Raw genomic sequence first — 288,358 nt, 5'->3', positions numbered from 1 at the left:
TCCACCCACTGCATGTTCAGCTCAATGACTTCCAGCGCCTCCTGGACACAGCGAAGTCGAAAGGTGGCCTCGGACTGATTTTCAAAGAATGCCTGGACCTGTAAGTTGCACACAGAAGTATTTCAAAAGAAGAAAAGAATGGTATACCGCAGCTTTGAATATCCTTTTCAAATAAGCTTTAACTCAGCGATGATCATGCTGATGTGAAGCTGTTTTAAAAAGGAATTCCCCTTACTCCCACAAGGATGAATTTTTCAAATTTCAGTTGGGGGGTGGGGAGGGTGGAAAGGCCAAGTGACAGTAAATAAGGTAGAGTCTAAAGTTAGGCCTGGGGTCTAATTTTACCCTCTGAATGGAACTCTTCAAAAACAGTCTAATCGCCAATTAAAAATAAACTTGGCATATGTTGATCTTAATTCAAAAAATCATCTGTATCAGATGGGAGACAATGGAATACTGTGGAGGACAGAAGCAGAACTTTTCCTCCTTGCTGTATATCCACCCTTTAGAAATAATCCCAGCGCAGGATCATTAGCGCTGATGCAGGCAGGCAGACAGAAGGGACGGGGCTTGGCAGGGGAAACCACCATCTGACTTATACTGAGCACCCTGAGGGCGAAGGGATGGCCTGGTCTCCCCAACAGCATTTGATGCAACCAACCTCAGATAAATGTGCCTTTGTTGAAAACTGGTGAGTGGATCCAGCAACGATACTTTGTATGGTATAGGACCCCAGATGGAACCTGAAGAAACACAAACGTAAGGGCAAAAGGCAAAAAGGAATGAGTCAGCTGCTGGTAAGCCAAGTTCCTGAGTGCAAAGGACATGCTTATTGTAAACTCCACATGCCCGAGGCAGAGTGGAGTCCTGCTCCTGGGAACTGGGGGGCTTGGTGCATCGGGAGTCACCACACACACCTCTCCCAGTAGGTAGGAGAGCCAAAGAAATTAACAGTCCATGTTTGCCTCAAAAACAGCATCATACACCCAGAAGGTGTCATTACTGATTTAAAAGAGAAAAATGAGCGACTTGTGCTGTTGAGCTGGGTCTGAGTTTGTAAACGATCCCTTGGTAATGAAGAGGTGTTTGCAACACATGAAACTAAACAGCCATTCTGAAATAGTCCGTGGCCAAGCCAAGTGAGCCGGCTTCCCCGGTGGCTCAGACGGCAAAGCATCTGCCTGCAATGCAGGAGACCCAGGTTCGATCCCTGGGTTGGGAAGATTCCCCTGGAGAAGGCAATGGCAACCCACTCCAGTACTCTTGCCTGGAAAATCCCATGGACTGAGGAGCCTGGTAGGCTACAGTCCATGGGGTTGCAAAGAGTCGGACACGACTGAGCGACTTCACTCACTTAAGCTAAGTGAGCTCTTGCGGAGCAAGGTTGGGCTTGATTAGTTTGATTACTTAAACAAAACACCATTGTTAAATTGACTCGCATTACGGAATGTTGTTTACAAATGTGACTATTTCCGTGTTCGTTAAACTCTCACTGAAGCATTTTCCTTTCGCAGCAAAGCGTGACTCTTCTGAACTAATACAACCCTGGGGACTGCTTTCAGATGCAAGGCTTGCGAGTACTGAAAATTAGTAATTCTCTGAGCAACTCACTTCTGCACAAGCTTACTCCAGTGCTCTTTGACAAAATCCCAGGCCAGCAAGTGTCCAGGAAAACGCCGGGCCACCGTCCTAATGATGAACGACAGCTTCTGTGTTCGGATGAGATCTCCATCGAGGCTCTTTTTCATCAACCTGGAGAGCAGAGCAGATTGAGCTTCCAAAATAATTATTCATGATGAAGTGATGACTGAATTTAAAATAATACCGGTCTCCTAATTAAAGCTCTGTGGCAATTCAAGAGATATAAGTTTTGGTTCCGTCTAAGCTTCATTAACAGTGAAAACTTGTCATGTTTCTACGTGAAGGAAAAACCAGTGAGATAAACACATTAATATACTGTTACATAGTAATAAATTGTTCTTGATGTAATAAGGACATTTAGGGGGAAAAAAAGGACATTTAGGATATAATCTCCAGTAGAATTTATTATAATTCTGAAAGCTGGTTGTGTTTTTTCTGTTAAAAACTTTGAGTAGGGAGGTATCTTATTACTTTTAAACTGGGCTGTCATATAAAAATGAGGATACTTTTCAGAATGCACTCAATAAATTGATACTGATATCTGTACTAGATAATGTTCTAAATTACTGAATAACAATGTTTGAAATAGGGTCATTACTATCTATCCACATTTTATAGTTTAAGAAGCTGAGGTTATATAATTACCCCAGGGACACAGCTATTGCTGATAAATATAAAAGTTAGGCATTTGAACATAAGCACTTGCTATGTGATAATATCTGCTTATATGAGAACACACATACCCCTAAAAGAATGCAGCAATATTTTTAACAGGAAAAAAACCCCAACTGCTCATCAAGACATGATGGGTTGAATAAACTATGATAGAGCCATATTATGGAATAATACACAGCTATTAAAAAAAATGGAGTAGGCTTTGCAGCAAATCTCAAAGACTGATCATTCACTAAACGAATGTCACAAAACACTGGGCACAGAATAAAGCAGTAAGTCCAAGTCCAGGACTGCCGTGTTAACAGAGGAGAGGATGAGAACGGAAGTGAAGGCTCAAACGAGATCATTTGCTGTGTTACTCCATCTCTTAGTGAGTGAGTGAAGTCGCTCAGTCGTATCCGACTCTTTGCGACCCCGTGGACTGTAGCCCACCAGGCTCCTCGGTCCATGGGATTCTCCAGGCAAGAATACTGGAGTGGGTTGCCATTTCCTTCTCCAGGGGATCTTCCCCACCTAGGGATCAAACCCAGGTCTCCCGCATTGCAGGCAGACACTTTAACCTCTGAGCCACCAGGGAAGCCCCACTCCACTTCTTAGGTACTGTGTAAAGCTTTTAGAGTGGAAATTTATCAGCATATTCCTGGTCTAAAACAAAATTATTACTGGTTTAAAAACAGTAAATCTTTTCTCTGTTTGCTTGGGTCAGAGCCTGGCTACTACTTTCAAGAAAATGACCATTTACAGTGCATCCTTTGGAAACTGGGTCTGGGCAGCTGCTGAAGACATCTCGGGGACACTATCATGATTTATCTGAGCAAAACTGTACAAGAGAAGCAACAAGACCCCAGCGCCTCCCTCCACCCCTTTCCGGGCACTGACTTTCAAGACTCTTCCAGTGCGACTCAGAGCGCCTTTCCCCTGTTCTTCCTGTCGGGACACCTTCTCACTGCCCTTCTTTCCTCACATGAGCCTTCCATTCCCAGGTCTTCCTCAGCCGAGTAATTAAAAAGTCGGGCAGATTCACCTGATGGTGTAACCTGTAAGCTTTTGCATAGTACCTTTTCCTGAAGTGTCTGCATTTTCAAAGAGATGGCTGGGACAGAACTGTGCCTTTGCCCAGAAAGAATGAAGCGCCAAGTGTGGAATTAAAGACAACGTGCCAAGGGGAGGAAGACATATTTAAGAAGAAAGCAGGGCTGTGACTCTTGGCATCTCCAGTTCCTTCTGGGCATAGCACTGTCGCCTGTGGGGACAGGTCTGGTCCCTGAGATGAACCCCTCGTGGGGTCTCCTCACCCCACTGCCCAGGTCAGGCCTGGCCTGGGAGCAAAAGGAGGAGAAGGGATTCCCTGCCTCGAGGGTCTCTGTGCTCTGACGCGTTTGGTTCCCATAGATCATAGTCCTTTGGTGGCTTCATACCAGTAAAGCTTCCGTACATTCTCTGAGCTGGCAAGAGCTTCGAGTATTTTATTCTTCTCTGCTTCAGAGCCTAGAGAGACGTATTTGCTTAAGAGGAATGACCAGCCGCTCTCAGTTTTTGCTCCAACCTTGAACACGGTCGTCATGACATCCGTAGGCAGGCTGTAAGAGAGGTGGTCCGATATGAGAACAACCAGAAAAAAACACTGAATACAAAGGCAAGGAACTGATCAGGGGCAGTGCTTTGGGGACTGAACAGGTAATAAGAAAGAGTCTTCACTGTATAATTAATTGTCAGGAAAATGATTAATCCAGTGGCTACTCCTTTCCTAGTGATGCAACTAAAAAGCATATTAATTCAATACAGTAATCATTCACTGTCACCCACAAAGAACCAGGCAGGCAACTGGCTGGATGCTGTGAGCAGGGAAAAAGAATAAGACAGTCAGGAGCTGGGAGGCTCATGAGCTATCATCAAGTACAGAACGATAAATACAGATATCGTAACAGCGTGATATGTCCCACGGTAGAAATCTATCAGCAAACGTAGCAGAAGGGGCGAGAACAGGGGTAGGAGCACAGTTTTCTGTCTTAATTAAGATCTCAGAGCTGGAGAGGGCTTCAACAGGTTACCCCAATATCCTACACCCCAAGTCTCCACCTGGTGTTTGAATCTTTTCCCATATACCCAGTAAGAAACCTGGCGAAAACCAATCAGCATAAAAACATTTCTACTAACTGCTAATGCCACCTGCTATGTGTTATTCCTAAATTAAGAGAGACCTGTTTGATGCCTCAAGCTATTAGGAGGGTGGCTATCAAAAGCTCAGAGAATAAGTGTTGTCAAGGAGGTGGAGAAACTGGAACTCTTGTACGCTGCTGGTAGGAATGGAAAACAGTGAAGCCCCTCTGGAAAACATTATGGGTATTCTTATAAAATTAGATATAGAACTAGCACATGACCCAGCAATACCACTCCTGGGTATATATATGAAAGAAATGAAGCAGGTCTCAAAGAGGTATCTGTACACCTATGTTCATAGCAGCATTATCCACAGGAGCCAGAAGGCGGAAGCAACCTAAATGTCTATCAGTGGGTGAAGAGATAAAACAAAATGTGGTATATACATCCAGTGGGTTACTCAGCCTTAAAAAGAAAGGATATTCTGACATATGCTACAACATGGATGAATCTTGAGGACATTATTAGGTTGTCTATGACCAACCTAGATAACATATTAAAAAGCAGAGACATCACTTTGCCAACAAAGGTCCATCTATGCAAAGCTATGGTTTTTCCAGTGGTCATGTATGGATGTGAGAGTTGGACTATAAAGAAAGCTGAATGCCGAAGAATTGGTGCTTTTGAACTGTGGTGTTGGAGAAGACTCTTGAGAGTCCCTTGGACTGCAAGGAGATCCAACCAGTCCATCCTAAAGGAGATCAGTCCTGGGTGTTCATTGGAAGGACTGATGTTGAAGCTGAAACTCCAATAGTTTGGCCACCTGATGTGAAGAGCTGACTCCCTGGAAAAGGCCCTGATGCAAGGAGACTGAAGGCAGGAGGAGAGGGAGATGATAGAGGATGAGATAGTTGGATGGCATCACTGACTTGATGGACATGAGTTTGAGCAACTTCCAGGAGTTGGTGATGGGACAGGGAAGCCTGGCGTGCTGCAGTCCATGGGATTGCAAAGAGTCGGACACGACTGAGTGACTGAACTGAAAGCCAGGCACAAAAAGACACTTTGTGTATGATTTCACTTATGTGAGGTGCTTAGAGCAGTAAAACTCCTACAACAGAAGCTAGAATGGTGGCTGCCAAGGGCTTGGGCGAGGAGAAAATGGGGAGCAGTTGTCTTGTTCAGTTTTGCAAGGTGGAAAAGTTCTGGAGATTCGTTGTACAACCATGTGAATATACTTACGCTACTGAACTGCACACTTAAAAATTGTTACAATACTAAAGTCTATATGGATTTGATCACAATTAAAACAATAGTCTGGTTTGAGAATCAGGTACCTAGAGTTCACCTACATTAATGCTCAGCTTTATAACCTTTATGATTCAGGACATAAAGATCCTGGTTTCACTACATGCTGTGGGGCCCACAAGAGCAAGAGCATACATCACCTCTGAGTGCCATTGGACGCCACCCAGTCATTGAAGAGCTTCAAGGCAGCAGCGCTGCAGTTCTCCAGGCTGTGGGTGCAAGCGAAGTCCAGCAAGACCGACCGCAGCTCTCGAGTAGACGGGGTGCCCTCGTCAGTCCAAGTCTGCTGTTGGATCTGGCTTTGAAGCAATTTAAATACCTTGTTCTAGAGAGACAGAATGGATCATAACAGAGTCATAACAATGAGGGCAACCAGGAAAATCAGGACAAGATCTCTTTTTTTCCCTACATTTACTCAAAAAGAAAAAAAAGCGGGGGACATAGATATTACTCACTTAAATAACAACTGACATATGAAGCTCACAAGTGGTTGGGATGAAACCATTCAATATCACTAAGGCTATAGATAAGGTTGCTCCAGCCAAGGTGGACTTAATGACATAGGACAGAAAGAATTAATGACTTTGTGCAGTAGGGAACATTTCTTCTGTGTATACTCAGCTAGAAGCTGCTTTCCTGCCAAGAAGTATCATCTATAACCACTGCTGGAAGAAAGCTGAAACTTCCTGACCTGGTGACTTTAGCATCCATAAATCCATTAAGCAATGAGAGAAAAATACACTTCTTTCTGAATGCGTAGGTGGTTAAATGTTTCTGAATCCATTATTAAAGGAATATTTAAAGTATCATCTAGCTTGATGCTATAACATTAATCTAATCAAATTAAGAAAATTAGGCCTGCAGGGAAGAACAGTTGTTTGTAAGTTATTTTTCCTCCTTCCCCAACTTTTTATTTAAAAATTTTCAAGTCTACAGAAAAGCCACAAGAATAGTAAAATGAATAGCCGTATGTCAGACTCACTGTTTTGATAACACTCTTACATTTGTGTATAACACAAATATACACACACTTGGTTTTTCTGGGTTTAGTTCAACCATATGAAAGCAAGTTACAGATATCATGAGATTCCATTTATAAATAATTTAACATGCAATTCTCAGAAATAAGGACATTCTCTTATGTAACCATAATACCTTATCACACTTAAGAAAATTACCGGTTATTCAGTAAAATCATCTATAATTAAAGTCCATTGTTATAATTACTTTTGAGTGAGATCTCATTCTTAAGTATGTATTTATGGTATTAAGGCTTCCCTGGTGGCTCAGCGGTAAAGAAACCACCTGCCAATGCAGACATGGATTCTACCCCTGGGTCGGGAAGATCCCCTGGAGAAGGAAATGGCAACCCTCTCCAGGATTCTTGCCTGGAAAATCCCATGGACGGAGGAGCCTGGTGGGCTACCGTCCATGGGGTCGAAAAAAAGTTAGACATGACTGCTACTAAAACAACAACAACAACAATGGTTTTAAGAAACCAACAGATCTCTTATTTCTTTTTCATCTCTTCCCACAACAAAGGCATGAAAGCTGTTCATAATATATGGAACTATTTCCATACTCCAAGCTGTGGTGGAGGGGAGGAAAAGAGGACACAGGGAACTTTAAAAATCATCATGTAAAATATGCATTTGTGAATTCACTGAAAGGAACCAAAATTCTAACATAAAAATGGTTATAGGGATTTTTTATATACCTTTCATGGCAACAAATGAGGAGGATCAAAATGAAACCAGTTTACAGACATCCCCTCCTGCAGTGTTCTCGGCACAAGAGGGTTTTCTGTCACTGGTCCTGGAAGTCTACCACGACCAGTCTTATTTCAAGCACCACAGATGTACAAAGCCTCTTAAACGCCCTCCAAATTAGTTCAAATTCTTTACAGAGCATAATATTCTTCTAGAGAGCCTCTGTCGATACTTAAAATGAAGCCTAGTCGGAGAGTTTTAAACTGCTGAGGCCGCTTTCTCAGCAGACCTTTCTCTGAGGTCTGCATAAGTCTTTTGTGGAGCTGACTATAAGAATGGGGGAGAAAGCATCTGTATAAGAAGGATGCGAGGTTTGTGATAACGGGGCAATTCCCTTCTGTCTGCCTGCCTCAAAGGCAATGAAACAGAACAGACGCCTTGTGGGATGTGTGCAGGCTTGCAGTCCCCAGGAGGGTGTGAAGTGGTGGGAAAAACCACTTGCCACGCTGACTGACGGTGCAGCGAAGCTCATTTGTGCGGGCGCCCCTGCGGGGTACCCGTGCCTGCACCGGCACACGCTGTCTTCCACTGGCCTGACCTTCTCAGTGGCATCATGATGGCACTATGACAAATGAAAGAGTGACAAGCTACTCCTAACTGTCACACAGAAACAAAGGAAGAATGAGAGACGAAAAAGAAACCTCCCATACTCGCAAAACCATTAACAGCAGCAACAAATAAACAGTGGAGAAAAATGGCAACCACGCTTGAGAGTTTATACTAAAACGAAGAAAGCAGTGGGGAAAAAGGCACTTCAAAACACTGGAAGCGGGGGAGACCTCAAGCGAGGCTGTAGCCAATCCCTGGGCGTTTACTCCTTTGCAGTCATGGGGTGTAACTTTCTTACTTACGGCCCATACCCAAGAGTCAAGGGGAAGTCCCCAAATTGCTGATTTCTAAATATATTTCAGGGCAATTCACTGGTGGTCCAACAGCTTGGACTCAACACTTTCACTGCCAAACCCCAGATCTGAGCCCCGATTGGGGAAGTAAGGTCTGACAAGCTATGCAGTGCAGCCAAAAAAAAAAAAATCAAATGATAACATAAAAGACTTTATTTAAAAAAATAATAGTTCTGTTTTCAGGAAATTTCAATTATAAAATATTTTTGTAAGTAATCAAGGTTATATTTTTAATGTTAATAGACCACAGCAAGTGCTGCAAATTATCTTTCCCTTTTATAAGTAAAATTCAACCTGTTTTTCTATTGTTCTACATTAATTTTTTGAAATCAAACTCATTAAGCATCAGAATTCAATCCTCTGATTTCATAAAGTGAAGATGGTAGGGAGAGGGAATAAATTGATGAGTCATACAATGTACATACATGCAGTAAAATGCAGCAACAATGACACAAAATGACTTTAAAAATAAAACAGGGCAAGATGCTGGCACTTATGTTATTTATTACATTTTGATTTACTGCTTTAATTTTACACTGATGTTCCCAGGGAGTTCTTTCTTGGGTTAGCTGAGCTTCTTAAAAGTGAACTGTCAACTTTTATTACAAAAGGTTTCTCCCACCAATTCCTCATATGTAAAAGGATGACAGAGTTATAAGTGATGAAACAGGAATATGGCTGAGATCAGATTTTAGCATCAGATGTGAACAATTTGACACAATTCAAATATGCCTCCAGACTCTACCCATCACATATCAGAGCAGACATCACAAAATGTGATATACAGGTAATATGTGTTAATACGGCTCTGTGTAGCCTACATAACAAAATGATCAATAAATGCACATAATGCTCTCATGACACTAACTTAAAAAATTAATTAGACATCAGTCTTAATCACAAACACCACTTGATGATTGGATCCGAGGTCTCAGAAGGTTCTGCCATCCCAATCTCATCTACAGTGGGTCACATTTCATATTTTGAGAATTTTGATCCTACTCGAATGCCCTAAGATCAGAACAAGAATTTTAAAGAGAGAGTTTCTCTTCCTGAATTAAAGCCATCATGACTTTTAACCTTTAACTGTCATAACTTTAAACTCATCACAACTTTTAACTGTCATGCCAGTCAAGTGCATGAAGATGTACAATGGTAAAGGTCTCATAAACACACACGAAGCCTCCTGTTTGGCTTCTCTAACCACCAGTCCCATGGACTGGTATGTTCTGCCATGTCCTGAATAAACACATACCTCTCCGGCAAACTGGAAATCATCATCTGAGATGAAGATGCAGAGTTAGCTGAGTGTCACAGCAGGAAGCTATTCAAAAGATCTAACTGCTGGAACTGAGTTCTGCATCTGTGCTTTCAGCACAGGAACAGCCTGAATTAAGTACCAAATGCCCCCTGACACCAGGCCCCCCAACACATTGATGGAGAGAGGTAGGCAGAAGAGTGACCTTTGCCATCATGACGTTTACCAAGCCTTCAAACTGTTTTAATTTAAAATATCACTGTAAAAGAGGGGAAAATATAGCAAGAAACAGCGTTGATTCTTCCAATAAAAGGGTATCCTCTGGTAGATGACAAGCTAGAACACATTAAAATACGGCCTTATAACACAAACAGGAGGGTCTGGCGTGAAAGCAATCTGGGTCTGAGTCTTCAGCTTCATCTTTCACGAGGTAAGTGACTTTGGAGAAATTATTCAGTCTCCCCATCTGTGTTAATGAGGGCAGAAATATCTATCTGCTGCTGCGTGAGGGTTAAACGAGGTTATCTGCATTAAGCAGTGAGCAGGGTGTGCAGGGTACAGTGAGCACTGAAATGTGCTTGTTCCACTCACTCATTCATCCCCCATTTACTGAGGGTCACTGTGGCCCAGGTCACACTCCAGGGGCTGGTTTCTATTAAGGTTGGTAGTTGAAAGCCTTATGAAACAGAAGAATGATAAAAATCTTGGTAATCAGAAGATACCTCAGAAATCATCTAACTGAAGCGTCTCACTTATGGGTAGGGAGCGGGGGTGGCTGCTTGCAGGCCAGATCAGAAACTTGTAAGGAAGGGGCTTTTCAAGCTCTGTATGGCCCCGAGCCCTGTATTCCCTCCCTGTCACTGAGGATCACAAGGGATGCACAATAGGACAGCAGAAAAGAGGATTATTATTTTTTTTTTTTTAAGGTGCAATCCAGCCCCTTCCTTTTCCCATTGAGGATGCCAAAATTCTCAAAGACTTATTCTAATTCCTGGCCCATCACCTTCTTTTTCCTGAAAGCTGCCTTTTGCCTGGTCTTTGGAAAACCTGACTAGTTGGTAAAGCCAACCTTGTTGTCTGAATGTGATTCAGAGAATTAGATAAGACAAAGAATTTGTCACTCCTTCTCAAGCTTCTAAATACACGGTCAAAATCTAATACCAAAAGTGTCTAAAATAACAACTGTTAAGACCAGGCAATTGGTTTTAAAAAAGGTAAAACAGTCTCCAAAACCGGTAGTGCTTTGCAAAGAAACTTATATTAACTAACCAGCATCACCATCCTTAATAAGATAGTTATCAGTGAGGACCCCCAAAACCGAATAGTCCCAGTACAAACATAGTTGTCATTTTATAATGACCACCAGGAAATTAATGGGGAGCCCTACTTTGCAAGAGGACCTATTCCAAGCATTTATTATAGGAAAATAAACCAAGAGTTGAATAGAGAAATTTTTCATGTGACCTCATTTTGACAGCAGTGTCAGAAGTCTATATACTTGGATATTCAGACATGAATACATCATGCTAACCCTTTATCAATTCCTCATGGTAAGAAATGACATGTTGATTCAAAGTTAAGATTTCAGCACCAGGAAAGTGATGAAAATGGAATATAACTGCTTTTTTAGTCTATGACTGCTGAACGGAACATGAATAACAACAGTAAAGGCACGCAACACAGAGAACTTGGCAAAAAGGCAGACTTACCACCAATCTTGAGGCCAGATCCATGTGCCCGAGTTTGTCAAGGAGGTTATAGATGAGTTCTGTCTGGAACAGGGCTTCAGAGATAGGTGCAGTGTAGGTCTCATTTCTAAGATAATCAATCAGATCGAAAGCTCTCTGAAGAGACACCTTGCCTAGGCTAATGGGTAAAAGAACAAAAAAGTAAATATGCCAGAAAAGTAAATATGCCAAAAAAGTATGCACGCTGAGAGAGAAACTATGGCTAGATGGGGGAGTGGGGATCCTGAAGACCTAAAATTTAAGCTTTGAGTGGTAGGTATTCTATGGCTCCATAGTCTTTAGTGAAGTGAAGTCAAAGTTGCTAGTCATGTCTGATTCTTTGCAACCCCATGGACTGTAGTCTGCCAGGCTCCTCTGTCCATGGAATTATCCAGGCAAGAATATTGGAGTGGGTAGCTGTTCCCTTCTCCAGGGGATCTTTCCAGCCCAGGGATCAAACCCAGGTCTCCCACATTGCAGGCAGATTCTTTAACCATCTGAGCCACCAGGAAAGCCCAATATTATGTGAAGTTAGACTAAATACCTTTGATTAAGTTTGCGTGTGTGACCCAAGGTTAAAGACACCTTTCAGGAGAAAGATGAACAACAGCTCAGTTCTTTGTTCTATAAGCCACCTGTAAATTGCTACTGATTCAGGAAAAGTATCATAACATTTTAGATGAGAAATGACGAAGCGTGCCAATTTTACTTATCATTAGTTACTTATATTGATCAGGTGGCAGAAAGAGGATCTGAATCAGAAAGTAATTTGTTATTTGTATGGGAATTTTGTCAAACTTGTTAGGGTGAGGGACACTGTGAATTTATGGTGAACACCTTAAAATTACCCACTTGACAGAAATCACAAGATTGATGGCTGAGATGGTGTGAGGTCACCACGTGACAGGAAGGTCAAGAGCAGTCAGAAGGGACACATTTGGGTGTTCCTTGGGCTTCCCTGTGGCTCAGAGGGTAAAGCGTCTGCCCGCAATGCGGGAGACCCAGATTCGATACTTGGGTCGGGAAGATCCCCTGGAGAAGGAAATGGCAACCCACTCCAGTATTCTTGCCTGGAGAATCCATTGGACAGAGGAGCCTGGTGGGCTACAGTCCACGGGGTCGCAAAGAGTCGGACACAACCAACCGAGTGACTTCCCTTTCTTTCTTTCTTTTCTTTGCGTGTCTAGACCCACGGACGACCTAAGTCGGCGATCTTCCTCTGCAGGGGACATCGGCACATGAGCTCACTGCCATTCTGGGCTTTGGGTTTGTGTAGCTTGGGGGGGCAGCTGGGGAGGTGGGTGGTACACCAGTTCTGAAGACGTGCCTCATACGAGCCTTATATGAGCACTAAGATTTACACTGAAAGCACAGGCTTCTTGAAAAGAATTCTCTCGTGAAGTAAAGCAAACCCTGAACTTCTGTATCCATTTATTCAGCAAATTTATGCGTTGTGCTTGTCAGTATCTACAGTCTTGAAACATGATTTAAATCTTATAACTGTTCAATATGCTTGTGCTGAAGCTTCTAGATAGACAACGGATGTGTGCTCGGTCTTCTCAGTTCTCCAAAGTGAATTATACCTATCAGGCAACACATGCTGCCTCTTTTCAATTGCTTTTCTTAAATGTCCTTTTCCTCGAGAACACTTATTTAAAAAAAAAAAAGAAACAAAATTAGACCCAAGCCAAGCATACTCTACCCTGCAAGTTCAAAGATGTTGTTGATGAGGCTGGCTCGATCTTTGTCGCTTAGCACATAAGGATTTATTTTTAGCTGTTTGATCAGTGCTTCCCAGTTGTCATCTGCATAATGGACAATGTAATAGCCAGTCATGTTTGTATTGACCTTGATCCACTGCACTTCTTCTGTGAGATTGATGACACCTAATACAGACCAAAAAATGAGAGAGAGAGGATAGGGAAAGAAAAGTATTAAGTGATTACTCTGTTTCAAAGTGAGTATGGTGTTATTTTTATATTTTAAAATATTATATTATTATTTTATATATTATTAATATTATAGTAATATAATAAATAATATTTAATGCAATATTAAATATTATAATAAATATATAAATAACATTATATATTATTATTTTATATTTAAAAATATATTATTTCTACTGAGAAACTAAATGTCCACCCCCCAGGGCAGTCATGTTCATGTTAACAAAAATCACCACCCATTCACTTAACAAGTCTTTACTTAATGGTAAACAAGGCAACATGTGCCTGCCCTCCTGGATCTTACAATCCAACGTAACCAGGTGAGCAGGGTGTCAGACTAACGTTGTCGATGGAAACAGAAAACATAGCATTCTGTAGAAGAACAGGGTAGAATGCTTCACCCCCGAGAGAAGGTCAGGAAGAGATTTCTTGGAAGAATGACATGGCCGTTGAGACTTCAGGATATATAGGTATTGCGAGCCAGGTAAAGAGGGACTGCTACGTGTTCAAGGCCCAGAGAGGAGTGCGTGGTACCCATGCACTGAACTGGCCCCCAAGCTCACGCTGGGAGTGTGTGCAGGCTGCGGCACAGGGGGAGATAGTAAGGAAACTGATTAGTATATAAAATGTGTTCCCTCTCGGCCTTCTGTCTTTGCTTGTGCTAACAAAGGAAGGACACGAGAAGCCATTTAAAAAAGTCACATAATTCAAAGATAGCAAAATAAACATTAGGGAAGGGCAGATGTCTCATGAGGCACAAATAAGAACTAATTGAGTTAAAATAATAGAAAGCTGATAATGTACTTTCTGGACCCCTACCGTTACATTTTAATGCCGACAGAATTGTTAGAAATTTATATGGAATGATTTCAATTAATACACAATTAATAAGAAGCTAAAAAAATGCAACCTTAAAAATATTACTACAAAAGTTGACTGCAACCTTTAAAATTACTAACCAGGAAACGTCCTTTAAAGTTGGCAATGAGGATGTGAATTTAAACCAATAGTTAGGGGTATGCTTCTAAGCATCTTAGGGTTTAATATTTATTAGACTATAAACCCCATGGACATTACTTTGTTCACTCCTAATCTCTCAGTACCGAGAACAATGCTCCTAGCAGGTACTCAGGAGATACCTTGGTGCATTAATGAATGAATGAGCAAAACGATTATGTCACGGTATGTGGTTTCAAACAAATCTAAATAAGGTTTGCAGCTGTTATGATGTAAGTTTTCTTCCCCACTTTAAAGTGGGGAATACAGTTTTTTAAATTAAAAGAGAAAAGGGGAGTAGAGATAAGAAAAATCATCTAAACTCAAACAATAAAAGCATCATGGGTATATTTCCTACCAAGATTTTTCCTATACACATTTTAACTGGATTAGTATTTAATATACTGATCTATGTACATTATTTTATACATTATATTATGCTGCTTTTTCACATATCCAATTCCATTTCCTGCCATTTTCCCACTGCCTTCATATGCAGGATTCAAAATCTTAAGGATATTTTATTTTGGGACATACCACAGTTTAACCCATCTTCTATTTGGAAATATTCAGGCGGTTTTAAAATTTTTACTATCATAATAATTATATATGAGGGTTTTTACACATAAAATGCTTTGGAAACACCTTTAAACCTTTTAGTACTTGAAATCTAGGATGGATCAACTTCAAAAACATGAATTATTTCAATTTATCAGATTTTCTTAACACCTTAGTTACTCTAATTCTGAGACTGTCAAAGATTTTTAAGATGTAAAGACTTATGTTCTGATCATGTCTTAACATGACATATCAGATAATCAGTCTTTTTCATTAAAAAATTCATACTAATTTGTTTTATTGTTGATATAGCAACAGATGGAATAGATTAATCACATTAATCGGATTTATTCCTTTTCTAAAGCAGAATACAGTTCTAAGGAATATTCACGTTGGTAACAGTAGCTGCTCCAAGTGGATATATTTTTAACAAACCTATGACTAATGAAATTAACTTTAACAGTAGCTAATGCAAAAATATCAACACTCTCTAGGTCACCAAACAATTTCCTACAGGGCTTTTATCAAGAAAGGACCTTGGGAAAAAGAACCAAAGAGCTTCAAATCTCCCTTTCCCAAAACAGGAGGCGAGGAATGATAAGCATGGCAATTTTCCCATTGGAAGGAAATAGGAAAATATTGAAATACAGAGTCTCTTGGATGATAAGCAACTTGCTATCTTGTAAACTTAGCCAGGTCCAGATGGCAGAGAGGAGGAACACAGCTGGGAGTGTACTTGAAATTATTACTGTCATTTTGATGACAGAATATGAGGCAGTGCAGCCAACAGCATAGAGAGGAGAGTTATCATTTAAAGAATCAATGTATTAGTCTCTTTCAGGTCTTCGGAATGATTCACAATAGAGGACCTTAAAACCACAGGTATCAAAAAAAAAAAAAAAAAACAGAAGAGCTTTGTACACTAGGGAGGTAACTATATCGTGCAGTGGATGAAGCTACTCTCGTATGTTTTTAATTTATCATAATCATTAACAGATTAACAGTTCAATTTTCACAGTCCATTGAGTAGTAAAAAAAGAGTAACTGATGTTAAATGGCAGAAGCCCAGATTAAGTTATCTAATAGTGATTTAAAAAGAAAAAACACTTGTCAATGAATTACGAAAATCAACTACTGTTTTATAAAGAAACATTAAAGCACAGAAACAAAAAAAAATATGTTTTTACTACAAAGCTGCAAAATTTCCTGTATGGCTTGCTCCAGAGGGGTAGCATGATACACACAGTTGAACTACATCTCCTCCTGTTCAAAAGCATTCCTTTTTCTCCAATACTCCTTTCTTCCCCTTTATTTTATTAGGGGAAAAAGGCAAGAGCAGAGAATCACACATGATAAATATCCTGTCCTAACTATACACCCTTCCTCCTTTTTTCCAATTGCCTTTCATTTCAGTGCCATGTCCTTTAGTTTCAGAAAAATGTTTATGGCACAGTGATATTCTTTTGGAAACATGAATGCTCCAAGTTAGATTTAATATAAAAATTTCCTCTAGTCAAAGAGATTAGGTTCAGAAATAAAATGGAAGAAAGGGAGAGGTAAGGGTGGGGGAGAGGAAGGAAGAGAAGGAACAAGGAGACACTTTGGTGTAATTTCCTCAAAAGGTGGTTTAGAAAAAGTCCTGTTTAGGCCCTTCTTATGCACAAAAACTATTAACCATTCAAAATCCATGCACATGGGAGAAAAGTGACCAAAATATTGACCACATATAACGTCTATATTTTACTGAACTAAGGGACTAACCCCAAAACCTTGGCATTAGAACTCACGAAAATAGACTACGGATTTAACAAACCACCAAGTTAACACATTGTACTAATGTCACAACAGCATAAAATAAGCTTCTGATGTCATCATCTGTGCTACATTTCTTTGGAGAAAAGAGAAGACTAAAATTCAGTGAAACCAAAATTGGTTCTTCACAGGACCGTCAGGAACCAAGAAGACTCAACTGTTGTCAGGGTCAAACACCATTTGTGAGGACAGACATTTGCAGTGTGGACTTTTCAAAACCTGAACTGCGAGGAATTAAAACTGCACAGCAGTGAGGTAAATAACATGGCTGAGAAGAGGAAGTAGCAGACGCTGCTTTCGTCATATATTGCCTCAGTTCCACCTCTAGATTAAACCAGTCACGTTATAGTGCATGTCATAAATTCCCCTTTACTAAGAATATGAATTCCCCCTTACTAAGAAAATGAAGAGAAACAGAAGTTGCCATTTCACCAAGCTTTGAATGCTGTGTTCCTAGAGCTTTTTACAGTGACATTTGAAATTGAGTCACTCCATTATAAACTACAATGTATTTATTCAGTAAGTTTTTATGTGCCTACAGGGTGCAGGGCTGCAAAAGTGACTTGTGGAGCTAAGATCTCCACATTCAGTGCGGGGATACATCTGCTGTGGGGACAGATACAGGTAAGTGGTTCAGTTGTAAAGAATCCGCCTGCCAATGCAGGAGACTAGTTCCATCCCTGAGTCAGGAAGATCCCCTGAAGAAGGAAATGGCAACCCATTCTAGTATTCTTGCCTCGGAAATCCCATGGACAGAAGAGCCTGGCGGGCTATAGTCCCCGGGGTCGAGAAAGAGTCAGACATGACTTAGGGACTAAACAGCCACAGTATATTAAAAGTAGAAAATATCATTAAAACATATAAGGGAGGCATCCAACCTGTCTTGGGATGAGGGAAGCTCCTTAGAACAAGCAGTAGATGAGCTGAGATTGGAAGAGTGAATAGGAATAAAACCAGGGAGTCAAGAGACAAGAGTGTTCTTCCAGGACAGAAAACAGCATGTGCAAAGGCCCAGAGACAAGAGGCGGCACGCATTCTTGAGCTGCTGAAACAGTTTTTGTGCAGTGCAAGAAGAGAGTGCTTAGAAAGAAAAGGTTACAGCAGGAAAATATGGGCATGACTTTGGGGTGTGAGTCTCAGAAAGAGTTTAAAAAGTTGACATATGAACTGAGCCAAAAAAGTAAAAGGCTAATAAAAGCAGATTTCTTGTTGTCCAGTCATTTCTGACACCACCAAAAACATATATACTATTGAGAGGCTTGCGAAATTTCTGTATTGGTCCCTTTCAAAAATACAAGATGGGATAATTTGTTCTCTCTTAGGTCAGAGACCCCTTGCAAGGCCCACTGAAAGTATGAGGTTTTGTTTATAATCAAAGAAGGCAGGAATTTCTTGCACCTCCAGCTATGCTGTGTTAATCGAAGATATGATGACATAATCAATTGTACTTAATGTTTTAAGTAATTACTGTAACATTCCAGTTAGACCGAAATGCAACTGGTATGCTCATATAGTTCAATTGGCCTTATAAGTTATTACCACACAAAAGAAGGGCAACTTGGAAATATGAATTAAACCACAAAATGTAACACAGTCATCATTTTTGAGAAGCATTCTTATGAAAAAGTTCATATAATGGGAAAGCACTTAAAAACTCAGATTTCATTGAGGCATTTTTTAAATAGATACAAATGGTAAATCAAGTGTCCAACAGTAATTAAAGATTAAGTCAATCAGTGAAAATTAAGATATTAATACAAAAATCACATGTACACAGCATCAACCTAAGTAAAAAACCATTTTTAAAAAATTACTAGAAAGAAATAATCATCAGAGTAGTTACAAGAGAGTCATAAAATTTGTTTTCCACCTTCTGGATTTTACGTAATGTGGATATGTTATGCTTTAGAATTATTTTTTTCATTAGTAACATTAATAATGATAACTAACACTTCTATAGTACATAACATGTGCCAGGCATTATTCTAGGTGCTTCATATTAATGAACTAAATCCTAACATGAACTAAATCATAACACTATAACTTTAGTACAGTTAATCTCTCCATTCTATAGCTTAGGGAAAGAGACTCAGAGAGGTCATATAACTCACCTAAAATCGTATGATTGAACCAAGCAATCTGGCTCCAAAGTCATATCATCACTAAGCTATACTTCCCTTTCAACGATAGAGGGCTGAACACCAGATCCAAATTCAAACAAGAAATTTTCCCTTTCCATGAATCTCAAGTATTACTAATGAGTCCTGCAGAACCCAAGAGCCTCATGTTTTCAGGATGTAAATTAAGACGCTACATGGGGTGGCACTTGGTGGTATTTAACAGATGGTGGTAAGAAACTACATTTCAATTTCTTTTTATAGACCCCTTGTGAGTCTGCATATACAATCTGTACATTTTATTATCACCCTCCACAGTCTTACTTTCTAGTCCTATTTTCTCATTATAAAAAAATGTATACTATGTCTACAGGACATCTTGTAGTAACTATTTACTACAACTCTGCATCATGAACCAACCTTTGTCATACTTAAGAATCATCTAGGGTGCTTATAAAAAAGTAGTGGGCCCAGCCCAACCCAGAGAGAATGGACAGCAGAGTATCCTTTGGAAATTCATCTTCTACTTGTTACTTTGTAACATAAAACGTTTATCTCGGATACAAAAACACAGCACTTGCTATTTTCTACCCCAACTGCTAGCATATTCAGTGGTTTTTCATACCTTATTTTGCATGATTAAGAAAGACCAGTTTTATGTACGATATTGCATACAGAATCAATCTCACTTTAGTCATACTTTCTGTAGGTGTCTTATAGGACCAGCTCACAAAGCTGTGCACGTTGGGAAAGTGTCATCTCCTTTCTGCTGCCTGGTTAGCTTTTTAGAAAATATGCTGTTTCTAATTTTTTATCAGGAAAGTGTTAGAAGAGTCAAACCTGATTTCTTGTCCAGTAATGATACTGATCGATGCTTGGAGTAATTTCTTCCATCAGTGATGTAGGATAGTGGAATATGCCACAGAGAACTGTAATAAAAAGAAAACACTGGAAGATTATTAACTCTTTCCAATAGTTCAGTCAGTTACACATACTTTGTTGAGTGGTTTCTTTTTTGGCAGGAAGGTGACATATTTCAAGTTATTCCCAGAAAGGTATAATCTTGTTAGGCTTTCTAAGAACTTATGATTACGAAACATTTGAAAACACTGTGACCTGAGGGTGCAAAAGAGATCTGTTGTTGTTGTTTAATCACTAGGTTGTGTCTGACTGTGACCCGACGGACGGCAGCACACCAGGCCTCCCTGTCCTTCACTGTCTCCTGGAGTTTGCTCTTGTCCATTGAGTTAGTGATGGTATCTAACCATCTCATCCTCTGTCGTCCTCTTCTCCTTTTGCTTTCAATCTTTCCCAGCATCAGGGTCTTTTCCAATGAGTTGGCCCTGCATTAGATGGCCAAAGTATTGGAGCTTCAGTTTCAGTATTAGTCCTTCCAATGAATATTCAGGACTGATTTCCCTGAGGATGGACTGGTTTGATCTCCTTGCTGTCCACATGACTCTCAAGAGTCTTTTCCAACATTACAGTTCAAAAGCATCAATTTTTTGGTACTCAGGCTTCTTTATAGTCCAACTCTCACATCTGTACATGACTACTGGAAAAACCAAAGCTTTGAGTATATAGATCTTGGTCAATAAAGTAAATGTCTTTGCTTTTTAATATGCTATCTAGCATTGTCATAGCTTTACCTCCAAGGAGTGTTTTGGTTTTTTTTTTAATTTCATGGCTGCAGTCACCATCCACAGTGATTTTGGAGCCCAAGAAAATAAAATCTGTGACTGTTTCCATGTTTTCCCCATCTATTTGCCATGAAGTGATGGGAGCAGATGCCATGATCTTAATTTTTTGAATGTTGAGTTTTAAGCCAACTTTTTCACTCTCCTCTTAAACCTCCATCAATAGGCTCTTTAGTTCTTCTCCACTATCTGCCATTAGAATGGTGTCATCTGCATATATAAAGTTGTTGATATTTCCCCCACTAATCTTGATTCCAGCTTGGGATTCATTTAGCCTGGCATTTCAGGCAACGTATTCTTCATATAAGTTAAATAAACAAGGTGACAATATACAGCCTTGTTGTACTCCTTTCCCAATTTTGAACCAGTCAGTTTTTCCATGTGAGGTTCTAACTGTTGCTTCTTGACCTGTACACAGGTTTCTCAGGAGACAGGAAAGGTGGTCTGGTATTCCCATCTCTTAAGAATTTTCAGTTTGTTGTGATCCACACAGTCAAAGGCTTTCAGGTAGACAGTGAGGCAGAAGTAGATGTTTTTCTGGAATTCCCTTTTCTTCTCTATGATCCAACGAACATTGGCAATTTGATCCCTGGTTCTTCTGCGTTTTCTAAATGCAGCTTGAACATCTGGAAGTTCTCGGTTCGTGTACTGCTGAAGCCTGGCTTGAGGGATTTTGAGCATCACCTTACTAGCATGTGAAATGAATGCAGCTGCACAGTAGTTTACACATTCTTTGGCACTGCCCTTTTTGGGATTAAAGAGAGAGCAGGAGAGACAGTGGGTTCTCACCTTGCATCTGAAGGCTGAATTTCAGGCTTAACATTTAAAGAGAATCTTTCCTGTTGTACAAGAATTTGCTTTCCTTTTCTCTGAACAGTCACTAAAGGAAATCCTTTCTGCAGGGTCCAGGTTTTCATCATTTTCTTTACATCTAGTGTTTTGTTTGTGACCTACAGAAAGAAGAATAGATTATTTTTCTCAGAGATAAAGAGTCTAATTATAGTATCTTTCCCTCTTTCTCTATCACGATGCACCAATGCTGAGTTGAGTTTACATTTCTACTCTAGATAAATGAGCAATTGCTAAAAAGAAAGTAACCTGGACTAGAAATGAGAGAAAACTAAAGAGAGTGAGAGGCAGCACATGTTGAAAAAGGCAGCACAGATGCTGTAAACTGACTACGGGTACATTAAAATCCCTCAGAAGGTACAAGCCCTCCTTTAGGTCACAAAGCTACTGTTGAGAAGGTTTGACTAAGGACACACAGGCGAGAAATCAGAAACACTGCTACTCATTGCTGTTAGCCAGCTAGGTCCAGAGTTCTCTTTACTCCCCAGACCCTCTGCTTTTACAAAATGGTGTGAAGGTGAAAGTCGCTTAGTCCTGTCCGACTCTTTGCAACCCCATGGACTTCTCCAGGAGGTCAGTCCATGGAATTCTCCAGGCTCGAATCCTGGAGTGGGTAGCCTTTCCCTTCTCCAGGAGAATCTTCCCAACCCAGGGATTGAACCCAGGTATCCAGCATTGCAGGTGGATTCTTTACCAGCTGAGCCACAAGGGAAGCCCTTTACAAATGGTAAAGCTCATCTTTTTAAGAGCTCATCCTGTGGGGGGGCCTAGGAATGGGAACAGCAGCCGCTACAGAGGAGTGAAACATAAACAGGTTGGCTGCCTGGACCTTAGGTCTCTCCAGAAAACAGTAGTGAATGCTTTTCCTAGACACATAGCCCTTTACCCTCACAATACATGGATTGATCTATAAAATCTAGAATCAGTGTCAAAGGTTCACAGGCCCTCTAAAGCTTACTGTCCCTAAGACATCTGGTATCAATGATTAAGAAGCAATTTTTGAAGCAGGTGAGTTAAATTTATGATTCAGATTATCTTTCTAGATTACATATGGATCTGAATTGCAAGCAAACTCAAATCATCAAGTACTTAAATGGTATGATCATTTGGTAATATCACGCCACTATGACTGGCCTTACCTCAGTCGATGTACACCTACTTATTTAAAGCCAAAAAGGATGGAGCAAATCTTCTTAAATGCACTGTGATACTAATCCTACATGTTCAATGGCTCTGATCTATTTCTTTCAGGACAAGGGGTTGGGAAGAAAACAAAACTGCCCCAAAGCAAGGCACTTCTGGGTCTTTGAAACAGAATTGAAATGAAGAGGCCAGTGCATAATTTGATGTTGGTGCTGAAATATGTAAGGATAATATTAGGGGCTAGGTCAGGATAGGAAAGCACCATGATGCAAAAGCTGAAGTTAGTGAGGAAGGCAGAAACACATTCTAACTGGCAGGAGATAATACATTGAGTACAGAGTAAATAATGTGGCTTTCAGTTGAAATGCTACTACATGATAAGAAGAAAAACAATGATTTAGAAGCAGCTCTTAGGTGATAAGGACTGATCCTTCTTCTCAAAGAGAACTGACAGAGTAGGGAAGATACATCTTCTGGGAAAAGGGTTAACAACTAGAAGGTATCAAGTTTCAGATAAGGCAAGGAAGCAGACAGAGCACAAAAGCTTCAGAGCAGGGGTTCTTCACCCAGAAACCATGAAACTTTGAAACTGTGTGTGACACTTTGCCTCTCTGTGGATTTTGGGGGGAATATGTCCATAACTTTCATCAAATGTTCAGATATGTTTGTGATCCTCCAAAGCATGAAAAACCATTGATCTAGATGAGGGGAACAAATTCAAAGGCTTATAAAGGCTACGCATCAGCATGTGTGCGTGTGATGCAAGCTGGCTTCAGGCGCTGTTACGAAGCATAACCTGTAACTAATGACACTGCTTGTTAGAATCTGGAGGCACAAGCAAATCCAAGCAGCAAAAGGATCCGAGGGCACAACTCAGCCATGGTCGCCAGACTGACATGTCATCTAGAGCACTTTAGTGGCGTACGGCCAGCAAAGACAGGAGGAGTCACAGGGCAAAGTGTAGAGCAAACAGTCATGAATGGAAGGTAGAAAAACGTCAGAGAGGAGAGCTTTCCTACAAGGTAGGAAGAGAGATTAAGATCCAGACTAAAGGTGCTTACACAAGGCCTCACGCAATTTTTGGGGGGGCAATTAAGCCCAGTACTTCCATTTCATGACTTTTAATTCTGTGCTCTTATTCATAAACATTTATATACTAAGTTCCATTCCTTTTTCTCTTAAAAACTGTCCTTGGTACCATGGCTTATTTACATACCTGACAAAAATATTAAATACAAGAACCCCTCTCTTCTTACTTCAAGAGCTAAATAAAATATCCAGGTCACTTACCTCGTTAAAACTATCCCACAGGTCATCACTGTGAATGGATGTATAGCTATGATTATGCAGATAAAGAATAATGGCATGTTGAAATATATCTTCACTAAGGTAAGTTTTCAGCATCAACAACAGGGAAGCTCCCTATTCCAAAAAAAAAAAAAAAAAAGGGAAGAAAATAATAGAATACAATAGGTTTACAGAAATAAGAACCTAAAATTCAAAATACAATCATTCTAAGCAAATACTTTAATAACCCAGTTATAATTCGCTGTTATCTTGTTTCAAGTAACCAGTTGTGGACTATGGTCAAATTGTCTTAAAAATTATTTTAAAGAATTTTAGAAAGAATTAATTCTTTAAAAATTATTTTAAAGAAGTTGAAAAATAAAAATGCCTATGTGCACTAATTCTTCTGTGGGCCACTCTGTGTAGTCTATCAATTACTCAATGTTTCAGTGTTAATGTTAAAAAGTTAAGGGCTTACACATATATTTTTAACTTTAAAAACTGCTGAATTTTCTGTGGCATCCCCACCCCTACCCCCTGGGCTTGAAGTCCCAGCTGACGTCATGGGCACATTGCTGGAGACAATAAAGGAGCCGAACTCTCAAATGTCTCTTTGCTAGAGAGTACATTAATTTCCAGTTTCAAGGTGTCATGTTTTTGAAGTAACCAAGATCTCTCTTCTTCTTGCAGAGTCACTTCAAATATGTTCAGAACATATGAATGTGTATATACGTAGTACGCACACACTAATAATTTATAATCAGACGTGGAACTATTAAGGCCACGCTATATTATGATGCATGTCACCATCCCCAATTTTAAAACAGCAACCGCCTCCTCCACATTCAAAAGCAATTTATATCACACTTCCTGCACCTGCTATAGAGATGTATTTATTTCCTCTTCTAGACTGTAAGCTAATTTAGGGGAAAACAAGCTAGGAGCTCAACTCCTATGACTAAAATCATGCCTACTACATAGAAGGCACTCAAATGCAAAAAAATTCTGAATGAATGAATTTCTGATAAAAAAATGCAGCAATGTTAAGTCATCAAGGTTACAAGATACATATAACTGAACTTATTACCTCTTACTTTCTTATTTCTGTATCACACTTCAGTGGTATTTGTTCCATAAATAGTCATTCTTGTTCCCAATAGTCCCCCTCTCTAGTGTAACACTGCAACACTCCATTAGGAAAAACAAAAAAACACCCAGCAGTTCTCATTTCAAACAAAAGATGTGCTTCCTTTCCTTAACCTCACGCCTCCTCCAGTTATCACCGTATTTCTTGTTCCTCCTTTGGGAAGTCAGTTCTTCAAAAGAGCTGTCTGCATTTGCCATGTTCATTTGCTCTGTTTCCATTTTCTCTTGAGCCATCTTCCAACCATCATCATTCCACTGGAAGTGGTTTTATGAAGGCCACTGGTGAACCTTACAGTGTCAAACCAATGTCACTTCTCGGGCTCACCCAACGAGCAGCATTTGATATGACTGATCACGCACTCCTCCGTGAAAGTCATCCTGCTCTTGGCTTTGACATGTCACTCCCGATTCCTCCCCTGTGCGCTGGGCATCCCTCTCTGTCTCTTCTTCTGCACCCTCCTTCTCAGGACTAACTTTTCGTGTCCCTGGCATTTAATCTTCAGACTTCTTTTCTTCTCTAAAGTCACTTCCTTGTTGATCTTCTCAACCACAGGCGTTTTACATGACCCCCAAATTATATATCTAACCAGACTTGGCTTCAATTCCAGACTCATATCCAATTACACGCCTATTATCTCCACTTATGCACCTTTTACTCAAAATTTGATCTTTTTTTCCCCTTTCTTGTCCTAAATATACTCTTCCAATAATCTTCTCATTTCAACAAATAAAAACTCCATTTTTCGAGCTGTCCAGGCCAAAATCTTGAAGTCATCCTCGACTCCTCTCTTAACTTGACATCTAATCCATTAGCAAATTCTACTGGACTAAACTTCACAATATATTTCAAAACCAAACATGGCTTATCACGTTCACTACTATCACCTTTGTCCATGCCACCATTTCCTTGCTACTGGTCTATTACAACAACCTCCTAACAAGTCACCTTGATTCCACGTGATGTTGAAGGCTGACTTATTCCAAAAATAAATAAATAAATCATACTAGTACTCCTCTCTTCTGATGGCTTTCATTCCACTGTGCATAAAATCAAGGTCCTTACCAAATCTAATAAGATGATCTACAATGATCTGGCCCCTTATAATCCTTCTCACTTCATCTACTACTTTCCTTTGCATTTATTCCTCTGCCGACACCTTGGCTCCTTGCTGGTGCTTAAACATACCAACCAATCTTCATCTCAAGTCGTGTGGGTCCCCAAAACAAGTCCCAGATATGGTGACACGGTAGAAGGACTCACAGAACCAGGACTGAGTATGCAGTCATATTCACCACCATGATTTATTACTATGAGAGAACATGAAGCTAAATCAGCTAAGGGAAAAGTCTCATGGGGTGAACAAGTACAAGCTTCCAAAAGTCCTCTGAAGGATGCACTTAATTGTCCAAGTGACAACTTGTGACAACACATATGAAATATTGGCTATCAGGGTAGTTCCTCGGAGACTTGGTACCCATGATTTTTACTGGGGGCTAGTCATGCAAGTATCTTCTGCCTAGCAAGGACCAAAACTCCAGACTCCCAGAAGGAAACCATAAACTGTGGGCACAGTGAGTCATTCTTATCAGGGAATGGTGAGAACTCTTCCCAAATCCAATTTGCCAGCAATTAGCCAAGGTCGAGCCTCACAATAATGCCTTTCTAAGGATAGCAGTCTCAGGCCTACTACGCTAACTGATGTCTGCACACAAGCCCTGTGCGCTGGTTACACCCTCTGCCTGGAACACTGAATATGGTATTCAAATATCACCTTATCAGTGGTCTTCCCCAGCCATTTATACAAAGCAGCCTTTCCCTGTCATTCTCATTTTCCTTACTGTGCTTCATTTTCATATTCACACTAACCACCAGTCTCTTTCAGTCATTTGTGTTACATATGTCCCTATCGCTGACCCCTGAAATGGAAGCTCCATTACATAGTCCACCTTCTTTCCTGATCTATTCCCAGTACCTAGGAGACCAGGTATGTGGTTGGTACTTGTATAATTTGATAAATGACTGAATTATCACAAGGCAACATGCATCAGTATTATGTTAAAGATTATGAAGATAAACAGAATATGTCTGCAAACACATGACTTACTCTCAAACACTGGCACTTCTCACACATAATAATGGTAAATTATCCAGTGAACTATTTTTCTCAATTCTGTGGATGGGACATTTGCCAGATTCCCAATTCTGAAATAAGTACCTACCATACTGACAGGCATAAAGTATGTTATGGAAGCAACAAGCTCAGAAGACAGTGAATTCTAGGTTTGGAGGGTGGGGGTCAGAAAAAGAAAGAGCTCTATAACAAGAGATCCTGAAATAACTGTTCTGTGTAAGAAAAGCACTGCAAGTTGTAACATTTTCTTTATTGGTAGGTCCAGTATGGGCTTTAAAAATACAACACATGGCAGTAGCTCTAATTGGAATGTATTTCATACAGCTAACTGAACTCCTGATGTCCTCATTTGATAACAGTAGTACCATTCTCCCTGCCAGTCAGGCTTGAACCTAGAAAACACTTCTGCCTCCTCCTTCACCTGCTTTAACCTATCACTAAGTCCTTTAAGCCTTTCCCTCCGCCTGGGGTTTTCTTCCACACCCATCAGTTTCCTCCCACTCTCACTACCACTCCTAATTTTAAACTTTTACCACTTCATGCTTCGACTTCAGCAGCAATTTCCTGATTTTTGGTCTCTCTCCATTTAAACTCTATTTTGTAAACTGAAGCAAGTTAATTTTCCTAGTCACTTGAATCTCAAAGCCATTCCTCTATTTAAAAATCTCTTAAAGTTTCCCACTGATTATAGAAAAAGTCCAGATTCCTGATGGCATTCAGGACCTTCTACAACTGAGCCCCAACCTACCATTCTCATCTCTCCCTACCCCACATGTGGCTTTCGCTGCAAACATTTACTCCCTAAACAAAAATTCCCTGCCCATTAGTATTACTGATTCTTTCTCCGCAAACCTCATTGTGCTGTTCTTGCCCTATTCTATTGTTCCCATTGCTCTTTAGCTATATATTATTTCTATTATTTAGCTTCCATGTTCTTCCAAGAAATTTCTCTCCATGATCCCAGGCAAAAATACTCTGTACCATTCCCTTAGCACATATTCTTTCTTACTGCTTCACAAGTACTCCTGACCTAAACTCTGAGTTTCTTGATGACGTGAACTGTAACGCATATGCTTTGTATATCTTCTTCTCTGTTCAGGATGGGAATTCAATTTATTGATCTTGATCTGGTAGCCAGACTAAGGAGGCAAGCAGGCTATAAAATTCATCCCTCCTTCCCTACACAAATGTGATACCCCCTCTCCTGTTCTCTGACTACGATGATCCTAATCAGGTGTTCAAATTTTTGTTTTTGCTTTACCTCCATACCTGGAGTCTATGTTTCTAATTCTACAACAGAATCTTCAATTCCTAAAAATCTCCTTTTGCTTGCCTGTTTTGGCAATTCTGACTTTGGAACACACTTCAGTCCTGAATAACATAGCCAAAGGTTTAGAGCCTCCCGTGGACATATTCTACCTATAGATCTGGATAGTGATCCAACTTTAAAAGATGTATTACTATAAAGTCTGGTTAACTGGCCAGAATACTAGTTAGAGAACTTAAGAGACAGAGAAAGAAAGAAAAACCTACATCAAGTTAAGACCAAGATTTAAATAGAAGCAAACACCTTAAAGTTTAACAGGAAATTGAAAATAATACTTGTTTAATCTCTAAAATAATCTAAATCAGTCAGCTTGCTTACATATGAAATTAATTTGTAACCTATTCCAGGTACTTTTTGTGCATGGCAATACCTTAAAATAGGAAAGAAAATCAAACATTTCTTCAATCTGTTCTGAAGACTGAACAGACGATGATGATATTGGATGGGATGAATTCAAGGAATCTCTTTTCATGGTTTTAAATCGAGCATCTAAGAAATCTTCATACTACAAAAAATGAAACAGAATAAAAAAACTATGAACAGTATTAAAGACAGGCAAGTTTAGTAATTATTGATAGGAATTAGACTAATTACTGTTTAAGGTCTTTATAAAAAAAATCAACTAGTTTCAGTAAACTTTAGAAATAACCTGTTGAAGATGTAGGAACAATGTGACATTTATGCATATTCCTTAAATTAAAAAAAAAAAATTACAGTCTCCACAAAAGACAGTGTTTCCTAAACAACAGCACAAGGATAAATTAAGAGTTTATTATTAAAGCAACCAAATGCTAAATCCAGATGTTCAAATGATTATTTAAAAATGGCTAGTGGATATTTATAAAATAAAATATGAAAAAAAAAAGGGAACTGCTCCTTAAGTTGCTTTCTCATACATAATCAAGCTTTTCAATTGAGATAATATACATTTCCCTTAACTGAGGTTATTCTTAAGTAAAATATAAGTCTTAAACAGAAAGAAGTCTGAGAGTTCAACAGATGAATTCCTCTAGAATATATGCTAAAAGCTTTTAAACATTCTGGGCACCACCAAGTGGTGAAACTGTGTATCTCTTTGTTTAATTAAGAACCATACCCAGATTTACATTATTTTGCTTATTAATATCCTAGCTTAAACCGAGTTCATTTTACCATTTGAAATCACTGAACAGGCCCTACACAAAAATTTCAAACTGAAAGCTCTGAGAGTACTGGTCTTTTGAAGCAATTTTGTATCATACAATCAAGAAGCTTAATAGAAAGTCACAGAATTCTACAGTAGAAAGGGATCCTTATACTTTTCCATTTACTGCTTGAATTATTCGGCAATACCTGTCATATACGACCTGTGCTGTGTGCTGAGTCACTCAGTCGTGTCCGACTCATTGTAACCCCGGGGACTGTAGCCCGCCAGGCTCCTGTGTCCATGGGGCTTCTCCAGGCAAGAACTCTGGAGTGGGTTGACATGCCCTCCTCCCATAAATGACCTAGTATGTCCAAATCTCTCTAAGGAGAAGAAACATCTCCGGAGAGTCTAAGAACACAGTAACAACATTATCATGCGCTCTGCAACAGAATGGGGTTCCACGTCTTTGAAAGGGGCACAAAATGTGGTTTGGACCTAAAAAGAACAAATCATTTGTCTGTATCAACTTGTGTATCACTGTTGTAAGAATGATCACAGTGATAATAGACAGCATTGCCACAAAATGTCTTAATTTCTTCTCTATAAGTAGGATAAAAAGTTTTGTTTTGCAAAAACAAAAAAGCTTTTCAACTCTATTTAAATTCTTTAAAGCATAAGGGCCACATCTATTAAACATACAATTTAGCAAAGTAATTTAAAATGTTCATCTTAATGACAAAGTATAAAGTAGTTTCACATAATTTTTGCTTTCTGAAATACATCAGTAACTAAAAGCACAATTTTCACTGTCAAATCTCAAGAGGTATAGAGATCAGTAATATGGGTCAGTTTTATTGTATTTTTCTAGAAATATTTTCATTGCTCCAAATGCATGGAAAATACACATTCAGTATAATTGGTTCTTCCTGGCATTCACAGTAGGCCTAACAAACAGTGTACTTACACTGGAGAGCTCTCCAAATATTTTTTCCAAAGAGAAATACTCCATGAATGTAGCAAAACCTTCATTTAGCCATACATCATTCCACCACTGCATTGTTACCAGATTTCCAAACCACTGCGGGGAAAGAACAAACAACTAACCAACTTCACATTCTCAAGAATTTTCTAATAATTGAATTGTCAGATTAATCACCTATAACCAGATTACAATTACTTAAAAGTATATTTATGGTAGTTAAAACAACTATATTCAACTTTAAGTCTTACAAATAAATTGTATTTGTAATATAAATTTACTTTAAAAGTAAAACTGTATACATTGAATAAATTCACTTTTAAAGTAAAATTATAAATTTAACATTCTACCTTAAATAAAACAAACAAAGACAACTGGCTTATTTATCAGTTTAACATACATGCTGCATACTAGGAAGACAAAAACTGTCTTTAGTCACCTCATTAAAACATTTCCTAGATAAATTCCTCTACTTTCTAATATCAAGTTAGTAATATTATTTTCCATCATGTCTACAATCATCATGACAAACAAAAAATGAACATCTATATGAGGGATGTTCCTATAGTCAGAGTCTGGACTGCGTGTTTCTCCTCAGTCACCCATATTGAGTATCTACATGATTCAGAACAGAATTTAAATAATATTCCCTAAGAAATTTAGCATGCATACAAATAAATAAAATCAGAAAGACTTCTAAATGGCTTTTTTCCACAAAGTAGTAAGAAAAAGGAAAAAGAAGATGAGCCACCCCTAAAAAAATGCATCTGAAAAATCCCTGAAATAAAGCATGGTCAATAAAGTGTGCAGTTCAGTCACTGTGTCCAAGGGCTCAGCTCAAACCATCAGCAAAATGATAAGGTTATTAGGTACTGAAACAAAGCACTATGGAGAATCATAAAAGCATATTCTCAAAGACTAATATCCTAAAACCTCTTTCAGAAGATGACTTCTAAGTCGTAAAGGAGTACAAGGGAAACACTCCTGTCGTGGTGATGGCCAGCCCCAGGAATAACAGACCTAGAGCAGATCCCCTAAAAAACAGATTGTCTCCATGCCTAACTGTAAGAGAAAATAAGCACGCGCTTCATATGCCAGCCTGTCACAAAGTCCTCACGAGGGCCAGCGTGCTGCAGGCTGTGATTGAAGCAGACAGTCAACTGGCCAGAGCACGTCCCACTCTTGCCTACTTCCTCCCACCGTCGTGACACCCCAGACTGGACCCCACCCTGATGAACACCACATCGAGGGCACGAGAGGGACCAGGTACTGGGGAAGAAAGATCAAGGGTCATGTACCCATAAAATTTTTCTTCCTTTTCTCTACATCATACAGAGTACCTTCCCGCTCCCAAATTAAGCACCCAGTTTTTAGCAGGAGACAAAATGATAAACCTAGTCCTGACCACTATATTCCATGGAGAAAAGGCGTGCAACTCAGGGAAAGCTTTCTTCCCTATCAAGTTATGAAACATGAGAGAGATAAAGAAGTCAAAATGCTTTATAATCTGTAAAGTCCTATAACGACTGCTAGATGACATTTTTATCCAAAAATTTGTGTTAAAAAAAAGCACCATTGTATTATGAAAGAAGGCAATACTCTATAAAGCTGAATTATTATTAGCATCTAAATGTATTCTAAAACTCCAGGACATGAAACAGACCACAGGTGTGAGACATAACAGTCTTGGTTGCCGATACCTGATGGGCCAGCTCGTGAGCGATGATTTTAGTAACCAGCTTTCTGTCTGCCACTGAAGAAGTATTATCATCATACAGAAGTGTCTCTTCTCGGAAGGTGAGCAAACCCCAGTTTTCCATTGCTCCTGCCTCAAAGTCAGGGATAGCCACCAAGTCTGGATATAACAGGAAAGAAGTGGTTAACTTTCCCCCATCTAAGGCACTCCCTAGTTAAATCCAAGTATTTTACCCACTGGTCTCTCAGTAGGTTCACTGTATCAGTAAGTTCATTTTACAGACTCCTAGGGAACGGAAACTTTCTAGCCCATATGCTCCTTACCAGCTGTCAGCTGAGAAGCCCCGATCAACCCCCCATGGAGTCCCTTAGCAAGAGAAGGCAGATCTAATTCCTTCACAATGAAGAACTTCCCAGAACAAGGAGGACAGAAGGCAGGGCCAACGCTCTTCCATCTAAAATCAGCACCCTGTTGAATGACACTGAAATACTCTTGCTTTCCTGAGCTCTCATTACTCCTATTATTATTTGAATTAGGAATTTCTTAGGAAATTGGAATTAGTCCAACTCCAGGTTAAGCCCTAAGCAAATCCCCACTTACCCAGCACCTTTGAAATAGTCCCATAAACTTCTAAACGCTTTAAGCTACACATTCAGAGACATCCACAGAATCTAAATAATCTTAACAAATACAAACAATTCTTAAAGCAAACATAACAGAGTTTCTTGGTTTTCCTTTGAAATAACTTTGGCAAAAGTTCTTTCTAAAGAAGTTTGCAACCTAAATCTAGGTTATATTGGTAATGAAATCGGAGGCACTGTTTGATTCTTACCCAATTTCTTTAGAGGGTATTGAATTTCAAAGTAGTTTTGATAAAAGTCAAGAAGCTTCACAGTCGTTTCCAAGGCATGGTGAACTTGACCAATCTTTTCTGGGACAGCATATATAGAAACCTGAAAGGGAACAGGTAGGATGTAAGGACGGGTACAATTAAAATGGCATGGTATCAAGTGAACGCTGTCAAGATTAGCAAACGTGAGAACCACAGAGAGGTATGAGAGATATTTCAGCCCAGAAATTCTTACATATAGTTCTTTTAACCCCTATAGGATTTAGGAAGTCATTTCCATACATACAACAATGTTAAAAAAAAAAAAGTTTACTGATTCCCTTTTTTTTTTAAGTAACGTCATATCCAAACTATTTTGTCTCGTATAGCAATTATAAACATCTGCCTGTTTAATTCCGTGATACTCTTCTCCTTATTACCTACAGTTGCCCTTCCTTGTCTGTGAATTATCTGAAGGGCAAAACTAAATTTTCATCTTTTGAGTACCTAACGAAGTGCCTGGCATCTCTCAGGCATTCAATACGGAGAAGTCACAGCTTACAAACGGCACGTTTGTTGAAGCTGCCCTGAGCCCGCCTCTGAGCGAGCAACACATCCTCCTTCAGGAAGCACGGTCCAGCCAGGTCTTCTTTCAGCCTTGGAACTGCTTGCTTTTTTCCCCACGTTGTTGGCTTGTGCCCAGCAGAGTGAAAAGCACTCGGTGAGCGGCTCACAGGAACTAACACTGCTGTATTTAAAACGGATGGCCAGCAAGGCTCTACTGCGGAGCCCAGGGAACTCTGCTCAACGAGATGCGGCAGCCTGGACGGGCGGGGAGTTTGGGGGAGCGGGGACACGTGTATACACGTGTGGCTGAGCCCCTTAGCTGTCCACCTGGGGCTACCACAGCACTGTTAATGAGCTACACGCCGGTACAAGAAAAAAACTTTAATTAAAAACATAAAGGTACACACTTTAAAAAAAAAAAAAACAACCAAGTAAAAGGATAATAGGATTCATGCTCATGAATACAGGGCACATGCTCCAGGGAAGATGCAACTGCCCACGTTACTTAAATTGTTATTCTTTCTTTTCTGATTAAATGTGTAAGTTACATATGTGTAAGTTACCCATTTGGTGTAACTGACTGTACCGGTCTTATCAGTGAGCATCAAAAGGCAAATTTTAAGCAATTACATGAAAAGTAATAGGTTTTAAAAAGCAATATTTACTGTTTTCAATTTATTGAAAGAAAGAAGTCCTCTGTACTCAAGTTGGTAAAGCAGAATATAGACAAGACATAGCAGAAGATAAAAACTTCAAAAATAAAGATCTTGGCAGGTGGGAAAAGGAGACTTACTGAATAACTAAGCATTTGGAAAAAATACATTGGTGAACTCTAACCACAAATTAAAATAAAGAGTAGACATAGTCTTTCATTAAACCACTGAAAAACAGTCACAATTTCTAAGAGGTCATAATTTCAGCCACAGTTGTCTTTATGTGGGGCCTTAGTCTATAGAACATAAGCATTAATTATAGAAACATGGAGGTAACATGGCATAAAAATTAAAGAAAAAATTTTAAGTAAGCAAACAACAAAACTAAATGTACAGGCTCTGTAGTTAGACTGCCAGGTTCCAATCTCTGCTAGTTGTGTGAACTTGAGGAGGTTCGTTAACCTCAATCTCCTTATCTATAAAAGGGTGATAAAAGTAGCTCCCACTCCCCACATTAAATGAACTAATACATATAGAACTTAGGATAGCGGCTGACAGAAAACAAGTGTTCAATAAACAGTAGTTATTACCATTATTTAAAAGAGTCCCATCAGAAGTGGCATAAAATATGTGTGAGCAGAGCGTTTGTGGCAAAAGTTACAGGAAGAATGAAGTGTTAGGACTGAAGTGAGCTCATTTAAAATATGTTTCTTTCTTAAGACAATTAAGAAGAAATTTAATCTCACACTATGTGGCCAAGTTTGTACTTCACCAGCCTAGCACTCAAACATCTGCATCCTTGGTACAGGGCTGTGACCACAGTTGATTGAATTCAGTCACCACCTGCCAAAGGAACACACACACTCCCTGCATCATTCCCCCTCTAAAGTCTTAGTGCTCGCGTGCACACACACACACGTCTGAAATAGTCTTTTTAAATCTAACTACCATGATAAATGACTGTACCACGACCACTTGGAATCTGAGACTAGTCTTTACTACTTCTGCCTGTTCTTTCAGGCATACATATTTTACAGAGTCAATGCAGTCATGTAGAAGATGCTGTTCTAATAGAAACACCAGCCACATACTCCAGATTCCTCCTCAAACATCCTTCTGCCACACACACCACTTGGCACTCCCATCTATAAGTGGGAAAGCACCTTTCATCAGAGGAAAAGTAAAGGCAGAAAAAAGCAAGTTCACATGAAGCTGAAACCTGACCGAAGGGTCCACTAAGTCCTATTTCTGGAATACAATGACTAGGGATAAAAGGTAGTTTGGTATTTTCTCCTTCCTTCTGTTTCTCTTCCTTTAAAAAAAAAAAAAATGTGCTATGAATCCCCACTAGAGATAAATCATCAGGTCATTATAATTATCATGCTTGTTCTAAGAGCAATAGAAGTAGTAGAAATAAACCAAGAGAACAATCTAGTTCAACAAAGAAGTTTTGGTAGAATGCTTGCTAGAATGCACATGTGCTAAGTCATGTCTGACTCTGTGTGACCCCATGGACTGTAGCCCACCAGGCTCCTCTGTCCACAGGACTTCCCAGGCAAGAATATTGGAGAAGATTGCCATGGCCTATTCCAGAGGATCTTCCTGACCCAAGGATCGAACCCACATCTGCATTGGTAGGCAGATTCTTTACCATGGCGCCATCTAGGAGTCCTCCACCCTTGGGAAGACTACTCTAAATACTGATAAAGGCAAGTCAACCAGTGCTCAGGCTTTAAGACTTACATCTGCAAACTTTCTCTGCAAGATCTCTTGCTAAGAACTAGGAGATTTATAAAAGACACAAAAGATGTCCATAAAGTCTCATTAGCTCTTGGAGAAAAGGGTTAAGACTGAGGAATAACAGATTGTTAGGTTTCACTTACTCTGCTCCTTAATAAGAAGCAAAAACCAAATAAAAGTAAAACCAGAACCAAATGCCATCCTCCCAAAAGAACAATAACACGGCCTGTAAGATTCACAAAGAAAGAAAATATATGAATTTTCCAATACTAAGTTTCCTGAAAAATACCAGCTTTCCTAAACTGACAGCTGAATACACACACAAAAAGCATAAATGTCTTAAAAAGTAAAAACAATAACCAAAAAACCCACAAGAATGAAGTCTACCCAGAAAAACTGGTTAGATGGGACTTGGGACTTTGGGAGAATGATATAAATTATGTATAATGTCCTTAGTTGCTGGGAGGCTACTTGAGAAAATGTTGTTAGTGGAGATTTGGAATGAAGTCATGTTTCTGACTGAATAAGATAACTTCACAAGGATAATACTGCTGGAGGTTCTGTTTGAATGTTAGAGAGACATAGTGTCTACATCTGACTAACCACCAATGGATTCTGATTCTACAAATGAGACTGGTCTGCGGTAAAAACAAAATCAGGCAATGGCAAAAACAAAACAAAAACCTCAAGACAAACTGATACACTCAAGGCAGTGTATTTCAAAACAGGGATAGAATTTTCTAGGTAATCCTGGCATTCCTGAAGGCAGACAGAGGGTTAAGGAACACTGAAGAATGGAAAGAACTGATGAAACAAGTGTTCCTCTTTCTATAGGTCTTTAACAACATCATAGTCGTTATCACTGAACAGGACACAATTTCGCAATTCCAGCTATTTGGTGAGACTGATGTTCGTCAATAAAGCTCTACTGCTCCTTCCAGAATCCTGTGAAATAGGCCTAATGTCAAATATTCCAAAATAGAACACAGCCTAGAGATTGCAGCATTTTACTGGGACAAAAATCCTTTATTAGACTCTAAGTCTGAATTTCTAATCACCACACCTACAGAAATTATTGATGTCATTTGGTATAAGAAGAAGCACATTGTGGTAGACAGTAAATTCTACCATTTATTTAAGGAGCTTCCCCTTTGGCTCAGTGATAAAGAATCTGTCTGCAAATGCAGGACCTGCAGGAGATGTGGGTTTGATCCCTGGGTCTGAAAGATCCCCCTGAGGAGGAAATGACTATGCACTCCAGTATTCTTGCCTGGAAAATCCCATAGACAGAGGAGCCTAGCAGGCCACAGTCCATGGGGTCGCAAAGAGTTGGACATGACTAAAATGACTTGGCATGCACATACACATTCGCTATGTAATCTTAGGTCCATTACTTAACCTCTCTGGGACACTGTTTCCTCATCAGCAATATGAGGTTAATGCCTTCCCCTCATTTGGTTTATAAAATAAAAAGGTGTTTATAAATAAAAGCTCAAGACAACTTCCAGTACACAGTATAACTCTGCACATGCTAGATTCATCCCCGTTTCCTAATAAAAACAGAAAGTTAAGAAGACTGTTGATTATTTGTATAACAATTTCTTCAAAGCACATTTACTTCTGGGTGGCATTAAAAATTATAAAGATTATTTGTATTTACAGACATACAGAAGAGTTTACAATATATTTGCATATAGAAAAAAGAGTCGAGTACTTCCTCTGTGTATTACTACCTGCCAGGTACTGAAGATTTTATAGGAACTTAAAATTTTTCGTCCTTGCGAGGGCAGGCTAATATAGACAGTAAGGTATTAGAGTTGTGGAAGGTGAGGTTTAGAGAACTGCAGAGCAGTCTGCCCAAGGGCGTACAGCTAGAAAGCTGTGGAGAGATCTGAGCTCAGGCAGACACCAGGGTCCATGTTTAACCAAGTTGCTTTCAAATGTATGTAAATAAAAAGCAAAAAAAGTCACCTCAACTACTCTCTCTCTCTTTCCAGTTGACCCTTGAACAATAATGGGGTGAAGGGTAACAACCCTCCAGGTAGTTGAAAATCTGAGTATAACTCACAGTCTTCTGCAGCTAAGGTTCAAACAACTGTGGGTTGTGTAGTACTGTAGTATTTACTATTAAAAAAACCCACAATAAGTGGACTTGTGCAGTTCAGACCCATGTTGTTCAAGATTCAACTGCTGCAGACAATATATACATACACACATACATATATATGTGTATATATAGGGATATGGGGCTTCCCAGGTGGTGCTACTGGTAAAAAACCCACCTGCCAATTCAGGAGACATAAGAGATGTGGGTTTGATCCCTGGGTTGGGAAGACCCCCGGGAGGAGGGCATGGCAACTCCAGTATTCTTGCCTGGAGAATCACATGGACAGAGGAGCCTGGTGAGCTACAGTCTAAAGTGTTGCAAAGAGTTGGACATGACTGAAGCAACTTAAGCACACATGGACATATAGGTGTGTGTATGTGTGTGTGTATATATATATATATATATATATGGTATCTATCTGAACAATGAATAATTCAGCCTGGCTAGATGAAAGAATTCAACTGGAGCAGCTGGAAATATAACTGAATTTATAAGAGGGCCTTGAATATCACAAAATGATGAGTTTGAATGTAATTCTACAGGCAGTAACATAACTGCCATTTATTTTTTGTGATGAGAAGACTTAAGATCAACTCTTTTAGCAACTTTCAAATATGTAATATGGGCATGGTTAATGATAGTCATCAAACTGTACCTTAGATCCCCAGCACTTATTCATCTTATAGCTGGAAGTTTGAGCCTTTTGACCAACATTTCCCCATCTCCCCCAGCCCTCAGGCCTTGGCAGCCAGCAGTCTACTGTTTCCATGAGTTCAGTTTTAGATTCCACACAGAAATGAGGTCATACAGTCTTTATCTCTGTCTGACTTATCTCACTTTGCATAATGCCCTCAAGGTCCATCCATGTTGTCCCAAAGGGCAAAACTTCCTTCTTTCTCATGGCTGAACAACATTCCATCATATATATTATAGATACATGCTCATCTTTATCCATCCATGCAGACACTTAGATTGTTATTACTGTGAATAACAGTGTTATTGTTAGTAATGCAACAAACAAGGCAGTGCAGACATCTCTTTAAGATCCTGTTTAGATATATATCCTGTGGATTGCTGTATCATATGCTGGTACTATTTTTTAATTTTTTGGAGGAACCCTCACATATTGTTTTCCTTAGTGGCCGCACCAATTTACATTCCCATCAACACTGCACACGGATTCCACTTCCTCTACATCCTTATCAACACTTGTTACTTGTCATCTGGTTTTTTTAATTATTATTTTTTATTTTAAATGGAGGCTAATTACTTTACAATATTGTGGTGGCTTTTGCCATACATTGACCTGAATCAGCCATGGGTACATGTGTTCCCCATCCTGAACCCCCCTCCCACCTCCCTCCCCATCCCATCCCTCTGGGTCATCCCAGTGCACCAGCCCTGAGCACCCTGTCTCATGCATCCAACCTGGACTGGAGATCTGTTTCACATATGGTAATATACATGTTTCAATGCTATTCTCTCAAACCATCCCACCCTCGCCTTGTCCCACAGAGTCCAAAAGACTGTTCTATACGTCAGTGTCTCTTTTGCTGTCTCGCATATAGGGTTATCGTTACCATCTTTCTAAATTCCATATATATGTATTAATATACTGTATTCGTGTTTTTCTTTCTGACTTACTTCACTCTGTATAATAGGCTCCAGTTTCATCCACCTCATTAGAACTGACTCAAAAGCGTTCTTTTTAATAGCTGAGTAATATTCCATTGTGTATATGTACCACATCTTTCTTACACATTCATCAGACAGTGGACATCTAAGGTGCTTCCATGTCCTACCTATTATAAACAGTACTGCAATGAACACTGGGTTCTCTTTCAATTCTGGTTTCCTTGGTGTGTATGCCCAGCAGTGGGACAACTGGGTCATAAGGCAGTTCTGTTTCCAGTTTTTTAAGGAATCTCCACACTGTTCTCCATAGTGGCTGCACTAGTTTGCATCCCCACCAACAGTGTAAGAGGGTTCCCTTTTCTCCACACCCTCTCCAGCATTTATTGCTTGTAGACTTTTTGATAGCAGCCATTCTAATTAGCGTGACATGGTAGCTCACTGTGGTGTTGATTTGCATTTCTCTGATAATGAGCGATGTTGAACATCTTCTCATGTTTGTTAGCTATCTGTATGTCTTCTTTGGAGAAATGTCTGTCATTTGTTTTTGATGTCAGTCTTTCTAGCAGGTGTGAGGTGGTATCTCACTGGGGTTTTGATTTGCATTTTCCTTCCTACTAGTGATGCTGAGCACCTTTTCATACATCTGTTGGTCATCTGTACGTCTTCTTTGGAAAACTCTGCTCATTTTTTAACCAGATCATTTGTATTTTTTCCACTGAGTTCTATGAGTTCCTTATATATTTTGAATATTACTCCCTTACCTGATATATTGAAAGTGAAAGTCGCTCGGTCGTGTCTGACTTTTGTGACCCTACAGACTATACAGTCCATGGAATTCTCCAGGCCAGAATACTGGAGTGGGTAGCCTGTCCCTTCTCCAGGGGATCTTCCCCACCCAGGAATAGAACTGGGGTCTCCTGTATTGCACGGATTCTTTACCAGCTGAGCAGATACATGCTATCTGATGTTTTCCTCCAATTCACAGGTTGCCTTTTTATTTTGCTGGCTGTTTCTTTTGCAGTGAAGAAGATTTTCAGTTTAAGATATTCCCACTTGTTGACTTTTTGGCTTTTGTTGAATGTGCTTTGGTGTCATATACAAAAAAATTATTGCCAAGACCCATGTCATGGAGCATTTTCTCTATGTTTTCTTCTAGGAGTTTTACACTTTCAGATCTACAGTTAAGTCTTTAATTCATTTCCAGTTAGTTTTTGTGAGTGGTGAGAGATAAAGATTCACTTTCATTCTTCTGGATGTGATGATCCAGTTTTCCCAGCACTATTTATTGAGGGGACTCCCATCTCCCCAGCAAGTATTTTTGACTCTCTTGTTTGATATTAGTTGACCATATTTGCAGGAGTTTACTTTTGGCTTCTTGTTTCTGTCACATTGGTCTGTGTGTCTCACTTTATGCCAGTATCATACTCTTTTGAATACCATGCATAAGATTTTGGTTACTTTATTTTTGTAGTATATAGCTTGAAATCAGAAAATGTGATACTTTCAAACTTTGTTCTTTTTTCTCAAAATTTCTCTAGCTATTTGAGGTCTCTGTGGTTCCATAAAATTTTAGGATTTCTTCCTATTTCTGTGAAAAATTACATTGGAATTCTATTGCATTGAATCTATAGATTTTTTAAAAAATCATTTAGTAGAATTCACCAGAGAAACTGATTTGATCCTGGGCTTTTCTTTGTTGGGATGTTTTTGATTATTAATTCAATCTCTCTTTACTAATCTGTTGATTTTTTTTTAATGTCTTTATGACTTAGTAGACTATATATTCCTAGGAATGTGTCCATTTTTCCTAGATTATCCAATTTCTTGGCCTATAATTTTTCACAGTAGGTTCTTATGATCCATTGTATTTCTCTATCAAGTGTAATGTCTCCTTTTCATTTCTGATTTTGAAGCTTGTTTTTATTAGTTAGTCAAGCTAAAAGTTTGTCAATTTCATTTATTTTTCTAAAATCCAACCCTCAGTTTTACCTTTTCTCCTCTTTTTCTGGTATCTATTTCATTTATCTGCTCTGATCTTTATTTCCTTCCTTCTGCTAACTTTGGGCTTAGATTGTTATTCTTTTTTCTAGTTTCTTAAGGTGCAAAGTTAGGTTGTTTGAGATTTTTCTTTTTACTTGGTGAAGGCATTTATCAATCTAAGTTTCTCTATTAGAATTGCTTTAAACATACCATATAATACATTGGTTTCCCTGGTGGCTCAGACGGTAAGGCATCTGCCTACAAGGCGGGAGACCCAGGTTCGATCCCTGGGTCGGGAAGATCCTCTGGAGAAAGGAAACGGCAGCCCACTCCAGTACTCTTGCCTGGAGAATCCCATGGACAGAGGAGCCTGGTAGGCCACAGTCCATGGGGTCAACAAAGAGCCGGACATGACCGAGTGACTTCATTTTTTTTTTATATGATACATATACCACTACGTTACACTATTAGAGCATTCTGAATTTTACTATATAATTGCCTTTTCCAGTGTGTTCTACATTTTCATGTTTTCATGTTACTAAGTAGTGTCCATTCAATTCAGCTGGAAGCACTCCTTTCAGCAGTTCTTGTAAGGCAGGTCTAGTGGTAAGGGGCTCTCTGCCTTTTATCCATATGGAAAAGTCTTTCTCACTCCATCATTTCTGAAGGATAACTTTGCTGGGCAGAGTATTTTTGGTTGGCAGGTTTTTTTCCTTCCCTTTCCTTTTTCAGAGGTTTTTGGTATGCTACAAGCATCACAGACTTGGATATCCAAATTTCTCCCCAGATTTGGTAAATTTTCAGCTATTATTTTTTAATGTAACTTTCTGCCCACTGCTTGTTATGTCTCCTTCTGAAACTCCAATAATTCACAAATTGTTTCTTCTGATGGTATCCCACAAATCATGCAGGCTTTCTTCACTCTTTTTCCTTTGTTCTGACCAGGTAATATAAAACTCCCTGTCTCCTAACTCACAAATTCTTTTTCTTGCTTGATTCATTCTGCTGTTGATGCTCTGTATTGCAAGTTTGATTTCATTCATTGTGTTTTTCAGACCGAGAATTTTTTTTTTTTTTTAATGATTTCAATGTCTTTCTTAAACTTCTCATTTTGTCCATGTATTGTTTCTTGATTTAATCAAATTGCCTTTTCCTATCTTCCTGTGGTTCATAGTTTCCTTGGAATAGCTATTCTGAAGTCTTTATTGAGTAAATGGCAGATTTCCACATCTTTGGTATTGGTTACTGGAAGATTACTGTGATCCTTTGGTGGTACTGTGTTTCCTTAAATTGTCCCATTACTGTCTTCACATCTGAAATAGCAGTAACCTTCTCCGGTCTTTACTAACTTTTCTCTCCAATGCATCTAAACTCATATGCTTTGCTCCAAAAGTATACTAGAACTTTTCTGCTAGAAATCTGGACTTCCACAAAGTCTCTATTATCCAAGCATGATTGTCTAAGACAGTGTTTTACCGAGCTCCCAGACCATAGCCAAAGGGACTACAGTAATAATGTGGGCCACAATGGGGTCCACAGCCAGGACTGAGGTCTGTATGCTGAGACCTAATGCATGAGAGGGCAAGCCTCCTCTCAGGTTTTTAGGAAGATAGTGCTGGACCCCACGTCTTCCACAAGGGCATTTTTGTCCATAGATAGATGCCCAATTGTTGTTCCTGGGGCAGGGGTGGAGGGGAGCAGATAGGGATGAATGAGGGACATCTTACCAAGCCAATATGTGTGTGTCTGTCACTTTGTCGTGTCCGATTCTTTGCGATCCCATAGACTGTAACAGGCCAGGCTCTTCTGTCCATGGACTCTTCCAGGCAAGAATACTGGAGAAGGTAGCCATTCCCTTCTCCAGGAGAACCTCCCGACCCAGGGATCAAACCCAGGTCTTCCACACTGTAGGCAATTCTTTATCATCTGAGCCACCAGGAAAGTCCCTATCCAGCCACAATGCTGTCACTTATTTTAAATCTAAATAGTCACATAAAACTAGTGACCACCATACTGGACAGCACAGTTCTAGAGGCTTTATTGCCTTTATATATTGCCTTACTGAAATTCTCTTAACAAAGTAAAATTCAAAGGAACTTAAAAATCATTGATTTTTTAGGTATTCAAACAGTAAATAACAACTCAGTAAAAGTAACAGTCCTGGTATAAAATGTCAGAGTGGTGAATCAAAAGCTTTTTTTCCTTCATAAAGCAGTTGCCAGATATCATGAAAGGACTCCTCTCAACCTCTTATAAACAGGTTTTTAAGACAACTTCCATGACGACATACATACCAGGGTTCCATTTACGTCCTGACTCAGGTTCTTCATCTCCCCCACAATGAAGGCAACCAGATAAGTGCTCATCTTCACACTCTCAAAAAACTCATCCTGAACAAGTCCATCTTCCATCACGATTGATGACTTCTACAAGCAAAGGGGAAAATGCCAGTTCTGTAACTATGGGAATATGTGACAGCAACATACAAACTGGGCAACTGAAAATTCAGATAGGAAGTAAGTAGTGAAGATGCTGGCCTATTTTAATTTCTCAGCACAAGTTCCTAAACAGCACAGATCTCAGCCTCAGTCTCCTCTGCCATCCTTCATCTCGAGGACAGACTGAGTACAGTAAAACCCTTAAGAAGCTCTCAGTTTCAAACAAGGGCTTTAAATAAGTGTAAGTTAGAGACAGTAACAGTGGCTCTGTCTCCCCTTTAAAACACCACCAAAGACAAAAATCCTTCCTTATGATCTGAGAATACTCCATTCTACTGCTACAAAAATAATACATTCACACAAGAAGGAGCTACAGCTGGTTAATCCCTCCAAATGACCTGAAATGGCTTCATAAAGGACTGTGCTGATGACCACAAGAAGGCTACGGGATCAAAGGTGAGGCGTCACTATAGAGAAGCCTGCAGTAGACATGAGATGAGGGAATGTGTGCAGCCTTGCAGGATTTTCTAGCCATGAATTTAAAATGCTTTAGGTTCCTAGACAAGTAAGCACTCAATCTCTCTTAAAGAAAGATTAAAGTGAAGAGTTAAGGTAAGGAGCAGAGCTGCTGAAGTGACGTCCTTGTTGAAGGACAGACCACGTCCTTGGCCTTTTCTGGACTCGAGGGCTGACTCTACAATCAGTTAGATGTTGCTGCCCCCAGCCACAGGGGTTCTGAGACACTCCAATGCGGCTGCATACAGCTCTCGGGTATACCAAGCGTCAGTTGCTCAGTCAAGTCCGATTCTTTGCGACCCCATGGACTGTAGCCCACCAGGCTTCTCTGTCCATGGGATTTCCCAGGCAAGAATACTGAAGGGGGTCGCCATTCCCTTCTCCAGGGGATCCTCCTGCCCCAGGGCTTGAACCCGGGTCTCCTGCATTGCAGTCAGATTCTTGCCACCTGAGCCTCCAGGTCACAAAAGGACCTTCTGAGTTCTGTTCAGTGTAAAAACAATTCTGCCTGGTTTCACTCCCACTACCTCCCATGCGGAGCTCACAGACAAGAAAGATATCCATGCTCTTGTTGTTAAACCTCCACGTCACAGTATCAACTTTTTCAATAACCAGTAAAACATCAAGGTCAACCGTGATTCAACACTTATCAAATATCACAGTTTAGAATAGCAAATTCACCTCTCCAAAATATCATTGTTTCTTTAGTAGTAGTTCATAATACTAATATTTACAGAACTTTAGTATATAGCACACACTTCACATTTCCCGCCCATGCATCCCAGTCTTTCTCCTCCCTCAAGTGCTTCTCAGGCTGACTTCACAACTGATTCCAATACATATTTTAGTTTTATTAAAGCATTTTAAGAAAGAGTAAGAAGGAATATGATTTTAATCATTCTCAGTGGGATGGCAAAGAAGCATCCAAGTATTCATAATAAAGAAAGAGATCCACTCAAAAAATTTTACATTCAAGGAACAGAACAGTACCTTAGGCATATTTGATAAAGCAGTGTATTGCTCATCTCTTTTGATCCTGATGACAAATGTGGCTTTAAATGCTGGTTCATCAAAACAAGGAAAAGCAGATCTTGCTGCCAAGGGTTCAAACTGAGTTGCCGCAAAGTACCTAAAACGAATGCAAATCCATCCAACAGTTATTGAGCACCTACTATTCAAGGCACCTTGCCAAGTACTAGGGATACTAAGATAAATATCATACAAGTCCAGGCATTAAAGGATTTGCAATCAACTGGGAGAGGCAGAGGTTATAAAATAGACCGAAAGTTCTCAGGCTGTAAATCATGTCCTAATGGTGAGAACAAAGTAGTGGAAACAAAGGGTAGGAATTCTGCCTAGTGGTAGAGACACTGTAGGAAAACTGTTGAAGAAATATGAAGAGGGCCTTTAAAAGTGAGGAATGTTTGCAAAGGGAGAGAGGGAAGAGGGTATAGTCCAGAAAGAGCAGAAAGCACCGTGCATGTTGGGGACTGGGGGTGGATGTCGATGTGGCTGGAGATGAAGCCACAGTGGAAGGTGACAGCTGGCCACTGAGGTCTTAAAAAGGTTTCTGAGCAAAGAACAGTATGAAAGATGTTCATCCTTATTCATCTGTACACACTGTGACTACGTAACATGAAACCTCAAACTCACAATCTGCACTAGGACAAAGACTGAAAAAAACTAGGCATCTGACAGTATGCTGGTGTTTTTTACTGTCTTCAGAAGTGAATCAACATTTTTCCTCCCCCTCCTACAACACAGCTACAACACTTGAGAATTTAACTGTAAGTCCTCCACTAAAGGTTGGTGGAAAAGCATAAATAGATGAGAAATGGAGATTTTTAATTCAGCAGAAGAATAAAGTAGATCTGCTTTTGGGAAATCATCCAAACATGGCCCTAGAGCAATCAGCACAAAAGTGGTGCTGGTGTGCACAGATCAATATAATCAATATAGTCAATATGGTACTCAGACAACCACCACTTTGGAGATGATGGCCTTGCTTCCTTAGGGCTTAGTTTCTACTCATACTTTTAAAAGGCGAGAGGAAAAGAGTGTAAGATTTAAAGGCAGAAAACCCAAACTCTGCAACTTACCAGCCATATGACTTAAGCAAATCAGTGACTTACATCCCATATGCTTATTTGTTAAACCAGGATTGAGGTAGAATCCCTCATCAAACATTTAGGGGTGTTGATTCTATTTTAAAATTCTATTTTGATACATAATAACAACCACATTTATGCCATAAAGTCCTACACAGATGTCTGTTATAAATACTAGACAGTCATAACTCTTCCTTCATGCCCAAATAACTATTTCTTCTTCGAGCAAACTGCAAGAGTGATGGCAATCAACGTACATGAAACAATTGAAACATGTTTCTAATATTCTCTTTCTCCACTCAACTCCCAAATTCGTACCCAGTTAACAGAAGATTTTGGAAGAGGGCCACAAGAGACCAGGGGATAAAGTTTGATGACATTTGTACTATCCATATGAGAGTCTACTTGAACCATCATTTTGGATAAAAACTGGATTATAATGTTCTGAGACCAAAAAGAGCTTAAAAGAGATGTTAAAAGAGATGCAATAATAACTCTCTTACATAGAAGTCCCTTTGAGAAGGCTGCTGGTTGATGATATTTACAATCTAAGCTGAATACCGCAAAGCTTGTTCTCTCATCAGTGACTGCATCTGCTGTCAGAAATACTAGCTGCAGTTTGAGCACCACCTCCAGCAGCACTGAAGACAGTTATGAATTAGCTGAGGGTCAGGTAAAAGAATTCTAAGCACTGGTGATAACAATGGGTAAAGAGGTGTGAATGGGTGAAGAAAGAGGCAGTGTGCCACAGTGGTTAAGAATGTGTGGTCTTTGATGACTGGATTCGAATTCCCCTCTGCTACTTGCTAGTCAAAAGATGCTGAATGAGTTCTTTCATGTGCCTCTGCTTCCTCCTCTTAAAAGTGAATAAAATACAATTTTTACCCCTGCATGGGTTTGACAGGATAAAAAACTAAACACAGAGCATGCTTGCACCAGTTTCTAGCACTTCAGTTCTCAAGTAAATATGGGCTGCCACTATCAGTGGAATTCAGGAAAGTGCACATGAAGTTCGTGAAGGCAGGTGAAGGCTGTGAGATAAAGCAAAAAATACCAACACTCCCAGATCTAGAATGAAACCGAACTAAGTCATCCTGAAAATGAGGAACTGCTAAAGGATCATAAACCAAAGACCAACATGGTCAGGTCTGCGCTTCTAGAACGAGTCTGGCAGCCCATGTGGAAGACGAGGGAAAGAGAAGAGGAGGCTGTGGCTGGACTTGAGGTCAGAGGTCTAGTTAAGAAGATGGTTCAAGAGTTCAAGAAAGTGACACTGGGAGACGGAAGGACAAAGAAATGAAGCACATCCCCAGCCTAAGTTTCTTTACTAGTTTGTCTAGTAGCAGTTTGTTCTCTAGAACCTTACGTCTATCGTCAACAGCTTGTAGATTTAACTGCAAGGTCACTGACCATCTCCACCTCATAGATGCCACAGGTCAAGTTCCTCTACGACAAGCAGTGTCAGTACATTCGACATCTACACACACTTTGATTTTCCAATCGATAAGGAATATATTCCTTAGTTACTTTGTTTTGAATTATAGTTTTCGGATCCCTTGAAAGGTATACATAACCTTCTAAACTTTTAACTTGCATCAATATACACAATTAGGTGGGGCATTCATTTTATTGAACCAGGTAAGTAAATAAATGTACATGTGTTTTCTGTAAGAGTGGAGTTTGAGAAAATACTCTGTTTCTTAATTGTAAGAATCTGTCTTCCATTTCTCTAGCATTTTTCACCACTCAATCGAGCCAATAGCAAGAGTTAACAGGGGGCAATATCCAAAACCACCACTCTTCCAGTTACACGTGGGCAGGCCCAGGAGCGCCCAGTGGCAATAGTCTGAATGGAAGAGGTGACTAGGGGACTTATTCAAAGATCAGTCACATGCTGAGAACACTGTTTCTATACATCCTGTAATGCTAGAGGGTGCTGGAGATTATAAAAGGAGAAGTAAAGCCAAGAAGCCCCCACGCTGCCACTGCAGTTTAAATTTGCTTTTCGTGGCAGAGCTCACGGTGAGAGCCAGTAGGCCATTTATTTTTAAATTATTAAGGGGAAAGAGAAAAATTACCTATCTGAATAGGAGTACAGATTTTGCTTATCTCTTTCTCTATTTAAGAAGGATCAAAACACTTTAGGTTTAAAATATTCATCTATTCTTCTCAACATATCAACATACATTAGCCAAATGGCCAGCATCAGTAATTCACTGGTTTTGCAAAGGAATAGGAGAGAATGCGCCAAAGCATTAGGCAGATCTGACAAGGAATTTGGACATGTAAGAGAACTGACATCATTGCTACTGAAGAATAACCTGTATGCACCTGTGCACTGCATCCTTCCAGAAACTCAAGCTATATCTATGAATACTAAGGTTAAACAACAGAATGCTGTGGTTGTTCAGTCTCCCAGTCGTGTCTGACTCTTTGTGACGCCATGGACTGCAGCATGCCAAAGAACAAAATATGTGGTCTAAATGGGGAGTCTAGGAATTTTATGTTTTAAGTCCCTTTTTTAAGACTAAAATCTCTCTAAAATTTCTTTTTTAAAATTTTCATCAGAAATCCAAAAGAGCAGCACTAAAAAAAAAATTAATAAACCAGCAAAAATTAAAGATGCTAAAAATTATATATATATATATATGTAAGTTTACAGCCCTTCTTCATGCTTCCTTGCTCTATCTCAGTAAGCACCTCCTACAAGTTCCACATAATAGCAAAATAAGTCTTAAGGGATAATCCATATTCTTCACTCTGCTTCACATAGAGACCTTATAAGGGGACAGAAACTAGGTTCATGAGAAATGAAAAGCTCAAGATAATGTAAGTTCTTGTAATTGAGAATGTAACTGATATAATCTTTAGCCATTTCCTTCCATCAGCTGGCCCCTACCTCCACCGTGACATATGACATACATGTCATGACATATGCTCAGGGCTTTTACTGAGAGAAAGAGGAGGAGGGGCAGTGATAGTTGCTCAGTCGTGTCTGACTCTCTGTGACCCCATGGACTGTAGCCCACCAGGCTCCTCTGTCCATGGGATTCTCCAGGCAAGAAGACTGGAGTGGGTTGCCATTCCCTTCTCCAGATGACCTTCCTGACCCAGGGATCAAACCTGGGTTTCCTGCATTGCAGGCAGATTCTTTACCATCTGAGCTATAGTACACTCTTTCAAATCACCATTCTATTATCTTGCACCTAATCTCTTAAAAATAATAATAATAATTGCAGTCGATGTTGCTGATGTGGGCAGAGGCCCATGCTGCAGAAGTCATCAGACAGCAAAGGAGCAGGATCGCCGAGGAGGGCTACGCACTTTTTCTCAGCGCTGTCATCAGTGTAGGAGATGCCATAGAACCCATAGTAAGAAGCGGATATGTTCGCCGAGTACTCAAGCTTCACGGTATAATTGTGCCCTTCAAGCAGGGCCTCGGGGGCAACAATGGCAACCTGCTCATGCAGTGGGTACTCCAGGATGTCAACTTCTTTTTCCTGGCTTGAAACTGCAGTCATAAAGGTCACTCTGGAAATGTTGTGGCCTGTGCTGTGAAGAATGATGCTCCACGTGGCCTGAAGGGCCTGGAGCGAGATCGTCACGGAACCCCTGAACGTCATGGAGGTTAGGTTTGGGTGGAGGTTCAGTTCGTAGCGCACTGGCATGATGGCAGTGGGCAGCCTGATCTGGGCCCACGGAAACAACTTTCCATTCGTTGCGATTGGCTGAATCAGTTCCATGGATCGGTTTTGTTTATGGCAGCCTTCTTTGGTAAAGGTACACCTGGGCAGGAGGTAAATCACCATGATTACAGAAACAGCAACTAGGATGATGAAAGCACAGACCGCCATGGTCCTGGCAGAGGGCATGGAGCAGGGCCCATCCGAGTTCTGCCGGTAGCCGGCCGCGCTGTTTCGCAGCCCCGAGCTCCTGTTCATGAAGGACATGCCCAGCAGCTTTGCAGACGATTCGTAGTCCTCTTCGTCCTCGTCCAGCTCATGCTCGCCAAGGCCCCGAACCAGCAGTCGCGAACCCCGGGGCTCGTATTCTGCCTCATCGGGCTCCAGAGGATGTAAACAGGGCTCTTTGGCTAAGTCCACCACATCTGGTTCTTCCTCAAACATGCTGTTTTCAATCATATTCCTGGGGAGCTGAAGCCGATCTGGGGGAAAAAAAAAACACATAAGGACCAGGTACAGAGTTAGGGGAGATAGGGCATAATAAAATGTCTACTAGCAAGACCACATTTAATCTAAGGATTTTTTTTTTTTAAATCACTGAGACTTATTTCTATTTCAGAGCTACTGATTAGATGACGCTTATAATATTCTGGTCTCATCCATTAAAAACTCAATTATAGGTAACAGCATATCACAGTAATGAAATAAGAAAGCTAAATACACAGGCTAGTATCAAAAAAAAAAAAAAAAAAGGCAGCTGAGATTAAATACTGATTTCCTTAATACACTCCTGCCCAACAACCTGGGCCCCTGTCCTGAGGGAACAGGGAAGCCTGGTGTGCTGCAGTCCACGGGGTCGCAAAGAGTCAGATGCGACTTAGCGACTGAACGACAACAGTAAGTTGACAACAGTAAGTTGCTCAACAATAAGTTGAGCAGCTCTGGTCCGAGCCTTCTTCATGGTCATCCCGGCATGTGCTCCGGCCATCCCAGACTGCTCACTAATCTGAGACAAGCCAGGCGGCTCTTCTATTTCATCCTCCAGGTCTGTTTTCCTCTCTGGACCCTTTGCCGGCAATGTCATCATTTCCCCCACCCCACTCCACCTAGTGAACACCTGTTATTCCACAACTCATCTTAACTTGCTACAGTGTAAATCAAGAAAAAGTTATTTTCTTGTTTTTCCCTTTCTCTTTATTACCTTTCAAAAATACATTTTCTTTTCATCTTGCTCCTTTCACTTTTGTGGGGGCACATAAAGACCCCCGTGAGGTCGCCTTTTCCTATCTCCTCTCCATTCCAGAATTTATAAAAGCTATTCTACTTTTAGTCAACGCTACGGTTTTTTTCAGTAGTCATGTATGGATGTGAGAGTTGGACTATAAAGAAAGCTGAGCACTGAAGAATCGATGCTTTTGAACTGTGGTGCTGGAGAAGACTCTTGAGAGTCCCTTGGACTGCAAGGAGATCCAACCAGACCATCCTAAAGGAAATCAGTCCTGGGTGTTCACTGGAAGGACTGACATTGAAGCTGAAAGAAACTCCAAAACAGTGAACTGCCCACTGTTCACTTTATGAAGAGCTGACTCACTGGAAAAAGACCCTATGCTAGGAAAGGTTGACGGCCAGAGAAAAAGGGGATGACAGAGGATGAGATGGTTGGATGGCACCACCGACTCAATGGACATGAGTTTGAGTAAACTCCAGGAGCTGGTGATGGACAGGGAGGCCTCGTGTACTGCAGTCCATGGGGTCACAAATAGTCGGACAGGACTGAGCGACTGAACTGACTGATTGATGCTACTTTTATAGTTTTCTTTGAATAAAACTTTTAATCACTTTCTAGGTATATGGGTTCAGCAATCTGCCATCCACCCATCTCATATGAATGATCTAGAAATGGAAAAATGGTGACAGTTATAACATTCTGCTTTGGGAATTTAATCTCCTAAATATCCTTCAGTGTTCCAACTTCTTGTTGACATAATTATGTTTTGTTTTGATAGCTGATTGTGTTTGAGACTCACAGACTTCATTAACAGAGCAAATATAGATATAATGGAACTCAAAAACTTTTTTGTAAAACTTTTAATAAAATCTCAGTGGTTAGAAACTTTCTGTGGTAGTTTTTTTTTAAAATTTAATTAATTATTTCAATTGGAGGATAGTTACTTACAATATTGTGGTGGCTTTTGTCATACATTGACATGAATTAGCCAGGGGTGAACATGTGTCCTCCTATCCTGAACCCCCCTCCCACCTCCTGTGGTCATTTTAAGTACCTGGTACAGTGGTGCAGATCAGTTGCTTCATTTGCTTTTTCATTAGAAGGCCATTCTGACTTTTTTACCTCCTCTGGGCCGATTATGTTCTCTTAGGCATTTGCCCATGTGTTCTCTCAGAACTGACGCAGACAACCATGGGGTTCGAGCAGTACAGTTTAATTTAATAAATGTCTAAACTAACTGCAGGTATAATCTCAGCCTAATAATTTAGAGCATTCCCATACCAGAATCCACCCCCTGAGAACTCTGTCTTTGTGTCTTTGATTCCTCAGCCACGCCCTGTTTAAAGCCAAGGGGTATCCTGCAGACTGACCGTTTTAGCATCTGTCTGCGCTTCATTAACTTCCAATTTTTTGACTGGGGCTTAGTCAGATCCCTGCCAACATCCAGATAACTTACTTTAATTATTTATCATCCAATCAGATTAATACGTATGTGGAATTTTAAACTTTCAGAAATAGAACACATCAACTGTTCTGCTATAATTTTACTGCATACTAGAAGCAAACTTTTGTATGCATGTACAATCATATCAAGTTAAATATATCAAACCAAGGAAAAATACTTTTATTACAGGTAGTCCATGAAGACTGTACTTCCAAATCTATTTAAGAAATCTTGCTTTGGGTTCTTAAATGAGTACACTTTGATCTCAGCATTAAAATTTGAGTGTAACACATGATTACCCCTTGCTCTAAAGGGATTTTTTTTTTTGTATTTAAAGAAGGGATCCTAAAGAAACTGGAAATTTTCTAAAACTTCTTAAATCCACATTTAAAAGCTATCTATAAGCCCAAAGCAAAGAAGGTTCTAGTTGAACTATTTCGGTTTTAAACAACATAGGCCCACGTGGTTATGATCTAAGAAAACGGAAGACATTTCTTTTCATCAGATACTATGAACTGGTGCTCCTTGATGTTGTCTGTGGACCAGCACCAATTTGCAAACTGTTATCCATCTGTGATAGGCTACATGAAGAATATTGATATTTAAAAACTTTTTTAGCAGATTGATAGTAATGTTATATTTAACAAATTCAGTAATTTAAAAATGGAGCTTATATTTTCAATTTTCCAATGATTCATCTTTTATATGATACAAAACTTCCACAACAGATTAAAAATTAAAAACCACAAAAAACAAGGAACCTTGATTCTCCAGCTCAGGTAACATGAGAAGCAATGGGCTGGATTATCAGCATTACAGGCAACTCAGGTGGATACGAAGTTAACAACTAGGACAGAAGCAGTGGAAGTGAAAAAGAGGGAAAGATGGATGACAAGTCATGTTAAAGAGTAAGAATACACAGGAACTGATGCTTTGTTGGGCTGGATGATGGAAACAGAAGGATGATGGAGCTAGGCCTGTAGGATGGAGACAGAATGAAGTTTATGTCAACTGCCTGTGCACATTCTGGCTTGGATAATGAAGAGGGAATGCCAGGCACTGAGATGAGAATACAGGCTTCATAGTCCCCCTGTTGGTTTTGTGAGGGCCGGGGGGCAGGGAGGGAGCAGCGAAAATGGAATTATGAGATGGCATCTGGTATGGGACACGACATACTTATCTGACAGAGAGCTAGGTGCAGCTGTCTGAGTAATAGCGTATTATAGCAGCCCACGGGCTTCTCAGGTGGCTCAGTGGGAAAGCACCCACCTGCCAACGCAGGAGGCGCAGGGGGTTCGATCCCTGGTCAGGGAAGATCCCCTGGAGAAGGAAATGGCAACTCACTCCAGTATTCTTGCCTGGAGAATCCCATGGACAGAGGAGCCTGGCAGCCTGCAGTCCAGAGAGTCGCAGAGTCAGACACAACTGAGCACATATGCATGCGAAGCATTGAAAGCCTCACTTTGAGACAGAGCTTCAAATCCTGGCTCTTCCACTGACTGCTTGATCTCAAAACAGGTTACCAAACATCCCTGAGTTTCAATTTCCTCACCTGTAAATATGGAGAAGGAAATGGCAACCCACTCCAGTATTCCTGCCTAGAGAATCCTGTGGATGGAGGAGCCTGGTGGGCTGCTGTCCATGGGGTCGCACAGAGTCGGACACGACTGAAGCGACTTCGCATAGCAAATATGGAAAACGGTAACTACTTTGTAAGTCTGTTACAAGGATTATGTTATGTGGGCCTGGACTCAAAAGAAGGATCTGGGTGGAAGACTCAGGTTTCAGAATTAGCTGTGTTTAAGTGAGGATTAAAAGCATGCAGATAGATGAGACTACGGGAGGGGAGTAAGCGTCAGGGAGCGTCACCATTTAAGAGGGGCCGCAAAGGACAAGACTGTACCAGGGGCAGGAAAATCAGGGCAGCAGAAAGCAAAGGAAGAGTTTCATGAAGGAAGTGGCTGATGTTAAGTGCCGTAGGAAGGTCACGTACAATGACGCCAGAGAGAGGCCACTAGATCAGGCAACCCACGAACCAGTGACTTTTTACGAGGTGCCTTCAGAGGAGCTGGGCAAGCGGAAGCCTGACTTCAGTGGCCCAAGGAAAGAAGGAAAAGCTAACAAAGCCAGGCAGAAGGCCTGCAGGGAGTTCTTTTGAGGCACACAGCTGTGCACCAAGAAAAAAACACAGGGTCAAGCTAAAAGAAAATGTGGCATACAGAAGGTTCAATCCATTTGCTTTTGTTTGTTGGCCTGTGTCTCAGGTGGAAATAACCTAGGTGTGTATTTGCACGTTATGTGCATTTTACCATAATTAAAACTAAAAAGCAAATGAAAACTTTTTTAAAAAAAAGAAAGGGAGAGCAGATGGTTAATCCAGGGTTAAACAGGTAGGGAGGATGTGGTGAGAGACAAAGGGGAAAATACACAGAGTAAGTGATTAACTGAGGTGTTCAATTTAGAAAACAGGACAGAAAGCAAAGCTACGGCAAACGACATGGTCAATATTCAAATAAATCCCTTTATATTGCTATCACATTTTCTGAGAAAATAAAGTTTAAAAGGACGTATTTTCAAATCTACAAGCCAAAACAACTTTAAAAGAATAAACCTAATCTAAATTAAGACTTCTTGGGCAGATACAAGAATTGGTGTATTCAATTAGGTACTATAGCAACTTGCGATATTCAAACTAGGCCCTAACAATAAAGGATTATTCTTCTTCTGAGGCCCTTATGACATATTTAAATAGAGGGGAAAGCTCCATGTGTGAGACAGCATTTATATCTACTAGATCATTTCTAAATGGAAACCATTCAATTTCTGAAAAGATGGCTAATTATCAACTAAAGTGACTATTTCTCTAATGAGCGGCCCTTTTCTATCAAAAAGAGGTTTTATTTTAAAGAAGTTTAAGGTGAAAAAGAAAATAGAAAGATTAGAATTTATAACCAAAAAAGTGATTCTTCTATACAAGTCTAAACTGGCAAAACATTACCCAACCCCCTGACCACCCTCAAAGAAAACCTCTTCCTATTAACCACAAGGCCCACTTTAAGTCACGAGTTGAGATATATCATTATCTCACCATTGAAGGGCAGTCAACAGCACTGTACGTAAGTCTGGAAGAAGTTTTAAGCAGTCCCCTTTTCTGGTAACATCCTGTTTGCTCATACCGCAAGGTATAAGCAGTGTCATAAAACACACGCAGAGTCCGACATGCATCCCTACTTTTGCCACTAATAACAGCGCATTTTCACAAACTGCACTTAATTTTTCAGTTGACAGGCCCAAGGTCACAGCCCAGGATGCAGGGTCCAAGTCAGGTCATTCTCTCTTCCGTTCCCCTCCCTCTCCTTGTCTCCCGTAAGAAGACAGAAGACAAGTGAATGGATAATTAGGGGCGGGAGGTGGGAAGATCAGAGAGAAATGGTTCAGTTCATGAGCCCCGTAAGCTCATTTTACCTATTTTGGTTCCAAGAGTGACTAAGATTTATTTTGCTCTTTCATGCTACCCTAAAGTTCACTTCAATGCATGTAAAAAGGCCGTGGGAGACTTCCACTTCCAGTATGACAGAGTAATTGGTCCCAGACCCTTCCTCCTCTCATAAACAACTGGACGAAATGATGCAACTACTTTCAGGTACCAGCTAAGAGAGGGAGCAGGAATGTGACCTCCGAGAGAAGGCCACATCTGCTGGTTCTCTGCCTCGGGGCGTTTTCCTGACTGCAGCACAGTCAGCCGCAGTCCAAACAGAGCAGGGCTGGGAGGCAGAGATAGGGTCCTGGGGAGAGGGACTGTGCAGAGGGGGCCACAGAAGTTTGTGCAAGGCTTTCCTGAGAGTCTTTAACCAATGCCGGACATGTAACTACACAGGGCTTACAAAAGAGTGGCTGTATTAAGGTTAGCAGAAATACAAGAGGTCAAGCAACTTCAGGGAAAGAGTGGCAGCCTAACCCAGTCCAAACAAAGAGAACTCATTAACACTCTGGGCATGAAACACTAGGAAGGCTTCGCTTTAGGAGTATAAACATACCCCAGGATGAGGCCTACTCTAGACACATGCGAATAAAGCCTAAAACTAAGCCCTAACGGAATCCACAGCAGAAACAGAATTTGGAGGATGAGTCTTGCTAAGGTAAACGGGCCTGAGGAAAAACCTTGAGACTTCCACAGATCAGCCATGGCAAAATATAAAGCTAAGCCTATACAAGAAGATCAGTCAGCAACTAAACTGCCTACTAAAACAAAAATCAACACCCTACAAAGCCATTTTTTAAAAATACAGTATCTAAAGTGGGTAAAAAATTTAGATCAGCTATTATAAATATGTCTCAAAAAGTCAAGGACATTGTGTTTAAAAACAACAACAGAAAAGAATATATGAACAGATGGGAATCTCAGAAAAATAAAAACTAGAAAAAAGAACCAAATGGGAGGGGAAAAATGGAAATTCTAGGACTGAAAGGTTCAATAACTAAAATGAAAAAGTCATTGAATAGACATTTTTTTCAACTTTTTATTTTGTATCAGTATATCCAATTAACAATGCTGTGATAGTTTAACAGTGAGCAGCGAAGCAACTTGGCCATATGTATACATGTATCCAGTCTCCCCCAAACTCCCCTCCCATCCAGGCTGCCATATAACATTGAGTGGAATTGCATGTGCTAGTCGGTTGTCCATTTCAAATATAGGTCACTGAATAGACTTAATAGTGGATTTGAGATAGCAGAAGAGAGAATCTATGAACTTGACAGATCACTGCCAATTACAAATTTGAGGAATAAAGAAAAAAAAAAAAAGAGTTGCAGAAAAATGAACCCAGCATCAGACATTTGTAGGGCAGTATCAGTCTAACACATATGTACTGGGAGCCACAAAAGAAGACCATGAGAATAAAAGCAGAAAAGATATCTGAAGAAATAATTGTTAAAATTGTATAGTTTGTTGAAAACACTATTTTATCATATCCAAAGAGCTCATCAAACTCCCAAGACAATAAATACAAAGAAAATCATATCTAGTTTAATCATGGTTGAACTGCTGAAAATCAAAGATAAAGAGAAAATCATTAAAGGGACCCCAAAACAATATGTTATATACAGGAGAAAAATAATGCCAAGATCACTAACTTCTCATCACAACAATGGGGACTAGGAGATGACAGAACAACATTTTTAAAGGGCCAGAAGAAAAAAAAAAAAATTCCATTCAGAATTCTCTATCCAGTGAAAAATCCTTCAAAAACAAGATAAACATATTTTCAAATAAAATGAAAGCTGACAAAATTCTTCTCAGGCAGATGTGTACTACAAGAAATTACAAAAAATGGTTCTTCAGGATGGAGGGAAACAATACGATATGGAAATTCAGGTCTTCAGGAAGGAAAGGAGGATACCAAAAATGATGAATAAGTTACCAAAAAGTAAGTTTATATTTTTTATTTTTCTTAAGGTTTCCTTAAAAGACTCTTTTAAACAAGAATAACATGCAAGTAGTTTTGAACAGAAATAAAAGATATGACAACAAGAGCATGAAAAATGGAGAGGGTGAATAAGGAGAGTTATATTAAATTATATTTGTGAATTGAGAAGATGAAATGGATGTGTCAAGTGAGAGGTTGGAGGTGTGAAGTAGAAAGTGAGAAAAGTCAGGGGTAAAATGTGAAGTGATACAAATTCTGACTATAAACAGACTTTAAAAAGTTAAGGTTGCATATTATTAGCTCTAGAATAATCAATGAAAAAATAACTTAAAACATGCAAAGAAACCAATAGAGTAAATAAAATGAAGCATTAAAAAATAGTCAATTAACCCAAAAGAAGGCATTAGAAGAGAAAAACAAAAACAAAAGGGACAAATGAAAACAATGGAAAAATGGTAGACTTAAACCCACTTACATAAATAATTACGTGAACTATTAATGGATTAAACATCCAACAAAAGGGTGGAGACTGTCATATTTAAAAAAGCAAGATTCAACTATACACTGTCTATAAGAGATGAATTAGAAATTTAAAGACAGGTTAACAAAATAGAATGAAATTTATAATGATAAAAGGAGAAATTTATCAGAATAAGACACCATTTTTAAATATGTATGTACATAATAATAAAGCTTCAAAACTCATAAACAGAAACTGGCAAAACTCAAGAGAAAAACAAAAACATTCACAACTCTAACTGGAGATTTTATCATTTCTCTTCATAATTGATAGAACAAGTAGACAACGAATAAGAAAAGCAACAGGATATGTGAAAGATGCTATCAACCAATTTGGCCTAGGTGACATTTATAGAACACTATACCAGATAACTACAGAATACATGAGCCATTTACCAAGATGGATCACATGCTGGGCTATAAATCTCAATAAACTTCAAAAGACTGAAATAGTCTTTTTTTAAAGACTCTGTTCTCTGACCAAAAACCAGTAATAGTAAAGCCAGACAATCTCCAGATAGATATCTAGAAAATAGAAAATATACTTCTAAATAATCCATGAGTCCAAGATAAGCCACAAGGAATTTAGAAAATATTTAAAGTAAAAACACAATATATCAAAAATTGAGAGAAATTTACTGCTATATTAGAAAAAGGTTTTAAATCAATGATCTAAGTTTCTACCCTTAAGAAGTTGGGGGAAAAGAAGCAAATTTAACCTAAGGAGAAACCTAAGGAGAAATAATAAAGAGCAGAACTCAATGAAATATAAAACAGAGTAACAACAGAAAATCAAACAAAACATGCTAGTGGAGGGTAAGAAAGCAGTGTTATTGGCTGTAATTCATGTTCTCCCAGAAACTGGCCTAAAAAGGCGTATACATCAAGTCCTGCTGGATCTCCAAGAGCAGTTTCTGCTACTCAAAAGTCTATTTAGGCTCATTACAGAGACAGATCAGACCTGGGTCCTCAGCTAGAGACAGAGGTGGTCTTTAACAAGCCCACAAGTCTTATGCGTGTCCCTCTTTCAAGAAGACCTGGAAAACACAGAAATATGTAGCTAGTGATAATGCTGCTGCTGCTAAGAAACTTCAGTCGTGTCCGACTCTGTGTGACACCACAGACGGCAGCCCACCAGGCTCCCCCATCCCTGGGACTCTCCAGGCAAGAACACTGGAGTGGGTTGCCATTTCCTTGTCCAATGCAGAAAAGTGAAAGTGAAGCGCTCAGTCGTGTCCGACTCTGAGCGACCCCATGGACTGCAGCCCACGAGGCTCCTCTGCCCATGGGATTTTCCAGGCAAGAGCACTGGAGTGGGGTGCCATTGCCTTCTCCGAGTGATAATGCTAGTTAAACCCAAATTCAGAAAATACTTATGTTCTACTCCTCCTCTTAAATATAAACCTAGAGAATGTTTTGTGTGTGTGTGTGTATGTGGGGGTAGGGTGGTAAAACTAAGTATTTAAAATGGATAAGAGAGCTACTATTTAAAGAAAGGGACTTCCCAGGTGGTAGAGTGATAAAGAGATGTGGGTTTGATCCTTGGGTCAGGAAGATCCCCTGGAGTAGGAAATGGCAACCCACTCCAATGTTCTTGCCTGCAGAATTCTATGGACAGAGGAGCCTGACAGGCTACAGTTCACGGTTCGCAAAGAGTTGGACATGACTAAACACTGAGTGCGCTCACACACATTTAAAGGAAAACTCATGATTGCTTCAAAAGCAAAACAATAATAATAATTCTTAAGCAAAAAACTATAATTGAGTCATCTGTTTCTGTATTTAGGTTTTTGCATATTTTTTTCTTAAGAAGTGAACCCCCTTTTAAAGTTTCCATTTAAAATTTTAGCTGCGTACTTTCTCAATAGGAAAAATGCCACATCGGGGTGGGGTGGGGAAAAGAGGCCTCATTTTTCAGCATTGGATTTAAAGTGCTGACTTCATTTAGGGTAATCACAACCTTGACTCTCACTATGCAGAAACGCACCGGTCTAGCAGTAGTTCAGGTTACAGCTGGGTGAAAGGACTCTCCATAGCTAGCAGCTTTATTCTAAGTCTCAGTGACCCAATGGCCACAGCTATATATAAACTCAGTCGGTCCCTGGCGCTAAGCCACGCTTCCACAAATCCTGGAAGCACACACAGCCCCGTGCACCGTGCCTGCTCCACCTCTGACCCACAGTGAGACCATCGCATGCTGCAAACATCTCACCAGGCACGCACGGCTGGTGTGGCCGCTTCATCTTGGTACCTGTAGCCCACCCTCCTCACTCTCCTCGCCCACAAGCCTCTCCTCCCCCCCACCTTTAATACGCTAGTCCAGTGTAATCTTTTCAAATCCCTAGGTTTTCAGCTTTATAAAATCAATTCAACTATTGCTGGAACAAATGTCCTACTCTGACCAGTTCCACTACCCTCCCTAAAGTAGTTTCGTTCTGTTCCATTCAGTCACTCAGTCATGTCCAACTCTGTGACCCCATGGACTGCAGCACACCAGGCCTCCCTGTCCATCACCAACTCCCGGAGTTTACCCAAACTCATCTCCATTGAGTCAGTGATGCTATCCAACCATCTCATCCTCTGTTGTCCCCTTCTCCTCCTGCCCCCAATCCCTCCCAGCATCAGGGTCTTTTCCAATAAGTCAGCTCTTCGCATCAGGTGGCCAAAGTATTGTACACCATAAAAATTAAGATGCCTAACTCTTCTCTTAGGATGAAAAGGTTAGAAGGACTGCAATAATAACATGCTTAAATGAGCCCTGAAAAAGTGAAGCCAGTGAGTCTTCCACCGATATTACTTTCCCCCAGTACGGTAACTCCATGGACAATCTAGGAAAAGCAACTTGACATTATCCAGTCATCATTCTCAACCAATCCTGCCAACCTGGAGGATGACCCAGGACAGGCTTGCTTGGGGCACTGTCCATGGCGCTTTCTTTATAATTAGACTGTGAAGTGTTAATTATGCTAGCTGCCCTGCCAATGTTCTACAGAGACTACAGGGAGAGATCAAAGCAATCATTCCTGAATTAGGAGTCACTGTACTGTCTCCAGCTACATGCTGCTGCTGCTGCTAAGTCGCTTCAGTCGTGTCCGACTCTGTGCAACCCCATAGACGGCAGCCCACCAGGCTCCGCCGTCCCTGGGATTCTCCAGGCAAGAACACTGGAGTGGGTTGCCATTTCCTTCTCCAATGCATGAAAGTGAAAAGTGAAAGTGAAGTCAGTCAATCGTGTCTGACTCTTCGCAACCCCAGGGACTGCAGCCTACCAGGCTCCTCCGTCCACGGGATTTTCCAGGCAAGAGCACTGGAGTGGGGTGCCACTGCCTTCTCCGCTACACACTGCTGGAAGCCCTCAGACCTGGAAGATGGGAGCGTGCACCCTACTTGTGCACACGACATGTGCACACATGCTTATCTAGCTCTCACATTTAGGATGAGTTCCAACACCTGTTACATATACTTTCTAAAATACATTTTAATCCTGGCAACTTTTCGCCTATCAAAGGATTAGAGGTTGAGAAAGAGACGGTTTAGAAAATTTTCAAGGCCTGGTTTATCCCCTAGAGAAGAGAAATTCTGCATCAGTAAACTATAATTTAAAATTTTGCTTCACACTTAGATAATCACTCCAGGGAGGGGCTCTTTTCTCATTCACCTCGGTGTGCCCGCTGCCGACCAGGGCAGAAGCCTGCAATAAACTTGAAATTAAAGTAGCAATACCCAACACGTTAAAATGAAGTATTAATTAAAGAAAATTACATCCATTTTCACTCATAAAATCTCTGGGAGCTGAACCCAGGTTTGCTGAAGCTTGGAATAAAACAAGGTTATATGCTAGCTATGAGGTTAAGAAAGTCCTTCTAACACCTGCTCTGAGGCTGGGTTTAGTACTATTTCAGTGATTATTAGCGCTGAGTCATTGCAATTCATTTTTACTGGACACTGATTCTTCAGACTACATTTCCTCAAAGCCACCATATAATTTAAATCAATTGTGGTTTAGGAGGCATAAAGTACAGTGAAGAGAAATTGGACGTTCTAATTCTGGCTCCATCACTTGATGTGTTTTGGAAACTCAGTTTCCTCGCTGTTAAAATGGGAATAATAACTGCTCTGTCTGCTTTATCATAGGGGTCAAATAAGGTAAGTGGGTCAACAACACTTTGCAAATCATTTAATGCTACATTAATAGTCTATTGTTAAGATACTACCTTGGAGAAGGAAATGGCAACCCAGTATTTTTGCCTGGGAAATCCCATGGACAGCAGAGCCTGACAGGCTACAGTCCAAGGGGTCGCAAAGAGTCAGACACAACTTAGCGACTGAACAACGACAACATATTACCTAACTAGCATAGGAATTTCAAAGTCATAAGCAAATAAATGTATCTTCCACCTTTCAGTCAAGCACACGAGTATTTCTAAGATCCACCAATATAATTTCCTCTCTCACATCTTTTATCATAAAATATGATGCTTAAATGTCATTACAGTATGTATCAGTAAATAAATTCATAAAATAAGAAGAGTCCTAGAAACCTCATGCTGACCTCTTGATGTCATTTAGGCTCAGCAACAGCACTGTCCCTGGCAGACTTCAGCCAGGGTGGAACAGGATAACTTTAGATGATTATATCTGACTCTCAGAGATTTTAATACATAGGCTTTACATTCTAAGTCATCTAGCTCCTAAAACATTTGTCAAATAGCTGCCTTGATTGTAAAGACACTACCACTCTTCCCAAAATATCCGTAGGGATTAAGTGAAGCTAAAGGCCACACTCATTTGCTATAATTGCACTTACATAATAAAACTCAAGATATACAATGACTGTTAAAATTTGTAAGAAGGCCATTTAAACTTATATACTGCTCAACATTTTCTGGCTGAAATAACCTAAAAGGCAGCATATAACGCAGACAATGATTTTACTTTATAAACTAAAACATTCAGTTGATAAATTTTCTACCATTTTCACATTCTACACTGCATTATATCTACTGAGTCTAATCACAGCTGCTATTTTCTGCGCAGTTGAGTGGTCCAATGAGCAAAAATCAACATTTCAGTGCTAGAGGGAAGGGAGCAAAGAAGAGGAACTACTTGCTAGTTTCTCTGCGGCTATGAAGCACATTATTTTAAATATCTATCAAGGAGAACATTTAAGAGGAAAAGGAGACATTCTGCCAGAGAATGCCAATGATGAAGGACAGTACAGAACAGAGACACAGTACATAAAGAATCCCACCATGAAATGCTTCAGACAGAGAATTTAATGCAAAGGATCAACAAGAGGGACAAATAAACACCTGTAGCTAAACAGAGGAATTGTAAAACAAGAACTAGGACTTCCCTGGTGGTCCAGTGGTTAAGACTTTGCCTTTTGATGTAAGGGACGCAGGTTCGATCCCTGGCTGGGCAAGATCCCGCATGCCACAGAGCAACTAAGCCCGCACCCTACATCGGAAGATGTGTGTCACAATTAAGACGCGACACAGCCAAATAAAAAAATATTTTTTAAAAAAAGAAGAAGAATTAAAAAATCAGGGAGAAGTCATTTCCTTCAGGAAAGAAAGGGCATTTTCTACCTCAACAAACAAGGTGGATATTCTTTTAACCTATGCCCACTTAATAAAACTCCAAATTAAGCAACATTCTCCGTTCTCTCTGCAACATTTTCTAACGCCATTGCTCACTGTCTCCATCAAAAGGCTACTCTCTACAAGGTTCAAGCACGTATGCCCCAACCAAAGCAGCTGCATTCTTACCAAGAATTAGTGTCTGTTCACAAATCAGTTTATGCTAGTTAACATTATAATTATGGTTATGGAATAATTAAGTATTAAATGAAAAAATTTTAAAAATTATTTCTATGAAAATTGTGTTATGCATCAGGAAGACCCTACAAAGGTGACTCCCAAATAACACTGCTACCAAAGTAAGTATTAGCAGGAAAAACAAAAAAGACTGGGGGAGTGGGGTGTCCTAGAAAAATGTTTATACTCAGGCTGCAAAGTGTTAACGTTCTCAAACCATTTGGAAAAACAAAAAAGAACCTGGAAATGTCAGATGCACCATAGGTAACACAGAGCTATGGAAGAAGACAGAAGTAGAACTTTAATCAGTGGTCCCAGAGGCAAAATAAAATCTTTAGCCAGTAAGACATTATTAGCAACTAAGTTTACACACTTTGAGGTGAAATGCTAAAGGAATGAAAAGTTTTCTTTATAGTTTCCATTTTTAACAAGGTTTTAAAGAGTATGCATTATGTTTGAGGCAATTGGCATAAGTCTAAGGCTCACACCTAAGAATTCATCTTGGCAGTCAAGAGCACAAACATTTCCCCAAACATAAACCATAATGTATGCTTTACTTGTGAATGTCTAAAGAACAATTTTACTGTAACGCTTAAGAACCTAGCTCTGCAAAGCTACTACTTACTAATGAACCAGGTAATTTTAAAAATCATGTCTCATTCATACATGTCAAAAGCCTAAAATACATTCTTTGAACAAATAACTCCACAAGAGGAATTTCTCCTAAGAGTAACTGCACAGACACACATGTATAGTGTTTATAGCAGTCTTGTTCACGTAGCAAGAAAAAGAAAACAACTAAAAAAAAAAAGAAAGCAACTTACATACGTAACATCAAGGGATAGGTATATTCACATCCAATAAAATATCATGCATACATAAAAGTTATTTAAATCTAGTTTATACACGAAAAGCTGTTCAAAATACAGTATTAAGAGGCAGGTTATAGAACTTGAACAAATAGTCATCTTGCTGGGTACATTGTAAATAAAATATTAGTGGTTATTTCTGGAAGGTGGAATTAAAGGTATGTTGGATGTTTTTATATTTATATTGTCTATGTTTTATATGTTTAAAAAAAAACAACAGGAAAAGCCTCCCAACATGTACAGATCATGTTTTAACCTGTCAAGATTTAACAGTGATAAATTAATGAAAGTTATCAACGGTGTCTTAGAAATGGCCCTAGACAGTGAAATCAAGAAACCCGGATAGCAGGATAAAATTTGCTATTAATCTCTCCTGCTGCTGCTGCTAAGTCGCTTCAGTCGTGTCTGACTCCGTGCGACCCCATAGATGGCAGCCCACCAGGCTCCCCTGTCTCTGGGATTCTCCAGGCAAGAATACTGTAGTGGATTGTCATTTCCTTCTCCAATGCGTGAAAGTGAAAAGTGAAAGTGAAGTCGCTCAGTCATTTCTGACTCTTAGTGACCCCATGGTCTGCAGCCTACCAGGCTCCTCCGTCCACGGGATTTTCCAGGCAAGAGTACTGGAGTGGGGTGCCATTGCCTTCTCCAAATCTCTCATGGGACCTCCTATTATGAATGGAGACTTTATCTCCAATCCACAATGGCCTTGTAACTTGTTTTAAGCAATGGAATGCAGCAGAGGCAACACTATAAAATTTCCAATCCTAGGTTTTAAGAGGTATTACAGCATTCACCATTTCTCTTCTGTTGACCTGGAGAGCCCCGTGAGAAGAAATCTGAGCTAGCCTACTTGTGGACAAGGAACCAAATGGAAAAAAAAGAAAAAAAGCCCAGCAAACAGACAGCACACACTGCCAGATATGGGAGCGAAGCCATCCTAAATCTTCCAGCTCCCTCCCAATCAAGCTACCAGATGACAGCTGCTACAAGTGACCTCGGGCAAGCACGGTGGAAGAAACACCCAGCTGAGCCCAGAACAAACTGCTGACCTACAAAACCATAAGCCAATATACATACGGTTGCCGTTTTAAGCCATTAAGTTCTATGATTTATTATGCAGCAATAGATGACTAACTTACCCATCAACCACACAGCATACCATTAATGTTTGGAATGTACTCTTCTTACAGATTAATTTATCCTCCTAAAACAAAAGATTATACTGTACATACTAGTTCTGTGATTCTCTGACACCTTTGAAATGGGAACACATGCAGGGTCTCTTGGTCATTTTCGATTTCAACTCAGACACACAGGGAGAGAATGGAACATTTACATTCTTTATACAAAAATTCTGTGTGCAGCTGTGGGCTTTTCCTCCAAAGACCAAGAACCTGGATGCAGTTGACTTGAGGGAGGTTCTTGCTCCTTCATCAGTGGATGTGAGGATGCTCAGCCTCACAGGTGTCCCAGAGCAAGCCCAGGAGAGATAATGAAAAAAGTAAAACCAAGTTCATGACCACCACCCACCATTTTAACACCTCCACCAGTAATGGTCGTGATAAAAGTCAACATTTACTGCGGGGTTGAGCACATGCTAAAAACGGACTGGAAACAGCTGAGAAGTTAAGAATGTGTTGGAACCAGACGCCTTGTCACTTCCTGTGTCACCCTGAGCTGGCTACTTTGTCTTTCCAAGCTCAGTTTTCTCAACTGTGAAATGGAGGTAATAACAGTGATCTATCTCCTCGTGAGAAGTAAATGAGATACGTGTAAATATTTAGAACAGAGCCTCGCACACAGCAAGGGCTCAATAATTAGTAGTTTTCTGTACTAAGTAACCAACATTTTACAGGTGCCATCTCATTTAATTTAATCCCCACAACATTCTATGGATGAAGAAGTAAGAGGCCGGGAGGCGAAAGAAGGTGCTAGGAAGCGGCACAACCGAGTTTCAAACTCACATGTTTCTCCACTGCAGTAGCTAAACCCTTGAGCACCATGAGGCATCACTTAAACCAGCCCCCTGTGCAGGAACAGGCCCCGTCTCTTCACAGCCTCTGATCACAGAGTCACCTCTAGATCAGAGCTGAAGACCTGAGGTTCAGGATGGCCTCAGAGATGAATGCAATGACCACAATGTGTCAGACACCCGTGCTGCGGTTCCCACAATTCTCTGAGCCATTACTTACCAGATATTCTAACACTGCTTGATCTTGTCCAACTACATTCACTGTGTTACTATTCCATCACAGGCAGTAAGGTGGACTCCCTCCTTCCCCTGATCATTCTGGTTATGAAGTTATCCAAGTACAATACACTGTACAATCATTTTACTATAACTTTATTGATTGTGATTTTAGAAAAGTAGAAGCTTTTATGTTGTTCAGTCGCTAAGTCGTGTCTGACTGTTTGCGACCCCCGGCCTGCATCACGCCAGGCTTCCCTGTCCTTCACCATCTCCCTGAGTTTGCGCAAATTCATGTCCAGTGAGTCAGTGATGCTCCCCAACCATCTCATCCTCTGCCGTCCTCTGCTCCTTTTGCCGTCAACCTTTCCCAGCATCAGGGTGTTTTCCGATGAGTTGGCTCTTTGCACAAGGTGGCCAAAGTATTGGAGCTTCAGCCTCAGCATCAGTCCTTCCAGTGAATATTCAGGGTTGATTTCCTCTAGGATGGACTGGTTTGATCTTCTTGCTGTCCAAGGGAATCTCAAGAGTCTTCTCCAACACCACATTTCAAAAGCATCAACTCTTTGGCTCTCAGACTTCTTTATGGTCCAACTCTCACATCTGGACTTGACTACTGGAAAAACCATAGTTTGATTATACAGACTTTGGTCAGCAAAGTGATGTCTCTGTGTTTTAATATGCTGTCTAGGTTTGTCATAGCTTTTCTTCCAAGGAGCAAGCGTCTTTTAATTTCATGGTCGCAGTCACTGTCAGCAGTGCTTTTGGAGGCCAAGAAAATAGTCTGACACTGTTTTTACTTTGCCCTCTTCTATTTACCATGAAGTGATGCTTTTTTAGAGACCCTTTAAACCTATTACGTTTTACAGAGAAAATAATGAACTTTTGTCCAGTCAGCTGGCTAGTAAAAATGACTGGAACCAAAAAGATTTTTTTTTTTTTAAATTTTTAAACTTTAACTTCTCTACAGGAAGATGGAAGTGAAACAACAAGTGAGTTTAACCCACAGAACTGCTCAGCTAAGTTTAGTTCTACCCAAATTCAGCTGGGTAATTTTGAAAACAACCACTTTCTCAGACTCAGAGGAAATGGTTAAGCAACCTCTGAGAAGCCATTTGTTCTTGCACTGTGGTACATGTTTTTTTTTTTTTAATGAGTCCTTTTTAGGTAATAGAACATCGTAACATTGTCCAAGCACCCATCAACTAAAATAAAAAGTCTACAAGATGCTACAAGTTATTATTCTAGTCTAGATATCCTTTCCTCCCTTTAGCACAATGAGAACATATTTCTTAAAAATGAGTTTTTACATTTTACAAGAAAATGAATTCTCAATACTTTAAGCCCAAAGAGGAATATAAAAGTCACTGAAAGAAAGGGATAAGCTGACAGTTTAAGACTGAGCCACATGGTTTCATCCTGATCTCAGACAAAACAGAGATCAGATATGACTGAAAAATTACATTTTTAGAGAAATTTCTCATGTCATAATTGTAGTTGATTTCTTGAAAAAAATATATCTGCTTTTTCTTTTTTTCCCCTGTAGTACTAGTTGAATCCTGGTACAGAAAAACATGATAACTAGGGATGAGAGAATCTATAATTACTAATACACATTTTCTGGCTAAGTGATGAAACATTACTAAATTTTTTTTTAATTTTTTTGATGCAAATATTTCTAATACATTTTGCTACTTTCTTGTCCTCTTACAAAGACCAGATACAATATATGGTCATCCTTAGGGAAAAATGACTGCATTGAAGCTTGATGGGAAATAGAACTCAATGTCCTGGATGATAAAAGTGCCTTTATAGGAAATGATACCCGCATACCTCATCATTTGGCCAATTTGCTCAAAAATGCATTTCAATTAACAACAAAGTTTACAAGAAATCACACTCCATAGGATTTTTTTTGAACTTATATTTTAGTTTTGTTCATTGAACCAAGTTTCACTGCAACTGTTTACTCCAGCTATTTTTTAGGGGATTAAAAGTTCAGCTGAAGGTCAATATTAATTATGATTCTCATATCAGACAGTAAACATTTCTTAAAGGTAAACAGAAATCATTCAATCTGAAACAGAGAGAAGAATTGAGAAAAAAAGTGAGGAGTGCCTCAAAGGCACAAAAGAACTAACACACATGTAATTGGAGTCCTAGAATTACAGGGGGTGGGGGGGGAACCCAGGCAAAATAATTATCCAAAGAAACCACAGCCCAAAACTTTGTAAATATGGTGAAAGACACAAATTTACAGATTCAAGAAGTTCAATGAACATCAAAAAATGTTTAGCCCAAAGAAAACCAAGCGAATAAACTGCTAGAACCAAGTGAAGGAAAAGCTGAAACTAGCTGGAAAGTAAAAAGTTACATATTACACATAGAGTAACAACAATTCAAATACAATGGATTTCTTAACAGTGAAGACCAGAAAATAATAGTCTTTAGTGTTTTTATATACATGGAACTATTATGTATGTTTGTGCAATATATATGATACATATGTGGGCTGGAAGAAGTACAAGCTGGAATCAAGACGACCAGGAGAAATATCAATGACCTCAGATATGCAGATGATGCCACCCTTATGGCAGAAAGTGAAGAGGAACTAAAAAGCCTCTTGATGAAAGTGAAAGAGGAGAGTGAAAAAGTTGGCTTAAAGCTCAACATTCAGAAAACTAAGATCATGGCATCTGGTCCCATCACTTTATGGGAAATAGATGGGGAGACAGTGGAAACAGTGTCAGACTCTATTTTGGGGGGCTCCAAAATCACTGCAGATGGTGACTGCAGCCAAGAAATTAAAAGAAGCTTACTCCTTGGAAGGAAAGTTATGACCAACCTAGACAGCATATTAAAAAGCAGAGACATTACTTTGCCAACAAAGGTCTGTCTGGTCAAGGCTATGGTTTTTCCAGTGGTCACGTATGGATGTGAGAGTTGGACTATAAAGAAAGCTGAGTGCCGAAAAATTGATGCTTTTGAACTGTGGTGTTGGAGAAGACTCTTGAGAGTCCCTTGGACTGCAAGGAGATCCAACCAGTCCATCCTAAAGGAGATCAGTCCTGGGTGTTCATTGGAAGAACTGATGCTGAAGCTGAAACTCCAATACTTTGGCCACCTCACGAGAAGAGTTGACTCGTTGGAAAAGACCCTGATGCTGGGAGGGATTGGGGGCAGGAGGAGAAGGGGACGACAGAGGATGAGATGGTTGGATGGCATCACTGACTCGATGGACATGAGTATGAGTAAACTCCAAGAGTGATGGACAGGGAGGCCTGGCGTGCTGCGATTCATGGGGTCGCAAAGAGTCAGACACAACTGAGTGACTGAACTGAACTGATGTTACATATATTACACAAATATATCTATACCTTTGCATAGATTAGAATCCAAAATACATAAGAACTCTTACAATTCAAAATAGCGGGCAAAAGATCTGAACAGTCACTTCACAAAAGAAGATGAGCTATGTCCAAAAACAAAACAAAACATGCAAACATGCTCAACTACACGCCATCAGTAGTCACCAGGGAAGGCCAATTAAAACCACAGATATACCATTACATACTGATCGGATTGGCTAAATTTAAAAGGTTAGTCACACTAAATTTTGGCAAGGATGTGAAGAATAAGCATTATCATACACTGCTGATGGAAATGTGAAGTGGTAAAACCTGTTAGGAAAATAGTTTGCAGTTTCTTAAAAAGCTGAAATGTACAGCAACCAGAAGACCCAACCAACCAAATCTTAAATATTTACCTGAGAGAAACAACAAATGTCTACATAAAGACTTGTGCTTCAGAAATCAAGGGAGACTTACACTAACCCCGAACTGGAAACAAACGTCCATTAAGACCTGAATGGATAAACAAGTTATAATATAATCCATAAGATGGAATAAAAAAATGAGTAAAAATAGGCCAAAAAAGGCAAAAATAAATAAATAAAAGGGAACAACTGATATTACTTGGATGAGTCTCAAAATAATTACGCTGAGTGAAAGAGCCCGGGCTAAAACAACAGTGCGTGGTTTCATTTATGTAAAATCTGTATAGTTCCATTTATATAAAATTCTAGAAAATGTAAATTAATCTATAATGAGAGAAGATAGATCAGTGGTTGCCTAGGAAGGAGGGGAGTATTTTGTTTTGCTTTGACTCTAAGTTTAAAAAATATAACAGCAAGTATCAGCAATATGCACCACTACAGTACTCTGATTTTAATTATACAAAGACCAGTCTGAGAGGCTATTCACTTGAACAATTACTGCACACTCCCATGCCACACTCTAAGTCTTTGTTCCACAATTATCTCTTGTCCACTTACCCAAAGGAATCATGAAGGTCTTCTGTTTAAAATATTCTTGACACTATAAATACCAACACAGTGATGGACTAAATTCTCTATAATGTTAGTAAGTATTTCAAGGTACTTCGAATGAGTGGGTGAGGGATCTTTTACAGAACTCTAGTTCAGTTGGCTTAACTTAACATGTACATGCTTAACTTAACATGATACATGTTTACATCTCATCACAGTTCACCATATGTCTTATTTGTGGAGTAAGACAAGAGAAGACAATCCCCCCTCCACCCATAGGTTTTATTAAGAAATAATTGGCATACATCACTGCATAAATTTAAGGTGTACAGTGTGATGTTTTGATTTACACATATTGTGAAATGATTACCATGACAGGTTTAGTTAACATCCATCATCTCATATAGATACAATTTAAAAAAAAGAAAAAAATTTCTCCTCGTGATGAGAACTCATAGGATCTACTCTCTCAACAACTTTCCAAATATATAGCAGTCTTAACTATAGTCATCACATTGCACATTACATCCACAGCACTTATTTACCTTATAAGTGGAAGTTTGTATCTTTTGTCCACTTTCTCCAACTTCCCCTCCCCAAAACTCCCACCTCTGATAGCCACAAAACTGATCTCTTCGAGTTTGATGTGAGTTTGTGCACAGGGTTTTTTTTTTTTAAGATTCCATATATAAGTGTGATCATACAAAATATGTCTTCCTCTGACTTCTTAGCCTCTAGGTCTATTCGTGTTACTACAAATTGCAGGCTGTCCTCTTTTTATGGCTGAATAATATTCCATTGTGTGTGTGTATACACACATACATATAGGTACATATATTATATACATATATAATACATACATGTGAACACACACACACACACACACACTCCGCAACTTCTTTATTCATTCGTCCACAGAAGAACATTTAGGTTGTTTTCACATCTTCACAATTATAAATAATACTGCTATGAACAGGGGTGCAGATATTTTTTGAAGGGCAAGACAGTTTAAGTAGATCAATCCTAGTCATTCGCAGCCCCAAAGAACCCAGAGGGAAAAAGAGTGTGGATTCTAGTTCTCTTAAAGGTCTAGATCATTTTCTGGCAGGACAGGCAGGGGACAAAAGCTTTTCTAACATTGAATAGATCAGGACAAGTAGGAAAAAAATAATTGAACTTACAAACTTACAGGTCTTTAATTCACCAAAATTAAAATAAGTCTAAGAATTCATCAAAGGACTGAGAAGACAAATGATATATCCACATTATTGTATGCTGGAGGCAGAAGGTTTTGTGAAAGAGACAGCTTGTTAAAAACCTGAGTGCCCATCAACAGACAACTAGTTTAAGAAGATGTGGTGGATACACACACACACACACACACACACATACACACACATACACACATACATACACACATACACACGCATATACACACACACACATATGTTACGTAGTCATAAAAAAGAATGAAATATTGCCATCTGCAGCAACATGAGTGGATCTGAAGAACATCATACTTAGTGAAGTAAGTCAGACAGAGAAAGACAAGTATTACATATCACTTACATGTGGAATCTAAAAAATAATACAAATGAATCTATTTACAAACCGGAAACAGACTCACAGACATAGGAGATGAATTTACACTTACTGAAAAGGAAAAGGGAGGCAGGGAAGAGGGATAAATTAGGTGTATGGGATGAAGAGACACAAATGACCATATAACACAGATAAACTACAGGATTTACTGTATGGCACAGGGAACGACACTCGGTGTCTTATAATAAACTATGATAGAAAATGATCAGAAATGTCTATATATGTATATGTATACATATTGAAAGACACCTGCTCCTTGGAAGAAAAGTTATGACCAACCTAGACAGCATATTAAAAAGCAGAGACATTACTTTGCCAACAAAGGTCTGTCTAGTCAAAGCTATGGTTTTTCCAGTGATCATGTATGGATGTGAGAGTTGGACTAGAAAGAAAGTTGATCACTGAAGAACTGATGCTTTTGAAGTGTGGTGTTGGAGAAGACTCTTGAGAGTCCCTTGGACTTCAAGGAGATCTAACCTGTCCATCCTAAAGGAAATCAATCCTGATTATTCATTGGAAGGACTGATGAAGCTGAAGCTCCAATACTTTGGCCACCTGATGCAAAGAACTGACTCATTGAGAAAGACCCTGATGCTGGGAAAGATTGAAGGCAGGAGGAGAAGGGGATGACAAAGAATGAGATGGTTGGATGGCATCACCGACTCGATGGACATGAGTTTGAGTAAACTCCGGGTGTTGGTGATGGACAGGGAGGCCTGGCGTGCTGCAGTCCATGAGGTCACAAATAGTCGGACACGACTGAGTGACTGAACTGAACTGATCTATACATATATAACGTAAATCACTTTGCTGCATACAATATTGTAAATCAACTATACTTCAATAAATAGACATGTCTGATAGGAACTAATATATGTAAAATGACTGCTCTAAGTAGAACATCAATGTTTGGCAACCATAAAAAAATAACAAAAAAGTCATTTTTATTTTTTAACAATAAAGAAGAAAACCCTTCAGGTATACACACAAAACAGATTTTAAAAATCAATGATTATTTTTAAAGCTAATTTAAGAATTTTAAGTAATTTTGTGTCTTTCTGAGTTTACAACCATCCAGAGATGAAATAAATGACTGTAGAATACTCAGGTAACAAAGGCATCTTGATGTGTGGTTTGTCAGATATGCCTGGCTAGGTCATTTCCTTCTCCTGTGACCTAAATCTATCTTAAGAAACTCACTGCCCAATTCCAATAGCTCCACTTTCTACCTTCTGTGGGTTCCTAAGGTATTCCTCTCCAATCTCTATAAAAGACAGGTTTCACATGTAGAGTAACAGTTCTCAAGATGTGGTACGGGTACCGCTGCGAATTTCTGATACTCTCTCAGCAGGTCTTCAATGGCAAAACTATTTTCATAATAAAATGTTATTTCCATTTTCACACTCATTCTCTGATGAGTGTACAGTAGAGATTTCCCTAGCTTATATGACACTTTATATAACACACTGAACACAGAAGCCAATCTAAAAATTCCATTGTATTCTATTGTGCCTGATATTTAAAAAAATTTGCAACAATGCAAAATAATGCCTCTCACTAATATTTCTGCTTTGGAAAATTAAAAATGTTGCTTATGTCAATATGTAAAAGCTTTTCATTGTCATTATGAAATACATTAATATTTTTAAAAAAATCTTTCAGTGTTAATCTCTAACACAGTGAATATTGAGAGACATAATCCACATAAACAAAAGCTCTTAGGGGTCCACAGTAATTTTTTAGAGTATAAAAGGGGTCCTAGACTAAAAGTTTAAGAAGAGTAACACTGCCTTAAAGATAAAAATATCCCCAAACTCTTCAGACATCTTGCATCTTCAAGCATGCAAGTCGCAGTACACTGTTGGAAAAAGCACATGGAGTAAACACATAAAGTAAGGAAAGTAAGTACAGAAGGTCTGAATCACTCCAAAGGAGGGCAGGAAGGGACATGGAGTTGTAGACCACCCTGGATTCCTGGGTCTCAAAGAAATAAAAATAAAAAAATCTTGAATTTAACTACATATGCTCATTTGAGCACCCTCAGGCAGGAATGTAGCCTTTAATAATCTGTCCCTGTGAAAAAAACACAGTCTTCTTCACCTGATGGTATACAAGATGATATAAAGCGAAGGCAGCCCGTGATGGACTGAGCATTTCCTCCCCCGTCCCCAGTGAGATGCGTTGGGAGACAGGGCCTTTAAGGAGGGAATTAGAGTGAAACGAGGCCACGGGAGCAGGGCTGAAAGGACTGGCATTCTTCTAAGGGGGAGGCCCAGAGCTCGCTCTGTACATGCAGAGGAGAGGCCACGCGAGGACACGGCAAGGAGCCACATCTGCAAGCCAGGAAGAGCCTCTCACCAGAAACCAACCAGGCGGCACCTTCCTCTTGAACTCCTAACCTTCACACTCAGAACACTTCCGCTAAGCTACCCAGTTCGTGGGATTTAAGACACCCCGTCTGTGGTGCCCTGCCTCTAGATTCTGTTTCCATATAAGCACTCCATAAATATACTGAGCGAGAGGATGAAAACGGGAGATTTTTTTTTAGGGGGACAGGAGACACGGAATACATGTCTGCACAGTTCACACACCGTAACTTATGTTATGCGACCAATAAGGAGATGTTGAAGTGCTGCTCTTCTCAAGATGTCGCCTACTTTTCTTTTTTCCTTTGATTAGTATCAGGACAGAAACAGCCACACTTTTTCCTACTGGTTAGTGTCAGGTCTAAAACTCACGCTTTCATATCTCAGGTCACCCCGTAACTTGCTCAAACCGTTAGCTGTTATGTTAAGAGAGCCCCACCTCTCAACGGCTCTAAGACTGACAGCTATGACATGGTTTCACCTCCTTCACTCTTTCCATAAGGGTCACAGGAAGGCTTCTGCAAGACCCGCTCATGCCTCTTACCAACTCCCGGAAACTCTTTTTTTTTTAGGTCAAATCTAACCAGCTTGGGAATGGTTTCAGTGGCTCTGTAACGAAGGGCAGGTCGGTCAGCAGCCCCTACAGCCCTGCAGGAAAAGAATCTGATTTAACTGAACCCCTGTGGTCTCCATCCACAGCAACTCTCCAGCTGCGAGAAAGGCCCAGCAGATGAAAAGGATGAGGCAGGCAAATGTTGGATCAGTCTTAAATTTTGACTTTGAAAATGCTTCAGAGTAAGAGACTCCCTGCCTCTCAGCATCGCCTTTCCTCAAACACAGAGACCGTGTCTTATTCGGCACTATCTTCCCTGCACAAAGCGCCGTAAGTGCTGAAACACGGCAAGTGCTGGAAATGCATTTTACTGGAAAGGGAAGCTGAATGAACATTGATCAGAATATTCAAAAAAACTGACTTGAAATTACTCTGCTATAGAGATATTTATAGAAAAAGGAGAGGCACTGAAATTCAACTTTACTTGAACAAAATTTTAAAAGCCCTCTAAATTAAAAGAGCACAAAGCAAAGTTCTTATCTAAATATTTTAGAGGTAGTCTAATGTAGTATTAGTTTCAGATTAACATTTACTGAGCTAATACATGTGAAACACTATATTAGGTGCAAACTCTAGAAGGAACCAAATACAAGGAAACTGTGTTTTTATCTGTTAAATGTAACTGAACAAGCACGTATGTTCTTTACACAGAATTTGAAATGTGGTTTGAACCATTGAGAAAACAAATCTTAAACAAGTGGTACTTCTGCTTTCATAACACACCTTATGCTTCTTTGAGCATCCCTGGGAATAAATGTGGACTCCAGTAACTTACTCCTGTGGGAAAACGCTATCTTTTTAACCCTGAGGCATCTCAGGGGCAATTACAGCCCACAATGAGGAATACCTCCACACTCTTCCCACGCAGTCCACTCCCGTGGCCACCAAACACTCTAACTACTATTCCTTACATCCTTCACCTTGCTGTTGGATGAAAATCACTACTTTATTTGTTTCAGAAGTTCAAAATATTGTCCTTACCAAAAAAAAAAAAATATTGTCCTTACGAGAAAAAACAAATAAAAACCAGATCTAGAGACTCCTGGCAGGGATGAAGTAAGGAGGTAACTGCCATAATTCAAAATAGATTCTCAGAGCCAAAAGCTGCTGCCAAGTTACATTTAGTTAGCAAAAAATAACAGTAAAATAAGTGTCACAGTCACTAGCAGAAATACAAATTCACTAGTAAAACCAGCTTCTTAGTACGCTTCCTGTGAGGATACATAGCAACATAGGTATGAACTTAAATACATATTAAACTACAGACATCTTTGTTTGCATTCCTGATGTCTGTGATATATACAGGCCTCATTGTCAGTAAATGAAGTTCCCTTATCCTCATCCTAACACTACCCCTTTTGGTCTTTAATTCCTCACTATTTCAACTCCCACCTAATAGATTTAAAATATATATATATATATATATATATATGTATAAAACACCTAAGACTGAAACAAGTTCTACTTGTACGAATAATGAGGTGTTATATATAACATTTGCCAGCAGGAACTGGAAAAACACACCTAAACCAGAATCAAACTAGATGTAGAAATGAACAGGTCTTCTACTCTTAGGCAACACTTCCCCAAAAGAGTCACATATGCATAATAATTGTTAATAAATATGAATTGGAAAGAATCCTCTCCTGTAGTAGCCTCAAGCCTTTAATGTTACTAAAATAAGATGTAAGAAATACATGTTCCCCAATTTTCAAAATCTCACTCTGGCTGGAATATGCCAAGTGAAAGTGAAAGCTGCTCAGTCTTGTCTGACTCTGCGACCCCATGGGCTGTGTACTCCATGGAATTCTCCAGGCCAGAATACTGGAGTGGGTAGCCTTTCCCTTCTCCAGGGGATCTTCCCAACTCAGGGACTGAACACAGGTCTCCCATATTGCAGGCGGATTCTTTACCAGCTGAGCCACCAGGGAAGCCAGGAATATGCCAAACCACCCCCCATATCTTAAACTTCAGTGAATATGAGAAAATGTTTTGAGTTACTGTACATATTTTAGTGTTTTATCTAAAGATATTAAAACCTCTTGGTAACATCCTTAGATAAGAATCAGAGAGCTAGTGAGTGAGAAGCCAGGATTTGAAAGGAGCGGTCTGACTGCTCTTCACTATTACAATATTCTACACAGTAGTCTTACAAAATGAGGTTGATTCACGGAGAGATCTCTAAAATGAAAAAACAAAAGTACAAAACCAAATGTATCTAAGGAAAGTGGTGTGGGATGGGACCTGGCCTTAAAGTCTGAAAGTTTTTGAAGGGAGTAAACTGATTTGTGCATCTGTATACCTTAAAAAAAAAAAAATTAACTCTGCTAGACTATAAGGTCCTCAAGGGCAGAGGCCATTCTGCATTCATAGTTGTACTCCAGCTTTAAAAATAAAGCTTGGAATAAGTAAGCATATGGTGAAGGTACGTGAAGGTATTCATTTCAATAGGGTTATCTTTTTAGGAAGAGAGAAGTAGGGGCGTGTCAAACACAAATTTAAAAAATACTTGTTAATTGAGGCAGTTTAAGACAGTATGCAAGAAAATCTGTACTCAAACATTCATAGTCTTCTCTGATCCACTATTGACTCCCCAGCAGAAGAACACAGCAAGGAGACATGGAAAACTAATTTTGGTTTGTTATATTTTTAGTCTTGGGTGATAAAAATAAGAGATGAAGAAAAACTGTTAGCATGATGTAAACAGGAAAAAATCCAAAATGAAAAAAAAAAGGAAAATAACAACAAAAAATAGAAGACAATCATCAAGTAGCTTTGAACCCCATCACTACCAGGTTTCAATAAAACAGAATTAAGCTCAAAGCACTCATCTTCTACCAAGTTTTTGTACTATATATTTCTGCATTTATTTTCTCTGGTTGCTATCCACAGCAGCAATATAGAACCAAGAGAAAACAAAAAATTTATGATATTGTACAAGGTTATAATAATTACCATTTAGTTCTACTGAAAAGCCAGCACTCAAAAATGTTTGTCAATTCCACATTGGAAATAATCTAATTAAACTACTCTGGCCAGAGGACACCAAAATTGCATCAAGTTATCAGAGCAACATCATAGTCCATGGACTAAAAACACAAACAGTTCAGCATATGAAGAGTATTTAGTTCCTTTATCCTTCTATTTATTATTATGACAATGATCAGATTCACATAAAGATATGCCATTTTGGTCACTTAAAAGTTAGCCAATATCCTTGTGGCAAAAAATATTATTTTAGCTTAATTTTCAATTTTCCTTTCCTTTTCTAGGCTAACTTATTTTATCCTAATATTTATACTTGTATCAAACTTGTTCTCCAATCAAACATAATCTTTATTTTACAAACTATTTCTAAAAATCTTTCCTCATAACAAAGTTCCCACAGTCCTGGACAATCCTCAGGGTACCTCTTTGACAGATTTAGCTAGAAAAAGTAACTGAAAATGTCAAAGATGACTAAATATTTATGCTCATTAATCTCTCAGGCAAAGTCACAAACCTTATAATATCTAAAGTTAAAAAGCTTGCTTTTAATTTCAACTAGCTGGATATTGTTTAAAAAAATATTAACTGCATAATTCCTTATTTTTAAAATGGCATTAGGCATAAGAAACACCTCTGAGTGATTTAACAGAGAATGCATTTTACTGCATGAGATCTGCAGAAGAAATTTATAAGAACTCTAATGTACTTATAAACATTGCCTGTGAGTTAGAAAACACCTCAGTTGGTAAATAAATCTGCTAGACTTGATCTCAGATAGATCTGAACTAATACTTACTTTGTTGATATTTCTCTGAAATATTTTTCCATCAGACTGATAAAACACAAAATAAATGATAGTATCAAATCTATAGCAAAAACTTTGCCATGAAAATACAACTTACCGAGGATTAGTTTGATTATCATTAATCTATTTTTTTTAAAAAAATAGTGATTAACCATAAATCCGGGACTGAAACCACATTTTTTTCTACCAATAGTCACTGTCACTTGATTATCTGTCAAGAAAAGATTCTATGCATGAGTTCTTCAAGTCTTTACCTCAATAGCATCCAGCTGTAGTGAACAAGCATACTCAAGGCTAGCCACACCTTAGTGAACATTCGGTTCATTTCAGTTCAGCTCAGTCACTCAGTCATGTCCAACATGCGACCCCATGAATCACAGCGTGACAGCCCTCCCTGTCCATCACCAACTCCTGGAGTTTACTCCAACTCATGTTCATCGAGTCAGTGATGCCATCCAACCATCTCATCCTCTGTCGTCCCCTTCTCCTCCTGCCCTCAATCTTTCCCAGCATCAGGGTCTTTTCCAATCAGTCAGTTCTTCACATCAGGTGGCCAAAGTATTGGAGTTTCAGCTTCAGCATCAGTTCTTCCAATGAACACCCAGGACTGATCTCCTTTAGGGTAGACTGGTTGCATCTCCTTGCTGTCCAAGGGACTCTCAAGAGTCTTCTCCAACACCACAGTTCAAAAGCATCAATTCTTCAGCGTTCAGCTTTGTTACAGTCCAACTCTCACATCCATACATGACTACTGGAAAAACCATAGACTTGGCTAGACGGACCTTTGTTGGCAAAGTAATGTCTCTGCTTTTTAATATGCTGTCTAGGTTGGTCATAACTTTCCTTCCAAGGAGAACTGCCTTCCTACATAGACCTTCCTTCCTACATTGAATTATTCTTCTGTGTGCTTCCTCTAAACAAAAAGTTACTAACCTCTGGGAAGCCTGTATGAATGCTGATGGAAGTGAGGTTGCTGTTTTAAATGGCAGTGCATTTCTTATTTCCCCAAACGTTCAGTCTGAATTGTTTTCTTAATCTAGGCATCAAATCTACATACTAAAAGGACAGTATCAGTGGCCCAAAAGGTTTAGGTACTAAGCATTTAAAAAGCAGAGAAACTACTGCTAAAAGTATAAAGGGAAACCAGCCCAAACCTATGGGCATCAACTTGATATATCCAGGATACACTAGTTCTTCCCACCAAGCCCCAGTGGCCTTACTTAACCCTTTTGACAATTATGGGAAACCAAGATGATTTATGGGGAAATTAAGAAGAAACTATATAAATGTAATACTACTTCTGTCTTCAAATCACACTTAGGTCTCCTTAATCACTCCCACTAAACTCCATTTCTCCATCAAAGAGAACTCTGAAATGGTGTAATGGTGTTGAGGTGAGGAAAATTCTAATAACTAGTTTAAATCTTATAACGATTTCAGCTGTGAGGAATACCAATCCTTCCTGCCCACCAGAAATTTCCTCTATGGCACCAAATGACATCTGAGGCAGTTGTCTGGGAAACAGACAACCACAGACAACAGGGCTACCACACAGACCTGGTCATCATCTGCTTGTGAGATCCAGGGAGCAAAGAAGCACGCCCAACCCAGAGAGGTCCAGTTCTCTCACTGCATTTCCCATTCTCCCATCCTCCCAGCTTACAAAGCTCTCTCCCTTGTAGAAACATCGAACGCCTCCTTAAACACCCTTCCTCCCAGATCCCTGGCTTTGGCCTCCCCAAATAGCACAGAGGCCTGGAGAAGATTCTTGACCATCTAATCCCGCCATCTACAGAAGTCCAGACAATTGGCTGGAGTTCTGTTTTGATGACCACACTCTTGAACTATGTGGCAGAAATGCCTGGGAGGACACTCATTAAGGAAAAGAACTTCAGAGAGTCTCTGACAGTTGAACTTGATTCTGCATCGTTTTTTCAAACTGCCTTGGAAGACTAAATTTTCTTTATTTGGAAGTGATTTCCTCCCAGTTTTTTTAGATGTGAAGGTCAGAATTTTTTCTTTAATTGATTCATTGTTTACCATAAGCATCGGAACAAACGTGAGACAAAACCAGTCAATAAAGAATAGTGACTGCCACCAGGATCATCCCATGGTGGGTCAATGAGTCAGTAGCTTTCTTTATAATTTTTCCTCCTTGAGATCTGAAACATTCAGGAAAGTGAACAGTACTAACTCACAAGCAGTTGTGACTTTTCTGACTAGGAAAGAAAAATACACAGTATGATTAAACTCATGGCAAATATTTTCTATCTCCTTTCCTAACTCATGGCAAATGTTTTCTATCTTCTTCCAGGGCCCTCAAGTGCCAGCCTTAACTCATTCATCCCCTCTCCCCTCGATTCCTTTTGTCCAACCAGACCCACCTACTTCACCTTTCCAACCCCAACTCTTGTCTTTCAGCCTCACACAAGAGTGTTCTACTCTCCTGAAGAGATTCATTTCTAAGCCAAAGACTTGCAGGCTCAAGGTATTGACCATTTTGCCTTTTCGATTCCTCCTTGCCTTAAATCTCCATATACCGCTCATCTTCATGACTAATTCTCCTATGTCCCGATTTCCCCCTTAAGATTTTTGGAGTCAGAGTCTTACAGGCGCTCTTACAACAGTGAATCAGGTTACAGGGGAATCCTGACTACTCTTTCATAGACACAGGAACCCATATCTATTGCACAGAAATACCAGGGCGATGAGCAGCCTTCCCTATAAAGACCTAGATAAAAACGGAGCTGAACTACCGTGGGCTCCAGAATTTTCCTCATTCTTCATTCCTAGTTTTCTGTGAATACTCTTAAAAGGTACAAATCCAGGAATTCAAATTAAAAAAACAAAAAACATGGTTTCTCAGGTCGAGCCAAAATTATGGAAAGGTGTAGTAGGATTAGCTCCAGCTCCAACCTCCTACAGTTTTCAAGACATGAGGTAACTAATTAACAGAATATGACTGCACTGTCCTCCTCACTTACCTCAAGTGCCAAGAACTACAGGCCTGATCCAGCTCCATCCCAACTTCTGGGGTAATTCTGACTCTACCTCTCTGTATTTCAATCTCCTAATGTTTTCACAGAGAGGGTCAGAATGCTGCTGTTTCCTAACAGGAGTGTTAATCAATAGAAATGTAAACTTACATCTGACAAATGTTATATCAACAGGTTATAAACACAATCATACACAGAAAAATACGATCTTTGACAATGTGGTCACAATATTCTTCGGACTCCAGAGAAAGTGTGAAGAAAAAAAAAAATCTCTTTAAGAGTTCTTGCCTTGAGGAAGTTAACTTCTATACCTCTAGACCAGAGCTCTCTGGATCACTTATCTAGACCATCTCTAATCCTGAAAGCAAAACGGGGTGTGGGGCGGGGAGGGAACAAAGCCTTTTAAAATCTTATTCCAACCATTGTTCAAAACTAGTGAATTCCGTGACCTTCCCTGGTGGCTCAGTTGGTAAAGAATCTGCCTGCAATGCAAGAGACCATGGCCTGATTCCTGGGCCGGGAAGATCCCCTGGAGAAGGGAACCGGAACCCACTCCAGTATTCTGGACTGACGAATCCCATGGACAGAGGAGCCTGGTGGGCTACAGTCCATGGGGTCACAAAGAGTTGGACACGACTGAGCAACTTTCACTTTATTTATTTAATAATTAGAAAACTGTCCCAAGTTTTATTGATTTAACTTATATATACTATCATTTTCATATTAGTATGAAAACAAAACTAGATTATTCCATTTCTTTTCTCTTATTGAGGTTCCGTCCAGTTGAGCAGTCATGTCCAACTCTTTGCGACCCCATGGACTGCAGCACGCCAGGTCTCCCTGTCCATCACCAACTCCTAGAGCTTGCTCAAACTCATGTCCATCGAGTCGGGGATGCCATCAAACCATATCATCCTGTCATCCCCTTCTCCTCCCATCTTCAATCTTTCCCAGCATCAGGGTCTTTTCAAATGAGTCAGTTCTTCGCATCAGGTGGCCAAAGTATTGGAGTTTCAGCTTCAGCATCAGTCTTTCCAATGAATATTCAGGACTGATCTTCTTTAGGATGGACTGGTTGGATCTCCTTGCAGTCCAAGGGACTCTCAAGAGTCTTCTCCAACACCACAGTTCAAAAACATCAATTCTTCAGCACTCAGCTTTCTTTAGAGTCCAACTCTCACATCCATACATGATTACTGGAAAAACCATAGCCTTGACCAGGCAGACCTTTGTTGGCAAAGTAATGTCTCTGCTTTTTAATATGCTATCTAGTTGGTCATAGCTTTTCTTCCAAGAAACAAGTGTCTTTTAATTTCACAGCTGTAGCCACCATCTGCAGTGACTTTGGAGCCCCTCAAAATAAAGTCTCTCACTGTTTCCATTGACTCCCCAACTATTGCCATGAAGTGATGGGACTGGATGCCATGATCTTAGTTTTTTGAATGTTGAGTTTTAAGTCAACTTTTTCACTCTTGTCTTTCACTTTCATCAAGAGGCTCTTTAGTTCCTCTTCACTTTCTGCCATAAGGGTGGTGTCATCTGCATATCTAAGGTTACTGATATTTCTCCCGGCAATCTTGATTCTAGCTCATGCTTCATCCAGCCCGGCATTTCACATGATGCATACAAGTTAAATAAGCAGGGTGACAATATACAGCCTTGACAGACTCCTTTCCCAGTTTGGAACCAGTCTGTTTTTCCATGTCCAATTCTAACTGTTGCTTCTTGACCTGCATACAGATTTCTCAGGAGGCAGGTCAGGTGGTCTGGTATTCCCATCTCTTTAAGAATTTTCCACAGTTTGTGGTGATCCACACAGTCAAAGGCTTTGGGGTAGTCAATAAAGCAAAAGTAGATGTTTTTCTGGAACTCTCTTGCTTTTACAATGATCCAGTGGATGTTGGCAATTTGATCTCTGGTTCCTCTGCCTTTTCTAAATTCAGCTTAGAAAATCACAGCTAAAACTGCGAACATCTAAAGTTCACGGTTCATGTACTGTTGAAGTCTGGCTTGGAGAATTTTGAGCATTACTTAGCTAGCGAGTGAGATGAGTACAATTTTGCAGTAGTTTTGAACATTCTTTGGCATTGCCTTTCTTTGGGACTGGAATGAAATCTGACCTTTTCCAGTCCTGTGGCCACAGCTGAGTTTTCCAGAGTTGCTGGCATACTGAGTGCAGCACTTTCACAGCATCATCTTTTAGGATTTGAAATAGCTCAACTGGAATTCCATCACCTCCACTAGCTTTGTTCGTAGTGATGCTTCCTAAGGCCCACTTGACTTCACATTCCAGGATGTCTGGCTCTTGGTGAATAATCACACCATCGTGATTATCTGGGTGGTGAAGATCTTTTTGTACAGTTCTTCTGTGTATTCTTGCCACCTCTTCTTAATATCTTCTGCTTCTGTTAAATCCATACCATTTCTGTCCTTTATTGTGCTAATCCTTGCATGGAATGTTCCCTTGGTATCTCTAATTTTCTTAAAGAGATCTCTAGTCTTTCCCATTCTATGCTTTTCCTTTATTTCTTTGCACTGATCACTGAGGAAGGCTTTCTTATCTCTCCTTGCTATTCTTTGGAACTCAGGATTCAGATGGGTATATCTTTCCTTTTCTCCTTTGCCTTTCACTTCTCTTCTTTTCTCAGCTATTTGTAAGGCCTCATCAGACAACCATTTCGCATTTTTGCATTTTTTTTTCCTTGGGGATGATCTTGATCACTGCCCCCTGTACAATGTCCTGAACCTCTGTCCATAGTTCTTCAGTCATTCTGTCTATCAGATCTTATCCCTTGAATCTATTTGTCACTTCCACTGTATAATCATAATAGGTCTCCCCATCCTGTTCTTCTGCCATCTTGATTTAGGATCTAGCATTAACTGATAGCATGTTTGTGGGGCTTCTGCTAACTGGGCCTAGCAGAAAATCTACTTGTAAACAGGCACTACAAAAATGGTGTCTGCCTGATTCCTGAGAAAGAAATCACCCTTCTTATTCTCTATATGATAATTTCTTTATAATCAATCTTTCTGGTTCTGTCTCTATCAAGCTGAGTTCTCAAGAATCATCTACAGATAAATAATAATCACTGGTTCTAATAGTTTCTAAAATATGATATTTATCTTGTCTCAAGATACCTTTTTGGGGAAGTTGTTATGTACAGAACTTTTCCACCTCTGCTTTCCAGTTAACAGCTGGACTGGTTTCTAGTTACAGCCTCGACCTTATACTACTAAGTGATGTTAATATTTGAATCCTATATACTCCTATTTCCCTTAACTGAAATAAAGATTGAAGACAGAAAAGTAAAAGCAGAATCTAACTTATATCCTATCATGTGAACTATTATCTTCCATTGTAAAGTAAACTATTGTAAATTATTATCTTCCATTTTTTTTTTTCTCAATGTGGTAAGTTATTTCAGAACAAAAAAATATATACATGAACACAATGCAGTAAGCTCACATAGATGAGCTTTGATAGATGCTAAATAAAAAAAATTTTTTTAAACAAATGCATACCTACAGGATTGGAGTAGGAAATAGCAACCCACTCCAATATTCCTGCCTGAGAAATCCCATGGAGAGAAACCTGGCAGGCTATGAGGTCTAAAAGAGCTGGACATGACTGAGCACACACAGGCACATACCTAACAGGATAACTGCTATTTGTAAGATTAAAATGATGAAATCACAATTTTATACTGCCTTATAATTCATGAACATCTAATTTATTATCCACACTTCCCATTTTGGAAGTTGGGAAATACTCTCACTTGGAAGCCAATCTGAAAACAAAAATAAGTTTTATAAAGATAGGGAAGTCCCCCTTGTTAGACTACACACCAGGATGTAGTATTAAAGTGATTCTTGGGGGCTTTGGGAAAAATACCGTGTTTAAATTGTTTTCAGTGCTGGGGCTTCAAAATATCAATGCTTTTCCACCCTCCGGAAATTTACATTGAGCCATACAACAAACTAGAAAGCATTTAAAAATAGACACACACCCACACATATGAAATTTGCTTATCTAGTAAAGTTCTCAAAAGCTCCCTTCTGATGAATACTTTTAGTATGCTAAAAATGAAGTGTAGATTCCTAGACCCAACTTCAGACCTTCTGAATCAGATCCTGAGGATGAGGTCTCTATCTACATTTCTTAACATAAATTTAAGTTATTCTAAAATGCCCTAATCTTATGTGCAAGTGAGGACAAATAAAACTAGGTAGTCATCAAATAATTACTTGCCCTAATCTAGTGAAAGTGATGTCGCTCAGTCGTGTCTGATTCTTTGCAACCTGGTGGACTGTAGCCTACCAGGCTCCTCCGTCCATGGGATCTTCCAAGCAAGAATACTGGAGTGGGTTGCCATTTCCTTCTCCAGGGGATCTTCCCGACCCAGGGATCAAACCCGGGTCTCCCACATTGCAGGCAGACACTTTACCCTCTGAGCCACCAGGGAAGTCCCTGGACACTTATCAAAAGACCTGCAGAGTTTCTGTTTTTGGTTTGGTTGGTTTTTGGTAATACAGCAATCACTACTTCTGATTAGTTTCACTTCTACCTAACAGAACATAACAGCTGCTACCAAACCAACCTTGAGCACTAGTCCAGCTCATTCCTCTCCCCATAAAAAAAAAAAAATCCAAATATCCAAAGCCAGACTGGATGTCCTGTCTTCAGCATAATAGTCAGCAGTCCCCACCAAGGGCAACACCAAAAATATCTCCTGAGCCAAATGGAAATTCTTGGCAATAACGTAAGCCCTTTCTGGAGATGTGCATATTAAATGGATTGCAGCAGTGACAGGTTAACATAGGCCGGTCATCAAATAAATCCATTATCAAGTAGAGAGCAGGGTCCAAGAAAAATGATCCATACCAGCAGCAAGTTTTGACAGAAAACATGGAAAGCAGAAAAGGCCTAACTGGAATAGATGAGTATTGGAAACCAAATTAGCAAAACAAACTAAATTTGCCTTCTTTACAAATTTACCTCTTTTCAGGGAGTGAAATCATTGACAAGATTTTAACTGAAAGATACATGACCCCGACTTATTGAAACTTTTCGATAAGCGCTCACACCTCTCTCCACATATAGAGATACATGACAAAGTGTAAGTGGTGACAATTTTATTAAAAGAGAATGAATGTGTAACAAAAGCCCAGGCCAAACTTGATAAACCCTCCAAAGATAAATTCTATGGGTAATGAAATATTCTGCACCATAACACTGAGACCTATGAGAGAATTAGATGTACATATTCTTTGCACTCAAAAGGATTAAGTACAAAGATAAGTGTACTCTCCACTATATCATGTCTTGTTTGAAGACACTAGAAAATTCTACAGCTATTCTTCAAAAGTTCTGAAATAATGAGTCTTCCTTAAACCCGAAAAGCACCTCAAAGTGCTAGGACCTAATTTCTTGTTGAGGCTTCCCTGGCGACTCAGTGATAAAGAATCCGCCTGCCATCTAGGAGACCAGGGTTTGATCCCTGGGTAGGGAAGATCCCCTGGGCAAGGAAATGGCAACCCACTCTTGCATTCTTGCCTGGGAAATCCCGTGGACAGAGGAGCCTGGCAGGCTACAGTCCCCAAGGTCACAAAAGAATCGGACACAACTTAGTGACTAAACCAATCAACCAATTTCTTGTTGACTTAAATGTTAGTTTGTATCCCCCTTGCTAAAGGATGCTAGATAAGGTTCCAAGGAATAATTATTACATTAACTAAAATGATATGCTGCTAAACTATCTCCAGCACAGACTGAAAATCTGGAAGACAGGAAAGGATTAGAAATCTAATTTCCTACATGAAAGTTGAAGGACTGCTTCTTTTTTATTCTCCTCTCTGGGACTTTTTCATTGCCCTCCCAAATATGACAATTTGCAAATATTCACATCCAGAGGAACATATTCTAAAACTATTCTAAGATGGGAGAAAAGGCTCCAATTTTAAGACTTGAGAATGTACTTTAATTCTGTAGGCACAGGTTCACCAAATCAGCTAGCAATAATCTTAACCAAATGGGTGACTCAGCCTTGTTGAGAGGAGTTTTTTGGTTTTGTTTTTTTAACTTAGAGAAAACTTCACATTTAAAATCCTACAAACATGGAAGCTCCAAGCTTTCTACCTAGAACACAGGCTAAGCCTTAGGATACCCACTGGAAAGGATTTAAGAATCTGTATTAAACATACTTTATACCAAAGTACTGGATGTTCTCTAAACTTTCTTTTAGCTCAAATAGTCCTTATTTTTCTTTGCCAACTTTACCAGACTACTCTTAGAGCCTTAGTAATTACAAATAGAACCTGAATGAGAAAATTCAGAATTAAAGCTGTCATCATTAAACCTAATTAAACAGTACAGACAGGGATATGGCAGTAGAATAAAGCACTCTGAATTAGGGACAGGGAGAACATAATTAGTAGTTCGCAGTCGCAGGCATGAAAGAGCATACAACAAAGTCTGGCTCGGGTCTGGGGCATAGTGGACAATGTCTCTGTCTCCCGGGTGGCAAGAGAACCACCCTAACAGAGGCAGACTCTGCCTTCTATTAATGCGACAAACTCTCTACCTTAACCAACCACCCGCAGGAAAACACATGTCCACTAGGAGAGTGAACTCTCCCATTTCAGCGTGAATTCTCCCTTTCTGGCAGTTTTCCTACTTTCTGTCCCCAAAAGGGAATCCAGATACTCAACACCGCAAATTGAAAGGCATCTCACCCCTACATGGCACTTGTGGTCCAAACAAAAGCCATGGTTTTAAAAGGAGGGTGGGATGGATTCGTTCCCTTCGGTCAGTTAAGGGCTGTGGCTGTTAGCCGAACCTCCTGCAGCTCCGGCTTTGGACTCTCGCCTTAAGTCACATTGTGATATCACCGTGACGGCCCCTTGATATTTAATGAGTCTCGACTGAAAATAAAAAAAAAAGACCGATCTTATTGGGAGCCAGGGAGAGGAAGCTTGAACCTCCTGCGGAATGCCTCCGCAACAGACGGGGAGAGCGGCAATGCGGGCTGGAACCTCCCCGGCTCCCAGCCGGGGTGATCCAGCTTTTCTGCAAGTTTTTCTCTACCTTCCACTGAATTAACCTAACAAGCCCCCACCCCCCACCCAGCCCTACCTGGAAAAGTCACACCGCCAACTCGCCGAAGGGCAGGGGGGGGGACAGCTCTGAGCGCGCCACCCAAGTTGAGGGTTTGACCGCCCTTTAACCCTTCCCGCCCCAAAGCCCACTCTGCACCCGGGGCAAACCCAAGCTCTGCCAACTTTCCCGGCCGCCCCCCCTCCAATGCGCACCACAGCCCAAACTTTGCAGCTCGCCCACCTGGCTGCGCAGAGGAGCGAGGTGTCCGGGACACCGGGTGTCCCCACCGGGACGGGCGGTGGCGCTGACCTTCACGCCAGCAACCCGGCCCCCGACCCCCGAGCCTGGCGATCGCCGCCTCCCGCCCCCTCCCCCGAACCTCCGACAGCCTGCCCCCGGGGCCCCTACAGCAGCACCCCCCCACCACCTCACCGCAAAACCTCTCGCGGGAAACCTGCGCTGGAGGCGGCTGCAGCTCGCCCTCGCGTGTCACGACTCCCCACGACCCTCTGGGCCCCGGGAGAGCCCGGCTCCCAGCTCCGGCCTCCCTCCCGGCGCCTACTCACCATTGGTGAAAGGCTCCATTATTTGCGGCCCCCTCTGCCCCGGGCCGCGGCTCCTGAGAGCGGGAGCGCGCGAGCTTCCTCCTCCGAGAGCTCCGAGCGGCCCCGCGTACTGAGCATGCCCGGCGCGGCGCCCAGGGCTGCCAGGGAGGTGCCGCGAGGGGCGGTGCCGCTCCGCCCTCTCTGGGATCCGCCACTCCGGGTTTTGCAGGCAGCTGCAGAGAGAGCCCGGGCAATCTAGGCGGGGCGGCTCCTGGGAGGGGCGTGTCCAGAACAAGCCCCGCCCCAGGCAGGAAGGCAGGAGGGCAGGTTCGCACTCTAGTTCTCTCCGGTTCAGCGCTCCGAACCGCGCTCAGTCCCTTTAAAGCAAACGGGATGGTCTGTCGCGTCTGGCAGGTGTCCCGGCTCTAGACGCCGGTACCCCGGCACCACGCGCGTAACACATCGCTCCACGGAGTGGACATTCCAGAGATGGGACGAGAAACACAGGCCACAGAAGAGGTTGAAATACACGCCCCCCTGTTGAGCCTTCAGTTAGGGTGATGGGATGCAGACCCAGTGGGGTCGCTGGTTCGGATGGCTGGGTGAGGACAGAGACCTGGGTGGGAGGTGGCCGCTGGCGCCGAGATCTGAAGGCAGAGTAGGTAGCAGGCTTCGGGTGCAGGGATCTCCGCAGACTGCCCAAGCTTCGAGTTTCCCCGGGGGTGTCCAGCTCCCTTCGGCAAGGCTCCAGGGAACAGGCACTCTGGGTCGTCTCCGTAGGCTGCTCGCTCGCCGCATAGTGGTCCCAAGCGATCGGTGGCGGAGACTCAAAGGGGGGCGACCGCCGGGGGCGGGCGACCGCCGGGGGCAGGCACCCGGGGTCCTGTCCCCGGGGGGCTAGCGGGCCTGGGGGCGCCGCCTCTACCTCCCGGTGCAGGCAGATGACAAAACGCGGCGCTGGATCCGCCGGGGCCAACTGGCCCCGCAGGATGTGGGCAGAAGGCCTGGCCCCGCGGAGCCTTAAATCAACACCTGGCGGGGCTCCGCACCACCACCACCACCCCCCAGGGTGTCGCCGTTGCGGCCGGGCAGGGAGGAGCTAGGCCCGAGAAACGGAAACTCCATCGGTCGCCACCGCTGCCCGGCATCCAGCGCCTCAGCAGCCTCCAGCAGCCCCCCAGCCATCATTGTTTCCGGCGTCAAACCCCGGGCAGGGCCGGCGAACCTTTGGGGTGGAAACAAACGGGGGAGCAGGGGGGTGGGTTGCGCCGTGAGCCCCGGGGAAGCTCGTCTGGGCCCCCGGCTTCTTCATCCCTTGCTCAGAGGGCGCAACGCCGCCACGGCGCGGAGATCGCAGCCCTCCCAGGGCGCGGCCACCGCCTCCCGTCCCTCTTCCCTCCTTCCCCCAGCGCAGCCCTGGCCCCAGCAGCAACTTGGCTCCCGCGACGCCTCCCGGCGCCTGCCAACTGTCACAGGCTCTCCTCCGAGGCTGTCAACAGCAGGGCGTCGCGTGCAAACAAGCTGGAAGCGAGCGCAAACAGCCTGGGCAGACGGGGACGACCGCGGCGCTGTTTGACCCGAGTGGGAATTTAAAAATTAGGTTTCCAAGAAGTAAAAGCTGCGTGCAATTATTGTATTTTGCAAGTTTCATTTGAAAGTGTTGATCGTATTAAATCGCTCAATTTCGCTTTAAAACCTCCTGTGGATACCAACGACACTTAGAATAAAATTGAAACTCTTTGCCTGAACTCTGGGACCTCATCTCCCAACTGTGCCCACGATGCTTTGCCTACAGAGGCCCTTCAGGCTGTTCCTGAAAGTCGCCAAGTTACATCAAATCATTCCCGTAACGCGTTCCTCGTGGATGAACTGTTCCTTCTGCCTTGTGCTTTTGCCTGCTTGTTCCTTCTTGTCTTTCAGTGCTCAACTCAAATGTCATCTCTGCAGAGCTCTTCCCTGGCCCCCCAACGGAAAATAGGTCCAAACATGATCTGCCGAGTAAAGACTGAGCCCTGCTTTATTATCTTCACAGCACTGTCTAAAACAGTGTTTTTGTTCCTTCTTTCATTATTATCAATCTCTGCAAGCGCCAGGAAGACAGGGTCATTACCTTCATAAAGGGCAGGATCCTAAATCCTAGAATTTGTGAATGGATGCCACGGTTTTTAGAGTTCTAGTTCTCTTGCAATGTTGAAAACCCTTCCAGAGAACATTTCTATATTGAGTGGTGTGTTTGTGGTCAGTACAGAGGTCTGTATCATATGACACTTCAAAGCTGCTCTCTTCTCTGACATTGTGTTAAAGATAATCAGAGCCCCTAGGCTGACTCCTCACAGCCCTTCTTCCCCCCAACACGTGACAACTTCAGAACCAAAAATAGGAAGTGAACCACAGGGGCTGGTACATAAGTGTTCAAATATCATATAGTATTTGTAGTGCTGGATTTTGTTAAAAGGACCCCACACATTGTATTGCTTAGATAGGAGGCTCTTACCTATATTTTCAGTTCAGTCGCTCAGTCCTGTCCGACTCTTTGCGGCCCCATGGACTGCAGCACACCAGGCCTCCCTGTCCATCACCAACTCCTGGAGCTTGCTCAAACTCATGCCCATTGAGTTGGGGATGCCATCCAACCATCTCATCCTCTGTCCTCCCCTTCTCCTCCCGCCTTCAATCTTTCCCAACATCAGGGTCTTTTCCAATGAGTCAGGGTCCTGTCATGTTCCTTTGGAGTTATTTTTGCAGAGATATTTACAGCTCCACAGCTTGTTAAATCTCCTCACCTCACCTCACCTGTAAGCTGGAGTCTGTCATGCTTTTAAGTGTGAAACACATTACCTTGTGTTTGGTCTTAAATACGTCAATTCCGCAGAGACTTACAAAAATGCTTCACCATTGCACTAACAAATAGAGGTGGATGATCATATCTTATGTGATTTCTTTGGCATAAAGACAAATAACTTCTTTATCTTCCCTTTGCCAACTTCTTGCCTCCTGTTCCTACCCAGGCATGGGTATGAGGCCACATGCATGTACACACGTGCACACACACACACAAATACATAAGGACCATTTAAAGACGGGTGGGTTTGTATTGGAGACAGAGTAACAAAAATCAAAATGTTTCAGAATCCTATCTACCCTCAAAAGAATACAAATGAATTTTGTTTTGTTTTAGTCTGGGTTTTTATTTTTTGGATCCTATTTTACACTTCACTTCATAAAGCCTTTCTGAGGGAACACTGTTTCACAGACTCATGCTGAAACCCATTATGCTTCAGTCTCTAACCTCCTCCTATCCTCCCACACAGAACTTCCTCTTTAGTGAAGGGCATAATACTTTAAATTATTATGAAGTAACTATTCGCTATCAGAGGAGATAGTGTGATATTACCTACTATATTCATTTACTCTTTTTGGAATCCTTGATGTCTATTTAACATTTGAAAGCCAAAAACTTGGAGGGCTAATTATAATGTATAATAAATAGCATGAAAGGGAAATATGAGCTCCTTGAATAGCAAACAGTGTTTGGTTATAAAGAAGCAACAAACTTGTTAATCAATGAAAATAGGAACTTTTTTTCATCAAAATAAAACACTTCCTATTCCATGGACAGCTAATCCAAGCCTTGTTGAACAGATGAGGGAATTGAAGTCTACGAGGTTAGAGGATTTACTCACAGGTGGCAGACAGGATGAAACTCAGGTGGTAAGAGCTCTACACCATAACTCTGGAACTTTCTGTTTCTTCCCTTTTCCCACAGGGAAATTAAGGTCAATGACAATAATCCATGGAATGGATATGAATTAAAGAGAAATATAGCTAACCTCAGGCTACCACTGTTTAATTGATACTCCCATATAATTTATTGATAGTCCACATCAAATTTAGGTTTAGCATTATTAAGTAAGCGTTCTAACTTTGAAATAGACAATTAAAATTCACTAATTCAGTGCACATATTTGAAAATGATATTTATTCACTTTTTGAATAAATGGTGGATGCAGCTTCCTGCCAGGACACAGATGACCACCATGAAGTTTCCAGTCACTTCAAGGACTGGAGGAGTCGCTATCTTGTTACTCCAGTAACCTATTTGCAGCACATATGCCCTGCATCGATTATGATGCTTGAGGTTACAGCAAGTTGAGAAATGTTTAGAACACAGAGGAAAGCAGAATAATTATCCAACAGGATTCTTTTGTAACTTGTGTATGCGTGCTCAGTCATTCACTCACATCCAGCTGACCCCACATACTGTAGCATGCCAGGTTACTCTGTCCATGGGATTTCCCAGGCAGGATGCTGGAATGGGTTGCCATTTCCTTCTCCAGGGGATCTTCCTTAACCAGGGATTGAACCTGTGTCTCCTGCACTGGCAGGAAGATTCTTTACCACTGAGCCAGCTGGGAAGCCCTTGTATTGTGTGCATGCTTAGTCGCTCAGTGGTGTCCAACTCTTTGTGACCCCAGGAACTGCTCCTCTGTTCATGGAACTCTCCAGGCAAGAATACTAGAGTGGGTGGCCGTTCTGTTCTCCAGGGATCTTCCCAGCCCAGGGATCAAACCCAGGTTTCCAGGCAGGAAAGATTGCTGGCAGATTCTTTACCATCTAGTCACCTGCGAAGTCCTTGTATAGCTTAGAGTTTAGTAAAAAGACTCAGCCAAATGAAGTAAAAGGTTATCAAGAAGGAGCAGTCATATGCTAGTGGACATGCTTTGGACTACAAAAAAAAATATGCTGAATCAAACAAGTTTGAAGAATAAGGACATTTACCATCTCATATACCAAGAGAAGAAATAAGGCAACCTCCAGTCAGAGCTCCCCAACCTCGTCAAAAACCCATTTTCTCACTCCGTGTACTCTCTGAGCAGTTTTCTGAGACTGAGGGCCCTTTAGTCAACACGGTGGCTGTGGCAGGGGAAGAAGAAAGAACCTTTCTCTTGATGTCTCTTTCTCAAGAACAAAGAAACTTCTCTAAGAAATACCCTACTAGAATTCTTCCTAGGTTTCATTTGCCAAAACTATATTATGTACATTTCTAAACCAGTCCCTGGAAATGAAAATAAAGTTCCTGTGATTGGTGTCTTAGACAAAGCAGGGTCTAGGATCACTTCCCTTATTTTATATGGGGACAAAGAGGGCACTCCGACAAACTCATTTTTCTTATTCAGAAAGGAAAAAGAGATTAAGTGAACCAAAACGTTAGGTAGGCAACCTAAATGTCTACCCAATATTATGAATACTGATCTATTTTAATAACTTTTGGCATTTAATCTTGTATCTTTTTAATGTGATATAGCTCAATAATAGCATCCCCATGCCCCCCTCCAACCCACTTCAAAACTACAAGCATACATACAAACACAAATACCGGGACTTCAGTGCTCCTGAGTATCCTTATACCCAAAGGAATCTAAGTCATAATGTATGTGGGGTAACTGAGAAGTTCAGAAGGAGCTGTGATTCGCCCACAATCATATAGCGATCGAGCTGCTCAATCAGAAAAGGAGACTCTGTCTTTTCAAATCCAGTTCTAAGCTCCTTTCTCAATATTGTTCACCATTGAACCTACACTACTTGGCAAGATCCTTCTGACATTTGAATCAAGTTCCCTAATCTGTTCACATTATATTTGCTTGATTGCATATTCATCAAAACTAGCCACCTTGTATTTATTTATTTATATTTATATATTATATTTATAATTTATATTTTATATTTATATATTAATTTATATATAAAAATAATATATATTTATATGTTTATAATCAGATAGAAATAATTGAAAAGCATTTAAAAATAAAATAGCTTGTTTCTAACAAGCAAGAAATAATAAGCTATAATTTAAGAAAATATTTAAAGGGTAATTTATTTTTAAAGAGATTAATTCACATAGTTATGTTGTCGTTAAGCCAAGAACTACAAAAAAGGGAGAAGATCTAAAAAAGAAATTAATATCTGTGTTATCTAATAACTTCTAACAGAAAAGAGAAATTTTAATTTTGTAGTGTCACCTTCTTGTTTTACTAAGCGTCTTTATAATGTTTACCTTTGTTAAGCTTAAATCTAAAAAGCATAAGGTCTGCTTAGGTAGCTAAGAGCCAAATATTTTGATTTTTTTCAAAATCCTGAGATACTTGTATGAGAAATGTAAAGATAGAACCCAGTTCAATGTAATTTTTCATATTATTGATCAATATAACTAAGATCTAAAACCTAGAAATGTTATCTTATTAAATCTTGAATTTTGACATGAAAGTAACTACCAAAATGGAAAAATGTCTTAGACATTGTATTAGCTTTCTAAGGCTGCTGTAAAAAAAAAAAAAAAAGAAAAGAAAGAAACCCCCAATAATCCAAGTGACTGGAATAACAGAAAATTGCTGTCTCATAGTTCTGGAGGTTGGAAGCCCAACATCGGGGTGTGTGTGGGTCCCTGTTCCCTCTGAAGGCACCAGGGAAAGCTATGTTCCAGGCCTCCCTTCTAGTTCCCGCTAGTTCCTTGACTTATGGCAGTAAAGCCCCAGGCTTCACACGGCCTTCTCCCTGTTGCCTGTCTCTGTCCATTTCGCCCCCTTTAACAAGGACACTCCTCAGATAGAAGCAGGGGTCCATCCTACTCCAATAGGACCTCATCTTAACTGATTACTTTCCTGGCTCCCCTGACAGTAAAAGCATCTGCCCGCAATGCAGGAGACCCAGGTTGGATCGCTGGGTCGGGAAGATCCCCTGGAGAAGGAAATGGCAACCCACTCCAGTACTCTTGCTTGGGAAATCCCATGGATGGAGGAGCCTGGTGGGCTACAGTCCATGGGGTCACAAAGAGTTGGACACGACTGAGCAACTTCACATTTTTTCTTTTCTAATTACATTTCTGACTCTATTTCCAAATAAAGTCAAATTCTGAGGTATTGAGGGTATGATTCAGCATATGAATTTTGGGAGGACACAGTTCAACTCATCATAACAGCATCTTTCTAATGGAAATAAGACAAGGGTGAAGACAAATTTGTCTTCCAAGGACAGCATCCCAAGAAGTGAAAAGACAACCCAAATAATGGAAGGCAATTTTTGCTAAGCATACACTTCACAAGGGACTTGCATCTAGAATATATAAACAGCTCTTACAACTAAGTAATAAAGGACGAAAAATCTAACTATAAACAGGTAAACGATCTGAAGATACACTCCTCCAAAGAGGATACACAAATGGCCAATAAACACATGAAAAAGTTCAATATTATCAGCCATGAGAGAGATGCAAATACAAACCATAATGAGGTACCCCTTCATGCTATGGCTAGACATAGGCAGAGGATGGCTAGAATCAAGGAGCCAGATACTAGTAACTGTTGACAAGGATGTAGAGAAACTGGAAGCTCATATACTGCTGGTGGAAATAATGCAGCTGTGTTGAAATACAGTCTGGCATTTCCTCCAAAGAATAAGCATGGAGTTACCATATGATCCAGCAATTTCACTCCTGGTTATGTACCCAGAAGAACTGAAAATTTATGCTCATACAAAAACTGGTAAATGAATGGTCATAGGAAAGTGAAAGTCACTCAGTTGTGCCCGACTCTTTGCAACTCCATGGACTGTAGTCCATGGAATTCTCCAGACCAGAATACTGGAGTGGGTAGCCTTTCCCTTCTCCAGTGGGTCTTCCCAATCCAGGAATCAAACCCAGGTATCCTGCATTGCAGGTGGATTCTTTACCAACTGAGTTACCAGGGATGCCCATGACCATAGGAGCATTATTCAAAATAGCCAAAAAGTGTGAACAACCCAAATGTCCATCCAAGAAGCCAAATACAGAACATCATATGTTGTATTATTTGATTTTTTGTTTTTAAATGTCCAGACTAGACAAGTCTATAGGGGGAAAAAAATAGATTAGTTATTGCCTAAGAGTGAAGGGAGGAAGGAAGTGACTTCTAATGGGTACAGATTCCTCCTGGGGGTGATGAAAATGCTCTTAAAATTGACCATGTTGAGAAGTGCACAGTTCTGTAAATAAACTAAAAACCACTGCCTCTGACTGGGGCAAGTTGCTTAACCTCCTCGGGTTTCATTTTCTCCTTGCAAACTAAGGACAACTACCTTCCTCTTCAGGTTACTGTGAGGATAAGGTGAACTAACACACCGAAAATGCTTTCAGGCAGAGACTGGCAAAAAATAAGCACCAAAGAGGTATTTGCTATTATTATTAAATGTGAATTGTGAAACTTTAATTTCATGTACATTGTGTGAAAAAATGAAAGAGTAGACTCACAAAGTATACTGTGAGAGCAAACCAATTTTTCTAACACTGACATATTTTAACCTAATAATTTAAAATAACGGTGTCCTGAGAAAACCTAGTTTTTGGTGTCGAGTTGATACAAGTCCGGCAACAGAAGAGGCCTCTCTGGGGCAGAGATGGTAGGCCCTGCTCCAGCTGTGAAAAGCAAGCACAGGCCCTAAAAGTCAGAGGATATAAACAAATTTTTTTAGAGAGGATCTCCAGCGGGAATTTTTGAATGGCTTACTCTCTCTAGGGAGGTGTTTACACTTCTGAAGATACTGATTCTCGTTCTCCTTTTTTTTCTTACAGCTGTGCTGAAACAGATGGGTGCCTCTGGTTCATTCCTGTAGAATGTGTCCTTCAGGTTTTTGTTTGTTTCTGACCAGGAGAAAGGTCCTGTAATATTTATGCAGAAGATGACACTTGGCCACAGTTCTTGGCTGACTCCAGGCTGACTCAGATGCCTCTTCCTTTGGCTGATGGTTGCCTGCGCAGTCTGTTATTCAGTCAGCATTGCTTGTGGGATGCCCATGGTGTGCAGAGATCAAAGAGAGCCAAAAACAAAACAGGAGCTAAGGCTTTGCTTTTAAGGCTTTACAATCAGGGCCAGTGCACGGGATTCATTCACAATGCGTAATACATGATGCGCAATTACACAATCATGTGCCAGCAGGAGCCTCTGAGGCAAAACTGCCAAGTGGTCTTGTCTCTGAGTTCTCCGAGGTCTCATTTTCTATTTTTTTTCCTCACTTCTAGGTGCTGCTTCACATAGTCAATACATATGTGTCAAAGGCCCTCTGTATACAGTATCCATTTAAAAAGTAACAGATACTGCCCTCCCAAGCTTCCTACCCAAACAGTCCTTTCTGGGGGCATTGCTTTCATTCCAGAATCCACTCCCCCAGTCCTCTTCTAGCTTGAGGGTCTTCTCTCCTTACAGCCCTTTTGCCAGTTAGCTATAAAGAAGTGAAATGAAAGTGAAGTGAACTTGCTCAGTCGTGTCCGACCCTTTGCGACCCTGTGGACTGTAGCCCACTAGGCTCCTCCGTCCATGGGATTCTCCAGGCAAGAATACTGGAGTGGGTTGCCATGTCCTTCTCCAGGGGATCTTCCTGACCCAGGGATCGAACCCAGGTCTCCTGCATTGCAGGCAGACGCTTTAACCTCTGAGCCACCAGGGAAGCCAGCTATAAAGAAATAAATATTAATTAAAAAAAACAAAATCAAAGGACTTCCTTGGTGGTCCAGTGGATAACACTTTACCTTCCAATGTACGGGTTGTGGGTTTGAACCCTAGTCAGGCAGCTAAGATCCCACATCTCTCCCAGTGAAAAAATCAAGACACAGAACAGAAGCAATATTGTGACAAATTCAATAAAGACTTTAACAATGATCCATATAAAAAATTCTTTTGAGAAGTCACACTAAAGCATGATTAAGGAATTACAATTTAATATTTTAACTTTCATTAACTGAAAGGGATGAATCTATAATTGTGGAATTATAGAAGAAGAGGCCACTAGATAAGGAGGGATGTATTTTTGGGGGAAAAAAAATCCATAAGTTTCCCTTTTTAGGCAGCACTTAGATTTGGCTTTGCAAGGTCAGTACTGAAGGTGTTTTTTCTTTCTAGGTCCTCGGTGAGGTGGTGGAGCCAACACCCCCCCCCTTGGACTTAAAATCCAAATACTTTGGCTTTCCAAAGAAATAGTCAACTGAAAGTAGGTGAATAACATGCTTTTCCTACCTGTTAATGGCATTTCTAGAATATAGAGCATTATTTTTAAGACTGTGCTTTCATCAGTAGTATCAAAACTATTTTCTAGAAGAAGAACTGACTCATTTGAAAAGACCCTGATGCTGGGAAAGATTGAAGGTGGGAGGAGAAGGGGATAGCAGAGGATGAGATGGTTGGATGGCATCACTGACTCAATGGACATGAGTTTGAATAAACTCTGGGAGTTGGTGATGGACAGGGAGGCCTGGCGTGCTACAGTCCACGGGCTCACAAAGAGTCAGACATGACTGAGAGGCTGAACTGAACTGAGAACAAGAATAAACAAATACAAACCTTTCATTGCTACCCAGTCTCTGTCATTAACCAATAACTTATTCATTGCTGAGTAAACAAATACAAACCTTTAATTGCTTCCCTGGTAGCTCAGATGGTAAAGAATCTGCCTGCAATACAGGAGACCCGGGTTCAATCCCTGGGTTGGGAAGATCCCCTGGAGAAGGAAATGGCAACCCACTCCAGTATTCTTGCCTGGAGAATCCTTTGGACAAAGGAGCGTGGTTGGCTACAGTCCACGGGGTTGCAAAGAGTCAGACAGGACTGAGCAACTTTCACTTTTATTCATTGCTGCTTAAGTGACCTAATTCAGTCCCTGAGTGTGACTTGAATTAACTCACTCAGGACGTAGGGTCTGACTCTGATGGGTTCTAACTGTCTGGATCGCACAGATTGTGTATACTTATTTCAGACCAGAGCTTTTCTTTAATCCTTATCAGCTGACATATCTCTACTTGTTTACCCTTTCCCAGCTAAAAAAAACTCTGCTTGCTCTTCCAAGATTTCTGCTTTTACTCTTTGACTCTACATCTGGAGATATGAATAGGAAGAAATAGGAAGAAAATAAAATTTCATGTCTGCAGCAATGGAGACAACTATTTCTCTTTCAGAAAAAGTTCCCCCACCCCCTTTCCCCACCTTTTTCCATTTTAAATTTTTAGAGTGTTCTATTTACACTTAATCCAACTCAAAATATTAGAAATGAGTCAGGCTTTCCTAACTTACTGGTTTACTAGAAAATCGTTTTTAAAAAAGAGTACTGTGCTAAAGGGGCTCCCCAGGGGGCACTAACGGTAAAGAATATGTCTGCCAATGCAGGAGGGGTGGGTTGGACCCCTGGGCCAGGAAGATCCCCTGGAGGAGGAAATGGTAACCCACTCCAGTATTATTGCCTGGAAAATTCCATGGACAGAAGAGCCTGGTGGGCTACAGTCCATGGGGTCTCAAAGAGTCACACATGACTGAGCGTCTGAGCACATAGCAGGTTGCACGGTTCTAAAACTGAGAAATAAAGTCCTTTGTATCTTTTAAGTCTTCTCATAGGCAATTTGCTCTGCCTACTTTAAAATGAGGTTTGTGATTATAATTGAGGACTGTTTGGATGACTACAGGGACAAGCCAGGTGGTATTAACATGGAAACTCCTTACAGAGGCATGAACCCAAAATATTGTATTGAAAACAAGAAATATGGTATAATTCAAAAGAGGAAGATATGTACTTTGAAGTGTGGGAACTCATGTGTGTAATACCTAAAGATGGGAATTAATGAGTCATGTACTGAGAATAGAAAACTGGTTATCCAAACTTATCTGGGAGTATGGTAGAAGAAAAGGACTTTGGGGGGAAGGAGAACAAATTGGCAAAAGATCTTGAAATTACAGTTGCAAAGTAAAGTTTGCAGAAGCGATTGAGACAGTAATGTTTTCCTATCTTGTTAAGTCTGCATTTCTCAGACTTTCTAACCATTTCATTTTAATGAATATTGGAAAATTTTCCTGATTTAAATCCTGAACAAACAGTCTGTACTTAAGTTTGATACATGAATAGGCACCCCACGACATTATTTCTGAGAAATCGATATTATACAATCAATACCACAAACCAATTTCCACCCTAAGGAGCCTCTCATATAAGTGTTAGGCGTTTGCATATTGGAAAAAAGTTGTAATGGTTTCTGGGAATATGCTAGACTAGGCACCCTGACTAACCTTCTTGCTACAAATAACTAAAACTGTAAAATGAAATATATTTTTTCAAATTATTTGAGTGCATTGGTCACCTGAAAAGTAGTGGAGAATAGTCGTATATAAAAAACGAAGTGAAAGCAGGTAACCTGGTTTAGCAGAAGGCTGAAGCCAGTGTTAACCTTGAGGGCTAAAGTTTCCATTTTCAAGGCTTTGAGAATGGAGGGGATTGAGGTTGAAGCTAGAACCAGCCACGCTTATGTTAGGGAACATAATAGAAAACAAAATTCAGGTGTAGGCTGTTTACAAATGACTCATATGAAACTACAGCATATAGAAAAATTCAAAGGTTCAAGAAGATGCGCAAGGCAAATATAAACCAAAAGAAACCAGTGACATAACCATGTAAGTAGCTGGAGAAACTGTCCCTTACTGTGGAAAGGATTACTAAATACAAAAAAATTACCATTTGACACTGACAAATAAGAATATAAGGGTAAGAAGGAAGCGAATTAACACCTCCTTTCAGGAAAATAATTTGGCATTACCTATTAAAATATTAGATTCTGTAAAATATATATACACTTCAAATCCAGCAAACCCACTGCTTTCATAATCCCTTTCACTCTTTTTTCTTTAGGACTTGGAGACATGACTGATAAGATTAAGGTTTTAGCAAGCAGACAACAGATGGTTGATTGAAAGTCTGTAAATGTAATTACGTGTAGAATGAAAAATAGTGACATAGTCAAATGGAAATAAGGTCATAATGAATTCAGATAAAGGGGTATTTTGTTGCAGAGTATAAATGTGGCTACTATAAACAATCTTGTATTTCATAGACATTAATGTTTAAGTAGAAAACTAGGTCCTGTGACTATATAGAGGCTCTCCTTATAGCTTGAAACGGAATAACCCCTTTCCCTGTCAAAAAAAATTCCAAAACATAAAACAAACCTAAGAACTTCCCTCAGAAAATCAGGATCTCTCCAGGAAGTTCCTTGCCAGGCTTGCTTTTCTGAAACTTCAAATAGACCCAGTAACATAGCAGAGTTAAATGCAGAAGTAGGTACATGAAGTAGGTAAAGAAATCATATCATGGTAGTGAGTTGGACTCTTGAGGGCTGAAAGGCCTATTCTCTGGGACACAGACCCTGAAAGGGAACAAGCCATTGCTCTGGGCTCCCCTGACTGGAAGGTTTTCAATCTGAGTGGGCCTTGGAAACCACAAAATTTTCCCTCTGCCTCTGCGGGGAGTCAGGGAAGCATGCTGAAGTTGGGTCTGGTCACTCCATCATTATTCGTGATATTGTACATAAACTTTTTCTTGACTTGTTTGTTCATTCAAGGTGAAAGTGAAAATGAAGCCTCTCAGTCATGACTGGCTCTTTGCAACCCCATGGACTGTAGCCTACCAGGTTCCTCCATCCTTGGATTCTTCAGGCAAGAGTACTGGAGTGGGTTGCCATTTCCTTCTCCAGGGGATCTTCCCGATTGAACCCGAGTCTCCTGCATTGTAGGCAGAGGCTTTACCCTCTGAGCCACCAGGAAAGGCCTCATTCAAGGTAAAAGAAACTAAAACTAACTTTAGCCAAGCCTTAGTTTGTTTTAGGGGTCTAGCATCCACCATAAAGGTTTTGAAATACCACACTAATAAATGTGTTTCTTTTAAAAAAAAAACTCTTTATTCATTAAAACATCATTGGCACAGCACTTCTCATGTTCACTCTCATCAAATAATAAAATTTCCACTTTCTTTACTCAATTCTTGAGAATCTGAGAGATTAAAAATGTAGTTAAATAAGGAACTAAAAGGAAGAGAATTAAAACCCTGGAAATTTATGGCAGATAAGTTATTACCCAAGAGAAAGTACTTTTCTTACTATCGGCAATATTAATGGCACAATTCAACCAAAACTCATATATATTTTACTGCTTAATTTACATATTATTTTGGTGGAAAAAATAGAATTTTTTATTCTTTCAGTTTCTTTATGCAAAAACACATACACTTCTACAGGGACATCCCTTATATGTTATATAAACGTTGTAAGGCCATGAACAGGCCAACTCTAGAGTCCAAGATGCTTGAAAGACTCCGAGAAATTATTTAAAAACAAACTTAACAAAATATATTGGGTCACGCTCATGTCCATACAAAATGTATCCTGTCTCTGACTGTGGCAGTAGAGAAAGTTCTACAGACCTTTATGACATTACTTTAAAAGGGATTGGATAACACCCCACCACCCTGCTCCCACCCAAATAATCCCAGCCTTCTTTGATCACCGAGATGAGATAGTAATCTGTGTATTGATTCAAATCTTTCAAGAACTTATTATAATTTATACTGACTTATACGTGGATCATGAATTTAATAAATGTACTACCTTTATTTAGAGTGATGTTTTATTTCTAATACCTTAGTCAAACAATTAAGTCAAACAATTTCAAAGATGGAGATTCCCTTAAAATGTGAAGAAATGCCAAAATTGGTTTAGAAAATATAGTGATACATTTAAATATTTACATCAAACTAAGCCAAAATGTATACAGAATATATTGAAGCCAAAATAGATCCGATAGTATGATCTAACTCTGCAATTTTCAAAAGATTGATTACAAACGCAATAGTGCATCGGTTAAAGTGGAGTGGTATCACCTTTCTCTCCTGGACCGCTGTGACTCCAGATTTAACTTCATTTAGAGATGACCTCAGAAGTCTTTTTCGAGGCTCTTCATGAATGTGAGGCTCAAGCCAAAAGGCCTTCCTCGCTTCCTTGACAAACCCTGACGTCTAGTTTGTAATAACCTGAGATTTGGCAACGCCTGTTTTCCTGATCCATATGCTTCATAATTTGATTGAGATTTTACATGAACGATAAAAAATAAATAAACTATTCAGGCTGAGCTGAGAGAGCAGAAGGGTGAGGAGATGGAAAGATGTGAAAGAAAGATTTTTTTTTTTTTTGCAGACTAGTTATGTTTCCTTAGAAGTAACCTGGTTGGGAAAACTCCAGGATACTATGCAAGGCTTAAAAAGCATCAGAGAAGCAAAATAGTAGTTGCCTAAAGTGGGGCAGTGTAGACAGTCTGTGTTGCGGCAGCTATTTCTATCTATATCTCCACATATCTCCATTATTCAGGAGGTTTACTTTAAAATAGGCTACTGGGGCTCCAGCCCAGCATCGTATGTCCGTCAGCGAGAAGGGATCGTTGAGCACAGGCAGTGTGTAGGCCGACTTCTCGAGGCTTCTTTCTTGTTAAACTGTCTGGAACGCTGGCTTGAGCTTTGCCCACTTCACGCAGACACAGCATCTGATGTGCTGTTTCTATTGATCATTTAAATACTAATCAGTAGCCATTTCCTCAGGGTGGGAAGGTTCTTCTCCAGCCACTTAATATTTTTGGATATCGCTTCCAGAATAGTTTGAAATATATCTAGATGTGATCCTTGGGCCTTAAGAGATTCAAAGAACAGTTTCACCTGGAAAAAAAACAAGAAAAGAATTACTGCTATGGTTCATAAAACACTTTCTCTTTCAAAGGCTTTCAAAACAACTTGCAGATTATACAAACACAGGTGCAAGCATTTCTCTGACAACCTCTGAAAAGTTATTTTCTTCATCTCTTTTTGGGGCATAATTATTTCACTTTATCTTCAAACAATAGGTAAAGTAAGACAGGAATGACAAATCTGACAAGTAAGCACACTGTAGGTAAAAATGGTAAGAGATTGAGTCAAGTTCTTAGAGTAAACAGTGATCTGGGATTTAAGTTCTGAATTTGCTTTAAAAGTAAATAAATTCAAGATTTATTGTGGAAAGACAATGTAAAACACAAGAATGCTTTTTAAACAGAAGTTAGTAGAACTCCCATAAAGAGTAATATTGTTAAAAAGACCTTCAAGCACTGTTTAAAACTTCAACATAATCACTCAAGTGATTGTGATGATATAATGCAAACTAAAGAATACAAAAGGACTCATCCCTCAAGTGTAATTTTCATTTTGAACGCTATGAACATTAATTCTGTCTCTTCCATTTATTTGCTAGGTGACATTGGACAAATAGCTTATTTTCTTTTAATAAAATAACAACTCAAAGCCAGATTGCATCTAAATTTACTTTCAATTCTATAACTTGAACATTTATTTTTAAACTGTTGGCAATGGAGAATCACAAACCTCCTGCAACTCATCCTTGGAAGAAAAGTGAGATGTTGTGCCGGAGACGATCGTTCTCATGGGGAATGAGCCCAACTCAAATCTGAAAATAAAAGGAATTTCATAGACGTAAGTAATAGGACCAATGACCTTATGTTTATAACATGCTATATATATTTAAACTATGTAACATTAGTAACTATATGATAAACCTGTACATTACAATGGATACTATCAATTACTACAAGAATAGCTCATATGCATCTGGTAAAATCTGAAAGCTATGAAATTTATCAAATTTGACCATAAAATTAAAATTTAGATAAAGCTTTTTTAGGAAATGTGACAAATGTTTATGTCTAAATTTAAGTTCATATTTAAAGCAGCACCCTACAGTTTTTGAATGTGCATTCCATCAACAAAATTTTTTGACCAAGAATTTCCCAATATACATATTTTTATTTATGAATTATATGCACAGACTAACTAAAAGGTAAAAAGAAAAACTTAAGAGCACAAGGTAAGAAATAATACGTGTAGTGATATTTTCTTCTTGCACTCTAAAGCACTGTCTTGCAACCTTCCCTAATTCATTTTGGACACCCCTGTGTTTAAACATCATACTTATTGGGGAATAGTCAGTGGAACTCTTGTTCAAAGCCACAGATGGCATCCTTTACCCCCGTGTCTTACATAGAGAATTTGGCCACAGGTCAAAGGGCTTCATATTGCAAAGCAGAGCACAGATACATCTCAGACATGCTTCCAAGTCTGGGCTCTGCACATGGTTGGAGAGGAGACTAATTTCCACTTAGAGAAATCTGATCATTCCAGGAGGGAACGGAGAGTCACGCAAAAACAAAACCAATGGTTCCAGTACGGTGTTTAAGGAAAGTGTTTTTTGTTTTGTTTTGTTTTTAAAACAGTTTCTAACTAATTTGGTCTCATGTGGAGGTCTTGAAGTGGGTAGAGATGTGCTTTTTGCTCACAAAAAGCTATCAGTGAGAACCCTGACTCCTTTATGACTAAGAAATGAGAGGGATGAGGAACTGAGGATGACTGACATCAGACATGCTAAATGACACAAAAATACAGAGCAAACTGCACAGCTCTTTCATTTAGGGTATTTTCCATAGAGTTAATAAGTGACATTTTGAAATTGGACGAGGAATGGTTGAACACCTTTGCAGGGGGGTCTGTTGTGAGAGAAAGCAATGCCATCCTGTACATTCTGAGGAAATCTAATCATTATTGCTTTTTTCTGGGACTGTTTTAGGGCCAGGAGCACATTGCAGTGAGCTATAGGTCGTCCAAAAGCTGAAACCCCAGAAAAGACTCATAACCCATCTAGTTTTGGAGGGGAGCTCCCCAGACACTTCTGATTAATTTCTTCTATTGCCTGCAAGCTCTCCACTATGTTTGTTACCTCTCCAAGGGAACTGGAGGAAGGGATTAGTTATCTTCAAACTCTCTCAAGTTTTTTTCCCCCAGAACAAAACTGTATTAACAAAGTAAATGAAATATTTTGCTGTACTATATACGGCTTCATTGCTTTCTTCTGGGCTAGGGAGAGAGCCAGAAGGGAAAAGGGGATGGGATTGATGACTGGATTTAACTCAGCTCTTACTTGTTTCCAGCAATTCTTCATTGCCTGAGATGAGTAACAGAAATCTGTTTCCCATCCCCTTCTTTTCATTCCTCTCCCTTATACCTGGACAGAGGGCTAGTGAGTTTTAAAATCGACACACTTCATCAAACCATTTGGGTAAAAATAATGTCATTCATATGCTTTAGGGAACATCTGATTAAACTTGGTTTTAGGCAACTGAAATATCTGGGTGGAAGAACACACACTGTGAAAGTCGCTCAGTCGTGTCCGACTCTGCAACCCCGTGGAATTCTCCAGGCCAGAATACTGGAGTGGGTAGCCTATCCCTTCTCCAGGGGATCTTCCCAACCCAGGGATCAAACCCAGGTCTCCCGCATTGCAGGCGGATGCTTTACCAGCTGAGTCACCAGGAAACCCAAGAATACAGGAGTGGGTAGCCTATCCCTTCTCCAGGGGATCTTCCCAACCCAGGGATCAAACCCAGGTCTCCCGCATTGCAGGCGGATGCTTTACCAGCTGAGTCACCAGGAAACCCAAGAATACAGGAGTGGGTAGCCTATCCCTTCTCCAGGGGATCTTCCCAACCCAGGGATCAAACCCAGGTCTCCCGCGTTGCAGGTGGATGCTTTACCAGCTGAGTCACCAGGAAACCCAAGAATACAGGAGTGGGTAGCCTATCCCTTCTCCAGGGGATCTTCCCAGTCCAGGGATTGAACCTGGGTCTCTGCATTGCAGGCAGATCATTTACAAACTGAGCTATTAGGATATAAACAAATACCAACTTTTTAAGGAGATGGGTCCAATTTTCTTTTACAAAGTTCCAGGCTAGTTGCTGCCCCTTTGGATTTTTGGCAATCGCAAAAAGAAGAGCTGCCAAGTCCTGCGTCTTGATAACCTTCCCTTCCATTCCTAGTTCAATTAACCTGAAGAAACAAAGATCACTTAATTTTTCACAGCATGTGTTCTATAATGGAAATTAACTCAGGCTATCAGTATATTAAAAGAATCAGAGAGAAAGAGGCACAACAAAAGTGTAATGTACCAAAAACAGTAATAAACTCTCTACTGGCTAACATTTTTAATATTCCAGTTAAATGTTTGCTTTACTCTAGAAGTAATTTTATCCACTATTTCAGTAAACTTCAATTAGCATCTTATACACAAAAATTTATTTTTTAATAATAATAATTTTCCTCTAAGGTTCTGGCTGTAAAACATAGCTGTTTGCTTAGTATCAATCACGTGATTAAGGAACATCTGTTTTCACTATGTGCATTTTGTCAATACATGGTTTTTGGAAAAAATTCAAAATGGTTCGAATCCTGATTTAATTATTATTATATGGTTCTGAAATTGATGGCTGAATTTTAGTAACTTTCCTGAATACGTGTAAGTTTACTTTTAACAATTTAAATTCACTTACTTCATTAACTTTTCCTGATGTTTGCTGGTTGACAATGCATACAGAATTTTGTTTTTTTCAGCACCCGACAATGACAGTTCATATTGCTCTAAAAGGTAGTTCCATCCTGCTGTTGTTTGAGCCCCCACGGAATACACGATCTTTAAAACATCTGTTGGGATACTGTAATATTAAGCACAAAAGTGAAAAAAATTCTATGAAAGAAAAAATTAGTTTTTCTTATTATGATTTTAAATTCTAAAACAGAATCGCCCTTGAGTTATTTCCTTTTGTTGTTCAGTCACTAAGCTGTATCTGACTCTTTGCGACCCCATGGACTGCAGCACACTAGGCTTCCCTGTCCTTCTCTATCTCCTTGAGTTTGCTCAAACTCATGTCCATTGATTCAGAGATGCCATCCAACCATCTTATCCTCTGTTGCCCACTTCTCCTCTGCCCTCAGTCTTTCCCATCACCAGGGTCTTTTCCAGTGAGTCAGTTGTTCGCATCAGGAGGCCAAAGTATAGGAGTTTCAGCTTCCAGTGAATATCCGGGGTTGACTTCCTTTAGGATTGACTGGTTTGATCTTCTTGCTATCCAAGGGACTCTCAAGTCTCCAGCACCACAATTCAAAAGCATCAATTCTTTGGTGTTCAGCCTTCTTTATGGAAGAATTTTATGTACTATTACTTTGCAAATTATTTGTGTTTTTTCCTATTGATGATAAAATGTTTAAAGAATAATAATCAAAAATTTAAACTACATGGAGAATCATGATGAGAAGCTGATGAAATTAATAAAAGAGATGATTTCTGAAATATAAATGCACTGGTTTGTATAGAATTCTGTCACTAACTTGCATATATTGGTACTATATGATTTTTTTTTTAATTATTACTTGTTGCTTTAATGTCACTTTAGGAGTGTATTCTAGTAGGCCTGTTTGAGGGCTATCTGACTCTCTAGGTATAAAATATTGTAATTTAGCACAGTTGTTTAGAGTTCAGTCATTTATATTATAATTCTGTAAAATGATAGGATGCAATATTCTTATTTTCTGTCCCCCTAAAGAGGACACCATGGTTTTCAAGTTTTATTGTCCTAAAGGATACTAACTAGTCTTTATTTTAATTTAGTTATGATTTTTAATTCCAAATATAATTGATCAGTAATAGCTAATATCCATATTGATGGCTTGGAAAACCTGCAATACAGAGAAGCAGGGATGGGACAGGAAATTTGAATTTATCATACAGGGTCCATAACATTGCACTAGTCTCTATATAACTTACTTAACTGCCAAAGCTACCCAGTGAGATGGAAGAGTTACCCTAATTTTTTAGAAGTGGAAATAAAGTTCAGAAAGCTTAAGTAACTTGCACCAAGGTGACATATTAGCCTTTTTTGAGATGGGATTTAGACCTATGATTCTAAAACTGTACTATTTCCACTGTACTATATATACATAAATACCCAAGAGCCTTTGAATCATGAAACAAAAAGTAACCAAATTATAATCCACATTATTTTTATTTTAGTTTATTTTACTACAGGAAATCGGTCCTGGGTGTTCATTGGAAGGACTGATGTTGAAGCTGAAACTCCAATATTTTGGCCACCTGACTCGAAGAGCTGACTCATTTGAAAAGACCCTGATGTTGGGAAAGATTGAGGGCAGGAGGAGAAGGGGATGACAGAGGATGAAATGGTTGGATGGCATCACCGACTCAATGGACATGAGTTTGGGTAAACTCCGGGAGTTGGTGATGGACAGGGAGGCCTGGCGAGCTGCGGTTCATGGGGTTGCAAAGAGTCGGACATGACTGAGCAACTGAACTGTACAAATTTATAAAAATTGGTAACAAATGAATTGTAAGTTCTTTGAAGGTAGGACACCTAGTTGTTTCTTTCACTAGCTTATTAGCACTAATTACAGTGCCTGGCACAAAAGCAACAGGCAAAACATTATATTCTGAATTCATGAATGAATGAAGTAATCTATAAAGGATTAGTACTGATGGTCTTAAGCTTTAAAAAAATAAACCTAAAATATTTGATTATGTACTCTTGATTACAAGCTTAAATGAGATTTTCCTAGAATTTTTTCATAGGTATAGCATCCTATTCAACATGTTGAACCATCACATCTACTGGACTTGAGTTACTCTAGGTAAGATCATTCCTTTTGTAAAGTAGCATAAAGACAGAATATATTCTTATGTGCTATAGGGCAGCAGAATGTTTATATTTTAGCCTCATTCATAGAGTTTATTCAAACATGAACAAAAAGAAGAGAAGAATACAGCTAAAAGAATTTTTTTCCCCTAGAACTAATTTAGGCCTAAATCCTAAAGAGTGAAAAAGTCCAAAAAGAAGAGAACAAATTACTTTTTAAAAAAATAAGAAATCAAGAAAAGATTTCAAAAAGCTCAAGGAGATTTAGTTATACGGAGATAAATTGTGATAGCATTTCATAACAATTTGGCAGAGGAAAAATTGACACTATTGCTTTACCTGGTACTAAAGCAGTGAATTTTTTTTCTATTCTAAAAAATGAATTTTCCTTAATTCACATACAGATTTGATTTCTCAAGACATCCAGCTTGAAAGTCAGGGTTTTAATAGCAACAATATAAAATCAGGTGTTGGGCAGAAATCAAGGCTTACATTGAAAAGATTGTGGTGTCTTTTAGTACTATGGGTTGCAGCTGCTAGATTGAACTGCAACAGAATCCATTTGATCACTGGGCATCTAGCTAATTACAACAACCACTGGAATCAATTTTGCCACCTTATACATCCTTTAGATGGCCCAAATCATCAGTTTCCTATCAAAGCTGAAACTTGAGGCTAAGACGTGGTATGTGGGGTATGTGGTATGGTATTGGTTAATGAGGAAGTAAATATATTGAACAAAGCTCCCTCCCCAACACCTGGTTTTTTGTTTCATCAATTGATCATTGGCGTTTCGATTGCATGTACATTTAACATTGCTTTTTATCTTTAAAAGGCATTACTCTTGGAGATCGGGCACCACTCTAGTCTACCCCACTTTCACCCCTTGGCTGTCTTTCTGAAACCATGCTAATGTTTATTAGCTTTTCCCTACAGGGAACTAAACCTCACTTCCCACAAAAATCTATTGAGCACTTACTATGTGGGAGCATGAAACAAGGGTATGTAATTCCCAGCATGTTTTTTTTCTTTTTCTATCCTCACTAAAAGGTTTTAGATTTAATGTCTTGCATGATCAAAGACTTCTACATCAAAAGGAAAGGAACAAAGAACAGAAGTCCAGATTTACTTTAATTTTCCACTGGATTCCATCCACTGAGAGAAGAGTTCAGTTGCTTTCTGGATGCAAGGAGCATGGTTCAGGTAACAGGCCAGCTTCAAGACAGTGGAGCGAAGCATTCTGTCCCAGACGGAGCCCTCGTCAACCCAGCTTTGCGTGTCAATCACTGGCTTAAAATACTGGAGAAGGTGATGCTGCAGAAAGCAGAGGATGGCTTACAGAGAAGCTAAATTTAGTTCTTCACACAGCTCTCACTCACCCATCTAATGGGTCTGCATGAAACCTTTCCCGAAGCATAGAACTCCTAATCTCTACATTTTGCTTCTCTTTTTCTGGTGTGTGGTCTCCACCCACCACAGTTCATGTCTCCATTAGAAGTACAGTTTAATTTCTTATCTGAGAGGGGACTATCAACTGATGTAAGATAAAATCCCCTTAGGAGGCATGCTTTGCTTATGACCCTAGTACCCAGCTCTTAGGGTGATGATGACAAGGACCAGGGGATATCCAACCATTAGGTGCTTAAGTGTTGACTGTGCTCCCAGCCAATTTCCTGATATTCTCCAAGATTTAACCCCAAGAGTTCACACAAAATAGATCAAGTCTCATTGATCGTCCAACTACTGTGTCTTTTACTTAATGAATCTTCTGAAAGGAACACAAACCTTGAGATTTTCAGTGACATCTGAAATGTTCCTTCTTTCCACCATGTGGTAAAATAATTCTAGGTATTCCAGACCTTTGAGAAGCGCGGGAATGCTTGTTTCATGTTGGAGGTAGCGAGTCAGGTCAAGAGCTTTGTCTAGGGTCAGCCTTCCTGCACTGAGGTATAAAACAAATGTCGGTGGTTTGTGCATATCTTACAGTTCTCAATATTTTAAGTAGTAAGATGATACGGAGAGCAATAACAGAAGCAGCTCATTATATTCAAACCACTTGGTTTAACTCCTACCTCTCCCACTGACGTGGGCAAATTAACCCCTGAACTCCACCTGCCTCTTCTATATAATGGGAATAATATTAGAATCTACTTTAAATCTCTGTTTTGAGGATTAAATGAGTTAATATAGGTAAAGTGCTTTGAATAATGCCTAAACATAAATAAGAGCTTTCTAAATGAAATAAACAGCTAATATTAATATCTAGTACCAATAATATCAAACTTTTCACTTGTACTTGTCATTCTCTAATTGCTTAATTTGTGGTTTTGAATTGTTCCTCCAAGTATATTTGGAAATTTTGAGGACAGGTGCCATATCTTTTTTTTTTTTTTTGACGTCTCTTCCTAGGGCCTAACAGAGAAGCTGCAGTTATTCTGCATAGGCCAAAACAAGGACTTTCTTTGTTTTTAAAGAATCTATTTAGATTCTAAAGTGATATGTCTTCTCTATATTTTCCTTTACTGCAAACAAACAACAAAACTATTATTCTGAGTACTAAAACTTTAGTGTCTCTTCTATAGAAGAAGTAAGTTATTATATTGTCACCTTCATAAAGTGGTTGCTCACTCATATTTCTGAGAAGACCTATGTCCCTGCAGTGTCTATAACCCATTCTTGCCAGCATCCAACTCTCAAATCAAGCATATTAGTTTGATATGGAAACAGATTCCAGAACAAAGATATCTGTGTTGAATTTTTCATTAATATAATGCCCTACCTCCTTTGGGTTTTTTAAAATTTTAAATGCTCATCTGAAACAAGGGAACTGAAACTAGAAAGAAGTGGCATTAAAAAGAACCAACTTTTGTTGTGACTATACTCTTCTCAGTCACAATGACATACTGCTTTAAAACAGACCTACAGTCCATTTTCTAAAAATTTCATCTGAAGACAGAGGGCTGGACCATATGCGCTACGATTTTATAGTCTGCTGTATTTTTAAAAATACAAATCCACAAAATGTCACTATTCCTTCCCACATGTGTAAGTGTCATAATATATGGTGCACTAGCTAAGTATAAATATAGTCACAACCTTTACAATTTTAAATGTTAAATCTAGTACACAATCCATTCATTACATTGCTCACATTGGGGAAATCAACGTGAAACTGGTAGAGAAATTAAAGAGGAATTGACTGCTTATGTTTAGACTTTCCTGGAAAGACAAGCTGTTTTCTTTCTTCTATTTATCATCAACAGAATAATATGTAAAATAAATCAGGTCACAAGGTCCCCAACAGAAACAATGTTAAGGACCAGGTGGAGTATTATGCGTTGGAAACATTTCCTATTCTGGGAATTACTGCAGAGTACCCACTTGATTCAGCGTGACACATTATTTCTTTACTGGTACTATGAAGTATACTCTACTTAGAGGATAAGCAAAGGACAAAACTAGGTATTATATTCTAGGGTCAAAAAGCTACCTACTTAAAACACTTTCATCTTAATATTCATCAAAGAGGGAATCATTTTCATGTAGTTATTATTTAATAAAAATCCAGCCCTTCACTACCTGCCTTCTGCTTCAATTAATGCACAAAATGTTATCTGAATGTCTGTTTACCTTAAAGACTAAACCTATGTATAAGCATACATTTTAGCCCAACAAAAAAATCTATATCTACTTATTTGTATAAGGTTTCAGCTAAATGGTACCTTTGTGAAATAAACTGTATTCCTGAGGAAACAATCTGGGACTTCTTTCTAGGGTATTGGAATAAAAAAATAAATAGTTTACCAGTAAGGAAATTATGGTTGCCATCTTAATTCCACTCAACTCAGAGGAGATCCAAGTATTAATATTTAATAACAAGTATGAAAACTCAGTTAAAATGAATATGCATTCCTGGGTCAAATTTTATCTCTAAACTCAATGTGATCACAGATTATATACTTAAACTCTTAAGTAGATATTTCACAAAGCAGGGAAGGAAAGAATACATATCACCAAAGCAGAGGAATAAGAAAAAAGAATTTAGACCTATTATGAGACTTTAGAATTATTTTCTTATACAATTACTTTTATTATAAAAGTAATATAAACAAATTACAAGACAGTTGGAAATTAAAGAAGGAGAAAAACACAAAATTTCATTACCCCTACATATTCATTAATAGCACTTTGGAATATTTCTTTCTGCTTTTGTTTTTTTTCACCATTAGCTCTTTTTTTTTTTTTTCCATGTAGTTGCTAACCTAAGCTTACATTCTGCTTTTTCTTTTCAGTTTCACATTATTTGAAATGCATTTTTCTATGTTGTCACCTCATCTTCCTATTCAATGCATGATCTTTTAAACAGTTTATATTAGATCAGACTACTCATGCTCACAGCTGCCATTTATTGGGCATTTATTACTGTACTCAGTGCTGGATCTACATTACCTTGTGCAACCCTCAAAACAACCTCCTATGAGAGACATTATTATTACTGGAGTTTTAAAGACTAAAAAAGTTTTGAAGACTAGAAAATTTAGGTTTAAAAAGGTTACATAGCTTGTCAAAGGTCAAACAATAAGAGGTAGTACATATTGGTGGTTGACCTGTTTTAAGCCAAAATTTGTACTCAGGACTTCACTAACCTATCTAGTTGGTACAGAAATGATGATTGCTTTTCCACTGATACATCAATAACTACAGGGTTCCTGCTGCTAAATTGAGAGTACACATAAATTTATGGGCTAGAAAGAGCAAAAAAACAACTTTCAACTGCTGGAAAGATTGGCTTTCGTATTCTGAGTTGTCAATATTCTTCATTCTGCCTAGTTTTAAATTTTTAATCTATTTTCTTTGCAATCATCTCAGAGTTTCTCCTTTGAGCAAACAAACCTCCCTCAACTAGCCATAGTCTGCTTCTCAGTTGGTCTCGCATGCATCCAGGCAGAAGTAGGATAGCTCATGACAGTCCTGAGACCTTTGGGGCTGGGGGTTAAGCTCCCAATCCTCTTCCTTTTCTAACTAGGGAATTCTGTTGTACAGAGAAGCTCTGCTTGAGAGATGTTTTGCTGGTTACATTTGCTTAATTTGACCTAAAAAAGCATGTGAAAGAAAAGAATGTCACACTGAATCAAATGAGTGCATTAAAGTAATTCTCAAAATAGGAAAAGTTTACAGAGCATAATATGTCACCTGATCCCCAACTTTTTTCCCACCAGTGACCTGGTGACTTGATTTATTCTACCTATTATTCCATTGATGACAAGTAGGAAAAAGGAAAGAAAATATTGTTATCTTTCCAGGAAAGTCTAAAGAGGAATAAACAGAAGTAGCCAATTCTTCCTTAATTTTTCTACCAATTTCATGTTGATTTCCCTGATGTGAGCAAAGTAAGGAATGGCTTGTGCACCAGATTTTAGGATTACAAAGATTATAACATATTTAAACCTTTTGTCTAACAGATTATGTCAGTATTTGGTGAAACAGCAAGCTTCCAGCATAAACAATTTAAAACCCGAGGTCAAAAGCGTAAATGCCTGGAGGCGACCACAATGGAGTGAAAGACACCCTCACGTGTATCATTGAGGACTTGGGTACCGAGGTGAACGCAGACCTGGCTTAAGGAAGATCTGCCCACTGCATCCTCCGCTATGGCTGCCCTGTGGGAACGAAGACCCACAGTTGCCAAATCTTCTCATTATTGAAGGGATTCCAGAAGTCAGGGTTTTTACATACGTTTCTCCACATTTTGAAATGTTGAATTAAATTTTTAAACATTAGGTGAGTGAAAATATTTCATCAGTGGGTAGGCTTTGACCCCATGGCCAGTATTTGACCTCCATTCGAATCCATATCATATGAATGATCAACACTGAACATTTGATTTGAAATCTAACATAGCTGGTTAGGGAGCAGTGATTTCCTGTGAAATCAGTTGAAGTTTTGCGTTACCTTACTAGCTGAAACACATCATGAATCAGACCTATTCTGTCCTTCGGTCTGAGAAGTGTGTGGTTCTGATTCAACAACGTAATGAGCTCGTCCCATCCTTGTCCCTCATAATGAACGACATAGTAGCCGTTGGTGTCCACGTTGAACTTCACCCAGTTGGTCTTCTCAGATAAATCCAGAGTATCTAGGAGGAGAAAATTGGTATAGGTATTTCCTCATCAAAGAACACATCATGAATATCACCAGAAGTATTCTTCATATCATTAGTAATAGATCAATGGGAAGACAAAGTTCTGGAAGACTCATGGTGATACTTACTTTCAGAGTCTGCTGGATGGCTTATTTTGGGAATGGTGATCTTATTAAATTAATAAGTAAACTAATTCCTAGGAAAAGGACTGATGAATCTGTTCTCAAAGGCAGCATATGCGGGTCTAAAAGGCATGCAGGAGCCCAGTGAGCCAGATGATGAGCACAGCTGGAGTTTGGTTTGATTTACTGGTAGCCTTGTCTCAAGGCTTAGGTGCTGCATGTTAAAATATGTGTATGTAAGTAGGTGATCCATTTGTCCAGTTCTTATCCGGAGCAAAATAAAGACTTCAGGTTGAACGTGAGATTATGAGGGAAATGTTCTGAAATTTCAGTGATGTGTTTAAAGGAGAAAATAAAATTACATTATTTTTAATATTTTAGACATTGTAGTAGGTGGTAAAATAACTTTACTATATACTCTCAAAAACTCTGAGGCTTAGTCCTCATTCAAAATAAATGAGAAGATTGAAGCTCAGGAGTTAAAATTTTTTCTTAAGGCCAAACATCCAATAGGTGACAGAATCAGGATTTGAATCCAGGGCCAATCAGTTCTAAAGTAAACACCTTTTCCCACTGAATTAGTAGGCATTAAAAGACATAAGATCAGACGCCATCAATTCTTGAAACCCATCTCTAAGTGCTAAAAACACAAGAGAACTTTCTCATGAATTAAAAACCCAGAGTTTCTAGCTAAAGGGTTCTTTTAGTAACACATAGGTATAGATAAATGAGAATTTCCTCAAACATATACCTTTCATTGTCAGATTGACCTACAGTAACTGTCCTCCCTATAGCTCAGAACACATTTAATTTCAGAATTAAAAGATTTTTTTTGCTAATTAGTTCATATTACCTGTCTTCAATTTCAGAATGTGTCTGTGAATCACATTAGAGGAACTCGTGTAGTAGGTCACTGGGATATGCCAAAGGTACCTACGTTAGAAAGTAAAGACTGTTACAGACTAAATCAATGGTCATTTCAATGTCCACATTGTCAGATTCAGAGAGGCTATAAAAGACACCTAATCACCCATCCTTTCAACATCAGTGGCCTTATAAATTTTACAGGCTAAGACTAACGGTTCCTAGGGTGTGCAAAAATTCTTTAATGATTATGAAGGAGCAGAAATATATACCTAGTTGAGCCTTGTCACAATTACCTGTGACATTTACTGTCTAGATTTTATACCATCACAATTCCTGCTAATTGTTCCTTTCACATTTCTAAAAATTCTCACAGTCTGATATTAATTCAAATAACCAAATCTAAGCTGTAGAAAGAAACCCAAAAAGGTAAAGATCTTATTCTAGCATGATTCTTCCACTTATCCTTCTGTTCAGTGAAGCTATCCGCATTCAACCCCCGCCTGCTAAGTGGTCAGCAAGCAGCAATGAGTCAGAAGCTGCTCATTGGCCAAGTGCAGAGAGCAGAGAAACAGAACAGATTGAAGGAAAAAGCCTCAGTTACTTTTCAAGGGCCTTACTATGATAAATAACTGAAATTAGCTATTTTTTCCAGACTAATTTCTAGCTGCCTCTAGAGCTCATTTCCTCTAATGTAGTAAGCCATATTAGCTATAGTAACCCTATAAAATCAAATGCTTGAAAATACCAGTAGGTATAAAACAGAAAGAATAGTACTAAGGATATGCCCATTAATCCTCAGAAAAACCTAAAATAGTAAAAGAGACAACAGACACAGACTCGATTTAATAAAAGGTCAGAAGAAATAATCTACCTGCCAATCCAGAGAACCGATAATCAACAAAGCAGTTGAAATATTTACACGAAAAGGTAAAAAGAGACACACAGATATCACTAAGATATAATGGATCAAGATTCATGGATAGATTTTGGCTCTAGAAGGACAGAGATTTTTCCAGATAAACCCACCTGGGAGTAAAGAGAGAAAGAGTAGCAATTCATAAGTTTGGATAAGCATGGATCAGAGGGCAATAATTTTATAAGAGAAATCCAAATCCTTCTTCAGATAGAGGAAAAATACAGATCACTGCATAGATACTTGTTATTCTGAGCCATTCACACTATTGAACTCTCTCGTGACATTTTGATAAGTTGCAGAATTGTGAGTCCTGCTTTCCCAATAATAAATCAAACATTAAATTTTCCAGCCTGTGTTGCCAAGCTTCAAATTGTTTAAGCTCTCTGAGGTTTGGACTTCAAAAGGGCATACAGAGGAATGGAAGGATGTGTACATAGATAAATGGCATAAGGGCTGCTGTTGGATGGAAATAGACATCTGATGAGATCAAATTGGAAAATGGCATATTCTACGTGTTAAAGGCCTTGAGTTTGGTTCTGATTCTCAGAAAAATTCTAGAACTGTTTTTAGACAGCTAGATTTTAGAAAAAAATAATAATCATAAGAGCCAGCACTGATTCACTTGGATTATTTCTTTTCAAATTAATCTCATTCATCTTATTGAATGAGATCAGAGGAATGTGGACAGTGTTGTATTTCTTGATTTTAGTAAAACCTTTAACAAATTTTCTTAGGACAGGCTTGTGAGCAAGGTAACAGAGTGGGTAATTGGATTTGCTTTTATTGTTACCAAGAACATCATGTTTTAAGACATTACATTTATAGTCTCTTACCAAAAAAGAAAAGGGAGCTGAAGGTCTTATCTAATTTAACACATGTCTGTGTGCTCAGTCATGTCTGACTTTTTGCGACCCCATGGACTGTAGCTTGCCAGGCTCTTCTGTGCCATCCCATGGACTTTAACTCACCAGGCTCTTCTGTCCATGAAATTTTCCAGGTGAGAATACCAGAGTGAATTGCCATTTCCTACTCCAGGGGATCTTCCCGACCCAGGGATCAAACCTTCATCTCTTGCATTGGCAGGCGGATTATTTACCACTGTGCCACCTGGGAAGTCCATGACTTAACACACAGGAAATGCCTTTTCTGATAAGATGTATAGCTGTCATAGCATCTTATCTTCCTAGGTATGGGTCAGTCTCAACTTTTTAGGGCCCAGTATTCTTGCCTGGAAAATTCCATGGACAGAGAAGCCTGGAGGGCTACAGTCCATGGGGTTTTGAAGAGTTGGACACAACTGAGCAATTAAGCACACACAGCACAAAGAAGGCTAGTAGACAGTCAGGGAATATTATATTAGAGATGTAACTAACGGCCTTCTGCATCAGAACTGAGGTCCTAAGGGTGGCTGCAGGATTAGCAAGCACATGCTGCTCACTAAAGCAGTCTGGCTCACCTGAAGCTCTTTAAGGCTGTTAGCAAGGCTAGGTCAGTCTATTAAGTCCCATGTAAAAATAGCATCCCGTAAAATTGCCAGAGAAGCTGAAAGAAAGCTGATGCAACTGAGAGTAAACTGAGATGAGGTAAGCTAGACCGACAAACGAAAAGCAAGCACCTTTCCTGCAGGGTCCCCCATTCAGGGTCCTCCTTGGAAACCCCGGACAAGAAGCGTTCTTGCTGCAGTCTGAGGGAACGCCCTTCTCGTTTAACCACCACGAGGGGGATGCCTTTCTGCAGAGTCCATGTAGCCATCATCTCCTTGAGCTCTACATTTTCCCGCAGAAACGCGAGCTGAAACGACAAGTGACTTCGGTAACCCGAGACACAGGAGAGAAGCCAGAGAGAGATCAGGTCCTTAGACCTCCTCGGATGCTAGGGACACGGTTTGGGCAGGAAGAGCGGACTCCGACTGCAGGCTCACAGCGGAGCCCTGTAGAACCTGGGCTGGACCTGCCCCTTCCCTCCCCATCCAGTGCTGTTCCCGGAAAGTTACCTGAAGGGGGGATGTGTCTGGGAGCTTGAGGGTTAATATAGGGCAAGAAAGGCGAAAAGGAAGGGTTTGAGACTGGGGCCCCTCTCTGCTCCTTTTCAAAACAGAAGAATAAAAGAACCCACCAAAACAAAACAAAAACTACCCTCCATTTCATTAACGATGGAATCCAGAGGTTTAGGAAGAAATGTCTCTTTTAAAAATTCCAATAGAATGATACTATATCAATAGAGGTATATGGAGTGGAGGACAAAACCTCTAGCTTTTTATTAACAGCTTCTAGGATGGGTTTCTGATCACTGCATGATGCCAAATCTGCCTTTAGAAACCATACTTGATGGGATTACCATGACACTTTTTAAAGTTTGCCTTTTCTTTCTTTTTTTTTCCCATGATGACTGATTTTTTTTTTTCTCTCTCCTAAAATGTTCCAGTAACTTCCCAGAAGTAAACAAAAAGATGGGGCCTCAAGAAAGCCATTCATACTACTTCCAAACCTAACATATTTGGTTTGGCATTTTGCAGAGCCCTGAGGATACCAGTGCAGCTATAACCACTCAGAGGAATTTTGAGCTGAGATATTTTTAGCCATTGGTGGGATTGTGGGAAAGCTGAATTATAACAACAAAAATATAGTAGTAAGAGCATCACCCTCCCCTTAATGGCCTGAGCATTCCTTCTTTGTTTCAAGGAAAATTGTGGAGTTTGTCCTTCTCTCCAGTTATTTAAAGGGGCAGCTGGACAACTTTACAGACTCACTCCAGGTCTGGAGATGAGCCAAATCTCTTCCACCCTCCAAGTCTCTCTCTACTTACTGTGTTGCTTGCCTTCTTGGAATCAGAATAGCAAAATCCACTTGATGCAGAATCACTTTCTAAACAATTCTAGAAAGCAAAAATAAAAGAGCGCTGCCATTTGGCCTCTGAGAATTGGCTTAAAAAGAACATTTGACATGAATGCAAACATTTATTAGCATAAATGTATGAAAATGTAATTCATCTAGACATGATAATGAGCACAGCAATTCATAAAAAATACATACAAGTTACCCTTTTAAATATTTAATTGATATTATGTGACACTGTGCTGATTTAGGTATTTTGGGAAATTTATCATTTTTGTGCCACAGTTTCATTTAACATCAGAAGGGGGTCAACTAAGAATTTAGGACCTCTAGGGGAAGGTTAGATGGGAGACCTCTCCGGTAACTAGGAAGAAGTTGTGATGTCATTGAGAGAATGAACACTGGACTGAGTCAGGAGACAGATTTTAAGTAAGGACTCCATTACTCACTTGTATAAGATCTTGAACAAATCTCTTCATTAGCATTAGTTTTCCCATTTTGAGGAAAACCCATTTTGAAAAATGGGTTAAGATTGCCTACCTTTCCTTCTTGAGATGGTAACAAGCAGGATGTGACAAAAATTAGTACAGAAGTGTTCACACAGTTGGCCTAAAAGAGTTCTGTAATTCTTGGCCAAATCTCTCCGTTAATCCCCTTTCCACTCACTAACTGCACAAAAAATGGATTCTTCCTCTTTGGAAAAAAAGGGCTCAGGCAAAGTCTACACACACACACACACACACACACACACACACCCTTGTAAAAAAAGGGCTCAGGCAAAGTCTACACACACACACACACACACACACACACACCCTTGTAAAAAAAGGGCTCAGGCAAAGTCTACACACACACACACACACACACACACACACACCCTTGTAAAAAAAGGGCTCAGGCAAAGTCTACACACACACACACACACACAAACACCCTTGTAAAAAAAGGGCTCAGGCAAAGTCTACACACACACACACACACACACACACACACACACCCTTGTAAAAAAAGGGCTCAGGCAAAGTCTACACACACACACACACACACACACAAACACCCTTGTAAAAAAAGGGCTCAGGCAAAGTCTACACACACACACACACACACAAACACCCTTGTAAAAAAAGGGCTCAGGCAAAGTCTACACACACACACACACACACACACACCCTTGTAAAAAAAGGGCTCAGGCAAAGTCTACACACACACACACACACACACACACAAACACCCTTGTAAAAAAAGGGCTCAGGCAAAGTCTACACACACACACACACACCCTTGTAAAGGAGGAGGGAAGCAGATGGGTGGGAGAGAAAAGCAATGAAAAGAAAAGCTTGTTGAGAACCTGGGAGAGAGTCGGGATGAGATCATCTGGATCACCTGCAGGAGGTGATGGAGAAAGAGCATTTTCTTGAGACTGTTTTGAAAATTTACTTTTGTTTTTCGGCTGCCCTGGGTCTGCATTGCTGTGTGGGCTTTTCCCTGGCTGCGGTGGACAGGGGCTCCTCTGGAGCTGCAGTGAGTGGGCTGCTCGCTGCGGAGGCTTCCCTTGCTTCAGGGCCCAGGCTCCAGGGACGTGGGCTTCGGTAGCTGCAGCTCCCGGGCTAGAGCACACACTCAGTAGTTGTGGTACGTGAGCTCAGTTGCTCCGCGCTCGTGGGACCTTCCTGGATCAGGGATCAAAGCTGTGTCTCCTGCATTGGCAGCTGTAGTCTTTACCACGGAGCCACCAGGGAAGCCGCGAGCAGGAGCCTTTTTGTAAGTATTACAAAGGATGGTGTGGTTCATCCCTTTTAGGGTTTTCAAGAATGTCAGTAAAAGTTTTGAGCTACTGTGAAATTTTAATTACTTGCATTTGCTTCTTTGACCCCAAAATCACACATAAGTTAAAACTTAAGGATCCAGACTTAATGAGGGCACAGAGAAATCAAAGAAGATAATGCATATGATTTTTTTAAAACTATGATGTGCTGTACAAATATTGAACAATATTATTATTACCCCTGGGACAAAAGTGCTTACAAAGAACAGAGGACCTCTTCTGTGTACAATGGCTTAGGGTATTTCTACTTGCAGGCACAAGCTCTGCCAGTTTATTATTTCTATTAAAAAGTACTGGCCTTTGAAAATCTAAAAATATTTGAGTAATTATTAGAATCATCTGAGTTGACTGCATGCTTTCTCTTTCTCTTACCTACTATTCTACATGAATCCCAATGACAAAGAGACCATATATTCTTTAATCAATCATTAGCCGTCTCTTAACCATGATAATAGGGTCAATAGAATACTAGGGGCCTGACATGATTCTTTCTCTTAAGCAGATTTTGTTTATTATTATCACTGTTATCATTAAATCAATGGAAACCAATAAAAGAGAACGTCACTGGCTGGAAGAGATTCATAAGTGCACTTCTAGGTATTCAGCAGAAAGGCAGTGAGTGCTGGAGCTGGCTATGAGAGGGAGGCGAACCCTTAGCTGGATCTCAAAAGATGGACCGCACTTGAGTTGTCGCAAAGGAGCAAGTACACTTCAGGCAGCAAGAGCACCGGAAACAAAGGTGTAATGACAGGGATGAGCAGGAGTTCTTGCATGAGGGAGCAGGTGGATCTCACTCAACCGAATACTGGCTGGGACATCAGGTTGAACAAGTAGAGTTTAAGCTTAAGTTTGGGAAGAGAAGATTACAAGTTACATGAAGGAGTTACAAAGTCATGAAGGGTTTGGAAAGAGAAGACAAAGTGTAGGGTTAACCAGAAGAGGGAAACCAAAGAGAAGCCGGTTAAATACCGAACCCCCAGGGCTAAGCTAGTGTAGCATCTTGGTTTAGCAAGGTGCCGAGGAAATAGACAGGTGCTGCCAGCTTAACCCGGGCAGTGTGGCAAGTGGAATAAACATCCGTTGCCTGACAATATAACTATTTATAAGCCTTCATAATTAGCTTGTCACTGTTTAGGCTTACCAGCAGTCTCCTGTAACCCAACCAACGACTTACATTTGACAGACTGTGCCACAAATCATCATTCCTAGCATTTCTATAGCTGAACTTCTTTAAGTAGTGAATAATTCCTTTCCTGAATGTCTCCTCACTCAGGAAATCCTTGAGCATGTTCAAAATACAAGCTCCCTAGATAAAAACACAAAGAAAAAGAAGGTAAAGGGTAGCGCATGTTCTTAAAGGAAGCTTACATGCCATGGAACATGTGTAATGTCTGATTAATGAGCAGCACGTAACACAAAAATCGACACAGAAGTAATCCGGCACCGACAACTGTTGATGTACTGGCATCATTATACTTCTCCCAGGGCAGGGCATTTATTTACTACCTGGCCCACATCATCTCCTACCTTGTTGTAGGAAATGGCATCAAACATTTCCTGTATTTGAGTAGGAGTTTTTGCTTGATTGGAGATAGGATGGGATGAATTTAGTGAATCTCTTTTAATGACTTCAAAGCATGTGTTCGAAAAAGTGTCATCCTAAATGGGAGAAAGCATTTGTTTCTTCAATTTCCACTTGACACTCAAAGCAGTAGTGAAGATGCTAGGTTTAGTAAGATATTCTCAGGAGTAAGTCTGCAAACAATATTTCTTACAAAATATTTCTTTCCCCTGATATAGTCCCCTTTCACCAATTCTCCATTTTGTTAAAGGTCTAAATGTGATATTTCCTCAGACACTGCCTGAATGTTTCCCATGAACAAAGTCCCTGGATACAGAAATAAAACAAAGGTTCCCATTTAGTCAGCATGTGCTTATGTGTCAGGCTCTCATATTCCTCATCTGCAGTCCTTTCAACACTCTGCAAGGAAGAGGCATTGTACACATTTTATAAGTGAGAATGCATGAAACTTTTGGATTAAACCACAGACTCAGCACATAGCAAAAAGAAATAAAAGGATGCTGACTTTGAATCCATGTCTATCTGTAACTGTACTGGACCAAATATTTACCCCAAAGAGCTAATTATCCATTACTAGTTAGCACCACCTTGTCATGTGTAGTTCAGACCCCCTTCTGCTTGCTAAGTGGCTTCAGTCATGTTGGACACTTTTCGACCCTATGAACCGTAGCCCGCCAGGCAACCCTGTCCATGGGATTCTCCAGGCAAGAATACTGGAGTGGGTTGCTATGCCCTTCTCCAGGGGATTTCCCCAACCCAGAGATTTTTTCTCAACACTGGTCTCCTGCATTGCAGGCAGATTCTGTACCATTTGAACCATCAGGGAAGCACCATCTTAGAATTCATTATGTTAACAGACATATTGCTTGCAGACTCTTGGATAAATATAGAATAATGCCTGAAATTTTTTTTTTTTTTTTTTTGGCAATTTGGAGAATTTTGAAGCCAGACAACCTCCAGATCTGTGAGAAAATAAACTGGCTTAAGCCACCCAGTCTGTAGAATTTTGTCACGGCAGCCCTAGCAAACCAATACAATCTGTTTATACAAAAGAAAATACCACAGATTCAAAAACGCAATGCCGTGTTCTCTTTGGCACTTTCTAAAAATTATAATAGTAAATTAATGATTTCTTAGGATGTATAGTATGATACACAAAGTTGCGACTTACAAACTGTAGCTCTGGATATGTGATGTTGAGAGAGATAAGTTCCATGTATCTTGCAAAACCTTCATTGAGCCAAATATCATTCCACCATTCCATTGTAACCAGGTTACCAAACCACTGGGAGATAAAAACTCAGTGTCAAACAAATATAAAAAATTATTAACTGTAGCAAAAAAATACAATGGGTGGTAACTTCTTTTTGAGTAGTTGAGGCCTTTTCTCTGTCTTTACTACCCCTTTCTCTCTGCACAGCATCTTTCTCCTGGTTTCCGTGCCTTCTTCCCTCACCACCACAATTTTGCTTATTTCACTTACTTCTTTTGTGTCCACATTGCCTCCAATGCCCTACCTTCCATTATATCCTCCCTATATTTCCTAGATATTAGGCTCAATATTCAGGAAGAAAATTATTAAGGAAGAGACATTTTGCATGATAAGTATAAGCTCACCTTGCCGTTGACTTACAGCGAGGGTCTAAGGAGAAATATAAGCCAAAATATTCTTGATGAAGTCATCTTTTTATATTAAGTAGCAGTTACTTAAAAGGATAAGAATTCATTTAGGACTTTCAGATCGTTACATAGTATTATTAATGAGCAAATGTAGTTGTTGACCTCTGTCACAAGCTACTTCTAGAGATCAGTTTAGCCACTAATGTGAATAAAAGTCTGAGATTTTACATATATATAAATTAAAAGGATACAAAAAGATAAGCTAAATAGAAATTTATCCTTGACCTACATTTGATCTGCAACACATTTTAAATATTATTATTTTTTATATATTATTATATTTTACCTATTTGGCCTTTGTTGTTTTACTGTGTCTCTAGTTTATCTGTTTCAAGAGTGCTGTCTCCAGGTGGATTGGAAGCTTAAATAACAAGATTTTAAGATTCAGAAGAGCCTTGTTATAGTTATAGGACAGAAATCGCTAGATCCACAGCTTCCAGAAACTGCTCAAGCCCTCTACCTTGTCTTACAACTTTCAGATCATATTGCAAATGCGCACCAATCTCCCGAAGGACATCTGTGAGGAGGAACGGTGGGTGTTTCCTCAGTTTGAGAAGTGATGAACACTAGGAGTTCAAGCTGGTTATGGTCATTTCACCGGTCAAGAAGAGTATTTTATTCATTCATTCAGTGAACATCTATTGAGAATCTACTATGTTCCTGGCACTATGCCATGGTAAAATCTCTTATTTTTAAATTTTTAACTTTGCCCTTTATCATGACCATAGTAATAAGAGGGTGTTTTTTTTTTTTTTTTTTTTTTTGTTTTGTTTAAGCAGCAAATGAAGAACCTGGTTATATAGGAGAAATACATAGATATACATAATAGAGCCACTACCTTAATACAGATGATTGGAGGTCAACCAATAGACACATATATGCAATAAAATGTTATTGGCACTATGATTTATGTCTGTACAAGAGGCAGCGAGGATTCCAGAAGGAAAAAGTCAGTTTTGCTGAGAGAGTGTGTAGGATAACTGGGAAATGATTCACTTCCTGAGTCTTAGAAGAGGGCCCCAGGAATGTTGGAAGTGGGGTGCGCTCTAAGCAGATCAGTAGCAGGAACAAAAGCACAGAGAAGTGATGTGACCTGGGCCTGTCCAGGTAATAGCAGGTCGTCCGGGATGGCTAATGCAAAGGCGTCATTCAGAGATGAGACTGGAGAGGAGACTGGGAGCTGGGTTATCTGGGCCTCATATGACACCCTGTGGATCCTTGACTAACCCAGCATTGAGACTCTTTGCCAGGGCTTTGTGCGGAGGACTGACATGGCCAGATGGAGACGGATGGGAAGACAAAACAGTCAAGGCAGAAACTCCAGTGGGGCCTTCTGCTTCAGCCCTGGACTCTGCGTCTTCAGGAAAGAGAAACTTTCAAAGGAAGGCCTTAAGGCAGCAAGGAGCCTCCAAAGGAGAGCTCTCTGATTACTTCCCTATGAACTCTGGTTAGAAAATTAGGAATCCCCAGACTCAGTTAAGTGCTTTAGAGCTCCCAGTAACTAATAATCCAAACCCCTAAGATGAGCCAGAGGGGAGGTGCTAAACCAGAGGAAGTTGTTCACATGTTCTCAAAGTAGAGCGCTGAGCATGGCTCCAGGTTCTTCATTTGCTGCTTAAAACAAACAAACAACCCCTCTTATTATGATGGTCACGATAAAGGGCAAAGTTAAAAATTAAAAAGTAAGAGATTTTACCAGTTTCTACAATTGAATGATATGTGCCTGTATGGTGAAAGAGAATTTCCGATGTCTTTAATAATTCACTGCATAACAGGGAACTTGCAGAAATAAAACAGAATGAAAAAAGTCTCTAATTTTACTGTTTCGTAATTGTATGTAATACCGGGTTGATAGACAGGCCTTGGAAATCTTATTCTGTAAGAAATGGTGGCAGTGGTGGTCATTGTCTCTACTGTTACTAGCTAACCCTTACTGAGTACCTAGCGTGTGACAGACAGACACTCATCTGCAATCCTCACAACAGATGCAAGAAGCAGGAGCTGTCATGAACTTCATGTTATAGATGAGGACACTGAAGTTTAGAGAGGTAGGTAGTGCGCCCAGGGTCAGTAGCCTGGGAGTACATGGACTTGAAATGCTTCATTATGGCCAAATAATCACAAATTCCAATTGAAGGGAGCTTGATTTTGCCCTAGACTGGAATGCCACTGTATTAGAGGGTGTGTGGGGAAATAAAAAAAATCTCTTATTTGTAGGGGTTTCTAATACTTGGCTCTATGTACCTCTATGATCCTCACACTTCTTTACTAAAAGACATTTGGAGGCTTTGTGCCTTGAAAAGTTTTAGAGGACATACTGGCCAGTTCTCCTGTGATAAAATTCTGGTATGAGACCCACAGTCTAGAGGTTGAACCTTCTGCTACTTGACATACAGTATTTGTTTGATGATCCCAAGGTGCCCCCTGGAAATAAAATGACATGATTTTACATTGTTTGGGGAATACTGGGATGTTCTGCATGATGCTCTTTGGAACCGACCCTAAGAGAATGCCGTGAGAGCCAGGTACCTGGTGTGCTAGTTCATGGGCTATCACCTTGGTGACCCATAGTTTATCAGACGTAGAAGATGTCTTGGGGTCAAAGAGCAGCGACGTCTCTCTGTACGTGATGAGGCCCCAGTTTTCCATGGCTCCACTTGCAAAGTCAGGAATGGCAATGAGATCTAAGAAATAAAAACAACCATACTTAATCATTATGGCTCCTACACCAGAAGTGGGATTTGCTTCCTTCTTAAATATGTTATGATCCTTTCAGTATATATAAGCAGACATTCTGAAAACGCTGAGTATATTTCACTCTTAACATTGATATTGTGTCTCGTAGTTGCTGAAAATAATCAGTATCCATCATCAAGCAGAATAAAATTTATTGATAAAGTTTTATTTGTAGGTGAAGTAGCCTAGTGACATAACCATTGTTTCCTAAAAACTAAATTGTGAAATTACCTTAGGTGCATTACTGCTGAGAAAATAATTCATTTTAAAACACTCATATTGTATTTTATGTTAGTATTACAGAGACTTTGAAAATATAAGATATCAAATGATTTCTAAAATATTTGGATTCAGCAAAACATATAATGAACTCATTTTTATAAAAAAGAGAAAAGGGATTTTTAATTTCAGGAGAACACCATTTAGAAGCATCTCTGTAGTCAATATTTCAAGCACATACAGCCTCTAAGTGTCTTTCTAAGGCAGTAAAGGGAAAACACTGTAGGTATCAATTCTTTCTGACCTCAATTTCCTTTTTACCGTTAATATTTCCTCTACTTCTTGACAAATTTTAGAGAAAAAATGTAAAATTTAATCATCTTTAAGCGCCTCAGATATAATGTGTATTCAGTTCAGTTCAGTTGTTCAGTCATGTCCAATTCTTTGCAGCCACATGGACTGCAGCACACAGGCTTCCATGTCCATCACTGCCTCCTGGAGCTTAATTAATGTATATTAATTTATATCATGTCTGTGTGAGAGTGTATATATATACATATATATACATATATATAAGTGTATATATATATGTGTGTGTATATATATATATATATATATATATATATATACGCACATACCCTTTGCCAATGATTTCATGTTGATTAGAAAACTTCTGGCTAATATTTAATCATAGACTTCTTTTTATTCTGCCAGGTCATACTGGAAAAAATACTGTTCTTTGGCTGAAAAGCCAGGTAATTAAAAAATAATAATAGTAATTTGAAATAAATCAAGTCACTTGGCTTAAAATTTCATTGTCTGGAATTAGTACTGCTTAATTCTAGTGGATAAAAGCCAATATGTATAATGCAATCAAAAAGTAAACTAGCACTAATCAAGATTAGTATTCATTAGCACTTCAAATATGGGAATGATTCCTTTTCTAAACTGCATCAATGATTTTATATTAGTTACAGTATTTCCCAAAGCCATTAGAAATGTTTATATCTGCTCTACTTTTTCTTTTTATTTATTTATTTTTTATTGAAGGAAAATTGCTTTACAGAATTTTGCTGTTTTCTGTCAAACTTCAGCATGAATCAGCCATAGGTGCACATATATCTCCTCCCTTCTGACCCTCCCTTTCATCTCCCTCCCCTCCCCCCCCCTAGGTTGATACAGAGGCCCCGTTTGAGTTTCCTGAGCCATGCAGCAAATTCCCATTGGCTATCTGTTTTACATATGGTAATGTAAGTTTCCATATTACTCCTTCCATACATTTCACCCTTTCCTCCCCTCTCCCCGTGTCCATAAGTCTATTCTCTATGTCTGTTTCTCCACTGTTGCCCTGTAAATAAGTTCTTCGGTACCATTTTTCTAGATTCCATATAAATGTGTTAGAATACGGTATTTATCTTTCTCTTTCTGACTCACTTCACTCTGTATAATAGGTTCCAGGTTCATCCACCTCATTAGAACTGACTCAAATGTGTTCTTTTTTATGGCTGAGTAATATTCCATTGTGTATATGTACCACAACTTCTTTATCCATTCATCTATTGATGGACATCTAGGTTGCTTCCATGTTCTAGCTATTTTAAATAGTGCTGCAATGAACAATGGAATACATGTGTCTTTTTCAATTTTGGTTTCCTCAGGGTATATGCCTAGGAGTGGGATTTCTGGGTCATATGGTGGTTTTAGTCCTAGTTTTTTAAGGAATCTCCATACTGTCTTCCACAGTGGCTGTATCAATTTACATTCCCACCAACAGTGCAAGAGTGTTCCCTTTTCTTCACACCCTTTCCAGCATTAATTGTAGACTTTTTGATGAGGGCCATTCTGACCAGTGTCAGGTGATTTCTCATTGTAGTTGTGATTTGCATTTCTCTAATAGTGATGTTGAGCATCTTTTCATGTGTTTGTTATCCATCTGTATGTCTTCTTTGGAGAAATGTCTGTTTAGGTCTTTTCCCCACTTTCTGATTGGGTTGTTTGTTTTTCTGGTATTGAGTTGTATGAGCTGCTTGTATATTTTGGAAATTAATCCTTTGTCAGTTATTTCATTTGCTACTAGTTTCTCCCATTCTGAAGGTTTTCTTTTCACCTTGCTTATAGTTTCCTTTGCTGTGCAAAAGCTTTAAAGTTTAATCAAGTCCCATTTGTTTACTTTTGTTTTTATTTCTGTTACTATAGGAGGTGGGTCAATAGAGGATCTTGCTTTGATTTATGTCATTGAGTGTTCTGCCTATATTTTCTTCTAAGAGTTTTACAGTTTCTGGTCTTACACTTAGGTCTTTAATCCATTTTGAGTTTATCTTTGTGTATGGTGTTAGGAAGTGTTCTAATTTCATTCTTTTACTTGTAGCTGTCCAGTTTTCCCAGCACCATTTATTGAAGAGGCTGTCTTTGCCCTATTGTATATTCTTGCCTCCTTTGTCAAAAGTAAGGTTCCCATAGGTGCATGGGTTTATTTCTGGGCTTCCTATCTTGTTCCATTGGTATATATTTCTGTTTTTGTGCCAGTACCATACTGTCTTGATGACTGCAGCTTTGTAGTATACTCTGAAGTCAGGAAGGTTGATTCCTCCAGATCCATTCTTCTTTCTCTATACTGCTTTGGCTATTGGGGGTCTTTTGAGTTTCCATATGAATTGTGAAGTTTTTTGTTCTATTTCTGTGAAAAATGCCATTGCTAATTTGATAGGGATTGCTGTTGAATCTTTAATCTGGTAGTATAGTCACTTTCACAATATTGATTCTTCCTATCCAGGAACATGGAATGTCTCTCCATCTGTTTATGTCATCTTTGATTTCTTTCATTAGTGTCTTCTAATTTTCTGTGTACAGTTATTTCATCTCCTTAGGTAAACTTATTCTTAGATATTTAATTCTTTTTGTTGCAATGGTGAGTGGAATTGATTCCTTAATTGTTCTTTCTGATTTTTCATTGTTAGAATATAGAAATGCAAGTGACTTCTGTGTATTGATTTTGTATCCTGCTACTTCACTAAATTCACTGATTAGCTCCAGTAATTTTCTGATAAAATCTTTAAGGTTTTCTATGTACAGTATCATGTCATCTGCAAACAGTGAGAGCTTTACTTCTTCTTTTCTGATCTGGATTCCTTTGATTTCTTTTTCTTCTCTGATTGCTGTAGCTAGGACTTCCAGAACTATGTTGAATAATAGTGGCAAAAGTGGACACCCTTGTCTTGTTCCTGATCTTAGGGGGAGTGCTTTCAGTTTTTCACCATTGAGGATAATGTTTGCTGTAGACTTATCATATATGGCCTTTACTATGTTGAGGTAGGGTCCTTCTATGCCCATTTATTGAAGAGTTTTAATCATAAATAGGTGTTGAATTTTGTCAAAGGCCTTTTCTGCATCTATTGAGATGATCATATGGTTTTTATCTCTCAATTTGTTAACATGGTGTATCACATTGATTGATTTGCATATATTGAAGAATCCTTGCATCCCTGGAATATAGAACCTGCACTATAATGACACCATGAGACTCAGGAACTATGGGAATAAGCCCCTGGAAATGTCTTTTGATAGTCCTTTAATTCACTAAGAAAAACTACATGAAGTTGGTCAGAAAAGGGGAAGAAGGACATGATAAGGTGTGTGTTATAAAGTCCCAAAGGAAAGCAATGTTTTGTCAATGTCCGAAACTCTAAAAATTAATCTATATAGGTTATAAAATTTGTCAGTGTTTTTATATATTCTGCAATATCATAAAAATCACAATTTTTATTTTTTAAGATAGAAAATGGAAACCAACAAAGATAGGCTATTTGTATCCTCTCATATAAAGATCAACTACTACCACATTCAAATTATCTATTTCCTCCAAATCTCTCTTTCTCGCTCTTTTTTTTTAAAATGTCTGTGCCACAGTCTTATCTTCCAGCCTCAAACACTCTGTAGATAACAGATGGTAGGACAGTTTTCAGCTATTTACATAAACCTTTGGCAACTTTTATAAAAGATTGCTAGTCTTGTATGAATATGGTATAGAAGGAAATATATGCTCCAGAAAATTCATCCATTTAAATCTAATATAAAATGCAGATATTTTAATATTAAACCTGATAAAAGAATAGAAAAATGAACCCAAGTACTTGGGCTTCTCATAAATACTTTATTTTCTACACTCAAAGACATCTCTCAGGTATAAATTATTGCTTTCTGGGCTAACTGAAGTTCCTCGGTGCTCATTTTAATCACATATAAAGAGGGATGAAATCAAAGCAAGTTCTGAAAGTAAAGACAATGATCTAGAATTTGAACCTACCCAGTTTGGGGAGTGGATAGTGAATATCAAAGTAATTTTCATAAAAGTCCAGCAGCTTCAGTGACGCTTCCAAAGCATAATGTGTTTGACTCCGTTTGTCTGGGGATGCATAGATGGACACCTGGGAAATGTTGGTGAGAAGAATGATCTTTGAATGACAGCTGCTTGGCATGACCTCATTCCTAACAACCTTCACCCAAAAATGGAGATTGTATTTTTCAAGAAAGTATTGAGATACCGTTAAACATGTTAACAGGGGGTAAGATGTTCTGTAAAGTATTAAAGAAAAAGCTCCTCTTGAAAACTATAAACAATCCTGTGCTTTCTGTTACAGCATATTCCATAGGTGTCAATCTACATTTCAAGCTATATAAACCTATTACATCACGAGAGCTCACTTCAGTTCATCACCATCATGTATTCTAGCACTTGAGAATTAGCTTTCCAAAATGATGACCACCAAAAGAGTTTCAATAAAACACAATTGTATTAGGTGGAAAAGCCTTCGTGAACTTATAAGAACCACCCTCTGTTGTGTTTTCGTTAAACTCAAAAATGCCCAGATAGGTTCACTGCATGGTAACTATTGGCTAGTAAGTGGAAAGAATAAAGTTAGTTTCCAGTTTTCTTGGGTTTCAAGTACAGTATTGCTTTCATTTCATAATCTGCTTTCATGCTCCAAATTAACTGAAATCCCTCAGAAATTTTATAAGAAAGATATATTAATGGCCACAGTACCTTACCAGGCACTGTGCTAAATGTACACTTGTCAAACTTGTAAAATCTAACTTAGTCCTCTCAACCACCTCCTGAAATAGAAGCTATTTTCTTCATGTTAGGAATGGAGCAATGAAACCACATGGAGATTAAATTACTTGCTTCAAGTCACACAAATGGAAAGTTACAGAGCTGGGGTGTGAATCCAAGGAAAGTGACAGGACCCTGTCCCCTAAAGTAAAATACAATCTGACCTCACACACACCTATATCTAACTACATATATATCTGCGTGCAACGATGTATGTAGACACATTGCTGATAATATATATCTGCGTATCCATAGGTCTAGTGTGTTTGGAAATTATAATCGATGTTTTATCGCTATTTGTCATAAGCATTCTTTTATGGCTCTTTGAATATATTTTTGGGTCTGTAACAATTCCTCAGGGTAAGGGGTTCTTTTATTTTTCATGTGTTCACTGATATTCACAAAACTTTATCAGATAATTATTGTGTGTGTTTGTGCTCAGTGACCCAGTTCTGTCTGACTCTTTGCAATCCCGGCCAGGCTCCCCTATCCATGGAATTCTCCAGGCAAGAGTACTGGAGTGGGTTGCCATTTCCTCCTCCAGGGGGTGTTGCCAACCTGGGAGATGAGCACCCTTCTCCTGCAGCACTGCTGCACCGCCTGGGAAGCCCCAATTATTGGGTATTGTAACTTTCTGTAAACATCAAATGCTCTAAAAATGATGAAGACCTCCTTTCATTAAGGAAATAAAATTATAGAAAACAAGTGGAAACAATGTAAATGTCCCAGAATAAGATGCTGATTTAAAAAAATCTGTATGGTACCTCTACGCATTAGAATACAATACCGTGCAATCATTAATATTACAGAAAAATATTTAATGCCACTTAATTTTTATAGTATATTATGGTGAGATAAAATAATTGCATATTATTTGTAAAAAGTATATATAGATGTATACAGTATATATTGTTATCATATTCAGTCGTATACTGATGGACTTACAGAAAACACTTGGAATATACCAGGACATGACCCTGTAGTGCTCACAGGCTATTTTATTTTTTATCTCTCCCTGTTTTTGTAAATAAGCATGGTATTTTGATAATAAGGGGGGAAATTTTAAAGAACAGCTCATTGCCTTCAGGACGCTATTCAGCACTGTGTATGAAATGAGAACTCAAACTCACCTTGACCCCTGACGAGGTGGTACCGCTCACAGAAGTGAAATCACAAACTATGTAGGCTACAAGGTATGTACTCATTTTTACAGTAGTTTCAAAATGATCTTCCAAGAGGCCTCCCTCAAGTTCAATCGTCTTAACCTACAGGAAGGGAAAGAATCGGTATTTGAGAACTGGAGTATTTTACAAGAATGCCTATGACGTAGGTTATATAAGATAGAGGCGGGGTTGATGCTCTGCGTGACGCCCATATAGATTAGAGGACTCTTCACAACATTCTGTGGCTTCGCCTCCCTCTATTTATCTCATCTCTAGACTTCCTCGAAGACACGATGTGCTACTTTAGGACTCTGAAAATGATGCCTGTTTTGTTGTTGAAAGCATAGAAATATCTTAGACGGTTCCATATTCTTGAAATGCAATCATCTCCAAAACTGGCATCAATTCAACATTTGTACTTCTAAGCAAAAGTGCCAGAGAATAGTCCCCTTCCCTTTGTTATATAATGAATAAAATCTGTTGCAGAAGGAAATGAGAAGCAGAACTGTGCTGGATGGTTTGCATCATCTTTTAATCCTTCTATTATTTGTGTATGAGGTAGGTATAATTTCACAGGTGAAGAAACGGAGTCTCAGAAACATTAACTGATTGCCTAAGATCACACAGCTAGTTTCACGGTAGGACCAAGATGTCGATGTGGCTGTGTGACTCCAAAGACATTGCTCATTCTGGCACTTGCTGTGACAGCTTGAGTCATAGTCTTATTTTATCTTTGCTTCATTGATTCAGCCATGAAAGCAGTCAGGCCAAGGAGGTCATTAGTAATTTAAGCTTCTGCCTATCTACTGAGGAAGTAAAAAGTTTTAAGTCTATAGACTGGTCAGCTGCATCCATCAAATTCACTGAGTAATTGCTGAATTCTATCTTTACTTGCTCCAGATAGCTGGTTCCAAAGATGGTCTTCACCATGGTACAATGCCCCTGAGTTCTGAAAGGACACAGATCCTGTTATCTGAAAATACCACTTTCTTCAACTTGGTAATAAGTCTTCAACTGGCTTGTTGCTCACCCTCTCCAAACCCCTTTTAAGGCATCAGGGTTGTGGCAGTGCTAACCACAGATTATTAAGCATATTTTGTGTGTTTGTATAAGACTGCAGTTTGCTTCGGTGAGAAAAAATAGCCTGAAGAGTTATCATAAACTGCCTAGCCTGTGTCAATGACAAATGTTTGTGCTATTAAATTCTACGGAATTTGATTCTACAGAATTCTATCAAAAATTCAATTCCTAAGTTCCAATAAAGTAGAAAACACTGACCAACTACCCTTGAAAAGGTGGTAGTATATACAGGGCTTTAAGTTTCACCTCTATCTGAAAGTTTATTTTGTCCAACAACAATCTCCTTTGTAAGGAGTCTGATGGAACCACAGTTCTATGGGTACATGCCTCTATCAGAGGAGAGGTTATGGTAGGGGCAGAGGAGGGGACACTATTTTTGTGGTCCTCTGACCAAGCTCAGCAGCAAAACCATTTAGTCAAACGTGTAGATGGGTGAGGAGAGGAAGAAGAAAGGTTGTGGGACCGTGGAGAAGTGGGTCTGTGACACTGGAGGGCTGGTGGCAGAGCTGGTGAGGAGACAGGTGGGCATTCCCTCTGATTTATCTCCTCGTCCCAGGTAAAGAAGAAGCCCATAGAGGCTGAGTTTGGTTCAGGAACCTGGAGTCACCCATGGAGATTAGCACTGCCTTAAATAGAAGTGTTTGCAGTGTGAGTGTAAGTTCTTCCAGGATGGTGATGCAAGCTCCAAGTATAAAACACTTGTTGCTAGAGAAGGATTTAGCTGTTTTCTCGATTTCAGCAGGGTTCTACTTACATAGCCAGTGTCGCCAGCAGGCGAGTGTTCCTTTAAGGAATGAAGGGGACAAAGGGATGCCCCGAAGATCTGCACTGCCTCTCCCAGCACTTGGCTGACTGCCTCACTTTCTTGTATTCTTAACTTGTGTCCTCTTCTTCTAAAATAAACCAACTGAGAACTTCTGTGTTGCTTCTCACCAGTCCACAGCCCATCTTAAGTGCCATAGGTGTTATCCAAAGAGTGTGATCATAGCATTGCTTCAGCTCTTTCTCTCTCTCCTTTTTTTGGATAACCATGGAAGCCTGGGTAGGGCATGTCAGTATGGAGCAGAAAGCTAAGCCAGTGTTTGCTGAAAAAAGCATGATCCAGAGAACTGGCCCAGTCAGCTGAAGCAATGCAAAGTTCAAGGATTATATAAAATATTTTAAAATTTTTTTCACTTATTTTTCTTACATGTGAGAAACTGACAATTCTGAACATTTCAGAAAGCTGAAATTCTAATATAACAAAATGACAATTTATGTTTGTATCACATTTTAATTAAAAGGCATTACTACTTGTATTTTTACTTTATCCTCCATGATGATTCATGTGAAAAAATATATTAATAAAAAGCTGCCAGGAAACAGACTGAATGGCCCTTAAATGAACATTCCACTAAAAAGAAGACTTGGAGTTAAGCAGCAAATCCTTTTTACCTGAACGGAAGTAGGCTAATTAAATTGCTGTCTGCACGATCATGAAAAAAACGGCGGGATAAATGTCATGTGGAGTGTGTTGCTTTCCCCCTTGATCTGCTCTGCAAGCATTTCAAAGCAAAAACTTTTCCAGCGTTAAAAAGAAAATGGGGAAATTCAGTTTCTAGCTTATGGACTCATTTTCCTACTTTATCCACAGAAGACAATCACTAAAGAGGGCAGAGAGGAAAACGGGCTGGAGTCACTGGCTGGGTTATGATGATCCGGCTGCTTCTGAGCTCATCCTCCTGAAGCACTGTCAGGAGGGCCTCTATTTTTATCCAACTTTCTAGGTAGCAATGGAGAAATATTTTACATTTCGTTCAACAGCAAAAAAAGGCAAGTGCATCATTAGTGAGGGAATATCAAATAAGGCTCAAGAGTCTACTGTGCCATTCAGAGTCTCTGCATTTTGAGCATAAATATGAGCCAAATAAAAGTGTTCGGAGGTCTCTTTCAATTAAAAAGTTTGTAACTTTTCATATGATTTTCAAATAATTTTCATAAATAATTTTAAGAACTACTCATGGAACTTAAAAAGATTTCTAAGTTCTATCACAGACTCCTAGATCCGAATTTGCAGGATGGGCCCATGGAGCATTCTCTAGATCCTTACTATTCCAAATGTGGTGCCTGGACCAGCAGCAGTGGTACCACCTGGGAGCTTGCTGTTAATAAAAAGGCAGAATTTTGAGCCTCACAGCAAGGCCAACTGAATCAGAACCTGAATTTTAACAAGATCTTCAGACGATCTCATTGAGACAATCTTGAGATGATCTCAAACATTAAAGTTTGAGAAATGCTGTTCTGGGTGATTCTGAATTTCATCGATGGCCAAATAACACTGATTTAAAAGAATACTGTGTCCATATAAACACAAGTAAAATATAAATCACTTTCTTTAAAACAAAACGTTTGTTATGTAAAAATGCCCAAACAGAATGATTTTTAAATATAGATGGATCAGAGTTATTATGCAACATGTAGATGGAGTAAGAACAAATTAATGGCTTAAGTCCTGAAAACAAAACAAATATTAAAACACAACAAAGACTGAAGTTCATTTTGAGAACAATTTCCCAAAGTTTCTGAAAGTGGGAATACCTTTGGCATATTGGAGAGGGCAATGTGTCTGCTCTCTCTTCTTATCTTGATGGAAAAGTTGGCTTTGAACAATGGTTCATCAAAGCAAGGGAAAGCCATTCGTGCCTCGGTTGGCTCAAAATCCGTTACTGCAATCGTTCTACGAAAAGAAGTACATTCCAGTCAGAATACACAAGTGAAATCATAAAAGAAAGGGAAAAGAATTTTATCTTCAGAACACAGCTTATAAAACCTGGAAGTGATATGTTTGATTTCTCAAACTATAATCTTAGTGACTCTTAGTTTTTGAACAAAATGAAGGTAAAATTTGTTTAGCAGCTGCCAATCATAGTAATGCACTGTGCCAGGTACTCTATTTACATGATTGTCTTCATATTTATGGCAGATAAGGATATTGAGGCTCTGAGAACTCACTAGGATCTTTACCTAGTATTGACACATTGCTGAGATAGTGAAAGGTTGTTGCTGAGCTGTGAAAGACGCCAGGATTCTTGGCCTCTGGAGGAGAGGAATTCAAGCTGGGGCCTGTGACAAGGCTTGATCGCTCAGAGTTTTTGTGTAATAAAGTTTTATTAAAGTGTAAAAGAGATAGAGAAAGCTTCTGACATAGACATCAGAAGGGGGCAGAAAGAGTGCCCCCCCGCTGCTGGTCTTTAGCTGGATGTTATATAGCTACTAGCAGGCTGCTAATTAGAGAAAGGAAATGTGTCACTACTCAGAGTGACACCAGGCCCCTCACCCACAACATGCATTTTGAGATAACACTGGCACAAGCTGAGTCATCCCAGGCCATGAAATCTTGAAAGGTAGGTTTCCAAGCAAATACATGGTTTCATTGACATAGATTAGGAGAGCAATGGTGTGAGTAAAACTTACTGGTTTGTCAAGTTGGTTCTGAGTCTTAGGTGGAACCAACTTGAAGACAGAGTCTAGGGTAAATGCATAGTTCATTAACACAGCTTAAGAAAAACAATTCCATAAGAAAAATGCATTGGTTAGCTCATGGTTTGAGAAAAGTTAAGTTCAGGTGGAACCAGGTGTCATTATGGCAACACAGAATTTTAAAAGAAACCTCTTTTAAAACTTGTATAGAAAAAGGAAAAAAAAAAAAAATCTAACACTTGTAGTTTGTTTTCTCCTGCTGCTTAAGAGAGAGATTAAAAAAAAAAAAAAGTCTGACACTTGCAGACTATTTCCTCGGTTTGGAGACCCCTGACCTTCCTGCCTATTACCCTCTCGACAGGTACGCCCCATTTGACTTCAAAATTGACTAGAAGTTAGTAGTTTAGTATCATCACTAAACCTGAGTGGATCTCAATCAGCCATTTGAATATTTGTGAGGTGAGTGATGTCTTAGGTTGTGTTCCCAAGAAGCAGACCCTGATTTATGAGAACATGCTGCCAAAGGGACAGGAAGTGGAGGAAGCAGGAGAGGGAAGAGGAAGAAGTCAGGCCAGGTGACAGCTTTAGCTTCATCCCTGGGCAGCTCTGAATGGAAACTACATCTTCAACTTTCCTCCTACTAGAGGCAGGAGCTGGGCTAAGGTTCTTCCTGGAGGACCCAAGCTCCCCTTAGACACTTCTAGCTCTCTCTACTTGCCAGCAAACCCAGCTCCAGTCTTCAGACTATAACAGGTAGGTAGCTACCCTGGCAAGCCTCTGTACTCCATCACCTTGAAGATTTTGAAATGATATAATTACAAATTTATTCTTCGGACTTGAAGACTTTAATTAGGAAGCAAACCTAGAGAGCATACTTCCACTGGAGGAGGAGGGCAGAATAGAAAATCTCAAGGGACAGAGAAAGGGTGAGAAGGACCAGGAGAGAAATAAAGAGGAGCTGCTAGGATAATTTTTGCCACAGTTTAATTCTTTCTCTACTTCAGACCAGAAAAGAAAGGCTGGGGATCTAAATATCTTTTCTGGGGCCTTGATATTACTTGGATTTGGTAGCAGGTTCTACACATTAAAAGGAATCCCAAGTACCTGGAATAATTTTTATTAATGTGGAATTTTGGTTTAGAAAGTCTAACACTGGAAAAGTCAAAAGTTTAAGATTTTCTTTGCTATTTACACAATTAATTTTAGTGCTTCATGCAAAGTAGTGACTTCCCACTTCTCAAAGAATTAGTGTCGACTGAATTATTTTTGCATTTTAAGTTGTGTGTGTGCACACATCTGTGTAAATGAGAAAAAGAGAGACAGAGAGGTCATAAAATTCCATTGACATTGTCCTGCAAATCATCCTACATGTTAAGACTTACTAGGTAACTGAGTATGAAGAGAGCTGACAAGTTAATCGTAGGAAGAGTTGGAAATAGTCTTTAGTTAATTATGGAAAGTAGTTACTTTTTAAGCTGCTACTCTAAAAAACTACCCTCTCTGCCAACAAAGGTCCGTCTAGTCACAGTTACGGTTTTTCCAGTAGTCATATATGGATGTGAGAGTAGGACTATAAAGAAAGCTGAGTGCCAAAGAACTGATGCTTTTGAACCATGGTGCTGGAACAAACTCCTGAGAGACCCTTGGACAGCAAGGAGATCCAACCAGTCCATCCTAAAGGAGATCAGTCCTGGGTGTTCATTGGAAAGACTGATGCTAAAGCTGAAACTCTTAATTCTTTGGCCGCCTGATGGGAAAAGCTGACTCATTGAGAAAGACCCTGATGCTGGGAAAGATTGAGGGCAGGAGGAGAAGGGGATGACAGAGGGTGAAATGGTTGGATGGCATCACCAACTCAATGGACATGGGTTTGGGTAAACTCTGGGAGTTAGTGATGGACAGGGAGGCCTGGCATGCTGCGTTTCATGGGGTTGCAAAGAGTTGACTGAACTGAACTAAACTGGTCTCCCTTGTCTCCCTAAATGATATCCTTAAAATGTATTTCCTTTAAGTGAAGGTTTTGTCAGTTGAGAAAGTGAAACAAATCATCACTAGTCCTGTGGTGCCTCAGTGAGAAGTTGATAGTTTTCCTGTCCAGTACTGTGGCAGACCTGAGAACAGACCCCTGAGAACTGAGGATAGCGAGGGGAACGCATTTCCAAGGGGAGGGCAAGAGTGGGCTGGGGAAGGGCTGTCCTCGGTGGACTGCTGGGGGCTGCGGGGTGCGTGCATGAGTCCCAGAGGGCAGTGAGCACCTGGGGTGGGGAAGGGGAGAGGAGACACTGAGCTGCTAAAATCCCTACCAATACCCATTCCCCTTCTTCAGTGTCAGTGGAATCCTGATTTTGTTCAGGAAGGCAATGTCTCTGGATAAAAGAATCATTTCTCCAGATTCTCTTGCAGCTTGGTGGGCACATGACCCATTCCGATCTATTTGGAATTACTGGATGAGAAAGCTTGGGAAAAGGTGTCAGACTCAACTGGAATGTCTCTTTTAGCATTTTTCTCTTTCCCATTTCCCTGTTTTCCTGCCTGGAATGTGAACTTGATGCCTAGAGGTGCAGGAATCATCTTGTATTAGGAGGAAAGTCATCTGCCAAAGATGGCTAAGCAGGAAGATAAAAGGATCTAGGTCTTGGATAACATTAGTGAGCTCTGGAGCAAACCTGGGAGGCCCTGCTTCTGGATTTCTTGTTGCATGAGAAAGACACCCTCTTCCCGCTGTGTGCCAAAGCCATCGTACTGGGGTTTCTCAAGTTGGCAATTGAAAGCAACTGATAAAAAGAGGAGAGCACCGAAACCAGATGCCTTTTACCCCTGAGATGGACCCTGGCCATGGAACAAGTCATCCTCTCTGTGAAGCATCCTTGATTCCTCTTGCCTTACATAACCAATGTCAGCAAATTCTGTTTTACCCTTCTTCGGAACAAATGCCGAATTCAATCATTTCATAAGAAGCACTACCAGCCAGTCCAAACCAACATCCTTTCCGACCTGAACAACTGCAATGACCTCCTGAAAGACCAGTTTGCTTCTACCTTTTCCTTTCTAGAATCTACCATCAACATACACGTTATCTTTATAAAGCATACATCACATCAGAACTTTCCAATGATTCCCGTGGTCCCTGAGTCAAAGCCTAAAACAAGAGGCTCTAAGTGTCTGCATGATCTGGCCTCTCTCTCCTACATCTCTCCCTCACTCACGCTGGCCTTCATCTCTCAATTACTCCTGCCTTACAGACTTTGCACTTGCTGATGCCTTTCCTGGGAACACTGTGCACTTAGGTATCTTCAGGATTGTCTCCTTTAAAAAAAAGTTCAGATCTCAGTTTAAATGTACTGCCTCCATAGTAAGAACTTCTCTGACCACTCAGCTAAATTATTCCAAATTCCTAGTCTATATCCCACTACTATACACTCAGTGCCTAGAATGGTGCCTGGCACATAACATGTGCTCAGTATGAGCGATGGAATAGACCATATTTCTCAGTTCTTCAGCTGACTTGTTCCTGCCTCCTGGATCTGAGTTATGCTGTTTCCGGGCAAAGTACATGATCTCACTTCCTCCCTCCCAACCCAGATCTTACACACATTTCCTTTTGGTCTCAGATCAAGGCTCACCTCCTTTGAGAAGCCTTCCATCCTTTAGCTCTCTCTGCACCCATCATCATTTCCCCTAGTAGATAAGCGTGTCAATCTTGTCATAGTCATAAACTGGCCTTTCCTCTTGGTTATTTTCCCTCTAGCAATTTATGCCTCTTCATTCTGTCTTTTCATCTTTATTGTGACTTACTTTAGGAATTGCAGAGCTTCTCCTTCTGAGTTTTCGGGTTTTTTTTTTTTTACTTTTCATAAATGACTACTGAAGCATGCTCCTGGTAGAGACATAACCTATGAGGAAAGTATTACAAAAGACTGTAAACAGCTAGAGCTTCCTCTTACCTTGTTTCACCACCAAGAGTTCTGTACGTGCTTTTATAAAAGCCTTCAAAACCATCAGCTAGCTTGGCCTGGAAGTCAATAGCCACGGAGTATCTCAGGTCAGCCCTAAGCTTCTCTGGAACCAGCAGGGCAATTTGCTGATGAGCGGGATAACTCAAAACAGTTAGCCTTTCCCCTGGTTTCCTGTACCTCACATCCTCCTCTGACTGAAGGGAGGCATTTATGATTTCAAGATCTTTGCTGTGCAAGACAATGAACTGGGTGGCATCTCGAACCAAGACTTCGATCTTCTCAGATGCAACAAAGTCCAAGGAGGTGAGGTTTGGGTGAATGAGAAGGTCATAGTGGAGGGGAATGACCACAGTGGGGAGCCTCAGCTCATGCCAAGGAAATATTTGCCCATTGGTGGCTGCTGGAAAAGCCTCAGCGTCCTTATTGAACTCATCAATAGGTGAACTTGTGAACTGTGGACAAATACATTTTTGGGGCATGATGACTGCTGAGCAGTAAAATCCTATGTAAATATTAAATACTAGTTTTCTGCATGAATTAGCCATGACAGAAGAATGGAATACTAAATCAATTTTCCGGAAGATGAATGTTCAGGCTAAATCTCATAGTTCTCCCCAGCAAAGTGTTGGCTACAGTTAGGTCACTCAGTATCCAAACAATATGTTCCAATAAACAGATTTAATCTAGAAAGAAAAAAAAAAAAACATGTATAGCATGGAAATAAAAACACTCCAATTCATAAATAAAACCTTAAAACAACAAAAGGATATATGTGAATGGGGAAAATCTACTTTGTCATAATGAGGCCAAATCTCCACAAAATAAAGTAGAAAGTGAGCTATCATCTGGTTATTACAAATAAAAATTTTTAGAACTCAAATGAAAGGACTCTGCCTTAAAATTGGATCTGTGGAATCCCCTCTGCATTCCTGTGCAATGACGAGATGGTAGGTGTGTAAATTCATTGCATGATGAACATTTTTAACATTTGCCCACATCATTTCATGAGTGTGTTTGGATAGCTGAAAGTAAGCTGCACAGGTGTCTCTATTTCATCTTAATAAGTCACAAAGAATATTCAATATTCTTGGGATACTAGTTATTACTATTGCTAATGGCATTGAATTTCACCTCTTTTGATAAATAAGGTTATGGCCCTTTTCTGAAGGGCCCTATTCTATAGCTGCTGGTATACAGGATGCTGTTAAACCTAACTTTTTATTTCAGTTTATTTCCAATATATCAAAAACCATGGAAATAAATTTTGATTTATAATATTCAAACTGAGAACATATTTAAGTTACTTGGTCTTCATCACAGGCTACCTTTGAAAATACAAATCAAATTGAACTCACTGCCTCTATAAATAAAACTAAGACAATTTCTTATTGGAAGGGTAACACTACAAAATATATACAATAAGGACAAACAATATACATTGTAATTTAGGTGTTCAGCTCTGACACCCACCCTGCCACCTGCCTCTATTTACCTCCTCCCAGCTTCACCCTAAACCCATGAATGGCTCTCCATTTCCTTTTTTTAAAAATCAGTAACACATTCTCTTAAATTAATTGTCTAAAGAGTTGCTGCAATTTTCCACTTTGCAATATCAATGCAGATCAACAAATATTATTAAAGAAATGAAGAAAATAATGGTTAAATATCATTGAATAACAACACTCTCCCCTCTTTTTAATACAAGCATTACATTACTGCTACCAAATCCTAATTTCCAAGGGCTTCTGATACATAAAGCCATAACTGGTCAATTAGCTTGAATTTCTGATGATTTGAAAAATGAAATTACTTGTTTGTTAGGTCCCAGGCACGGGAATCAGAGTGCAAGATTTCCAATTCTAGCACCATGATACTTACACTGAATGATCTTGGGCAAATTTTCTGATTTTTTTTTTAGCATCAGTTTCCTCATCTATAAATAGTGTAATGATTTGCATTAACATTGGAAGAATTAAGTGAAATAATTCACATGAAGAATTTGGTACAGCACAGCAACTAGCATACAGAAAGCATGTGATGAATGTTAACATTAAATTATTGTCATTGTTATAACTCACATTCTCTGGCTTAAATTGTGGAACTTCTCCCCCACGTGTAGCGGACACATCAAAGGAAAAGTGTATATATATATATATATATATATATATATATATATATATATTTCTTTTTTGGTAAGAGAAGAGAGAAAGGCCTCAACATTTACTCCTGTGGCCTTTAACTTTAGAACTGGTAAGAACTTTAAAGGCTGGCTAGTACGAGTTCTCAGTGTCCAGATAAAGAAACTGAGGGTGAGTGTCGCTCCCAGAATCAAACAGGAAGTCTGAAGCAGAATCAGGACTGAAATACAGCTCTTGGCCCGTTTGTCAGTAGAGTTTCCCTTATACGGTGCTTTGCTGCATTTGAACAAAATACCTGGAGATAGAAGATCCAAGAACTGCAGCAAACATTTGGGGAAAGCTAAGAGAATCTCCAAAAGAGAGTGAGTCAGTCAGATGGATTCTTAAATCTCATCCTAACTGCACATTCGTCCTAAAACAGTAGTACCAGATACACCCACCTCCCCCAGATCCCCGGCTTAGATTACAAGAGCTCCTCAATACAGAAGCTTTATACCATCTGTTCAGGTCATTATTCTCACTGAAAGATGAGAATTTTAAGACAGATTCGAGAGAAATGTTGTTGTGTTACCTCAATCCACGTTGCTGCAGATTTGAATGGAGGGGAACTTATCTCTGCTTTCACTTTCTGTTCCGGCAGAACTTTGCATAACTGCAATGAACAAGCAACTTCAGAGTAAAAGTCAGACCACGGCCAGGCCAGGTAGGACTCCAACATCCCAGCGGCGGCTGCTCCTGCTGTTTTATCTTCCCCAGCCCCGTGTCCCCAGGTGTAAAACCTTCAGAACCTAGTTTTGCTTTGTTTTGATGCTGCATTATTTTAAGACACAGTACTGAATTCCTCCCCGTGGTGTATCCGTATGTCTTGCCACTCACACTGTTCACTGAACCCAGGGTAGATAAGGTGTGCCGGGGAAGCTGAAGACTCAGGAAGTGTGGGGACAGCAGAGGTTTATTCTCTCTGGGCAGCAGCAGTAGCAGCAGCAACAGCGAGTCTTCAAAGAATGCTGATCTAATGTTGATCTACTAAGACAGACAAAAGTGGCCCGTGGCCAAAGGGGCACGCCGGCCCAGTGCTAGCAAGGTCAGCGATAGTGCTGTTTACAGAACATAAACAGTATGAGGCCGTGAGTGTGGGGCAGGAGAGCCGGACCCATCCTGTGTTCTCAGTTCATTCCACGCCATATTACGGTGAAATCTGACCTTGGTCCATCCCCTTGGAACAGAGGACTCCCAGCCAGTTTTAATGGCCTTTAACAGAGGCGCTAGACCCCCCTTTCCTACGTCTGAAAACTACCTGCCTGCTGGGCATCCAGGGGCTGTTTCCCACCTTTAGGTCTCTCCATCTCTCAGGAGTCTTCTCTTCCTCACCCCCCTGTCTCTGGACAGAGAAAAAGCCTCTGCTCTCTGCTCTTTTCCCACATTTTTCTTTCCCTCAGAGAATATGTCCATCCAGGAGTTTCCTCTCCTGCCCTCACCCATCCCACAGTTCTCTCCCCCATCTCCCCTTCCAGGTTCTGCTGCCGCAGTGCCCAGAGCCCGATGGACGCCTCGGCACGGATATTCTGCTAACAACTCACGCATTGTCTTTTCCCCAGACTGGCGCCTTCCGCCGCTGTCCATGATTTGGACCACATCGCTGTTTTGTTTCTGCTCCACCCTCGTTTGCTACCAAGTTCTGTTGATTCTTCCTTCTTAATCTCTTTGTATCCAACGTAAAAAAAGTGTTCCCCACAGTCAAGAAAGCAGGCCAGGGCCTCATCACTCCTCACAGTGGCCTTCGAACAAGATTTGCTGCTTCTCAAGACAAGTCCTTGCAGTCCACTCATTCGGTGCCAGCCAAGCAGATTATCTCAGACACTGCTTGATCATGGTGTGGAGAAGGGCGTGGCAACCCACTCCAGTCTTCTTGCCTGGAGAATTCCATGGACAGAGGAGCCTCATGGGCTCCCGTCCACGGGGTCGCAAGAGTCGGACACGACTGAGCGACTGTCATGCCCTCACACTCACTCAGTCACTCCATCACGCCACACCCCTGGTCCAGGCCTTTCCATGGTTTCTTCCCCTGTTTACACACAGAGTCAGTTCCATGTGGAGGCCGTGCGTGGCCCACTGGCCGCCTAAAGGCCACAGGCCCTCTTGCAAGGCCTGTCTGGGGTTTTGCCTAGATCCTAGTACGTTAGAGGGCCACACACACACACACACGTTTTCTCACATGAAATGTAACAGGCTTGGCTCATATTGTCTTTAGGCCTCCTTCACACACTGGTTTTCATGCCTTCTCCGAGGTGCATCTCTGTATGTAACCTGTGCTTTGGTTTAACGTTCAAATCCTGCCATGATTAAATCATACTTAGCTCTCAAGGCTTCATTTCTTTTCTCTTTTTATATTTTATCGTTCCAACCCTAGTAAAGTAGAAGGAGCAAAACCAAGAAGGTGGCCTATTCCTAGGGCCAGAGGCACAGGCCTTGATGGACTCCCTCAGAGGGGAATTTCCTGTGGTTAAAGGGGTATGATGGGGCAGGCCGGTGGATGGAAACGGGTGACTGGGGTGAGTGTTAGTCGCTCAGTCATGTCCGACTCTTTGCTACCCCATGGACTGTAGCCCACCGGGTTCCTTCGTCCGTGGGATTCTCCGGGCCAGGGTACTGGAGTGGGGTGCCATTCCCTTCTCCAGGGGATCTTCCCGACCCAGGGATCGAACCTGGGTCTCCCGCACTGCAGGCAGATTCTTTACCGTCTGAGCCACAGGGAAGTCTGGGGGTAAACGGGGTGAAAAAGAGGGGGCATCATGGGCCAGTTCTCGGAAATCTCATTTTGCAGTGGGGGGGGGGGGGGGGGGACGATGAAACAGTGCAGCAAGCTGGGAGTGGTTCTGTGACTTTGTTCACAAGACCCAGCCCAGTCGTGTGTGTCTGTGCGCGCAGAACTCTCCCCGACCCGTGAGAATGGAGGTGCTGACAGGATGGAGAGAAGAGGCCGTCAGATTGGGCTGCTGAGTTCCAGGAGAGGAAGATGAGTAGGGTCCGGGTGACGTCACAGTGTATTATTTAAAACTATTTCTCACCAAAAAGGGTTTCCAATCCTTTTATTTCCTGATAAGAGAATAGCTTTGGGTTGTTTGACACATAGAATCCACACGCCACTCCCTCCTGGTCTTCTGATCTGTCTCTTGCTCAGAGACTCTCCTTTTTGGCTCCAAAAAGAGTAGCCATCTTCAATCCACCCCTTCCACCATCCAGCCTCTATCCCATTAGCTTGTTCTCTTTTTCCTTAGTGCTTATCAATTCCTGAGTAACTACGTGTTGATTTATTTGTTTTATTTGTCTCCCTCCCAGAACATGGGCTTCCCAGGTAGCTCAGTGGTAAAGAATCCACCTGCAATGCAGGAGACATGGGAGACCTGGGTTCAGTCCCTGGGTCAGTCAGATCCCCTGGAGGAGGAGATGCAACCCACTCCAGAATTCTTCCCTGGTAAATCCCATGGACAGAGGAGTCTGGCGAGCTACAGACCATAGGGTGGCGAAGAGTCGGACAGGACGGAGCATGCCACTATAAGCGCTCCTTGCTGGCGGGGAGTTTGTTGGCTCTGCTTGCCTCCTAACACCCAGAGCCTAGAGCAGAGCCTGGTGTATGAGACCTTCAGGAAACACATGTAAATATCTGCTGGACAGGTGAACGCATTTGCAATACTTTTTGTTTTCTCTTTCTAGATTGCCCTATGCATGCCCCTTGCTTCCGGCCAACCAGGGAACTTTCCATTTCTGCACGAACCCAGTGTTCCCTCACCTTTACTGAGGCTGCCACTGTGAGCAATTCGTCTTTCTCAATGTCCCCTGGGTAAACTTCTCATTGCCAGGCAAATGCCTCCTCCAGGAAGTCACCTTGGATATGACACATGCTTCCATTCCAGTCCCTAACTGCAGGCACTTGTTGAGTCAGTTCTATCGGCCCTGGCTTTACAAAGTCCAATGCTTGTTCTTCACGTCCTTCCTTAAAATATCAACTCCTGAAGAAGCCTGGGGCCAAGCACTATGCCTGCATCTCTCTCCAGCACCTCTCAGAGCATCGCACACCTCGGAGACCCTCAACAAACGGGTGAGAGTGAATGAGTTGAAGTTTCCAAAGAGCTGGAACGCATTTTTCAAAATGCTCAAAGTTTTTTTTTTTAAATTAATTTTAATGGAAATCTTTCTCTTGAATATTACAACTATTTCTATCCCCTTAGGATAGCCCCAATAGATTTAAAATCATAGTGATCCAAGTTTTAAATTACAAACTGGACCTAGAATCAAGAGAATTGGACTTAAAGTCATCTTCTGAGATAACTCATTTCTTTTCCAAATTAGAGGCTTGAGCACTTTCCTAATTATTACATAGGATTATTGTCTATTTGGAGAAGGAAATGGCAACCCATTCCAGTATTCTGGCCTGGGGAGCCTGGTGGGCTGCTGTCCATGGGGTTGCAGAGTCAGAGACGACTGAAGTGACCTTGCATGCATGCATGTATTGTCTATTGGAATCAATTTGGGGTAATGTGGAAGACAGTTTATAAATGTTTTATAAAATAAACTCTAAACTTGTTGACATGTATCAGCTACCTTAATAACAATAAACAGTGATTCTATTGGGTTGCAGTAAAGTGCTGCCCTTGAGGCAAATGAAATGGAATAAATACTCCCATGTTGCTGCATCTTCTGAATTCTTAAGGATACTATGCAAAGTTTATTCCAGGCCCCACATTATCATCAAATTTTTATTTGCTCTTTGTTGTTGCCTTCAGCCGTCTTCAGCTTTCTCCCTAGACCTGTGTCCAGACTGTCCCTTCTATAGGGCTGCAAGGTGAAAAATCAGCAAATGAAGCTAGCCGGGCACTATTTCAGACACCCAGATGCCATAAGGATTATTTTCTAGTGCTGCCTGTGTTGCAGGTGGGGGGAGTTCAGGATAAATGAAATGATAAATGGCCTCCTGACAAATGCAATGTCCCTGAATCTCCTCCTCCCTTTCTGCCATTGAATTTCCTCCCCTGGACACAGCTCTGCGTTTGTCCAGGCTAGATGCTATCATGCTGAACACCCGCCAATTTACAGTCTTAAAATCACTTCCTCTTTTCTGCCTCTCACTTCTTTTCTGAAGGATCTCTAAAACTCTGTTGAAAGCACTTCACGGAAATATTGTTATGTCTCTGTACAACTTCAGATAAAACGATAGCAGAATCTATAACATGGTTTTAAAATTTTTAATAGAGAAAGAAAGGTTTCTGATACCACAAAGACCCAGGGTCTATGCAAAATACAAGGTGGGACATTTTATCGTGAAAGCCTTTTATAGCTTTTTAAAAATTCAGCTTCAGCAGAAAATTAAATAAGCATAATAGTAGAATTTTAGGTCAGTAACTGATAGAAAGACGGCTTTCCAAAAATTTAGAGCTTTAGTAAGTCTTACACAACATTTACTAAAAGTAACAACAGAAGGCTGCAAAAATAAAAGCAATCTTGCATTGCTGAAGTCGAACACAAATTAAGCAAAGCTGACTGAATCCCGAATGATACACAGGTGGGTGAATGCATGGATGCGAAGCCTGCAGGTACTGGGGGCTGACTGTGGTCTTTGTGATACCATTTCCTAGCAGGGACTTGAGTACCGCAGGATCTTGGTGTCTGTGGGGCTCCTGGAGCCAAAGCCCCAGGTATGCCGATGGGTGGCTGTACCCACATTTCAAATTTTCATTTACTAACCAAATGAAAATTTCTGGTGCTTCTGGCATTTTCCAGTGAAAGATTATCTAAAGAATGACACATTTTCACACATGAAACAATGTTGCAAAATTAGCCAGTGATTCTGTGCTTACTTGTGCTAAAGTATGTGTTACATACTTTATTTTGAAAGGAAGATTTTGTGCTTCCAACTGATAAAACCAACTGATGTAAATGAGTACTGCTTGGCTTCCCATTACTAAGAAGACTTAAAAAGTCTGTAAGAATTTCTACTCCGGCCACTAAGGAGTAGTAGGGACGCGGATTAACCCTCTCACTTTAAACACCACCTCACCCCCACCACCAAAATGGATAAAAGACCGTTTTCAGGTAAGTGCAGGCAGCGATCCCCAAAGATGCAGGCAAAGGCGGTCAGGGCCGCATCTGTCCCAGCTGAGCGCCCTGAGACGGGTTCCTCGCTCTGTGCAGAGAGGGAAGCCCGGGGCAGAGCCCGGGGCAAATTTTAGGTCGAAGGAGAGCAGCTGAGTTTGGGAGGCCAAGAAGAGGAGAGTTCACCGCATGAATCCAGAGAGGACAGAGCTGGAGAGAGAGAGAGAGAGAGACTGAGACAAAGAGAGGGAGGAAGGGAGAGAGCGCGCACTTGGGAGCCGCGCTCCCTTTGCGTATTCAGCTGATCTCTCAGCTGCACAAACACGTGCGGAAAACAGCCCGAGGCTGAGCCCCCGGAAAAAGGTTAGAGGCTCAGGACGCCGCTCCGGCCCAGAGCTCGGCGAGTGGACGGACCTGCACCCACCGGTCAACCCGGAGAACCTCGAGATCTGCGGGCCCGCAGGTAAAGTACCCAGAGGGGCCTTGCCTCAGCAGTGGGGAGCAATTGGCTCTAGGCAAAGCCCTGCTTCGGTCCCATCGAACAAACCTGTTTTTAGAAAATTAATTTTGGGTTGCCCCTGGTCTTCATGGCTGCGGGAGGGTGTTCTCTGGTTGCAGCGAGCGGTGGGGGGCAGGGGCTCTAGGCACACGGGTGTCAGGCTGTGGTTCTCAGCAGCTCCACTGCATGCGGGACCTTCCCCGGCCTGGGATCAAGTCCCATGGCCGACTGTTATCCGCTGCTGCCCCCAGGGAAGTCCCCGTGGAACAAATCTTAAAGGCAAGATCCGAAAGTATCACACTGTGTCCCGGGGTAACCGGAAATGGGGTCTGGCTGCTCACCGCTCAAAAGCCGACGAAGAGTCCAGGTTGATGGGAAGGAGTTTGCTTTATTTTGGATGCCAGCGTTGGGGCAGAGGGGAAGCGGTGCGGGGTGTGTGTGTGTGCATCTTAGCTTGCTAGTTCTTACTCCTTGATGCTTTAAAGATGTTTTCATGTATTTTGTCAGTGTTTGTTGTTGCCTTCCGTGGGAGGAGGTTGGTCCCTCCCCGCCAGCTCCCCCAACTTCCCTTAGTCTCAGAAAGGCTCTTACAAGAACTTTTGCTTGGATACCATCCTCCTTTACCAGAACTGTTTCAATCTGGCTAGATGTCTGATTACTTTGTAGTAGCTCCCCAAAGCTGATGGTCAGAAGACTGAGTAGTTTTCATCCCTCTCAAGTTTAATCTTTCCTAACTCAACACGCATAACCTTCAGCTCTCTCTCTGAACTCTCCAGAGAATCAGGTAACCTCATCCTTCATATGAAATTGCAGCTACAAACACCCTGCGCTCAGTCCTTCTTGCAGCTGAATTGCTCCTGCCCCCTTGTTTTATGGGAATTCTCAGTCTACCTGTTCACTCTAGTAAATCTGTAAACTATGTAAAAGTGGGTGGGCTCATGGTTACACTTTGGAAATTATGTTAAGTAAGCAAATTCTGTTTTATCCAAGAAGCATTAGAAGCTTTCTCTTTCCACTGATGTACCTTGCTTATACATACCCGAAATCAGTAATTGGTATACAACTAGACAGTGTAGAGTAGGGAATGTAGAGTAGGAAAATTAATTTTTTTAGAAATAAATTTATCAACCAGAGAAGTCATGTGTTAGTGTTAAGGCCATTTATGTGTACTTCAATACTTAGCCCTCTGAGCTTTAATACTTAACCCTCTGAAATTAGCAAAATAGCCTTGTCACCTTGCTCTCAGAACAAAGCAACCCTAAATTTCACATCAATGTCATCCAGTAGCCAGCCAACAAATTCTCTCGAGAGGAGACCAAAAGCAGCGGTAGCGTCACCTAGCGGTGACAATCGCAGAGGATCATTTTTCATAGTGCTTGCTGGCCCTCCAGGCAAACATACATCCTGTGGTAAATCACACAATCCCAAAAGCAATTGGACGCATTCATCTAGTGTGCAGCCCAGACCTAAGATAATCAGATTTATAGGCTTGGATTTTTGACATGTGGGCTTGAGAACTAGGGATGAGAACTTACAGGAGTCTACTACTAAACATAATTTGGATACTTGAATAACTGTGCTTTGGAATTCTAGCTTTCATTATATCTGTGGGGACGTTAGAAATGAAAGAATTGGACCTCCCTTCAAACCTGTCCTGGTTGGTTGCTTTAATCACATTTTTTAAATAGAAAGTTTTCTACAAGTTGCAGATCTTGAATGATTTTTCCTGTGTCTGCAAGAATACTCAGAGACCTTTTCCATTATTTGGATAAGAATTTCACTTGTTTTGAAGATAATAAGGAGGACTGAGGAAGTCACATGTCAGTTCAAGGCAAGAAAACCTAGCATTATCTCAGGGACCACACTCTTATCACCCCTGCTGTACTTGTAATTATTGGCAAAAAGACCCATAGGAAGAGTTCTGGAAACACAAAGAACAAAGGTGAAATACTAAAATAAAATATTAGCTTTAATCCAGGATTCTTTTTTCTTCTGGAGAGAAATATACTTTTTATTTTTAGCTCCAAATATGCTTTTTTGATATTAAAAAAATTGACATGAGAAATACTTACCTTTTTCTTCTCTTTTTCTTCCTCCTTGTATTAATAATAATTAAAAAGCTAACTTGCATTGCCTTCAATAATTTTATGTTCTTCTCTTCATTTTTTCCACCTTCTGTTTTTCTCTGGATCTTTCCTCCGATCAGCGGTGGAGGCAGGTGACTGGAAGCAAAGGGGAAAGGTCCTTTTGCTTGTTAGGATACTGCTTACCCAGCTCTCTCTCGGTCCTTGAAGCTCTCCGAGTGTGACATGCTTGCCTATGTTTTCTCTTTTGTGGGTTTGTTCTTAGTGTTTTTGACACTCTGCTCCTTCCTAAATGTCTTTCAAAATTACTAGACTAGTTTTTCGTATATCAGTAAGATTATCGCTGAACACACACATAGTTCTATGAATTGGACAGCTTTAAAGTTTTAACCTACACCTAAGTAAATCACTTTGAAAAAATATATTGTTCTATTGCACAACCTATTAAATCTTTCCAATATTCTAAGGAAGCTACTACCAAACTTGCATCTTCAAAACCCCCAAATCCAAATGATCAGATATAATACAGCTGACTGAAAACAGAATTCCATTTCAAAGCATTGTATACCTATAAGAGCTTAGATAAGTCCTTTTTCTAATTAACTGACTTTTAACATTTTGCTTTACAATTATATTTTGTGAAAAATAACCTTAAGCCCTGAAATATGACTTCTGTCTATCATTTGCTAGAACATTTCCAAGCAATTTGTACCAACTTGATGCATACAAAAGGTAGCAAACTTTATCACTATCATTTTTTTTTTTGTACTGAGAAACGTTGTTTTCAGTGTACATTCATTTTCCTTGAAGTTCTGAGAACACAGTATTACTCTGAGAGAAGAAGGAGCATTTGTTTGATAATCTAAGTGAAAACACTTAGACTCACAGGTTGACGTATTTGGCATAATTAAATCATGTTTAGCTGAATTACTGTATTAATAAGACAATCATAATTACCTTGCTTTCGAAGGTAACAGTGTCAAATAACCACCAAACCTTACTAAAATACAGGTGAGGGTGGCAACATTATTTGACAGATGCTTACTGTGTTTACATTTTGGCAAAATGCTATATTAGGTGCACCCAGGGAGTGAAGCAATCCTTGTGCCTATTTGATGCATCTTGTACATGTGAGTGTGAATGTGCATGAATGCTTCCACATTTTAAAAACCACAGCAATATATGCACGTGGTAAGAAAAATCAAGTATTTATAGTAGAAAAGTCACAATGAAAAGCAATGGAAACGCTTTCTCCTCCTTCCTTCCTTCCAGTCATATTTTCCAGAAGCAACTATTTGTAAACTTCTCTGTTTTGTTTTCTGGGTTTTTTTACCCTAATTTTCAACAGTATTTTGGAACACTGTATCTTAAAATGAAGCTTCCCTGGTGGCTCAGTGATAAAGAATCTGTGTGCCAATGTCAGAGACGTGGGTTTGATCCCTGGGTCAGGAAGACCCCCTGGAGAAGGGAATGGCAACTCACTCCAGTATTCTTGCCTGGAGAATCCCATGGATGGAGGAGCCTGGTGGGCTACAGTTCACAGGTTCGCAGAGTTGGACACGGCTAAGGGCTCAGCACTCATCCCAGTAGAAGCAAGTGTACCAAGACTACTTTTTCTATCTCTTGAAATATTTGAAGGCCTTCCTTCCTTCATTTCTTCATTTTTATGATCAAGAAAAGTTTTTGAAAGTTTACTAAGTTTTGGAATATAGGGAAGAGAGGTAGAGATGACTATAGTAAGAAATACAGTACTGTCTAGGCCCTTGACTCTGGCCTTAGGGATTTATAGTACAGAATTTACAACATACCTGGAGTCAAATAAGGCTTTGAGGAGAAGAGGGAGTATAAATTGGGCCTTAAAGAATGATAAGAATTTGAAAAGGGAAATGATACAAAATGAGCAAAGTGATAGAGAAGGGATTTTTTTTTTTCTAAGAAATGAGATTGCTGAATTGCCAGCTTAGAGTAAGTGGTTTGCAGTAGAGGAGTGTGTCAATGAAAATTCAATTAGCAATTAAGCTAAGAAGAAAAAAGAATTTCATTCAAGTCAAACTAGAGGTTATAACTTGGGAGACAGACTCTCAGAAGCTCTGAGAGTTCGTCCACTGGTTAGAAGCTAGAAGTGCAACTTTATACATTTTCGAGACAAAGAATTATCAATCACATTGACAGTTAACCTTATATATAAAGTTCATCAGAGATGTTTTGGTTAGGTATGCACATACAGAGCAAGGCTTTAGGTCAGTGTGACCTGATGTACAGGACGAAAAAGTAGTTTTAATCTTAAACATGACAATGCTGGCATCAGGAAAAAGGGGTCATTTTTCTCCAAGGTTGCTTCCATCCTCCTGCCTTCTGGTTAACCCGAGGCCTTCCCTGGTGGCTTAGATGGTAAAGAATCTGCCTGCAATGCAGATCTGGATTTGATCCCTGGGCTGGGATGGTCCGCTAGAGAAGGGACAGATATACAGAGTATTGAAAAACCTGACACAAATGGGGGTATGTTGTATGTTTCAATTCTGACAGTTTGATTGTCCTGCCATAGAGAAATTTATGATTTTTCCTCATTATTTCCCCCCTTTGAAACATGAATCTTTGGATAAAAAGTGTTAAGTGAGCAAACATTTTGTCCCTTGATGCTAGAGTGCCATAGAGAAATTTATGATTTTTCCTCATTATTTCCCCCCTTTGGAACATGAATCTTTGAATAGAAAGTGTTAAGTGATCAAACATTTTGTCCCTTGATGCCAGAGTGTTTTCTTTCCTTCCTGAATCCATGATGTCCCTCTAAGCTGGGCCTTAGTAGTTTAGTTTTTACTTTCTTTCTTCTGGAGATTATACTATTAATAGTACAATGATCGACAGGGACTGTTCAATTCTAGGATGTCCAATAGAATTTATGCTAGTTTTATCCCATATGTCTATTATGTGTGCCCATTACCCTAAGTAGAACTATAGATATGATCAATAGTTTTAGATCATTTAAACATTATTATTTTATCTGGAATTGCAAATATACATCAAAAAGCACAAGGGATTATTACTCTATAAATAATATAGAACACAATCAGTATAGCCAAAAATAATAGTGAAGTCATGAAGAGAGATTAAACCATAAATCCCAGCGCTGAATTATTTACCTGAGATTTCATTTAGGCAGAGTATCCTTCAATGCAGAAATGTGATTTTTCCTGTGAGTCATTAGATGAGCCATATTAGAGGGCTCGTCTGGTATGAAAGAACAACATTCACTCGGGATTAGAGTATAAACTCCCCCTTGTAAAGCTGCTTTTAAATTAAGAGCTATTCAGTTTTATACAACTGTTTCTCTCATCATGGGTTTCCCCCTGATAGCTCAGTTGGTAGAGTCCACCTGCAATGCAGGAGACCCTGTTTCGATTCCTGGGTCGGGAAGATCCCTGGAGAAGGGACAGGCTACCCACTCCAGTATTCTTGGGCTTTCCTTGTGGCTCAACTGGTAAAGAATCCACCTGCTATGCGGGAGACCTGGGTTCAATTCCTGGGTTGGGAAGCTCCCCTGGAGAAGGGAAAGTCTACCCACTCCAGTGTTCTGGCCTGGAGAATTCCATGGACCTTATAGTCCATGGGGTCACAAAGAGTCAGACACGACTGCGCAACTTTCACTTTCTCCCATCATGGGACTTTGCTGCTACTGCTGCTGCTAAGTCACTGCAGTCGTGTCCGACTCTGTGCGACCCCATCCCTGGGGTTCTCCAGGCAAGAACACTGGAGTGGGTTGCCATTTCCTTCTCCAACGCACAAAAGTGAAAAGTGAAAGCGAAGTCGCTCAGTCATGTCTGACTCTTCGTGCCTGCATGGACTGCAGCCTACCAGGCTCCTCCGTCCGTGGGATTTTTCCAGGCAAGAGTACTGGAGTGGGGTGCCATTGCCTTCTCCATCATGGAACTTTAGAACTGAGTAAATTAATCAAATATAGTAAACAAGCATGCTCAGTTGCTAAGTCATGTCCCACTCTTTGCAACCCCATTGACTGTAGCCCCCCAGACGCCTCTGTCCATGAGATTTTCCAGGCAAGAATACTGGAGTGGATTGCCATTTCCTTCCTCCAGGGGATCTTCCAGACCCAGGGACAGAACCTGTGTCTCCTCCACTGGCAGGCAGATTCTTTACCACTGAGCCACCTGGCAAGCCCAGGTGGGAAGCCCAACAAGCAGAGAAGGATGTATTGATGGATAACATTTTGTAGATTATAGACTTGGTCAAGTATCTTGGTTTGCTGTACAATCGTTGTACAACAGGACTGTTGGCAGCAGACTTGAGCAAGAAGTGATACATGCCATGAGTAACTTGATAGCTAGGAAAAGAATAATGACACATATTATGTGTCATCTCTAAAGCAGAGCAGAGAAAATTGCCTAGTCCTGAAAGGAACCAACTGAACAGATCATTTAAAGAGTCAGTATTTCTTACATCTTGTAAGCGTTTTGCAGTTTGGAAAGTTTTTTCCTAGGTTCATCTCAGCTTCTCCAGAAGTCTTGATGTAAGTGCAACAAATAGTGTGAGCAATTGTACAAGCACTACTGTGGTTCTATTATCTAATACTACTTGGGCTAAGGAGTTTAGGAACGTCTGTTATGCTGCAAGGCTTTTTGTAGTCTCTTTGGCCATTTGACCAATGGTGGCTGATAGATTTCTGTGTATACCCCTGTTTACATATATTCTTGCACTAGGAACCAAGGTTCCCAAAAGCTTTTGCCATCAGTTCTTTTGATACCCTGCTAGTATGGATCTCCTGGCTTCATTGAGAAGAGAGAGAAGATCCATCTGTCTCTTTGTATATAGACAGTGGGCTAACATAACATCCCAGTAAGTGTAAACTTTCTACCTGCTAGCTCTTAATTCATTTATGTGCCCATCCTTGGGAAGGTGGGTTGATTCCAATATTACATATGGAGACAGAACCTGGAGGCACACAAGTGATTCACTTGGTGCTCTCATTGATAGCTTCATCAATTGGAAGTTTTGTTAGCAGAGTATTAAATCATGGGTCACTTCGCAGACTTTCCAACATCTATTGTATGATGTGAGAGAATTGCTGGTATAAGTGACCTGTATGCTTCTCTTTAAGACAGTTGTTATTCAAGTAAGGGACAGAATGAGGTGGTCTTAGGACAAGTTGTGTCTAGAACCTAAGGACCTAGGATAGTGTCGAGCAGGAGATGGACATATTAATACGCTGGAGAATTTGGACCTGAAAGGTTAGGTCAGAGGGAGGCCAATCTGAGTAAATAGTAACATTAGGAACGTCTGAAATCAGTGATAGGAATTACAAGGGGTTTAAAGCAGCCTTGACAGAGAAGGCAATGGCACCCCACTCCAGTATTCTTGCCTGGAAAATCCCATGGACGGAGGAGCCTGGTGGGCTGCAGTCCATGGGGTCGCTAAGAGTCGGACACGACTGAGCGACTTTGCTTTCACTTTTCACTCTCATGCATTGGAGAAGGAAATGGCAACCCACTCCAGTGTCCTTGCCTGGAGAATCCCAGGGACGGGGGAGCCTGGTGGGCTGCCGTCTATGGGGTTGCAGAGTCGGACACGACTGAAGCGACGCAGCAGCAGCAGCAGCCGCCAAGCAGCCTTGAATTGAATGAGGAGTTGGATAACAAATCAACAATCAGTTAAATTGCCGCTGTGATAACTTGACGGAGAGTTTTCTTTCTATCCTAAACACTGGGGCAAAAACATAGCTAGAAATCAAACAGCTTTCAATTTCGATAGGCATTTGGTAAATGGCACAATTTGAAAGACTAAAAGAGGTCTTAAAGTCCTGGTCTGGACACGTGGGTTGGCTGTCTGCCATTGCTGTTGTCTTCTTCTCATCCTGGCTTGGCGGTGTCAGTCTCAGCTGAAGCCAGGTGTTAGAAACGGTACATTCAGGGCGGGAGGCTTTTCTGAGGTAAGAAAGGTGGATCCAAGAGTTTACTCCTTTGAGTTTTGCAGCACAGAGGTTTGTTTGTAAAATCTGGTGTGGTGCCTCGCAACACAGCAGTAGAGAGTCCTTTATCTGATATTTTCCCAGTAGACAAACTCTCTAGATTGTCACCTATAATCCTCAAGTTCTTTGTATTCTTGGAGTTCACTTTTGAAGCAGTCAGTTAACTAAAGTTTCACCTTCTTTAAGCACTTCGAGTCCCTGACAAAAATTTAAAATATCGCCTTTAAGGAGTGGTTCACATTTAACTTCATCTAGATGCATAGATCATCCATTAATTATTTCTGAAGGAGGCAGTTGATGTTTACCTAAGGTTGAAGAGAACAAGGGAAGAGCTTTTGTCCATGGAAGGTTCAAAGCCTCTGAAAATTTAGCCAGTTGGGGTTTAATAGTATTATTGTTCTTTTCTACCAGCCCTGGAGATTGAGGGTGATAAATATGGTGAAAATACTGGATTATCAGCCACATGTTACAAATGGATTTAGTAGTCTGTCCAGGAAAATACATTCCTCAGTTGCTTTGCAATTCAGAGGGAATTCCCCACACTGGAATTATTCTTTTCAAAAGTAATTTGCCTCCTGTTAAATCCATTGCTCCTCTGCAATGAAATGCCTCCACCCAATATGAAAACATGCATCTCGTTACCAGGATGACATGCACACCGTGACCAGGATGTATTTGCAGCCCTGGAAGGGAGGTACCTGGATGAAGTCCAACCGCCAGATTTCAAAGGGCCCCTAAGGGAGGGGAAAGTGGCCTTGAGAGGGATTTACCAGAATTATATTTAGACAGATAGACCATTGATCATAAACCTTATGAGCTACAGTGGGAGAAAGTTTCCAGAAACATTGCATTCCCCATAATATCATCTTTTTTTTTTCAGGTGTTCAGTGGGTCAGGGAATGCATGTGCTTGAGTGAAAGTAACTGGGCATTTGTAAGTATTATAGGCCTTTTATATTTGTGGGATGGGATAAAAAAATCCCCCCCCTTTTTTCTTTGAGGCCTGCTTTTCACTTTCTGAAGCCAGTTCTTATGCCTGCAAAAGAAATTTCTTAATAGTTTCATCAGAATCATGTTTGAACAGAGGGTATTCTCGAAAATGGACAGAGGCAAGTCTTCCCAGGTGGCGCTAGTAGTAAAGAACCTGCCTGCCAATGCAGGAGACATAAGAGATGCAGGTTCAATCCCTGGGACAGGAAGATCCCCTAGAGGAGGGCATGACAACCCATTTCAGTATTCTTTCCTGGAGAATCCCATGGACAAAGGAGCCTTGTGAGCTACAGTCCATAGGCTTGCAAAGAGTTGGACATGAATGAAGAGACTTAGCATGCACACTCGAGGCTTAAGGCATCTTGTTTAGCTGCAGCATCAGCCAGTTGATTCTCTTTGGTTTCCACTGGATCAGGTTTGAAGTGTCCAGGTATTTTAATGATAGCCAGCTGTTTGGGAAATTGGATGGATTCTACTAGTTTTGAAACTAGTTATTCTTTTTTTTTTTTATAGATTGGCCAGAAGAGGTGAGAAATCCTCTTTATTTCTACAGCATTCCCAGATCACAAGCCACTCCAAAGGCATAGTGACCATTAGTGTAAATGTCTATTTGATCCTTGGATAATTGCCAAGCCTTAATCAATACAGTTATTTCAGCTTGTTGAGTCAATTTGATGTCTGGTAAATAAGAACTTTTATTTATACCATCAAGGTTATTGTGTACCTAGTTTGATAATGCCTTGTCCTCCTTTAAATAGGATCCATCTGTAAACCAAATTAAATCAGCATTATCAATGGTAATTTCTTGAAAGTCAGTCCTAGCAGGAAGAAGTTAGTCAGTTAGCATAATGTAGTCATGGTTGTCATCAGCTTTAGGTGCTGGAAGCAAAGTTGTGGGGTTAATAATTGTCATAGCAAAGAAAATAATATTGAGTGAAGAGAGTAACAGTATTTCATAAGAAGCCAACTGGCCCACAGATTAGTGCTGAGTAAAATGAGAATTTAAGAGAGATTCACTGAGTGAGGAACATAAATGAGACCCCAGTACAAATTCTTCGCTAGCTTTGCATAAGAGAGCTGTCACTGAAATTGCCCTCACACAGGGTGGGAGCCCTTTTGCCACCTAATCTAGCTTCTGATTATGCCATCTGTGGATCCATGCTGGTCACCAGGCCTCTGAGCTAGTACACCCAGGGTGTTTCCTTTTCCTTCATGCCCAAAGAGAGATAAGAATGGTAATTTATAATTAGAATGGCCTTCTGCTGGAGCCTGAGTCTATGCAGATTTTGAAGTGCCTATAGCCCCTTCTCCTCTGTCATCCATTCAGCTGGGTGTGGTTTGTCAGATTTAAGTAATGCATGAGAAGTTGGGCAATAAAGGGAAAAGAGCTACCCAAAGGGAAGCCTGGCATGCTGCAGCCCGTGGGGTCACAAAGAGTAACACAGCTGAGCAACTGAACTGAATTCCTACAATATCTGGTTGGACCCAGAAATCTCCTCAGTTTGTTTTATTTTGTTTTGAGAAGTTAGAAAGCTAGGATTCCCTTAATTCTTTCAGGACCAGTTAACTAGTCTTTCTTAGATAACAGACGACCTAAATATTTCATAGTTACTTAACAGAATTGTCTTTTGACTTTGGAAACCTTAGGTCCCTTAGAGGTTAATTATTGTAGCAGATGGATATTGTCTCTTTGGGAGTCCTATGTATAGTTCCAGAACACAAAACAAGATTATCTACATATTGAATTAAAGCAGAGTCATTAGCAAAGTGTACATCAGTCAAATCAGCTTTAAGGATTTGAGAAAAATAAGTAGAGTTTTCAGTATAGCCTTGTGACATAACTGTCCACGTACACTGACCATCTGCCCACATAAGGTGCTGGCTTCCTTCCTCCCCTGGAATACTAAAGAACATCCTACCTGAAAAACATCAGGTAGGGTGAGAGCAGGGTGTGAGGATCAAGAAGCACAGGGTGGTAAGGATGATAGTGTTATTTATGGTGCTCACATCCTGAGCAAACCTCTAGCCTTTTTCATTTTGCTTTCTTACTGGCAAAATGGTGGTGGGGGGATGGGAGTAGGAGAGGGGATGTGGGTGTTGCCAAGACTGGTACAAGGAATTACAAGTCCTTTCTCAGGGAATTTCTGAATAAAGGTCTTATTCCATTTAATGCCTTTGATTTAAGTGGCTATTGTCAAATATCGGGTAGAAGCTTGGAATTATCCATAGTTGCTTTAGAGTGGCTGTCTTAATTTTCCCAGCATTTGAGGAAGAAGATGACCATAATTTCTCAGGTACACATACTATTAAAGTGTCCATTCCTCCTGACCTATTTGAGTTTTTGTTTTCATAACCAACAATTTCTCAGTTATCACACTCTGACCTCTATCTACATCTTCTAAATCTAAAATCACTTCACCCTCAGGTGAGAAGGCCATATGGGAATTCTCTGCCTCTAAAAGGACTCATATTAATTGGAGCACAATTTCACCAAAAGAAACACGTATTTTCCCTGTGATAGTTCCTAGTTGAAAAGTTACTGGCTCTAATTTAAAAACCTGCACAGGAAAATTTGAAACCTCTACCATTTGAATTCTTTATTCTGAGGGAGAGGCCAGTGAATAAGGACTTTTGCCCAATACATTCTCTTTGGGAAGATTTTTGGTATAGCCTGATATAGCTTGTGGGTAATTTCTCTTCATTTCTGGTGGTGTGAAGCCTCATGTTTATGAAAATCTTCCATAGGCATCTTCTAATTTAGCTCTCTGATCCATTCTTTTGATTCACGTCCAGAGACTAGTAAATGTACGAGCTGGTACAAGTCTGAATATCCAGGCTCATACGTTCTTACTGTAAGAAAGATCAAATACTTTAGAAAAACCCAAGGGGTCCTGTAAGGGATCTGGAAAATCCTTAGTTAGGTTCTGTCTCAGTCCAAGGAGTCTGTGTAAGAGTGAGCTCCCCATTGTTTCTGTTTAAGCCTTTCCTTAAAGGAAGCTGCTGTTACCTCTGGGCTGCTTTCATTTTCTGCCTTGGACTCAGATTTTTTTCTTTCTTCTCTTTTGGTGTTGGAGGTGGGAGAGATGGCAGATCAGGGCAGGAGAAAGGCAAGAATACAAAGTGGGGCGGGGAGGAGGAATGGTTTCTGAAGTTTTTTGCTAATTTGGCCACCATGAGTCATGATTTTTCCATTTGCGTCACTCAGTGAAGAAGACATTTTCTCATTTCCCCATGTTGAGGCTTTCAGGTGCCTACTAAACATGTCTCCCATTCTGGTTGTTGGATCTTATAGCCTTTTTTTTTTTCTGAGTATGCAAATAAGCCAGTTTAGGTCAATCAGAAGCGCCTCGGTTTTAACAACAGGCCCCAGGGGGTAATGGTTAGCACTCTGGACTCTGAATCCACAAGTGCCCCATTTTGACCATCTCGGGGACAAGTTATCTTTGTTATATCTTTCCATTTAGTTAAATGTTGCAAGTATTAGGCCCATAGGCCACTATACAGACACCCAGCTGGTGTTGCCTCATGTGGCTGGCTGTCAGCCTTTGAACATGGTTTCCCATGATTAGTTAGGTTGCCTAATTCAGATACGATCTGAGCAGCTTACTAAGGACCATGTGATAGATTGGATGTGTGCTGTTTCTGCGTCGAGCTCTCCAAGGAGCTACCTTTGGGTCGATTTGACTCTGTTATGTCACCGTTTCTCCTTCCAAGAATCTAAAACCACTGTGGGTTCCCCGAGCACTAGCTGGTCGCTCTCTGTCATGTTCCCTGGAAGAGCAGGATTGACTTAGTGGCTGTGGTGGGATTCTCTGGGGGGCCACAGCACAGCACCAGGGTCAATCCTCAGACACCTCTGCTAGGTTCTCAGTCATCTGAGACAGTTTTGTGCCTGGGAGAAGCAGGTGTCTGTTTGGAGGTGAATTCAGGCACAGGCTCTCATTTCACTAGCAGTTTGTTCAGATCGTATACCAACTTGTTTTTCAATTTGAGCCAAATTTAACCAAGATTAGTGACTTATGTTTTCCTAGTTCCTCCCAAGATCCCTCTCTAGGTGCTCGCCCCTGAAGACTCCAAATTTTTTTTTTCCATTTATTTTTATTAGTTGGAGGCTAATTACTTTACAACATTGCAGTGGTTTTTGTCATACATTGAAATGAATTAGCCATGGATTTACATGTATTCCCCATCCCGGTCCCCCCTCCCACCAAGACTCCAAGTTTTAAGTAGAAACAGCTCAAAATTCTCAGGATCATCACTTCAACAATGAGGTCCTGATGTCAGGAGAACTCACCAGAATACCTGAGAAATACGGAGAAGCTTGTGGGGCCCAATGGTCCCATGCTGGTCCCGAGCACAGGATCCAGGCATCCTCCAAGTGTCTTCTGGTATCCTTCTGACTACACCATGCAAGTGTTCCAAAATCTAGTTAGCAATCAAAATCCATTGCAATCTCTTTTTTTCCTACAAAGGAAAAAATAGAATTTTATTCAAGCCAAACTGAGTATTATAACCTAGAGAGACAGACTCTCAGAAGCTCTGATGACTGTTCCACTGGTTAGGTGCCACAGATGCAGTTTTATACATTTTTGAGGCAAAGAATTATGAATCATATTGACAGGTTAACATTATGCATAAAACTCATCAGATGTTTTGGTCAGGTATGCACAGAGTGAGACATTAGGTCAACATGACCCCCTGTACAGGATGAGAAACGAACAGTAATCTTAAAAATTACAATGCTGGCATCAGGTAAAAGCAACCATTTTTCTTAAAGGTTGCTTATTTCCTCTTGCCTTGAGGATGTCTGGTTAATGTATAATGTAGATGCACATAGTGTATTGAAAAAAGGCCCATCACAAATGTGTGTTTCAGTTCTGACTTTGTTTGATTATCCTGACATGGAGAAATTTATGATTTTTCCTCATCAAGGTGTGATTTGAGCCTGATCATTTGTGGCTTGAATTAATGAAAATTTCCACATAGAAATCAGAGGGTGATCAGAAATGCAATCAGAAATTCATGAAAAATTCAGGGTTGAAAATCACATTAAACAGTGATAAAGTCATGACAATGGGCAAGTCTGCTGAGAAAGTAGAGGTCAGAAAGAGGAAGGAGTATTTAGAGGGCAAGAAAAGGAAAAGGGCACTGGAGAGTTCAGGACGGAGGGTTCCAAGAAGATGACGCAGCAGCCAAGGAGTGATCAAACCCAGTTGATGGAAGGTGAATGAGGGTGACGGCTGAGAAAAACCTATTGCATTGGTGGCTCAGATTACAGCTTTTAGAGACCGCTTAGCCTCAGAGGAAGGTAAAGGCTGAAACCATACTGCAGAGAGCTGAGAGAGTATGCATGTGGTTAATGAAGGGAACACAGCTAATAGACCACTGTTTCTAAAAACTCGCTGTTAAAGTGTCGTTCAGTCGTGTCCAACACTCTGCAACTCCATGGACAGTAGCCCACCAGGCTCCTCCGTCCATGGACTTCTCCAGGCAAGAATACTGGAGTGGGTTGCCATTTGCTTCTCCAGGGGATCTTTCTGACCCAGGGATCAAACCCAGGTCTCCTGCATTGCAGGCGGATTCTTTACTGTCTGGGCCACCAGGGAAGCCTGCTGTTAAAAGGAAGAAGGAAAACAGGACAGTGTTTGGGGAGTGAGAGCAGGATCAGAGGTTGAAGAAAAGCTTATATTAATGGTACAGGAGAAAAAACTTGAACATATTGTTGAGCAAGGGGAAAGTAAGGAAACGACAGAGGAGTGAGACTCTGGAAGAAGCACATGGAAATAGGGTAGAAGTTTAGCTCTGGAGGTAAGCCCACAACATATGCTTTGGGTGTTTTTCATATGTGCATTGGAAACTCACTGGGGTGTATAGAGCAAGAAAGTGACATAACCCAATTTGCATTCTGAGAATACCACTTTGCTATATGGAGGCTGGGTTAAGTAGGAGAGGAAGATGCTTATCTTAAATATACACACCCAGTCCTGGTATTGGAAATGTGATTCAGTGGACCTTTCAGTGGATTCCAAAGGGGTGAATGAGTTGGGAAATCATAAGTTGAAACTTAAACCTCGAGTATCCCCTTCTACGTTTCTTAAGCTCCAGAGTGCGGTGTCTAAGTGGCTTCTAGAAGTGCTGATGTAGTGAGGTGTTAGTTGTTCAGTGGTGTCCAACTCTTTGCAACTCCATGGACTGTAGCCCTCCAGGCTCCTCTGTCCATGAACTTCTTCAGGCAAGAATACTGTAGTGGGTTGCCATTCCCTTCTCCCAGGGAATCTTCCTGACCCAGAGATCAAGCCTGGGTTTCCTATATTGCAGGCAGATTCTTTACTATCTGAGCTGTCAGGAAAGCCCAGAGTAGACTTTGACATCAGACAGTTTTGGATACAGTTCTCGGTTCTACCATTTAAAAGCTATGCGATCTGAATTACCTCTCTGAGCTTCAAATTCCTTCTCTGGAAACTGCAGCTAAAAACTGCTTCAGTTCAGTTCAGTTGCTCAGTCATGTCTGACTCTTTGAGACTCCATGGACTGCAGCACTCCAGGCTTCCCTGTCCATCACCAATTCCTGGAGCTTACTCAAACTCACGTCCATCATGTTGGTGATGCCATTAACCATCTCATCCTCTGTTGTCCCCTTCTCCTCCTGCCTTCAATCTTTCCCAGCATCAGGGTCTTTTCCAATGAGTCAATTCTTTGCATCAGGTGGCCAAAGTATTGGAGTTTCAGCTTCAGCATCAGTCCTTCCAATAATCATTCAGGACTAATTTCCTTTAGGATGGACTGGTTGGATCTCCTTGCAGTCTAAGGGACTCTCAAGAGTCTTCTCCAACACCACAGTTCAAAAGCATCAATTGTTTGGCACTCAGCTTTCTATATAGTCCAACTCTCATTGTATTTTCATTCTAATGAAATAGAATCAGTATCTCAATAATAGTTGTGCAAGGAAGCTCTTTATATTTTTTCATATCTTTCACATTTGCTTCATATTTTTATAGTTTCTCAACTTTAATATGTTCATCTTCAAAGGAAACAGGAAGTGTAAAAGGTAGAAAGCTGCATGACTTCAAAGAGAAAGAGCAGTAGAAAAAGACTTGAGAAGGGCGAGATGGAGCCTGAGATGAGTGAGGCTGGGGCCGGTGTGACAGGTCCCAAGGTGAAGACAACGGCAGGAAGACAGGAGCAGAGTGGGGGGGCGCTGGGAGCCGGGGTGTCCGGCCGCAGGAGGGAATACAGCACGTGCCAGCCTGGAAGCTGGAAGGAGGAGGGCGGGTGGTGGGAGTCCACCGAGACTGTGGTGGAGAGGCTCTGCCACTGACCGAGGGTGGCCGGCTGAGGGTGGGCTGGGCGATGAGACCCACTGGGCAGAAGTCTGGGGGGCTTGGGAGAGGAGCCTGAGATGGTAGAGTTGAGGAGCCAAGATTAAGGCAAAACAGTGGGTTTAGAGATGTGAGATTTGAGGGCATAGTGGAGGTGGGTCTTGAAGAAAAAAAATATTATTGTCAAGAAGGAAGTTAAGCCTTTTTTCATGTTGCGAGAGCCTAAGTTAACACGGCAGTTGTGCCGCTTTTATTAGACCCTGTTTGCCCCTGATACGAGTGAGGTTAAGGCAGGTAAGGTCTGAAGTGGCTCAAGAAACGAGTAACAGCAAAATGGCAGGGAGATGGAAGGATTTTGAAAAATGAGACCCCTTCCTGGGAATGGGCCTGGAGAAGGGCTCAGGGCAGGTCTTGCAGGGAAAACTCCTCTCTCTGTTTAACCTCTCAGTTGCTTCATACCCATCCTGGGATGCGGCAGGGACAAAGAGTCCATCCATGATGGCTTCAGAGCAGGTGACCCTGTTGCCATCAGGAAAAAATCAGCTTACAATGTAATACAGGAGGTCCTTAGAATTCACGAGCTACTGAAAATCAACCACTCACTAGATAAGGCATTGAAGGAGTCTTTCAATGTCCTTTGTTCATACCCACTCAAATTTCAGTTCAGCTCAGTTAAGTCGCTCAGTCCTGTCCGACTCTGCGACCCCATGGACCGCAGCATGCCAGGCCTCCCTGTCCATCACCAACTCCTGGAGTTCACCCAAACTCATGTCCATTGAGTCAGTGATGCCATCCAATCATCTCATCCTCTGTCATCCCCTTCTCCTCCTGCAGAGACTTTCAAAAGTTCTAGCTGGCTGTCATACACTGAGATGCATGCTTCAAGCTGTCTTTTGATTGTCGGTGGATGGTTGGTTTAGCTCATTCTCAGGCCACCTTTACCTTGGTGGGCAGCCTCAATTTCCCTAATAAGAAGGCACATTAATTAGTTGCTTTAAGGAGTTTGCTTTTATTGAGACATGACACTTATGTGACAATGTCTTGTGAACTAAAGAACTTAAGAGCAGTGATTGGCTTTTATGAAGATTTAGTCCCCTATTTATGGGAATGATTTCCTAGTTCAAGCTAAGCATCACAATATACCTTGGTTCACAAATCACAATCACAAGTTGTTTTAGGACAGGAAAGGTATTGGGATGCTTCAAATTGCAAATTTATTTTGATCATAAAAACTACTGGATAAAGTTAGTATTGAGTAAATGTCATAGAATTTCCACAAGACATGACCTCTTCTCTGCTCCCCTAGTAATGTCCTGTGGAAATTCTTTGGCATTTTATTTTACCCGGTTCTTTTTATGATCCAAATAAGTTTGCAATTTGAAGCATCCCAATACCTTTCCCCTTGTAAAATAACGTGTAGTGAAGAACAGGGAAGCATGGCATGCTGCCTGCCATCCATGGGGTTGCAAAGAGTCAGACACAGCTTAGCAACTGAACAACAACAAATCCCATAGTATTTCCACAAGACATGACCTGCTCCCTTAGTGGAGTGTGGAGCATAAAGGCTTTGGAGTTAAATGACCTGGGTCCAAAGCTGAGTCATGCACTTAGATTAGGTCAGTTTTGTTACCTCAGTTTCCTTATTTGTAAAGTGAGGATAATTAAAGTATCTTGTTTGAGGGGTTATAACTAGATCAAGTGACATGGTATGCTATATAGCCTGGTGTATAATAAGTACTCAGTACATATTAGTCATTACTCTTACTGATAGTGACAGATGTTAGCAGAAGCAACAAAGGAAACAGTGCAAATCAGGTTAAGACTTTCAGAAATACCTTCCATTTTATTTCGAGCTGTTTCGGTACATTGAGACTGTCTCCATGAAAGCTTTAAATGAGAATCAGCAAGTATGAATCCAAAGCCACTTAGATTTTCACCACTGGTGTTCATGTTGTTCTTCATAAACTAAGATAGTCCTTCGTTTTGCCTGAGAGTTAGTTGCCGACTGCCCTGGTGAAGGATCCGTGGGTTCTTTATCTCTGTGACATCAAGATGTTTGCAGGGAAAACTCACACCCATACCACCTGCTTCTGGATGCTGCAGCAGATAATAAAACCATGGATCCCAAGGTCAGGCACCCTTTCTCACACCTCCTTTGCTGTGAAATGATTGGATGCAGTATCTGTGGTGTTCAAAGATAAACCGGGGCATATTAAAAATTGTAAGAGTTTCACTTGTACCAAACTAGCTTCCAATGGACCAGTGCCAGTGCAGAAGTGGTCAGGAGTGTTCCACTGCCAGGAGCTGGGATGTATGCCAGCAAAGGAGAGGGGGTACCTTTATGGAGAAGTACATGAGTGCTAAGTCGCTTCAGTCGTGTCTGACAATGCAACTCTATGAACTGTAGCCCACCAGGCTCCTCTGTCCATGGAATTCTCCAGCCAAGAATACTGGGGTGGAGAAGAGGCAGAAGCAAAGTAAGGAAATGATCTGACTGGCTATAGTTTTAGGTGTTGCTTTATTATTGCAAGGCTTGCTGGCTGCTAGTGACTCATTGTCCTTAGGTGTCCATTTCTCAACCTTAAGGCATTTATAGGCTTAAGCCTTGGTTCCCTTATGTAGGCTGCTAAGAGAACTACCTCAGACTAATGGCTTCCTTGTTTAACTCATTTAACAGTGGGACTTTTTAAAGGATTTTTGGCAGTTCAAGGAATTGTTATGAGGGTTATAGAAATAAGTAGACTTGTAAATGTCCCAGAAAATAATACCCACAATTTAGCTACAGGATCATGTCAGAATTGTGACCTTAAATAATTGCTCTCATTGAGTAGGTAGATTGCTCTGCCTACCCTATGTTTAGGGGAGAAAAATGAGGCTGCATCTACCTGAAGGCTGGTTACCATGGAGTGTTGCTTACTTCTGAATCAAAGTCGTGCATTAGTGCAGAAGACTGACAGAGCAGCTTCGCTGTAAGGGAAGCTGGGTAGTTCAGTTCTTTGGGACAGTGGGACTGCAATGTGAGACAATCCTTGGGAAGATGATAAACAGCTACCGAATGACACAGGCTCAGTAGATTTTTCCACCTCCCTTCTTATCCTCCTTCCCTAGACTCTAGACAAGTCCTTGCATTGAAGTCTTCCATAAACTGACTCTTGCTGAAGGAAACCTTCCTGATGCCCTGGAGTACGCTGGGTTACAAGACTGTAATTCATAAGGGTGGGGACCGTGTCTGTCTTGCCCAGTGCTCTGTCTTTAGTATCTAACACAGGACGTTTAGCACAGAGTAGCTGCTCAATAAACTTGTTAAATGAATGTCCAGTCACCAAATTGTGTCCAACTCTTCATGACCTCATGGACTGCAACACACCAGGGTTCCCTGTCCCTCACCATCTCCCTGACTTTGCCCAAGTTCATGTCCATCGTTTTGGTGATGCCATCCAGCCATCTCATCCTCTATTGCCCTCTTCTCCTTCTGCCTTCAATCTTTCTCAGCATCAGGGACTTTTCAAATGAGTCAGCTCTTTGTATCAGGTAGCCAAAGTATTGGAGTTTCAGCTTCAGCATCAGTCGTTCCAAGGAGTATTCAGAATTAATTTCCTTTTGGATTGACCAGTTCAATCTTCTTACAGTCTAATGAACTCTCAAGAGTCTTCTTCAGCATCACAGTTAGAAGGTATCGATTCTTTGGCATTCTACCTTCTTTATGGTTGAGCTCTCACAAGCAGTTAAATTAATATGAGCTATTTGTTCTCTTCTGTATATCCAGCCTAATACCACCACAACCAGCAATCCAGGCCTGATTTATAATTAAGACATGTAGAATACAGTCATATTGGTAGCTGCTGCTGCTGCTAAGTCACTTCAGTCGTGTCCGACTCTGTGCGACCCCATAGACGGCAATGCATGCATGCATGCGTGCTAAGTTGCTTCAGTCGTGCCCGACTCTGTGCAACCCTATGGACAGCAGCCCACCAGGCTCTGCTGTCCACGAGATTCTCTAGGCAAGAATACTGGAGTGGGTTGCCATTTCCTTCTCCCATATTGGTAGAGATAAATATATTTGGGGGCTACACTTTATCTTGGAATGATGTTAAATCACACACATAGAATGCCATCCTATGTCAAGTAACTAAACCTTAGTCCTGCCCAACTGCTCCAGGCAGAAAACATGCTGTCCATCCTTTTATGCCATTTGGACTCTATTTCCAATTTCACATGTGAAAAATCTCCCTCAAACAGTAACACGGCCTTCTTGACCTTACTGATTTTATGAAGCTGAGGTCAGTAGGTCAGAGTCATAGAAAACAGTCAACATTGACAATGCCACAAATACTACCAATAATACCAGTAACATGTATTAGGTTTGCTTAACAGTTGTAGAAGCACTTTCATATATATTATGCCATTGATCCTGAGACCAACTCTGTACAGAATTCACGGCATGTATTATCTCGTTTTACAAATGAGTAAACTGAAGCTTATGAGGTTAAGTGACTTGTTGGCATCTTAACAGTGACCACTGGAAGCGTCAAGGCAGGAGTCTAGCCTTCCAGCTCTGTCCAGGGCGTTCTCCACATTACAAGGCAACCAGAGGGACACTGAGGCCCAGATGGTCCCCGCTCTAGAGAGATGATCGAGGACCACCCTCCTCATAGAGGAGAACATTCCTCCTGGTTCAGCCCGTCTAGTCTCACGGAGCACAGTCTGGCAGCACCAGGCAGCCAGCAGAACGTCCCCTGCTCTCAGCACACAGTTGCAAAAGAGCAGCTAGTAGCTGGGAGGGTGAAGCTGGAGCCCGCCTGCTGTGGGCGGCTGTCTGGTGACTCTGAGGGGCTCTGTGCTCACGTGGGAGACAGCCCGGGAACAGCCTGCAAAGGACAAGAATGCTCCTGTGTGGCTCAGCGACCAGGTCAGCAAACATCTGATGCCTAATAAGCCAGCCTCTGTGCTAGTCACAGGGGTCCAGAGGTGAAGAAAGAAGTTCTGCTGCTAGTGTGTGTGTATGGAGTGGGGAGGTGATCTAACATGAGCTTCATCTTTTTCATTTGAAGCATCAGTCAGTTCAGTCGCTCAGTCATGTCTGACTCTTTGTGACCCTGTGGGCTGCAGCAGGCCAGGCCTCCCTGTCCATCACCAACACTCGGAGTTTACTCAAACTCATGTCCATTGAGTTGGTGATGCCATCCGACCATCTCATCCTCTGTCGTCCCCTTTTCCTCCTGCCTTCAATCTTTCCCAGCATCAGGGTCTTTTCCAATGAGTCGGTTCTTTGCATCAGGTGACCAAAGTATTGGAGTTTCAGCTTGAGCATCAGTCCTTCCAATGAACAGTCAGGACTGATTTCCTTTAGGACGGGCTGGTTAGATCTTCTTGCAGTCCAAGGGACTCTCAAGAGTCTTCTCCAACACCACAGTTCAAAAGCATCAATTCTTTGGTGCTCAGCTTTCTTTATAGTCCAACTCTCGCATCCATATATGACTACTGGAAAAACCATAGCCTTGACTAGATGGACCTTTGTTGGCAAAGTAATGTCTCTGCTTTTTAATATGCTATCTAGGTTGGTCATAGCTTTTCTTCCAAGGAGCAAGCGTCTTTTAATTTCATGGCTGCAGTAACTATCTGCAGTGATTTTGGAGCCCCCCAAAATAAAGTCTGTCACTGTTTCCATTGTTTCCCCATCTATTTGCCATGAAGGAATGGGACCAGATGCTATGATCTTAGTTTTCTGAATGTTGAGTTTTAAGCCAACTTTTCCACTCCTCTTTCACTTCCATCATTTGAAGCATAGCAGCCAATAATGTATTCTGAAGGAGCCGCCTTCAGAGCCAGGCTTCTTAGCTTTCTCTGGTGGCTGATTCCATTTGATTTGTGTGCGCCTATGAATGCAGCACACAGGGGAGTTTTAAAATGAGAACATCTTGCCAGTATTCGACTTTGTTATTCTTTCTTTTCTCACTTTTATTCCCTTGCTGGCCTTCCATTGCGGGTATGAAATATTAGTGATATTGACTATTTGCATACCATGATTAATCTAAGTTAGGGGCTTCTCTGGGCTCTATTAAGTCAGCACGTCTGACAAGTGAAATGCTGGCCCGGGGGAGTGTTGTCATGCGCTGTAAATCTGGTTAACTCTGTTACTGAAGACAAGCGCTGTCAGCCAAATTTAAGGCTCAGAGATATCCGAGAAATACTTAATATTCTTTGGCATAAGCCACAAGTCGAATGGCTGTCACCAATCATCAAGTTATTAGTTCGAGGTTATCAGGTGCAGTTTAACAAAGAGAAAGTTTACGATTGTACCATGACTCAATGTTTGCCATAACCAAACTGATCTCCCATTGTGGCTTAACAGCAAAAGCATGTAGAAGCGACAGTTCAGCCTCTTTGCCCCTCCAACCTGCTGTTCCCTGTTCTTGTTCTAACAAATTCCCATCTCAGCTTTGCCCTCTGACCCGTTTTGAACACATATTGGGGATCTGATCTTGGCTTAACCTTTGGACATAATTTTAAAAATATTTTCCCTCTGAGCTCACTTGTTTTCTTCCTTACTCTCTTCTCTAGCGCTGAGGGACCTGCCATCTAGGCCTGGATATAAAATAAATTTTATTAAATTAGGATTAAGGCTGAATAAATATGTTTTTCTCACCAGATACATGTCTCTTAAACTTAAGGTTATTTTGAGCTAATGGGAAACAATACTGTGTTACTGGTATGGTTTTATCTCTAATAACTCAAAAGCAAGAGGCATAGAGTAGTGATTATAGAGTCTTTGGAGACAGGCTACTGGGATCTGAAGCTCAGTTCTGTGTCATTTGATTGTGTAACTTTGGGACAGTCACTCAGTTTCTCTGTGTTCAGGTTCCTCATCTGTAAAGTGGGAATGATAAGATAGCTGCTTCACGGTTACATGAGAAATCTTAACTGTTTATGTTACATCTTACTTTCATAGTTCGTTACAGAAAAAAATGTGTTGAGAGTTTTCTGTGTCAGGCAGTGTGTGAGATATTGAGGAAAAATGAGCACAAGATGCAGTTTCTTCCCCTAGAGTGCTCACTTCTATTGGGAGAAACAAAAAGGCAGCAATAACTTAGTGTGATCAGTGTGTGGGAGGACTGAGACAAGGTGCTCTGAGAGCAGACAGGAGCCTAATTGAACCCAGCCATGGGCAGTCCAGGAAGGCTTCATCGAGGAAGTGACGTGACACTGAGTCCTGAAAGATGAGAGGGCGTTGCCAGGCAGAGGGAAGATCACATCCTAAGCAAAGAGAGCAATGCAGGCAGAGGTCTGCAGGCAGAAGAAAAAATGGGTCACGCTGGGAGGGACAGTAACTGGTTCAGTGGAGTGACTGTGGCACAACCTGAACGAGAAAGATCTGTGAGGATGAGGCTCTGCGGGAAGGAGCCCACTGAGATTGCACCCATCAGGATGCAAAAGGAGCAGATGGCAGTCAGGGTCTAGAGGGGGGCAATAAAAGAAGCGACTGGTCAGTGTTCACAAGGCCCAGAAGAGGTAAGAGACGCAGAACCCAGCAGAAGACTGAAATTAGTAAAATGAGGACATTTTAACCAGAAAGTTCAGTTAGTCAGTTCAGTCACTCAGTCGTGTCTGACTCTTCATGACCGCATGGACTGCAGCATGCCAGGCCTCCCCATCCATCACCAACTCCTAGAGTTTACCCAAACTCATGTCCATTGAGTTGGTGATGCCATCCAACCACCTCCTCCTCGGTCGTCCCCTTCTCCTCCTGCCCCCGATCCCTCCCAGCATCAGGGTCTTTTCCAGTGAGTCAGCTCTTCACATGAGGTGGACAAAGTATTGGAGTTTCAGCTTCAGCATCAGTCCTTCCAACAAACACCCAGGACTGATCTCCTTTAGGATGGACTGGTTGGAACTCCTTGCAGTCCAAGGGACTCTCAAGAGTCTTCTCCAACACCGCAGTTCAAAAGCATCAATTCTTTGGTGCTCAGCTTTCTTTATAGTCCAACTCTCACATCCATCCGTGACTACTGGAAAAACCATAGCTTTGACTAGATGGACTTTTGTTGACAAAGTAATGTCTCTGCTTTTTAATGTGCTGTCTAGGCTGGTCACAGATTTTCTTCCAAGGAGCACGCATCTTTTAATTTCATGGTTGCAATCACCATCTGCAGTGATTTTGGAGCCCAAGAAAATAAAGTCTTCCACAGTAAAGAAACTCAGTGGCACACGTTTCATATAGTGTTACATGGGAGAGACGGGTGACAGCAGTGTCCCCACGGAGAACAGGGCCGGAGGTGGGGGATGGGGGTGGACCAGACATGGCTGGGGGGACCAGCCGTGAACCTATAGCCAAGGGCTAAGTAATGGGATGAGGGCAACAGAGCAGAAGCAGCAGCCAAGTTGATGTGAATGGTCTCAGCCAACTGTGAACTAGCTCTTTCAATGTTCCTGAGCGCAGAATGGGTGCTGGGATATGAGCCTTTGAGCGTGCTGAGAGCAAGGTGGAAGCTGATGTCCAAGTGCTCAAACTGAATTAGACTCTAGCATATTCACATTCCAGAGGGGCTAACAACTTGTCTCTTTCCAAACTGATATTCTTTAAATATTGATATTTGGATAAAATCTATTTGTAGGGAAGGTTGAATACTGCATGTAATGAAGGGAGAATAGTTTTTCCCCAGTGGTCCCAGCAATGCAGCTGTGGGCCACGGTCATTCCCAACACTTAATAAGACCCCTCTTTCTTAGATGACAGTCAGCATGTTGCTTGAGGTCTCATCCTGTTTTGCATCTCAGGAATTTTAACACTGTTCTTCCAAACTCCATACAGTGGTGGTCTTGACAAGAATTTCAGCATTGGCAATTTCCCCCATCCTGTGACATTTCCCATGAGATTTTAGCTAGGGGTGACATTTAAAATATTTAATACTCAGTACTATACACAATGGGCTTCCCTGGTGGCTCACTAGGGAAGAATCTGCCTGCCAATGCAGGAGATGTGGGTTCAGTTCCTGAGTTGGGAAGATCCCCTGGGGAAGGAAATGGCAACCCACTCATTCTTGCCTGGAAAATCCCATGGACAGAGGAGCCTGGCAGGCTACAGTCCATGGGGTCACAAAAGAGTGAGGCACGGCTTATCAACTAAACAGCAACTATACACATACCACAGACCAATCAGAGTGGCCGCTGCGTTAGTGCAGAGCAAAGCCTGGATGCCTGCTGGGCTAGACATTAAGCCTTCTGTGTAATGGTTGGTGAAGAAGTCCAGAGTAGGGTGAGCTGGGATGGTGGGGAACCTCTGGAAGTCCCAGGGTAGAAACTAGGGAGACCAGAACAGTGGTCTAGAAACCTTCAGGCTCAGAAAAACCATATGGAAGTATTTCAGCATTTGAACTACTGGAGCAATTATGCTGTGCATATCTGTTAATCATCAGCTCTGGTTTTGACACCCGTCAGAGGTTGGTGCTGTGGTAAAGTACTTCACTCCACTCTTTTCTGAGTCCAACTGTGGGCGTCTGTGATGCTGAGAGGAGATGCCCTGGGGCAGAAAGGCAGACAGTCTACATGAGACATGCTGGGTGTTTACTGGACGAGAAAAAACCCAACCTGCAAACACGTATGTGCATACATGTGTGCGTGTGTGAGTGAATTTGCACTGATTACCAGAGAACCGAAAATTCCCTTCCTCTTTATCTTCCTAGTACTTTTCTACAAGACCAAGGAGGAGAGCTCAAATTCACTTGACTGTGAAAGCAAATCTAAGTGTAGCTCTGAAGTGGAAGAAAGGCGGAAATAACCCAAAGGTGACCGAAATCCTGCTGCAGTCTCCTCTGGTGGTGACCTAAATCTTAAAAACTGCATCACCACTTTTCTTTTTGGAGAAAAATGGCTGGTTGCTGGGAGTCATGGAGAGGAAGCCTAGTCTTTACCCTAAAATCAGAGGTTGCTGTGCAATTCACTCGGGAAGCCCCGCAGTCACCTTTGTCAGATCACAGCTCTGCCTACCTGCTTGGGTTGGTTTTCCCTCCAAAGCCTTCCTGATACACAGTTGTTTCAAGAGTGAGAGAGTCAATGTATCTTGTGAAAAGAGTAATTTGACAATTACTATTTACATCCTTGCAGCTCAAGTTCATGGGCTAGTTCTTCAACTTTCCTCCTCACAGGTAAGAAGTCCTAGTGGTGAGTACCTTCATTACGTTGTTATCATCATCATGATGATGTGAATATGTAGTCTGTTTTCCTATGTGCTTCTTTAATGCCAATTCACTCAAATGTGTTAGAAAATAAACTGAAGCGTGTTAAAAGTGTTCAGAGTTTGAGCCACAATTTGAATTAGGTAGTATCAAACCAGAAGCGTCACGCATGCTGTACCAATAGGAGCTTGGGGAAAGCTAGACTTTAACAGAGAAGAGATAGAGGCAAAGCAAGAAAATTATTTGATTGGCTGTAGTTTAAGCAGTTGCTTTTTGAATAAGCCTGGTTTGTTATTTGTGATTGGTTGTCCTTAGGTTTCCATTTCTCATCCTTGAGACATTTACAGGTTTGGGTTTTGGTTTGCTTAGTAGACTGCTAACATGTTAGAACCATCTCATTCTGTTGATTTCTTGTTTGATTGACTTAGCATATGTATTTGTAAATTGGAGAATAAGGGCAGTATATTGTGAAAGCTGGGTGGGTTCATACATAGTTTTCTTCAGCATGTTAATGTGTCAAAGCCAAGCTTTCTCACAATTAGTGAGGAAGCTTCTGAGAGTATTAAAACTTAAAAGAGAAAAATTCTGCAGAAATACTTTTTCTTTGTATGAAATGTGGCTTGTTAGAGGCTTCGAGAATTGCTGCATTTTCTTGTTAAGCTCTCTGGGGAGTTTCAGTTAGAGAGGAGAAGTGGAAAGATGTTTACTCCATGTTAAAAGAGAAATTAATGATAAATTAGGCCATTCTTTGGATTGTATTTTAAATTTTGGTTAAACTGATTTCTGTGGAACTGTTTGTCTTCAAGGACATTCATTTCAAAAGAAGGAAGCATGAGTCTAATTCAAAAGGCCATAAAATTTGAGTGACTGAGATTCTAAGGCAAATGCCCATGGAAATTTAACCATGCTAGCATAATTTTATTAGAATTCTAATTGGTTTTGTTAGGGTACTGATTTCAAAATTGCATTTTTTTTTATCAATGTATACTTACTTATATTAGTTTCAGATATACAACATAGTGATTCAAAATTTTGATAGATTAAACTCCATATAAAATTATTACAAAATATTGGTCATGTTCCTTGCACTGTACTGTGTATCCTTGTAGCTTATTTATTTTATATATAATGTATGTGCTTAGTCACTCAGTCATGTCCGACTCTTTGTCTATATGGACTGTACATGTACAGACTGGCATGGACTGTAGCCCGCTAGGCTCCTCTGTCCATGGGATTCTCCAGGCAAGAATACTGGAGTGGGTTGCCATGCTCTCCTCCAGGGGATCTTCCCAACCGAGGGATTGAACCCAGGTCTCCCACATTGCAGGTGGATTCTTTACCATCTGAGCCACCGGGGTAAGCCTATATATGTGTACATAATAGTTTGTGCCAATTAATACCCTACCTCTATCAAGCCCTTCCCCTCTCTCTTCTCCCCAGCAGTAACCACTAGCTTGTTCTCTATATCTGTGAGCTTGTTTCTGTTTTGCTGTATTAATTCATTTGTTTTATTTTGTAGATGTCACATATAAGTGATAACATTAGAGTATTTGTCTTTTTTCTGTTTATTAAGCATAATACCCTCCAGGTCCATCCATATTGTTGCAAAAGGCAAAATTTTCGTACTTTTTATGACTGAGTAATATTCCATTTTATATATACACCACATCTTTATCCATTCGTCGATGAACACTAGATTGCTTCCGTATCTTGATTATTATAAATAATGCTACTGTGGACATTGAACTGCATTTATCTACTCCAATTAGTATTTTCTTTTTCTTCAGATACATATCTAGGGATGAAATTGCTGCCTTATATGGTAGTTCTATTTTTAGTTTTTTGAGGAACATCCACACTGTTTTCCATAGTGGATTTTCAAATTTACATTTCCACCAGCAATTTATAAGGGTTCCCTTTTATTTACATCTGTACTAAATATCTGTTATTTGTGGTCATTTTTGATGCTAGCCATTCGGATAGGTGTGAGGAGATATCTTTATGGTGGTTTTGATCTGAATTTCTCCAGTAGCGAGTGATATTGAGTATCTTTTCCTTTGCCTGTTAGCTATCTGTCTCTTTAGGAAAAATGTCTTTTTAGGTCTTCAGTTTTTCAGTTGGGTTTTTTTGCTTTTTTATATTGAATTGTATGGGCTGTTGATACATTTTGGATTTTATCCCTTTCTCGGTCACATTATTTACAAATACTTCCTCCCATTCTGTAAGTTGTCGTTTCATTTTGTCTAAATGGTTTCTTTTGCTGTTCAAAAGTTTTTAAGTTCAATTCAGTCCCATTTATTTATTTTTGCTTTTGTTTCCTTTGTCTTGGGAGACAGATTCAAAAAAATATTGCTATGATTTATGTCAAAGTGTATTCTGCCTATATTTTCTTCAAGGGGTTTTATGGCTTACAGTATTAGTATTTAGGTCTTTAATCCAATATTTGTAAATGCTATGGGAAAATGTTCTAGTTTCATTCTTTTTTTTTTTTTCTGCAAAAAGCTTTATTGTTTCCATCTGGTCCAAGGCTTGAAAGAGGGCTCCAGGATGTTAAAAAGCTGCCTAGTAGCTGCAGAGAGGGGCTTCAGGCAGCCCTGATGTTAGGTGGGTTCTTCAAAGGCCACTGGTCTCCAGAAGCTCCTAGTCGGTGCTTGAGGGTGAGCCTCTCGAAGAGATCCTCGCCCAACCCAGCCTGGGGACCAGCCAGCCTGCGGAGGTTGGTCAGGTGGTCACCCATCTTCTTGATGAGTTTCACTTCCTCATCTAGGAAGTGGTTCTCCAGGAAATCACAGATGTGGGGGTCTCCGCGGGCAGAAGCCAGGCCATGCAGATCCAACAGGGCTTGATTCAGGTTCTTCTCTAGGAGAAGGGCGGCTTCCATAGCGTCCTGGGTTGTACCCCACTCATCCTGAGATGGCTTCTGCATGTCCAGGAAGAGGGCGTGGCCGCCATGCTGGTTTTGCAGTTTCAAGAGACGCTCCGCGCCCTCGCGCTTCTCCTTGGCCAATTCGCGAAAAAAGTGACCCACACCCTCCAGAGCCACATCGTCGCGGTCGAAATAGAAGCCCAGAGAGAGGTAGGTGTAGGAGGCCCGCAGTTGCATGTTAACCAGGCGGTTGACGGCAGCCTCCACCTCGGTAGAATAATTCTGACGAATCTGGGAGCTCATGATTGGTCGGTAGTAAGGAGTTAAAAAATGGTGGCTGGTCCCGGTGATCGCGGACAGCTCAGTGGCTGACTCCGGAGATTGCGACTGGAAAAAAGGTTGGAGGGTAGTCGGAGGCTGGAGCAAGGGGCATCCCTGAGTCTGTTCCGTCCAAGCACTGTTGAAGCAAGAGACAGATCCGCGGGGCCGCCGAGCGCACTTCTAGTTTCATTCTTTTACACGTAGCTGTCACGTTGTCCTGGTTACATGTAGTGAAGAGACAGTCTTTTCCCGTTATGTATTCTTACGCCCTTTGTTGTAGATTAATTGACCATAAGTGCATACGTTTCTTTCTGAGCTCTCTCTTCTGTTCCATTGATCTATGGCTCTGTTTTTGTGTCAGCACCATACTGTTTTGATTACTGTGAATTTATACTATGGTATAAAGTCAGGGAACATGATACCTTCAGCTCTGTTCTTCTCAAGATTGATTTGGCTATTTGGGATCTTTCGTGTTTCCATACAAATTTTAGAATTATTTATTCTATTTCTGTGAAAGGTGCCATTAGTATTTTGATAAAGATTGCATTGAATCTTTGATTGCCTTGAGTAGCATGGGCATTTTAACATGAATTCTAACAATCCATGCACACAATATAGCTTTCTACCTGTTGTGTTATCTTCAATTTCTTTCATCACTGTCTTAAATTTTTCTAAGAACAGGTCCTTTTCCACCTTAGGCTGGTTTATTCCTAGATACTTTATTCTCTTTGGTGTGATGGTAAATGGAATTATTTTCTTAATTTCTTTTTCTGATAGTTTATTGTTAGTTTATAGAAATGCAATAAATTTCTTTATATTAATTTTGTATCCTGCAACTTTACCAAATTCATTGACAAGGTCTAGTAGTTTTCTGTTGGTATCTTTAGGATTTTCTATGTATAGTATTGTGTCATCTCTAAACAACATCAGACACATAGATCAGTGGAACAGAAGAGAGAGCCCAGAAATAAACCAATGCACTTATGTTCAATTAATCTCCAACAAAGAACATAAGAATACACAATGGGGAATAAAAGTGGCAGGAGTGGGCATCTTTGTCTTGTTTCTGATCTCAGAAAGAGTGCTTTTGCCTTTTCACTATTAAGTGTGATGTTAGCTGTGGGCTTACTGTATCCAGCTTTTAAAAGGCTGAGGCACATTCCCTCTATACCCACTTTGTGGAGAGTTTGTACCATAAACTCATGCTGACTTTTTTTTTTCATTTAGTTTTATTAGTTGGAGGCTAATTACTTTACAATATTGTAGTGGGTTTTGTCATACATTGACATGAATCAGCCATGGATTTACATGTATTCCCCCTCCCGATCCCCCCTCCCACCTCCCTCTCCACCTGATCCCTCTGGGTCTTCCCAGTGTACCAGCCCTGAGCACTTGTCTCATGCATCCAACCTGGGCTGGTGATGTGTTTCACCCTTGATAATATACATGCTTCAATGCTGTTCTCTCTAAACATCCCGCCCTTGCCTCCTCCCACATAGTCCAAAAGTCTGTTCTGTACATCTGTGTCTCTTTTTCTGTTTTGCATATAGGGTTATCATTACCATCTTTATAAATTCCATATATATGCATTAGTATACTGTATTGGTCTTTATCTTTTTGGCTTACTTCTCTCTGTATAATGGGCTCCAATTTCATCCATCTCATTAGAACTCATTCAAATGAATTCTTTTTAATGGCTGAGTAATATTTCATGGTGTGTATGTACCACAGCTTCCTTATCCATTCGTCTGCTGATGGGCATCTAGGTTGCTTCCGTGTCCTGGCAATTATAAACAGTGCTGCGATGAACATTGGGGTGTACTTGTCTCTTTCAGATCTGGTTTCCTTGGTGTGTATGCCCAGGATTGGGATTGCTGGGTCATATGGCAGTTCTATTTCCATTTTTTAAAGGAATCTCCACACTGTTCTCCATAGTGGCTGTACTAGTTTGCATTCCCACCATCAGTGTAAGAGGGTTCCCTTTTCTCCACACTCTCTCCAGCATTTATTGCTTGTAGACTTTTGGATAGCAGCCATCCTGACTGGCGTGTAATGGTACCTCATTGTGGTTTTGATTTGCATTTCTCTGATAATGAGTGATGTTGAGCATCTTTTCATGTGTTCGTTAGCCATCTGTATGTCTTCTTTGGAGAAATGTTTGTTGAGTTCTTTGGCCCATTTTTTGATTGGGTCATTTATTTTTCTGGAATTGAGCTGCAGGAGTTGCTTATATATTTTTGAGATTAATCCTTTGTCTGTTGCTTCATTTGCTATTATTTTCTCCCAATCTGAGGACTGTCTTTTCACCTTGCTTATGGTTTCCTTTGTTGTGCAAAAGCTTTTAAGTTTCATTAGGTCCCATTTGTTTATTTTTGCTTTTATTTCCAATATTCTGGGAGGTGGGTCATAGAGGATCCTGCTGTGGTTTATGTCAGAGAGTGTTTTGACTATGTTCTCCTCTAGGAGTTTTATAGTTTCTGGTCTTACATTTAGATCTTTAATCCATTTTGAGTTTACTTTTGTGTATGGTGTTAGAAAGTGTTCTAGTTTCATTCTTTTACAGGTGGTTGACCAGTTTTCCCAGCACCACTTGTTAAAGAGGTTGTCTTTTTTCCATTGTATATTCTTGCCTCCTTTGTCGAAGATAAGGTGTCCATAGGTTCATGGATTTATCTCTGGGCTTTCTATTCTGTTCCATTGATCTATATTTCTGTCTTTGTGCCAGTACCATACTGTCTTGATGACTGTGGCTTTGTAGTAGAGTCTGAAGTCAGGCAGGTTGATTCCTCCAGTTCCATTCTTCTTTCTCAAGATTACTTTGGCTATTCGAGGTGTTTTGTATTTTCATACAAATTGTGAAATGATTTGTTCTAGTTCTGTGAAAAATACCATTGGTAGCTTGATAGGGATTGCATTGAATCTATAGATTGCTTTGGGTAGTGTAGTCATTTTGACAATATTGATTCTTCCAATCCATGAACACGGTATATTTCTCCATCTGTTTGTGTCCTCTTTGATTTCTTTCATCAGTGTTTTATAGTTTTCTATGTATAGGTCTTTTGTTTCTTTAGGTAGATATACTCCTAAGTATTTTATTCTTTTTGTTGCAATGGTGAATGGTATTGTTTCCTTAATTTCTCTTTCTGTTTTCTCATTGTTAGTGTATAGGAATGCAAGGGATTTCTGTGTGTTAATTTTATATCCTGAAACTTTACTATATTCGTTGATTAGCTCTAGTAATTTTCTGGTAGAGTCTTTAGGGTTTTCTATGTAGAGGATCATGTCATCTGCAAACAGTGAGAGTTTTACTTCTTCTTTTCCTATCTGGATTCCTTTTACTTCTTTTTCTGCTCTGATTGCTGTGGCCAAAACTTCCAAAACTATGTTGAATAGTAGTGGTGAGAGTGGGCACCCTTGTCTTGTTCCTGATTTCAGGGGAAATGCTTTCAATTTTTCACCATTGGGAGTAATGCTTGCTGTGGGTTTGTCATATATAGCTTTTATTATGTTGAGGTATGTTCCTTCTATTCCTGCTTTCTGGAGAGTTTTAATCATAAATGGATGTTGAATTTTGTCAAAGGCTTTTTCTGCATCTATTGAGATAATCATATGGTTTTTATCTTTCAATTTGTTAATGTGGTGTATTACATTAATTGATTTGCAGATATTAAAGAACCCTTGCATTCCTGAGATAAAGCCCACTTGGTCATGATGTATGATTTATTTAATATGCTGTTGGATTCTGTCTGCTAGAATTTTCTTAAGGATTTTTGCATCTATGTTCATCAGTGATATTGGCCTGTAGTTTTCTTTTTTTGTGGCATCTTTGTCTGGTTTTGGAATTAGGGTGATGGTGGCCTCATAGAATGAGTTTAGAAGTTTACCTTCTTCTGCAATTTTCTGGAAGAGTTTGAGTAAGGTAGGTGTTAGCTCTTCTCTAAATTTTTGGTAGAATTCAGCTGTGAAGCCATCTGGTCCTGGGCTTTTGTTTGCTGGAAGATTTCTGATTACAGTTTCGATTTCCTTGCTTGTGATGGGTCTGTTAAGGTCTTCTATTTCTTTCTGGTTCAGTTTTGGAAAGTTATACTTTTCTAAAAGTTTGTCCATTTCTTCCAAGTTGTCCATTTTATTGGCATAGAGCTGCTGGTAGTAGTCTCTTATGATCCTTTGTATTTCAGTGTTGTCTGTTGTGATCTCTCCATTTTCATTTCTAATTTTGTTAATTTGGTTCTTCTCCCTTTGTTTCTTAATGAGTCTTGCTAATGGTTTGTCAATTTTGTTTATTTTTTCAAAAAACCAGCTTTTAGCTTTGTTGATTTTTGCTATGGTCTCTTTAGTTTCTTTTGCATTTATTTCTGCCCTAATTTTTAAGATTTCTTTCCTTTTACTAACCCTGGGGTTCTTCATTTCTTCCTTCTCTAGTTGCTTTAGGTGTAGAGTTAGGTTATTTATTTGACTTTTTTCTTGTTTCTTGAGGTAGGTCTGTAATGCTATGAACCTTCCCCTTAGCACTGCTTTTACAGTGTCCCATAGGTTTTGGGTTGTTGTGCTTTCATTTTCATTCATTTCTATGCATATTTTTATTTCTTCTATGATTTGTTGGTTATTCAGAAGTGTGTCATTTAGCCTCCATAAGTTTAAATTTTTAGTAATTTTTTTCCTGTAATTGAGATCTAGTCTTACTGCACTGTGGTCAGAAAGGATGATTGGAATGACTTCAATTTTTTAAAATTTCCCAAGGCTAGATTTATGACCCAGGATGTGATCTATTCTGAAGAAGGTTCTGTGTGCGCTTGAGAGAAAGGTGAAATTGAATGTTTTGGGGTGAAATGTCCTATAGATATCAATTAGGTCTAGCTGGCCCATTGTGTCATTTAAAGTTTGTGTTTCCTTGTTAATCTTCTGTTTAGTTGATCTATCCATAGTTGTGAGTGGGATATTAAAGTCTCCCACTATTATTGTGTTACTATTAATTTCCTCTTTCATATTCGTTAGCATTTGCCTTACATATTGTGGTGCTCCTATATTGGGTGCATATATATTTATAATTGTTATATCCTCTTCTTGGATTGATCCTTTGATCATTATGTAGTGTCTTTCTTTGTCTCTTTTCACAGCCTTTATTTTAAAGTCTATTTTATCTGATATGAGTATTGCGACTCCTGCTTTCTTTTGGTCTCCGTTTGCATGAAATATTTTTTTCTAGCCCTTCACTTTTAGTCTCTATGTGTCCCTTGTTTTGAGGTGGGTCTCTTGTAGACAGCATATATAGGGGTCTTGTTTTTGTATCCATTCAACCAGTCTTTGTCTTTTGGTTGGGGCATTCAACCCATTTATGTTTAAGGTAATTATTGATAGGTATGGCCCCATTGCCATTTACTTTCATATTTTGGGTTTGTGTTTATACAACCTTTCTGTGTTTCCTGTCTAGAGAAGATCCTTTAGCATTTGTTGAAGAGCTGGTTTGGTGGTGCTGAATTCTCTCAGCTTTTGCTTGTCTGTAAAGCTTTTGAATTCTCCTTCATATCTGAATGAGATCCTTGCTGGGTACAGTAATCTAGGTTGTAGGTTATTCTCTTTCATTACTTGAAGTATGTCCTGCCATTCCCTTCTGGCCTGAAGGGTTTCTATTGATAGATCAGCTGTTATCCTTATGGGAATCCCTTTGTGTGTTATTTGTTGTTTCTCCCTTGCTGCTTTTAATATTTGTTCTTTGTGTTTGATCTTTGTTAATTTGATTAATATGTGTCTTGGGGTGTTTTGCCTTGGGTTCATCCTGTTTGGGACTCTCTGGGTTTCTTGGACCTGTGTAACTATTCCCTTCCCCATTTTAGGGAAGTTTTCAGGTATTATCTCCTCACATATTTTCTCATGGCCTTTCTTTTTGTCTTCTTCTTCTGGGACTCCTATGATTCGAATGTTGGGGTGTTTCACATTGTCCCAGAGGTCCCTGAGGTTGTCCTCATTTCTTTTGATTCTTTTTTCCTCTATGCTTCATTTATTTCCACCATTTTATCTTCTACCTCACTTATCCTATCTTCTATCTCTGTTATTCTACTGTTCGTTCCCTCCAGAGTGTTTTTTATCTCATTTATTGCATTATTCATTTTTAATTGACTCTTTTTTATTTCTTCTATGTCCTTATTAAACATTTTTTGCATCTTCTCAATCTTTGTCTCCAGGCTATTTATCTGTAACTCCATTTTGTTTTCAAGATTTTAGATCATTTTTATTATCATTATTCTAAATTCTTTTTCAGGTAGATTCCCTATCTCCTCCTCTTTTGTTTGTCTTGGTGGGCATTTTTCATGTTCCTTTACCTGTTGGGTATTTCTCTGCCTTTTCATCTTGTTTAGATTGCTGTGTCTGGAGTGGGCTTTCTGTATTCTGGTGGTCTGTGGTTCCTTTTTATTGTGGAGGTTTCACCCAGTGGGTGGGGTTGGACGATTGGCTTGTCAAGGTTTCCTGGTTAGGGAAGCTTGCGTTGGTGTTCTGGTGCGTGGAAATGGATATCTTCTCTCTGGAGTGCAATGGAGTGCCCAGTAAAATGAGTTTTGAGATGGGTCTATGTGTTAGGTGTGACCTTGGGCAGCCTGTATGTTGACGTTCAGGGCTATGTTCCTGCGTTGCTGGAGAATTTGCGTGGTATGTCTTGTTCTGGAGCTTATTGGCTCTTGGGTGGTGGTTGGTTTTGGTGTAGGTATGGAGGATTTTGGATTGCCTCTTATTACTTAATGTTCCATGTAGTCAGGAGTTTTCTGGTGTTCTCAGGTTTTGGGCTTAAGTCTCCTGCCTCTGGATTTCAGTTTTATTCTTCCAATAGTCTCAAGATTTCTCCAACTATACAGCACTGATAATAAAACTTCTAGGTTAATGGTGAAAAGATTCTCCACCGTGACAGACAACCAGAGAGGTTCACAGAGTTACATGAAGAAAAGGAGAGGGAGGAGGGAGATAGAGATGAGCAGGAGAAAAAGGGGGACTCGAGGAGAGAGACAGATCTGCGCAGTTGTCTGTTCCCGGAGTGTTCTCCATAGCCCAGACACCCACAGAGATTCACAGAATTGGATTGGGAAGAGAAGGGGAAGGGAGGAAATAGAGGTGTTCTGAGGTAGAAAACGGAGAGTCAAGATTGGGAGAGAGTAATCAACACACTCCTGAATAAAAATGGGAACTGAATATTGGATTCTTAAATGTCCAATATTGATATCAAATACTGAAAAACAAAGATTAAAAATCTAGAGTAGAGGTTAGACTCTTAAAAAATACAATATTAAAAACCAAAACAAAAACACAAAACATTTTAGAAATATATATGAAGTTCAGTTTAAAAATAGGGCTGATTCTTTTTTTTTTTTTTTGCAAGGTTATAGTGAAATGAAAATGAAAATTAAGGAGTAATAGAGGACTTTAAAAGAAAATAGGAGAAAAAAATAAAAAAAAAAAATTTTTTTTTCTAATAAATAGTAAAAATATATGAAAATGAAAGTTAAGGAGTAATGGAGGAGTAATAGGGAATTTTAAAAGAAAATAAAAGAGAAAAATTTAAAAAAAAAGAAAAAAAATTGTTTTTTTAATTAAAAAAAAAAAGTAAAAATATATCTAGGAATTTGGAGCTGTTGCGGTCAGTGTGGGTTCGGTTCAGTTTCAGATAGCTCCTCATTCCAGCTTACACTTCTCGATATCTACAGGTCCCTTCCGGTGTAGTAGGTGTTAGCTACAGGGATTTTAATCTGTTGCACCGGTCCCTTCTGAAGCGGTTCCCTTTGTTTATTTGACTTCTGTTTGCAGGTCTATCCAGTGTCTAATTTCCGCCCTGACACAGGCGGGTGGAGGTGGTCTCTTGTTTAGGTTCACTAGTTCAGTTCTGCCACAGGGAGCGAGGGGCGCTGCAGACAAATGTCACTGGCCTGTGTGGGAAGCACTCGCAGTGTTCCGCTCACAGTGGGTTTGCCCCGCTCACCGGTGCGTGCCTTCCCCGTCTACACTGCTCAGGCTCCCGGCTGCTCTATATGGAGCAGGCCCTGCGTTGCGTGCGGTTCCAGTTTTCGGGTACTCCACAAAAGCACGGACTCAGTTGGGCCTGCGTTTTGTGCCTTCCCCAGCCCGAGCAGCTCAGGCTGCCAGGAGCTTGACGGGCGCACTCTCCCCGGGTGCGGTGCGCCTTCTCCCCTCCACAGTCCCAGCCTCAGTTTTCACACGCACCGGTCGGGTGTGCCTTGTGTCTGTTCTTGGGAGCTGGCCTCTAGCCGCGACCCTCCCGGCGGATGTCAACCATCCAGAATCTCAGGAAGTCTTTGGTTAGAAACTGGAGGCCTGTTTGCAGTTTGGTAGGGGAGGCCGTCTCTGGGGCTGAGTTTGCCCCTTTCCCCTCCCCCCGCCTCCTGCCTCCGGCGGGGCTGGGCTGGTCTGCCTCAGGCTAGCTCTTCTCTGGACTTGCTCAGTCCCTTTGTTCTGCGAACGGCCAGCAGTGTGTTTGGGCTGGTTAATTTTCTCTTTCTCTTGCTATCCCACAGTTTAAGTTGCTATCTCACGTTAGTTCCCTCCGATTGTCCTCAGGGCACTCAGGCCCAGTCCTTACCCTGAGCAATGCTGGGCCCGCTCCTCCATTCCACCCCCACTTGCTGGTGGCAGATGCGGGCGTCTGGGGTACTTTTCTGCTGGGAGTTGCTTTTAGGCATGTAATCTGTGGGTTTTATTTATTTTTCCTCCCAGTTAGGTTGCCCTCCGAGATTCGAAAACTTCCCCCAGACCTGCCAGTGGGAGGGTTTCCTGGTGTTTGGAAACTTCCTCTATTAACGACTCCCTTCCGGGGATGGGTCTCTGTCCCCAGCTCTTTTGTCTCTCTTTTTATCTTTTATATTTTGTCCTACCTCCTCTCAAAGATGATGGGCTGCTTTTCTGGGCGCCTGATGTCTTCTGTTAGTGGGCAGAAGTTGTTTTGTGAAGTTTGCTCAGCGTTCAGATGTTCTTTCAATGAATTTGTAGGGGAGAAAGTGGTCTCCCCGTCCTATTCCTCTGCCATCTTAGCTCCTCCCTCCATATGCTGACTTTTGTTAAAAAAAAAAAAAAAAAAGCTTTGCCTGCATCTTTTGAAAGACTCATATGGTTTTTATCCTTCAATTTGCTAATGATCTATAGCACATTGATTTTGCTTTGTGAATACTGGGCCATCTTTGCATCCCTGGGATAAATCACATTTGATTGTGGTGTATGATCCTTTTAATGTATTGTTGCTTTTGTTTTGCTAATATTTTGTTGAAGAAATTTTACATCTATGTTCATCAGTGATAATGGCCTATAATTTTTGTGTGTGTGTGATTTATATATATATATATATATATATATATATATATATATATAAAAATCTACTAAATCTGTTTAGTTTAATGTGTGATTTAAGGCCAATATTTCATTATTGCTTTTCTCTCTGGATGGTCTACTGATGTATGTGGGGTGTTAAAGCACCCTACTATTGTTATGTTACTATTCATTTCTCCCTATGTCTGTTACTATTTGCTTTATATATTTAGGTAGTCCTATGTTGGCTATCTTCAGTCTATCTATCTTTATTTATGTATTTATAATTGTTATATCTTCTATGTTAATTTATCCCTTGATCATTATGTAATGTCCTTCTTTGTTTTTTGTTAGAGTCTTCATTTTATAGTCTATTTTGTCTGATTGAAGTATTGTTGCCCTGGCTTTCTTTTGCATGGAATATCTTTTTCCATCCCCCTACTTTCAGTCTGTGTGTGTCTTTAGATCTGAAATGAGTCTTTAGTAGGCAGCATATATATGGATTGTGTGTGTGTGTATGTGTGTTTGTCTGTGCATGTACACACAGCCTGAAGTAGTGGCAATGGTTAGAGAAGGATTATTTAACTCAGGAAAGGAGTCAGAAATGTCCATGACCATGTATTTCTTCCAGTGAGGTGGTGTCCTTCAAAAACCCATCTTTTATCATCATTTACAAGTAAATGTTTCCTTCTCTTTGGGCACAAATGCAATTGCTACTATTAATAAAAGTCTACACTACTTTGCTTACCTTTCTAAGGTTCAGGAAAGTCATTTTCTAAGAACTTTTAAGTACTTTGAGGTTGATTGGTCTTCAGACTTGTTACACTGTCTTGTATCACCTTAGGCATTCTAAACAAATTTTAAAGTACTATGTGGAGAAAACAATCTTTTCAAAGCCACATTTCACTGTGAGTTCCAAATTTATGACTGCCACTGGTGTGTACAGGAAAGAGAGAGAGTCAGTTCCTAGGCAGGCTGATCAGTCCAGGGTCCCCAGGAGGGGAGAGGCATCTGGAATTCTCAAGGAGGAGGAGAGGACAAACTTTTCCCTACATTCTTTAGTAAGGATTATAGAACAACAGTGTATTCTGCTTGAGGACAGTTTCTCCTTCCTGAAAACCTTCTGACGAATCCTGTTATCCTAAAATGTATATTATGGGAGTGGGTCTGGTAAGATCTTTACAACCTTGAGGCATTCTTTTGATTTATTGTAATAACTAATTTTGAAAAGTATGTAATTCCCTTGCTTAGACTAGTAAGAGGGGCACTCTCCGTCCCCCTTTTGGTGTCTATGTCAGAACCTTTCTCTGTCCCTTTTTCACTTTAATAGAACTCTGCTACACAAAAACGCTTGAGTGATCAAGCCTGGTCCCTGGTCCTGAAGCTAAATCTTCTTTTTCAGAGATCATGAATCCGACATCATTCACTGTAAGCTAACAAAAGGAACTTTGCCTTCTAAGTTTGTTCTCCTGTTTACAATGTGAATAAATACAACTCATATTATTAAAACCCTTTCTGGGGGAAAATGGGTCCATTGGGCCCAGTTAAGCTGATCATAGCTACCCTTCTTACCTAACAGATGATTTTATAGCTTCGAGCTCTTGGTATTTGTCCCTTTTTACACATTTCTAACTGGAGATAAGTATACAATAATTGATACTGATTTTTGGAATAATTTTTGGAACATTTTAGCCTTCATGTGAGGTGAAAGCAAGTTTAGTCTTTCTGTTTTGACATCATCTGATCAGATTTACCTGCAGACTTCTGGTCTATTTCTATAGTTTTGGTTCTCTTCTACCTTCTGTCTGCATGTTGTTTCAAACTAGGGCAGAGAGCAAACAACCTCTGCCCTGGAATCAGGGGTGCCAATTCTGTCTGAAGAGAGCCTCGGTTTTCCCACCCTTCCTGGGTAGGCTTCTACACATGACAATTAGTTTGCTCTTCCTGGTTTCAGCAGAGTTTTTGGCCTTGATCCTTTATCTGCTTTGCTCTCTATTTGTTGAGTGACTGAACAAGTACACATAGATCAGTCCAGTCTCCCAACCGTGCCCCTTAAAACAAATCAAAGGACATGATTTTTAGCCACCTAAGACAAATATTTTAATAAAAATATCTCTAGAAAATAAAATTTAAAATCATCTGCAGCCTATAACATATTATTCTGCCTTATTTTATCGTGTGTTCAGTGCATTCATTTTTCAAGATGGATGAATCATAAGCTAATTTAAAACAATTTAGCCATGAAAATCCCTGTAGCATGTGCAGAACTAAGATTAAATTTAAGGCAATAATAATTCCCTGTCAGGAGAAAATGAATATATTTCATCACGGTACTTCACTTGAAAAGTAATTGAGTCACCATTTCTATTCTCATTACCATCTGAACATTGTAAAACTAAATTAAAAAGTATGAGATTGTAATATGGTTTTTGAAAAGTCTATTTTAATTGTCAGACTTGAATGTGACACTTTGCATCTAACACAAGTTATTTTTTCAAAAGTAGGAAAGCACTAAATTATATTTATGGAAACTTAATATCATTTGGGGCATTAAATGGAAGTACTATTCATATATCTTGTAGTAAAATTTTAACTAGAAAATTCTGGGAATGGACTTTTTTCAATATTTCTCTCAAACTGAAGAACAAATCTTTCTTAATCTACAGACCTAGACATTCAAAAATTGTATTTTTTTCCTATGTTGGGTCCCCAGTACACCCAATAATAGAGAATTAGTTTTAGAAATTCAGGAGGCAAAGCAGGGTTTTCTTAGTGAATTCTGGGATTCTGTGTTTCTTTTTCAGGGTTTATTTACTACCTGGAAGTGGGGAGAGGGCTTTAAGTTACGCATAGATGGAGATGGCTGTTGGAGACAGAGGCCTGGTCCTCAGACAGCATTCATCTTCTCATAAAAATACTACTCATTTATGTTATCACTGTCAGATTTCATGCTCCTAAGTATATATGGCCAGAAAAACATAGTGATGCTCCCCTTGTTACAGCAGATCAGGGAATCTAATAACCTTAGTCCACGGCAAAAGAAGAAGTAAGAGTTTTGGAAGTGAATCAGATTTAGGCTTCTGCTACAGAGAGAACTCTGTGTGTTGGATGAATGAATGAATGCGTGAGTAAGTAAATGTTGCCGCTGCTGCCGTTTTGAGAACCAGGAAGCGATTTGTCTCTCTTCCCACAGGACAGAACTGGTCTGTTTATCGCTTGTTCTCAGCTTTCAGAGGACTTGCTGCTTGCCTTTTCCCTATGCTGTTCCTGCCACTGGTCTCCTGTACTCTTCCTGTTTTGCTTTGGTTTTTTCTTTTTTTATTATTATTATTTTTTCATTTATTTATTTGTTCACTTATTTATATTAGTTGGAGGCTAGTTACTTTACAGTATTGTAGTGGTTTTGCCATACATTGACATGAATCAGCCATGGATGTACATGTGTTCCCCATCCTGAACCCCCCTCCCACCTCCCTCCCCATCCCATTCCTCTGGGTCATCCCAGTGCACCAGCCCCGAGCACTTGTCTCATGCATCCAACCTGGTTTTTTCTTTTTATTTCCCCTGGCTTGTATTATTTCTCCTATGTGCCTTGGCTTTCCTGAGAAAAGGTTAACATGGCGTTGCCTTTTTCGGCCAGACTAATCTTGCACTAGCGGCCCCAGAATAAGGAGTAGCTGCTGCTGCTAAGTCGCTCAGTCGTGTCCAGCTCTTTGCAACCTCATGGACTGCAGCCCACCAGGCTCCTCCGTCCATGGGGTTTTCCAGGCAAGAGCACTGGAGTGGGGTGCCATTGCCTTCTCTGGTAAGGAGCAGAGCTGTGTTCTTTGGCTCCTCATGACTGTGCGTCTGCTGCTTCAGTGTCATAATCCAGTTCCAGGGCTTGCGAGGCAGACTGCCAGAAAACAGAGACTGTACTCACTGTGCTGGCTGCATACATCAGCAGAATCAACATTTGCATGTAGGTCTGCTGGGTCATGCTTGCCGGTTGTTTGAACACAGACCTGTAGGACCCAGGCTGGGCAAACAAAACCAAAAGAGGAAAAACTGCATTAAGAAAATGTTTGGCATTATCTAATGATCAAGCATTCCAGTCTAATTATAGTGCTAGGCCATGCCAAGCATTGATTTCTCTAAGTTTGCAGAGGACTCTAGACTTTTGTTTTCTCATAATTAGTTTCTAATCTAATTAATATGTAGGTTCTGATGAACTGGCTCATTCTTCATCAGTGGATGGAGACCCCAATGTCAGGCTTGTGTAGTCTAAGTTCACCCCATTCTCAAACTCATGCTTTAATAGAGTAATTGCTTAGGAAATCACTTTCAGATAATCAGCTCAAAATCCTGCCTTCAATTAGAAGAAAAGTTCATTTAATTACTATAAAGCATTAATTAAATTCAGACCATTATTTAATTATCCCAGAGCTACTGAATCAGAATCTGCATGTTGACAAGATTCCTACGAAATTCATCTGCATGTTAAAGTTTAAGAAGAGCAGTTCTCAAACTTGGTGGCACAGTGCAATAACCCCCGGAGTTATTAAAACTTACTGATGGGGGCTTCCTCCTAAGAAGATTCTGATTCAGCTGGCATGGGGTCTGGTTTAAGCATCGGGATTTGTGAAAAGTTTGTTAGGCCATTCTAATGTGCAGAAAACTTTGAGAATCACTGGTCAAGGAGAGTGAGAGGGTAAATAGACCAGGACAGTGGTCCTCAATCTTTTTGGGTATCACCACCAAATACAGAGCCAGGCTGATGGACTAGGATAGACCCTGAGCCCTCGTATGTGCCAAGTTTCCCATTGGTTCTGACAAACACCAATGTTTAAGAACCGCTTAACCAGGAATGCACACATAATTATCAGGCAGCTTTCAGAGTCTCTTTGACGTTCCTGGGGAATCTCCCTTTGGTTCTGTTTTTATGACTTGGTGAGAACACTGATACGAGCATCTGTGTGACCACTCTATTAACTTCCTATTTTATCACCTAATAGGTATCTAGAACTGGTTCTTCCAGGGATTAAATCATGCCCTTATTATTTGCTAGCGTAGTGCTACTAAGAACATTTTTTATGTGGGGTCTTCAAGGAAAAAAAATTCAAAGATATAAAATCAAGTATTTATACAATTTCTTTCCCCCAGTTCTCAGAACATACATGAAAATTTGCACATGCAAATATCTAGATTCATAGACTCTTAGATCTAGAGTGTTAGGCTTTAAGATTGTTAGCTTTTAGAGATGATCTAAGCTAATTGTCCTTTTCAGTTAAGGAAAGGGGAGACTAGGAGTGAGTGAGTACCCCAGGATCACACAGAGAATGGCAGAGTATGAGCAATAGCTCTGATAATCTTTAAAAGTTTGAGCAGATAAGCTTGCAACCTCAGCCCCAACCATGTAGGTTAATTATTATAAAGATAAATTAGTCCAACAAAAGAATAAAGTTTACAGGTAGTATATTTACTGACATGCATGTAATTGATCATTTGTAACATAATTACGCCCAAATGGTGAGGAGTTTGAATAGATGGCTGTAATTAATGTTGCTTTCATACTGGCATCCTTGTTTTTATCAATTTTTCTATCCCCAGTTTAACTTTCTGTTATATATCAATACAATCAGCACAAGAGCTTAGTTTTCCCCCAGTAGTGTAGTTTGTCCTACAAAACATGCATGTCATTCTGTAGACATTTGCAAACGTTGAGAAGAAGGCTTAGCACCCCAGCATGTCTGAGAAGAGACTCAGTTGACTTTGCCCCGTTTGCTCTGTAACTCCTCTGGCTCACATCTCTGCTCCTCATAGCTGCAGTCTCTCAGCTTTCTTACAGAATCGAACATGAGTGCTTGTAAATAGACAAACCTGGTATCCACAGTGTTTGGATCAATAGCCCTTCTTAAATACTTGAGCAATTCTCTCCAAAGGAAGTCGAGTGTGCACCGCTGGACAGATTTCTGAAAATAAGGTTTCTTTTTCACACTCCCTTGCCATCTACTCCATCTGTGACCTCCTCAGCGTCTCCCACGAAGCACACGGTGCCTTTGAGCTGCCTGCTGTTTCCCCACTGGAACTCTTCCACCAGGCCCACCCTCTAGTATTTCTTCCTACATCTCTCAGGGACTTGAGTATCTAATAGATTTTGATTTTAGATTCATATAGGTAATTCTGCATTAATGAGTGACTGCATTATTTTAATTTTTTTTTTTTTTTGCGCACACAGAAAAACTGGTTGTAACTAACTTAAATTAAAAAAAAATTACAAAGAAAAATGAACACGATGGAGGGAGTGTCTCAGAGAATTTAATAAAGAATTGTACCACTTCACCCTGGAAAAGGCAAGGAACAGGGCAGAAAATGTACTTGAATCTTACCAGAGGGGCTGAAAGTAAAGTAACTGGTCTCCATGGAAGCTGGTGTGTGGAAGCTGGCTCAGAGAGGCTCGGCAGAACAAGGTATATTTTCTGGAGTTTTGCAAACCAAATGACATTATGTTAGTACCTTGAAATTGGCCATAAGGTATTTACACAAAGGAAATTGGCAGCTGCTACAAAAAGCATTCCCAGAATACCACCACTCAGGTCCATCTTTGTTCCGAACTTCAAATTCCGAAGAGTTGTATTGGAACGGGGCATTTTAAGTTCCATTTCTGTGTTAATTATGTATGGCAAGGAGAACAGGGTTATAATATACAGATATGGCAAACTCTGTATATCGATGGTGTCCCCAGGAAAGGGGATCTTTATGAACTGGGAAGCCACCCAAAGCCTTTCTGCACAGCTTCTATCCCTTTTCACATATTTGATTCTTAAACAAGGTTAAGAAATTAGGAAATGATGAAATATGACATGTTTCCCTCACTGGAAGAGAATTTACATACTTAGCCATGACTGTGATAGATGCTACAGCCACTTCAGAGGGTCACAACAGACTGCACGTTATAACCAATTGGGACCTTTAACAGTAGGCCAGTTCCTGGGCCCCATCAGACAGATCCATGCTTGAACTGAGGGTCACTAAGTTTTAAAAGCACCTCAGCATGGAGATTGTTGTTGTTTAGTTGCTGAGTGGTGTCCAACTCTTTGCAACTCCATGGATTGCGGCATGCCAGGCTTCCCTGACCTTCGCCATATCACAGAGTTTGCTCAGATTCATGTCCACTGAGTCAGTGATGCCATCCAACAATCTCATTCTCTGCTGCCCTCTTCTCCTTTGTCCTTCAGTCTTTCCCAGGATCAGGGTCTTTTCTGATGAGTTGTCTCTTAGCATCAGGTGGCCAGATCATTGGAGCTTCAGCATCATTCCTTCCAATGAATATTCAGAGCTGATTTCCTTTATAAGAGTATTGTTTTGTATGTTTGAAAGTTGCTAAAAAGGTAGATTTTTCTTGTGTTTTCATTGCAAGGAAAATAAAATTGTAACTATAGATGGTGATGAATGTTAAGTAAATATAGTTCACAATATATACATGTTTCAAAGCACATTCCTCTGCATGTAAAACAAATGTAAAACTACACATCAATTATATCTCAGCAAAAAAAAGAAGAAAGCATCTCATATAATTCCAAAGGAAACCAGGGCTGAAAACAACTGAGGTTATGAGTTGGCATTGTTAAAGCCTTTGTTGTTGTTCAGTTGCTTAGTTGTGTCCAACTATTTGCTACCCCATGGACTGCAGCATACCAGGCTTCCCCATCCTTCACTGTCTCCCTGAGTTTCCTCAAACTCATGTCCATTGAGTTGATGAGGCTATCCAACCATCTCATCCTCTTTCATCCCCTTCTCCTGCCTTTAATCTTTCCCAGCATCAGGGTTGTTTTCAAATGAGTCAGTTCTTTGCATCAGGTGGCCAAAGTATTGGAGTTTCAGCTTCAACATCAGTTCTCACAATGAATACTCAGGGTTAATTTTCTTTAGGATGGACTGGTTTGATCTCCTTGCTGTCCAAGGGACTCTCAAAAGTTTGTTCCAGCACCACAGTTCGAAAGCATCAATCCTTCATTACTCAGGCTTTTTGTTGTCCAGCTCTCATGTCTTTACATGACTACTGGAAAAACTATCGTTTTGACTGTACAGACCTTTGTTGTCAAAGTAATGTCTCTGCTTTTTAATATGCTGTTTGCCATAGCTTTTCTTCCAAGGAGTAAACATCTTTTAATTTCATGACAGCAGTCACCATCTGCAGTGATTCTGGAACTGAAGAAAATAAAATTTGTCAGTTTCCACTTTTTTCCCTTCTATTTGCCATGAAGTGGTGGGACTAAATGCCATGATCTCAGTTTTTTGAATGTTGAGTTTTAAGCCAATTTTTTCACTCTCCTATTTCACCTAATTTATCAATAGGCTGTTTAGTTCCTGTTTGCTTTTTTTTAGTTCCTCTTTGCTTTCTGCCATGACAGTGGTGTCATCTGCATATCTGAGGTTATTGATTTCTCCCTGAAATCTTGATTCCAGCTTGTGATTGAGCCAGGTACATTCATCTCACATGATGTGCCCTGCATATAAGTTAAATAAGCAGAGTGAAAATATACAGTCTGGAATGAATGGAATTGTGCGGTAGTTTGAACATTCTTCAGCATTGGCCTTCTTTGGGGTTGGAATAACAACTGACCTTCTTCAGTCCCATGATCACAGCTGAGTTTACTAAGTTTGCTGACATATTGAGTGCAACACTTTAACAGTATCATCTTTTAGGATTTGAAATAGCTCAGCTGGAATTCCATCTTCTCTATTAACTTTGTTCATAGTAATGCTTCCTAAGGCCCACTTGACTTCACACTCCAGGATGTCTGGCTCTAGGTGAATGACCATACCATCATGGTTATCCTGGTCATTATGACCTTTTTTGTACAGTCCTGTGTCTTCTCGCCATCTCTTCTGCTTCTGTTATTTCCTTGCAGTTTCTGTCCTTTATTGTGCCCATCTTTGCATGAAATGTTCCCTTGGTATCTCTAATTTTCTTGAAGAGATCTCTAGTCTTTCCCATTCTATTGTTTTCCTCTATTTCTTTGTATTGTTCTTTGAAGAAGGCCTTCTTTTCTCTCCTTGCTGTTCTCTAGAACTCTGCATTCACTTGAGTATGGCTTTCCCTTTCTCCCTTGCCTTTCATTTCTCTTCTTTTCTCAGCTATTTGTAAGGCCTCCTCAGACAACCATTTTGCCTCCTTGCATTTCTTTTTCTTAGGGATGGTTTTGGTCACCACCTCCAGTACAATGTTACATACCTCCATCCATAGTTCTTTAGGCACTCTATCATGTCTAATCCCTTGAGTCTATTTGTCACTTCCACCCTATCATAAGGGATTTTATTTAGGTCATACATGAATGGCCTAGTGGTTTTCTCTATTTTCTTCAATTTAAGTCTAAATTTTGCAATAAGGAGCTCATGATCTCAGCCATAGTCAGCTCCAGGTCTTGTTTTTGCTGACTGAATAGAGCATCTTTATATTTGGCTGCAGAGTATATAATAAATCTGATTTTGGTATTGACCATCTGGTGATGTCCATGTGTAGAGTCATCTATTATGTTGTTGGAAGAGGGTGTTTGCTATGACCATTGCATTCTCTTGGCAAAACTCTGTTAGCCTTTGCCCTGCTTCACTTTGTACTCCAAGGCCAAACTTGCCTGTTACTCCAAGTGTCTCTTGAATTCCAACTTTTGCATTCCAGTTCCCTATGATGAAAGGGATGTTTCTTTTTGGTGTTAGTTCTAGAAGGCCTGTAGGTCTTCATAGAACCATTCAACTTCAGCTTTTTTGGCATAAGTGGTTGGGCATAGACTTGGATTACTGTGATGTTGAATGGTTTGTATGGGAAATAAACTGAGATCATTCTTTCATTTTTGAGATTGCACCCAAGTACTGCGTTTTGGACTCTCTTGTATGACTATGACTATCCCTTCTTCTAAGGGATTCTTGCCCACAGCAGTAGATATAATGGTCACCCGAACTCACGTCACTCCATTCCTATCCATCTTAGTTCACTGACTTCTGAAATGTCGATGTTCACTCTTGGCATCTCCTGTTTGATTACATCTAATTTACTTGATTCACAAATTTAACATTCCAGATTCCTGTGCAATATTGTTCTTTACAGCATCAGACTTTACTTTCACCACCAGACACATCCACAGCTGGTCATTGTTTGCGCTTTGGCTCAACCCCCATTTATTCTGGAGCTATTTCTCCACTCTTCCCCAGTAGCATCTTGGACACCTACTGACCTGGGGACTCATCTTTCAGTGTCATATCTTTCTGCCTTTTCATACTGTTCATGGGGTTCTCAAGGCAAGAATGCTGAAGTGGTTTGCCATTCCCTTCTCCAGTGGACCACATTTTGTCAGAACTCTCCACCATGACCCATCCATCTTGGGTGTCCCTACATTGCATGGCTCATAGTTTCACTGAATTACACGAGGCTGTGATCCATGTGATCATTTTGGTTAGTTTTCTGTGATTTTGGTTTTCATTCTGCTGGCCATGGGATTGAAGATTTCTTCTTCTGTCTGCCCTCTGATGATTGAGAATAAGAGGCTTGTGCAAGGTTCCTGATGGGAGCTGTGGGAAAGACTGGGTCTTGCTCTAGTGGGCAGGGCCATGCTCAGTAAATCTTTAATCCAATTTTCTGCTGATGGGTGGGGCTGTGCTCACTCCTTGTAGTCTGACCTGAGGCAGCCCTGTTCTGGAGTCTGCAGTCTCCATGGCAGGGCTGCAGGCTCTAAAGTAGGACTAATGGTGACTTTCTCCAAGAGGACTTAGGCCAGCAGGCTGCGCCTCCCAGGATGCTGCTGCCAATGCCCCTGACCCCGTGGCAGGCCACTGTCAACCCATGCCTTCACGGGAGACTCCCAGAACACTCACAGACAAGCCTGGCTCAGTCTCTTGCCGAGCCACGGCTCCTTTCCCCTGCTTCCTGGTGCACACAAGGTTTTGTCTGTGTCCTCCAAGAGTCTCTGTTTCCCCAGTCCTGTGGAAGTTCTATAGTCGAATCTTGCTGACCTTCAAAATTAGATTCCCTGGGGATTCCCAGTCCCTTTGACCGATCTCCAGGTGGGGAGGTCTGTTGCGGAGCCTTGAACTTTTGTGATAGCATGAGAATTAGGGAAGTGAAATCTTGACATGTTTGTCACTTGCTGCTAAGTGAGAAGTCTTATCTATAGACTTAAACCACCACGTAGACTTACATTTTACATGATGTTAAAGATTCTGATGTGCTTCCTGATTCATTGTGGACCAGGGGAAAAGAGTGAAAATAAAGCAATTGACATGCTCTCCAGGGTCAGGGACAAGCTCACTCCCTAGAGAGTGAGAAAGAGTGAAATTTTGGGCTGATAAACTGAAAAATGATGGATTTAGGAACTTGGCAATGAAGTGTCAGGCTCCCTGCTGGGGTTAATAAATTACATAATACCCGTATGTGAATCTTAAAAGTTTTGAGACAGATAGCATCGGTCAAGGAATTTTCACTGTTGGAAAGATAAGAATGCTTAAAAACAGCATTTCAGTCAGTTTTCCAAGAGATGCAGTGGAAGAGAATCTACCTGCCAATACAGGGGATACCTGGATATAGGGTCCATACCTGGGTCGGGAAGATCCCCCGGAGTAGGAAGTACCAACCCACTCCAGTATTCTTACCTGGGAAATCCCATGGACAAAGCAGTCTTGCAGACTATAGTCCATGGGGTCGCAAATAGGCAGACATGACTGAGTACATGCACATAAAAGCAACATTTACTCATTCATTTATTCCACTCCTTTTTTTTTCACCCAGTGATTATTTATTGGGCAAGTATTATATGCAAGATGCTGTGCTAGCCCCTCGTAAAGTAGCACTTAATTCTGCTGAATTTCCATTTTAGCAGAAGAACCAAGAAACAAATCATTACACAGTTAAGCATTTAGTTACAAATGTGAACAGTGCTATGAAAGAGAAGGACAGATTTTATGAGGCCATCAACAGGAAAATATGAGGCCTGAGACCTAATCCTGGGAAGTCAGGTGAGGTCAGAGAGCCTTCTGAAAGTGGTGTTTGAGCTAAAATCTAAAAATTTGTGAGACTTATTAAGGAAAATTGAGGATGGAGATTGTTTCTAGAAGGTAAAATATCAGTCATGCCTAGGTAATAAGATTCTAATAAAAACTCTGGACACCCAAAGAGCTCGAGTGAGTTTCCTTTCCTCCCCTGCCTTTAAAAAAAAACAAAAACAAAAAGCACAATTGTATGGATTGTAGGATCTCAGTTCCCCAACCAGGGATTGAACTCAGGCTATGGCAGAAAAAACCTGTTATCCTAAACCTAGGCCACCAGGGAACTCCCTCGGGTGAGTCTTCTCAATGGTTATAGACATCAAATGCCCAATGGTGAAATGTCCCGAGGACTCAGAAGCTTTGGGACTCTCTGACCTTGCCCCTGGGTCTCTGCATTTGTCTGTTCCTGATGCATCATTTACAGTAAAACTGTAACCTTAAGTATGTGCTTTCCTGAATTCTGTGAGTCATCCTAGCAAATTATCAAAACTGAGGGGTCATGGGAACCCCTGGATTTGTAGACAGTTGGTGAGAAGTATGAATGACAAGGAATCCCCAAGCCTGTGAATTGTGTCTGGCATGAGGGCAGGCCTGTGGGAGGCTCTATCCTTAACCTGTGAATCTGCACCAATTCTGTTGTTCAGTCGCTAAGTCGTGTCCAGCTCTTTTGCGACCCCATGGACTGTGGCCTGCCAGGTTCCTCTGTTCACGGGATTCTCCAGGCAAGAATACTGGAGTGGGTTGCCATTTCCTACTCCAGGGGATCTTCCCAACCCAGGGAGTGAATCTGCGTCTCCTGCCTAGCAGATGGATTCTTTCCCACTGAGCCACCTGGGACGTGCACTAACTAGATAGTTACTCTGAGAATTGCATTGCAAATAACGTGTGTGTTACGGCAGGTGATTTCCTCAGTTCTTTCATGTTCCTACATTGGGCTCAAACAGTTGTGTCACTTCCTCTTAGAAGGGCTTCCCTAGTGGCCCAGATGGTAAAGAATCTGCCTGCAGTGAAGGAGACTTGGGTTTGGTCCTTGGGTTGGGGAGATCCCCTGGAGAAGGGAATGGCTACCCACTCCAGTATTCTTTTTTTAATTATTATTAATTAATTTATTTTAATTGGAGGCTAATTACTTTACAATATTGTGGTGGCTTTTGCCACACATGGACATGAATCTGCCGTGGGTGCACATGAGTCCCCCCATCCTGAAATGCCTCCCACCTCCCTCCCCATCCCGCCCCTCTGGGTTGTCCCAGAGCATCGGCTTTGAGCGCCCTGCTTCATGCTTCCAACTTGCACTGGTCATCTGTCTCACATATGGTAATATACATGTTTCAGTGCTGTTCTCTCAGATTGTCCCACCCTCGCCCTCTCCCACAGAGTCCAAAAGTCTGTTCTTTACACCTGTGTCTCTTTTGCTGTCTTGCATATAGGGTCATCTTTAGCATCTTTCTAAATTCCATATATAAGCATTAATATACAGTTTTGGTATTTCTCTTTCTGACTTACTTCACTCTGTATAATAGGCTCCAGTTTCATCCACCTCATTAGAACTGACTCAAATGTGTTCTTTGTTATAGCTGAGTAATATTCCGTTGTGTATATGTACCATAATTTATCCATTCATCTGCCAATGGACGTCTAGTTTGCGTCTGTGTCCTAGCTCTCATAAACAGTGCTGCAATGAACATTGGGCTACACGTGTCTCTTTCAATTCTGGTTTCCTCAGTGTGTATGCCCAGTAATGGGATTGCTGGGTCATATGGCAGTTCTATTTAGATTTTTAAGGAATCTCCATGCTGTTCTCCATGGTGGCTGTACTAGTTTGCATTCCCACCAACAGTGTGAGACGGTTCCCTTTTCTCTGCACTCTCTCCAGCATTTATTGTTTGTAGACTTTTTGATGGCAGCCATTCTGATCAGTGTGAGATTGTACCTCACTGTGGTTTTGATTTGCATTTCTCTGATAATGCCACTCCGGTATTCTTACCTGGAGAATTCCACGGACAGAGGAGCCTGGCAGGCTATAATCCACGGGATCTCAAAGAGTTAGATGTACTATGTGACTAACAATAAGTGCCTGGTTCTACTAAAGACAGGACTTCAGCAAACTTCTGGACTTAACTTCTCATTTTTTCTTCCTCTTAAAAGCTTTTCCAACTCTTTAAGGCACCATTTATACCTCCTTACTGTACTTGCATTCCCGAAGTCTTTCATTCTTTTCTTTGTTCTGATATTTATCCAATGTATGAAAAATAATTGGTTCACATGGCTCACTTGGCTGGAAGCTACTTGAGGTCAGGGAGCTTGCCTGATTCTTCTTCAGATCCTCAGGCCCCATCCTAGGCCCTGAATGAATGAATGTTAGGGTGGAGGCAATACCGGCAGAGCCCTGCTCATTGAACTTGAGCAGTTTTTATGGCTTCTAACAGGCTTCACGCTGTTATCATGGATGGACTTTGGTAAGAAGTGTCTGGATAGCAGTAAGGAAGTAATAAAACTGGGCAACTTTATCTCATAACGTCCCACAAGGTACAGAATTCAAATTGCAAGGCAAGAACTACTATATTACTAACGTGTGTGTATGGGTAAATCTACACCTCTAAATTACTGTTTCCCAAAACTGGGAAGAAAGAGAGCCTAAATGAAGTGTACTCCCCAAGTTGCAGTCCTTGGGACTATTGGCATCAGAATCCCCCTGCTGTCATCGCAACCCACTTAGCAATCCAGATATTAGCATATCACTATTAGCCTACTAATGGTCTTAAGTGTTTTGCTGCTTTATCTTATAATTTTGAAAAACTATGTACCCTACCAGCATTTGAAAAGATTTAAATTTCTATCTAAATTTCACATATTTAAATTGCTTAGATACTTTCCATAGTTGAAAATGATGTAATTTCTGATATGTTATAAATATTGGCATTTACAACTCATACTATATTTTAGAATATGTCCAGTAGAACAAGAATGTGACTAAGCTTTGATACCTATCAAATGTATACTAAAAAAATGAAAATGTTCTTTTTTAATAGTCAAATTTTTTCCTTTTTCCCCATTTCACTTCTTCCCCGGAATTTTAACCTAATATAATTTGTGGTTGACAGTCTTTACTCAAACATGATCTTCTGAAACAAAAATATGTATATAAATGGAGATGCAAATGAAGATTTAATTTCCAATAACCTTAAGTCTTAAGGATATTTTATTTTTTCCCATCATTTAATTATTTTTCTAAAACTTTTTATTTTGTATTGGAGCATAGGCTATTAACAGACAATGTTGTGATAGTTTCAGGTGAAGAGCGAAGGGGTTCAGTCATACATATACATATATCCATTCTCCCCCAAACTTCCATCCTAGGCTGCCACATAACATTGAACAGAGTTCCATGTGCTACACAGTAGGCGCTTGTTGGTTATCCATTTATAATATAGCAGTGTATACATGTCCGTCCCAAACTCCCTAACTATCCCTTTCTCCCAACCTTACCCCCAACAACCATAAGTTCATTCTCTAGGTCTGTGAGACTCTGTTTTGTAAGTAAATTCACTTGTATCATTTCTTTTTAGATTCCACATATAAGGAATGTCATGCAGTATTTCTCCTCCTCTGACTCACTTCACATAGTATGACACTCTCTAGGTCCATCCATGTTGCTGCAAATGGCATTATTTCATTCTTTTTAATAGCTGAGTAATATTCCATTGTATATACGCACCACATCTTTAGGCATTCCCCTGTCAATGGACACTTAGGTTGCTTCCATGTTTTGGCTATTGTAAACAGTGCTACAGTGAACATTGGGGTATGTGTATCCTTTCAGATCATATTTTTCTCTGGAGATATATTCAGGAGTGGGATTGCTGGGTCAGATGGTAGCTCTATTTTTAGCTTTTTAAGGAACTTCCATACTGTTCTCCATAGTGGCTATACCAATTTACATCCCTACAACCAACAGGGTAGGAGTGTTCCCTTTTAAAACTATTTTTTACACCTCTAGTTTGCACTGTCATTGCAATCAAAGTAGCATAAATATTGATAATTTTTTGACAGTTGATAAAACAAACGTTGACAATTATTTATCATCTTTCATCTATTAAGAAGATGAATGAGTCTTATTTTTCAATCAATGCATTTGTGTATGACTCTTTTTTGCTAGAAACAGGCCAAATTCAGTGTCAATTTTATTTCTATTTTAAATTGTTATTGTATAACTGCTGAAGAGCTTTGTTTGTGTAAGTTAGTTGAGAATGTAATGAATTTTATTCTGATGGCATCACTCAATTCTTTGAACTCTTCTCCACTTACTTACCCAAAATCACACCTCAAACCTATCATTAAGAACTGTTTCTAATTATCTATGTATTCCTTTAATTTTGTTGAAACTAGCCTTTGAAGTCATTTAGAAATGAAAATGGATTTATTACCCAGTCATTAGAGGCATTCATTTTCTCAACATCAACAAAAATATTTCATGTTTTTCTTTATTTGCATCATGGAGGTTTTCTCAACCTAGGGATTGCATCATAGTAAGATTAGCCATGGGGAGAGGTTGGCTTTTCTTTGTAAAATAAGGCAAAGGTGGAAAGAAGATCTTGTATGACTTCTAAACCTCAGGAGGTGCTTGGATAATGTGTGAAGTTGGGGTTCTGGAAACTGATCCCCTGAGAGCCACCTGTTTGCCTGGGTGTCCCTTGGCTAGTCCTGTGTTCCCAGAGGCCTGATTACTCCTCTTGAAGACCCTGACCTGGCTAATGACCTAGGTAATGAGGTTTATGGTAACTAATAAGGAGGATGGGCCTGGCCCCTTACTGCTTCTGCTGGCTTCAGATGATTTATTTACATTTCTATAACTGAATGTAGCTGTCATCATGCAGTTTAAAACATGGTTATACAGGAAAAGGGCACAATATGAACTTTGACTTTAAATCCATGTACATAGAGATACCAAATGATAATCAGCAATAAAATTTTTAAAGCATCTTATTTTTTTTTAAACATGATTTCATACATGTTACTGTTAAACTGTTTGGTAGAGATTTCTGACCACAGGATTAATATTTGAGACCAGCATCTGAGCTTCTATCTGGCTTTCGTTTATGTTTTTCGAGATCCTTCTAGTGATTCATACCATTAAATGAGGGAAATGTCCTGACCTCAGTGTCCTCAGGGAACATGGTAAGTCCCTGAGGACCCTTGATGTAGCAAGAATCACTCAACAAGCCCCAGAGCAGTTCCAGAGCAGCTTTTGTCATAACCCACTCGGCAGTTCCAGTTATCTTTGAGCCTTCTGGGATAGTCAACAAACAGGTTATGCTTTTCTCAACTGGCAATGTTATAATATTACCTCAAGCCACAGACAGTGTCATGGTGTTAGCTTTTTCACTGGTATCAGAGCAAACTTCTCAACCACCTGTATATTCCTAACAGCTTCACGGTATTTCTTAAGATCTGCAAGTGTTTAACATATAGCAATTACTATTCTAGTGGTTCCAAATTAGTTGTATGCATAAGAATCATGTGGGAGTGCTTCTTTTAAACGTAAAATTAAAAGTTGGAGGGGGAGGGATAAATTAGGAATTTGAGATTAACAGATATGCACTGTTATATATAAAATAGATAAACAAGGACCCATTATATATCATAAGAAACTATTTTCAATATCTTGTAATAGCCTATAATGGAAAAAAAATCTGAAAGCTGAATCATTTTCCTGTACATCTGAACCTAATACAACATTATAAATCAACTGTATATCAATAAAAATAAACAAAATAAACATCCTTCAATCAGTTTGATTCAGTTGTCTGAAAAACTGCATGTTACTAGGGAATTATTATTTCAGGTTTCTTTGCATGAATAATATTTGTATCTTAACGAAACATTAGAAATGAATCTTCATTAGATGACAAACAGTTTGGGTTAAACACAATGCGGCAATCATTCAGTAATGACAGGGAAACCGAAAAATTATTTCTTCACACAGCATTAAACCCTTTCAATGATCACATGCCCAGGTCTGTTCTCAATGTTCTTTACAGAAGAATATCAGCAAATTGCAGCCACTGATTTTCATTTATTTCATTTTGATTATGTTCCTAAATCTATCTTTATCCTTCAAGTAATTCATTTTGCTGTGTACCAGGCAAAATGTGAAAATTCTGTCTCATTGGAAGTTTATACTCATCAAACTCAGGATGCCTCTTACCACACAACAATTTAGCAACTAAATTAAATTCTTTAAATTGGACATGGCCTGATAACTGTGTTAAAATGAAAGAAAGAATCAATATTAACAATATGCCTGCTATGCACAGCACTCTTTATGATTGGGATTATTATTTCTGTTTTACAGATGAAAAAACCCAGGCTTGAAAGGGTAAGGACCTCTCACAGATAGAAACTGGCAGTGCTGGAGTAGAAACCCCGTCTGTTAAACCGCAAACCCATGAGTTGAGCTTGTTTGTTAAACTACACACACACATCTTTACAAAAAAGAAAATTAATGTATAGAAGGAGACTCTTGTAACAGTGAGCTAATCAAATCATTTTTCTTCCATGAAATCCCACTGTAATTATGGATGTAGTTGAGTTACTCAGGAGCCCCAAATCCTCTGGTACTAACAATTGAAAGCAACTCTTTTTAAAAATTAATTTATTTTTAATTGAAGTATAGTTGATTTAAAATGTGTTAATTTCAACTGTATAGCAAAATGATTCAGTTATATATATGTATATATATACTTTTAAAGATTCTTTTCCAATATAGGTTATTATAAAATATTGAGTATGGTTTCTGAGGTATACAGTAGGTCCTTGTTTATTTTATACATAGTTGTGTGTTTATGTTACTTCCAAATTCCTTATTTATCTCCCCCCCCACCCCCCCCCCCCCCATTTTCCCCTTTGGAAGCAATAATTTTGTTTTCTTTGTCTGTGGATCTGGTTCTATTTTGCAAATAAGTTCATTTGAATCATTTTCTTTTTAGACTCCACATGTAAGTGATATAATATGGCATTTATCTTTCTTTGTCTGACTTAGTATGATAAGCTCTAGCTCCATCCATGTTGCTATAAATGGCATTATTTCATTCTTTTTCTATGGCTTATTAGTATTCCATTTGTGTGTGCATGTGGTGTGTATGTATGTATGTATCACATCTTCTTTAACCATTTATCTGTCAATGGATATTTAGGCTGCTTCCATGTCTTGGCTATTGTAAATAGTGCTGCAATGAACATTGGGGTGCATGCATCTCTTTGAGTGATGGTTTTCTCTGTGTATATGCCCAGGAGTGGGACTGCAGAATTACATGGCAGCTCTATTTTTTGTTGTTTAGGGAACCACCATACTATACTTCACAGTGGTTAAAGCAACTTACATTTTCACCAGTAATGTAGGAGGGTTCCCTTTTCTCCACACCGTCTCTAGCATTTATTATTTGTAGACTTTTTGATGATGGCTGTTCTGAATAGTGTAAAGTGATACCTCATTGTAGTTTTGACTTGCATTTCTCTAATAATTAGCAATGTTGAACATCTTTTCATGTGCCTTTTGATCATCTTTAGATGTCTTCTTTGGAGAAGAATACATGTATGTCTTGTTTGGAGAAATATCTATTTAGAGTTGCTTATTTTTTGTTTGGTTTGCTTGCTTGTTTTTTGATATCACACTGTATGAGTTATTTGTATATTTTGAAGATTAATTGGTTTTCAGTCACATTGTCAGTCACAAATACTTCTTCCTATTCTATAGGTTATCTCTTTATGTATGGTTTCTTTTGCTGTGAAAATGCTTTTAAGTTTAATTAGGTCCTGTTTGTTTATTTGTGCTTTTATTTTCACTACTGTGAGAGACAGATCAAAAAAGATATTGCTGTGATTTATGTCAAAGAGTGTCCTGCTGATGTTTTTCTCTAGGTGGTTTATAATATTGGGTCTTATATTTAAGTTATTAATCCATTTTGAGCTTATTTTTGGGTATGGTGTTGCAGAACATGCTAGTTTACTCTTTCACATGTCCAGTTTCCCAGCGCCACTTGAAGAGACTGTCTTCTCTGCATTGTGTATCCTTGCCTCCTCTGTTGTAGGTTACTTGATCACAGGTTCACGAGGGTATTTCAGGGCTTTCTGTCATGTCCCATTGGTGTATATTTCTGTTTCTGTGGCACTACTGTGCTGTTTTGATGACCCTGCCTTTGTGCTGTACTGTGAAGTTAGGGAGTATGATTCCTCCAGCACCCTTTTTTGTTTGATTTTGTTGTTTTCTCTCAAGATTGCTTTGACTATTTGCGGTCTTTTGTGTTTCCGTACAAATAGAAAAATTTTGGGGGGGTTCTAGTTCTGTGAAAAATGCCATTGGTAACTTGATAGGGCTTGCATTAAATCTATAGATTGCTTTGGGTAATATAGTCATTTTGAGAATATTTATTCCTCCAATCTAAAAACATGGTATATCTTTCCATCTGTTTCATCTTTGATTTCTTTCATCTGCACCTTATAGTTTTCTGAGTACAGATCTTTTGCCTCTTTACATGGGTTTATTCCTAGGTATTTTATTCCTTTTGATGCAATGGTAAATGATATTGTTTCCTTAATTTCCCTTTCAGATACTTCATTGTTAGTGCATAGAAATCCAGAATCTTGTTTGTTAATAAACACAGCAGAGTTTTGTGTTATTAGTTTTGCATCCTGCAACTTTACCAAATTCACTGATGAGCTCTAGTAGTTTTCTGGTAGCATCTTCAGGATTTTCTATGTATAATATTGTATCATCTGTAAACAGTAACAGTTGTGTTTCTTTTTCAATTTGAATTCCATTTATTTATTTTTCTTCTCTGATTTCCATGGCTAGGGCTTCCAAAATTTTGTTAAGTGAAGATGGCAAGAGTGAACATTCTTGTCTTATGCTTTATCTTAGAGGAAATGCTTTCAGCTTTCCACTGTTGAGTATGATGTTAGCTGTAGGTTTATAATATATGCCCTTTACTATATTGAGGTAGGTTTCTTCTATGCCCACTTTCTGGAGAGGTTTTTTATTATTATTACTATCATAAATGAATGTTGAATTTTATCAGAAGCTTTTTCTGCATCTATTGAGATGATCATGTCCTTTCTATTCTTTCTTAATGTGCTGAATCACACAGATTGATTTTTGGATATTGAACAATCCTTGCATCCCTGGAATAAGTTCCAGCTGACCATGGTGTATGATCAATGTATGTGTATGATTAAATGTATTGTTGTATTCTGTTTTCTATTATTTTGTTGAGGATTTTTGCATCAGTGTTCATCAGTGATATTAGCCTACACTAATGTGTGTATGTGTGTGTCTGGTTTTGATATCAGGGTGATATAGGACTCATACAATGAATTTGAAAGTGTTCATTCCTCTGCAAATTTTTAGAACAGTTTCAGAAGGATAAGTGTTAACTGTTCTCTAAGTATTTGGTAGAATTTACCTGCAAAGCCATCAGGTCCTGGATTTTTGTTGGGAGGTTTTTAATCACAGTTTCAATTCTAGTATTGGTGATTTGTCTGTCTATATTTTCTCTTTCTTCCTGGTTCAGTCTTGGGAGAGTGCACATTTCTAAGATTCTGTCCATTTCTTCTAGCTTGTCCATTTTATTGACTTGACAAATAGTTACTTGTAGCAGTCTGTTGTCTTTGCCAACAAAGGTCTGTCTGGTCAAAGCTATGGTTTTTCCAGTAGTCATATATGGATGTGAAAGTTGGACTATAAAGAAAGCTAAGCACAAAAGGACTGATGCTTTTGAACTGTGGTGTTGGAGAAGACTCTTGAGAGTCTCTTGGACTGCAAGGAGATCCAACCAGTCCATTCTAAAGGAAATCAGTCCTGAATATTCATTGGAAGGACTGATGTTGAAACTGAAACTCCAGTACTTTGGCCACCTGATGCGAAGAACTGACTCATTGGAAAAGATCCTGATGCTGGGAAAGATTGAGGGCAGGAGAAGGGGACGACAGAGGATGAGATGGTTGGGTGACATCACTAACGTGATGGACATGAGTTTGAGTAAACTCTGGGAGTTGATGATGGACAGGGAGGCCTGGCGTGCTGCAGTCCATGGGGTCACAGAGTCGGACACAACTGAGCAACTGAACTGAAATTTACTGAGGCCTGTTTTGTGGTCCAGCATGTGATCTATCTTGGAGAATGTTTCATGTGCACTTGAAAACAGTATGTATTCTGCTGTTGGTTGGAAAGTTCTATAGATAGCAACTAAATTTACCTATTCTAACATGTCATTTAAAGACCAATTGTGCTAATTGATTTTCTGTGTGGATAAACTGTCCATTGATATAAATGATGTGTTAAAGTCCTCCACTATTAATGTATTACTGTTAATATTTGCCTTATATTGAGGTGCTCTTGTGTTGGGTACATATATATTTACAATTGTTATATCTTCTTGGATTGATCCCTTGATCACTATGTAGTGTCCATCTTTGTCTTCAGTGTTCATCCCCTCAGTTTCAATCTATCTGTCTCTCTAGATTTGAATTGAGCCTGTAATAAATAGCATATATCTGAGTCTTGCTTTCCACTCAGCCAGCCTATGTACTTTGGTTGGAGCACTTAATATGTTTACATTGAAGGTAATTATCAGTATGTATGTTCTTATTACCATTTCATTAATAGTTTTGGATTTATTTTTGTAGACCTTTTTTCTTTGTTCTTTTGTTCTCTTCTCTTATGATTTGATGACTTTCTTTAGGGTTATGTTTGCTCCTTTGTGTCTGTATACAAATTCTGAGTTTTTTTTTGTTGTTGTTGTTCTAGTCCTGTGAAAAATGTCATGGTTCATTTGATAGGAATTTCATAGACTCTGTAGGTTGCCTCAGGCAGTTTAGTGATTTTGATCATTTTGAGTCTTCCAATCCAAGGATATTCTATATCTTTCCATCTGTTTGTGTCTTCTTTGATTTCTTTCATTAACATCTTATCATTTTCAGAGTACAGGTTCGGTAGGCTTATTCCTAGATATTTTATCTTTTTGATGGGATGGTAAGTTGAATAGTTTCTTGAATTTCTTTCTGATTTTACATTGACTAATACTAAGTATAGAGATGCAACAGATTTCTGTGTGTTAATTTTGTAACCTGCAACTTTACCAAATTCATTGAGTTCTAGTAGTTTTCAGATAGCATATTTAGGACCTCCTACATATAGTACCATGTAATCAGCAAGTAGCGACTATGTAACTTCTTATTTTTCAAGTTTGGAATCCCTTTACTTCTTTTTCTTCTCTGATTGCTGTAGCTGGGACTTCAAAAACTATGTTGAATAAAAGTGGCAAGAGTGGACATCCTTGTCTTGTTCCTGAACTTAGATGAAATGCTTTCAGCTTTTCACTGTTGAGTATGATGTCAGATGTAGGTTTGTCATAGATGGCCTGTGTTATGTTGATATATGTTCCCTCTATGTTCACTTTCTGGAGGGTTTTTATCATAAGTTAGGTGCTGAATTTTATAAAAATCTTTTGAGATATATATTGTTTTAATTTTTCATTTTGTTGATGTGGAATCTCATTGATTAATTTGGAGATATTGAAAAATTCTTGCATCCCTAGGTGAATCCCATTTAATCATGCTGTATGATGTTTTTAATGTATAGTTGGATTCTGATGACTAATATTTTGCTGAGAATTTTTCTGTCTATATTCATAAATGATATTGGCCTGTGTTTTTCTTTTTTGTGGTATCTTTGTCTCATTTTATTATCACTGTAATGGTGGCCTCAAAGAATGAATTTGGAAGTTTTCCTTCCTCTGCAATTTTTTGGAACAGAATCAGAAGAATAGATGTTAATTCTTCTCTAAGTGTTTGATGGAATTCACTTCTGAAGCCATCAAGTGCTGGACTTATGTTTGTTGGGTGTTTTTAAATCATAGTTTCAATTTCACTTCTTATGATTGATCTGTTCTTATTTTCTATTTCTTTCTGACTCAGTCTTAGGACACTGCATCTTTCTAAAAATTTGCCCATTTCTTCCAGGTTTTCCGTTTTATTGGCATATAGTTGCTTCTGGTAGTCTCTTATTAGCCTTTGTATTTCTGTGAAGTCAGCTGTAACTTCTCCTTTTTCATTTCTAATTTTATTAATTTGAGTCCTCTTCCTTTTTTTTTTTTTAAGTGATGAGTCTGGCTATAGTTTTATCAATTTTGTTTATCTTTTCACAGAACCAGCTTTTAGTTTCACTGATCCTTGCAATTGTTTTATTTGTCTATATTTTATTTATTTCTACTCTGATCTTCATGATTTCTCTTCTTCTACTAACATTAGGTTTTGCTTATTCTTTCTGTAACTGATTTAGGTGTAAGATCAGGTTGTTTATTTGAGATTTTTATTATTTCTTAAGGTATCATTTTATTGCTATAAACTTCAGTCTTAGAACTGCTTTTGCTGCATCTCATAGGTTTTGGACCATTGTGTTTTTGTTTTCATTTTCTTCAGGTATTTTTTCATTTCTTTTGATTTCTTTAGTGATCCATTGGTGGTTTGGTAGAACATTGCTTAGCTGCTACATGTTTGTGATGTGATTTTTATAGTTTTTTTCCTTGTATTTTATTTCTAATCTCATACTGCTGTGATGAGAAAAGATGTTTGATATGGTTTCACTCTTCTTAAAATTACCAAGGATTGCTTTGTGGCGCAGCATGTGGTCACTTTTGTAGAATGTTCGATGTACATTTGAGAAGAGGTATAGTCTGCTGTTTTTGCATGGAATGCTCCATAAATAGCAGTTCAGTCCAGATGGTCTAAAGTATCATTTAAGGGCTGTGTTTTGTTTTAAATTTTCCGTCCGATGGTCTGTCTGTTGATGAAAGTGGGGTGTTACAGTCACCCATTATTATCGTTACTGTTGATTTCTCATTTATGGTTACTAGTTTTGCCTTACATATTGAGGTGCTCCTGTGTTGGGTGCATATATATTTGTAATTGTTATATATTATTCTTGGAATGAATCCCTAATCCTTATATATTGCCCTTCTTTGTCTCTTATAACAGTTTTTGTTTTAAAGTCTATTTTGCCTGGTATGAGTATTGCTATTTCAACTTTCCTTTGATTTCCACTTGATGGAATAACTTCTCCTATCCCCTTATTTTTCAGTGTGTAAGTGTCTATACTTGAGATGGGTATCTTGTAGACAGCGTATATACGGGTCTTGTTTTCATATCCACCCAGCCAGTATGTCTTTTAGTTGGTGCTGTTAACCCCTTTACATTTAAGGTGATTATCAATATGTATGTTCCTATAGTTGTTGTTCAGTTGCTCAGTGGTGTCTAGCTCTTTGTGACCTCATGGACTGTAGCATGCCAGGCTCTTCTGTCCTCCACTATCTCCTAGAGCTTGCTCAAACTCATGTCCATTGAGTCAGTGATGCCATCCAACCATCTCATCCTCTGTCACCCCCTTCTGTTCCTGCCTTCAATCTTTTCCAGCAGTAGGGTATTTTTCAATGAGTTATCTCTTCATATCAGGTGGCCAAAGCTTAGGAGTTTCAGCTTCAGCATCAGTCCATTCAATGGATATTCAGGGTTGATTTCCTTTAGAATTGACTGGTTTGATCTCTTCGCTGCCCAAGGGACTCTCAAGAATCTGCTCCAACCCCACAGCTTGAAGCATCAATTTTTCAGTGCTCAGCCATCTTTATGGTCCAACTCTCACATCCATACATGATACTGGAAAAGCCATAACTTTGACTATATGGAAGTTTGTCAGCAAAGCGGTGCCTCTGCTTTTTAATATGCTGTCTAAGTTTGTCATAGCTTTTCTCCCAAGGATCAAGTGTCTTTCAATTTCATGGCTGTAATCACCATCTGTAGTAATCCTGGAGCCCGAAAAAAATAAAGTCTGTCACTGTTTTCATTGAGAATGTCTCTGAAGAGAACATGACTAATAGGGCTAAAACTCCCTGCACCAGTGGTCAACACTACCCTGAATTTTATGATTGTTGCCTTGCTTTTAAGTTTGACTATATTGTATATTCCTGAACAACATGTTAATACTGCTTGCTTTAGAATTTTGTATTATTAATATCACACTATATATAATCTGCTGCTACATAACTTTTCTGCTGAACATTATATTCATGAAATTTATCCATACTGATGCATGCAGCAGTTCTTATTTTTTCTGCTTTATATTGTTCAATTACATGAGTATCTCATTTCGTTGATGAACATTTGGATTTTTCCCAATTTTTAGTCATTCCTATACTGTCATGGATATCCTTTGCATGTCCCCTAGTGCATATTGCTATAGTTTTCTGAAGTTACATAGCTGGATGGTGCACATTTTCTTCTCTAGAGAAAATTTGGGGCCTAGGATGATGTTATTTTCCTCCAGAGAATATTTTCATTTCCCTCTGTCAAGTGCCAGAATTGTCATCCAACTTCAGGCCTCCTTGAGGACCTGGAACTGGTCTGCAGTCAGTGTGATGGCTACTTTCCTTCCAAGTTTATCCTTATTCCTGGGGTGCAGCCTTCCAATGGCTCATCCCACAGTGAGATAAGGGTTTCCCAGGGTCCCCATCTTTGGATGACCCTAGACTCCAGCTTTTTCAAAATTTCTTTCAAAGTGACCCCAAACGTCTCTCTTCAACATCTCATTAGCTGTTTGGTAAATTTTTTTAAGATTCCTTTTTAAGAATTGTCAAGCTTTTTTAGTCATCATTGGGAGAATTGGTCTGCTTTCCCTCATCATTAGCAGAGGTAGAACTTCCACACTTTCAACCTTCCTAGTTAATGTCAACTTGCTGTCCAAACATGTTTTATGTACTTGCTAATGGAGAACAGCATTTCCACTGATGAGAGAGACTTAACTTTCCCCTGTGTACCATTTTGTACTCTTTGCCTTTTGCACTCGGGCATATATTAGTTATTCAAAAAATACATATAAAAATCATGAAGAATAAAAGAGTGAATCATCATTAATTTATGAGGCAATTTGCCCTCAAGGAAACTAAACCACATGTTGCAATTTCTTAATCCTGCTTCCTAGTGTTTTCTTTAATTCAATATTGAGCTGATTATTATGTCAGCCAGGAAACATTTTTTTTTTTTTATAGATAACAATGTCTGTGTTCATAGAATCTAAAATGGTTAGTGTTGTTGGATTAGAATGTATCAAAAGATCACAGTAATGGGAAAAATTCAATCAGGAAGTCTTAATGTATATAGAAAAATGGCTAGTTCATTTGTTGCTATGGGGAAAATGATGGTTTCAATTCCTTCTCCATTAAAGGCATTCTTGGATTTAGTAAAATTTAAAACAGTTCAGCATGCCAGTAATGCTAATGCTGTAGCATACAATGGTTTAAAAAATCTCATACTGAATTCTGAAAATCCTTTGTATTTTATTTCATATGTGAAAAAAACAAGTAATCTTCTATTAGGGCAATAATATCTGTACACATGTGTAAGTTATTTGGGATGAGATCCTAGGGAACTGCAGCGTTTGTTTAAAGCAAAAAGCAGAACTAAAATGCCAGGAAGAAGAATACAAAGTTAATTTTGATTGCAGTGAGTAATTTCTTAAAATCTAGATTATTTTGAGGCTTATTGGCCTTTCCCTATCAGGTATCTAGAGTTGCTGAAATGTAGCAAGTAATGTTTATAACTGAGAATTTAATATCTAAAAGACTTAACACCTAATATGTCCAATAAATGCTTATTATTATTACTAAAATACATTTAATACTGAATCTAGAGCCTTTTCTATTACTAGTAATCCATTTATTTTTATTTTTATGCATTTAAATTAAATAGTTAATTAAAAACTTTAAAAAATCTGCCTGCAGTACAGAAGCTGCAGGTTCGATCCCTGGGTCAGGAAAATTCCCTGGAGAAGGAAATGGCAACCCACTCCAGTATTCTTGCCTGGAAAACCCCATGGACAGAGTAGCCTGGTTGGCTACAGTTCCTGGGGTCACAAAAGAGGTGGACATAACTTAGCAACTAAATAACAAATGATCCATAAAAGACCTATAAATTAGATTATCTCAATAATGAGAAAAAAGCATTTGAGAAAATGCAACACCCTTTTTAGGACAAAAACCCTCAACAAGTTGGTTACAGAAGGAACATACCCCAAAATAGTAAAGGCCACATATAACAAACCTATGTCATACTCACTGAAAAGTTGAGTGCTTTTCCTCTAAGATCAGGAATAAAGCAATGATGCCCACTCTCACTAATCTTATTCAGCTGGTAATCTGAGCTACAGAAATCAGGCACGATAAAGAAATAAAAGACTCACAAATGGTAATTATGTGATGGGATGGAAGTGTTAGCTGATGCTATGTTGTTAATTATTTTTAATACATAAATAAATCAACATTTTACACACCTTACACAAATTCATATGTCAATTATATCTCAATAACAAAAAAATTTATAAAGGTTTGATGCTGTAAGAGGTAGAAAATAAAAAGGTACTTGGAGTTAGATATCGCAAAATGCAGGAGAGATGGTGCTGTTGTAGGAAGGGGGACCCCTTCCAGGGCCTGAAAGTGGGCTCTTGTCTAACACTCGGAAGTGAGTTGTCCGAGGAGACACGTGCTGACAAAGCAAGAGACTTTATTGGGAAGGAGTGCCTGGGCGGAGAGTAGGAGGGCCAGGGAACCCGGGAGAACTGCTCTGCATGGCTCGCAGTCTTGGGTTTTATGGTGATGGGATTAGTTTCCGGGTGGTCTTTGGCCAATCATTCTAATTCAGAGTCTTTCCTGGTGGCGCACGCATCGCTCAGTCAAGATGGATGCTAGCGAGAGGGATTCTGGGAAGTGGACGGATAGGCAGTGTCTCCTCTCGACCTTTTCCGAACTCTTCCAGTTGGTGGTGGCTTATTAATTCCGTATTCCTTATCAGGACCTCCTGTCATAAAACAACTCATGCAAATGGTTACTATGGTGCCTGGCCAGGGTGCGCTGTTTCAGTGTGCTTCCCCTAGGAGTGCCTGTATTTTCAAGGGTTCTATTCTGTGTGTGCTTAATGGGAAATTTCTATTTTTATTTAAAAGCCTGGAGAATTTCAGGCTGAAATTTAAAATAATTTACAAGTTGAGTGTGGGTCATTTCTAATAGACCTAATTTATCACAGTAGCTTTAAATAGGTTAGTCTGTGAATTAAAAAGTCTTACTTGGAAAATAATTCTAAAACCTAATAAAGTTGGCTTTAAACTGGCCCAGTAGAAAAAATAATGGTTACTGTTTCAGAACCCACTACACTTCTGTTACCTTCATTGAGTTAACCAGTACAGAGGTCTAGTGTTCTTTAGATAAGCATTTGAGAGCTTCGGTTTTGTTTTGTTTTGTTTTTGCGGGGGTGAGTAGCATGCAGGGGAGAGGAGGCAGGGGGAAAGGTGAGGTGGAGGGGAAAAGGAAATGGAAACTGCTATTAAAAGATGAAAAGCAGCCAATTCCAGAGAATGTCTTTATATTTTCATTGCTTAACAGAAGGAAGCATTTCAGTTTTATTTTTAACTTCGTAATCACTTGTCTTCTATAGCCAATTGACTTTTAAAAGGATACAAAAGAGCACTTATCCCTTGTGGCCATGAATTAAAGGACTCCCTAGAACTACTCCAAGTCTTTGCAGTTTCATCCAAAACTGTCTTCCTCTGCCTGGGCTTTATTAAAATCTAAGCAAAAACACAGGAAAGCTCTATTTTGGAAGGTGTGAATTAGAGCTAGGGTTTAGAGGGAGGTCTCAGATCCCAAAACGCTTGATACAATTGTAAACGTTAACATTGTGACACTATTTTTTATTCTGTTCCCTCCCCTCTTCAATACTACCTCATAAATACTGTGGGTATTTGAACCTTGTGGGAATAGAGGCAAGGGTTATTTTTACAGCTACACCCTGCACCAATAAGTATATCTAATAAACATTTCTATAACCCAGTTTATTTCAACTTCAGGGTATCGTATTTTTCCTGCAGTTAGAGAAACGGAACCATCTCTAATGGCCAATTAATCTCAAAATCACGGTGAAAAAAATTAAGGGGCCATGGTGAGCTAGAGGTCTTCTTGGAGAAGAAAACCACACATTCAAGCCAGGGGTCAAAAATTCAGATACTTTCAAGGGTCCTGTGGGTAATAGGAATATGTGAAACTACTGCAGTAAGGGTCCTGTGGGTAATAGGAATATGTGAAACTACTGCAGTAAAATTGTTCAGAAATGATGTGCTGGCCAACGGGAGAATGCCCTGCCAATTCACATGTTTAAAGAACACCCCGCTGGCTGAACTGAGTGGCCATATTTACTCCATCACAGTACCCATTTGGGATCCTTCATTTTTAAAAAGTCCTGTATAAAAGAGATGAAAAGGGCTTATTTGACTGGGATAAAATTCTTGAGTTTTACTTCTTTTCTTTTCACTTTTCCTAAATAGACATTAAAAAACAAATAAAACTTAGGCAAAAACCATCCCAGTGAATCAGTTCAGTTCAGTCGCTCAGTAGTGTCTTGACTCTTTGCAACCCCATGAACTGCAGCATGCCGGGCCTCCCTGTCCATCACCAACTCCCGGAGTCCACCCAAACCCATGTCCATTGAGTTGGTGATGCCATCCAACCATCTTGTCCTCTGTCGTCCCCTTCTCCTCCTGCCCTCAATCTTTCCCAGCATCAGGGTCTTTTCAAATGAGTCAGCTCTTCACGTCAGGTGGCCAAAATATTGGAGTTTCAGCTTCAACACCAGTCCTTCCAATGAACACTCAGGACTGATTTCCTTTAGGATGGACTGATTGGATCTCCTTGCAGTCCAAGAGACTCTCAAGAGTCTTCTCCAACACCACCATTCAAAAGCATCAATTCTTTGGTGCTCAGCTTTCTTTATAGTCCAACTCTCACAGCTATACATGACCACTGGAAAAACATAGCCTTGACTAGATGGACCTTTGCTGACAAAGTGATGTCTCTGCTTTTTAATATGCTGTCTAGGTTGGTCATAATTCTCCTTCTAAGGAGTAAGCGTCATTTAATTTCATGGCTGCAATCACCATCTGCAGTGATTCTGGAGCCCAGAAAAATAAAGTCTGATACTGTTTCCACTGTTTCCGCATCTATTTGCCATGAAGTGATGGGACCAGATGCCATGATCTTAGTTTTCTGAATGTTGAGCTTTAAGCCAACTTTTTCACTCTCCTCTTTTACCTTCATCAAGAGGCTCTTTAGTTCTTCTTCACTTTCTGCCATAAGGGTGGTGTCATCTGCGTATCTGAGGTTATTGATATTTCTCCCGGCAATCTTGATTCCAGCTTGTGCTTCTTCCAGCCCAGTGTTTCTCATGATGTACTCTGCATATAAGTTAAATAAGTAGGGTGACAATATATAGCCTTGACGTACTCCTTTTCCTATTCGGAACCAGTTTGTTGTTCCATGTCCAATTCTAACTGTTGCTTCCTGACCTGCGTACAGGTTTCTGTATGCCTTAGATGACACCACAGTCCTGGATGACACTTTGAATTCTGTCTTGTGAGATGTTTAGCATAGGACCCAGAGAAGTTGTGCCTGGACTCTAGACCAATAGAAACGGAAACGATAGATGTACATTGTTTCAAGCTGATAAATTTGTTACATAAAATAGGAAACAAATACAATGTCCTCAAGAGCATCTGTCCCCACCCAAAGACAAATCTTAATTCTCAGATAAGAAATCATGACTTTCTAATTCACACTCTTTCTCAATTTGTTTATCTTCCTGAACTGGTTATAGCCACTCTGCCTAAGACCTGGTTTTTAGATCTGTGCAGGGTCCTAGTTGGATTGATACCTCCCCTAGACTTTATGTAGCTGTCTGGGCCCACCTTTTCCCTGGACGATAATTATTATTCTATTTCCATTTCCACTAATCCTCCTGTATCCTAATCCCACTTTCCTACACTCCCTGCCCTCCTTCCCCATCAGGAGTTGTTCGGTCTTGATCCCTTGCTAATCTCTGGCTTCCCAGGTAAGATTTATGGGACCCTTGCTTGTATAGAGTGATAGTTTACAGGAGACAAAGGGAACAGACTATAGAAGGCAAAGAGATTCTAAATTAAAATACTAGTGAAGATGATATTATTGATATAATAACATAGGTGAAATGACTGGAGGTTGTGGGAATGGAAACGAAAGATTCAAGACAACTTTTGGAAGTAATATTGACAGGACCTGGTGGGGCTGAGTGGCAAAGGAATGAAGGGTCCTAGATGATGTTATTTAATTGACCTAGCTTGGAGGACTAGGTCAAAGGCAAAATCATAACCCCACTTGAAATAGTCTACCCCTCACTGAGGCTGTTTAAACCAAGATAGCAGACAAGTAAAAAGCAAGAGCACTTAATCTCTAGAATTCATCCTTGTCCCATTGCAGCCTTGGCTCTGTCATTGCCAAGCCATATATCTCACAGCTAATCTTTCAGAGCCCCCATTCTCTCGATGGAAATGATAATGGTATATACCCTGTAGGGTTGTGAGAAATAATGACACAGTTCATATAAAGTGTTGGGTGGTGCTTGGCACATCGGAAATGCTCAAAATATTCCAGATCTTATTGTTGAGATGTGCTCCCTCTGGTCCCCTCATGCTGTTACCAGCCTCAGATTTCCTACTGTTTGTTTGTTTTTTAAAATAACATTTATTTACTTATTTATGGCTGTGCTGGGTCTTCGTTGCTGCTGGGGCTTTTCTCTAGTTGCAGCCAGCAGGGACCACCCGCTATCTGTGGCCCATGGGTTTGGTTTCCCCACAGCATGTGGGATCTCACCAGACCAGGGATCGAGCACATGTCTCCTGCATTGACAGGCAGATTCTTCACCACTGAGCCACCAGAGGGCAGACAGAATGAAAACCACAGTCTCAGGACACTCACCAGTCTGACCACGTGGACCACAGCCTTGTCTAACTCAATGAAACGATGAGCCATGCCATGCAGGGCCACCCAAGACGGACCGGTCATGGTGGAGGGTTCTGACAAAACACAGTCCACAGGAGAAGGGAATGGCAAACCACTTCAGTATCCTTGCCTTGAGAATCCCATGAACAGTATGAAAAAGCAAAAAGATAGGACATGAACTCCCCAGGTCGGTAGGTGCCCAATATGCTACTGGAGATCAGTGGAGAAATAACTCCAGAAAGAACGAAGAGACAGAGCCAAAGTGAAAACAACACCCAGTTGTGGATGTGACAGGTGACGGAAGTAAAGTCAGATGCTGTAAAGAGCAATATTGCATAGGAACCTGGAATGTTAGGTCCATGAATCAAGGTAAATTGGAAGAGGTCAAACAGGAGATGGCAAGAGTGAACGTTGACATTTTAGGAATCAGTGAACTAAAATGGATTGGAATGGGTGAATTTAATTCAGATGACCGTATATTGTGGGCAAGAATCTCTTAGAAGAAATGGAGTAGCTCTTGTAGTCAACAAGAGTCCAAAATGCAGTACTTGGATGCAATCTCAAAAATGACAGAATGATCTTTGTTCATTTCCTAGGCAAACCATTCAATATCACAGTAATCCAAGTCTATGCCCCAACCAGTAATGCCAAAGAAGCTGAAGTTGAACATTTCTATGATGACCTATAAGACCTTCTAGAATTAACACCCATAAAAGATGTCCTTTTCATCAGGGGGGACTGGAATGCAAAATTAGGAAGTCAAGAGACACCTGGAGTAACAGGCAAGCTTGGCCTTGGAGTACAAAATGAAGCAGGGCAAAGGCTAAAAGCTTTGCCAAAAGAATGCACTGGTCATAGCAAACACCCTTTTCCAACAACACAAGACATGACTCTGACATGGACATCACCAGACGGTCAATACCAAAATCAGATTGATTATATTCTTTGCAGCTGAAGATGGACAAGCTCTATACAATCAGCAAAAACAAGATCAGGAGCTGACTGTGGCTCAGATCATGAACTCCTTATTGCCAAATTCAGACTTAAAGAAAGTCAGGAAAACCACTAGACCATTCAGGTATGACCTAAATAAAATCCCTTAGGATTATACAGTAGAAGTGGCAAACAGATTCAACACATTAGATCTGATAGACTGTCTGAAGAACTATAAAGAGAGGTTTGTGACATTGTACAGGAAGTAGTGATCAAGACCATTCTCAAGGGAAAAAAATGAAAAAAGACAAAATGGTTGTCCGAAGAGGCCTTTCACATGGCTGAGAAAAGAAGAGAAGCTAAAGGCAAAGGAGAAAAGGAAAGATATACCCATCTGAATGCAGAGTTTCAAAGAAGAACAAGGAGAGTTAAGAAAGCCTTCCTCAGTGATCAGTGCAAAAAAATAGAGGAAAACAACAGAATGGGAAAGACTAGAGACCTCAAGAAAATTAGAGATACCAAGGGAACATTTCATGTGAAGATGGACACAATAAAGTGCAGAAACGGTATGGACCTAACAGAAGCAGGTGATATTAAGAAGAGGTGACAAGAATACACAGAAGAACTATACAAAAAAGATCTTAATGACCCAGATAACCAGTGATAGTGTGATCACTCACCTAGAGCCAGACATCCTGGAATGTGAAGTCAAGTGGGCCTTAGGAAGCATCACTATGAACAAAGCTAGTGAAAGGGATGGAATTCCAGCTGAGCTATTTCAAATCCTAAAAGATGATGCTGTTAAAGTGTTGCACTCAATATGTCAACAAATTTGGAAAATTCAGCAGTGGCCACAGGACTGGAAAAGGTCAGCTTTCATTTCCAATCCCAAAGAAGGGAAATGCCAAAGAATGTTCAAGCTACCACACAGTTTCACTCATCTCACACACTAGCAAGGTAATGCTCAAAATTCTCCAAGCGAGGTTTCAACAGTACGTGAACCAAGAATTTCCAGATGTTCAACCTGGATTTAGAAAAGGCAAAGGAACCAGAGATCAAACTGTTAACATCCACTGGGTCATAGAAAAAGCAAGAGAGTTCCAGAAAAACATCTACTTCTGCTTTATTGACTATGCCAAAGCCTTTGTGTGGATCACAACAAACTGTGGAAAATTCTTAAAAAGATGGGAATACCAGACCACCTTACCTGCTTCCTGAGAAATCTGTATGCAGGTCAAGAAGTGACAATTAGAACCAGCCACAGAACAATGGACTGATTCAAAATTGGGTAAGGAGTACGTCAAGGCTGCATATTGTCACCCTGCTTATTTAATTTAAATGCAGAGCACATCATACAAAATGCTGGGCTGGATGAATCACAAGCTGGAATCAAGATTGCTGAGAGAAATATCAATAACTCCAGATATGCAGGTGATAACACCCTTATGGTAGAAAGCAAGGAGGAACTGAAGAGCCTCCTGTTGAAAGTGAAAGAGGAGAGTGAAAAAGTTGGCTTAAAACTCAACATTCAAAAAACTAAGATCATGGTATCTGGTCCCATCACTTCATGGCAAATAGATGGGGAAACAATGAAAACAGTGACAGCCTTTATTTTCTTTGGCTCCAAAATCATTGTACATGGTGACTTAAGCCATAGAATTAAAAGACACTTGGTCCTTGGAAGAAAAGCTGTGAAAAACCTAGACAGCATATCAGAAAGCAGAGACTTCGCTTTACTGACAAGGGTCCATACTATCAAAGGTATGGTTTTTCAACTGTTACTTATGGATGTGAGAGTTGGACCATAAAGAAAGCTGAGCACTGAAAAATCAATGCTTTTGAAATGTGGTGTTGGAGAAGTCTCTTGAGAGTCTTCTCAAGTCCCTTGGACTGCAAGGAGATCCAACCAGTCCATCCTAAAGGAAATCAGTCCTGAATATTCATTGGAAGGACTGATGCTGAAGCTGAAACTCCAGTACTTTGGCCACCTGATACGAAGAGCTGACTCATTGGAAAAGACCCTGATGCTGGGAAAGATTGAAGGCAGGAGGAGAAGGGGGTGACAGAGGATGAGATGGCTGGATGGCATCACCGACTTGATGGAAATTGTGGGGCTGCCAGGGCTGGCAGGTGGCCCGGACCTGGGTTTCGGTTTCCCCTGAAATGGTAGGATTCCCCGTCCCCATCAGGTAACCTGGAGCCAGCCAATCAACATGTGCCTAGCAAGAAAAAGGGAACCTATCAGGGGAAAGCTGAAAAGCCCGCGAACGCCCAAGTTTGAAAAAAGCCTGCGAAGGTTTGGGCCAATAAGATTACTTTGCAAACATGTAACCAATCCGCATAAGCCAGCTCCCAACTGCTTATGCACACCTTATGAATTGGGTAACAGCTTGGGCTCAGTGCTCTCTGACCCCGTACCACTGCGTTGGACGCGCGGCAGGAGCCCTGACTTGAGTCAGCAATAAACTTCCCTTTTTTTGCGAGTTGCATTGTCTTGGAAGCCTTCTCTCTTCCCACTCAGGGATTCAGACATCGGGCATAACAGAAATGAGTTTGAGCTAGCTCTGGGAGTTCGTGATGGACAAGGAAACCTGGCATGCCACGGTCCATGGGTTCACAAAGAATTGAATACAGCTGAGTGACTGAACTGAACAAGGGAAATTCATCAGATTTCCTACTGTTTTGAGAGCTCCTTTTTAAAGATAAAAAAAATTAATTGAAGGATTATTGCTTTACAATATTGTGTTGGTTTCTGACATGCATCAACATGAATCAGTCATAGGTATAAATATGTCCCCTCTCTTTTGAACTTCCCTCCCACCTCCCACCCCATCCCACCTCTCTAGGTTGTCACAGGCCTGGTTTGATTTCCCTGAGTCCTACAGTAAATTCTCACTGGCTATCTATTTTGCATACGGTAATGTAAGTTTCCGTATTACTCTCTCCATACATCCCACCCTCTCCTCCTCCCTAGCCCCCCCACCTCGTGTCCATGAGTCTGCTCTTTGTTTGCAGCTCATTGCTGCCCTGCAAATATGTTCATCAGTACCATCTTTCTCGATTTCGTATATATACCTTAATATACAATATTTGTTTTTCTCTTTCTGACTTACTTCACTCTGTATAATAGGCTCTATGTTCATCTGCCTCATTAGTATTGGCTCAAATGTATTCCATTATATGGCTGAGGAATATTCCATTGTATTTATGTATCACAACTTCATTATCCATTCATCTGTCAGTGGACATCTAAGTTACTTCCATGTCCTAGCTATTGTAAATAGTGCTGCAATGAACATTGGGGTACATGTGTCTTTTTCAATTATGGTTTTCTCAGGTTTTATTCCCAGTAGTGGGATTGTTGGGTCATATTGTAGTTGTATTCCTAGTTTTTTTTAAGGATTTTCCATACTCTCCTCCATGGTGGATGTATCAATTTACATTCCCACCAACCATGCAAGAGCATTCTCTTTTCCCCACATCCTCTCCAGCATTTACTGTTTGTAGTGGTTTGATGCTGGCAGTTCTGACCAGTGTGAGATGATATCTCATTGTAGTTTTAATTTTCATTTCTCAAATAATAAGTGATGTTGAGCATCTTTTCATGTGTTTGTTATTCATCTCTATGTCTTCTTTGGAGAAATATCTGTTTAGGTCCTTGAGATCTTTTTAAACCTACGTTTTATCTCCTAATTTCCACTGAGCTCTTAAATTAGACTTGTTTTACTTGCTTTGACTTTGGCGCTCGTCCAGGTATAAGACATGATCACCAGTAGTTGATCGAAGACAAGGAATCCCTTTGTGCTTTGCCCTTTACTATGTCTTTTGTTCTCCTCAAGTCTGTGAGACTGAATGATGAGTCCTGCCTTTTTTCTAGATTCACCAACAGGGTCAAGAATCAAAAAGGGAAGATAGAAGCGGGTTATGGGCTTGTGAGGGATGAGGGCAGCTTCTTCTGGAGTCTGTTGAAAACTTTCCAAAATAAGTAGTGTTAATAGAGATACACAGTTCATGAGAGAAATCAAAGTAAGTAAATAAGTTTGAAATTAATGAAATTAATGTAAGAGTGGTATCTCTGAAACCAAGGGAGGTAAGAGATTGCAAGTGAAACTGTTTATCTCAGATTGGGACTCAACCTCACATGGTTGGGACTTGAACCCAGCCAAAACCTTGCTTGGGACTTGAACCCATGTGGCTGGGACTCAAACCCCACCAAAACCCATGGTACCTGGTTTCAGGACCTAATGAAGCTCAGGTTCTTGAAGTCTCATTGCAGAAAGAATTCAGTGAGAGGCAGAGTGATAGGTAAGAAGTGGATTTATTCAGATACAGAGAGAGGCACAGTCCACAGACAGAGTGTGGGCCTTCGCAGAGGGTGAGTGCCGCCGTGAAATTTGGTGTGTTAGTTCTTGTAGGCTGGGTAATTTCATATGCAAATGAGTGGGAGGGTTATTCCAGCTATTTTTGGGAAGGAGTAGAGATTCCAGAATTTGGGCTACTGCCCACTCCTTGGTCATTTAAAAATGCTGTCCTGGCACCTCTGGGTGTGCCTTTTCACTTATTGATTGAGGAGTAAGATCTGGTCTTGTCTGCCATCTTGGTCCCATTTGATTCTAATCAGTTTATGTTGTGTCCCTGGGCTATGTCATTCTTTCAAAAGTTGTGCCCTGCCTCTTTCCCTCCTGTTACACAAGGGAGAGGTTATAAATGACATCAAATACTGCACAAAAACTAACAGGATAAAAAGAGAAAAAAGAGCATTTGATCTGGCAACTCACCAGAATTTTCTGTTTGCAATTTCACAAAGGACATGACTCTTTTCTTCTTTTTTTTGAAAAATGAAAGAAAATTTCTTTTTCAGGAATAGTCACAGTTTTATAGGACTCACTCTAAAAAAACTTATGTGGTCTTATTCATGGATTATGCTATCATCAACCGCTTAAGGAAAACTAGTCATTTTTAGACAATAGCATATTTTTTGTTAGACTTCAATCTCAAATATCATTTGAATATGCACTTTTCCCATGAAATACAGAAAAATGAATTTTAGAATGTTAAGTAACCCCTTTAAGATACTTAATGAAATTGTAGAATGCAGCTTCAAACTTTTTAGCTTTCATCACTTCAGCAATTGTCTGTGCCTGGGGTGCTGACTTGAGAACAGCAGAAGGGGACTGGGATGTGGATTCTGAATGGTTGGGCAGGACACTCAAGGCCTCTCTTGGAGCTCCAGCCAGAGTAACCCTGAGCAAGGGCTCTGATTGCTCTGGCATAGGTCACATGCTGGTCCTTGGACCAATCACCGTAGCTAGAGAACACAGATGCTCTGATCATCCCAGACTTAAACTGAGCCACATGACTATATCCCAGAAGGAGGGAAAGAACCAGTACTGAACGGGCAAAAGGGGTGGGGGGGGGGAGACAAGCCGCTAGAGACATTTCAGAGATACCACATCATACCCTGTGCTTGACAATATGCTTACATCACAGCAGTACTCATCCCACTCCAAAGTACCCCATGCCTCTCATAATCTAAATGTACCATTGATTTCCCAGTTATGTTTTTGTCCATAAAAACACTCAAAATTCCCTGAGGTTTCCTCATAGTTGTTTTCTTTTTCATTTGTTCAGTCTCAGCACTGTTTAACGTCAGGGGTGTAGATTGTATCTGGTTCACTCAGTACCTCATGCAGCCCCTTTTCAGGACTCCTTACTCCACTGCAGAGTCTGGAAAGCGAAAACTTCATCTCCCAGAGGCCCTTGCTCCCAGGTTCTGAGTGTTCATCAGGTTCAGCCAAACAGAGGAGCTGGTGGGAGACTTGAATCTGGAACTGAGTTAAGTGGGGAGACAGGCAAACTTGAGTTATTCATTTGGCTGGGACAGTTTGTGGCATCCCCGACATGGTTCAGGAGCCAGCAGCTATGGTAACCGCTGCCCAGAATAGCAGATAGCTTCTGGGTCATGACAAGGGAAGCAGCTTTGTTGGTGGCCAAGTTCTACATGTGGCTTTGGGATTTGTTCCTGAAGCTCCTTCCATTGTGTGTGTGTTTTAAGCCTTCCCAATGATTATGTAATAGCCTGTAATAAATCCTTTTCTGGTTAAATAGCTTGAATGGATTCTGTTCTCTGTGACTGAACCCTGACTGATACAGCATAGAAATTAGATTTTAAAAGATCACTGGTCTTTTTGGCAATTTTATTTTTCTTTCTCATCTCTTTGTAATTACATGGATACAAAGTCTGAAGTGAGGTTGGCATTATTTGTTGCTTTCAATGCACAGGTCAGTTGGAAGATGATCACTGTCCCTAACTGACCTGTGGTTAGTTAGATACCCCAGAACACACACTATTATTCAATATACCTGTGCTGAGATCTCCTATTTGCCTCTCCAGATCCACTGGCCACCCTTCTCATTCCATTTCACACCCCAGGCCTGACCAGCAGCAGTGGGCTCCCTTGTCCTGTGACTTTGCCAATGAGGAGACCTGCTTTATGCTGGTCCTCTGTCCCTCCAGGCCCCCACTATGCCTCCCCATCAGGTAGCCATTCATTTTGTTTTTTTAAATTAATTAATTTATTTTTAATTTTTTTTTCCTTTATTTTTATTAGTTGGCGGTTAATTGCTTTACAATATTGTAGTGGTTTTTGCCATACATTGACATGAATCAGCCATGGATTTACATGTGTTCCCCATCCTGAAGCCCCCTCCAACCTCCCTCCCCATCCCATCCCTCTGGGTCATCCTAGTGCACCAGCCCCGAGCACTTGTCTCATGCATCCAACCTGGACTGGCGATCTGTTTCACACTTGATAATATACATGTTTCGATGCTGTTCTCTAAGATCATCCCACCCTCGCCTTCTCCCATAGAGTCCAAAAGTCTGTTCTATACATCTGTGTCTCTTTTTCTGTCTTGCATATAGGGTTATCGTTACCCCATATTTTGATCTCCAAACTTGGAACTTTCCTGTTCTTTGTTGGTAAAGAAATTTGATGGAATGCTCTAGATGGTTGTCAACAACCATAGCAGATCCCAGACATTGTTCACCTCTCTTCCTCTATCTGCATTATTTTCAGTAGTTCCTTCTAGGTTCCAGAACTCAAATAGCTGGTGCTGCCTACTTTTGAGGTCTGGCCCTCAGGAGTTCACTAATCCTCCTACTTTTCTGGCTAAGGTATGGAGAATTCCCTTTGTCCTCAGTGCAGCAGTGTAAATGAAAAAAAAAAAAAAAATTTTTTTTCCCTCAAAGAAAGTTTATATTTGCCCTTGAATTTAATATATATATATATATCAACCAAGATCTGTTGAATCAGAATTTCTCATGGTGGAGGTAAGGAATCTTTTTTTTGCTAAGATAATGTCCCTAAATTATTCTGGTGCATTCCTTTTGCTTCTCTTTACTCACTGCATCAGTATCTGTTGAAAGGAAGGAAGGTAAAGAAACAAAAAAGAAATTTCAGTAGTTTGGGCATTTTATTTACTAGTGCACTACAAAGGTTAAATGAGTAATATAAAATTGTACTGTATTACGATTTTTCAGATTTCACTCTATAGCAAGGGATCTATTGGACTGCTAGGCTAATATAGATCCTATAAAAGTTTAGCAAACCACCACTAACACCAAACCACCACTAGGACTAGGAAGAGAGGGAAAATAAATCCAACACAATGCTACAGAAGTAGAAGAGCCCAGTACTTTCATTAATTTAACTCGAGTTTCATTTTGACATCTTTGGCTGAGCCATCCACTCATTCCTGGACTCTTCCCCTCCTTGTGGCCCTGCTGTTGAAGCTGGTTAGCAATTGAACAACCAGAATCTCTGGTGTTGGGCCCAAGTGACTCAGATCTGCAGTGCTTCTCTGCAGCTGCCCTGGCCTTCTCAGATCTTGCCCTGACTCTCTGAATTTGGGTTATTACTGGACCTATAATACATTCCTTATCTTGTAAAAGCTCTTTCTACCTTTGGTCACCTTCTTTATCAAATCCATTTACTGTTCAGATCGTTTTAATGAGCTCTGATCTCTTTACTGGTTAGAATCTCAGATGTCTTCTGAGGTTGGAATCAGTTCTTCTGATAGAAGCTGACTCATTTTCCATCAGTGAACATTTTCAGCCTGCTATTAATTTTTCACTTCTTATTTGGGAGATATTCACATTTTCAGCATAGTGAAGAATCAAATCTTTCCAGTTTCTGGAGTCAAATTCCTTAGTTTCTGACCAAGTATTCCCTCATCAATCACTTCCCGGATCTACATAGCCTTCTTGCCTCAATGAGATAGGCTGTCATATCCTATGATTACAATAAAAGAAATACCTAGGAGTATAGTAACGTTAATATAGCAAGTAGATATTTTCCTCTCCCCTCTCTCATGTGAGAGAGCATGAGAACTGTTTGGTAGCATGATACTATAGCTCTTTAGAAAATATAGTTAACATCTACTTCTGCTTCATTGACTATACTAAAGCCTTTGACTGTGAGGATCACAACAAACTGTGGAAAATTCTTAAAGAGATGGGGATACCTGCCTCCTGAGAAACTTATATGCAGGTCAAGAAGCGACAGTTAGAACCGATCATGGAACAACAGACTGGTTGAAAACTGGGAAAGGAGTACATCAAGACTGCATATTGTTACCCTGCTTATTTAATTTAAATGCAGAGTACATCATGCAAAATGCCGGGCTCTATGAAGCTTGAGTTGGAATCAAGATTAACGAGAGAAATCTCAATAACCTCAGATATGCAAATGACACCACCCTTATGACAGAAAGTGAAGAGGAACTAAAGAGCCTCTTGATGGAAGTGAAAGAGGAGAGTGAAGAAGTAAGCTTAAAACTCAACATTCAGAAAACTAATATGGCATTCACTCCCATCACTTCAGTGAAATTAGCTGAAGCTCCAGTATTTTGGCCACCTGATGTGAAGAACTGACTCATTGGAAAAGACCCTGATGCTGGGAAAGATTGAAGGCAGGAAGAGAAGGGGATGACAGAGGATGAAATGGCTGGATGGCATCACCCACTCAATGGACATGAGTTTGAGGACATGTACAGGAAAGTCTGGTTTACTGTAGTCTATGGGGTCGCAAAGAATCAGACATGACGGAACAACAACAACCTATGTTTTCAAACCAATATTTTTATTATATCTTTTGGAATATGCAAAGAGCATGCTCACTCATAGGTAACTCATTTTTTTTTTTTTTTTTTAGCTTTTTGTTGTTGTTCAGTCACTAAGTGTTGTCCAGCTCTTTGGGACCCCTGGTAACCATAAATTCATTCTCTAAGTCTGTTCCTGCTTTGTAAATAAGTTCATTTTTAAAAGATTCCACATATAAAAGATATCATATGATAATTGTCTTTCTGTCTGACTCACTTCACTTAGTATGATATTATCTCCAGATCCATCCATGTTGCTGCAAATGGCATTATTTCATTCTTTTTAACAGCTGAGTAATATTCCACTGTATATATGTACATCTTCTTTATCCATTTATCTGTCAATGGGCATTTAGGCTCCTTCCATGTCTTGGCTATTGTAAACAGTGGTGCTATGAACATTGGGTACATACATCCTTTTGAACCACAGCTTATTCCAGATATAGACCCAGGATTGGGATTGCTGGGTTACATGGTAGCTCTAGTTTTAGTTTCTTAAGGATCCTCCATACTGTTCTCCATAGTGGCTGTATCAATTTGCATTCCCACCAAGGGGGTAGGAGAATTCTGTTTTCTCCACATCTTCTCTAGCATTTATTGTTTATAGACTTTGATGATGCCCATTCTGACTGGTGTGAGGTGGTACCTCATTGTAGTTTTGACTTATGTTTCTCTAATAGTGATATTGAGCATCTTTTCATGTGCCTATTGGCCATCTGTATGTCTTCCTTGGAGAAATGTCTCTTTAGGAGTTCTGCCCATTTTTTTTTGAATGGGTTGTTTATTTACTTATTTATTTTTTTGATATTGAGCTGCATGAAGGGTTTGTAAATTTTGGAGATTAAGCCCTTGTCAGTTGCTTAGTTGCTTTGTTTGCAAATATTTTCTCCCATTCTATAAGTTTTCTTTTTGTTTGGTTTATGGTTTCCTTTCCTGTGCAAAAGCTTTTGAGTTTAATTAGGTCCCATTTTGTATATTTTTGTTTTCATTTCTGTTACTCTAGGAGGTGTACCCAGAAAGATGTTGCTGCAATTTGTATCAAAGAGTGTTCTGCCTATGTTTTTCTCTAATAAGAGTTTTATAGTATCCAGTCTTACATTTAGATCTTCAATCCATTTTGAGTTTATTTCTGTGTATGGCATTAAAGAATGCTCTAGCTTCATTCTTTTCACATGTATCTGCCCAGTTTTCCCAGCACCATTTATTGAAGTCATTGTCTTTTCTCTGTTGTATATTCTTGCCTCCTTTGTTATAGATTAATTGACTGTAGGTGCAGGAGTTGATCATAGGTGCATTAATTGACTGTAGATTATTTCTGGGCTTTTAATCCTGTTCCTTTTGGTATATATTTCTATTTTTTTGTGTGCCAGTATCACACTGTTTTGATGACTATAGCTTTGTAGTATAGTTGGAAGTTAGGGAGCCTGATTCTTCCAGCTCTGTTTTTTCTTAAAATTACTTTAGATATTCAGGGTCTTTTTTAATCTCCCTAGAAATTTTATGATTTTTTAAAAAAAATCTAGTTCTGTGAAAAATGTCATTGATAATTTGATAGAGATTGCATTGAATCTGTAGATTGCCTTGGGTAGTATATTCATTTTATACATTATACATTTTATTCATTTTATAATATTGATTCTTCCAATCTAAGAACATGGTATATCCTATCTGTGCCATTTTTTATTTCTTTCATCAGCAAGTTATACTTTTCAGATTACAGGCCTTTTGCTTCCTTACGTAGCTTTATTCCTTGGTATTTTATTCTTTTTGATGCAAAAGTAAATGGGATTTCCCCCTTAATTTCTCTTTCTGATCTGTTGTTAGTTTATAGAAACACAACATATTTCTGTATATTAATTTTGTATCCTGTAACTTTACCAAATTCATTGCTGAGCTCTAGTAGTTTTCTGGTAGTATCTTCAGGATCTCCTATGTATAGTATTGATGGCTTATGGTGTCGGAATTGTGATCTCCAAAGAAGATTTAACTTCAGGACCAGGGACCAGGCTTGATCATTCAAGAGCTTTTGTATAGCAGAGTTTTATTAAAGTGAAAAGAGAGAAAGCTTCAGACATAGACATCAGAAGGGGGATGGAGAGTGCCCCCCTCGCTAGTTCTAAGAAAGGGAGTTATATGTTTTTTAATTAGTGATTACAATAAATCAAAAGAATGTCTCAAGGTTGCAAAGATCTTACTAGACCCACTTCCACAGTTTACATTTTAAGATAACAGGGTTAGCCAGAAGGTTTTCAGGAAGGAGAAGCTGCCCTCAAGCAGGATACATGTTGTTCTATAATCCTTAGCACAGAGTTTAAACTGAGTTGCTGGTTGTGTAATCATCAGTTCCAGGCCTAAAGAAAAAAAAGCATTTTATGTGACTAAGACCAAGGAACATAGAGATAAAAATTAAAAAAAAAAAAGAAGTTTGTCCTTTCCTCCTCCTTGAGAATTCCAGACCCCTGTCTCCACTTCGAGAGCCCCAGACCCCTTCTCCTCCTTGGGGACCCCAACCTTAGGAATTAACCTTATCAAAACCTTAGGAACTGACTCTCTCAGTATCATGTCATCTACAGACAGTGACAGTTTACTTCTTTTCCGATGTAAATTCCTGTTATTTCTTTTTCTTCTCTGATTGCCATGGCTAGGACTTTGAAAGATACATTGAATAAAAGGGGTGAGGTTGAACATCTGTGTTTTATTCTTGATCTTAGAGAAAATACTTTCAGCTTTTCACTGTTGAGTATGGTGTTAGCTAGGTTTGTCATACATGGCCTTTATTATGTTGAGGTAGATTCTTCTGTGACCAGTTCACAGAGAGCTTTTATCATAAGTGGGTGTACAATTTTGTTAAAAGCTTTTCCTGCATCTGTTGAGATGATCATATGGTTTCTGTTCCTCAATTTGTTGATGTGGTGTATCACATTGGTTTGTGGATACTGAAAAATCCTTGCATTCCTGGGATAAATCCCACTTGATCATGGTGTATGATCCTTTTAATGTATTGCTGGTTTCAAATTGTTTGTATTTTGTGGAGGATTTTTACATATATTTTCATCAGTAATATTGGCCTATAACTTTCTTTTTCTGTGGTATCTTTGTTTGGTTTTGACATATCAGGGTGATAGTGGCCTCATAAAATGAGTTGGGGAGTTTTCCTTCCTCTGCAATTTTCAGGGAATAGTTTCAGAAGGATAGGTGTTCGCTCTTCTCCAAATGTTTGATAGAATATTCACCTGTGAAGCTACTAGGTCCCAGGCTTTTGTTTTTGGGAGTTTTTAAATCACAGTTTTTATTTCAGTACCTGTGATTGGTCTGTTTATATTTTCTAGTTCTTCTATTTCAGACTTGGGAGAGTGTACCTTTTTAAGGATTCTTCCACTTCTTCTAGGTTGTCTATTTTATTGACATATAGTTGCTTGTAGTAGTCTCTTACGATTCTATACATTTTTGTCGTGTCCATTGTAAATTCTCCTTTTTCATTTAGAAATTTTATTGATTTAAGTCCTCTCCCTTCTTTTTCCCCTGATGGTTAAAGGTTTATCAATTTTGTTTGTCTTTTTATTTTTTATTTTTTGTTTGTCTTTTTAAAGAATCAGCTTTTGATTTTATTGATCTATTCTGTGGTTTTCTGTATCACTATGTCATTTATTTCTTCTCTGATCTCTATTTCTTTCCTTCCACTGGCTTTGGCTTTTGTTTGCTCTTCTTTCTCCAGTTGCTTTAGGTGTAAGGATATGTTGCTTATTTGAGATATTTCTTGCTTTCTGAGGTAAGATTGTAGTGCTATAAACTTCCTTCTTAGAACTGCTTTTTCTTTATTCCGTAATTTTGCATCATTATGCTTTTGCTTTCATTTTCATTTGTTTCTGGGCACTTTTTGCTTTCTTCAGTGATCCATTGGTTTTTTTTTTAGTAAAATATTGTTTAACCTCCACATGTTTGTGTTTTTTAGTTTTTTTCTTGTAGTGATTTTTAATCCCATTGTGTTGTGGTTGGAAATGGTTTTTGATAGGATTTCAATTTTGTTAAAATTACTGAGTCTTAGTGCATCTTCCAGAATGTGGTCAATCCTGGAGAATGCTCCACATGCACTTGAGAAGAACATATTGTTATTCAGTCACTCAGTCGTGTCCGACTCTTTGTGACCCCATGGACTGTAGCACACCAGGCTTCCCTGTCCTTCACCATCTCCCAAAGGTTGCTCAAACTCATGTCCATTGAGACGGTGATGCCATCCAACCATCTCATCCTCTGTTGTCCCCTTCTCCTCCTGCCTTCAGTCTTTCCCAGCATCAGGGTCTTTTCTGATGAGTCACCTCTTTGAGTTAGGTGGGCAAAGTATTGGAACTTTAGCATCAGTACTTCTAACAAATTTTCAGGGTTGGACTGGTTGGATCTCCTTGCAGTCCAAGGGACTCTCAAGAGTCTTCTCCAACACCACAGTTCAAAAGCATCAATTCTTCAACGCTCAGCCTTCTTTTTGGTTCAACTCTCACATCCATACATGACTGGAAAAACGATAAATTTGACACTATAGACCTTTGTTGGCAAAGTAATGTCTCTGCTTTTTAATATGCTGTCTAGGTTTGTCGTAGCTTTTCTTCCAAGGAGAAAGCGTCTTTTAACTTCATAGCTGAGAAGAACATGTATTCTTTTTCTCTTGGATGAAATGTTCAGTTGCTGTGGCAGAAAGAGCCATAAACAAGATCAAACCTGAATATCAGGTTTCTGGAACCACTATTTGTTTAATGTTCAGGCTAACAATACCTGGTAAACAAACTCCAACATCTCAAATAACAAAGCAGATACAGATCTGGGATTTTAATAAATTGACATGATTCATTTAGACATACTTGCAGGATTGCTTTGAAACAACAAAGCCTTACTAATTGAATTTTTAATAGAATAGAATTTTAATAGAATTCATGGATTTCTCTTGGGTGTCATAGAAAATTTTTATGTAACTAAGTGATGGCTTTCTAGTAGATAAATGAACAACAAACATAAACATATAATTCTCAAAACAGGAAATAAAAAGTAAAACATCTGGTCAACATATATTCATTCTCATACTAATGAAAAAAGTACAAAGCTTAAAAGCACATGTTAACGATGATTTACTTCCTAGTTGAAATGAACAGAGGGGAAACCCAGAGGAATACAGGTTGTCAGCTGGAGAGGGGTGAGGTCAGCCTGTCACTTACTGAAGGAGGGACAGAAGAGGGTGAGGTCTCTGGGTTCCATCAGGCTGCAGGAACTAGGGGCACGCTCAGGTCACTCTAGGTGGCAGAAGTTTGTCAAAAGATGTCTGGGGTGGGGGGAATGGGAAACAAGTCATCAGTCCTCATGTCACCCAGAAAGTTCCCCAGGAGTCCTAGTAGTCTGACTGTAGTTTTGATCACTTAGTGAGAACTCTTGTTGTTCACTCTTAATAGAAGCCACCTATACAGGTACACCCTGAGGAATCAATGAGATAGAGTACATGTAAATACTTGCAAACCACAATGTTTTAGAGGGACTTATTAGTTGTTGTGGGTTCACTGGCCTTCTTTGAAGTAGTGTATCTTTTAACTTGACATCTATATTTTCTTCCTCTTTTTTTTTTTTTTTAATTTTCAATAAAATGGTATAGATTTTGTTGAGTAGGCCTGGCTTGTGATTTGGCCTGTCGGGGAGAAAACTATCATTCTCTTTGTTAATATCAAGATATCAGGAATATCAAGAATGAGGGACATTGCTGTTTTATTTGTTTTATTCTTTTTTGAGGCGGTGTTTAAAAACTTAAGTTCTGGGGTCATAGGCGCCTATGGAGGTACCTAAGGACTCGCAGTGTGTGTGAGGGGCAGGTGTCGGAGTGGAGTTGAGAGCCAGCTGGCAAGGACTGAATGGGTGGGTTTGTTCCTCTTCATTACAGCTCTGTTTTGTCTGCTTTCTACATTGTGATTCTGGGTAAGACTTTACATCCAAAAAGAAGGTGGTGACAGGTTCAAATAGTAGCAACTTTGGCAGCAAAAGAGAAATGAACCCAATGCTGACATTAATTGACAAAAGCTAATGAAGACAGAGAGGCCTGGCATGCTGCCATCCATGGGGTCGCAAAGAGTTGGACACGACTCAGCGACTGAACTGAACTGAACTGAGTGAAGACAGAACTGATGCAATTAATCAGAGCAAAACTAAACACTACTTGATCAACATCTGAAATCCAAGCTGGCAAAAGAGAATTGATCAATAATAAGCCACTGCAAGGAGATCCAACCAGTCCATCTTAAAGGAAATCAGTCCTGAATGTTCATTGGAAGGACTCATGCTGAAGCTGAAACTCCAAGACTTTGGCCACCTGATGGGAAGAACTGACTCATTGCAAAAGACCCTGATGCTGGGAAAGATTGAAGGTGGGAGGAGAAGGGGACGGCAGAGGATGGAACAGTTGGATGGCATCACCGACTCGATGGACATGAGTTTGAGAAAACTCCAGGAGTTGGTGATGGACAGGGAGGCCTGGCGTGCTGCAGTCCATGGGGTCGCAAAGAGTCAGACACGACTGAGCGGCTGGACTGAACTAAAGCCACGGTTTCATGTGTTGCAATGGCTAAAGCCTGAGATGGACTTCCTCTTCCTCCCAGGTCCCGTCTGAGACCGAGGACACGGAACTTTTGAAAGGTAAGACTCAGCTGACCCTGCTACACTGTGCAGAGGACAATATTAGTGTTTTGTCAACCTCTCCCTGTATTTGCCGAAGACCATGTAGCTAGTTCTGGTCAATGATGTGTGAGTGGAAGGGATATGTATTATTCAGCATTGAGGTGGGAAAAAGCTGATGCCTAATTCTTTGGACTTACTCTTCCTTGCCGCAGTGATCAAGAAGGCCAGAAGCTTCAGATGCATGTACCAACAAGACGACGGTCCTCCAGCACGCTGAGCACAGGTGGCTATGCTGGGCAGAGGACCCTGCCCACGGACAGTGCACCATGAGTGAGGAATAAAGCCTTGGGTTCTTTAGCTGCCGATGTAGTAGTTGGAGCAGCCTAACTGAATATCCACCAGGAGGAAATGGGGAGGCTCTAGGAAGGTTTTTCAAGGTGGAAATTCCCGGGGCTGCCTGAAAGAGAGCAAAGCTAGAAGTGCCAAGTGAAGCGGTGGCAAGGTGAAGCAGGTGGGGAGTAAATAACAGCTAGCTGAGGAAGTGGTGTGAGTCACTGGAAAAAGCATGTACTCTGGACTCAAATTGACCCACCTAGGGTTCAAATTTAGGTTTTACTTTTTATTTCCTTTTTGAGCAAGTTGCCAGTCGCTCTTACTTTTCTAAATTTATAAAGCATAATACCTACACGATTGCTGAAAAAGATTAAATTATACATACATACACACAAATCCATTTAGCACAATATCTAACAGTTGGTAAGTAATCAATAAACCTAGATGCCCCTTCTTTCTGCCCACTTCCCTCTAAGACCATTTCTGAGCTTGGCAGCTGTTAACATTTGATCTCACGGACTCTACAAGTGGGACTCCTTCAAGTTTAAAGTCCTCACTCCAAGGTCTGCATCCCACAGATTCCTGCTGGAGCTTTGAAATGGAAAGGGAATGCTGCCAAATCCTTGTCTTAATTGCTTTATTTGTAGTGTCCTTGGATTCTGAAGAGGGAATCTTAGCACTGAACTGAGTCTAAAGTCTGGGTGAGGGAGGGGCTGTGAGAAAGAAGTCTGGTGGCCAGCTTTCAGCTCCCTTCTGCCCAGTATGGATAAACGTATTCCCCTCTCCCTGTCTTAACTGGTCATTTATAGTAGCCTCTGGGCTTCCCTGGTGGCTTAGCTGGTAAAGAATTCGCCTGCTATGCGGGAGACCTAGGTTCGATCCCTGGGCTAGGAAGATCCCCTGGAGAAGGGAAAGGCTCCCCACTCCAGTATTCTGGCCTGGAGAATTCCATGGTCCATGGGGTTGCAAAGAATCGGACATGACTGAGTGACTTTCACTTTCTTGCCAGCCTGTTTGGTGCCTTTACTTCCTTCCATCCTGACCATCAAGAAATCTTTTCAAAGAAACTAAGCTTATTAGAAACTAAAGGGAAACAGCAAATCCCAAAATACAAATATGAAAACAAAGAAATGCAAGAGTTTACTGGACCAGTAGCTCTCATCTGAGCAAACTGGGATCACTCCCTGACACTCGGAGGACTGGGACCTTTAGCTGTACACTGACAACCTGGCAAACAGGCAGAAATTACCTGATCCCAGAGTTGGTTTTACTGTTGAATTTATTGAAAATACTTCCCTTGGTCCCACTCTGGCTGGGCTCAGGGACAGGGTGTTAATTTTATATTACAAAATAACCTTGATTGGAGAGACTATGCAGAAGAAAAAAATTGTATTTTTTAAAAGGAGGCATAAGATTGAGGGGAAAAGAAGTTGAGAAATACTCTTCGAATAACTTGGAATCCCAGGATCTCAAAGGCGAGGCAGCAGAGAAGGAAGTGAGAGGAGAAAGCCTGTGTGTACTGAGAAAAAGATCTGAGAGAGGCCAGGGCAGCATTCAGTGAGTAGGAACATTTGTGTCTTCCTGGCTTCTTACCCCATTTACCCTCAACTGTTTAAAGGTGGGCTTCTTGGGACATTTCATCCAGTCTTAAGGTTCCAAGGGGAGCACAGAAATGGTCATTCAATTTGAAAAAGTAGGGAGAACTTTTATTAAGTTCTTTATTTTTAAAGAACCGTAATAAGTTCTTTATTAAGATTTATTTTACTGGCTGGGTTGACTCTTCGTTCCTGCATGAGCTTTCCTCCAGTTGCAGCAAGTGGGAGCTACTCTAGTTGCAATGCACAGACTTCCTTGACTTCAGAGCAAGGCCGGGGCTCTAGGGCGCAATGGCTTCAGCAGCCCTGGTGCCTGGGCCTGGGAGTTGCACCTGGGCTCTAGAGCGCAGGCTCAGTGGCTGGGGCCCACAGTCTCAGCTGCTCTGAGGCGTGTGGGATCTTTCGAGATAAAGGCTTGCACACGTGTCTCCTGCATCGGCAGGCAGATGCTTCACCACGGAGCCACGTGGAAGCCCAGGGAGAAAGTTGTAATGTGGGAGGAGCATCTCCGCGGGGCCCAAGGGTCCCGTGGTATCGGTGGGCAGTTTTGCGCCTCTGTTTCCCCCTTCTTCCTCTTCCGCGTCTCCAGCTCAACCTCTCTACAACGGAAACCCCGGACAAGCCAGCATTTTGCAGAGCAGTTCTGGGTTCCTGCCTCGTTCTGAGGCGGGCCCAGAGCTCTCAGCGCATTTGTGGAGGTGAGATGATGGACATGCCTTGAGTCCAACGGGGCTTTGAGCTGGTTCAGGCCGGGGATAGAGGGGAGCTCGGCTCCACCCAGGTGCCCTCAAAGAGTGCCAGCCCTCTCTTTTTGCCCCCAAACCCCCGCAGCCCCAAAGGCTAATCTGTGGGGACCCCCCCCCCCCCCCAATCTCCAGAGAAGTGCAGGGAAAATAATTTGCATCCCTAAAGGAGTGCTTCTCCCTGCTGGTTCCCCCCGCACCGTACACCTTATTGTTTTGTGAGTCCCTGTCTTGGGGTGGCATCACCAACTCGATGGACCTGAGATTGGGTAAACTTCGGGAGTTGGTGATGGACAGGGAGGCCTGGCGTGCTGTGGTCCCTGGGGTCGCACAGAGTCTGACATGACTGAGCAACTGAACTGTCCTGGGAACATGGGGTCTGCTCGTCCTGCCGGTTTCCCCGGCCCCAGCCCTCCACCCCCTCGGCGGGGGCTCCCCTGCGCCTGCAGGGCTCGGCCCAGCACCCCGCGCGCCTGTGCTTGCCGCTCCGGCTTCACTTTCGCTTTCACTTTTGGTCCCGGTCCCGCGGCGGCCTAGGCAGGCGACAGCGGCGTGGTCCCCGAGTCCCAGGTACTGAGTGAGACAGTCCCCAGTACGCCCCGCTGTGGGGGAGGCTGGGTGTTTGGGGGAAGAGCGAGGCCAGGGCATCCTTTCTGTGCCGAGAGGTGTGGCGGTCCAGGGACGGGGAGGAAGGCAGTCAGCGGGCGGCGGTGAAGTGGGGTCCGGGAGCCAGGGGGAGTCGCGAAGCTGGGGATCGTGTCCGCGGGGAGGGTGGTGGGATTGGCGCAGGCTCAACAGTGTCCTTGCCTCTCTTTCTGCGTCGGGAGCTGGCCAGGGGCGCAGAGCTCCCCTAAGCCCCGCCACTTCCCGGCAGGCAGGCGGGAGCCGTCCTCTGCGCTTCTCCTTGAGGCTGGGTTCCTGCCAGCGTCGCCCGCTGGGCTCCAGAGGAGGGCCAAGTGAGGTGGTGGGTGGATGGTGGGGGAGAGAGGTTGGGGTTTGGCCAAAGAGGGCACCTGGCCTATAGCAGTTGGAGAAACAAACCTGAGTTTGTTTGAGTTGCAGGCGCAGGGATGTTGTCTCAATAACAGTTAAGCGTCCTCAAGATCAATTCAAGTCTGTCCCTTCTTCTGCACTTCTTGCCAATAGTTGTCTGTCCTCCCTTCGCTGTGGCTCAGCCGGGAGTTAATTTGAGTTTAAAGGCTGTCCTGTTGGAGCAAGTTAAAATTCCCTCTCGGTGTCTTACTAGCCTGGTAGGCCTGCAAGTTAATTTCAGGAGGAAGGAGAAAGCATAGACACTTCCTTACCTTCTTCATGGAGGTTCTTTGTGAGGCCAGGTTCAGGAAGAAGTGCTCTCTGGCTTCTACTAAATCCCCAAAGTATTTTTATTTGCTCTCAACTCAGGATGGGGGTCAACGACTTAAAAAAAAAGGCTGGACAATTGGCCAAATTTTCTCTTTTTGCACAGAGTTGCAGTTTTAGTGATAGGCAGCACATTTTCAGGTGGGCCTAAGTAGAAAAGTTCTGCTACATTAAAAAATTGAATCAACATTTTTTTTTTTTTTTTTATTATTTACCAGCAGTAACTAGCTGTCATCAATGCTGGTTCACTTCATTGCTCAGAGCCTTTGGAAGAAGGCCTGTTACCTCTTGATGATGAATTTGACATTCCATGATGTCCCAAAAAGGGAAGGAGGAGACAGCCCAGGACCAGTTGCCCTGACTTCCTATGTGAGTGGGAGAAGTCCGAATCACCAAAGGCAATTAGGTTCCTAGAGTATCTTGAACTGTTTCTGGCTGTAAACAAAAGTTAGGAACTCTGTTACTGTGGCCCTTTAATCCACACCACTGATTGTGAAAGAAGATTTAGTAAGATCAGATGTCAAAGGAAGGTAGTTTTTAAAACTTCAAAGAAGTACAGTCAAGAGCAGGAAATTCCTTTTAAGTCCTTGTGCGCTTGGTCTGTGTGTATTTAACTGCCTTCTTGATATTTACGCTTGGATATCTCACCAGTTCAGTTCCGCTCAGTCGCGCAGTCATGTCGGCCCCTCTCTCTGACTCCCTCCCACCTCTTTCTGTTGACACCATCCCAGTAAGAACCACTGTCTTACTCTCTCGGCTACTTTCTAACTGGTCTCCTGACCTTCACTCTCTACCCAGCAACCGGGTGATCTTCTTAGGGTGTGACCTGGATTCTAAGATCTCTTAGGTGATTTCTCATTGCCCTTAGGACAGGGTCCGAAAATCCTTAAAAGCCTAGAAAGCTGGGTGGTGGTCTTTCTCCTGCCCACCTCTCCAGGCACATCTTTCTACCATATTCTGGGCTTCAGGTTGACTGATCTGACAAATAACTAACACTCTCTACTGCCCCTGAGCTCGCAAATATGTGTGCTGTTCCCTCTGTCTATGTGTGTATCTATTTGTGTAGATTTTTAAAAAGTCCACCCCACCCCCACTATATGCTCTTTGAGGTCAGAGACCTGTGCTTTCTTGCCTTGCCTGGCAAAGTCATTGCACATAATCAGTTCAGTTGTTCAGTCGTGTCCGACCCTTTGCGATCCCATGAACCACAGCACACCAGGCCTCCCTGTCCATCGCCAACTCCCGGAGTCCACCCAAACCCATGTCCATTGAGTCGGTGATGCCATCCAACCATCTCATCCTCTCATCCCCTTCTCCTCCTGCCCTCAATCTTTCCCAGCATCAGGCTCTTTTCCAATGAGTCAGCTCTTCACATCAGGTGGACAAAATATTGGAGTTTTAGCTTCAGCATCAGTCCTTCCAATGAACACCCAGGACTGATCTCCTTTAGGATGGACTGGTTGGATCTCCTTACAGTCCAAGGGGCTCTCAAGAGTCTCCTCCAATACCACAGTTCAAAAGCATCAATTCTTTGGCACTCAGCTTTCTTTATAGTCCAACTCTCACATTCATACATGACCACTGGAAAAACCATAGCCTTGACCAGATGGACCTTTGTTGACAAAGTAAGGTCTCTGCTTTTTTTTGTTGTTGTTTTTTTTGGTCTCTGCTTTTTAATATGCTGTCTAGGTTGGTCATAACTTTCCTTCCAAGGAGTAAGCATCTTTTCATGGCTGCAATCACCATCTGCAGTGATTTTGGAGCCCCCCAAAATAAAATCTGCCACTGTTTCCACTGTTTCCCCATCTATTTGCCATGAGGTGATGGGACTGGATGCCATGATCTTAGTTTTCTGAATGTTGAGCTTTAAGCCAACTTTTTCACTCTCCTCTTTCACTTTCATCAAGAGGCTTTTTAGTTCCTCTTCACTTTCTGCCATAAGGGTGGTGTCATCTGCATATTTGCACATAATAGGCCCCCAATAAATATCTGTGCAATGAGTGATTGAAAATATTTTACCTTTCTTATTTTCACTACAATCCTGTGAGGGGATGTTATCTCATTTTATCCATGAAGAAAATAAAGCTGAAATTAAAGAGCATATCCAAGGTCAGAGTAAGTGGCAGAGCAAGAACTCATAAGCCAGATTTTCTCTTCTGACTGTTAACTATATATATATATATATATATATATATATATACACACACACACATATATATACACACACACACATACATATATATGCATATGTATAACTGTATGTGTGTATGTACATAGTTAATATGGCAATACATATGAATTGCAACATTTATGCTGTCTGTATCTCACGTCCCATTTTAGTTTCCTGAAACTGCATCCTTCCTGAGACCCAGCCATGATCTCTTTGGCCCCCTTCTCTCTTGGACCCAAAGCTACAAGGCCTTTGCTGCTAACCCCATCAGCAGCCCGTCGGCCTTGCTGTCAGCTCAGATGGTGGTGGTTTAGTCATAAAGTTGAGTCTACATCTTTAGTGACCCCACAGACTGTAGGCCATCAGGCTCCTCTGTCCATGGGATTCTCCAGGCAAGAATCTTGGAGTGGGTTGCCCCTTCCTTCTCTATGGGATCTTCCTGACCCAGGAATCAATCCTGGGTCTGCTTTTGAAGTTCTACCAAAGTCAGAAACCTATTAGAGGCTGCTGTCAGCTCAGGACTGCTTGGAATTTTTAGATCTCTTGCTGGGCTGTTGGAGATCCCGCAGGGGCTCCCAGAGTCCCCTCATGCCTGAACCTGCCACCTTTGTTGTGCTCTCTACCATCTTGGGGAAGGGGCCACATCCACTGAGCTGCTGCCATCAGAGCTTCCAAATGGAAGCATCACGTGAGTTCCCTTTACCTCTGGCCGCTGCAACTTCAAGGGAGATCCATCATTCTTCCCCTGCCCTGGGATTCTGCCTGAGGATGTGGGGCAGGAATGCTCTGCTATCCTAGTGTTCAAGTTTTATTCTCCTCTTCCAAATTGTGCCAGTCCTCCATGGCTGGAGGCATCCTTTGCTTGGTCCCCAGAAAACAGTGAACAAATGAAAAAGCCAAGAAACACAAAAACAAAAAGAACCTGTTCTTCCTGTTCACGTTTCTTTCCTGGCTCATCTGGGTGGTGCCTTTTGAATTGCGATTACGGTGCCTCCATGGTTGACTCTGTACAGTATTGGCATTCTTTCTGTTTAGCCTGCAGGTCTGCTCCGTGGAGGGAAGCAGGAGGTCAGTATGAGTAGCTGTGTGTTTGGGAAGGAATCAGGATGGGGAGTGAGGGGTGGAAATATCACATCAGTTATGCCCTTGAAGCAGTGTCCCCAGTGTAAGGATCCAGGGATAAGATTATTGTTTTGCCAGGATTATCTAGGAGTTTCCTCAATCTGACTCTTCAGTAGAATTTCTGGGAAGTTTGAAAAAATTATGATCCTGTGACCTAGGTACTTTTGAACTGTGATGTTGGAGAAGACCCTTGAGAATCTCTTGGACTGCAAGGAGGTCCAACCAGTCCATCCTAAAGGAAATCAGTCCTGAATATTCATTGGAAGGACTGATGCTGAAGCTGAAACTCCAATACTTTGGCCACCTGATGCAAAGAACTGACTCATTGGAAAAGTCCCTGATGCTGGGAAAGATTGAAGGTGGGAGGAGAAGGGGATGACAGAGGATGAGATGGTTGGATGGCGTCTCCCACACAGTGGACATGAGTTTGAGTAAGCTCTGGGAGTTGGTGATGGACAGGGAGGACTGGCGTGCTGCAGTCCATGGGGTGGCAAATAGTCAGACACGACTGAGCAACTGAATTGAACTGACCTAGGGATCTAGGCTTGTCATTATTTTAAGAGCTTCTAGGACATTTTAAGAGCTGCCTATGACATTAACAGGCAGCTAAAGATGGGAACCACTGACATAGAGGAAACATCCAGTGTACCACCATCATTTCAGTAACCTGAGTTCGCCTGACTGGGGCTCCTCCTGGCAAACTGCTGTCAGGCAACCTTGTCTAAGAGAGACTGGTCTGCTTGGTTCTCTGGACATGATTTGCCAACTCCCTTAAAAGTCTCATTCCTTTTATGTCCCTTGGACTTGACAGTGCAAAATATGCTCTGTAGCATGACTCCAGGCATGCTTTGAGTGTAATCTTGGAGTCCCTCACTTCCTTGTCTAGTGGGTAATCATTCTCCGGCCAGTTCTGGGGTTTCCTTCTGTCCACACCGACCGCCCGGACAACCCTTTCCTGTCTCCTGTGGTGCTCTGGCTTTTGTTCCTCCTGCGGTGCTGCTGACCCTTTCCTTCACTTCCCAACCCCACCTGTCCTTCCAGATCACCCTCAGTGCTGCTGCTGCTTGAAGGCATCTCAGCATCACTCTGCAGCCAGAGGCACTCTCTCCCTTTTGAAATGTTCCATTCTCCCTCGGCACTCCCTTTTATTGTGATTCTTAAAGCACTCCACACATTCCCTGTTGTGTCTTATTCTTTGGTAGAAAACTTTTCTGCTCTTCCAGACTTTGAAGTTCCTGATTATGGGATTTGTGTCTTGTGTATTCTTATATAGCACACAGTACTTGGCACATGGCATTATAGGTGCAAGCGTGCATCACTTATTTGTTGGATAGGTGGTAAGGGAGAATCCAGGAGATTGATTGTAACAAACTTTCATGAAAGTCACTCTAAACTTCTTTAAGTCATTCCTGGCTAAGTAGATATTAAATCAGCTTGTGGCAGGATGATTGGACAAAGACGCCAGTATTATTAAGGTTTCAGTTCAGTTCAGTCACTCAGTTGTGTTCAACTCTTGGTGACCCCATGGACTGCAGCACACCAGGCCTCCCTGTCCATCACCAACTCTTAGAGTTTACTCAAACTCATGACCATCAAGTCAGTGATGCCATCCAACCATGTTGTCCTATGTCGTCCCCTTCTCCTCCGGCCCTCAATCCCTCCCAGCATCAGGGTCTTTTCTAGTGAGTCAGTTCTTTGCATCAGATGGCCAAAGTATTGGAGTTTCAGCTTCAACATCAGTCCTTCCAATGAACATTCAGGAGTGATTTCCTTTAGGATGTACTGGTTGGACTTTCTTGCAGTCCAAGAGACTCTCAAGGGTCTTCTCCAACACCACAGTTCAAAAGCATCAATTCTCCAGTGCTCAGCATTCTTTATAGTCCAACTCTAACATTCATACCTGACTACTGGAAAAACCATAGCTTTGACTAGACAGAAATTTGCTGGCAAAGTAATGTCTCTGCTTTTTAATATGCTGTCTAAGTTGGTCATAACTTTTCTTCCAACGAACAAGTGTCTTTTAATTTCATGGCTGCAGTCAACCTCTGCAGTGATTTTGGAGCCCCCAAAAATAAAGTCAGCCATGGTTTCCACTGTTTCCCCATCTATTTGCCACAAAGTGATGGGACTGGATGCCATGATCTTAGTTTTCGGAATGTTGAGCTTTAAGCCAACTTTTTCACTCTCTCTTTCACTTTCATCAAGAGGCTCTTTAGTTTTTCTCCACTTTCTGCCATAAGGGTGGCATCATCTGCATATCTGAGGTTATTGATATTTCTCCAAGCCAGCTTGTGCTTCTTCCAGCCCAGCGTTTCTCATGATGTACTTTGAATATAAGTTAAATAAGCAAGGTGACAGTATACAGCCTTGATGTACTCCTTTCCCAATTTGGAACCAGTTCATTGTTCCATGTCCAGTTATAACTGTTGCTTCTGACCTGCATACAGATTTCTCAGGAGGCAGGTATGGTGGTCTGGTATTCCCATCTCTTGAAGAATTTTCCACAGTCTGTTGTGATCCACACAGTCAAAGGCTTTGGTGTAGTCAATAAAGCAGAAGTAAGTAGATGTTTTTCTGGAACTCTCTTGCTTTTTCTATGATCCAGCGGATACTGGCAATTTGATTTCTGGTTCCTCTGCCTTTTCTAAATCCAGCTTGAACATCTGGAAGTTCATGGTTCACGTACTGTTGAAGCCTAGCTTGGAGAATTTGAGCATTACTTTGCTAGTGTGTGGGATGAGTGCAGTTGTGTGGTAGTTTGAACATTCTTTGGCATTGCCTTTCTTAGGGATTGAAATGAAAACTGACCTTTTCCAGTCCTGTGGCCACTGCTGAGTTTTTCAAATTTGCTGGCATATTGAGTGTGGCACTGTCATGGCATCATCTTTTAGGATTTGAAATAGCTCAGCTGGAATTCCATTCCCTCCACCAGCTTTGTTCATAGTGATGCTTCCCAAGGCCCACTTGACTTCACATTCCCAGTCTCGTTTTTGCTGACTGTATAGGGCTTCCCCATCCATTAACAGAAAATTGGATTAAAGATTTAGTGAGCATGGCCCCACCCATAAGAACAAGACCCAGTTTCCCCTCAGTCAGTCTCTCCCATCAGGAAGGTTCCATAAGCCTCTTATCCTTCTCCATCAGAGGGCAGACAGACTGAAAACCACAATCACAGAAAACTAACCAATCTGACCACATGGACCACAGCCTTGTCTAACTCAGTGAAACTATGAGCCATGCCATGTGTAGGGCCACCCAAGATGGATGGATCATGGTGGAGCGTTCTGACAAAACGTGGTCCACTGGAGAAGGGAATGGCAAACCACTTGAGTATTCTTGCCTTGAGAACCCCATTTACAGTATGAAAAGGCAAAAAGATAGGACACTGAAAGATGAACTCCCCCGGTTGGTAGGTGCCCAATATGCTACTGGAGATTGGTAGAGAAATAACTCCAGAAAGATTGAAGAGATGGAGCCAAAGCGAAAACAACATCCAGTTGTGAATGTGACTGGTGATGAAAGTAAGGTCCGATGCTGTAAAGAGCAATATTGCATTGGAACTTGGAATGTTAGGTCCATGAATCAAGATAAATTGGAAGTGGTCAAACAGGAGGTGGCAAGAGTGAACACTGACATTTTAGGAATCAGTGAACTAAAACAGACTGGAATGGGTGGATTTAACTCAGATGACCATTATATCTACTACTGTGGGCAGGAATCCCTTAGAAGAAATGGAATAGCCCTCATAGTGAACAAAAGAGTCTGAAATGCAGCACTTGGATGCAATCTTAAAAATGACAGAATGATCTCTGTTCATTTCCAAGGCAAACCATTCCATATCACAATAATCCAAGTCCATGCCCCAATCAGTAACACTGAAGAAGCTGAAGTTGAACACTTCTACGAAGACCTACAAGACCTTCTAGAACTAACACCCAAAAAAGATGTCCTTTTCATTATAGGGGGCTGGAATGCAAAAGTAGGAAGTAAAGAGATACCTGGAGCAACAGGCAGATTTGGCCTTGGAGTACCAAACAAAGCAGGTCAAAGGCTAACAGAATTTTGCCAAGAAAATAGCGAACACCCTCTTCCAGCAACACAGGCGACGACTCTACACATGGACATCACCAGATAATCAATACCGAAATCAGATTGATTATATTATGAAGGCTTACTGTTGCAAATACTTGCCTTCCCCCTCCCCCTTGCTACTGAGCATATATGTCCGTCCTTTACTTCTTGTGTTTTAAGAACTCTCTGCTTTGTCAGCTTAGTGGGGAGCAGGGCCTTTCTCCCACCACGCAGCAGTAAGGCCAGATTCCTGCCTTGTGTATCTCCCTGCCTGGTGCCGACACCTCACTTTTGCTGAAACAACAAAAAGTTGCAGGGTGGTAGAGACCTCCTCCTTTGATGACTGCATAGGTGTCAGCATCTGATCTCTGCACATTGGGGTGGCTTCCTCTAAGGTCTAGTGTGGGCGGGGAGTGGTCATCTAATCACATATTTGTCTGATACAGTTCTCGTTGCCTATCTTTGCTTGTTTTATGAGCCTGGTTTCTCAAATGACCCGTCACCTCTGTGATCCATTTAAGGATCTTCAGCCAGAGCTTGTTCTTGCTTTCAATGGAGGATCCTGACTGACAGAGTTAATTTAAACTTTGAAAGTTAAATGATGCTTTTTAGTAGATGTTAATAATTGTTGCTAACCATAAACTTCTTTCTTCTTGTGACTCATTAACATAGGAAAGATAATTTTACTTTCAGGGAAAGACATAGTATTTTTTTAAGTTTGTATCTATATCTGTTAATTCTGGGTGGATGCATTCTGAAATCATGCTCTCTCGATAATATTTTAGTGATTTTTTTTCTTCTGTACATTTGTGCCTCTAGCCATTTCAAGCAAGATGATATCTCCATCCATCAAATGGCCATTTTCAACCAGGCCCTTACTGCTTTTGTCATTGTTGATTCTCTTAATGGTGGCAACTCCATCCTCATGTCAGAGCAGGGAACCGACATCTTCTTCTAGCAACGGGGCACCGTTTCCTTGGAATAAAATGCGACTTCCAGAGCACATCATCCCAGCTCACTACGATCTCATGATTCATGCAAACCTCACCACTCTGACTTTCGGGGGAACCACACAGATAGAAATCACAGCCAGCAAGCCCACCAGTACCATCATCCTGCACAGTCACCACCTGCAAATATCCAAGGCCGCCCTGAGGAAGGGAGGTGGCCAGATGCAGGCTGAAGAACTGCTGAGAGTCCTGGAAAACCCACCTCAGGAGCAAATTGCGCTTCTGGCTTCCAAGCCGCTGGTTGTCGGCCACCCATACACCATTGTCATCGACTACGCTGGCAATCTTTCTGGGAGTTTCCATGGATTTTATAAAAGTACCTACAGAACCAAGGAAGGGGAAGTGAGGTAATTTTTGTCTTTTTTTTTTTTTTTAAGATTCAAGTGCTACCCACTTAAATTATTTATTTATTTAAATAAATAAAGCAAATAAAATTTAAATAAAATAATAATTTAATAAATTATTAAATTATTTATTAAATTATTATTTTTTAAATTATTATTTCAGGTGGCTTGTCCTTTAAAACTCCCTTGATGGTTGAATTCTCTCTTTGGTTTTGCTTTGTATGTCTTTGCATATTTAAAAATGGCTTATAGTCTTTTCCTTTTTTTTTTTTAATCTCATTTTTCATTCTGTTTGAACCAATTTTCTTTCCTCCAGGTCTATCAGAGTAAATACCTATTTGTTTATTTAATTAGACTTCTGGGATAGAATAAATATTTTAAATTCTCTTGGCCTAAGGACCAGTTTCCAAGGGCTGCTTTAACAAAGTACATAAACTGCGTGACTTAAAACAGTAGAAATTTAATATCTCACAGTTCTGGAGGCTAGAAGTCTGAGAACAAGGTGTCAGGAGGCCTGCGCTCTCTAGGTCTCTGAATAGCCTGGTTCTTTGCCTCTTCCTAGCTTGTGGTGCCATCAATCTTTGACATTCCTTGACCTGCAGCTACATTAGTCTGGTCTCTGCCTGCCTGTCACATGGTCATTCTCCAAATTTCCCTCTTGTTTTAAGGATACCAGTTATATTGGACTAGGGCTTTACCTGATGGCCTTATCTGAACTTGGCTACATCTGTAAAGACTCTATTTCTAAATAAAGTCTCACTGATATTAGATAATAAGACTTCAAAATATCTTTTGGAAAGACTCAATTCAACCTGTAACAGACTATTAGAGGAAATATTTTTGTCTCAGTTAAAACCTTTTTAGGGATCCTCTCCTGCCTGGTTTTAGTTCTGTTTTTAAAAACACAATATATTTTTGGGAGATTTTATGCTGAATTTTAAAATCAAATTTTGTTAGTAGCTTATACTTACTTCTCTGATTCCATATTATTTTTTGAGGTTAAAAAAAGTCAAATGCTACAGAAAAGAATTTTTGAAAAGATAAAATGTATCCCCATTATAACCCCTAGAGATAACTACTGCTTCTGTTTTAGGGGAACATTCTTTAGACTCTTTTCTGGATATACATACATGTCATTTAATGTAAATGGAACTATGCTGTGTTTTATGTTTCATGAGGGAGCTTTTTTATTAAAAATATATGTTGATATGTATTTTACATGATGACTGTCACTTTACATCATTTTAACAACTTTATTAAAATGCATGTTTCTGTGTTCATTTATTTAACTAATCCCCCTATGGATGGAAATTAGGTTGTTTCCAACTTTTTAGCATTAGCAATACTTGGACAAGCAATACTTTAAAATAATTTCTTTAGAATAAATGCCTAGAAGTAAAATTGCTAAATCAGAGGGTCAACAAACTTTTGATATGCCTTGCCATATTTCTCACTAATACTGTGTAGTGGCAATCCTTTTAGAGCCAAAATTCCAACAGATTTCCCCCTTTAATTTGTTACATTGATTATTAATGAAGCTGTGCAGCTTTTGATGTGTTTATTGACTACTTGTAGGTTCTTCTTTTGTGAGTTGCCTGTTTATGACCTCTGCCTGCTATTCATCTTGGTTGCTGGGTGAATTCTTACTAATTTTTAAGAGCTCATTATTTGTTCAGGTTATATTAACACTTTGTTAAATACCTTTTGATCAATTTTCCCTGTTCTTTTTATTTGTCTTTTAGTTTATGATGGCTTTTGTCATATAAGAGATTTTTTGGTAGTGAGATTCATCAGGATTGTGATAAATTTAGGAATTAAGACCTGATCATACACCTAACTTACAGTCCCTGGTGCTTCATGCTGCGTTTTTATTTCCCTTGCTGGAACTTTAGGGTACTTGCATCAACACAGTTTGAACCGACTGCAGCCAGAATGGCGTTTCCCTGCTTTGATGAACCTGCTTTCAAGGCGAGTTTTTCAATCAAGATCATAAGGGAACCAAGACACCTCGCCATCTCCAATATGCCATTGGTGAGTCTAAATTGCATATCTACTGATTCCCTGTGGTTTGTATCACCCCATTGACAGTTAACATTCAGGCTACCTGTATTGTTTGTTTTATTGCCTGACAGATAGCTAACTTTTTCTTTTTCACTTCCAACCTATGCTTTTGGTTCAAGCAGCAATTTATTTATGGTTAAAGAAAAAAAAAATTATCCCTAAAAGCATGCAAAATTTAGGTAAGAGTGACACTGCAGGTCATCCATGTCGACAAGAGAGAAACCATATAGGAAATTCAGGTCAGGTTCAAGTGAGAGTACCTTTCATAAAGCTCTTTTCTTATATGCTCTTTTAGGAGGACTTTTAAAGGAAATGCTCTGTCAAATAAGGTCATATTCCTATGATTTAGTTATTTCCTATAATTTCTGTATACTGTATTACTAATATTAGCTATACAATTTATATTAAAAATAACTGGCATGAAGTTGAGCAGATGGAAAATAAAAAAGTAATCTTTTAAGAATATAATGGTCGTGAAGGTAGCTACCTCAAGTTGCCTTTAAAGAAGTCATTATTTTCCAGTTCCAGAGCAGATGTGGACAGTGTTCCCTCTGAGTTTTATTTTTTTATTCTACTTTTTTGTTTTCCATTATGGTTTATTACAGGATATTGAATATAGTTCCCTGTACTATAAAATAGGACCTTGTTGTTTATTCCAAATATAATAGTTTGCATCTGTTAGGCTGAAGCCCCTCTGATTTTTAAAAGCGGAAAGGAGAAGATGACTGTGCCAAATGAATAAAATTACTCAATGAGGTCCATTACCCTATGATTCTGGTAGCACTGGAAAAACAGAAGCTGAGCTGTCTTACAGAAGCCCAGCCATTGATACATACCAACTACTGAAGCTCATACATCCTTTGTTTAGAGAAGTTCACTGTGGATGAGACTCAGGCTGGAATAGGCTTTGCCCAGAGTCCGAAACGGTGTCGTACTGCATCCCTATGCTGGCCAGGGGAGGCAGTGTCTTCACATGAAGGGACTCAGAGAGCCATGAACCAACCTCTAGTATTACCCAACCTTTAGAACTCTATATTGCTCACCGAATCCCTCAAGGACCCCCTAAGAGAGATTCTGACATTCCACACCAGAAGCCTGTCTAAAAGGCAGACTTTTGTGAATCCTTACCAGCCAAGAACTCTTGTCTCTTTCCCTAACACACTTGTATATAGAAAGATAAGAAACAGTTATGCCGTTTTCCTAATATAAATTTGAGATAGAGAAAATGCTTTTTCAAATTATAGTTCCCTCCCCGAATATTATGGTACTACTGCCTGGGGTGGGAGTGACTTCTCTAATTAGAGAATTACAGCTTAAGAAGAATAAAGGAACAGGGATGGTTTGGAGGTGAGGGACATACTGACCCACTAAACAAGACTGGTAGAGGTTTTAAAGGTTTGCAGGGGGAAGGCCAAAGCCCAGAGACTCTACAAAGATGCTAGAGTCCAAATCCATGAATGTCGGGGACCCTCTTGCTGAGGATCAGAAAATCTCTAGTGTAATCTTGCTCTTGGATGGGCCATCCCTCCTCTTGGCAGAAATCTTAACAGAGGTGCCTGAACTTAAGCTGCAGACATGGGGTTGAGGGGAAGGACAGCGGGATCTCAAAAGGATCTTTTCGGAGGCTAGAGAAGAAAAATACACCTTTGGAGTTAATCACATCTAAAATTGAATTTGTTTAATTAGCTTACTTTCCTAAAAATGAGCACAACTTCAAGAACAGAAATTTTTGTCAGGGGTAAGCTGAAGACATTTTAAAAAGAAAGGTAATTTGGGATCCTTCAAGAATAAACCTAGGTTGACTGTCGGAGTCAGGGTGTGAATGCCCAAAGGCTGACCAGCAGGCAACCGTAGCTTGTGGCTGGTGGGTGTCATAAAGGACAAGGGTACAGAAATAGAGGTGGAAATTGGATTACAGGAAAAATGCATCGTTAATGTGGATGTTCTCAGACTAGTTTCGACTGGTCTTTCCTCCAAGATCCTGCACACTGCTTTCTGTTGGCTGAGGTAGTAGGCTTTCTTCTTGGGAAGCTGACCTCTTAGACTGTATCTGTGCAGCCCCAACCCCACTCTGCAAGGCTGTTCCCTGATTATACTGCAAAACCTGACTTCAGTGAAGCAGATCAGAGTCTGGAGGAGACTTTGCAGGTCAGGCCCAGGCATGGGTTTCTTTGAATTGTTTAAGAAACTAGAAGCTCTTTTAGGTTATCCATGGTGACACATGCACCCAGTTAGACACTGCATTTCCAGATTATTTTCGCACCTTGTATTTTGTGGGCTACATCTTGGCAAAATCAGCAGTCTCAGTTTTGCTTTTTCCCAGCCACATTACCAATCCTCATGTGCCAATATGAGTCAGTTTGTAATCGTCCAGCTTATTTAGAAGAGATTTAAGTGGTGATGGTTATGTAACTGTGAATATAATTTAAAAAAACCCACTGAATTGTGTACTTTAAAACAGTGAATTTTATGGTATATGAATTATATCAATAAAAAATGGAGAAGAATGGTTTGGCTTTCCTATCTAAATTACTTAAGAAAGAGATATCTTTTTTGAAAAGTCTTTATTGATTTTGTTACAATATTGCTCCCGTTTTATGTTTTGGTTCTTGGTTGTGAGACTTGTGGGATCTTACCTTCCCAACCAGGGATTAAACTCACATTCCCTATACTGGAAGGCAGAGCCCCAACCACTGGTCCACCAGGGAAGTCTCTGAAAGAGATACTCTTAAATAACTATACACATGTCATGTCATATACTTTCAGTATGTCTGAGACTCAGGACTATTTCTCTATAAAATGTTGTCAGTGTCTTGGGTAGTTGGATTATTTGATGATCTCAGTTATTCTGATTTTAGGTTAAATCTGTGACTGTGGCTGGAGGACTCGTAGAAGACCACTTTGACGTCACCGTGAAGATGAGCACGTACCTGGTGGCCTTCATTGTTTCAGATTTTAAGTCTGTCAGCAAGATGACCAAGAGCGGAGTCAAGGTGAACCTATGATTGTCACATAGGGTGACCTGCTTGCCTGGTCTGCCTGGGACGGTCCTGGTTTTATAACTGGAAGTCCCACATCCTGGAAACGCCCCTTGTTCTCAGACAAACCTGTTGGTGGGCCGTCCCGTTGCCACAGATGCTCGTGTTTACAGCGGGGTTCTACTAGCAGAACCACGTGGGGAGACATGGCCCGGCCTGGGTCATGGTGCTGGCTCCACCATTAACTGGCTTTCTGCTACCTTTGGAGATGAGCTTACATTCTGTACAATGTGTAAGTGGGGTTAGATCCTGCAGCAGTTTCTTCTTTTTTCTATAACTTTCTGCAGTTTGGAAGTGAATGTCACTGACTGTCCGAGCCGGGGATTTCTAGCCATGGGAAGGAAGTAAGAGAAGACAGCTTGGAGTATTAAATGGCTCTGGGGAGAGCATTTGGGCCAGGGAATACTGGAGTGTCAGGGGAAGAGGTCTTGTTTCAAGGAGTTCTTGCCGCTGGGTGGGTATCACTGTATAGTCAACAGCCTACACAACTGTACACTGCAGCTCTAAATGCAAATAAGATTTTCAAAGAGGAGGCAGGGGACATCTTATTTAAAATGACCTCATTTATTTGTGCTAGTTTTAACTGAGGCCTGGGATAGTTAGGGTTTCTCTCGTGAATTACCTTGTCTTCTGTAGGGCCTGAATAAGGCCCTGACTAAATTAGGATGGTCTTATCCTTGTAGAGATATCTCTGCTTACCTGGGGATTTGAAGTTCATGCTTGGGGCTTGGCTGTAGGAAGCAATCTAAGTTCAGCAGTGAAATTAACAGCAAAAACACCCACTCACTGACTTGCCCACTTCAACGAGTCCTTTTTGAATGGTTATTTCTATGTGTCTTTCATACTGTGATTTTGTAATTCATAATAAGAAATATGTATTTGGTCTTCATCCTTGATTAAGCTCAGAGCCACTAAAACTCTTAGAATGTCCTATGTGTTGAGAACCATAAGTATTATCTCTTGTTTTGTTAATAAAAATTTCCTAGGTAACCTAACTAAGGCTGGTTGACTGGGAACCAACGATGTGATGGGAGAGTTGGGACTGGAGACTGAGTTTCATCACCAAGGGTCAATTATTTATGCCTATGTTGTGAAAACTCCATGAAAACTCAAAGGGTGGCTCCTGGGAGCTTCCGGGTTGGTGAACCAGTGGAGGTGTAGGGAACGTGGTTTGGTAGGAGAGGCCATGGTCGTTACATTCCCTTTTTCCGTATCTCATCCTACGGCACCTCTCCCAGGGTGGCTGTTCATTCCTGAGTTATGTTTGTTTATAATGGACTGTGAATCTTGTAGAGTAAAATGTTACTCTTGAGTTCTGTGAGCTGCTCTAGCAAATTAAACTCAAGAAGGGGGTTGGGAACCTCCACCCAATTGCTGCTAAGTCAGAAGCATGGGTGATAACTTGCACTTTTGATTGGCATCTGAAATCAGGTTAGGGAGCAGGCTTGTAAGACCGAATCCTGTAGAATGATGTTCTCACACCAGGAGTGTCAGCATGGAACTGAATTGTGGGATACCCAGCTGGTGTTGGAATGTTCCTTGGAGGTGTGAGGGAACCGCCCCCTCTCACATATATCTACATTGGAATTGGGTCCCAGACCCCTTTTGTGTGCCAATAATTTTAGTCATTTTCTTTCTTTAACACATTAAACTCACCCTTTATATCATGTCTAGATGTTGTCATATATGGAGTCTTGTTCTGGTTCATATATGAAGGCTGGTCCTGTGATTTGTTGTTTCTCCTGGCACTCGTTCGTGTCTTGTTCCTTTATGCTGTGTACTGTGAATTGTGTCTCTGAGCTTTTCTTACCTGAGTTGAAGGCGAATTTTTCCAGAGAGAAGTTGTATTTTGCTCCTGTCAAGTGACCCGGAGACTTTGCAGCCTTGGGAATCACTTTACATTATTGGCTTCAGGGTTTTGGACCACCTGGTTTTATTGTGAGTTCAGCTGTTAGACAGCATGAAGTTTAGCTTTTAGCTATAAATTCTCTGAGGAGATTCTCTCACTATTCCTCATACATCACCAGGGTTTGAATAAGGCATTTTTCCCCCCTTACAGTTTCCTGGAGGAATTTGGTGATTCTAGTTTAGACTTCCAGTAAGGGCTTGGTCCTTTGGGATCTAGCTTTATACAGGGGACATCTCCTACCCAGCTTGAGCAGGTTCTGGATTTTGTCTCCTTTCCCTATTGAGCTCTTCAGTGCCATGAAGACCTCAGCTCAAGTCCATCTGTAGTGGGCTAGTGTCCTCAGGGCAAAAGCTGGCTGCAGTGACCTTCTGCTGACTTCCCAGGGTCCTGCTGTCACTTCAGTTTGGGAAGCTAAGTTGTCTTCACCTTTTCACTGTCTTGTGTAAACATTTAGGAAGACAGTTTTTTATTTGTTACCCATCATCTGTTGTTTTCAGTAGGGGGACTGATCAAGAACAATCAGCATTAATATAAGAAATAGCAGCCTGCAATTGTCATCTTTAATATACTGGCAACCGTATCCCATACTAGGAAGCTGTTAATGTAAGGCTTCTAGAAAAGCCACGATGGAATTTGGATAACTTCCTTGTGTCTTCCTCTCCAGGTTTCCGTATATGCTGTTCCAGACAAGATAAATCAGGCAGATTATGCACTGAATGCTGCCGTGACTCTTCTAGAATTTTATGAGGATTATTTCAGCATCCCATATCCGTTACCCAAACAAGGTATAGATTTTGCACAGATGTTACAAACTGGCATTTAATGACCCCAGCAGTAGACTATATCTTCCTAACTGGCATCTTCCCCCATCAGCTCAGCAGCCTCTCAAGTCATTAAAACCCCAGCAGATTTTTGAGGCATGTGGCATGGGGATACTTTTGCCTTCTGATTTTAAAGACAAACACAACTCTATCAGTGGGCAGATAGCAAAGGACAAAGGCTGCATTTTTTTCCGTGATTGGCACGCATTTGGTAGGAATGTAGAGTACTCACATTTTTTCAATGAATTCCTTGATACAGCATAAGAAAATCTGCATTTTTTCTTTCTTACATGAGCTCTTCAAACTATTATGTGTTTGAGTTTTTAGGTGTGTGAAAGTCTTGGGCATCCAAGCTAGAGTGCATTATTGAGACAATTTTTAAGATTGTCCAGTCCCCAAACCCCTTGTCAGAGAATTAGAAATGAAGTCAGGAGGTCTGAAACCCAAGCATAACTTTGTCACGCAGCAGCAGAGTAACTCTGGATGAGCCCCTGAGCCCTTTTACTTCACTGTGAGAGGTTCTTCAGTCCAGAATCCAGGATTCTGTGTGGGTCACTTACTTTTTCTTTGATCCCTGCATCCATCCATCCTGAGAGTTAGTGTGTTTGGACCATGTGTAGGTTAAGACTGATAAGATGTTTTTTGTTTCCTTCCCAAGATCTCGCCGCGATTCCTGACTTTCAGTCTGGTGCAATGGAAAACTGGGGGCTAACAACATACAGGGAATCTTCTCTACTGTTTGATGCTGAGAAGTCTTCCGCCTCAAGTAAGCTCGGCATCACGATGGTTGTGTCTCATGAACTCGCCCACCAGGTATATGAGCTCAATCACACTTTTCAAAAAAGTATAAACTATGTTTTTATTGCTCTTCTGGGACATAGGCTATTCATATCAACATATGAATTCTATGGATTCATTTTTACTTTTGTCTTTTTCTCCCAGAGGAAAATTTATGTCTTTAAAACATTAGGTACCATGTTTTTAAAATACATATTGAAAAGTTTTTCTTTTTACATTGAAAAAATATTAGCTTTATAAATATGTTAACATTCATATACTGACATTACATATGTAGAATATATTTCCTTCTGAATGTTTGACGTTTACGGCCGTGTAGATAATCCAGTTGCCATAGAAATCTATGAATAACCTGAGTAATATTTTCCTTTCAGTGGTTTGGGAACCTCGTCACTATGGAATGGTGGAATGATCTTTGGCTAAATGAGGGATTTGCCAAGTTTATGGAGTTCGTGTCAGTCAGTGTGACTCATCCAGAACTGAAAGTTGTAAGTTGTATTTACTTACTTTTTTTTTTAATATATATTTTAGGTTAATCTGTTGCTGGAAAATATTATATTTACCAATGCTTGATTATGGAATTTATAGAAAGATTGATAACCTCCCTGGGAGTTTAAATGTGAATCAGGTTTCCAGAATGCTAGTGTACTTTAAAGATATTTCACAAAGACTTATTTCCAAACTCAGTTGCTTATTTCCAAATCTATGAGTTATGAAGTTAGTACTAAATTGTCCTCCCTGAATGTCAAAGAAATAGAAATAATGACAACTTGTCTGTTCTGTATCACTTTCCCACCTTCAAGCTGTTCACTGAAGAAGTATTAAGTACAGATTGATATTATTTCAATAGGGTCCTCCTTGCCAAATCAAATGAGCTTTGAGATAATTGTCCATTTGATTGTATAATAACCTAGACTCATGGGTCACAAACTTAATGCTTTGGAATCTCTACATGATGATTTCAAAAGTCATGTGTTTAACTTGTGAAAATCAAATGCAGTATAATTAAAAAGAAACGTTATGTAAAAACAATCCTTTACCATATTTTAATTTTCATTTGTACATATTCATATTTCCATTTTCATCTTCCTATATACACAACTTATATGTGAAAAGAAAGTGAAAGTGAAGTCGCTCAGTCGCGTCTGCCTCTTTGTGACCCTGTGGACTGTAGCTTACCAGGCTCCTCCATCCATAGGATTTTCCAGGCAAGAGTACTAGAGTGGGTTGATTACAGTATAGTGGATCATAATAAGTGTTTTCCTGTTTCCATATAGTCTTTAAGAATAAAGATGATTATGTTTGCTTATTGTTTTATTGTGTAATATGCCCTAATTAGATTATAGTTGGAATTTGTTCTCCATTGCTTTTTCTTTCACTACATGGTTAAAGCTAAATTTCTTTGCTTTAAAACCACTACAGTACTGTAAAGTAATTAGCCTCCAATTAAAATAAATTAATTAATTTACAAAAAATAGTATAGATGAAGACTGGAGATACTGAAATTATTATATATTTTAGTTTCATATTTGGGTACTATTGGGCTGTAGGCATAATGTTTTTATTTTTAATAGGAATGTTCTTTATTCTAAGGTGATAAGTATTTAAACAAATTTTCAATATTGATCTAAAATCATTGTTTCCTGTCTGTTCCTTAGCAGATAATTCTATTTAATTTTGTAAATTCTTTAGATATATAATAGGTCACATCAGAAATTTGGAGTGTAAACCTATTATCCAACATCAAGCCAGCCTCATTTCATATTTTTTGATCTAAATGTGAATCATTGGCGATGTTGTCTTTCTATCTTAATAGGAAGATTATTTCTTTGGTAAGTGTTTCGATGCAATGGAAGTGGATGCATTAAACTCCTCACACCCTGTGTCCACACCCGTGGAGAATCCTGCTCAGATTCGGGAGATGTTTGATGAAGTTTCTTATGACAAGGTAAAAATGTATTATAAGGATACAGTATGCACACTGAACTTATGAAGTGGAGAGGCTATAGCTGGGGCTGTGGGGTGATTTTCCCTTCATAAAGACTGACCTGGATTGAAGGCTTTCTCTTCTCACTCAGGCTGCCCGGCGTCAACTGTTTTAAGGCCTAACTTTAAGTATGGCTTAAAATCCTAAAGATTAAACTGTTGCCTCTTCATCCTTTACTGTCGTAAGTGAATATTCACAGACTACAGAAACTTTTAATTTATCCTTCAACAAATAGGTCTTGATTGGGCTTTAGCTTTGTACCAGGCAAAAGCACCTGCCCTTTTGTAGCTTTGGGTGCCTTCAGAAACAGTTGTCAAGCAAAATGTGTTTAATAAAAGAACTGGAAATTGTTGCCAACATGTAATAGTTGGGAGATTTTATATAAAAATCCATATTTCTGGCTTCTCTTTGAAGGAGAAAGAATTGTGGTCATACCAGGCTTCTATTTATTTCCCTTAGCAATATGGACTGGAGATAAGTCATGGCTCCTTAATGAGATCAGGATTCTGCTTTTCCACTTTCCCTTCCATTATCAACCATTTCCATTATCCTCACCGAGGCAGAGAATGTGTCATTTATCGTAAAGCTTGGCTGCTTTATGTGTAACAAAGAGAAAAGTATTTCATGTTTGCATGTTCCCATCAATAGTGCAGAGTGGATAAAAGCAGACATAAAACAGACATATAAACACACACATAGATCAATGGAATAGAACAGAGCCCAGAAATCAACTCATGAATATAAGGTTCACTTATGAAAAAGGACCCAAGAATACACAATGGTAAATGGAGTCTCTTAAATAAATGATCATTTAGTTCTTCTGACACCATATACAAAGGGAATAAAACTGCACCACTTTAAATGAGTCACAAAAACTAACCTGAAATAAATTAAAGACTTAAATGTTAGGATCAGAAACCATAAAACTCCTAAATGGAAAATAGAAAAAGTTTCTTGACATGTGTCTTTGCAGTGATTTTTGTTTTTTTATGTATGACACCCAAAGCATAAGTGCATAAGCAACAAAGACAAAAATCAACAAGTGGAATTACGTGAGATTAAAAACCATGTGCATAACAAGAACAAAGTGAAAAGTTTGCACTCTGTACCTTAATTTTCTCCCTACTGAATGGGAGAAAATATTTGGAAACCATACGTCTGACAACGGATTAGTATCCACAATATATGAAAAACTCATACAACTTGATTACTAAAGAAAACAATCTGATTTTATTTTTTTTTTGCATTTTACTTTTTAATTTAAATTCTTTTCATGGAAAGGCATTTTAAATATAGCATTGTGTGCATGTCAATCCCAAACTCCCAATCTCTCCCTCCCCACCACCCTTCCCTCCTGATAACCATAAGTTTGTTCTCTGTGAGTCTATTAATATGTTCATTTGTATCATTTGTTTTAATTCCACATATAAGCAATATCATATGACATTTGTCTTTCTCTGTCTTGATTTACTTCAGTTAGTATGATATAATTTCCAGGTCCATCTGTGTTGCTACAAATGGCATTATTTCATTCTTTGTAATGGCTGAGTAAAAAAAATCTGATTTTAAAAGCAGAAGAACCGAATAGAAACTTTTACAAAGACAAACATATGACCAATAGGTGCATTATAAAGTGCTCAACATCGCTAATCATTGGGAAAATGCAAGTCAAAACACAATGAGACATCCCCCCACACCTGTTAGAATGGTTAGTCTCAAAAAGATGAATAGCAAGTATTGAGAAGATGTGGAGAAAGGTAACCCATGTGCACTGTGGTGGGAATGTAAATGGGTCTGGTCACCATGGAAAACAGGATAGAAAACAAGGTATTACAGAATAGAGATATCATATCCAGCAATTCTACTTTGAGGTATTCAAAGAAAACAAAAACAGTAGCTAAAAGAGAGACATGCACCCCGTGTTTCTGGCAACCTTACAGTAGGCCAGATAGATGTTTCCATAAGTGTCCATTCCATGGTGGAATATTCAGCCATAGAAAAAGGAAAGCTGGGTGCTTGTAACTACATGGATGAATCTTGAGGGCATTATCCTAAATGAATTAAGTCAGACAAATCCTGTATGACCTCACTTAGCCGCTAAATCTAAAGGCAAAAACACATGAAGAGTGAGTTCATAGATTGGTGGTTGCCAGGGGCTTAGGGACAGGTGAAGATGTGAAAAGGTAAAAACTTCCAGTTATAAAATACATCATAGGGATATAACATACAGCATGGAGCTGTAGTTAATAGCGTTGAACTGTGTGTTTGAAAGTTGCTAAGAGGAAATCTTAGAAGTCCTGCTCACAAGAAAAAAATTGTAACCGTGTCGTGATGGGTGTTAACAAGGTGTATTACGGTGATCCTTGTGCAGTGTATGCAGGTATTGTATGCCTGAAACTAATGTTGTACATTGATTATACCTCCATGAATTATATCTCACAGATCCTTGTCCTGTTGGCAGGGATAGGCACTCAATGCAGACCTTCAAGGACCCAGGCTCTGCCCATCTAGGGACCCTACCATCTCCTAGAACCAGAGAGAGACTGTCTCTACCTTGAGGGGACCTAAGACATTCTCTTGGAATGGAGATTTTTAGTTATGTCTTACAGATGAATTGGGCTTTACAGGACGTGAAGTAGGAAGGGTTTCCTAGGAAGGGGGAATCATGATTTCCTAGAAGACTCAGGGTGGTGTTTTGAGCAAGAGGGAAGGAGGAAACGTTCTTGGTGGTTAGTCGTATGAAAAGTTCAGGGGGAGACAAAGAACATGTGAGCATTTTTCTCATCCTTGGACTCTGTCCCTCGTTTGTCACCTGTCTGACCACTGGAGGTATTTGAGTTTGTGACCCGTGATCTAGGAGGGTGGGCGAGGAGGGGAAAAGCTCGTATCACAGGAGTGCAGTGTCTAGGGGTTCTCGTGCCCGCTTTCTCACGTTGCTCTTGCTGGGCCAGGTCTCTGTGCTCAGGCTGCCAGTTCTTGCCAAATGGACTTTGCCATTTCTCACCTGTTCTCACCTTTGATTTCATCTCTCCCCACTCCTGCCCCAGAGGGGCGGTGGGAGAGCCACGTGGTGGTCCAAAGTCCCGTGTTTATTCTGCATCATCGCCTGCGAATCATGGGAGCCGGCAGATGATAGGGAAGCTTGAATACTGACAAAAAATAGCAGTCCCGGTGACTAAAGCATGAAGAGTCGTATTGATCCCCCGCCTCAATCGGTCCAGGTGTAACCCGCTTTTTCCACTTGTTCCACAAGTGATCAGACACTAAAAATGTTACGGCATCTGCATCTTAACAAACGGCTCCAACATAGTGACAGTAGATGAGACGGAGGTGGACTCCAGCTAACAATTATTTATATGGTCTTTTCAGGGAGCTTGTATTCTGAATATGCTAAGGGACTATCTTGGTGCCGACGCATTTAAAAGTGGCATCATAAAGTATCTGCAGAAGTATAGCTATAAAAACACAAAAAACGAGGACCTGTGGAATACTATGGCAAGCGTGAGTATGTTTTCATGTATCTCTGTGTTTGGGGTTGACAGGCTCATTGCCTTATTTTGTTTCTGTTCTGTACCACATTAATTCTTTTGAGAAGAATCACGAGTGGTTTCTTTCTTTAAAAGGACTGAGTGATGTGTTTATTTTTGGTTTTTAGATTTGCCCTACAGATGACACACAACACATGGATGGATTTTGTTCTAGAGGTGAACATTCATCTTCATCTGCGGTAAGTTTTCACATCTGTATGTGTTACCCCAAAGCTCATCCTTTTATTCCATTTTCTTTGAAGGATAGCTATGTGCCAAGCTTTCTGAGATCCTGGATCGTATCAGTCTCTCTGTAGATAAGGCTGCATTTAAACTATACCAGAGTGACAGCCTTTTACAGTTTTTCTTAAGTGTCTCTATACAAGGAAGTTGTCCAGCCTTCTTTGGTAACATTATCTCACTGATATTAATTTCTTCAGCTTCACTCTCTGTAAAGCAGTAGATTTATGACGTGCTTCTGTGGTAGATTAGGGCTATATCCATCAGGCTGTGTCAATTGTTTCCATAGCCCTTCATTTGTGGGGAAAAAAAAAAAACATAGATGGCGTGAGCATTCTCAGGCACTTACGATGTGTCAGGCACGTGTGAAGCACTTACGTGTATAATCTGCTTTATTCTTAACAATAAGCCTATGAGCAAATGCTATTACCCCTATTTTTACAGCTGGGGAAATGAAATCCAAAGGCATATGATTAGTAAATTGCAGAGCAAGGATTTGAATTGAGATCTAACTCATGTCTTTAACTGCTAAGCTATAAAGAATTCATAACACCTGAATCACAAAGCAGCCTGAGTCTCTGTTTATCTGGCCTTGTGGAATATTTTCACAGGTAACTCAATGTGAGCCTAGAGATTCAACAGAATTGTATCCACTCGATTTTTATTTTCTTGGCTGTTTTGCTTTCAGAGGCAGATTTATTCTGTAGTTTCTAGATGTGTCCCGTGGAATGTTTTATCCTTTCATTAGCTCTTAAATATTATTTGAAAGCTTTTTTAGTTCGAAGACTAAATCCTCGTTTGAGTTAATGGCTGGCTGTTGGGTTGCGGGCCACGTCAGTTTCATCACTTGGGAAGAACGGGCTCTCGATGGAGCACTTTCCCCCCACCTTGCTTGTTGGATGGACAGCATCCTTGCATAGGTGGTGCACACCTGGCCACTTTCTGTCCTTTCTCTCCCTGCCTTCATACCCATGCCTGCTCTTGTGCCAATGCCAAACCCAAGGTCTGCCCAGGAGAACCCGGTATGGTACCTGTTTTTAAGGCAGAAGAAAGGGAGAGAATGAAAGCGAATAGTGGGTGCTCTGGTGAATATGCTATGGCTGGAGCCAGCAGGGGAAGGGAGCGGGCTGGGGGCTGGGAGCAGAGGAAGGGGCAGAGAAGAGCTTCACTGGCCATGGCGCCTGCAAGCTCAAGCTTGGGCTGTCTTCTCAGAGGCGGGGCCGAGTAGTTCACGTACCTGCCTTTTTCTCATAAAGCAGCACTGGCGGCGGGAAGGCCTTGATGTGAAAACCATGATGAACACCTGGACGCTGCAGAAGGGCTTTCCGCTGATAACCGTCAGTGTGAGAGGCAGGAACGTACACATGAAGCAAGAGTCCTATGCGAAGGGCGTGGCCGATGCCCCAGAAACCGGGTAATGTCCACAGGGGAACTCGTCTGGTGCCTCCATAATGACGTCTGCCTGGTAGGATGAACCCTTATTTTTGAACTAGTGCCCTTACCTTTGTTGCAAAACACGTTAATCAAATCTAAATGCCCTGTGAGTTTGACTTACACACCACCATCTTTTCAAAAGGATAAAGATGATACATAATTACTTTAACATTCTCATGGTTTGTAGTTAGACATGATGGTAATTTTCAGTTACTGGATTGAAGTCAGCTCTAAGCATTTGTCACTAGATTACAGCAGAGCCTGTCAGTAGGTTGGATCTCAGGACGTAAACATTTAGGTGATTTTCGGGAAATGCAAGAGACTTGATTCTCTTCTTTGCCAGTCTGATTTGGATCCCCAAACCTGTTTGTCAGCTTAACACTACAGAGGACATTGCTGGAAATGAGACACTGCAGCTTGACTGATGCTGGATGGACACTATTTAAATTTTTTTTTTTTTAATGATTTCAGACCTCTGGAGAAGTTATAAGGAGAGCAAAGAATTCCCGTATATTCTTGGCCCAGATATGTGTTAACTCTTCACCACATTTATATGTCTACATATAACCTAAAATATAAAACAATTCCAAAAAATATGATCTTTATTTCCCTCTGTATATATGGCAAACATATATTTTCAACTGTTTGAGAGTAAGCTGGAGACATGATTCCTCTTCATTATGAAATGCTTCAGTGTGTTGTTCAATCGTTAAGTCATGTCCAACCCTGTGACCCCATAAACTGCAGCATGCCAGGCTTCCCTGGCCCTCACTGTCAACCGGAGTTTACTAAACTCATGTCCATTGAGTCAGTGATGCCATCCAACCATCTCATCCTCTGCTGTCCCCTTTTCCGTTTGCCTTCAATCTTTCCCAGCATCAGGGTATTTTCCAGTGAATTGGCTCTTCGCATCAGGTGGCCAAATTATTGGAGCTCCAGCTTCAGCATCAGTCTTTCCAGTGAATATTCAGGGTTGATTTCCTTTAGGATTGACTGGTATGATCCCCTTGCTGTCCAAGGGACTCTCAGAAGTCTCCTCCAACACCACAGTTAAAAAGCATCAATTCTTCAGCACTCAGCCTTCTTTGTGGTTCAACTCTCACATCCGTGTATGACTACTGGAAAAATCATAGCTTTCACTATATGGATCTTTGTTGGCAAAGTAATGTCTCTGCTTTTTAATATGCTGTCTAGGTTTGTCATAGCTTTTCTTCCAAGGAGCAAGCATCTTTTAATTTCCTGGCTGCAGTTACTGTCTGCAGCCCAAGAAAATAAAATCAGTCACTGTTTCCACTATTTCCCCTTCTACTTGTCATAAGTAGTATTTTCTAAAAAGAAGAAAATTGATTTATATAATCACAGAACCTTTATCAAAATTATGAAATGAACTTGATACAATACTATTATCAAATGTATCAACCTTAGTCAACTTTACTCAGTGGTCTTAATCTTGTCTTTATAGCAAAAAGAAAAAAAAAAACCTGGTTCAGGATTTAATATAGGATAAGATTGTATTTCTTGTCACATCTCTTTAGTTCTTTGATTTCTGAACCAGTTCCTCAGTCTGTCTTTCTTAACCTTGATATTTTTGAAGAGTAGAGGATAGCTATTTTAAAGAATGTCCTTTAATTTGGGTTTTCTGCTATTTTTTTTCACAATCAGATTCAGCTTGTGCATCCTTGGCAGGAATTCCACAGAAGTGATGCTGTGGTCTCCTGAGTATAGGATTTAGTAGAAGGCACATGCTGTCAACTCCTCCACTTCTGGTGGTCTCACTTTTATAGTCACGCCCCCTGAGATCCCTATGAGACTATCAGGGCTCCCTTGCGCCCAGATTCCTAGCTCTATTCAAGGAGTCCAAGAAGAATGAATTGAACCCGAACTGGCAGCTCCCACAAAGCTGGAAATGGGCTGGGGATGTTTTGAGCTCTTAACTCTTGCTGTTTTGGGTACCATCTTTCTTTGAACAAGCCAGCGCCTGGCACATGGTAGGTGATTTAGGAACTGCTTGCATTGAATCAGCAAGAGACCTGTCTGTCTTCCTTTTTCTTAGGTTCCTGTGGCATGTCCCACTGACATACATTACCAGCAAATCAGACGCAGTCCAGCGCTTTTTGCTAAAGACAAGAACAGGTAATTTATTGTGGACCTAACTAGCTTACTTCAAGAAGGAACTGTTTAAATGTATAAGATTTAAATAATCAGTTTTCCTGGGTATTTATCTTGGTTAAAACAAAAACGATTGGGTCAGACTTCATCTTCAGCAGATCCCTGACTTTCAATTTCTAGTAAAGAATATAGGTTTGAAAATACTGTCCGGTTGCAAAAAAGAAGGCCAATATCTTGCCAGGTAAGGAATAAAACTGTTCAGTTATATAACGCTGAGGGGGAGAGACACTTCGAAAAATCACCCCTGACTTTAACACTGATGGGCTGTATCATACATGTGGCCTGAAACATGGCAATGTTCTCCCAAATCTATAAATCTGACAAAATTCGTGTCTTAAACTAGTATTGGCTTTTGCCTATTGGGATGCTGTTTTCTGGTTTCTAAAAGCAGTGTGTTCAATATGAAACTCATTTCAGTATTAAAGTTGTTGGGTATTAAACCTGCCTTTAGTTTCCTTGTCTAGTCTGTGATCAGAAAAGCTTTTACCAGTCAAGAGAGAAAACCGAGCTGTGATTTACTTTATTTGCTCTAGATGTGCTCATCCTCCCAGAAGAGGTGGAATGGATCAAATTTAATGTCAGAATGAATGGCTATTACATTGTGCATTATGAGGATGATGGATGGGACTCTCTGATTGGCCTTTTAAAAGAAACACACACGGCAATCAGCAGTAACGATCGGGCCAGTCTCATTAACAATGCATTTCAGCTTGTCAGGTAATGCAATCCCCCCTCACAGTCGTGGTTTATGCCTGAAAGCTGCTATTATCATTCAAATCTTTGATTTTTAAAGATGAAAATGATTGATTGCTAATAAGTTGAAGGATGTTTTCTCCCAAGTTCTCCTAACAATTCAGGGTTGCTGCTTTTAGCCTCAGGATTACCTCCTATCTGTGTCTACTGAGGACTGAGGTAAAGAAAGGAATCTGTATTTTAATCTTTTTCATTAACAACTTGGATCAGATGAAGGCAGAAGTGTAGAAAACCGGGAGACTGACATCCCAGAAAAGCCCCTTGCCTGGCCTTTAAAGCCTAGCCCTGCAGCTTTTCCTGGCCTTGCTGTATGTAACAGATCGGGTTTCTCCCTGCTGGGTGAAGGCTTCTTAGAAGACTAAGGTCGCCCAGACCCAAGCTGTCATCATTACATCTCTTGGACTAAAGGAGAGCAGTTCCCCTGTCCCATCCCCATGCTACCCAAGCTGGATGCCTGGACGTCACAACATCTTTATGGCATGTAGCTCATAGAACATGGTCCAGCCAAATGACCTTTGAGTGGGTGAGGATAATATTCACTTTTTTTTGCCCCTAGCATTGGCTTTTCAGGAAATCTTCCCCTTGCCTAAAACTCAAACTTCTTCACTCTTTAGGTAGAAGTGAGGTCTAAGAGGAATCCCCCACATGGGAGAGAATACTGTGATTCTCAGCCTCCATGTCACTCGGCTCTAAAATGTTGAGTTTTTCCTTTTTGGGGGCTTCTTGAGGTGACAGAAAGCAGTGGGGGATAAAGATAGGGGTTACTTATGAAGCCGTTTCTGCCTGCCTGAATATATATAATCCCCTCCACAGCGCACCACTGCTTAAATCACTGTGTTTACTTACATGCGCACAGGTACCCTACCACTGAGGCTTTTAAGACCAACTCTCATTATAATGACGAATTTTTTAGATCTACATTCAGTTTCTTTTTGTTTTGTTATTGCTTTTTTTTTAATTTGTAAAAATTAAAAATTTTTTAAATTTTAATTGGAGGCTAATTACTTTACAAAATTGTGGTGGTTTTTGCCATACATTGACATGAATCCACCACGGATGTATATGTGTTCCCCATCCTGAACCCCCTCCCACCTCCCTCCCCATCCCATCCCTCTGGGTCATCCCAGTGCACCAGTCCTGAGCACCCTGTCTCATGCATCGAACCTGGACTAGCGATCTGTTTCACATATGGTCATATACATCTTTCAATGCTACTCTCTCAAATCATCCCACCCTCGCCTTCTCCCACAGAGTCCAAAGTCTATTCTTTTATTCAGTTTCTTTTTGAAACGGAGATGAGGATGTGCTAACTCCACGGACTCATTCTGGTGACTGAGGGGCAGCCTCTCTGGTGAAGCTTCCTGAGGGATCTTTGATCACAGTTCCCGGTTCACTCTGGCAGTCCAGCAAGGTCCGATGTTTCCTAGAGGGACAGATGCTGACCTGCTGTAATTGCATCTTAACCACAACCAGGAGAGCTCCGCTATTATATGTGGTTATATAATATATTGCATTACATTACATTATATATATTATATGTGGTTAGCGCTACTATTCGAGAAAGTTCTTTCACAGGGCAAACATATCACATGTTGTGTTATATGTGACAGGAAAGCTGTTAGTGTGGAGGTGATTATCTGTTAGGAGTTGTCTATATATGACTGAACATCTTGCTGGAAGCTTGTTAAAATAACTTTTGAGGCAAACAGTTGATTTCCTGGATGTTTCTTTCAAACTGCTAACCCCGGTGTCTCTTGATCAGCATTGGAAAGCTGTCGATTGAAAAAGCCTTGGATTTAACCTTGTACCTGAAGCATGAAACTGAAATCATGCCAGTGTTTCAAGGTTTGAATGAGCTGATACCGATATATAAGTTAATGGAGAAGAGAGATATGAATGAAGTGGAAACTCAATTCAAGGTAAAAGGCTGGAATAAACTGAATAGTTTTTAGATAACCAGTTTGCTTTGGTGTGGGTGTGGAAAAGATTTCTTACTGTGGTGTATATTTTATATACATATCTGGATACATTTTAAAGAAAATCGCAATTATCTTCATACCTGAGTTGACCCATGAAGATTTTGGTTTTATTTTGGCACTAAAAACAGGCCTGGCACGGTTAGACCCTGTTCTTAAGTTTCAGGGGCTTGTCATTCCCTCATGTGGCTGATTCTTTATGTCATTTTACTTCTGTATTGGGATGGTTGCTCTTAAGATTTCCTGGGACTCAGGCACTCAAGCAGGAGGCACGCACTTGTTACTTTTGGCAAAATGTCATGAAGTCTCATTGTATAATTTGCTCTCAAAATGTCGCATTAACTGTCTCTTTTAGTGTGTTTTGAAAGTGGCAGCTCATCCTGATTTTAAGTAGACTAAGTACATGTCTATAAGATGGTTAGGGAAATACTCGAATCATTCATCATTTCTTGCTTTTGACCCCTTTAATAATTAAATAGAAACCGAACCGCAAGGTTTTGAAAGTCTGGGTTGGACTGAGCTTTAAGAAGCAACGCCCATCCCCCGAGGGAGTACTGAGCTCTGTAAACCACGAGGCGACTGGTGGCAGGTGTGGCTTTTCCGAGGTGACTGGTGGCAGGTGTGGCTTTCCCGCAGGCCTTCCTCATCAGGCTACTGAGGGACCTCATTGACAAGCAGACGTGGACGGACGAGGGCTCCGTGTCGGAGCGAGTGCTGCGGAGTCAGCTGCTGCTTCTCGCCTGCGTGCGCAAGTACCAGCCCTGCGTGCAGAAGGCAGAAGGCTACTTCAGACAGTGGCAGGAAGCCGATGGAAACCTGAGGTCTGTTTTTATTGAGCAACTAGCTTGCTTATCGGAGAAAGCAATGGCACCCCACTCCAGTACTCTTGCCTGGAAAATCCCATGGGCGGAGGAGCCTGGTGGGCTGCAGTCCATGGGGTCGTGAAGACTCGGACACGTCTGAGTGACATCCCTTTCACTTTTCACTCTCATACACTGGAGAAGGAAATGGCAACCCACTCCAGTGTTCTTGCCTGGAGAATCCCAGGGACGGCGGAGCCTGGTGGGCTGCCGTCTATGGGGTCGCACAGAGTCGGACACGACTGAAGTGACTTAGCATCAGCAGCAGTTTCTTCACGTAAGGGGTATCTTTTCTGTGTTCCATCATCATGGCTCAATGTTGGTGGCAAAAAAGAAACAAGTATAGATCAGACTGTTCTGGTGCTCTTTAAGGAAAATAATTTTTTTTTTCTTTTAGATTATCTACGCCCCTCTCAACTTTCTGCTTGAAGAAATGCTAAGAGGAAACCTCTATGCACAAAAGTCAAATATCTGAACAGTTAGAATGGGATTAGAATATTTACTGGGTTATTTTGGTATAGCCAAGGATACAAAAGGGCTTCCCTTGTGGCTCAGCTGGTAAAGAATCCACCTGCAATGTGGGAGACTGGGGTTTGATCCCTGGGTTGGGAAGATCCCCTGAGAAGGGAAAGGCTACCCACTCCGGTATTCTGGCCTGGAGAATTCCACGGACTGTATAGTCCACGGGGCGGCAAAGAGTCGGACACGACTGAGAAGCTTTCACTTCACTTCACTTCAAGGATACAAAGGTGGCTTACTCAGGTGTCTCAAGTGATAAAGAACCTGCCTGCCAATGCAGGAGACGCAAGAGACACAGGTTCGATTCCTGGGTTGGGAAGATCCCCTGGAGTAGAAAATGGCAACCTATTACAGTGTTCTTGCCAGGATAATCCCGCGGTCAGAGGAGCCTAGCAAAGTCAGACATGACTAAGTGCACAGAAGGATACAAAACCTTATTAGAACTAAGACAGCTATGCTAGACAGGAGCAGAGGCAGTGCCTCTCATAGTAGCTTTTTCAGGCCTCTCAAGCTCCTGACAGGTGGGGAGGGGACACAGAGGGATATGGGGCCGGGGTCAAGTCCTTTTATATTTGCGGCTTAAATCCCATGCAGGAGATACTAAGCCAACAATATACATACTTGCATTTAAAGAAGTGCCTACAAACAGTGGTCCTATTGGGTTCCTGACTTTTGTTCATGGACTTCATTTTAAGTCTAGTTTGAATTTATTTTTCTTTTGTCTTGGAAATTGACTACCTATTGAGTCACTTGGCATCATTCAAGTATGTTAGAAACAGATGTATTTAAAGAAGTGGCATAAGAAAAAATTAAAGAAGTGGCATTTCACAGTATATTTCTGAGAAAGCTACTTAAAACCTAATTTCAATTACTCTTTCTTGCCTCTTTATAAAATGTTACTGAAGGAAAGAGGTTATTTTTGTTTACATTTCCGAGCACATGTCTCTGATTGTGGAGCTGGTTTATCATTTTGTAATAAGTAAGTCTCCTGCCTGCAAACACACTTTCTTCATCCCTGACTCACCCTTGGTATGTTCTTTTTCACAGCTTGCCCGATGATGTGACCTTGGCAGTGTTTGCTGTGGGGGCCCAGACCCTCGAAGGATGGGATTTTCTTTATAGTAAATACCAGTCATCATTGTCCAGTACCGAGAAAAACCAAATTGAATTTGCTCTCTGTATCAGCCAAAATAAAGAAAAGCTTCAATGGTGAGTAATTCATTCATGTTCATATAGCCAAAAGAAATTAAATGGGAGCAGATCCTTCTGGCATCTATTTTTGTTCTCTTGGCCAGGAACCGTGTTTTCTGCTGGGAACATTTATGCAGGAGGGCGCACATCTAATGTGTATGGTAAATAATTAGGGAGCAGCGGGTGTCAGGAAAAATATTTTGGGGAGTATGTATTTGTGTATCTTTAACACATTTAGAAATATATACTTGGTATACTTATTTAGTCACTTGTGAGCAAAAAGAGAATATATGAGAAGGGGTGTTGTAAATATAAATGTTAGTTTTTATTATTATGTAGCTATAGTGAGTTTCTCAGGGCTCTTTTATAACCTAGATCAGCTTTTTTTTCTTTCACAAATCATTGTATTAAAAAGTTCAGAACTTTTTCAGGGCCTCTTCATTGCTAACATGTCTCTTAATCATTCTAGGCTACTAGATCAAAGTTTTAAGGGAGATGTAATAAAAACTCAAGAGTTTCCAAATATTCTTAGAGCTATTGGCAGAAACCCAGTGGGATATCCGTTGGCCTGGCAGTTTCTGAGGGAAAACTGGAACAAACTAGTGCAAAAGTAAGTCGTGCCAAAAACTGTGCTGTGACTGGGAAGAATTCCTGAAACTCGCTGTGTTTTAGCCGAGTCTGTCCAATAATAGGGGTTATCTAGAGGGATTCTTTTATTGAAGATAGGAGGTAGAGGTACCCAAAATATCCTTAGAAAATATGAAACTCTAATTCAGTGCTAACTAGTGGATCTGGGTGGTTAAGTTTTTCATGCCGCGTGGAATAATCTCTTCCTGTACCCTGGGCCCTATGTGAAGCCTTCTTCTGCACAGTTCAAGCCGAGTCTTCTATTTAGTCCTTCTGCTCATTGCATCTGCCCTTGTAAGTAGCACTTGTTACTTGTGTCATTTTCTTTTGGGTACTTTATCTTTTATTCAGTGGCTGGTGTGTTTATTTTTTACAACTAGATCTTAGCCCCTTGGAGCTAAGGATCATGTCTTATCTTTTTCATGCCTAACTAGTTTCTGGTTGATTGCTATAACATATGTTGAGGCACTTAAAAATACATATGGAATGAGCAAATACTTCATAATACATTTTGACAATTTCTATTTCTAGGTTTGGTCTTGGCTCAAATTCCATAGCCTACATGGTAACGGGAACAACAAATCAATTCTCAACAAGAGCACGGCTTGAAGAGGTAAAATAAATAAATAAAAAGCTTTCTTTTTAAACCTAAGTGACAGTTAGCTAATAGGTTATCTAATAAATAGGGGGTCAGCAAAATACTTGAAGGGCCTGCTGAGTTAGAAATGAATTTTGTCATTGAGTGCATGTTCTTTCTGGATGTGTGTTGTGTTCAGTAGGGTGGTTTTGATTTTAGCAAAAAATTATTTGATTTTACAAATAATTGAAAGCTGTGCCTCTCCTCAAACATGTTTAGAAGTCTTAGCTCTGCCATTGGAAATTTTAGGGCTTAAAAAATTACTTTAGACATCTAATCCCTGTTTAGGATGTTAAACATGATTATTGGAGGAATAAGTGACTGAAGTGATCATCTAGTTATTTTGAAAGAGGCTGGTCTGGAAAATAAGTTCTCTACTATGCAAGCTTGTGATTTCCCATACTTACTTTATGTACTGTCTACTTTCAGGAAGAATTTTAGGCCACTTGTAAGGTCTATATCTAAAATAATGTTAACCAAAAAAGCTGCATAATGTTCAGAAAGAGGTAACTGTATGAGGGATTTATGCTGAGGACAATTTATTGCAATTGTACCCTAAATTTATCACAGCTTCCTAGCAGCCAAGGAAAGATGAGAAAACAGTATGAGTTATTGTCAGGCAAGAGAGACCCATGGAACATGCAAGTTTTCCACAAAAGCAAACTTTTCAGTCTTCATGGGTCATTTTGTGGAGGTGCACGTGTGTGGTCAGTCACTTCAGTTGTTTCCGACTCTTTGCAACACTATGGACTGTAGGCTCCTCTGTCCGTGGGATTCTCCAGGCGAGAACACTGGAGTGGGTTGCCATTGCCTTCTCCAGGGGATCTTCCCAACCCAGGGATCGAACCCTCAGCTCCTGCAACTCCTGCACTGCAGGCAGATTCTTTACCCACTGAGCCACCTGGGAAGCCTGGCTCTTCCCTAACAGTGTTCTCTATAGTAAAGTTGAACACATTTTACATGGCTTTAAAAATGTTGCATTTAGATAAAATCCGAGAGCCTAATATAAACTTTCTTAGGAATGGTTCAATTGTGTAGTTCCATGATCTAGCTTGATAGAGACTGCTTTGAAAATGAAAAAAGAAATGTGACAACCCTTATTTCTCCAGTTTTTCAGTAGTCTCACCCAGGCTGGTATAATTATCTTGCACACAATAATTCAAGCTTGACCTTCTAGTGAGGTCTACGGCAGAGATACTTTGTGTGATGACTGCAGGACCAACCAGGGGCTGTGACCAGATGTGCAGTAACAAAAGATTTCATTTATTGATTGATCATTTATTTTCTCAATAATTCACTCAAGAGGTACTTCATTCTTACTCTCCAGCAGTTACAGTTTTAGGTCAGGGCTACAGTGATGAAACAGGATATACAAAGTCCCTGCCCTCACAGAACTTATATTCTACCAGGAGAATCAGACAGTCAGGGACACATCAACCTATGCCGGGTAGTTATATGCCCTGAAGATGAATAAGTCAGGGGAAGGAGAGTGCGTGACTGGGTAAAGGATGATGCCATGTTCTGTGGGATGACGAGTGGACGTGTGAGCAGGTGCAGATGGAAATGGAGGCGTCTAAGAGGAGAGTGTTGTGTGCAGAGGAAGCATCAGGTACAAAACCCCTGTGCCAGGACATGTAAATGAAAGCGCCTGACATGTTGTCAGATGGAACGTATCCTGCTGACATTTAAAATGCAGGCACCATCCCGAGCCCGTCCTTCCCCTCGCCTCCAGTCCCTCCTGAGTCCTCTTGGCCCTGCTTCCGGCTTGTCCATCCTCTGCGCACCTCTCTGCTCTTAGTGTGGCCAAGCCTTTCTCCTCTCTTGCCTGGGACTACGGTGGTAACCTCCTGACTGACCTTCCTTCTGCCATTTGACCAGCGCCAAACTGTTTTGCATCCTGAAAACTGAAAACCCACCCACGGCAGACTGACCCTTTCTTGGAACTCTTGCCCGTTGCTCTTGACATCTCAAACCTCTCCTTCCTGTGTGGATGAGTCCACGATGACCTGGCCCCTGCCCACCTCTCCGGCTCATTCCCGCACACTTCTGCACTCACCGTCTCAGCCACTCAGTCTCCTCCTGCCTCTGGGCCCCACCGGGTATTTCTCCCGGCTCGAAGCCTCCACGCTTATTCCTTCTTCTTCCTGGCTTGCTCTGTCCCCAGCTTTAGACTGGGAAGGTTCATTTTATTCTGCATAAATTCCCCGAGCTCAAGTGTCATCACCTCTACAGACCACTTTGTCAAAGGCAGGCCACCCCCATCCCCAGTTGAGATCGTGGCCTGGGCTTATTTTCTCCACCGCGGTGCAGAGTCATCCTAGTTCACTTCTTGTCGTCTCTGGCAAACCGTAAGCTCCACGAGGACAGGGTGCTTGCCTGACTCATGGCCTCATCCTCAGTGTCTTGCACAGTAATTAAGCCAGAGGGATGAGTAAGTCTCAGAGTCAATATTCATGAAGAAATGGATGCGGGTGAGTCCCTGGGCTTTAGGTCCCTAGACCCTCTGGGCTTTAGGTTCTGCACTTCACCCACATTACACAACAGGGTCCTCACCAATGCTCTGCAGTATTACAGATGAGGAATCTGAGTCCCGGAGAAGTTAAATCATTTACTCTACCCATATATCAGGCTGCTCATTGCACAGAAAATGTTCTCAAGGAGGCAAGTGTGATTCATCTATGTCTTCAGCTGAGATGCTGGATTTCCCAAGGCAGATGAAGATAGGAGTGATAAATCTGGGTCCAGAAAAATTGAAGGGCAGGGGTTAACTACGGGCTTTGTTAGAGCTCTTGTGTTAAGCTTCTTTAGGACTAATTAATTTGACCGATTAGTAAAACCATTGATGTGATTCAACTGAAGAGTGCCCGAGTGATTTTTTAATTTTTTATATTTTATTAAGTATAGTTGATTTACAATGTTAATTTTTGTTGCATAGCAAAGTAACTCAGCCACACTTTTTTTCTTTTTCATATTCTTTTCCTTGATGGTTTATCGCAGGATTTTGCCCAGAGTGATTTTTTAAATAGCATATTAATTAATCTTGAATTCTGATAGAAAACAATAGGTTGAGCTACAGTTTAAGGCAGGACAATGAAGTAGGGTGTTCTCTAGGTTGTTATAGTGGGAGGACATGCCTTCAGCTCACTGAAAAGTTCTACTGAGGTTTAATTTTAAAACAACCCTGAATCATTTAAAATTGGAATTTGATCTTTCAAAAGCCTATTCTTCCCCACCTCCTGTCCCCAAACTTATGATATTATGACATGGATTTTTAAGGAATTAACTGTCTGGAATCCATGCTGAATAAATAATACATCTTGGCCGAGACTTGCTTCCTGTCTACAAAATCACAAATTGATGGATTAATGCTGTGAAAATTTATGGGAAAAGGTTAAGAACCCTTGACGGTGAGAGAGTATAGCACAATGGTCAGTGCTGTTGCCAAGCCAACCTATTCCTCCTGTGAGCTTAAAGGGGATAAAACACCCAGCAGAGAAACAACAGCAGATATTTTCGAGGAGATAGCCAAACGACTCTTATCTCTCTAAAACCGTGGGGAGTATTGTGTGGATTTTATCTTGAGGGAACAATACATCAACTGTGGATTAGGAGAAAAAAAAAATTGGCAAGGTTTGGGGTATTACCACCATAACTTGCTAAGAACCCCACTCCTTGCAGTGTTTCTATAATAACATACGTGGCCAGGGCCATGGAGAAAGACCGCACTTTATGTGGCTGAAGCTGTTTGGCTTGGCAAAGAGAAGATTCTGTACCTTCTGCTTTTTTCAGACACGTTTAAAAATGTTAAGTTTGCATCAGTGCCTATGCCACAGACGACACATAAAATAGATACACAAGATTAAAACTTAATTATAAAATGGTAAACGCCGAAGTCTTTTAGAATCTGGTAACTGTGAATAAGTTTTTAAAAGCTGCAGAGAAAGAAAAAAAAAAAAAACACTTGACATCCTGAGGCATGAGCTCATTTCAGAGCTCAAGTTTATGTACATAATCGTATCCAGACACCTGGCCCTGCCTTCTCTGTAGAATTTTGACAAATGCTGGAATTCTGGCTTCAGTTTGAACTAGCCTGAACTTACATTTGTGTAACTTGAAAACAAAATTTTACAATCCCAATTTTTCCCCCACAAGGTAAAAGAATTCTTCAGCTCTTTGAAGGAAAACGGGTCTCAGCTCCGTTGTGTTCAGCAAACCATCGAAACCATCGAGGAAAACATACGTTGGATGGACAAGAATTTTGATAAGATCAAAGCGTGGCTGCAGAGTGAGAAGCTCAACCTGCTGTAACAGTTCGGCTCTTAGCCGGTCCCTGTGATGTGTCATCTCCAAACTTTTGTTGAATGTGAATATTTTCAAAGTGGACATGGGCCAGCTTGGCACCCACTGAAGATGCCTCTTGCCCCCTCAATTCATCTCACCCTTTCCTTCTCGTGAAGACCGGCTGCTTCACGTTTTCCTCAGGGAGTTGCTGCCACTACGTGTTCCATTATAGGTGTGACCCCGAAATGTACACCCAGGTGGGGGATTCCCTACTGTGGAGAAGTAGAAGTTCCTGATTCTTCTTATATTGTACACTGAAGCCCCGTGGTCTCCACACCCCCTGCTCCCCACGTGCCTGTCATTCATATGCTGCTGCGTCAGTCTCCTGGGAAGCTCTCAACAGTGATGACTGACCCGTGAACCCCTGGGGTGCTGACTGAACCATGAATCCCCCCTCCTCTCCATCCCACCTTTCTCCCGCTTGCTGCTTGCCCAGGGGCTGACCTGTCCGGCCACATCATGAGGCTTCCCTGTCCTCCAGCTTCGGCTGAACTCCCAGGAGGGCAGATCAGAGCTGGGGTTGGGGAGAGAGCAGGTGAGAGTCTTTATTCTCCTGGCTTCCTTGCAGGTAGCCTCAGGCTGGCCTACAGCAGAAGGGCTCAGCTCCAGGGAGGCGGCCCTCTTTCCCGCCAGCCTCCTGCATCTCTGTGCTGGTGAAATGCTTCCTCCTCTCAACTCTGCAGGGGGAGGCGGAAGCCTGGCTTTCCTTAGTCCTGTCCGGACTCGTGGTTTTCATACAGCCTGCTCATATTCTTGTTTAAAAACAAAACCAAACCCCCTCAAACACCTTCCGTAGAGCCCTCCTGAGATAATCCTAATTAGAGGGTGCTATCTATTTCCTCAAGGCTACTGACCAGCAGACTGCTTTCAGGTCTAAAAGAGAAACCTGTCATTGCAAGTTGAACCTGAGTGCTGTTGATCCTTCGGTAGGTGATGCTTCCCCTCCCTGTTTCTTATTTGGTCTGGTTTCAGTTCAGTTCAGTCGCTCAGTCGTGTCCGACTCTGCGACCCCATGGACTGCAGCACGCCAGGCCTCCCTGCCCGTCACCAGGTCCCAGAGTTTACTCAAACTCATGTCCATTGAGTCAGTGATGCCATCCAACCATTGAAGAACTGACTCATTTGAAAAGGTCCTGATGCTGGGAAAGACTGAAGGTGGGAGGAGAAGGGGCCGATAGAGATGAGATGGTCTGGTTTATAATCCCTAAATAACTTGTTGTTGGCGCTTACTGCCCTCGGGCACTGCAGACTCTACTAAATGTAAGCTACTGTCAAATGGAAACTACTTGCTTATATGAGCCTAAGCAAAGACCAGGTATGGTGTTGGAGTTGAAATCTTTTATGGGTTTAATATATTGCAAAACTTAAGTTAAAGGAATAGGATATAAAAATGTCAATGTGTTCTAATACACTATGGAATAGAAGGTCTTTTCTGGATATAAATGTGTTTATAATTCCATTTTCATACATACCGCATGACTTAATGATTTAAGAACTAAAAAACAGAAATCACTGGTAATTTCTACCCCCCAGGTGTTTTCCTTCTAAAAAACATACAAAGCCAAGATTTTAATGTAAAATACTTTCCTTTAATTGCATCTTGTATCTTGAGTAATGAAACATGGAAATAGTGGTTTTCGGTTTTGGTCACCTGAGGAACCTATTTTCATTTGCTTTTGGAGAAGTCCATTTTCTAGACACGAATCACCACAACAGTGTGCAAAACCCCTTTTGGTAATAAAAAATGTTATTTACCTCTAAGCAAATATTTGCAATTATTTACTGCAAATTAGATGGGTAAAAAGGACTGATTTAGATCCTGTAGCTTACTCAGTTCATCATTAATTACCAGCAGACAAGACACCCAAGTCTTGAAGACATTTTGAATAAACAAAAAGGCATATTCAGAGAACCTTAAATAAATGTTTACTTTCACAGGTATTTCTTAAATCTCTGGATTTGGTATGTAATTTAAAAAACATTATATATGCATGTAAATTAGTAATATTGGAGTCAGATCTTTGCAAACACATCTGTCAATGTCAGAGGTTTCACTTCTTTTTTTTTTTTTTTAAACAAAACAGCTTTGTACTACCTATAGACACATAGTTAAAATCCCTCAGGAAAAGTGTTTATTTTCTTGTTAGTGCCTTGAAAAGGTCTTTTTAAGTTACCATAATCCTGGCTTTTATTTCCCATTTTAGACTAATAATGCCTTTATCTCATGAAATGAAGACAGAGCATTTCAAGTGGATGAAGTTTGCAATCTCAGGCATATGCATGATTTTTAAGGAGAATTTTTAGACTGTATTAATAGGATTGGATACCCATTATAAGCAGTATTGTTATTTAGCTTGCCTCCTACCCCATTAGATAGTATCAGTGATACTTATTTTTAGAGAAATTGCTAAGTCCTAAGAAATAGTTTAAACAGATGCAAAAGAAAGCTGTGCTCTCTGAAACCAGGAATTCCAAATCAGTTTTGTGATGTGTACCTGATATCTTTTCCTGTGTTCACGATCAGAAAATGAAGATGGGATTTTGATAATTTAATTTCATCAACGATATCAGTGTTATGTCCATCAACCATTCAGAAAGATATGAGAAACCATTCCAAGTTGTGGGATATCAGACCCTCCCTAGTTCTTAATTTGCTATGGGGGAAGAAAAAAACAGATTTTTTTAATGTTAAAAAGATCTTTTTCTTTATTTTTTAAGCAGAAGTTTGTTTTTGTATTTGGTAATAAACCCAGCTTCCATTAAGCCACATGCTGCACAGTGCAAGACTCATGTGGCGATGGCTCTATGCTAACAGCTGCTGTCAGGTTTCACAGAGAGACGATGGCAAGCATAGCTTAAGGCAGCGCTGCGGCAGACATCAAGCCATGTGAGTGTTCTAAGAATTAGACTTGATTATTCTTGAAACTTGCTA

The 288,358-nt window shown here is 40.5% G+C and overlaps 3 protein-coding genes, 1 long non-coding RNA gene and 1 pseudogene across 7 annotated transcripts in view; 2 read left to right on the top strand and 3 right to left on the bottom strand.

Annotated features, from left to right (window-relative positions):
• The window catches only part of LNPEP (leucyl and cystinyl aminopeptidase), a 99,722-nt gene extending 8,224 nt beyond the window's left edge, over positions 1-91,498 (bottom strand). The window contains exons 1-18 of one of the 2 annotated variants that reach the window (XM_020875453.2): positions 91,306-91,498; positions 50,092-50,932; positions 45,650-45,788; positions 44,000-44,131; positions 33,027-33,147; positions 32,199-32,353; positions 30,484-30,597; positions 28,764-28,898; positions 23,792-23,923; positions 21,299-21,459; positions 19,653-19,741; positions 13,083-13,266; positions 11,363-11,519; positions 5,865-6,049; positions 3,735-3,896; positions 1,612-1,752; positions 662-743; positions 1-98 (exon numbers count right to left, since the gene is read on the bottom strand). The exon at positions 1-98 is cut by the window's left edge and continues 8,224 nt beyond it. In XM_020875453.2, coding sequence (XP_020731112.1) covers positions 1-98; positions 662-743; positions 1,612-1,752; positions 3,735-3,896; positions 5,865-6,049; positions 11,363-11,519; positions 13,083-13,266; positions 19,653-19,741; positions 21,299-21,459; positions 23,792-23,923; positions 28,764-28,898; positions 30,484-30,597; positions 32,199-32,353; positions 33,027-33,147; positions 44,000-44,131; positions 45,650-45,788; positions 50,092-50,932; positions 91,306-91,324 — 3,047 coding nt within the window. In that variant the 5' untranslated portion in view covers positions 91,325-91,498. Of the gene's footprint in view, positions 99-661; positions 744-1,611; positions 1,753-3,734; positions 3,897-5,864; positions 6,050-11,362; positions 11,520-13,082; positions 13,267-19,652; positions 19,742-21,298; positions 21,460-23,791; positions 23,924-28,763; positions 28,899-30,483; positions 30,598-32,198; positions 32,354-33,026; positions 33,148-43,999; positions 44,132-45,649; positions 45,789-50,091; positions 50,933-90,375; positions 90,544-91,305 lie in introns of those variants that run through there. The other variant, XM_020875454.2, reaches the window with a different exon arrangement.
• Positions 91,492-93,032, top strand: LOC139034471 (uncharacterized). Its single transcript, XR_011487016.1, has 2 exons — positions 91,492-91,803; positions 92,694-93,032. It is a non-coding gene; the product is annotated as an uncharacterized lncRNA (long non-coding RNA).
• An 11,964-nt stretch (positions 93,033-104,996) lies between these two features.
• Positions 104,997-149,407, bottom strand: ERAP2 (endoplasmic reticulum aminopeptidase 2). The gene is made up of 19 exons (XM_020875470.2): positions 149,086-149,407; positions 146,365-147,059; positions 141,539-141,677; positions 137,849-137,983; positions 135,912-136,032; positions 131,183-131,337; positions 128,145-128,258; positions 126,919-127,050; positions 126,566-126,697; positions 123,538-123,606; positions 122,348-122,523; positions 119,803-119,882; positions 118,638-118,821; positions 114,471-114,627; positions 113,815-113,999; positions 110,532-110,693; positions 109,891-110,031; positions 107,521-107,602; positions 104,997-106,821 (listed from the first exon to the last, which is right to left on the bottom strand). Exons 2-19 carry the CDS (start codon positions 146,919-146,921, stop codon positions 106,678-106,680), a joined length of 2,865 nt encoding a protein of 954 aa, XP_020731129.2. The 5' UTR covers positions 146,922-147,059; positions 149,086-149,407; the 3' UTR covers positions 104,997-106,677.
• Positions 149,408-154,495: 5,088 nt separating this feature from the next.
• On the top strand, positions 154,496-287,192 carry ERAP1 (endoplasmic reticulum aminopeptidase 1). 3 transcript variants are annotated; one of them, XM_070465849.1, is made up of 20 exons: positions 154,496-154,604; positions 256,004-256,541; positions 258,431-258,569; positions 261,458-261,592; positions 264,211-264,331; positions 265,026-265,180; positions 265,540-265,653; positions 266,982-267,113; positions 270,522-270,653; positions 270,808-270,879; positions 272,176-272,333; positions 274,407-274,486; positions 275,056-275,239; positions 277,038-277,194; positions 277,731-277,856; positions 277,888-278,072; positions 279,678-279,839; positions 280,291-280,431; positions 280,980-281,061; positions 285,238-287,192. In XM_070465849.1, the coding sequence occupies exons 1-20, from the start codon at positions 154,583-154,585 to the stop codon at positions 285,391-285,393; spliced, it is 2,991 nt and encodes a 996-aa protein (XP_070321950.1). In that variant the 5' UTR covers positions 154,496-154,582; the 3' UTR covers positions 285,394-287,192. The 3 variants fall into 3 exon arrangements, with proteins under 3 accessions (XP_070321950.1, XP_020731116.2, XP_070321951.1); XM_020875457.2 differs by lacking the exon at positions 277,731-277,856 and having other exon boundaries at positions 154,499-154,604; XM_070465850.1 differs by lacking the exon at positions 277,731-277,856 and having other exon boundaries at positions 154,500-154,604; positions 272,179-272,333.
• Positions 184,115-184,996, bottom strand: LOC110126017 (ferritin light chain pseudogene; annotated as a pseudogene).
• Positions 287,193-288,358: the final 1,166 nt, after the last annotated feature.

This window comes from Odocoileus virginianus, chromosome 3 (assembly GCF_023699985.2).
Source record: "Odocoileus virginianus isolate 20LAN1187 ecotype Illinois chromosome 3, Ovbor_1.2, whole genome shotgun sequence".
NCBI classification, from domain to species: Eukaryota; Metazoa; Chordata; class Mammalia; order Artiodactyla; family Cervidae; genus Odocoileus; species Odocoileus virginianus.
The sequence above is the reverse complement of the archived record's forward strand: the minus strand, read 5'-3'. Positions and strand labels throughout refer to the sequence as shown.

Coding starts and splice junctions, on each gene's coding strand:
- ERAP1 (XM_070465849.1), top strand. CDS start 154,583: ATGGATAAAAGACCGTTTTCAG. Junction 274,487..275,055: donor TTTGCTAAAGACAAGAACAG/GTAATTTATTGT, acceptor TATTTGCTCTAG/ATGTGCTCATCCTCCCAGAA. Junction 277,857..277,887: donor GCAGGTGTGGCTTTTCCGAG/GTGACTGGTGGC, acceptor GCTTTCCCGCAG/GCCTTCCTCATCAGGCTACT.
- ERAP2 (XM_020875470.2), bottom strand. CDS start 146,921: ATGGCTAATTCATGCAGAAAACTAGTATTTAATATTTACATAGGATTT. Junction 114,628..118,637: donor GATGTGTTTCAGCTAGTAAG/GTAACGCAAAAC, acceptor TTTATACCTCAG/TGCAGGAAGGCTGACCCTAG. Junction 110,694..113,814: donor GAATCCAGTGGAAAATTAAA/GTAAATCTGGAC, acceptor TTAATATTACAG/TATCCCAACAGATGTTTTAA.